The sequence below is a fragment of the Lissotriton helveticus genome, chromosome 2_1 (assembly GCF_964261635.1).
Source record: "Lissotriton helveticus chromosome 2_1, aLisHel1.1, whole genome shotgun sequence".
NCBI classification, from domain to species: Eukaryota; Metazoa; Chordata; class Amphibia; order Caudata; family Salamandridae; genus Lissotriton; species Lissotriton helveticus.
Window position 1 is genome coordinate 1237552796 of NC_136059.1, and position 288358 is coordinate 1237841153.

A 288358-nucleotide genomic window follows, 5' to 3' on the forward strand; every position below is an offset into this window, starting at 1 on the left:
AAGGGGAGGCCTAAAAAAGACCACCATCACACTAGGGAGAACATGGGAGATGGCGAATGAGGGACCCGCACCAGGAGGAAAATTAATTGATATCACTAGCCCCAAAATATCTTAAGCTGATAGCAGTAACATAGGACTTGGGAACAGACAAAAGTAGCAACGCAAAACAGCTAGATAATGTAAATAAGCTTAATGTAACTAAGAAAATTGTATAATCACAGATAGTAAGCAATCTAAAATCAAGAGACATATCAATAGTAATGGATACTGTCAGAAAAACTAATTAGAAACAACAAAAGGATAGGGTAACTCATGAACAGTAGATAAATGGATGACGATCAATATGCATATCCGAAAAATAGAAATATAATTAATGAACAAACTATAACTGTATATAAAACAATATATCTCTGAAGAGGAAATAGATAGGTAAGAAAGGAGGAAAGATAGCGAAATAGAAAGATAAAAGAAATAGAGAAAACGACACATATGAGAAGAAACAAAGTAACTATGAAGATATAAGCGTCAAGAAAAGAGAAAAGTGACTTGAAATAAACAGTGACCTAAAGCAAAACATAGCAAGCTGATAGCAGTAAAATAGGGATTGGTAACAGATAAAAGTAGCAACCCAAAGCAACTAAATAATGTAAATAGGCATAACGTAACTAAGAAAACTTGCATAATCACTTATAGTTAGCAGTCTGATATCAAAAGACACAGCTATAGTAATGAATACCATCAGAAAAACTTGATTGGAAACAACCAACGCAAGAGGTAACTCATGAACAGTAGAGAAATTCATGAAGATCAAAATGCATATTCGAAAAATAGAGACATAGTCATTGAACAAACTCGAACTGTAGATAATAACAATAGATATCTGAAGTGGAAGTAGATAGGAAAGAAAGGAAGAAAGAGAGCACAAAGAGTACTTGAGATAAACAATGACCGAAGGTAAAGGTAAGAAGAGCTGCAGACAAGGGAAAGACCATAACTTTGAAAAAAAAGAAATAGATAGAAGCGGAGAAAAAACAAAAGAAACAAAGAAGGAGAGAACAGAAACCCTTATGGACACCAGAAGAACAGAAAAAGTCTATCAACAGCCTTGGAAGTTAAAACCGACATATAAGCTCAACATGAGAGAGAAGAGATCCAGGCAGACAAGAAAATACATCCAGAAAAAATAAGAAGACAGATCAAGTGCCCGAGGCACCAGAAGACTGCGAAGTCGCTTTCTGAATCTCCATCTCGATCTCCAACTGGTTGTCCAGGAATGTAGATAAGTCAGCCGGCTCATCGAAAATTCTAGAACGTCCTTTATAAGTAATGCGGAACTTCGATGGACCAGAAAAAGAAAAGGGAATGCCCATTTCAGAGAGACGTTTTCGAAGATTGAGGAAGCCCTTTCTTCTTATGACCGTATCTCTGGCAAAGTCTTGAGAAATTGAGATACGATGGCATCCCAAATAACTTGTTTAGCTTTGCGCATATGAGAGAGAATCTGTTCAGTATGCTGATGCCGCAATGGCTTAAAGATGATTGCTCTTGGCTGGGTTGCCGACTTAGACCGAAACGTTGGAACACGATGTGCTCTTTCTATCTCAAACTCTCTGTGGAATGAGATTTGTAAGGTGTCCGGAATCCAATGAGACAAGAACTCTATCATAGATGAAGATGATTTCTCTGAATCTTCCGGCATGCCAAAAATGCATAGATTAGATCTACGATTACGATCCTCCTGCTCAGTAAGATCTCTGCGCAATGCCGCCATTGAGCGCTCCAAGTGGTTGAGGGATCTGGAGTGTTTGTGCATACCATCCTCTGCAGAACTGATCCGTGATTCCGTAGTCGAAACACGAAGAGAGAGGGCTTTAAAGTCATTCCTGATAGCAGACACCTCCACTTGCAGTAAATCTGTATTAGTTTTTGTTGACTGCGCAATATCATGCACTTCATTAAGGCGTGCCAGTATGGTGTCCAGCGTGGAAGTAGTATCTGACTGAGCAGACTCAGGCGTAGGAGACACCGACTTAAGTCTTTTCAGCGACGTGCCAACATCCTTAGGGTCTTTGTTATTCGAGGAACGACCCATATTGGCTGCCATGAAGGAGTAACCGCTGAGAAAAAATAAATAACCACTTGAATGCAAGAGGAGAACAAAAAGTGCGCAGACTGATGTCCAAAAACTAGAGATATATCACACTGAGCTCAATAGGCGCAAATGAGAGAATAGCGGCGGACTTATATGCAGGGCAGACAGGTAGCTAATGAGGTATATAACTACAAGTAGAGCAGGAGGGCACAGCAAAGAGTTCTTGCGAAAAAGATCCACACTTGTATAATATAACTGCACTGAGAGAAAACAGCGCGAGGCCAATTGAAGTGCCAGCCAAGTAGCAAGAAAAGAACAGAAAAAAGGAAAAAATGTTACCAAATGCAGGCATCAGAGCAGAAACTTCCAGGACAGCCCCCACGAGCTGCAAGAATGTATCCAAAACGGCATTCCTGAGGAGAAATGCCAAGTGCGTCAGGAGCTGGAAAATGGCGGCCGTCCGTGAGGAGAATGAGCGTCTCTGGAGCGTGAGACAGAAATCATGCAGCCGGTGACAAAAACATCAGGAAAACCTCATTATCCCGCTCCCTGCATGTTCCGCTGCTGAAGGCTGCCGTTTCCGCTCACAGGGGCAGCTGGGGAACGGAGAAATAGCCAGACGGGAGCCTCTCGCCACGGAGCTCAAGCGCAAACCGCCATGCTGAAGCGGCGCGCAAGCCACGCCCCCTTTGTGGATGATGTTTTAAGTTTGTAGGTTAGTGATTGCCACATTTGGTAGTTCCAACTCTCTTTTTAAAAAAAAAAAAAAATTGTTTAGCCGGATGTATGACGTTATAACGCATACTTTTACTCCGCAGACCATTACAACGCGACTTTTACTCCGCATACCGTTACAACGCATAGCGCCTTGGGGCGCTGGATAGTGGTAAGTATAATTTACTATTCTAACTCCAGTCCCCGTGGACCCTAGGGAAGGTGTTGGATAGTAAATTATACTTATTACCTATCCTAGAGCACCCCCCAGCGCAATGCGTTGTAATGGTATGCGGAGTAATGGTCGCGTTGTAATGGTAGTGCGGAGTAAAAGATCCGTTGTAACGGGTGTATACCTGTTTAGCCAGAAGGATACAAAAGGGATATACAGTTACAAAAAAGTAATTTCATCACAAGATAGGTTACATAATTCATCATACATATATGATTCCTGTAAGTACTCAACTATCTGCCTATCTCATCGTGTGGTTTCCTTAGTTCATCTATAGGATGGATTGCGCTTCATTTCAGGATGCAACGATGGAGGAGCTGCTTTAGCATGTTCTATCTACTTGCAGTCTCCCTAATCTAAGGCCTACATCTCTAAAATCACGGCTGATGCCTGAAGCAAATCGAATGGTTCTTCTTCCATTCTGCAGTGAGCTAGGTTTAAAACCAGCCTCATTATCCTGCCTTGCTACTAAGGCACATCCTCATAGGTGCCCACATCTTTTGACCCTTCTTCCTGGCTCAAAGGCCTTTGCTCTTATATAAAGTGGTTTCTGAGTCTGCCATGTACCTGGGGGTCAAGAGATATGGCCCATTAATTTAGATCCGGTGCTTGATGGTATAGGTACGGAATTGAGTATTAAAAATTAAAATCTTCGCTAAAGTGCTGTATCTGTTTCTATCCATCCCCCTTGAACTAGTAGACACTACTATGCAAAAAATGAATGGAATTTTATATGGCACAACCCAAAAAACAGACGGGCACAGAAAACACTGACGCTCCCTCGAGACAGGGGGAGGTGGGCTGTCCCGAATCTGTTGTTTTACTATTGGCCAGCTGCACTACAACAGATGGGCACTCTGCTCCTATCAGATAGTTTGAGAATTGGCCACGCACATCGGCCCTCTTTCTATCATTTAGCTATCGGAAAAGAGGCGGGGAGGGGCTTTGCCTTAGACAGCTAGACCTAGTTATTATCAAAAGACACGGTTTAGGTGCATAAAGGCAGGCTGGCAGATCAGGGTACACACCCGTATGGCACTCCTCCCTCCTCCCGTCTGCGATGTACGATGCACGATGCAATGGTCAGAAGCTGGGAGCAGGCCGGAATAGATAGGATAGCTAATTAATATAATAATTCAGAAATTATCCTATTTGTAGATTTAGTCAAAAACCTAGAGATAGACAGCAGAACGTTATTTAAATATATACAGATTAGGGAATGTCTTAAAAGTCTGCCACTGGGTCCCTTATGCTAGCTAAAATCCCAATATTGCAAACAATAAGTCGTAGGGATGGCAGGAATAGGGATTATTATACAATCTTAATAGAAACCCTCCCTGTTGTTCTGGAGGAAACTGAGGTAAAGTTGGCAGCCAAGCTGGGGGATAGGGAAATAGACTTGGATATGTCGATTGAAATGAGGATGAAGATCTTTTTATTGGCAAATCTGAAGGCCCAGCTACAAGACCATTTTTAATCTGTACTACACACCTGTGAAGCTGTACGGCTGGGGGAAGAGGGAGAATGACATTTGTCCTTAATGCCAAACCGGTCCGGCTGACTGCATACATATGCTCTAGGCATGTAGCAAACTGATGCCCTTAAAAACTGGCATAGAGAACATTTGGCAGCCCAGCTCTGATGCTATTAATGTATGACGGTCTGGTTAAATCAGTGGCAGCACAACAGGATTTTGTATTTATTACAGTGGCTGTGGCTCGGCTACTGATTGCTACGGCATAGACAGATACTGAACCCCCCACCTTTCAGGCCTGGCTCCATCATCTGTTATACATACATGTGCCTGTGCCAACTCTCCTGTATGTCTAAATAGACCAAATTGAGATCCTGTAGCTGCCCAGACTAGCCGCATACTCTGCGATGCCTGACATGACAGGTCCCTCCACCCTGAGAACCCCTTTAGGAAGTCAGTGGCCTAGCAAACAGAATTAAGAGGGAGGTGGTGGCAGCACCTGATCAGGTCCTCCTGCAAGAAACCCACTTGCTGGGTTTGCACTGCAGATGCCGCCAGCAAGATCCCTATATCTCCCTGGCTCATACAGGATTTACTACCTGCTCCAGGGGTCTGGCGTATAACCAAGAAATAGGAAGCCTCACTGGGTTGGTATATGGATCTCCAGCGAACATTTATGCCCCCTTCCCCTCAAGGCTACAAGAAAGAGTCCTTGAGGAATTAGCCACATACTCCTGGAATCAACTGCCTAGAGACACATAAAAGGGGGCGATGCAATGATGTTATGGACATAAGGAGTGATGGATCCACTCCTCCAGCTGACATGCCACCTTCTCGTGGCTGGACTATGACCCCACTGACGAGGCCCTGGCTATAAGCATGGCAGAATATTTGGACCAGGGTATCTCTGACGATTCCATCCTCAAAATTGTTCTGGGTTGCTGGGAGGGAGGGATTCAGGATGCCACCTATTGGTGACCGCGCCTAGGAACTGCAAAATCGGGAGTTTGTAAAGGGCCTAAGATAGACATCCAAATCTTATTTTACTGACAATTTTGGTACAGTGGACTCAGCAGTCACCCTCTGGGAGACCTACAAGGCAGGCCTCAGAAACAGTGCACATAACTTTGTGGTCCAAGGTAAAAAGAGAGGGAAATAAAAAGATGAATAGAACGTGAAATACTGGAAAGGGAAGCCCGCTTCTTGGGCCCTGGAAATCTTGATGAATTGAGAACCTTTTGGGTACAAAGAGACGAATATAAGCAATAACAAACAGGGTACCAAGGATCACTACCTGGCACAACAGAGCAGATTATACGTAATTCGGGATAAATCAGGCCGCTTGATGGCCTGGCTGAGTAGGAGAGAGGAGGCTACAAGATGAGTGGGAAACATTCAGCGAGAGGGTGGACAGCTGATTGATATGGACCATGGGTTTGCAGAAGAATTTGCAAGATACTACCGGGAATTGTACCGTGATAGACGTGCAACAACTGCACAAGGCATAACTGAATTTCTTAATGAGACACCCTTAACGGTCCTACCTGTTAAGGGCAGGAAAGCCCAAGAAGAGGAATTCACCCTAGCGGAGCTTACTGAAGCCCTGGTGGGCATGCCCAGAAGAAAAGCCCCAGGTCCCAACTGCTGCCCACTTGAAGTATACAAGCAGCTCTCCCTGATTGTTTGCCATGACTTACTTAGTAAGTTTAAAGGGGCTTATGGGAAAGTGTACGACTTGGCCTTTTTGGCTAAAGTTCCCTAAACTTTTTGCTTTCCCCCTAGACTGTTTTCCTAACATAGAGTGCTGTGCTGTGCGGCTCCCCACGCCGCACAGCACCGCCTGTGTGTCCTGCCCTTAGCCCCAGCTGCCGCTGCTGAGGAGAGTTCGAGGCCCTCCTCCACCCTCAGGCTGCCACCTGCGCCTCATCCCTGGTGGCCAGTGGTAGGCCATAGGTAAGGTTTGTCTTGCTGTATTTGTATTGCTTCCTATTTGTTTTTTGTAACTGTAATTGCCTTATTTGTTTAGTGTTTCTTCCTCCTTGTTCCCTGTTTTTAATTCTGTGCCTCATGCCCCTTTGCCTCACTTTTCTCGTATTTGTAATTGTATTGCCTTATTTGTTTAGCGTTTCTTCCTCCTTGTTCCCTGTTTTTTATTCTGTGCCCCTTTGCCTTCTGTTTCCTCCGCCGTTCCTACACCCATTTTCCCGCCGCTGCACCTCTGCGTCCCGCCCCCCGGTCGCCCATTCGTCCGCTCCCTCCTCCCAGCTGCCTCTTCCCTCCCACCTCCCCTTCTTATGGCGGCCGCTGTGCGGTGAGGAGAGCGACCCTTGACCCTTCTTAGGCAGGTCGCTCCCCATGCTGCACAGCACCGCCTGTGTGTCCTTCCCTTAGCCCCAGCTACCGCTGCTGAGGAGAGTTTGAGGCCCTCCTCCAACCGCAGGCAACCACATGCGCCTCATTCCTGGTGGCCAGTGGTAGGCCATAGGTAGGTTTTGTCTTGCTGTATTTGTATTTCTTCCTATTTGTTTTTTGTAACTGTAATTTCCTTATTTGTTTAGTGTTTCTTCCTCCTTGTTCCCTGTTTTTTACTCTGTGCCCCATGCCCTTTTTCCTCTGTTTCCCCATATTTGTAATTGTATTGCCTTATTTGTTTAGCGCGTCTTCCTCCTTGTTCCCCGTTTTTTTATTCTGTGCCCCGTGCCCTTTTGCCTGTTTTCTCGTATTTGTAATTGTATTGCCTTATTTGTTTAGCGTTTCTTCCACCTTGTTCGCCGTTTTTTTATTCTGTGCCCGTGCCCTTTTGCCTCTGTTTTCTCGTATTTGTAATTTTATTGCCTTATTTGCTTAGCATTTCTTCCTCCTTGTTAGCCGTTTTTTATTCTGTGCCCTGTGCCCCTTTGCCTTCTGTTTCCTCTGCCGTTCCTGCCCCTGTTATCCCGCCGCTGCACCCCCTGCGGCCCCACCCCCAACTTGCCCATTCGTCCGCTCCCTCCTCCCAGCTACCTCCTCCCAGCTACCTCCTCCCTCCCACCTCCCCTTCTTATGGCGGCCGCTGCACGGCAGCACACATGCCTAAGGCAGGCCCATCTGCGCCTGGACCTTGCCCAGCGCCAGAACCCCTGGCCCCCGCAAACGCCACAACACCCGTCTCGGCTACGATGCCAGCACCCTCCACGCACTCAACGCCGGATGATCACACACCTGCTTCCTGGCCCCCCTGAAGCGCACCCAAGGACCCTTCTCCTGCCAGAACTGCAGCTTCACCAGCATCCGACACCGCTAAACCCACCTACCAGGAAGGAACACAACTACCTCAGATGCATTCTTCTCAACACCCATTCCGCCTGTAAGCACACCGTTGAACTCTGGGACCTACTCGACTCAACCTCCCCAGACGTTGCCTTCCTGACGGAGACCTGGCTGAACGCCTCCTCGGCACCCGACATCGCCATAGCCATCCAGGACAGCTACAAGATCTCCCACAGGGACCGCACCAACGGAGTAGGAGGAGGAATCGCCATCGTCTACAGGAACACTCTCAGAGTCTCGACCAACACCGACGACACCCTCAGCTCCGCCGAACACCTGCACTTCCAGATCCACACCGATCCCAACACCACCCTCAGAGGAACCCTCGTCTACAGACCCCTGGACCCTGACCACAGTTCAGCGACTCCATCACGGACTTCGTCAGCTCACACGCCCTCGCCTCCATTAACTATATCCTCCTCGGGGACCTGAACTTCCACCTCGAGAACAACAACAACACCAACTCCACCACCCTGATCGGCAACCTCGCCAACCTTGGACTCAGACAACTCTTCACAACACCCCCCACTCTGCCGGCCACACGCTTGACCCCATCTTCTCTGCAAGCTCCCACGTCACCTTCAACCACACCACCAAACTCCACTGGACCAACCATCGCTGCATCCACTTCACCTTCCGGAAACCCACTACGCACCACTGCACCCAACAGATTCCCCCACCGCTGCTGGAGCAAAGTCACCGAAGACCAGCTAACCACCACCCTCACCCGGAGCCCACCCGTCAACCCCACCAACACCACTGCCCGCAACCTCAAACAGTGGATCGACGACTGCGCCAACACCGTCGCCCCGATCAAGAAACCCTCCAACAGTCATACCAGCAAAAAAGCCAGCTGGTTCACTGAAGACCTCCAGGCCTCCAAGCAAATCTTCCGGAAGCTAGAAAAGAAATGGCACCGCGAACGAACACCGGACAGCTACGCAGCCACAAGAACGCCACCCGCAGACACCATCACCTCATCAGATCTGCCAAAAGGGCCTCCTTCAAAGACCGCCTAGACAACAATGCACACAACAGCAAAGAGCTCTTCAACATCGTCCAACGACATCCCACCTTCGCAAGACCTGTGCAACTCCCTTGCCACCTTCTTCCATAGCAAGATCGCAGACATCCACGACAACTTCAATGCCACGACCACCCCGACAACCACTGAGACATCCGCCCCCACGACCACCATCTGCACCAACCGCCTGCTCGCCTGGACCAACATAACCGACGACAACACCTTCAAAATCATGAACACCATCCACTCCGGATCAATATCAGATCCATGCCCACGCCACATCTTCAACAAAGCCAGCACCACCATCGCACCCCATCTCCGGAAAGCCATCAACATCTCCTTAAAGACAGCAACCTTCCCGGAGAGCTGGAAGCCCGCCGAGATCAACGCCTTGCTCAAAAAACCCAAAGCTGACCCCAAGGACCTCAAGAACTTCCGGCCCAACTCCCTGCTCCCATTCCCAGCGAATGTCATCAAGAAGACCGTCAACAGACAACTGACCCACTACCTCGAGGAGAACAGCATCCTGGACCCGTCCCAGTCCGGGTTCCACAGCACCGAAACTGCCCTCATCGCCATCACCAATGACATCTGGCCCTGCTAGACAACGGAGAAACCGCGGCCTTCATCCTGGACCTGTCAGACGCCTTCGACACGGTCTGCCACAGCACCCTACGCACACGCCTCCACGACGCTGGGATCCAAGAGAAGGCTCTTGACTGGACCACCTCTTTCCTCTCCAGGAGAACCCAGAGTGTCAAACCTCCCCCTTTCTGCTCCTAAGCCACCGAGATCATCTGCGGCATACCCCAGGGCTCATCCCTCAGCCCAACACTGTTTAACATCTACATGGCACCGCTCGCCCATGTCGCCCGATTGCATGACCTCAACATCATCTGCTATGCCGACGACACCCAGCTGATCCTCTCCCTCACCAAGGACCGCCAAAACCAACCTCCATGAAGAAATGAAAGTCGTCCCCAAGTGGATAAAGAACAGCCGACTGAAGCTAAACTCGGACAAGACGGAAATCCTCATCCTCGGATCCACCCCCTCGACCTGGGACAACTCCTGGTGGCCGACCACACTGGGTACAGCTCCAAAACCCACCGCTCCAAAACCCACCGACCACGCACGCAACCTAGGGTTCATCCTCAACTCCACACTCTCCATGACAAAGCAGGTCAAAGCTGTCTCATCCTCCTGCTTCAACACCCTCCGCATGCTCCACAAGATCTACAGGTGAATCGCCACAGAAACTCGAAGAATGGTCACCCAGGCCCTAGTCAGCAGCAGGTTGAACTACGGAAACGCCCTCTATGCAGGAGCCTCGGCCAAACTCCTGAAACGACTTCATCGCATTTAGAATGCCTCTGCACGCCTGATCTTCGACATCCCTTGCCGCAGCCATATCACACCCCACCTGATAGACCTGCACTGGCTCCCTGTCATCAAGAGGATCACCTTCAAGCTCCTCACCCACGCACACAAGGCACTCCACAACACCGGACCAGCATACCTCGACCTCGCCACAGTCCCCCGCATCCGAAGAGCGACCTCGGCGGCAGATCGTTCTCCCACCTCGATGCCAAGACCTGGAACACCCTCCCCATCCCCATACGGCAGACCCAAGACCTGCTTAACTTCATGACCTTCAGAAGACTCCTCAAGACCTGGCTTTTCAAGCAGAAGCAGCATTCCCCCCCCCAGCACCTTGAGACCCTCACGGGTAAGTAGTGCACCTTACAAATGTTCAGATTGCTTCAATTGAGGTGCTTTGGGTACTTTGCCACTGCTGATCAGTGTCAAAGTACAAGTGTTCCCTGTGTAAAGTGTAATGGTAATTGGCTGGCCATGATTGGTATGTTTGCCTTACTAGTAAAGTCCCTAGTGATGTGCACTGTGTGTGCCAGGGCTAATAACGCAAAGGTGGGCAGAGAAGAGAACTTAGGCCTGCAATGTAGGCCTGCACACAGTTTGCTAAGTTAGCATGTTGTCCTGAAAATTGCAACCACTTGTCAAAGCTTACTTTCCCTTTTGCGTACACAGTGGGCACCCCTGTGGTAGGTCCCGGGTAACCCCTGGGCAGGGTGCAGTGTAAGTAAAAGGCAGGACATATACTGAGGTGTGTCATATGTCCTGACAGTGAGAAACACTCCATTTCATTTTTCACTGGTGAAAGGCCATCCTGCCCATAGGACGGAATGGGGCAGGCTGGGTATTGTGTTTTGGTAGCCTAGTTTCCTATAAGTTTAAAATGGAAAGGGGACGTTTAGTATGTATGAACTCACAGTGTCATACCACATCTTTCTATGAAAGTGGTTTTGTCACTGTGTTCCGAAACCACTGTTTTAGAAAGTGGCTGAGTTTTGTGGTTTAAGCATTTATGTGTGTCTCTGCTGAATGTGGATTGACTGTCTGGATCGGAGATGTGAGAGGAGCTGGGGGAGGTCTTGACCCAGGGAGGGGTTGACAATGGGAGGGAGACACCCGGAACTGATTTAGGCAGGGGTCAGGTTCCCCTGAGCACAACGAACTTCAAAGACATTTAGGGGTATAACTATGAGAGATGATACCGCTGAACGTTGAAATAGAAATGGATTGAGACTGAAAAGGCTTAGACCCATTTCGTGGTCAAGAGGAACCTCTGCTAAGGAAGTAACAACTGAAGAGACTGCTGGGAAGGACCAACCCTTGCTTTGTGAACTGGGGCTGGTCTGCAGTTTGCTGTTTTAACCAAGGAAGAGGCTGTTGGGACTGTGCTTTGTGCGCTGGGTCCCCCTGCTGGAAGAAGACTGTGCTTTGTGCTGTGTCTTGTTACCCCAAGGGACCAAGGTGAGCTGGCTCCCCGTTTGGAAACACATGAACATAAAGTTTCCGGAGAAGTTTCAAGCGACGAGGTGGGCGCGTGTTGTGGCAACTTGAGACCCTCAGAAGGTGTGCCCTGTGATCTTGGACACACAAAGAAGTAAGACTCGGACGCGCTGGGTGCGTGGCATGGTGCACAGGAGGCGTTGGTGAAGAGCGCCATGTCAATGTGTGCACTGAAGGTGAAGTGAATTTCAGACGAACTGGGTGCGTGTCGTGGTGCACCGCAGGCTTTGGTGAAGAGCTCCTGGTCAGCGTGTGCATCGGAGGTGAAGGGAGTCTCGGACGTGCAGTGTGCATGTCATGGTGCACAGGAGGCGTTGGTGAGGAGCTCTTGGTCAATGTGTGCATCAGAAGTAGACTGAGTCTCGGACGCGCAGGGTGCGTGTCGGGGTGCACCGGAGGCACTGGTGAAGAGTGCCTGGTCAAGGAGTGCACCGGAGGAGAAGTGAGGCTCGGACACGGTCAGCATGTCGTGGTGCGGCCAAAGGCAATTGTGAAGAGCTCCTGGATATCGGGGCACCAGAGTTGGAGTAAGTCTCAGTGAAGCAGTGTGCATACTTTGGTGCAATCTGGGACTGTGAAGGAGATAGGCTGATCATCATGTGCACTGGAAGAAAGTGAGTCTCTGCAGCGCAGTGTGCATGTCTTTGTGCCAACTGAGACCACAGGATGGAGTGCCTGGTGAACATGCACTCGGAGTCGACCTGAAGTCTCATCAGCGTTGTGTGTGTGGCTTCGTGCCAGAGGAGACCCGGAGGTTGCTGAGGTGAACGTGCACCCGGAGTAACGTAATCTCAGAGGTGCGGGGTATGTGTTTCCTGTGGCCGCCTGAGACCGTCTGTTAGATCTGGGGGTCCCCAGTTGGCAGAGGTAGGTACCAATGTCCAAATAGGGACCCTCGCTTCTAGTCAGGGTAAGGGGGATACACTCTTTGTAGCTTGGCACGATCAGACAGGCTTCTCAAAGGCAATGCGTAAAGTATTTGTACCAACACTAACAGTAACACAGTGAAAACACCACAAATGGACTCTAAACCAGTTTAGAAAAATAACGTATCTTTATCTAAATTACACAAGACCAAAATGACAAAAATCCAACATACACAATTCAAGAATATGATTTTCAAAGATTTCTAGGGTTTGCGGTAAAATAATCCACAGTTGCGTCACGTTTAGCCCAAAGTCCCTGTAGATGGAACAAAGTTCCAAATGGAAGCTGCAGCGTTGAAAAATAAGCGATGTGTCCCTCCTGAGACCCTGAGGCGATGCGACAGCCCCTCTGGACGCAGCGGGCGTGTTGCGATGAATCCGGTTTGTATGGGGAGGGATGTGATACCTTGTATGGATTCCGGTGCACAGGTTTGGTAGGAAGCGTCTCGCACAGGCACGATGCGACGATCTTCGGGACAGTGACAATCTCAAGTGTGGTGCGATGCGTAGCGACGATCTTCTCCTTTCGCGGCCCCTCGATGCGTTGGCTCTGCGACAATGTTCGCAGCGAAGTGATGCGGTCCGCAAGCAAGCAGTGCGGCGATCTCACCCAGTGATGACAGGCTCTGCGACGATACTCGCAGCGACAGGAATACTCCCGCACGGGGGTGATGCGTTCCGCAATCGAACGATGCATCGGTTCTTGCAACGGCAACAGGCGCTGCGACGATCTCGATCTTCACGGCGGAGGGAATTTCCTTGCACTGTCGGGGATGCGCACCGTATGCGAGCGATGCATGGCAATTGATGATTGTCTTCTTTTCTCCTTGTCCCGAATTCCCAAACAGCAGGCACAACTTCCAGAGGCCCCACAATTGGATCAAGCACTCTAGAAAGGGCAGAACTCCTACAGCAGAGTTCTGGGGGAAACTGGAGTGAAGTCCTTTTGCTCCTGGGACTTCTTAACAGGAGGCCATCTCTCCTCAGGCCCTTGGAGAACTCTTCAAGCAAGAGGACACATCACACAGCAAAGTCCTCCCCCTCTCCTTGGCAGCAAAGCAGCTGCAGGTCAGTCCACAAGCACACAGCAGGACAGTCCTTTCCTCTTCAGTCTTCTAGCTTTCTCCTTGGCAGAGGTTCCTTCTTGATTCCAGTATGACCTCATTTTCTTTAGTCTGGGTAGCCCTTTTTATACCAGTCTTTCCTTTGTTCTCTGGAGGCAGAGAGGCCTTGGCTCAGACAGAACCAGTTCTGGTCAGTCCTAGAGCGCTTTGTTTTCCTGACTTCTTCTTTCCTTTCAGAGAGAGGGGCAGGGTCATCAACGGCCCATTAGGAAGTGGAGCTCGCATTGTGGAAGGCAGGCACAGCCCTATTCAGACCCAGGTGCTATCCCCCCCACCACTCAAGGTGCAGATGCAGCTATTCAGCCTAGGGCTGACTCATCCAGCCTCCTGGGGGCTCCCGAGCCCCTGTCACTCACACACCAGACAGTCAATTCCCAAACAGGCCAAGGCACACAGAAAGGTCAGATGAGAGAATAGCCACTTTCTAAAACTGCTGTTCTCAAACACAGGATTTAAAAAACATCCTTCCTAAAAGATAGGTTATTAAATTCTGAGTGCAGGGTTACCAGACTTTAATTTTCTATCTTGCTCCTATTGGAAGATATGCAGGTAAACATTATACACAGCATTCCCCATTATAGCCTACGGGCAAGATAGCCTTACAATAGTGAAAAACGAAATTGGCTGTAATTCACTGCCAGAGCATGTCTCACACACTAGTAAAAGCTCTACCTTTCACATACACTGCACCCTGCTCAGGGGGTACCTAGGGCCTTCCATAGGGGTGTCCAATGTGTAAAGAAAGGGAAGGGTTAGGCCTGGCCAGTGTGGACACTGGCCAGGTCAGCATGGCAGTTAGCAACTGCCCACAGGCACTGCGGTGGCAGGCCTGAGACACCATTTTAGGGCTACTCCTGTGGGTGGCCCAACCAATGCTACAGGCCCACTAGTAGCATTTGAATCACCAGCCCTGGCACACTCAGTGCACTTTACTAGGGACTTCCTGGTAACACAAATATGCCAATCATGGATAACCAATCACAATTCCAATTTACCTAGGGAGCACTTGCACTTTGACACTGATCAGCAGTGGCAAAGTGCCCAAAGCATCTAAACCAGCAAAAACTAAATCCAGCACAGCGTCAAAAATACAGGAGGTAGAGGCAAAAAGTCAGGGGAAACCACGCCAAAGATGCCAGTTCTAACACCGTCCTAACAGTCGCAGCCTGGACTGGCTGCCCCAGAAGAGCTGAGTTTCCAGGCCGAGCCGCTGAGGCCCATTGAGAAAGATCTGGATGGATGGCCCAGTTCGCCAAAGAAGGAGAGGAGAGTAGGGTCGCGCCCCAGGTAACGTAGATCACTACCTGGGCAGGGTACGGGCTCGGAGGGACACTCTCTCCACCTCTCAGTCCTTCTGGTGACATGGGCCTTTGCTTTGGCTCAGATTGGGGCCGTACTGACCGACGGACTGGCAGTACTGGGGCCAGAGTAAGAACCTACACTTTGTGTCATCTTGGATATGTGTAGGGGGCAACTGTTATCAAAGAGGCTGATTGTCGTAATACACATTGCCAATATTGCTGTTAACGAACTGCCGGACTGTCTTATGACGCCTGACATTATTTATGCATAACGATGTACACGATTGTAGCGCTACGCATTGCATTATTTCTCCATTGCAAAGTACAGTATTGCAGCGACCCGTGTTGCCTTATTTCTTCATTGCAAAGTACATGATTGTAGCTACGCATTGCATTATACCTTAATTGCAAAGTACATGATTGTAGGGGTGCCCATTGCATTATTTCTTCCTTGCAAAGTACATGATTGGGGTGTGACGCATTGCAGTATTCCTTCATTGCGCAGTACATGATTGTAGCGGTACGCATTGCATTATTTGTCTCATTGCAAGGTACCGGGGTGTATCGTTATGCATTGTATTATTTCTCCTTTGCCTAGCACAGAATTGTATCATTAAACAGTACATTATTGTTTGTCCATTGTAACGTGTGTGATTCTAGCATTGCGACCAGCATAGCATTTTGAAAGCGGTGGTTGGGATTGGACCAACCAGCCAGCCGGAACGAGTATTAGCCTTTATTATATGTTGACTTTTGTATTGTGTGGTCTGATTGTATATCTTTTTATATAATGTTTATACTCCTTTTATCAAACTCGTGTGGAGTCCATTTGTGGTGTCACCAGTGGGTTGCTGTGGGTGTGGTAGCACATACTGTACACTCGTGCCTTGGGAGATAGGCCTGGCTGCTCCTGCCAAGCTACTAAGGGGTTGAGCAGGGCTATCTCAAATGGTGTCCTTACTCGGTCTAACATTGAGTGAGGAGTCCCGGGTCTCGCATTTGGTGACCGTGGTGCAGGACGGGGACTACGGCTTCAAACAGAAAGGGACACTGCTCCCGACCTGCAGCACACCATTATATTAGTATTACCTCCTTTGCATATAGGTTAAGCTGCTAGCAAAAATGATGGTTAATCACCTAGTTAGGGTAATTGACACCTTAATTCACAAAGACCAAACAGGCTTCATGCCTCCATGCCTCTTAGGGCGACTAGACAAAATGTAAGGAGTCTTCACAACTGGGTCAACATGGTGGGCCTTACCCATCCATCATTGAGTGATAATATCCTTAGATGTTGAAAAAGCATTTGATTCCATAATCTGGACATACCTACATCAGATGTTGCATTTGGATTTTGCTCATATTTTTGGGGATGGCTGGCAGGCTGTATGAGACACCCACTGCTGTGATTAGGGTAAATGGAGTGTTGTCATAAACGTTCCCTTGGAAAAGGTTCTTGTAAATATGTACACCTCTGATACAGCAAGAAGAGTAGGTGACACCTGCTACACATCACACAGTCAGCATTGGATGCATGAGAAAAGGCTAAGAGGCACCTACACTGACTGCATAGATTGACCAAAGTGACACACCTATGGAAAGGGAACATGTTGAAAGAAGTAGTCCCGGATTTCACCGCTGGGATGACATTGGCATCTGCATGGTAGGAGACGTTGCAAATGCAGGAGGGGTTAAGTTGTTCTAAATGCTCCAGTCATAATTTGACCTATGGCCCAAGCAGGAATTCAGGTTCCTACAATTACACCTTACAAGCAGAAAACATGGAGTTGAAAATAGTCCACTACTGTAGCCTGCTAGAAAGTAGGCTACTGAGTGAGATGGTCGATAAAGTAGTTTCACACACATACCGCAAAATAATTAACAACAAGCCTAATACACTCATGAAAGTCATAGAAGCCTGGTAGAGAGACTTGGACCCCATTGAGGATGTTGACTGGGTGGCAAACTTGATTCACCCTAGGGATGTATCTATGAAATCAAGAGTGACACAATTAAAAACCGCTCATAAAGTCTAATACCACAGAAGCAGACTGTGTTGTATGGGCAGGGCTCAGGATCCTCTGTGTCTGAAATGTAGGGTGAGCAAGGGTACTTTCCTTCATACATTCAGTATCGTTGGGTACTGGGAGGAAATCATGGAGGAACTTGAGCAGGTATAGATGTCAACTTCCCAGCAACTCCTCAATTTATCTTGATAGGAATCCCATGCGATTTCAATATTCCACAAGCTCAATTTCCATTCTGTCATCTGGGCTTCATGTTGGCAAAGAGAGACATTGCAATTTATTGGGGTAGAACTTAATTACCAACCAAGCTTTAATGGCTCTTGGGCATAGATACATGCATGGCGGTGAAGAGAATTGCTTATGTTAGTGGAAGATGCCCAAAGAAATGTAATGAAGTGTGGGGCAAATGGAGAGAACATCATAGCTTGGTATAAAGGAGATGAGGTGTGCCTCCCTTGAGTATACGGGAGGGTGATGCTGGAAGTGGCCTAGGTTTTGCATGATGCATTAGCCTGTGAACCGAGGCGGTTTGATCCGGATAATCTATTTCCTGGTGATTGACAGGTATTGACCAGTCTCTGTACTTTAACTGAGAAGACAATGAGCTGTATATAATCAGTATAATCGGATTGTGGAAATGGTTTCTTTTGTTTTTTGCAAAAACTAACATAAAAACAAACAAAAAGAGTCCTATTTAGTTGGTATTTTTTCTAGGTGGTAAGCACTCTCCTTTCAAGGAAACCATTTTCCTGTGCTCCTAGATAGTTCGTTCAAATTATTCCCAGAAATTGGCGATTACTTTGAAAAGGTTACAGTAGCCACAGAAATTACAGCAGAGGGGGTATTGACCACCCTTCTAGGAAGGGTTTCCGCTAATCAGCCAAAGGACAGTTAGATAAAAACCTCTACTTGAGAATGTGTGTTGATCTGATTTGAAGCTGAACTGAAGTGCTTTGAACAGATAGTGACATTTTCTACTATAAACCTCAAGAGTGTTTTGCGCTTTTTCTCTTTGCTATGTATCAATAAAAACGCATATGAGCGATTGCACATACCCAGTTTCTCAGTCGAAATCGAGGATGTTTTTTGGGGTAAAGCAAATATTTTTTAATTTCTCTTTTCTCACACGTTTGTCAGAAAGGATCTGAATGCTTCTATTGGGCATTTCTCTCGAACTGGAAAGTACTTTAAGTAGAGTAGATTTCCTTGCCCCTTTGGGTGGAAGATAATGGTGTTGTCTCTGCACAAAGAGAATCCAGATGCAGTTTGAACATTTTCTTTGGTGGACTCACTAGTTTATTGACAAGTAAGGTCTAAGTATTTTGCATAATATTCAGCACTGATCTGACTCTAGTGACTTGTTACCATTCTTTGAGGGAATGCGTGATGCTTCTCTCCACTGGAATGGCATACAGTGACAAAGTATTGCCTTCTTGTAGCATAGGGCCATTCGATGGTCGTCTTTGCCATTAATCTGGCATAACATTGGTTAGATACAATCAAGAAGATGGAGGTTGAAACATTTTGTCAATCCCACTCCAGTCTAAAAGACATTTAATAAATTATTCTTAGCAAAGTTGTGTTATGTATGTGGCCCAATACAGAAAGTACCTACCCAGATCTACATATTTCTATATTTGTTATGAGAGGAAATGAAATACTGTGGGGGGTTTTGAGATCACGGATTGGAAGGGATATACATTTAATCTCTCAAAGTCTACTTTATCCAATTGAGATAAACATAAATGACAATTGATAGTTAATACCAGAAGTGCATTGGATCACAAATCTAATTCTGCTAAAGTAACTTTTCTGACATTCCATTTTAACCTGAGGTTTAATATAAAAATGTATTTTGTTTATGCCATTAAAATTCAATATTGAGCATTGGGCCTAAAATTAAACATCCTGTAATATCATCGGTTAGTATCATCCAAATCTGTTTTACACTTTTAATCAGACTCCTGTGAATCCATTAGCAAATTAGTTCAGTAAGCCATTTTATCAGCTTAAGTAGAGCAGTCTTTGAGAGTGTGTACTCTCTTTGACATGATCCACAAACCTGGTGCTTGTAAAACAGGAGTGAATAATGTAGACCCACATCCATGCTTGGTTTTCAATCTTTTCACATAAAATACATTTATAATTGTGACTAATTGGGAAATCTTGACCTGTATAGAGCAGTATATAGACCATAGGGTCAAATGTCGAAACAGATAAGCAACATGTAGATCCTGCAAAGATTTGTATGTAGTTGTGTTTATTGAAATGCAACTAAAGAAATAAAAAATAAAAAACACATTTACACACAATGGAGCCTCATCGCAAACTTCATTTTGTAGTATTTTATTAGTACTACCAAAGTACAATAAAATGCTATTCATGAAACTGCAAGAGTAAATCTCTACCTCCAACTCTCCTATGCTTTCTATGGGAAGATCGTCACACATGAACATTGACTATTTAGAGGCAAATGTGTGAGGGGCCGGGGAGTTGTTGAAAAATGGTGCATACCAAATACAAAAAAGATAGGGTTTAAGGGGTGGTAAAGGAGGGTTGAGGGTTAGGGAGGGGTTATGGGAAATACATGCACCTACCCACAAAAAAGTAAGTCCATTCATATTTACAAACTGATCTTCTCAAGTTACGAAAGCCAAAAAGGCCCCAAACAGTAGAAAACATACTCTAGCTCAGAGCAGCAGTAGTCCAGCACCACATGCGGCTACCTGCTTTAACTGCAATACCTTCTCATAGAAATAAATGCAGGGAGGGAATTAAAATAAAACCAAATTGAAAATAATATTACATTTCATATTTAATGTAGTAAAAAATGTTTTTTAAATATGGTTTACAGTTAGAAAAAAAAGTGTTATTTTAACTCATTTTAATCATTTAAAAAAAGTTTTAATTCAATAATAATTACTTTTAATTAATTTGATCCTGCTAATTAAAGATACATAATAAAGTCTAATATAGAATTCTATGTCAGAACTGAAAGCGAGGATTATGCATACGCTCTTTGCTTTGAACAAACAGCAGCCATTTTGCAAGATAAAGAAAAAACTACTATTCCCTTGAGGCCTTGAAAATACCACAACAGTTAGTTCAGCAACCAATGGGAGATAATCCAAATAACAGCCAATCAGGAATCTCCATGCTCAAACATAGTCCTTCACTTATGTCCCCACTTTTTTAAATTTCTTTATTAATATTTTCACAGTTATATCCAGATCAATTACACAGAAAAAAGAAATCCATATTAACTCCACGTACCCCCCACCTCCCTCCAGACCCACACACGTGAGACCTCAAATGGTACAGCATTCAGAAATGTACATCCATTTATGCAATAAAAAGACAAAAAACAAAAAAAGGAGGAAAAAACCAGAAGAAAGAGCAAATAAATTAAGACTGATAGAAATTTGCATAGCAGAATAATAAGCAAACTAATCTTTCCACATTATTCATTCAAAGAAGACCAACTCATCAAAGGGGCCCAGATAGCTAATCCCTTCATTCTCACTTTACTACCTGCTCTGGCATATATAGCTTTTTCAAATCTGAAAATTGACAAGAGTCTTCCCAACCATTGTTGTCCCGTCGGAGGGATAGGGTCAAACCAATGAGTGGCTATACACAACCTAAAACTGTGCAGGCAACAAATAAAAAGGTACACTTTGAGTTCCAAGGGTGAGCATCACCTATCCCCAATACAATCAATTTAGGGCTAAGATCAATTTCTGCACCAAGAAAACTTGTTAGAAACCCTTTAACACTGCTTTTCAAGGTGTCAAGTATTGGACATGTCGCAAACATGTGAACGAGATCAGCTGCTGGATGTTGGCAGCGAGGGCAAGTAGACCTGTCTACTCTGCCCCATTTGGCAATCTTAGAAGGAGTTATATACAGATTAAACCACGTTTTGTAATATTGGAGTTGTAAGTTTGTTGCCATAAATGATGTCTGCGACATAAGAAGTGACTCCTCAGCATCTCCAGTATTGATCTCGAATGCATTTTGCCACCGGTCAGCATGCTTAGTCAGATCATCAGGTAATAAATCACCCAATAATGTGTAAAGCCCACCCAACGTACTCGAATCTTTGATTACTAACTCCATTACCGGTACTTTGAGAAAAACAGAGGTTCCTCCGAGTGTATTAGCTAAAAAATCTCTTAGTTGGAGATACTTAAAAAATTTTCAGTTGTTCAGCCCATACCTATCCCTTATAGAATCAAACAGAAGCATATCAGACCCACTTACAATATCTCCAATTGCTCATATTCCTTTATCGTACCATTGCGTCATATATCCATCATTAAAGACATTGGGCAAAAGATTATTCCTATATATAGGGGTGTATGCATTAAATCGTCCAAGTCCTAGCTTTCTCCGGCCGAGGTCCAAACCTTCAATGCATAAATTCGTGTCTTAAACCTGACCCGTTTGTAATAGTTGTAGTCAATGTGCCGTAGAAAACACCCCTTAGCTTCAGTTCCCAAAATCATTTCCAAAATAGGGACAGTAGAACTATCTCTTATTGAATCACTCTTTTCATTAAGCAGTATCTCCATATTTTGCAACATCGCAGCCCAATGATATAATTGGAGATTAGGTACTGCCCACCCACCCCTGTCCCTGGGTAGAGTCAATAGTCTTAAGGCCCTGCGGGGATAACAGTTGGCCCAGATGAATCTAGAGAAAAGTTGGTTCATCGATTTGAGCCAGGTGCTACTAATTGACAAAGTAATGGCCCTTAATATTATATCTTTTGAAAAAAAATCATTTTAATAATATTACATCTACCCACTAGTGTGAGTTTCAAATTCTCTAGGCGAGCAAATTCTGTTTTAAATTGACCAATTAAAGGGTTGTTATTATCCATAACTTTAGATACATCTGCCCCAATTTCTATCCCCAAATACACCACCTTTAGAACAACATGTGTGTCGTAAATTGAACAGCATTCCCGCTCAAAATCTGTGTCTTATTTTGATTTAATCGGTAGCCAGACAGTTTCCCAAAGGCCTCAACTACTTTTTTGATTTCTTTGATAGCTATCTCGGGATTCGAAGTAATTATGGCTAGGTCGTCGCGTAGGCTAGTATTTTCATATAACCCCCAATGCTCTGCACTCCATCAATCAAATGGTTGGCTTCTATCTTCCTAATCAATGGGTCTATATAGACCTCAAACAGTAAGGGTGAGCAGGGGCAACCCTGGCGAGTCCCTCTACTAATAACAATTGGTTCCGTCATCTCCCCCATGTTAGATATACAAGCTGTGGGGCTGCGATACATTGATTTTAGTGCTGAAATATATTTCTCCCCTATTCCTCTATCTTTTAGCGTTGCCCATAAAAACGGCCAGGAGACCCTATCGAACGCCTTCTCTGCATCTAGCATAATAACTCCGATAGGGTCTCCTGTGATGCCGGCTGGATCTAGATAGGTGATAACCCGCTGGATATCTTCTATGGTACTTCGACCTGGCACAAACCCATGTTATGTTATGTTATGTTAAAAAGTCTCTTCTATAGTGCACGGCTGCCCCGAGGGGCGTCCCGGCGCTTTGGCAAAGAGACATACAGCTAAGAAACACAACGCAACACCCCGGAGGTCCCGACAAAGATATTATACCGAAAAGAGCCAGGTCTTCAGCTCCTTTCTGAAAGCAAGAAGATTGTTAGACTTTCTTAAGGAGACAGGAAGCTCGTTCCAGCAACGCGGGACCAGGTATCGAAAGGCACGCCCTCCAATCCGGGCCAATTTAATCGGAGGGACGACAGCTTTGGCCAACAAAGCCGACCGAAGTGACCTCCTAGGGACATAAAAGGCCAGGCGCTTCTCCATATACTTAGGGCCAATAGAATGGAGAGCCTTAAATGCCAAGGTCAGTACCTTAAAGGTAATTCTTTTGGCAATGGGCAGCCAATGCAATCTCATGAGGAGTTCAGAGGCTTTCGCCCTGCGTGGGAGACCAAAAATGGCTCTTGCAGCCGAATTCTGCACAATCTGCAGTCGGGCCAGCAGATATTTAGGCAGCCCGATATACAGGGCGTTCGCATAATCTAATCGCGAGCCAATCAAAGACTGCACAATGATTTTTTTATGCTGCAAAGACAGCAAGGGGAGAAACTTCCGAAGCATTTCCCCGATAGACCGATGATTTGAGGTCAGAAAGAGAGGCTGTCATCACATTGCACCCCAAGGTTTTTAACTTTCACAGAGGCCTCAGCAGGTGGAGACATGTCCTGGGGCCATCAGGTCTTCCAGTTAGGGTCCGGCGGGCAGCCATAGAAAAGCAACTCCGACTTGTCGGAGTTGCATTTCAGTCCGTGCCGCCGAAACCAGTCGAAGACCGCACTCAGGCACTCCCCGATCATACCACCATCAAAAGCCTCTCCCTTTTTAGATGTAAAAAGGAGCTGGGTGTCATCAGCATAGGATATGATCCGGGCACCGAAGGACTCCGCTACCACCGCCAGAGGGGCCATACAGATATTGAAAAGGGTGGGGCTCAGGACAGACCCCTGAGAAACCCCTACCTCGAGCGGCGGCATTTCCGCGGAGAACGGAGGTGCCCAGACCACTTGTCGACGGCCGGCCAGGAAGGACTTAAGCCAGTTCCACACCGTCCCACGAAAGCCGGACTCCCAGAGTCTGGAAAGGAGAGCGGCTTGGGGGACGGTGTCAAACGCCGCCGACAAGTCCAGCATAACCAGAATTGCCTTCCCCCCCAGATCAAGCGTCTCCCTGATGGCATCGGTGATATCGAGCAAAGCTGTCTCCGTGCTATAATTAGCACAGAAGCCCGATTGGGAATCATGTAGAATGTTATTGCTCTCTATATAGTTGGAAATAGAGAGCTGGACATGTTTCTCGATCACCTTTGGTGGACCATGCAGTACTACTGAGCCGTCTTCAGAGTACAGGAGTAACTGGCCTGGCTTTGAGATGGTTAACATCTTATCTTAGCAACAGACAGCAGGCAGTGGCACTACCACCTTTTCGATCTGCCATACAACAAGTGGATCAGGGCGTCCCCCAGGGGTCGGCGATCAGCCCGATCTTGTTCAATCTGTATCTTCGACCTCTGGTTGACCTGATAATGTCATTCGGCATATCTGTCATCAATTACGCCGATGACACTCAATTGATTTTTTCATTTGAGGGTACTAAGGCAGTATCGAGAGACACTTTCCACTGCTGTATGTCGGCTACAGCTGAGTGGCTGCGAGCTAACTCGCTTCAATTCAATGGATCTAAAACGGAGGTTCTTCATTGCTCCCTAGACCGCACCCCTCGTCCGCTTCCGGACGATTTTTGGCCTACATCCATCCTAGGTACGGTAGAGGCTGCTGAGTCGGCCCGTAATCTGGGAGTTCTGTTTGAACCCAACCTGCAGCTTGATGCCTCTGTGAACAGGACTATAGCGGCTTGTACGGGCTTACTCCGCGCCCTACGTAAGATCTTACCGCTCCTCCCCAAAGAGGCAAGGGCAGAGGTAGTGCGCAGTTCTATTCTTAGTCGATTAGATTACTGCAATGCACTACTTCTGGGAGCCCCCAAAACTTTGATTCTAAAGCTGCAGAGGATCCAAAATATGGCGGCTAAACGGGCTCTATCCCGCCCTCGCTCTGCCTCTTCTTACGGCGCATTGGCTGATCTTCATTGGCTACCCGTTCAACAGAGAATTTCCTTCAAGGCGTTATGCCTTGTCTTTAAGGCTCTGCATGGACAGGGGCCAATTCCGCTCCAAAATCTTTTCTCCTGGTACTACGCTGCCAGACTTCTAAGATCCTCCTCCGCGTTCCTAGTGACGGTCCCTAGGATCAATAGAGTGAGGATGGGTGGCCGTGCTTTTAGTTTCACGGCCGCTACTCTTTGGAACACCCTCCCGCTGACGCTGAGGTGTAGACAAGATCTCACTTCCTTTAAAAAGGACCTCAAGACCTTTCTGTTCCCCAGAGTACTGTAATTGTAGTTTGCCTGTAGGAAAGACGCAGTCTCAGCGCCAGGATACCCTTTGGGTGGCAGCCGCGCTTAATAAGTAAATAAATACATACATACATACCTTTGCCAGAGCAGGGAGAAGGGAGATAGGCCTGTAGTTAGCATGGACTAATGGATCCAGAGTCGGCTTTTTGAGTAGTGGCAAGATCAGGGCATGCTTCCAGGCCGACGAAACTTCGCCCGTAGTCAAGGACAGATTCAACAGCGGATTAAGCATGCTGTTGATTGCAGGTGCTAATTTTCCTAGACATTTCGCTGGGCAAGGATCAAGTGGCGAGCCAGACTGGAGCCGAGAAAGAAGGTCGAGGGAAGAAGCCACAGATAAGGAAGGGAAGTTCGCAAAAACTGTACTTCTATCCGCAATGGACGAGCAAACGGTGGCCCGATGACTGGAAGATGGACCGGGGCCGGCGTCAGAGAGAGAGTCCTGAATGGACTTAATTTTGTTAATAAAAAAGTCCCCCAACTGACTGATCCAGACCTCAGAATGAGAATGCGATGGGGAGTTCGAAGAAGGAGAAGTGAACTCCTTTACAATCCTAAAGAGCTCTTTGCTCCTATTGTCCGCCTCGTCAATTCTGCGCTCCAAGAAAACCTTTTTTCCTTCGAGAATGTGCTTCCAATAGCTCCTAAGTACCTCCCGGTATTTAGATTTATCATCCGGGGCGTAATTACGCCGCCACATTCTCTCTGCTTTCTTGCATTCCTGGCGCATTTTTCCCATAGAGGGAGTAAACCATGGGGCCGAGGAAAGTCTGGCCCCAGATTTAGCTGGTCTCCTCGGGGCCAGCTCCTCAAATCTAGCAGCCAGCCATTTTTGGACGGAATCTAAGTCTTCCTCCAAACTGCCCGAAAGCCGACATGGATGACAACGCAAAGCATCGGCCAGCATTTCCTCCGAGACCTGATGGAAAGGTCGTCCCGACCATTTGACCTCTTTCTGAACTCTGGAACCACTCAGGGTGGAAGACAGAATGCAAAAGTCGATCAAAAAATGATCAGTCCAGAGCACAGGACGCGGCATAGAAACATCTAACATCCTCGTCGAGAAAATCTGGTCAATGGTATGACCCTTGATATGCGTGGGGCTAGTGATGTAAGAAATCAGCCCCAAAGGAGCCACAATCTCCTGTAATTTAATGGAGTCAGGATCCGCAACAATATCCATGTGGACATTCAGATCCCCCAGCAGGATACAGTGCTCTGATCTAAGGCAAGGCACCAATAATGCCGCCTGTAGATCGTCCAAAAAAGAGCCGAAAGGCCCAGGAGCTCTATAGACAAGAATCCCCGTGCACGTTTGACTGGGAGAAAGCCTAAGGGTAAAACCTAAGGCTTCACAGCCTGTGATATTCTCAACGGCAAAGATGGAGCAGGGGACATTCTTGTCCACAATCAGGGCCACACCCCGCCTCTACCTCCCACTCTGTCCTTCCTGAAGATGTTATAGTTAGGAGGGATGGCAGTTGCCAGGTCAGGACCTGAGCAATCCCCTAGCCAAGTTTCCGTAAAGAACAGGCAAGTTGTTCCAGAGCCATACAGCAGATTCCAGATGTCAACAGCATGTCTGCCTAAGGATCTGGTGTTAAGGAGAGAGCATTGATGGCGCGTGGGAGGGGGCATCGTGGCAGAGACCTTCGGAATAGAGGCCCGCCAGCCACAAGAAGCACAGCCCTTCCTAAGAGAGCGGCCACAAGGCAAAACATAGTGGCAATGGGAGAACTGTCTGCGCAACGCAAACAGCTCCGAAGATGAATAAAAAATCATGATAATGAACTACGAGCCCCTCAGTAAAACGAGCCAGGAGACGAGCTTTAAATAGCCAGCTCTCAGCGTGGCTGGAGGCAGGGACGCTCCAAGATGGCGTCCGCTACTCCCTGCCCTGCCCCACTCAAGATGTCGCTCCCCACCACAAACCTCCCCGGAACCGGACCCGCAAAAACTGAGGTGATCTTGCAACAATTTTAAAGTGCAGGTAAGGGACCGGAGCGCATTATTAAAAACAGGGAAAACACTAAAATAAATTAAATCAGATAGGAGAAAAACGGACTGTTTTAAAAATGTTCCAGAGCAGCGCTCTAGGCGCACGAGACAACCAGCGAGGCGCCGCTGCGTCTCTCACCCGCAGGACTCCTTAGCCAGACTGCCCCGTCAGCAAGCTCGCCCTAAATAGTCAGCTCTCAGCGTGGCTGGAGGCAGGGACGCTCCAAGATGGCGTCCGCTACTCCCTGCCCTGCCCAATCCAAGATGTCGCTCCCCACCACAAACCTCCCCGGAACCGGACCCGCAAAAACTGAGGTGATCTTGCAACAATTTTAAAGTGCAGGTAAGGGACCGGAGCGCATTATTAAAAACAGGGAAAACACTAAAATAAATTAAATCAGATAGGAGAAAAACGGACTGTTTTAAAAATGTTCCAGAGCAGCGCTCTAGGCGCACGAGACAACCAGCGAGGCGCCGCTGCGACTCTCACCCGCAGGACTCCTTAGCCAGACTGCCCCCTCAGCAAGCTCGCCCTAAATAGCCAGCTCTCAGCGTGGCTGGAGGCAGGGACGCTCCAAGATGGCGTCCGCTACTCCCTGCCCTGCCCAACCCAAGATGTCGCTCCCCACCACAAACCTCCCCAGAACCGGACCCGCAAAAACTGCGGTGATCTTGCAACCATTTTAAAGTGCAGGTAAGGGACCGGAGCGCGTTATTAAAAACTGGGAAAACGCTAAAATAAATTAAATCAGATAGGAGAAAAACGGACTGTTTTGAAAATGTTTCAGAGCAGCGCTCTAGGCGCACGAGACAACCAGCGAGGGGCCGCTGTGACACTCACCCGCAGGACTCCTTAGCCAGACTGCCCCCTCAGCAAGCTCGCCCTAAATAGCCAGCTCTCAGCGTGGCTGGAGGCAGGGACGCTCCAAGATGGCGTCCGGCACTCCCTGCCCTGCCCAACCCAAGATGTCGCTCCCCACCACAAACCTCCCCGGAACCGGACCCGTAAAAACTGCGGTGATCTTGCAACAATTTTAAAGTGCAGGTAAGGGACCGGAGCGCGTTATTAAAAACAGGGAAAACGCTAAAATAAATTAAATCAGATAGGAGAAAAACTGACTGTTTTAAAAATGTTCCAGAGCAGCGCTCTAGGCGCACAAGACAATCATCGAGGCGCCGCTGCGACTCTCACCCGCAGGACTCCTTAGCAAATAGGGTGGGAACTCTTGTAATAGGACGTTTTTTTGTTGTGGGTTGGGACGTCAGGTTTGTGCAACTTGTTCCAGGGACGCAGGAACCTGCGTCTGGAAAACCGCGTCTCCTGGCGACTCCTGGCTCCTCGCTCACTCGCTCGCTCGCTCGTCTGGTTCGACTGGCTCGCTTCGCTCAGCTCTCCGCTGCTCTCTGCCGGACTAACTGCACTCAAAAACGCCCCTTGATGTCACCATCACTCCCGGCAGCCTCCACACACAGTCACAGAGCCACACGCAGAATGCTCAGAACTACTCCCGCCTTGCCGAAACCAGCTCCAAAAAATGGGCTCTGCATCCACCACAACAGACTGGACCCCCTCAGTAATACAGGGCAGTATAGAAGAGAGTTCAGGGCAGTCATGGGTGACAAATCCTCACCCCACCAGCTGCTGTTGTTGCCTTACTCCCTTTGCCCCTATCGGAGGACGCAGTCCCTCTTCACCTCACCTCCTCCTTAGCCTCCGCCTTAGCTGCGCTGTCTCCGCAATGACGTCTTGCCTCCCAGCCTGTCTGCTCAGCTCCCAAGTACACCATAAGAGCCGTGGAACCATAGAACCCGCCAAACCTGCCGCCAACCTCAGCACAGGTGATGCTGCAGCGCTACGGCGCTACGGTGATGCGGCGGGGGCGGTCAGCCGAACAGCAGCCGTCCCCGCAACAAGTTGTGACAAGGCAGCAGCACCGACACTGGCAGCGGGAGGTCCGGGTGGTCAGAAAGGGTCGGGAGGTCCGGGGAGTCCGTAAGCCGATGGCGGCACAGACTTGGCTTCCAGAGCGGCTCACAGCGTTTCGCCTCACAGCTCGCAGGTACGTGGCTCCTCCCACTCTGGGTATACAACAAGGCTTCAATTATGCTGCTTACTTTTGCAACATTCTCTGGTCATGTGTAATCATTGGTTTGCAACATCATCCATATGCAGGCTTTTTCAATCCCCTGAGGCACCGCTTAGATCCAACATCATAATTTACATCTCCATCTTATTTCGTTCTGCTGAAACTCCAGAAACAGAACATCTGAATCCTCTTCTTCATAGTTTTTCCATGTCGTGTACTGCTAAATAAATCCTTTAATATACCAATATCGCCTGTTGCTGTTGTCTGACGAAGCACCAGGCCTGGCGATCGGATATATAAATGATAGGCTGAGGCTTTCCAGCGCAAAGGAGGTGACTGACTCTTCCCCAGCTCTACCAGGCGGACATGGCTAGCTGCCACAGCCCCACTATGTTGAGTAGGTGATACTAATTACTTAATTATAGCTGCCAAGCGCGCTACCAATATCTTGGCATATATTTTGATGTCACTGTTTATCAAAGTGATAGGCCGATATGATCCCATTTCTTCCGGAGGTTTTCCCTTTTTAGGGAATATAACTATGTTTTGCGGCCTCCCAGGATTTCGGAACTCCCAAACCATTCTGGACATTCGTAAATACTTGCTTCATTATTTCTGACAGTGATGGTGCAAATGTTTTGTAGAACTCTCCCGGTATTGTGTCTCGCCCAGCTGCCTTACCCCCTAGACAGTGAGCTAATAGCATCCTGAATTTCTTCCGTTGTTATAGGAGAATCTAGAGCTAATTGCTCCTCTTGAATAAGTTTCTCCCTCGAAAAACCATCCAAATATGTATCAATTGCTTCCTCACAATTATTATTATCTTCATGATAGAGTTTCTGATAATACCCATGAAAGGCAGCCCGAATCTCACTGGGTCCGACCTCTAACCCTTTCCCAGGGCTTTCTATTGCTGCGCATTGCCAGTACATGACCCACTTTTTCACCGCATTCATATAGCCTTGAGCGCCAAGCAGTATACTTCCTGGGCGCTTTAATTGCTGATGCTTCTGTGATAGCAGATTTAGAGATAGCTACTCTGCTTTGAGCCTGTTCAATGCCTTGATTGCTAGATTTTGCTTGAATCAGTTGGGTTTCAGCTATGTTTAATTTCTGATATTGATCTCGTAGAAGTTGTTTCTCTTTTGATTGTGCGGCCCACCCAAACCTAGTTGTTTCCCCTCTGATCCCGGCTTTCAGTGTATCCCATATGACCTCAACCAACGCACTTCCTCTATTTTCTTCTAAGAACTGTGGAACCCACTTATTCATATGTTGCCGGTATTCATCTTCATATACCAATGCTCTATTAAATGTCCAACGGGGGATAGGAAATCTTCTAGTCTGTACTGGGCTCTCGAGAACTAGTGGGTATTGGATAGACATTACCCGCGGGTATTTCTGAATGCTTGCATTTAGTAATCGTTCTTGGGATATGAAACAATAATCAAGTCGAGCATGAGTCTGATGTAGGGCAGAGAAGAAAGTATATCCCACATCCTGAATATTCAGTTTAGACCATGCATCTAAAAGGCTGTGGGTTTTACACAGGTTTGAGACTGTCTTAAATACCTTAGGTTTGCGTCCTGTATAAGAACTACCACCTATTGCACCAGTGCGACCACTTAGATTTATGTTAACATCCCCACAGATAATGATGGGAAGGGGCCAACTTACTAATTCTATATTCAGCCATTCAAATAAAGTTGGATCATCTAACACTGGTCCATATATAGAACATAAATTCACATCCTGACCCATCAAACTACATCGAGTAATAATCCATCTGCCATATGGGTCAGATTTGGAGCGTAAAAACCATAAACCCAAATTCTTTTTAGCCATAATTGCCACCGCTTTAGTGCGAGACCATTGAGTAGTAGCTGAGACTAAATGATATCCTTCAAGCTCGCTAATCTTGGCCCTGCTGGCCTTAATGTGGGTCTCTTGGAGACAAATTATATCAGCTTTCAGATACTGCATTTCTATATTGATCCTGCGTTTCTTCGCGGGGTTATTCAGACCACAAATATCGATTGAAGCAATCCTTAGTTTATTCAACATCGTTTTTTTAAAAAGAAGAGAAAAAAAAGACCCAAGAGGACAAATATATAGCTTATCCGTTCTGCCTTCCTTTCCATCTTTTCATCATCATCGGTACAGAAACTGCCATTTCTGGCATCTTACATACCACCCCAAAAATTAAGACACCTCCCACCTCGTGTGTCCAAACCCGATTACCCCAAGGCAAAAAAGTTCTGGTGACCCTTGTGATGCCTCCTGCATAAGGTGCATGCCCTCGCCGCCCGTCCAGTTAATCCTATCTAGAAAGGAACAAAAGAAAAAAAAACATATACAAAAGCACCCCCCATTTCCTCCATAAATCCCCTCCCCTGTGCTGGATCTATAGACCCTATTATTGGATCCTGTTCAATCACAGAAATAAATAAACCCATTTCAAAAGACACAGAGAAGCAAGAGAAGCCAGAGGAGATTATTATCTACTTGAAAGATCAACCGTAAACATCCCTTACTCCCCTACCCCTCAGGTCCCAATGTGGCTTTAGTCCCGGAGATATCATTCAAGTAATCTTGGGCTTGAATTTCTGACATGAATACTCTCGTGGTGCCTTTGTAAATGATTTTAAGCCATGCAGGACTGAGAAGGAACGCCTCTGCTCCTATTTTCTGAAAGGGAGAGATTAGCTGGCGAAGTTTCCACCTTCTCTCTACGGTACTGTGACAAATGTCAGGTCTAACAAAAAAGGAAAATCCTTCTGCTGAGCGTCGAGAGTCAGGCCTAGCTTTGTCAAATACTGCCTGATGCAGTAAATAATTGCCAAAGAAGATTAAAATGGCTCTGGGTTTATCATATGTGTTGGAGTCATATTTCTTTTTAAGCATAAGAGGGAAGGAATGTACCTGCTGTATTTCCTTTTCCCAGTCCCAATGCGCAAGTTCTGGGAAGCCCTCTCTCATCAAGCGCAAGACAAAGCCTCTGATATCATTCCGCTCAGCAAATTCAGGGATACCAAGAAGTCTTAAGTTATTACGGCGCTGCAGATTCTCGAAATCCTCGAGTTTACACATGACGTCGGTCATTCGTGATACATTTGAGAGGGTTTGGCTAGTTGACTTCTCCGCACTTGTTTCTAAAGCCACCACACGTTCCTCAAGAGCAGTTGTTCTCTCCGTGATCTCAACACAGGATTTATTCACTTTACGGATTGCGCCCTGTAGTTTATTTGTTGCTAGGTGAGCGCGTTTATGTTCTACTCTTGGCTCCCCTTGTATTTGTTTAAGGGTAGCGTAGATCAAAGCCATTGAAGGGGGGGTCTCACTAGGATAATCAGGCTTTTCGATTATTTTAATAATCCCAGTCTCATAGTCAAGCTTGTTCAGACAGCCTTTTTCACCCATTAGCTCCGTAGTTGAATAGTCCCACCTGAGCTGGCTATGATCGGATCCCGATTGCCCAGACCCCTCAATAGTACCACTAGTTTTGGACTTTTTCCTTCGTTCAGTTAGACAGGGGAGTCGTTTTTGAGTGCTGGGATTAGAGAGAGGACTATCCGAATCAGTTACGGAATCCTCCAGCTCAGAAATATCACTCATATTTGATAATTCTGAGTCCTCGTTAAGGGAAAATAATATTTCACCATATTTTCCATATTCTGGTGTCTGTAGACCTTCTTCAGTTGCAACAGCTGTAGCTGTAGGGGGTAACTGGGAGGGTATCGCTGTATTATCTGCTATAAGCACTGCCCCTGCCAAAGTTTCAGGTTTTATGACATTCACATCTTTATCAATGACCAGGGCAGCATCATTCCCACCTATATTAGCTGGAATTTCAGAGTTTCCCCACTCCAGAGCGGGACCAGGCAATTAAACCCCCTTAGTGGGACTAAACTTGTCAGCTTCCTCAGTATTCACAATGTCCACTCCCTCCATGTTCGTATTCACACCAGGTGTCAGAGCAGTTCCAGATTGGTGTCCCCCCCCCCCCGATACCTGGGGTGTCACCTTTCCAGCATTCTTCAGCTTGATCTCCAGCTTCCCCAGCCCTGCAAACATCCCGGGAACAGTCCGTGACTTGGTGACCCCATCATTTGCGCCGGGTTGTGCCTGTGTCTTGCTTTTGGTATTTTCCCCTACGTGAAGACCAACCGCTGGAGTGGCGTCCACATGTTTCACTCCATTCAGGGTTTTCCTTAGCGCAACCCGCTCCGCTGCCGTCTCTACTCCAACGCCGACAGCTGCGGGTTTCTCAGACTTGTCCCACCTAGGCTGCCTGGGCGGCATGGTGCTCCCCTCACAGGCCAATCCTGCCTGGACCAGCGCCATCACTGCCGTAAGCACACCAGGAGCAGTTCTCTGCAGCTTGCCGGTAAGTGATACGGTGAGCCGTGAGATGTTTCTTCTTTTCCCCACTGTCCTCAGCAGGAAGAGTCTCTGCACCGCTACCGTAAGAATCCAAAAGCAGCTATCCATCCAGAAAGGGAGTTTATCCAGTGGAGGGTTCGGTGGAGGGCCTTATGCCATACTAGGAACACTGGACAAGCGGCACCCGCAGCCTTCACACAGCCGTCATCTTCCACTTCCTCTTTCTTTGCTGCTCACAGCCAAGTTATGTGGTTTCTTCTTACCTCAGTGCTTACTTGCCATTTTGCTTTAAAGTTGTATTTTATTTTAATATAGCTTATTTTGTCCTTTTCCCCCTTCCTGCCTTGTATATTTTGTGTATTGCTGCTGTAAATGTATTCGTTTATTTTTCTTAATAGCGCAATGCATCATCGAGCCGCTCTGTGCTCCCTTTGTAACTGCTCTGTGGTGCAGCTCTATGGTGCTTCCTCCGCCTGCCTTGTGGTGCCCGCTTCGGCACGCCCTGTGATGAGCGACACTGAACCCTCTTATTGGGAACACTTGTCACAGTCTGGAGCCATTCAAGCCTGGAGAGTGACACCTCTAAGGTTTGGGGTCTGTAGCCCACTGCAGGCCTTTGTTATCACGCACTTCATGCCCTGTCTGTCTGTATCCATTGCGCTTCAGAAACTGATGCCTTCCTGTGAGGTCTGATTTCTGCATTAGCATCTGCCTGCTCGGCCGCCTCAGCGTGCTTTCAGTCTGTGTGGGCCTTAAGCCTGATAACAGGCATAGCGCAATTTACTGTGTGGAACTCCTCCTCCTAGGCTCTTTCTTCCCCATCCTTAATATTTCTACAAAAACCAGAGAAGTGGTGTCCCAGGGCTCAGACCAAGTGAAGTGAGGCTACACCCATCCAAAATGTGTTGGCTGCCCCCAGCCAGGCCATCGCAGAGCTTGCCTGCATAGCCCTTGGTTTTACCACATAAGGGTTCTAATAATGGAGATCTTTGAAAATACCCAGGGGGATGAGGACCTCCTTGACTACCTTCCCTTTGATAATGATCCTATGATGAGGTAGACGCGTCAATCTACAGGGCAGTGGCTGAGGAGATGGATCTCAAGGAGCAACACCTTGCTCAGCAGATTGCACTTTCATGCGCAAAGTTGGTGAATTCAACCACTCAGTCCATGGAACCCCCAGGCTCTGCCCAGACTTCTGCCCCTGATGAGACCCAGGGTAAGCGTCCCGCCAAGAGGGGGTGGATCACCACGCTTTTGAGCACCTCAAACATACCTTCCTGAATAAGGACCCTGCTGCTTCGGCCTCAGACGACCCTCCTGGTCCCAGTTTCGTGCCCACTCTCCCCATGGCCATGGATCCAGGCAATCCTCACAAGGATAATGATGACAACCAAGGCCCATCAAGTCCATGGCTTCCTTCTTCCACCCCCTCCCGATAAGCCTACCCCTGCCCTCGGTCCATACCTATTAGACCCTGACTACATAATTCATCCTAGGTCGGCGTAATGGACCCCCACCGATAAGGTGCTGCCCAAGTGGTAGCGAGATTTCGCAAGCCTCTTGAGAAGGATGCTCGCAAGTGCCCCCGCCCTTCATTGGAAGGTAAGGTGTCCTTAACCTCAGAGCTTGATCCCACCATGGCTACCTTTTTGGCCAAGTTCATGAAAACCCCAAAAAGTGGATCAACAGGTCCTGGTGGGCATGCCAAGACAAAGTCCTTGACACCCTTGGCCCAATGACAAAGATATTTGACATGGCCCAGGACGCAGCGTCCTCAGGCTCCATCATTTTCCCTGATATCCTGTCCGGCTGGGCTCAATGAGCCATTATTTTTGTTGGAAATGCCAATTGCGCTTTGTCGGCAGAACAACAGCGCTTATTCTTCATCAAAGTAGAACGTAAGTTGAGAGACTTGGCCGTCTCGGAGCAGTTGCCCAAGGTGGGCTCTTTGATGAGCCCTTCATAAAGGGCCTGGGAAACCTTTTGAATACTTTCACATCTTTAGATAAGGTCAAGTCCTCCATCAAGTGGGTTTCTTTTCCCTCGTATTCTTCATGGACTCTGTGAGGTAGGCGGACTCTGTGAGGCAGGGGACGCTTGTCTGGCCGCGCAATTTCACAATACCCTCAAGGTCAATGCTCCAGGTGCAACACCTATCAAGACAACTTCAGATATGCCACATTCTACCAAAACCAGAGGTCCATGCTTCAGGGGCAGAGGTAGAGGATTCAATGCTGCTGCCAATTCCGATGAATTATTCCCTCTTCTTCCCTGACAGTAGGGGGTCAATTGGCGAAATTAATACACATATGGCGCTTGACGCATGGGTCCTGCAGACCATTCAAGGGTTTCACATAGTGATCGACGGTTCCCCCTATCAGAAAGTACCCCCATGACCTATCCAGTTCTCCAAGTTCCCTCCTGCAGAAAGGTGCGATCTGTCCTTCGGGGTCTCATCCACAAGAGTTCATCCGCAGTATCTTTTTGGTTGACAAAGTGGATGGCAGTCAAAGACCGGTTATCAACCTCCGTGAGTTCAAGGAATGGCTCATATATCAGAATTTCAATATGGAGGGCATCCACCTCCTTCGTGACCTTCTGAGGCCATTTGATTGGATGGTAAGGCTGCACTAAAAAGACACCTACCTGGCAATCATGATTTTCCCTCAACATCGGAAATGTCTCCAGTTCTTCTGGCACCACCAGGCGTATGAGTTTTTTACTCTGCCCTCAGCCCCTTGGTGCTTCATGAAGATTCTCAAGCTGGTAGTAGAATATCTTGGGTCCCAAGAAGTAAGGCTCATAGTCTACCTAGGTGATATACTCCTATTGACAGATGTTAATCATCCAGCTAGCTGTTACCTTGCTGCAGGTTATTGGCTTTGTCATCAACAACAAAAGGTTCCTGCTCATTCCCTCTCAAACAATCATGTTCCTGGATTTGGTAAAAGACTCAACCAAGACTTCTCTAAGTCTCCCAGCTTGCAAAGTCACAAAGATCCAACACGAGCTATGGAAAACCTTGGAGAGAACCCTGAGAGTATCCCTGAGACATGTATCCCATCTGGTAAGCCTGTTGTCATCTTCAATCCAAGTATTCTTCCCGGGTCCATTGCATTACCAGGCGCTCCAGGGGATGAAGGCTGCCCATCTGAGGAAGGGCCTTACGTATTCGCATCAAGTTGTCCTCTCACAGGACGGGAAGGGTGAAATTGGTTGGTGGCTTGCCCACATAGATGCCTGGAACCGGAGGATCATTTTTGGCTCTGCCCCAGACTTGATCCTAGAGTCTGATGGCAGCATATCAGGATGGGCCGCTCGGTGTGGGGAATTCTCCACAGGAGGCCTGTGGTCCACTCAGGAGCAATCCTTATGCATCATCTGTTTGGAACTTATGGCAGGTTCCTTCGCGGCCCGGATCCAGGACCTGATTCAGTCTTGTGTTCCCCTCAAAATGAACAATATCTCTGCGGTCGATAGATCAACCACCTGGTGGGTACTCGCTCGAAGACACTATCGGACTAGGGACCAGTTTTTGGCAATATTGCCTAGATCACCAAATTTGGGTCATGGCCCGAAGACAAGACAACAAGGTGGCAGACTAGCATTCCCACAATTTTTAGGATTCCAGCGTTTGGAAACTTCACACGGAGGTCTTTGACTTAATCCACCGAACCTTGGGTCCCTTTTCAATTCATCTATTCACCAACAGATTGGATCATCAACTAACCAGATTTGTCAGTTGGAGACCGGACCCTCTGGAGATTGCCACCGATGCGTCACTCTAAGATTGGAGTCAGGAGAGGGTTTTGCCTTTCCACCGTTCGCGATGATCACTTGGGCTTCGGCCCAGGTCAGTTGCCATGAAACCGACTTGGTGATGGTTTCCCTGATTCAGAAATCTCAAGTGTAGTTCTGGTTCTTCTGGAACTGTCTTGGGATTTTCCAATCCATCTCCGCTTGTTTCCATACCTGCTCTTCAATCCGGATCAGATGTTGCATCAAATTGAGCCTGGGCAGAGGGCACGGTCAAGCACTACAAGTCAGCCTGGATGAGATGGTCCTGTTGGCGTGTGCGATGGTGTTTAGATCCCATGGTCGCCAACATAATTCAAGTGCTCAATTTTCTGGCTTCAGAAGGATTACCATATAATTTCATCAACAGCTTCAGGTGGGCCATTTCCACAAGTGATGAACCAGTATATGGCTACCCTATTGGTGAATACCCATTTGTTTGTCACCTGCTGCGGGTGGGTCAGGTTATCCCTTCCTCCAGAACCAAGGTACTTCACTCTCTGGGATGTTAATATGGTGCTCAACATATTTCTGTCCTGGCAACGTAACAGTTTTTTGTCAAGGAAGGAGCTTTTCACAAACCTAGCAATGCTTTTATGTCTGATTTCTTGTAGATGGGTGTCTGATGTTCGTGTCCTGGATATTACAAGCAGAACTTTCTCTCCTTCAGGAGTACCCTTTGTGGTCAGCAGCCAAATGAAATGTCATACCAGGCTGATTTCTCACCCGGCCTTCCAGGATGCATAAGGCAGTCTCTTCCCCTACAATAGCTCACTGGATAAGATGGGTAGTGCAGGAAACAGGCATTGATCTAAAAAAAATTAGGGTGCACTCGGCCTGTGCATTAATGGCTTCCAAGGCCTTATTATGACTGCGGCTGACTGGTCATTGGATTCTACCTTTAAGAGGTTCTATTTTAAGGCAGTGCTTGCTACCACCCACTTGGTGGTGGGAACGCTTTAAACATGCATAATCCTCACCTCCGGTCCCAACATAGAATGTAACATTTCCTGCCTATTGTAACAGAAAGTTTCAATTCTATTAAGGACTCGGAGACGAGGATTATCCCTCCCTGGATGACGATCCAAATTCCCTCCCCATGGCTAGTAAGTAATCTTACTTCATTTATTTCTCAAAAATGTGTAGCTTTGGTTCCTTATATCTGCATTCTTCTTACTGGGTGTGACTGTGGAACATAATTGCTTTCTCTCTTGTTGCTTGTTGAGATATGCTCCAAATTTGGAAAGTTTGGTGTGACTGCTCCTTGTTTTCATTTCCAGTACAGAGGCCAATAAATAGGAAGCTTGACTCCAGGACATTGGCTAGGCTCATGCGACGAAAGAGGAAGTGGGACATAAGTGAAGGGCTATGTTTGAGCATGGAGACTCCTGATTGGCTGTTGCTTGGATTATCTCCCAACTGCTGAACTGTTTGAACTGTTATGCCATTTCCAAGATTCCCAAGGCCTCATGGGAATAGTCGTTTTCCTTTATCTTGTAAAATAGTTGCTGTTTGATTATAACGAAGAGAATATGCACAATCCTCACCTCTGAGTCCTTAATAGAATTGAAACTTTCTGTTACGATAGCTAGGAATTTATACAATCATGATACTAATTTAATTATATTAATTAAATAATTGTAACATTAATTTTAAAATGTTTAAAAGTTTATTAAAATATGTTAAACATGTTTTATTTTTAGATAATTTTTAAACATTAAATACATGTATATTTTAAGCTATTTTAAATAATGTAATTTACCATTATTTCCTATGGGTATTTAGCTTTGCACCCTAATTCCATTATTTTCCATGGGAGGATGTTTCAGTGTCAGTGGATAGCCATGTGTCGTGCTGGACTTACTGCTTCTCCCTTTTGACAGAAGTAACCTTACACTTGTAAGTCTGACTCATTCATGTTTCAGGTGTGGAGACGTAAGTCTAAACTTATGAGCAATTTTACACTCCAATTCTGTAAATAGCCCAAAGTAGTAGTGACTCAAAATCTACTACTAGTAAATCTACACATTTAACCTTTTGGAAAGCCCGCAATGACTGTATAAGAAAATAATTTATACTGTCATTTGCTAGCTTTAAAATCTGATATTAATCTGGCTCTTCTGGACCCACATTCTAATGAAAAACGTCATAAAAGTGCAGCATTTTTTAAAAAAAATCTTGTTTTCCAATAATGTCCTATACAAATAGTCAAAGCGAAACCTATAGGAAGTTGCAGAAGGAAGGGGACTGGTGCTTGAAAATAAGGCGACACTAGTTGAGGGCGAAGTAAGGAACTCTAAAACATGGCTTCAGGCCTACTAGTGGTAGCCTGACTGCAGCAACCCAAAAACCTGCTATCAAACCTGTCAAAATAACCCTTTCTAACAGGCGGGAAAGCATGCTGATAAATCTTAATGTGTTACCTGTAAGTACAGATTGTTGCCCACAAGATAGGGTGGCTGATATTTATAAGTGGACAATGGAAAAAAGTTAAGTTGGCATGACCCTCAGGGATGAGCACCCAAAATCTTTTTTCACTGGCAGGGTTTTAGCTGTATTCTGGTAACTGTCAAATACAGCTAATAAAATGTAATCTGTAATTTTGCCAGGAACCAACTGACATGGTCATTGAAAGTTCATTTTTCACATCTATTAAAATGCAATCCATTGGTGAAGTCATATTTCCTGCCTGAGTTTCAATTGGGCAAATTAGCATTAGACTGGGACAGATAGCCTATCAGTGCTTCCCTGGTAAGGAAGTGTGAAACCTGCGGCCAAAGCAGAGACAAAAGCCTGGGTGTGGAGTGGCGTTTTTCTTCTCGTTACAGCAAGGGCAGTTAGGTCTCGGTTCAGAATATTCATTAACTTGTCAAGGACCAGGCAAATTACAGCCTTGAAAAAGCCCGCGGAGGGCGAAACGCGCGTCGGCTGTGACGGTGTGGCAAGAAAGGAATCAATAATAAAGAATATTGAATACGAATGAACACTGTGCATGTATATTTGTGGACAGCAAGGAGATTGGAAATATTGGATTGTCGTGGCTGGATGCCTATTGGATAAAAGTAACTAGAAGGGATGTGCACTGGTATTTCTTCATAAATTGCATATGGTACTCTGCCTCACCGTGAGTGGGTAGGATATCGTGGATTGGTGCTATAAGGTGGATAAGCACGATACCGGACAAGCACTCCTATAAAGTGTATCAAACCTACATTGTACAAACTTTTAACAAGGGAAATACCTCTCTATGATGTGCTGATCGTATAAAGCAAATCCACCATTTGTTCTTTGTTGCCATTGTTAAGGACCAATGCCTGCCCTTTCACAGCCAGATGTAAAGTGAGACCTGGGGGAAGGCTAATCTTTAGTCCCTAGGCTTACAGTAGCCAGGCTGGCACCAAAATCGCTACTTTGGAATGGACGCAGGAAAGGACAGCTCATTTCTCTGGTCACTCCTTTGGGTGTGCAAAAGGGAGGAAGGGTTCTCTCATATTGAACACTTTAGGAGTGAGTGCACTGTGGGATTGTTAGCAGCTTGGCAACCAATTTGCTGAGAAAATGGCTATTCCATTGGTTAGGGGAGCCAGGAAGCAACCCATCTACTGGCTAGTGCCAACCATAAATGAAGGAACTATTCCTGGGACACTTTTTGGACCTGCGAAGGTTTGTATAGGACTGGACACTGCTTGCTTTTTCCTTAGGGGAGCTGTGAAGGTCTGGATCTGTCCCCTCTTATACCCAGGACAAGGCAGTCGACTACACGGGTCGGTGTTCTGAGCACAGGTGTTACTATAAAGACACAACAAGCTGAAAAAATATGTTTTCCTGTATTCACATTTGACCAGTCACAAGTGAACCAGCACTGGACCCTGCTCAAAGCCTTTGCAGGTTAAAGTCCTAAAAGCCTCCCCTGAAGTCTGGGAGCCTTGGGTGAAGAGCATTTTCTAATTTGGTTTGTGACTTTTTTTGTTTGGTGTTTTTACTTTATTATGGTTTTGTACTGCATAATTATTTTTAACATTGCCCTAAGTTAAATTTGTCTGCGCTGTGTCATTTTTAGCCAGGGGTTGCACATGGGTTAATTTAGTGACTTTTGGGGTTCACACAGACAAGCTAATTTTAATATTTCTTGAGACGGGCAACTGCCCACCCCAAATATTTATCCTCTTTCTTAAACTTATAAAATATTTAAACAGATGTCATTTCTTGGTAGTCATTGCACTGTGACAAATTACCTTTATATGCACTGGTATTAAACCCAACCAGAAAATCCTCAATCTTAATCCTTTAAAGGGCATGGAATCTTCCACTTAACATTTATATTTTGCTTCACTTCCCAAGCTTTTAGAACCATGACCACATTTTTAGAAAGACCAACTTTCGCGACTCACCTAGATCTAACGGACATCCGGAAGGGGACGATTATTATGTAATAATAGGCAAGACTTCGAAATGCTGCAAATTACATAAATAACTACGGGGCCGATTCACAAAACTAACATGACAAAATCGTTAACTTACTACTTTTGGTTCTCAAAGACGGAATTTAGTAGTCTTAAGTTAGGATTTTGTCTTAAAGTAGAATTTTGTTCTAAATTAGGATTTTGTCTTAAATTAGGATTTTGTCCTAAATTAGGATTTTGTCCTAAATTAGGATTTAGTCTTAAATTAGGATTTTGTGTTAATATAGGATTTTGTCTTAAACCAGGATATTTTCATAAATTAGGATTTTGTTCTAAATTAGGATTTTGTCTTTTGTTAGGATTTTGTGCTAAATTAGGATTTTGACTTAAGTTAGGATTTAGTCTTAAATTAAACTTAAGCTTAATTTAAGACAAAATCCTAATTTAAGACAAAATCCTAATTTAGGACAAAATCCTAATTTAGGACAAAATCCTAACTTAATACTACTAAATGACTTCTGTGAATACCAAAAGTAGTAAATTTAGGATTTTGTCGTAAGTTAGTTATGTGAATCGGGCACTACCTCATTAAAAAAAATAGTTTTCCTCTTTAAAAGAAACCTTGACCACGCCCTTCGATATTTCTTTAATGGGCAGATCATTCTTGACCACACTTAGATAAAATGGCAGATGGTGACCTGAACTGGAGCTGAAACACTTTTCAGCGTGGGGTTCTGGCCTGTGGCATCTGTTCCCTAAAATCACATGGCTACTCAAAAACGTTGGTTTTGATGCCAGCGGGTTTAGAAAATTTTCTGCAGAAGAGTGTTGGATAGGGCCTCATGTCCATCTGTGTGTTACCACGAGGCCCAGTCATGCATTTTGGGCTCCAGATCACTGTCCAAGACATTGGAGCAATTTACATGAGCACATGGTTACATTACGTAAGGACATATTGATTTTATTTTGGCTACGGGAGAATAAATGATTCACCCAGAGCCAACACAGGTCTCGATCCTGGTTTCCCAGGTCCAAAGTCAGCAGCTCTGGTCATTACACCACATCCATGTTTATCAATTAATATGTGAAAGTTGTACACAATTTGGATGATTGTATATGATCAAGTGTTGAAATGGCATTGCGAAGTAAAAACAAAACAGCAAAGAATACTGGACGTTTCACCTTGTTTTGATTGGGAATACTCACAAGGGTTGGTTTTAAAACTGGATGTAAGATGATTGAAGTCATAGAGCTGGTGAAAAGTCGTATCTTCACACACAGTGTAACATGGACTGCACGGCACAAGGAAGAGGATTCACTGAAGGTTGTGCAGCGCATGTTCTTCAGCAAGCCTCGCCTAGTCAGTCGCGATGCAGGAGATCGGAGTGGAGTTGGCGGCTGGCGATGTGCTTCTTGAGGGGTGAGCGCAGCGCTGGATGCATGGGGTCTCCACTGTATGCTGTCTTGCACCGCGGGATGGTAGACGGTGAGTGGGGGCACTGCCAATCACCCTGGTGTTCCCCCAGACGTTCTGGTATTGACGGTGGGGCGCTCCGATGACCTGTCCCCCCTACCGGCTTTAAACTCTCTGGGTCAGATGCGCGCTTGCTGAGCACAAGATGGCGGAGTGCTCCTTGGTGCTGTGACTGCGTCCCCCCTCCGACCCCACTTAATGGAACTCTGCTCTCATGAGCACAAGATGGCAGAGTGCTCCTCGGTGCTGTGAATGTGTCCCCCCTCCGACCCCACTTAATGAAACTCTGCTCTCATGGTTTTTGGGTCCTGATCTGGGTGCATCTTGCCATTTTGAAATGGTTTCCATCGATGCCCATAACCCGGGTCCGCCATTTAGTAGATTCTTGTCCTTTCCTTTGGTCAATTGGATTCCATCCTGCCGACCTTCAGACATTTCTCTTTTGCTGGACTGCCTTATCTCTTTCTCCCCCTCAGGTCACCCTCTCTCCAATCTCAACCTCCGACTTTTCTCCCCCACCTGCCGCTCTCTACCCCTTTTTATTTATTATTATTATTTTTTATTTCCCCGTTAATTCTGTAAATATGTGATATATACTTGTCCAAGCCTAATCGCTGGTAAAATGTAATCCTGAACAAATGTACTATTTGTATATATATATGTATGTAGAGATAACTGCATTAAATAAATAAATGAATTCAGCAGGAGAGCGGTAAGGGTGTAGTGTGCATCTGATGGTGCACTTTGGAGCACACTTTTGCAATTGTATTACTAAAGCATCATGCGGTAGAGCACTGTCATTTACAGACTCCACATTTTCCATTGAAATGGCCACTAAATTTGCACAGATATACAGTTTTACTGATAACACAATATAGCACACAAATGATAAGTGGAAATCGGGTTTCAGTAAATATTTATCAATTGCGCATCACCAAGTAAAAGTGTCTTGATTTGAGTTTGATCCTATTAAAATCTTTGTTTCCCACTTCATCACCCTTCAGAGTTATACAAAAAGTGCTTACATTGTCTTTCCTAACTGCTGATTTATTCTGAAATTTGTACAGTTCATTTACAGGTATAATTTTGTTTTGTTACAAAAAAATTACATCCTACAATCCTTCCTTGCAGACTCCCTGCACCCCAGCAAGATTGGCACAAAGTTCACTTTAAAAGGTCCTCTTACTTTTCAGTGCGAGAAAGAAAAGTAAATACCAGTCCCCATGATAAAAGATTAAGCAGCAATTAGTCAAAAGACATAGCCTGACATTTGACCTCTGTCTTTGGAGCACAGCACACATGACAAGATAAACAAAATGTAAAGGCACTTTTACTGATTGCACTTTTATTACCCAATAGAAATTTGCTGGCAACTCACAGTTTGGAAAACGCTGTGTAAGGAATTATGTAATTATGGATATCAGACATGACTTACAAAGTACGCTACATTATCAAGATTTTAAAGCTGTTCCGTCAAATCAAAAAGCCATTTTCAATTGAAAATACAGCCCCAAAGGAGGGTTATACGGTTAGCAATTTATTAAATCAATAAATCATCATTCACAGAAAATTTCAAAACTTCTCACATCCTACATTAAAAGCTTTTAGGAAGAAATATAAGTAGAAGCACATCATATAAACATCATAATTGTAGACTAACTTACAAAATAAAACATAATATTTATCATAGCTAAAATCTCTGTAAGAATGACCTTAAGCAGAGTCAGCAAAAGTCAATATATAATCCATCAAGAGGAATCACCAGTTACGTTGCAGACAATTAAAAAATGATTACAAATTTTGGGAGAGGGTTATATATATATATATATATATATATTTCTTAAATATATATATATAACAACACTGTGGAGTCAGAACACCGTCACCCCATATCTGACTAAAAATCTTCTTGAGGTGGTAAATGGGGTTACACTAAGGCACTTTGTGAATAATGCTGTGTAAAAATAAATTACAAGTAGTTACAAAATGTAGTGAATTGTAGTTCCTACCAGGCATATCATTAGATAATCATTAGACAAATCAAGATAAACTCGCAGTCTTTGCAACATTATTGACAAAAAAAATTTGAAGTTTCGACATTTTTAAAAAACACTGATTCTTTTGAAAAAGCAGACAAATGTAATTGTCATGAAAAGGAATGCAAACAGCCATAAGGGCCCTCCTAGTTGCTACGTTACTTCACAGCATAACCAATAACATGGGATCGAATAACGCTATATTTAAAAGGGCCTTGTATGTGACGTAGCTTCAGTTCTGAAAATTGCGCATTCTCTAGATCCTTCCAGGTTTCTCTGGTTAACTGGCAGCCATCTCCTATATGTATCCATGTAGGTTGTAAGATCTGCTGAATAAAGTGAAGCCAGCTATGTTGTATATCGGCAACGTGTTCCAAGAAAAAGTAAGCTCCTCCCTAAAAAAACAATTCACAGAATGTAAATTTGCAAGTAAAAATAAAAAATGCATGTTAGATGGCAATAATGTGACCTGCATTTATTTACTCAAATGATTAATGCTCCGATACCTACTTTTATTTACTTTTTTTTTTTATTTATTTCAATTTACAAGCACCTATGACATTATAGCCTTCAGCAGAGCTTGCTGTTGTAAATAGAAGACTGACAATCAGAATGTTGAGCGCAAAGTTTATTTCAGTCAGGTAACAACTAGATCGGCACCGCACGGTAACGGGTATACACACACTTCCATAACCGACATTCTAAAGCACATACCATTGTTCATATAAATTAGTTCTCTCTGAGAGATCACGCTTCCGGGTGAAGAAGATGTACCAACTGATGGTAAGTATGAAGGTGTAGCTTCTGAAGGAGTCTCTCCTTCAATTGTAAGCTGTAGGGTGCTTTCAACACTGAGTGAATATAAACTATAGTGCTTGTCAGAATGTTCGTCGCCCACATCCTATAGGGAGGACAACATTGGAACATTTAGCCAACATCCTAAAACTCCAACATTTCCCATCCTGAGGGATTACCTGTCCCTTATTGACTTTGACAATTCTGATGGGTCTATAAAACTTGTTGCATCCTTTTCTAACTCTCCTGGGAATACAGATTCTAGGCAAATCTCTCATGTTGAATTTAGAATGTATAACCTTGTGGCACGTGTCATGATAAATCTTCTACCTTTCTGGCTAATGCTGCACTTTTTTTTTAGAGACCTCACCAATGTCGCACAGAGAATCTCTCATACTTGTGGCGGATACTGGTAAATGCCATCAGGGGCAAATGGAGGCAGTGGGTTCCCTTCAAAAGGAAAACTTTAGATTTTCCATTGACAACATTGGGAGATATCCTATAAACCCATCGACTTTTCTTTATGGCTCCTAGAAAGCAGACTCTCTCAATACTTGCTAGATGTTGAAGAACCTTATGAACTGCTCAACCAGACCATTGTTTTGAGGGTCATATAGAGCTGAGCAGGTATGTTTAATTCTAGGGTACTTATAATATGTCATACCACTGATGTGCTTCACCCCATTGTCAGTAGCAATATGTTCTGGGTAACCCTGATGGCTAAAAACATTCCTGAGAAACTCTAACGCAAATTCAGTGGAAGGTTTCTCAGTGAACATGACCTCAGGCCATTTGCTGTAGTCATCTATCAGGACTATGGCATATTGCATATTTTGTGACATACATTTAAAAAGCCAGAGATGTGAAGACCAACTTTCTTAATGGCTTAATGGGCCATGAAACACTGCTCATGGGGAAGTCTTGGTTTGGCACATTTAGTCTCTTGTGCAACATTCCCTTACCCATCTCTACACTTCAATATCTATCACTGGCCACGAAAAATGGCCTCTCAGCAGATGTTTCAAATGTGACATTACAAAGTGCCTTTGTTGGCCCTCTTTGATGAGAATCTCTTATAACTTCTGGAGGAACACACGTCAGACCGAAATACAAATTCACCCATAACACTGAGTTCATGTGCAACTTGTTCAAAAGAATGATGAGGACCTTTCAAATCTGTAAGAAGTTGCCAACCATCACAAGCATATTTCTTGACTTGAGATAATATCTTCTCCTTCTCACTTTTCTTCACCCAGATCCACATCAAATATAGTACAAATATATTTGACACTCACAACTTCAATACACACTGGATGATGAGGAGTTTGAACAGCCCTGGCACATGTTAACCTAGACAGGCAGTCTGCAGGTTGATTTACAGAACCAGGAATATGTGACACATCAAAGCTATATTCTTGTCACTTGGAACACAATCTGGCCACATGTACAGTAGTATTCGGTCCTCTACCTGGTGACAGAATATGAGACAAATTTTGCAGTCGATATGCAGGAAAAATCCACTTCCTCAAATCAAGTGTCTGAATGGTTATCAGCCTATGCACATGCAAGTTAGTTTCGTTCAATGACAGAATACAGTCTCTCAGTTTCATTTAATGTTCTAAAAGCATAGGGGCAGATTTATGAAGGCCTTGCCCCGCCGGTGCGTCACTTTTTCCCATGTTAAAAATGACGCACCGGCGGCGCAAGGCCTTCATAAATCTGCCCCATAGGATATAGTCTACTCGTTTTCCAACTTGTTGGGACAGCACTGCACCAAGACACTAGGCAGTGGCTTCCACAGAAAACATGCATTGTTTGCTAGGTGCAAAGGGTCAAAGAGTGGATGTATTTATTATCTGCTTTTTTATATTCTTGAACCAGGGGCTCCTCTGTCATGCTGAGAGGCAGCAGAGGCAAACGGGAAAAATAAAATGATAATAAAAACAATTTATTATAATTTTATTTTTCGTAGGGAGCCAGAACCAGCTGAGTCTTAGGGCAGGGACGGCGCCATCCTGGGAGCGTCACTGCATCAGCAGGAGAGAGGAGGAGAGGTGGGGGCATTGTAAGTGCACATGCCGGTTTGTCCGGTCATCTTAGGATGGCAAAACTGACATTTGCACATATATTTCTCCATCCTAGCTGTGTTGCACAGCTGAAGGGAGAAATGGCACACGTTCCCGGTGTCTGAGCAAGCGTAAAATCAGCCCATTCAGGTCACTCAGGCCAGTCTCAGCACTGCTCTCATGCTGGTAAATAGTATTACCAGTATGAGAGCAACATCTGAATAGGAGTTTGGGAGCCTGTGCAGGGAATCGATAAATTGGGACGGGAGCACAGAGGAAGTAGCTGCAGGTAAGTGCTCCTTTATTTTATTTTTTCACCACTTCTAATTACTACCAACCGCCACTGCCTTGAACGCTTCTTCTTGCTCAGTGTTCCATATGAAGTCAGTGTTTTTCATAAGAGGATTCCTTAAGGGTTTCATCAACTTAGCAACTTAGCATTTCTTAACACATTTCCCATAGTACTCACATAATCCATTGAAGGATCTCAACTTGTTCTTCATATCAGTTGCAGGTGTTTCTTTTATAGCATCAATTACTAATTCTTTTGGATTCCCATCTTTCACTAATACTGTATGATCTAGATAGTCCACTTGTTTTCTGAAAAAAATGTATTTGTCAGCATCAAGCACAAGTCCTTTATCAGAAAGTCTCTTGCATACCTCTTGTAATGTGGGGAAATGGCCTCCTGTGTTACTGGTGAAAACTACAACATCGTCCTGGAAACATCTGACATTTGATTACATGCCTTTGAAAATGAGATACTTCATCAGTGTAAAAAATGATGCCACCGATGCCAGGCCAAATGATATTCTTTTACATTGAAACTCTTAAAAAGGTGTCACAAACAGTATGAGTGGGCATAAATATTTAGGTAATTCCACCTGGTGGTACACCCAAAGTAGATGCTCATTCAAGCATTACTGTGAGACCTGGCATCTTTGGTGTGGTTTCCCCTGTCTTTTTGCCTCTACCTCCTGTATTTGTAATGCTGTGCTGGATTTCGTTTTTGCTGGTTTAGATGCTTTGGGCACTTTACCACTGCTGATCAGTGTCAAAGTGCAAGTGCTCCCTGTGTAAATTGTCATTGTAATTGGTTATCCATGATTGGCATATTTGTATCACCAAGAAGTCCCTAGTAAAGTGCACTGTGTGCCAGGGCTGGTGATTCAAATAAAACTAGTGGGCCTGCAGCACTGATTGTGCCACCCACATGAGTATCCCTAAAATGGTGTCTCAGGCCTGACACCGCAGTGCCTGTGTGCAGTCTGTGAACTGCCATGTCCTCCTGGTCAGTGTCCTCACTGACCAGGCCTAACCATTCCCTTTCTGCACACATTGGTCACCCCTATGGAAGGCCCAAGGTACCCCCTTGGGCAGGGTGCAGTGTATGTGAAAGGTAGAGCATGTACTAGTGCAGGTGACATGCTCTGGTAGTGAATGACAGCCATTTTTGTTTTTCACTATTGTAAGGCTACCTTGCCCATAGGCTATCATGGGGAATGCTGGCTACAGTGGCTACCAGAATATCTTCCCATAGGAGCAAAGTAGGACATAAAAGTCTGGTATCCCTGAACTCAGAATTTAATAACACCTCTTTTAGGAAAGGTTGTTTTTAAATCCTGTGTTTGAGAACAGCACTTTTAGAAAGTTGCTGTTCTCTTTTCTGACCTTTCTGTGTGCTTTGGCCTGTTTGTGAATTGACTGTCTGCTTTGTGAGTGACAGGGGCTGGGTGGCTCCCAGAGGCTGAGTGGGCCATCCCTGGGCTGAATAGCTCCATCTGCATCTAGAGTGGTGGGAGAGGGTAGCACCTGGGCCTGAATAAGGCTGTGCCTGCCTTCCACAATGCTGGCTCCACCTCCTGCTGGGCGGCGGACGACCCTGCCCCTCTCTCTGAAAGGAAAAGAGAGGCCAGGAAAACAAAGTGCTCAAGGAACACCCAGAACTGGTTCAGACCAGGCTCAGAGCCCTCCTGCACAAAGGGAACAAAGACTTTTAGGGGTACAAGTACAGGACCCCTGACTACAGAAAATTAGATCATCATGGAATCTGGAAGACTGTCCTGCTGTTGCTCTGCTGGACTGACCTGCTGTTGCTTTGCTGCCAAGGAGAGGGGAAGGATTTTGCTTTGTGATGTGTCTCCTGCTTGAAGGAATCTCTAAGGGCCTGAGAAGAGCTGGCTGACTGTTAAGGAGTCCCAGGAACAAAAGGACTTCATCCCCAGCTTCCCTGAACTCTGCTGAGAGAGTTCTGTCCTTCCTAGAGTGCTTGGTCAGTTGTGGGGCCTATGGAAGTTGTACCTGTGTTGGGAAGCTGAAAACGAAGATTTTAAACACTTTCTGCAAGTTTTAACGCATCGCGCGCTTGAAATTCACGCCGCCGCGAAGGCCGAGATCGTCGCAGCCCCTGTTGCCGCTGCCAGAGTCGCATCCTTCGCTTGCGAGACGCACCAGTCCGGGAAGATTACCATCGCTGTGAGTATCGTCGCAGAGCCTGTTGTCACTGGGTGAGATTGTCCCACCGCTTGCTTGCGGACCTCATCATGTCGCTGCAAGAGTCGTCGCAGAGCCATCGCATTGAGGGGCCGCGGGAGGAGAAGATAGACGCTGAGCCACGCACCGTCGCCGCACCGGAGATCGTCGCCGCCCCGAAAATCGTCGCATCGTACCTTTTGCGAGCAGCTTCCACTGAAACCTGTGCAACACGCCCGCTACATCCAGCGGGGTTGTCGCATCGCCTCCCCAGGGTCTCAGGAGTGTCGCATCTAAAGGTTCTGTTGGCTAAAACGTGACGCAACTGTGGATTATTTTAACGCAACCTTAAGAACTCTTTTGAAACCCTATTCTTGAACTGTGTATGTTGTATTTTTGCTGTTTTGGTCTTGTGTAGTTTAGATTAAAAATACCTTTATTTTTCTAAACTGTTGTTGAGTAAGTTTGTGGTGTTTTCACTGTGTTACTGTGAGTGTTGGTACAAATACTTTACACATTGCCTTTGATAAGCCTGACTGCTCGTGCCAAGCTACCTAGGGGGTGAGCAGGGGCTATCTAAAGAGTGTATCCTCCTTACCCCAACTAGAAGTGTCCCTTTTTGGGCAGTGGTACCTACCTCTGCCAACTAGAGACCCCCAGTTCTAACAATGTTGGTCAGCGGTGGGATTTGAACTTGTATTTGTACTAGACCCACAGTGATTGATGTACATCACTAGTGAGTGCAGACCACTACGCCACCGCATACTACGTTTTTTTTTGTTGGTTGGTTCTATTTTTGAGTAACCATTCAAAGCATCATGTCTGTGAGTGGAAATGCACCCAGTGTGGAGGCAGAATTAGAGTTTGTCATTGAAGATTTGTATTCCTACAAAGTACACAGCTTAGACAAATCTGCAACATGTTTGAGTGCCCCATAAAGAAGGAAGAGCTGCAGAGCGTCTTGAAGGCCTGGTGGGAGGCCCAAAAGGGAAATGATGCAAGTGGAATGGGGGGATTTCAACCCCAGGATTTGCCAGTGGGCAGACCAAACTCAAGGGCTGGCAGTCACCACTCCAGCCGGGGTCTCACCCCAGGAGAGTTAGAAGAGAATCAGAGAGTAAGAGACTATGACTTGGAAGTCATGAGGTTCAAGATAAAGCAATTGGAAATGGAGAAAGAGAGAGAAAAGTCGGCGGAGGAGAGCAAAAATGCCGTGCCTTGGAGGAGAAGAAATTGCTTTTGGCTCATGAGTTGAGCATGAGGGAACTGGATATCAAAGCCAAGCAGGTGGATTCCAGTTCAAATGGTGGCAGCACACAGCCAGTGCAGGGGGTAAAGTTTATATTCCCAAGGATCTGGTACAGAATTACAATAGGAGTGAGGACATCTATGCCTGGTTTACTTCTTATGAAATTGCATTGAGAATGAATGGTGTGCCTGAACAGCATTGGGGGCGGGCCTGTGGAAACATTTTGAGGCTTCTGGGAGGAGTGCTCTAGAGCCCTTAAGAGTTAGCAGGTACAATGACCAACCCCAATAGGAAGAAGGCCTTATGTCTCAGGTATAGACTTACTCCCGAGCAGTGTAGGCTGCAGTTTAGCACCTTGGGTGCTCATGACGAGGTCAGCTTGTCATGAGCTACGGCGCTCCAGTGCTCATGATGAGCTGAGCTCGTCATGACCGCGCCCGTTCCATGGAATGCTCGCACGCTGGGCTGATTCCCCTGCTGTGCTGAACGTTCCATGGGAACGGGTGTAGCCATGACGAGCTCAGCTCGTCATGAGCACCGGAGCGCCTTAGCTCATGATGAGCTGATGTCGTCATGAGCACCGGGGCAGCCCCGCGCGGAAGGGGTTAGGAACTCTAAGAAGAAAGAGTCTGAGACTTGGATGGCGTGTGTTAATTTGTACCTGTCGTGCACTGGAAAGTTGGATGAAGGGCAGCAAGGTAACGGATTATAAGGAGTTGTTGCATTTAATTAGTTGGGAGGACTGAGTAGTCTTTGTGTTCCAGAGCTGCGCCAGCATCTTTTAGACAGCAAGCTGATGGACCCCATTGAGCTTGCTAAGGAGGCGGACCGCTGGACCAGTACAAGGGTCCATAGAGGAATTGTGGGTACCACAGCCAAAGGTGGGCAGGGTCCCCAACAGAGGAGTGGGGGGACAAGGGTAACCAAAAGGAGTTCTCTCAAGGGCCCCAAAATAATTCCCAGGGAAAGGAATCCCAACCCCCCAGACCTAGGCACCCATGGCCCTCTAGGGGCAGGCAGGACAACAGGGTCCCCCCACCTGCTATCACTGCAATGAGGTGGGCCACTTTGCTCCTAAATGCCCCAAGAAACCTCCAGCACCCATTGGTGCTCCAGCCCCAGGGTTAGCTAGTTTAGCTTTGGGAGTGGAGTTAATTTCCAGTGGAGAGGAGGGGCTAGCAGTCTTGACCCTTGTCTCCCTAGGAGACCAAGAGATGGACCAGGATACCTGTCTGCCCGCTACCACTACAAAATATGGGCAGAAGGTGACCATCAATGGGAGGGAGATAGAGGCTCTGAGAGACACAGGAGCCAGCGTGACATCCGTGAGGTGTCAGTGGGTGTCTGAAGAGCAGGTCATTCCCAATGTACTCCATCCCATTATTGCAGCTGACAACTCAGTGCGCCTCTGCAAAGTAGCGCAGGTCCCTTTTGGGTGGGGGGGTCTCGGGTCTCTTGAAGGTTGTTGTACGACCATCCATGCCTGTAGACTGTCAGCTAGGTAATGAACTGGAGAGTTCCCTGTGGAAGGAAGTGGAACACCAGGCTCATTTGGATATGTTGGGTCTGCCTGAGTAGGTCTGTGTGACCACTTGGTCTATGGCAGCCAGTAGGGGTGATTCAGTAGACCTGGAGCCTGAAACAGTGGCCCAGGAACCTGCCAGGAGAGGAGGCCGGGGGCGTGGGAAACCAGCCCCGCAGTTACCACGGTCCAGGAAGGAGCAGAACCTGAGGGGGATGACCTGGAACCTACAGGGGAACAGGTGGCCGAACTGGGAGACCTACCTGAGCTGACCCATTGGCAGCAAGAATAGGTCCCTCCAGGGAGGAGTTCTGCAAGGCGCAGAAGGAATGCCCTTCTCTCATTGGTGTGCAGCAACAGGCTGCAGGCCAGGCAGCAGGTGGAGCGTCCAAGGATCTTCTCCTTTACCGGGAAAATGAATTGCTTTATAGTGAGCCTAAGTTCGCTGAGCCCGGTGCAGCCCATGTGCTGGTGGTACCCGAGCGCTTCAGGACCTTCCTAATGGGTCTAGGTAATGACATGCCTTTTGCACGACATCTGGGGCAAGACAAGACCTTCCAAAGGCTTGTCACCCACTTCTACTTGCCCCAGATGAAGCAGCACGTCGGTACCTTTTGTAGATCTTGCCAGACATGTCAGGTCAGTGTCAAGAGCGGGGGGAAGTGCAAGGCACCCCTCCAACCCTTTCCTGTGGTGAGCACCACTTTCGAGCGGGTGGGCATCGACATTGTGGAGCCACTGGACCCCAAGACAGCCTTAGGCAACAGGTTCATCCTGGTCTTGGTAGACCATGCAACCCGGTACCCGGAAGCAGTCCCTCTCAGGACAATCACAGCACCCGTGGTGGGCCGTGCATTTATGGGGATCTTTTCCCGTGTGGGGTTCCCCAGAGAGGTGTTCTCCAACCGGGGTACCAACTTCATCTCTAGGTACATGAAGTCTCTGTGGGAGGTGTGTGGGGTAACTTATAAGTTCACCACTCCTTACCACCCTCAAGGAAATGGGTTGGTTGAAAGGTTCAACCGCACCCTGAAAGGTATGATTATGGGCCTTGCGGAGCCCATGAGACGGAAGTTGGGCATCTTTCTACCGTGCCTGTTATTTGCTTACAGGGAGGTGCCTCAGAAGTCCTTAGGGTTCAGTCCCTTTGAACTACTGTATGGCCACCTTGTTAGAGGACCTCTCACACTGGTGAAGGAGGGATGGGAGAAATCCAGTGGGAAAACCCCCCTGGATGTGTTCAGCTATGTGCTGGCCTTCCTCAACCAGACACAACGCTTCAGGAAGCTCACTCAGGAGAACCTAGAAGCTAGCCAGAAAGAAATGAAAAGATGGTACGACTAGAATACCACTCTGGTCGAATTTCAACCTGGGCAGAAAGTGTGGGTGATGGCACCAGTGGAGCCTTGCACGCTCCAAGACAAGTGGACTGGGCCCTACGAGGTGGTGGAGCGCAAGAGCAAAGTAACCTACCTGGTTAACTTGAAGACTCCCACGCAGCCCCTGAGAGTCTTGCATGTGAACCGCCTCAAACCCCACTTTGAGAGGTCTGAAGTGACAATGCTCATGGCTATAGATGCTGGAAGGAAAGAGGATAGTGATCTTCTCCCTGACCTCCTGGCAGCCAAAGAGCAAGATGGGTCAGAGGGTGGTGTGGTCCTCTCGCCCACCCTGACCCAAGAACAGCAGAGGGACTGTCGCCAGGTATTGGGTCAATTTGCCTCCTTGTTCTCCCTGACCCCAGGTGTCACCAATTGGTACGTCCATGATGTGGACACTGGAGATAGTCTGCCTGTGAAACAGAAATTTTACAGGGTAGCTGACAAGGTCAGGGCCAGCTTCAAGGAAGAGGTTTCCAAGATGTTGGCGCTAGGGGTAATTGAGCACTCCAGCAGCCCCTGGGCTAGCCCAGTGGTCCTAGTGCCAAAAGCTGCTGCGCCCGGTGTCACTACAGAACTCCGATTTTGTGTGGACTACCGTGGGCTCAATGCGGTCACCAAGACTGACGCACGCCCCATCCCCAGAGCTGATGAGCTCGTGGATCGGTTGGGAGCTGCCCAGTACCTCAGTACGTTTGATTTAACTTCTGGGTACTGGCAGATTGCCTTAACTGAGGGGGCCAAAGAGAGGTCTGCATTCTCAACACCAGAGGGGCACTTCCAGTTCCGAGTCATGCCCTTTGGGTTGAAAATGCCCCTGCCACATTCCAGAAACTGGTTAACCAGGTACTGACCGGGCTGGAGGAATTCAGCGCCGCATGACATTGCTGTGCTCAGCTCCACTTGGGAAAAACACTTGCAACACCTCTGTGAAGTGTTGAAGGCTCTGCAAAGAGCAGGCCTCACTATCAAGGCCAGCAAGCGATAGGGCAGGGATCTGTGGTGTATTTGGTACACCAGGTGGGTGGCGTCCCTACAGGCGAAGATTGCAGGTCAAGGTCGCGCTTAAACACTTGTGTGGTCTGCCTATCGAAAAAGGCCCGGAATAAGGAGAAGGGACAAACAATTTGTCCCCGTTCCTGAAACCACGTGAGATCGGAGGGCAAGAGCTGCGCATCTAACTTTATTTACAACAAACTGTGGGAATATGTGGCCGGACTGCTTGGGGGATTAAGGGGGCACGGGGCAGCAGGCTGCAAACCAACACCCTGCACTATTACCCTTCCCATACCGCTGTAAGGGGTCGGACGGCACAGAAAGAAATACTTACTTATTTTGCCGACGGCAGGCGCCGCAAAGACTAGCAAAGCTGCCGCCCGTCATTGTGTCGAACTGAGGCCAATCTGCAATGTGCGTGGTGCTGTTGGCCATCAAAGGGGTGGTGCCTTTGCAGGAAATTTGCAGACAACGGGATCACCCACACCCAGAGTAGACTCTGAGGCAGGTCAGGCAGGGCACTGCTGATTGATTTGTAAAGGTCTGGCCTCCCTGTGTTTCAATTCTGCTAAACGCTCAATACAGTTAATGATTATTTCAGGTCCGACTGTCATTGTCGAGTTATTATCTGGAAAATAAAATCCTTTTACTTAGCTCAGTCACTCAGCATCGAGTGAGTCATACGCCCTTTAACACTTGGTTAGCACAGTCTAATATGTGACACTTACTTAGTTGCGAGGCAAGCCATTCTGTCTACGGGGCCGTAGACTCCTTGCCTCTCCAAAGTCTCACTGCATTCCCTCGGCAAACATGCACGGAGCGCTGCCCCCGCCCAGGCATGATCTGACGGCCATATGCTCAGTAGGCGCAGCAGCAGCTGCTCTACAGTAGGCTCCAGAGGCTGCCTCGGTCCCGTGGGGTTGGGTCCGGCGGTCGCTGGGTGTCATCATTGCTTTGAATTTCCGCGCACCAGCACTGCCATGTTTTGCCACAGCCTTAGACTCACTGAGAGAGGGCAGGGACCCACGCCGCGTGGGTCCGATGAAACAGCACAAGAACTCCTCGAGTCCCCGGCCCCGCTGCTTCTGACCGGGACATCACTCCACTTACTTTCTGTTAGGGCGTGAGGTCACATCACCCCACGGCGCCAGACCAAGTCAGCCTGTAAGATTATAACATTGTAGCAGAGCACAATGATTTTTAACCGTTTCTGAGCCTGCTGGCAGCCGAAAGTGAATTCTGCTGCGGGGGCGCAAGGCACAGAGTCAGAGGTGCCAGCTCGCGCGCTAGCACCAAGCTGGCATAGCCAGCCAGTTTCAGCGCTGTCTGGCAAGTGCAAGTTAGTGCCGAAATGCGCGACAATGCATTTCAGTGCGGTGTTGCGGGAACGTCACGCCTGATGTGTGACACTTGGCAGGCCTGGTGGTTTCCCGGAAAAGCTTTTTGTAATTCGGTTTGGCACAGACAGGCACGCTTTATTCTGTTTACATGTCGAGGAAGTGCAATTAAGGCCTGCCTCAGTTTTTTTACTTGTTTTCCATGGAGTGGAGGAATCCAGCTTAAGCATGGCAAAGAAGTAAATTGCTTTTGCTGAAAGAGGAAATTTGGCAGCTGACTTAGTTTTCAGGGATTTGAGAGGGAAGAGCAACAAGATGGATATGAAGAAGTTAAGATGTTTAGGGGCCACTGAATGTTTTTCAACAGAGGACATACTTTTTGAAATTCTGTAGTAAGTGATGTTGGCTGATGCAAGGAAGGTCGAGCAGGAGCTATGATGTCTAGACGTCTCGTCAGGGCACAAGCAGGATGTGCATATGAGGGGAGAGAAATTAAATTTTATGGTCAAGAAAAGTAAAAAACAAGTTACTTACCTGTACACTGTGTTTCTCCAGTATTGATATCTTTTATAGATTCACATGCTTGAATCTTCCCCGTCGTTATGGTGAGAGTCCCATGGTAACAGTAAAATAGAAGTACAAAGCTAAAAAGGACAATCTCCCTTGAGAATTAACTGTATTTAGTAACCAGTTAACCTCATTAAAGAACATCCAAACTCCAGCCAATCACATCGCAGACCAGAGTATCCCTCGCCTGCACAGATTTCGAGCACAAGTGTAGCTAGTCAAATAAAACAGGTATGGAAGGGTGCACTTGTAAGGGGAGGATGGAGGGCCACATGTGAATCTATAAAAGATATCAATACTGGAGAACCGCAGTGTACAGGTAAGTAACTTGTTTTTTCTCCAGTATTGTATCTTTTATAGAGTCACATGCTCGAATCAGACTAGTAAGCAGTACATAATAACAATCGGAGGTGGAAAAGACAGGTGATCCCTCCCACCATGTGACATAATGCCATTACCTGAAGTAAACTAAGCAACTTAACTTCCACAGTTATAAAATAAACATATATCTATATACAGGAGATCGTTATGGAATAACGTCCCACGGAGTCAGCACCTGCTTTGCATGTTTGAAAACAGGACTGGTACAATATCTATCTATCTATATATCTATATATATATCTATATATCCATATATCCATATATCCATATATATATATATATATATATATATATATATATATATATATATATATATATATATATATATATATATATATACTACGAGGCTCACCTTCAACGAAACGAAAAAGATGAGGAAGACCCTGGTTTAGTGCAAGTTTTTTAAATATTTATTTTCGTGCTTGCCATATCGTCACAACGCGTTTCGGCAGATCCCTGCCTTGATCACATGACAACAGTGTTGTGAGATACACCTCAATTTAAAGTGGTAGTGCATTAATAGGCATAAAAGAAATACTATCTACATATTTCTGTGTTTCATTTCTGTAAAATACACAATTTATAAATATTAGCATTTCTTTTTTTTTTTTTGAAAACCTTTATTCGAAAAAAACAAGAAGATACAGGCGCAGGCCCACAACCAACATGGCCGGCCGCAAAACAGTAAGCCAAAAAATCAGGAGAGATGCATATCAATCGGTAAACAGGATATGTGAGAGTACACCCAACAAGGGCGCGGGCATCGTAACAAAGGATAAGAGGTTTTCATTTTTAAATGTTCAAAGGAGAGTAGGGGCTGTCACAACAAGGAAATAGCACCACACACAAAATTCCAAAAGACACGGGGGACATACCCCAATGGCGAACTGAGGCGGGCAAAGACTATAGCGACTTAATAGGCAAGACAACCGAATCAATAATATCGAGGAACAGGTCATGACAGACTCAACAACTCGTCCAGGTACCATCCCAAAAGTCCCACCCCAGAAAAGAAAAAGACAGGGGCATAAGAAGACGCCCGAGAAAAAGAAGGTGCAAAGCCAAGGGACAGCCAACCCTACAAAGAGGAAAGAACCCTCCCAAAGTTAGAAAAGAGCGAAAGAGACCATAGAACAAAATAAACTAAAATAACAAACCCCCCCCACACCCGCCACCCTGCACCCCTGCAATGGCTACGGCCTAACCCATAAACAGCGTGCCTGTCGCCCCGGAACTGCCCCAAAGAAGGGAAAGATATAACAAGTACAAGAAGTGGAGGAGGAGAGGATGAAACAAGAAGGAGATAAGGATCAACGGAAAAAGAAGACAACAACAAATATGTACCCGGCCGCCCGCTCCCGGCCCCACCACAACAGGATAACAACGGTCGATGCAATCAATGTCCCGCTCACTTAGCACAATCCCAGCAGTGGAAGGAATAGCGTCCCAAAAAAAGTTGTTTCAACCTTGCCCCCTGCGATCATATAAGTCGACGGAGTCCAACCGTCCGGCCAGTGCCGCGGATGAAAGGGGCACATGAAACGGCCAACACAGGATAGGAGGTCGCCCACGAAAGTCCACGCAAAGCACAGTCACAGTTCCAGGAGTGATACAAACATAGACAGGGCAGTGCGGTTGCATGTCGGAAGCAGCAGGCAGGAGCGACAACAGCAGTCTCCGGAAAGGATGAAAAGTCACACCACCAGCACATAAAGGAGATGACGAACATGGCGCCCCGAGATGATACATCAGCCAGTTTATGAAACCACGAACTCCAGCGAACTCCCCGACCGTCGTGGTCGACATTTCAGCCAAATCAGAACCATCCGCCAACCGCACTATAGGCACCTCGGCATGGAAGGCAACAGGAGCAGGCTCAGGGTGTGGCGCAGTGTACAGCACTGGGGAACAAGCACCGCCCGTAGTAGAAATAGCATCGAGCTGGCGCCCCAGATCTCGGGCATGAACACAAAGAGCAATTCTCACAGCCTCCAAAGCACACAGGACAGCACGGGTCCCAAGCGGCATCCCAGAAAGGGAGGGCAGCGCAATGTCTTCCACACCAGGCTCACAGAATAACAGCCGCCCGGGGAGCCAATCGCCATCATCACTCACAGCACACAGACCCCTATGCCGACCCTCCACTTGTGACCCTCGGGTCAGAGACGGGGGGGAGACTGTGGACATCGCAGTGCAGGCTTCCACGTTATCAGCCAACATCCGGATCCCAATCGAGTGCCAAGGATTCACCGTCGGTCGCCGAGGCGCAGTGTAAAAATGGCGTCCGTCACCGGCCGGGAGAACAAAGAAACCGCGCCGACCACTTCCAAGCCGGGCGATAGTGCAGGGTGGTTACAGCAGATACAATGTATCCGGGCGCTCACAATGTCAGAGCGGGATGCGGTGCTGCATCGACCAACACAACTCAGGCAGCCTCTCACCAATTGAGCGGCTCCTCCTCCTCCGTGATGACCGCCGCTGCCGTGGTCGCATCCAGCCAGCTCCGCAAACAAAGCCCCGGTCTCACTGCCATGTAGGGCCGGGAGAGGAGCAGAGGTGCTTCACCGCCAATACAGCACAGAAATCGCCGGGAGACACACCGGCGGAATCAGGATAGGTTCCGCATGTCAGTCGCTGGGTAAAGGAGCAGGATCAGGGACAGGATGATAGTGAAGAGCGCTGGGATCGGCGGAGCCGAGAAACTAGGCGGCCATCTCGATCCCAGGCTAGGCTCCTCCTCCCCAATATTAGCATTTCTTAATTAGAAAATAGAATTTAAAATGCAGAATGCAAAATTGTATCCTAAGGTTAGGTGGTTTTAAAGTGACATTTGTGCTTAAATGCAATGGCTTTTGGCTTTTATAAATCGTACAGCCAAGTTTCTTATAATACATCACTATAATCCAATTTTTCAAATTCATCAAATTGCCGCTGTCAGTATCAAACATATAATTTTAAATCCAATTTGATATCTAAACCATCCTAATATATCCTTAATCTAAACGCCTAAACAATATACACTGTGCATCCCTAGAACCGATATTCTGACTGAAAATTCTTCATGTTATCTATATATATATATATATCTATATATATATACGATTTGGCAAAGATATGGCAAATAATAATAACCATAATAGTAAGTAATAAACATAATAATGATAATAAGCATTCTTAACAAACCTCAGTAACTGAGGCCTGCCTTAACCGAACAGACGATGAAGAGCCGCTTGGCCAACCGCAGCATCATCTTTTGTAAAGTATCCAGGCACTAGAGCCTTGTAAAAGTATCGCCTCTTGTCTATGTCGCTGCCCTGCAAATGTCTGGCAGGGACACAACGGCAAAAAGGGCCGAGGACGTTGCCATCTTCCTCGTGGAAGGCGCAGTCACTTTGGAAGCAAGAGGGCGACCCGCCCTTTCGTGGCAGAAGGTTATAGTAGAAGAAACCCATCGAGCAATCGAAGCTCTAGTCAAAGCATAACCCTTCCTGGAGGCAGAGAGGGCGATGAGCATTTGCGTAGATTTGCAGAAAGATTTAGTCCTTCGAAGGTAAAACTTTAAATATCGTTTGATGTCCAAAGAATTCAGAGCTCTCTCTGCTGGTGTAGACGGAGCAGGAAAGAATGAAGGCTGGATCACATGTTCATTCAGATGGAAAGTGGTAGGTACTTTGGGTATGAACGAGGGATTAGTGCATAGCACCACTCTATCCTGCTGGAATTGAATGATAAGAGTAACACCAAACAAAAGGTTCAGGTACACAATTTCAAAAACAAACTACAAATTAAAACTACAAAATTTTCATTCAAATAAACAAAGAGGAGAAGAAAACAGAAAGAAAGGAAGAAGCCTATATTTCAAACCCAATTTAGAAAAGTATTAGTAATTTATTAAACATATCATTTTCAAATAAAAACACATTACAAATCCAATAAACCGCTCATTAACAAGTGTGTTGGCAAAACTAAGGCAACAAATTCATATCGCCAAACACGTGGCTAATATACCGACATTGCATCTATAGAAAGAACAACAAAAACAAATATAGTGTGTCTTTCACAGTGTGTGGCCACAGAATGCGTCGACGGCGTTTCGACCGCTGGATGACTATGCGGTCATCATCAGGACAGACAATGGTTTGAGCGTTTTCAGTAGCAGTATTAAAAGCAGGCCATTCAAATTTTGAACGGTAGATGCAGTGAGTTAAAATTTCTCATAGGTCCTCATAACAAAAATTAAGGAAAGATAAATCAACTCGTGTGGGACTATATCTTCATTATGGCAGGAAATCCAAATAGAGCCTTAAGTTGTAGCCCAGCGTTAAGTTGTAGCCCAGCGTTTGCCCAATCAATCGGCAGAAGTTCGCAGGTCAGACAGGATACTTTCCAGTGCTGTTACACACAGCAAGCTTGCTATGAGAACCTATGAGAAATTTTTACTTACTGCATCTACCGTTCAACATTTGAATGGTCTGCTTTTAATACTGCTACTGAAAACGCTCAAACCATTGTCCGCCGTCGACGCATTCTGTGGCCACACACTGTGAAAGACACACTATTTGTTTTTGTTGTTCTTTCTATAGATGCAATGTCTGTATATTAGCCACGTGTTTGGCGATATGAATTTGTTGCCTTAGTTTTGCCAACACACTTGTTAATGAGCGGTTTATTGGATTTGTAATGTGTTTTTATTTGAAAATTATATGTTTAATACATTTCTAATACTTTTCTAAATTGGGTTTGAAATATAGGCTTCTTCCTTTCTTTCTGTTTTCTTCTCCTCTTTGTTTATTTGAATGAAAATTTTGTAGTTTTAATTTGTAGTTTGTTTTTGAAATTGTGTACCTGAACCTTTTGTTTGGTGTTACTATAATTTGTCCCTGGTTCAGGGGTATTGGACAGCCTCTGTCGTTGTTAAGGAATTGAAGATAAGGTTCTGTTGCTGTGAAGGCTTGAATTTCACGAATGCGTCTAGCCGACGTGATGGCTGAGATAAAATCCACCTTCGAAGATAGACATTTTATGTCACACTTGTGAATCGGCTCGAATGACGGTTTCATGAGATGAGACAGCACAATGTTCAATTTCCAGAGCACCGGAGCAAGCCGAACCGGTGGGTAGGCTCGGAAAAGGCCTTTCATGAATTCCTTCACCGCCCTGAAGGACCATAGGGACGACTGGTTTGAACGTCTCCTGTACCTTGAAATTGCGGCCAAAAGGACTTTTACTGAGAGATATGGCTAAACCTCCTCTGGAGATGAAGAGAGTGGATGGCATGAGAGATTTGTACACCAGGAGCAGAATCTTTTCTATTTGGCTGAGTAACACTTGACTGTGGAAGAGGAACAGGCCTTGTTAAGAATGGAACGGCACTCCTCAGAAATATCTATGTCCTCAAACTCAGTGTAGTGAGGAGCCAGGCCGACAAGTGAAGAGATTGAATTTGCGGAAGGATCACCTGGCCTTGGTCCATAGAAAGTAGACGTTCTGAAGGATGAAGACGAACTGGAGAGACTTCTGATAGGTGAAACAGCTCTGTGAACCAGGATTGCCTTGCCCACACAGGGGCAATGAGAACGATGGGGCAAGGTTCTCGTTTCATTTTTTGCAGGTCCTTGGGTATCAGTTGGAACGCATTTTTTGTTGAGTAATGAAGCGAACAGATCCAGGGTAGGCGATCCCCAACACTGAAAAATTATTTTGTGTTGAACGGCGTCCAATTCCCATTCGTGACACTGCTTGGAATCTCTGCTGAGCAAATCGGCCCATACGTTGAGCACCCCTGGAACGGGTTGGACCTGTATTGAGATATTCTGGTGAATCAACCAATTCCAAATTTGTTGCGCCAGACTTAAGAGCCGGCAATCTCGTCCCTCCTTGTTTCTGTAGGTAAAACATTGTGGTTGTGTATTCCGTGCGGACAAGGATTGAATAACCTTTTATCTTTGGAAGGAAGGAACGTAACCCTAGAAATACTGCCTTCAGCTCCAACAGGTTGATGTGGGAAAGACATTCCTGATCCAACCACTTCCCCTGAACCTCCTTGAGGTGAGCACCCCATCCCTCCATGGAGGCATCAGTTGTCATGACCACCAGAGGCTCTGGTGGAAGGACGGAAAAGCCTTGTGAACGATTGCTTTTGACTTTCCATCAGGACATCACCCTGATCATCTGAGGTGTAACTGAAATAATGTCCTTGAAGGAGCCTCAGGCTTGAACCCATTGGATGTTGACCTGCTCCTGGAGAGGCCTCATCCGCAACAGACAGTGAGGAATCAGAAAAATGCAAGACAACATCATCCCCAACATCAATTTGTAAATCCTCACACACACACAAACGTTTTTGAAGAAAGGACTGAGCAATCTTTTGAAGATGAGAAATTATTTTTTCTGTGTCTAATCTTGCTCCCAGAAACACCAGAGACCTGGAAGGAAGAAGTGAAGACTTCTTTTCATTGAGTTTGAGACCCAGAGAGTAAAAAAGGCGAAGGCAGGCATTCGTGGACCTTTTTGCACCCTGAAATGTCGGAGCCTTGATTAACCAATCGTCCAGGTAGGGACCTGGTGACCGAAATGCCGGAGAAAGGCTGCTACTGGCGCTAAGAATTTGGTGAATACCCTGGAAGCAGACTTTAGCCCAAAGGGCAGCATCTTGAACTGGTAGTGGCACCCTGCCACTTGGAACCTGAGATAAAGATGGTGCTTTGGATGAATAGGAATGTGAAAGTATGCATCCAGAAGATCCAGAGAGATCATGTAATCCACTGAATCGAAGAGAAGGAGAACCTCCTGGAGCAACAGCATCCAAAACGGTTGGCTTTTGATGAAATTGTTTAACAACCTGAGATCCATGATCTGCCTCCATTTTCCAGTTCTTTTCTTTATGAGAAAAAAGTTGGAGTAGAATCCCAAGTTGCGCTGACTGCGCAGCACTATCTTGATTGCCTGCTTGATGAGAAGTAGTTTTATTTCCCTTTTGAGAAGCGCCCTTTGGCGGTGAGCAGTCTTTCTTGGGGGGTAATCTGGAGGTTGTTGAAGAAATTCTAGGGTGTGACCCTGATTGAAAACGTCTAACACCCATCTGTCAGATGAAAAGGAGTTCCATTGCAGAAAGAATTTGGAGCAGTCTTGAACCGAATGAAGTGGGACTGGGGTGGCAGTTGCCTGATGAGTCTCATTGTCTCCTGCTTGTGTCATTGGATTTACCTCCCGAAGCGAACTTGTTGAAATTGGAGCTCTGTAGTATGTTGATGCAGGCGTCTGCCCAAAGGACTTAGCGGAGTACTGAGTACGGAAACCCTGTTGGTAATAAGGTTGAAAAGGCTGTTGAGACCAGGTCTAAGCTGTAAACTACTGGCCTCTTCCTCTTCCTCTTCCCTGAAAGGAAGAGAACCTTCTCTGTTGTAAATTGGCTAAGGATTTCTCCATATCCTTGTCGGATTTGATAGCCTGGAGTGCCTCATCAACATCCTTACCAAACAGATACTCTCCATCAGATGGCATGTCCAGCACCTTTGCCTGGATTTCTGTGTGAAAAGTTGTAGCTTTCAGCCAACCCTGCCTGCGCAACACTGCAGCAACCGCCATTTGCCTACAGGCTGTGGAGGCAATGTCCATAGCCACATCAATGGCTTCCGATGAAGCTCTCTCACCCTCAGAAAGAATTTCCTTTGCCTCATTTTTCTTATCTTCCAGCAGGAATTCCAAAAAAGGCGTGATGTCTGACCACATCTGCCTATCGTACCGTCCAAGAATAGCCATTACATTGGAGGCTCTGATAGCTGTAGCAGCCAGTACAGAGAATCTCTTCCCAATATTGTCCAACCTACGCCCCTCTTTGTCTGGCGAGGTGGTACATGGAGAAGCAGGGTTTTTTATCTTCTCTGAGCAGCCTGCATTATTACAGAATCAGGCTTCGGATTGACTATGAGACATGTCGGAGAGGCTTTTGGCGCCCGGTACTTCTTATCCAGCTTTGGAATGACTGCTGGCACAGACGCTGGATTTTTCCTGAAACCTTCCTGGCACAAGAAGTCGATAGTAGGGTTTGCCCTAACTGAATGTTGAGTGGAAGCCTTAAAATCGTATAAGAAGAATTCCGTTTGCTTGATGGGCATAGGAAGGTCGAAGCGTTTTGAAGCTCTCTCAAGCAGATTGTGGAAGCCGCTGATGTCTGCAGGTGTAGAGTCAGCCACTGGCAGCGTGGGAGAAGGCGGCATATGAGTTACGTAATCCATTCACTTGTCTGGGACATCAGAGTCCACATGTATCTCCCTCTTCCAGTTGATGGTCTCCACTGTGTGATGCTCTAGTTGAGATCTGCAGAGGAGGTAGGGTCTTCTGTTTTGGTGGAGCCAGTGGGGTTTCCTGAACTGGAGTCATGGGAGGCTCTTCCTGGCGAGAAACTGGTTTTTGGGCCACATTGGCTTCAGGGAATCGCTTGTAGTAGTTATCTAGCATGAAACGTAAGTCTGTGACAAGTGACATTGGCACATTAATGGAGGGTTCTTGATGATCTTCCTCCTCCTGTTCTTAATATGGGTAGTGCTCCTGGAAGGTATCCAGGCGTTGCGCAACCGAGCGTCTCTATGAAAAGGAATAGTCACCCTCAAAGTAAGTCAAAGGATTATCTGTCTGATCCTCTTCCTCAGATTCCTGGCACTTCACTCTTAGTTGAGAGGGGGTGTAGGCAGTGCCAAACGGACCTTCATCCTCCAATTCCTGAAAATCCAGGAGGCGAGAAGGAGGCAGAGGAGATATTTTTGAAAAATCTTGGAATAGAGATTTTGAGCCTAGTATGTCCATTTTCCTCGTTGATTGGATCATTGCCGGAATTGTCGCCAGGGACTGTGACGACGGCGTGGAAGTATCTGTTGACGGGGTGGAGAAGCTCAGCGACGGCGTAGCACACAATTGGACCGTCAACGGTGAAGCTCTCGTCGATGACGAACACCTCACCGAAGCCGCCGACATCACTACTCCCGTCTTCGTCGACGAGACAGCTGTCGTCGTCTTCACCATTGATGTCCTCAATGTTGCTGACGAAACCGCCGACGGAGTCTTCCTTTCAACAGTCATAGGCAGAAAATGCCTCGTTGACGGGTCCGACGATGGGAAGATTTTTTGTGAGGGAGTAGGTGGTGGGGAAGGAGGAGCAGAGCCAGATCTTTTTTAGGTCAGAGAAGAGCCAGGTTGCTCTTTTTAACCTCTCTTTTCCACTGAAGACTCCTTCCTCAGAGATCTTTGTTTTTTCGGAACTCTGACCAGAAGAATGATCTTCTTTCCTTTTCACTGAGGAGAAATTAGGTCTCCCCTCACTCTCGGAGTCAGAATCCTACATATATCTTTTCTTCTGAAGCCAAATAAGAAGCCTTCCCTCACGGTCTTTGAGAGTTTTTTAAGAAAAAGTCCGGCAGTGCTTACAGTCTTTAGGCTTGGGCTCTGGATAAAGGCAATATAAGCACTCCTTATGCAGATCCTCTGGGAAATGCCTGGACTTTCCACAAGTCTTGCAGGGCCTGAACAGCCCTTTTTTTAGACTCTGGCATTCAGTAGAAAATACAGAAAATAAGCAGTATACTCACTTTCTAGCAGCACCTCAGTTGAAGACAAGGTTGAGGAAAGAGAACTGCCAGTTGAAAGATGAAGAGTTCAAAGTAGAAACACTGTGACTAAGCAGAGCTCAGGAAGACTCCCTAACACACGACGTGCAGTAAGAAATCAGAGGTATGGTGGCTCTGCAGGGGATGGATACTCAGGGGTCTGCAATGTGATTGGCGGGAGTTTGGATGTTCTTTAACGAGGTTAACTGGTTACTAAATACTGTTGATTCTCAAGGGAGATTGTCCTTTTAGCTTTATACTGCTGTTTTACTGTTACAGTGGGACTCCCACCATGAAGACGGGGAAGATTCAAGAATGTGAATCTATAAAAGACACATTACTGGAGAATAAAGACCATTGAGCATAGGCTGAAGTTTGTCCAAAATCCATGGAGTGAGTGGGTCCGATTCAAAATCTTTCATGAAAGGTATTATACTAATGTCAAAGGGAAGCCAGGTGTTTTACATTTTTTTATGGAACAAATCAAACAGGGAATTGCACAACTCAGCAAAAGACTCAATTAACTTTGTAGTAAATGCTGTTTAGTGAGATTATTTTCTCTCAAAAAATGATTACGCGCCGATTAAATTTGAGGAGCAAGGTAGTATGTACCCGCAGTTTTTGTTAAGTTTTTTTAAGTCCCTTATGGCCAGGTGATTGGTGGCTTTAGCAGAGAGGCTGTCGTCTTGGCACCATATTTTTGAAGACATTTTTCTGATGTTTTGCCAAATCTTCAGAAACCTATAAGAAGGACGTTGTGATCCTTGAAGGACAGGCACATTTCAGAAATAGTAGGAGCTGATTCCATACACATGTTAATTACATACTTATGCACTTATATCATCGACAAAAATGGCTTGGACTGTGATGTTGTAAAGGCACTACAGAATGCAGAAGTAACTTTATTTCAGTTTCCGAAGCAGTCAGAACTGTGATGAGTGATAGCTACCCAGGTTCATCGGACTAGGCAATGTGAGAATCAATGGGAGACCAGGGTGGTCAGTCCATGCTTAAGACAAGCACAGCACATGAAAGAGTGTTATATGAACTGAAAATAGCTTGATAAGTGGGGTATAAACTTCCACATCTTACTCAAAGTTTTGTGCACAAAGGCGACGGGCCACAGGTGAACACAGCACATTTGCTGGAGATTCTTTTTTTCAGTTTTTAGGTCGAGCCTGGGCAGCGAGACATGCTGTTTTTGAGTATGGACTTGAAGCCCTGCCCACTCTTCGCCCATATTTGTCATTGGCTTGTGTCATTGTCCTTCATAAAAGCTGGCTTCTAATGCGTTAATAGGCTTGTTAGTCCCTCCTTAGTACTGCGTTGTCTTAATTTGTAACCTCCTATGAGGACTGGCTCTTTTACTTCTGGTGTTACAAGGTATGTCTTATTTAGTCTGTAAGCACTATTTTCTTAAACGAGTTTCTCCTACTGCATGCACATGCTTTCCTGCAACATTCAGCACACCTTGCGCGCTTTCACTTTCCAAGCAGCCAGGACAATGGGGGCTGCTACTTGAGATGATATAGGTCTTGTTTGAGCTATTGAAAATGACAATGCCTTTTATGTATGTGTTAATTCTCAATACAGATAAATAAAAGGTATTGTCATTTACAATGCCAACTGCTTAAACTCATGCAAATGCGAGACCTATTGCATTGCAGATGCTTGTTTGTTCCCCCCCCCCCCTCCCCACCATGATGCTGAAAAGCATCCTCAATTTTGCTTTATGTACCTCCTCCCAGGTGGAGATTATTCAATGTGATGATGATAATCGATCTAAGTAGCATGTAAACTTATCTACATACTAGAAGAGAGCTCAAACGTTCACTGCAAAGCCAGCATTTCACCTTTATGAAGTTGATGGAATGTTCATAGTTGAATTAGAAAATAATTAATATCCATAATTAACCCCAAGAGACAATTTAGTTTGAGGTGCGTATGCTGTATACATGGCCAATATTCAGGACACAAATCCTAAAAAAAGAAGTGGGGGGACTAACCTAGTTAGGCAGTATGCAAGTGACATCACAGCATGTGACATCACGGCAAGTGACATTACGGCACATTACATCACACATGACATCACAAGAATTGACATCAGAGAAAGTGGCATCACAAGCCACGACTTTACAGGAAGTGGCATCACAAGAAGTGACATCATATATGATTAGCAGGTCTATCATATGTATGTTTGAGTGCATTGCGAGGCTAATAGCACTTTGAGCTACGTTAGATATGTGACTTCGACACCTTGCAGTTTCCCAGTTTTATGTACAAATCCTGTACATTCATTTACAAACTTATATCATTTATTGTACATGTAATATGCACATGTTGATGTAAAGTGCTCTGACACCCTGCATTGGGATGAGGAGGGCTATACAAGAAAAAATAGTGGTACTTAAATTATTTCGACGCCTCCTCAGGTGCAGTAAGCTCTATATAAATGCAATTTGCTTTGTGTAAATACTGGGAAAGACGAACACATCTGACATTCTTACAGTGCAAGCATATCTCCTAAAAAGGGACTGAACAAAGTGAAAAGATGCCTATCTTAAGTATCAGTGAAGTGCTAACAAGGTGTTAGCCTTTATTTCCCCTCTGCTTCATTTGCATCAGGTGTGAGGCTCCTGACTGCTCCCAGCCAAGAGACTCGAACAAAAGGAGGCCTGATGACCGCTCAAATTCGGCCTTTGCAATGGGCCTAGCAGGAGTCTTAAATAAGAAAGCCCATTCCCTGCCTGCATGTTGTTGCTTGTTGAAGATGGAAAGCTGACAACCTGCAGACACTGCTAAAAGTGTCCCAGTGTTTGGAAATTACACCGGGGCGAGTTCAGCACATTATTCAGTGGGGCCCAAAATCGTGGCAGGGTGGACGACGTTCACCCTGTGAAAATAGTGGGTGGACGCCGTCGGCGTCCACCCACGTGTACCCCCGACTCGTGCCCTGCCAATTTTATTACCAGAGGTCAGGGCTATAATGGTAATTGTACGTCGTTTTCCCACGTTATTGAATAGGGCTGAAATTCCTTAAAACTGGCCATCTATTTTACCACTTCGTAGTGCCCATGTTAAATGTAACCATTCACTACTCCCAGCTGCACCGCCCTGCAGTGTAAAAGTGCATTGCATTGCCGTGTACTCACAGGCCTGAGGACGCGGATGACTTCTTTTAGGAACGCCTCCACACTCGTCACCGAGCACAGCACCAGGGTACACACCACCACGTCAACAGAGCCACTCGCCACTTGGGTCATATGCTCCCCAGAAGCTACCAGGAAGCGCTCAAAACGCACATGCTCATTTTCTGCAACGCTTTTGCTTAGATACTTCTGAAAATGAGGGTTTGGGTCGACACAGACGACTTTGCAGCCTCGCGGGTAAAACTGGAAGTTTGCACCACTGCCACAGCCAACCTCAAGGACCGTTAGCTCTCCGGAGCTGCCAGCAAACTCCGACAGGTTGCTGAAAAGGTCTTTTTTGTGTTCCCCCATCTTTCGGTTGAAAGTCACGGTTATCTTTTGCATTATGTAAGGGAAAATCTTCTGAAACAGCGGCTTCCACAGTCCCAGGAATGCCAGCACATGAATCGGAAGTACAAGCATCGCCACACAGACTTGCAAAATGCTTACGAGTATCGCCATCGTCACAGATGCAATTATATTTGATATACAGAGGTTTGTCCTTTGATGGTACGTGTAAGACCAGGATCAGCCAACCAGGTCACGTTCTTGACAATACACAAACCCTTGTTTGGTGTAACGGTATCGAGTTAAATAACGACACGTGGCTTCTAAGAGTGTGTGGCAGGCAGGCACTGTAAAGGAAAACAACAGCAATATTATTTATGGAATATGACAAGATGTTCAAAAGACCAATACATTCAGTTAATGAAACCTTTACAATAAGGTCTGGTGTCCTTCGGATGAAGGCAAAGAAGAAACCAACAAAATACTCATGCTGGCCCCGCAGATCTGGCCAACTTTTGACACTGTAGGCATATTGAAGAATGGCTAAGGCTATTCATATCATTACCCACCCAAAGCGTTCTCAGTTTGCATAGGACACAAAATACTCCCCACCCCCAAGCTTTCCAAATCTACGCCAGATCATTCCCAGCTTTTCACAGCCACAACTTTTTATTTTTCATACAACACAAAAATAAACCTAAAACCTACAAGCACGAGTACAGTTTGTCCAAGACATTACGGAACAGCTAGAGAAGGTCAGTGAAAGACAGTGGGCGAGAAAGACAGGAACGGTCATAGACAAAAAGGGCGAGAGGGACAGAAAAACAGGGAGTGACAAACAAATTCAGCAAGATACAGAGAGACGGACATGGGGAGAAAGACATGGAAAGAGAGCAAAAGCCAGGGACAGACATTGAGAGAAAAGAGAAGGGCAAGAGATAGACCGGGATATGGAACAAGAGAAAAACAGGAATCAAAGACAATGAAATACAAAGAGCGAAAGGCAAGTATAGGCATAAGAGGTAAAGAATGATACAGAAAGTAAAGAACAGACAAAAAGGCAATGAGAGACAATGAGACAGAGGTAAGGAGAGAGAGAGAGCAAGACAAAAGGATGAGTATAGACAGATACAGATGGAGACAGGTGGAGAGAGAAATGGTGAGACATTACAAGAGAGAAACAGGAAAAGATTAACTGCAAGAGAAAGAGCGAAACCTAGAAAGAAGGGGAGGAATGATAAAGTAGCGAGAGAGCCAAAGACAGAGAGAGAAAAAAAGACAGAGAAAGAGAGAGAAATGGTCAATGAGACACATTTAGTTAAAAACTTTTTTTTCAAAAATGTCCCAGTTAAAGTGGCTAACTTTCTATTATCACTTCGTTGGACATTTTGCAAGTGTGTTGATGCACTGAGTGCCCGAAAACATCAGAAGACATTCTTTGGGAAAGCCACTGGCATTTTTGGGGTTTAATTCCATACCTTTAAGCCTTTTTAAAAGGTATACTTCTAACAGATATCGATTAGTGAGTCTGATTACTGAGTCTTACTGTATTTATGTTCAATCTCTTAACCGCCTCCTAGAGAAAGGCTTATTTGCTCGCGATTGGCACCTTTGGAGATGCAAATTTACAAAAATGGATAACTCTATCATAGACATGGAATGGCACCAAAAACACCCATGGTAAAACAACATTGTCCACCATAGATACTACCCAGTAACTACCTACAGGCTCAGGACCCAAAGAAAAGATGCATATTCTGCTTCTGTCTTTTTCCTATGATATAAATATACTAGATGGACTTTCAAACGACCCTACAAGAAGTCATAAGAGCTATTAAAACAATTGAAAAGACCCCTCACTAGGTGGTCAATTTACTGTGGTGGGCAGACTCTAGCACTAGACTTCGCATTTAATCCCAGCTCTACCTAAATATGCAAGAATTACCCATGTAGAATAAACACTGGGCACACAGTACAGTGACCTTTCCTTGGGAAGGAAAGTCCCTTGGCCTTTTCATCAGAATGAGCACCACCCTCGTAGGTGTAGAGCGCTTTAATCCTGGCCCCCTCATTTGGCGAAACTGTGTGCTCTGATGCAATCAACTTTTGAACGTGTCCCTTGTTAAAAAAGTCAACATTTTATCATGATTTGGAACTCAAAGAAGTCCACATAAAAATGCACAAAAGATCTACAAAGCGATCTACAAAAACAATTCTCACAATTGATAGTTTGCAGAATAAAATACAAGACAGAATCAGTCAATGTACCGACACAGTCCACTTATGTAAAAAGTCCTTGGACTAATAAAGTGCAAATGCACAACTGTATTAGTGAGAAATACAAAACCTATCCAATCATAAGGAATATAGCAGGAACAATAGTGCAACTCTAGTACAGAACTTCAATATAATTCAGTGCAATCAACTTTGCAAAGTAAGGTAATCACTGTAAATCTACTTAGACTGTGCACATCATAATATACTAAAAGACCATATTCATGAAATACGAGGGCAAATCAGGATCGGCTTGTGCAGGTAAGAGTGGTGAGGCGGTGGTATGGGGTCTCGACAGATGATGATGAGGGAAAATTTCATAAATAATTACTTTTCCCTCGCCGTAGTCTGTCGAGCTTACACCCCCGACATTTACTGCACGGGCTGCCCCTGGGGCAAATTCAATTAATATAGCCATGTCTACAAATATTTAAGAATTGTTAAAAATAGATACATTAATTTGAACAAACTCTTTCCGAGGATGGTTCCAGAAGACATTTCCGGACCTCCAGTCCTGAGGAAATATTATACTTTAGGAACAATGGTCTTAACAGACGTCATCATAGTGAATGCAGGAAAGGACAAACAAATAGCACATGATTTAAATCTTGAACATGGTTCCTGCAGAGGTCACGGAGCCTCTCTTTCCCAGGTTATCCCTTCCATGCTCCCGTAAGCATTCGTAGGGGAAGCAAGTTTAGCTTTAATAGTAAAATGGTTCCAAGCACACCATGGGGTAGGCTTATTAGGACATACTGTTGAGGTTTTTTACATATGCTACTCTCCAGTTATATAATTCCTAATGTGCCAAGAACACAATATTTTCGACTAACTTTGTAGATTGATTTTTAATCATATTTTTTAAAACACGCTATGGGAGGGACTCGCTTCACTTTGACCAGTTCCAAACATATCCAGTGCTTTCACATAATTTTAGAAAACAGTTCTTCCCTCCTTCATTCAGAAAATAAATTCATGTTTTAACGCATGCCCCATGGGAGCCCTGATCACAATTCAACATGCTATTCTCTCACCTTAAGCTTGCTGCCATAACAAACACATTTGTGGAAAGAAACCCGAAGGCAAGCCGGAGTGCTGATGGAGCAACCGCACAATTCAAGTTACATATTTGGCGCCAAATGCACTCTTCCAGCTTCTCAAAGAAGGCCCAGTCCCGCTCATCCATTGAGTCACAGCCATAGCTCAATGAAGGCGGAATTTTGTTCTTATATGCCGCCAGGACATGGGCAGAGTGTTGTTGCCTGCAACATTTATATAACCTGCCAATTGCAGAAGCCTGGGATATTGTCTTACTACGGCACTGACTAAAATGATCGCTATTAGAGTAATTACTAGAAAACTCACTGCCTACATATGGGTACAACTTCACCACCTCTAGCTTGTCTTTGTCTAAAAACCAATGCAAATCTTTCCTAACCCTTCACCCTGGGACCTAAAGACCATGACTTATGCTCTTTTATTTATTTTCAAGAAATGTTCATCAGCGTAGTTGCCCAACTCAAGTAGACACCTCTGTAAACCAATCAGGGTCAAAGCTAGAAAAATGGCATCATCCAGGTAGAGAACACAACCAAGACTCATTGTTCCTAGGTTTTGTGGGTCCCCCTTACACTGTCCCACTCTGCTAGGCCAGCCATAAGTAGGTAAGTAAGATTTTCATTGTTTCAAGCTATTTAAAAAACATCACAATATAAAAACCACAGTCGAAATAAAACACAGTGTGAATATTCAATAAATAAAACACAACGCTGTAGGGGACAGAGTAACCTAAAGTCCGAGACACAGTAGTAATCATATAAAAAGAAATAGTCAAAAATGTAAAACCAAGTCTAAGATTATAAAAGATATGGACTGCCCTAAGAATCACTGTCATCTCTACTAAGCCAATTAATCTTACCATGTTGCGACAAACAAGTCAAACAAACAATCTTTATGCAAATTTATCAAATTACAATAGCGTGTCTCCTGCAAGTCCCCCTCCCTCCGCCCCCCCCCCAAAAAAAAACTGGAAACAACTCCTTACGAGGAGTATGATTTTTGGCTAAGCTTCACTAAGCAAACAGCGCCTGAAGCAACACATACACTCTGGTCCTTTAACCCCAATCCTATGGTCTTGACGATAATACATTGTTCCTTATCACAGATCCATTGCCACTAAATATGTGAATGTGCTACCTGCATGTGTCAGTCTTTCTCCCAAAATGGAACCAAAGGTCCAAACCAGTATAAATAAATATGGAAGATGTGATACAATTCGGAGAGGCCAGTTTAAAATTTCAAGCTGGAGTCAATATTCTTAGAAGTGCTAATGGTTAAAAGCTTACTGGTGCTAGACACAGTAATTCTTGCGCTTCTTTAAGACGTTTCACACATCAGGCCGATAACTGCGGACTCTGACGACTCAGACATGCGAAGATAGCCTTGTTACATTGCCTTATTCCAAGTTTGCAAAACAGGGGTGTCAGCCAAAAGCATCGTACATTTTCAACATTGGGCAGATACATATTATGTGGGCAAAACTCTCCTTCTTAAAAGTACATAGACAGCACTGCCGTTCTGTAGGTCTTGATAGGCTTCCGAGTTTGTAAGCTTTTAAAGGAATTAAGCCACATCTCAGTTTCAACAGCTCTTTCTTGACATTCAGTTTCATTTGAGAAGCTAAATACACGTCTCTCCCCGTCTCTTGATACAATGGGTTACATAAACTGGCATGAGCTTTGCTAGAGAGCTCTAGAATGTCCATGGCTTTCAATTGTATACTCAAAGATTTTAACAGCAATTTTTCAGAGATCTTCGGGGTTAAGTTAAGGGGTGTGATGTTAGACGTCTCCAGGGCTTCCACTGCATCCCTTTAGTAAGGTTCCCATGTTAATGGTTTGTTGTGGATACCTCAATATATCATTTCCTTCAATGACCCTGGAGCCGCCGTGTTACGTTTCCCATAATATCCCTAAAATCGAGCCTTTAATATTAACCCCTTCGCTGCGGGGGTTATTCCCCCGCTGTGCTGGGGGGGAGGGGAGCGCGCACAGCGCCCGCATGCTCATGACGAGCTGAGCTAGTCATGAGCTACGGCGCTCCTGTGCTCATGACGAGTCAGCTCGTCACAGGTGTATTGCCTCCTGTGGAACGCTCAGCACAGCAGGGGAATTCTCCCCGCATCTGAGCGTTCCACGGGCCATGACGAGCTGAGCTCGTCATAAGCACCGGAGCGCCGTGGCTCATGACGAGCTCAGCTCGTCATGAGCGTCCAAGGGGTTAATGTAAAAGTCCGAATTCCAGCCGTAGCTCTGAGGATGGAGCAGCATCAGAAAGGTTAAAAAGCCATCTGTAACACTTCAGTTGCACTTTATCCAGCCATCCCGAGATACGGTCCCTAAAAATCAATGTGCCATACGTAAATGTGGTAAAAAGAACAGTGGAAAACCCAATAGACCCTTTGAGCATGTAGCAATTAATAAGGAAGAGTGCTAACAAGGGATTTATTTCAAAAGGACTAAATAAACACCAATAACATGAGTAAATCAATTGTCAAGCCCTCTAATGGTGACTGACTAATGAACAATCAAAATTCAAACTAACTGATATGTATCATGATGAATCTTCAAATGAACAATTTAAACACGGGTGTGCATATTTGAACAAATCAGGTTATTTAATGTAAGCAAATAGAAAGGGTACAAAACAATATAACTATATACAAGAACCTAGGTAAATCAGTGTTATACAAAAGTTGTAACCTCAGGGTCAAGTATGTGAACATCTATTTCAAAATATTGTTATATAAGAAAACGAATCTGAAACAGCAGAAAACTATTTCCAAGAAAACCAAATAACTGCAGAAATAGATGAGCTGGTCGACGTTTCGGTCTCTGTGGCATAAAAGTCCATTAGACCATATTCAGGACGATGTATACAAAGTAAATAATTGACCATGGAGTCTGGTCAAGCAAAAGGTTTGTTGAGCCAGCCGAATTCCAAGTTGTTTAGACTTCCAGTTAGCTAACGCAGGAATAGTAATTAATATTCCAGGCCTGATGGTGTGACTGTATCATAGCAATCCAAAGGATTTGCTGCCGATATCGCTCACAGTTCGTCAAGCAATATCAGACGGCATTGCTCCTCTCACTAACCGCTACGGACACTATAATACAATCAGGCCTGGAGTATTAATTACTAATCCAGATTATTACCAAAAGCCCAGTCATGAAGGTAAAGAAGAATACTGCTGGCGAATAATTTCCCAATCACATCCAATAATGGAATCTGCCTGAAGCTGGCAGGAAAGGTTTAAGGATCCGTTTTATATAAAGCCAACACTATACTTCCTTTCCAAGAAGACGGTATGGTCCCATACGAATAACAATATTGAAATCCCGAATATAGAAAAAGGGCCCATGAGTAAACATCTTATTTAATGAGAGGTATTGAGAGATCGTCGGGCCCATCGCCTCAGAGTACCTAGCCCCCCTAAAAATCTCTATCTGCTCACAGGAAGGAGGGTCATATACATTCAATGAGAAAGACTCACTAATCGACTCCAACAGAAACCCGTCACTAGAATTAGAAGCGTACAGCCACAAGATATATTGGATCCACTCTGCATCGGATATTAACATGGCTTCTGCCTTAACTCTACAATCACAATATTCAGCTATTAGGGGCCAATATTTACGCGAATCACCAGAAAATGCACCTTCTCTCTGCTTAATAAATTTCTGATCCTCCTCCCTTCTGCATTCGGCCAACTTCAGTCTTCTTCTCACCCACTTCAACCAATTAATTTCCCTTGGCCTCAGTCATGATGACTGCTCAATTTGGTCCCTTACTTGGAAGTTTAGCTCCTGATTTAACGTTTTTACCTCCCCGGAAGTAGCCACCAAGGATTTAGCACAAGTAGCTTGTTTCTTACTCCCACATGATCGAAATAAGACAACTGCTTCTCAAACCAGGCAATAAGGTTCTCTGGTATATGACTATATGACCAGAACCCACTGTTTTAACATATCCTGCCAAGTTTATCATATTTTGTTGGACCAAAAGGTACGCCCATTTATTTTGTTACAGACAATCATATAATTTCTGGGATTCTTGAGTTCTAAATTGATAACCACCGAAAAAATACTATGGTAGCTCAGATCGATCCTCCATACCTTAAACTGTGTGCAGGCACCAAATATTTGGTAGGAAATAGTGATTGTTATCGAGAGGAATGGAAAATAAAAGAGGCTGGGGAATCCTCTGCAAATCTCAAATTTAGAGCAACCAAGTCATTGATTTGTCAAAAATCCAAAAAGCTTAAACCCTGCCTGCCTGATCTCATATTACCTGGCAAAATTGCCTCTGGTATACTCCATACCTCGTCCTACTCCAGGTCGCCAAAGGGCACAGAAGAACAAGTCGAGATTTTAGCATTAAAATCTCCCACCATAATTATCAGTCTGCATTCTTCCAAGATGCTAATATTTTGCACAAACATGAACATAGACTCAACTAGAGAGTCGTGCGACCTCCCAGGTGGATATAAACATTTACCAGAAGATAAGATTATTATGATCCTCCTATTACATTGCCCAGAGCCAATTTTAAACACATACAAAGATTTGAGTCATGGACAAAAAACGTGGGATTCCTGTTCATAAAGCCACTAAGTAAAATGAGTAAACTTCCACTGGCATGACCTTTTACTATAGGTTTTGCTGCACAAGAAAAAACAAAATAATTCTCATATTTAAAATCAGAACAAATCCAAGTTTTCTGTAGGCAAATTATCATTGGATAAATTTAAAAAGTTTAACTTGGAATTAGACTGTCCATAGCCCGCCATATTTCAGGAGCGAATTCTACCCAAGCGGCTACCTCTGCAACAGTGGAAGTTTTATATTTTTTCTGCAGTCATGTAGTATACCTGCTGCCCAACTCCAGGGAACCAACTCATTTCCCTTACTAGATTCCCTGAACATCAGGTCCTCATGTCCCTCAATATTTATTACTCTTCTCCCTGAGATTCTACCAATAAAAATGATGATATCCTTCGGATTATGGGGCCCTGAGTGCTCACCCTATGTTTATCTAACTGAGCATCAACAGTCTCATCAAACGGAAAGACATCAATGCCTTTTTTCCAAAAGTGGTCAACATTAGCCAGGATTATAATTACAACGATCCTAGAGCTAAATGTTAGTCTGGAACTCGGAACTACAGGAAGCCTCGATCAATATCTTTTCTTGATACCAGGCACAAATCCTTGATATCTGATAAAAGCTATCTGATAATCCGGTCCTTAGACTTGATTATTATTCTGCCTTGGCCCAGTCCCAGATTTAGGGATTTGAGTTGGGGGGAAAGAAGGGGGAGCCTCCCCATTAAGAGTCCTCCCATATTTAAAATCAGTCCGTACAGGAAAATAATGCACACAAGAGAGGACTAGGGGAAATCTATCAGGAATCCGCTCTACTTCTTGGGGAGCTCCATTAGCCTCAACATCTGTGCTCACCGATTCTATGATCCTATTCCCAGGGTCATCCTTCAGATTTCCCATGCTCGAACCACCACAGTTATTATGGATAGTATCCGTGAGCACCTTCTCCTGCCCATGGCAACCTGGAATTGGTACTTCTGATATAATAGAAGGGAGCAGATTATTTATTTCTGGGCACTCAAACTCCTGACCTGTAAGAGGCCTGGCCTTCATCAACTCTTTAATTTTTGAGGCTGGATAAAAGGGTCAGACTCTTCAAGGGCGTTGGAAAACGTCAGTTTTTTAAGCTTATGCTTTATAATGTGCTGGATCCTTTTCTTTTTCTCCTTCTGGGATTTTTCCCCATTACAACCTGAGGGAGAGAATGGACTCATAGGAGAGACACCACCTTGTTTAGCCCTTGATGGTTTAACACTAGGTGGGTCATTTTTTGAAACTATGGCCCCATGAGTAAGTGGAACCTCTATAATAAATATTGGGAAGACGGGAGGAGGATTCTCAAGTATGGATGCATTTACATTTGCCCCTTGGGAAGCCTGTCATTGTTCCCAGATACATGGTTTGGGAAGGAAGAACAGGCCATATTGACACTCTCCCTAGTGGTCTGGAAGTTATCAGTGGATTGCTCAAAAGGAGTGGCCCCATGACCATCATAATTTCCCACCTGAAGTCCCATTTCCACCACACCATTTTATTGCCACTATATTAGTCTGGTAGCCTAAGATCTAATTTCAGTGCCCCTTTCTTCCTTCCCTGAATGTAAACCAAAAGAGGTGAGGTGCTGCACCCCCCTTAAAATAGGTGACAACACATCCGGCATATGATCAGAATTAGCAATTGATTCATCCAACAAGGCTAATATTGAGCTAAGTATCCTCTCTACAGAGAATAAGATATCAAAGTGGGCCCTCCAACAAATGTCCCATCGATTTTCACATTTGATTACTGCACGAGGGCTGGAGCCCCTGTGCATAAAGAGATATCATCTTTTAGGGACTCCATTGACCCTGAAAGAGACACCCTCGAAGAATGTGTACTGCTACCGAAAGCAGGAAATGGAGGACAACTAAGAGGACAGTCAAAAGGCGGACTCAAGACCATGTCTGAGGCAACTGGTGACTTTAAATAAGCCTCCCTAACTGGGTTTATCTCCACGAGAATGGCAATGTCCGGCAAAGAATAGTCCTGCAATACATCGGGATCACTGCTACACGCATCTCCACAAAGTTCACCATCAATCACTGGAGAGGTCTCTTTAGATGAAGACATTCCTAACACAGGCGCAACATTTTGGTCCAATTTGATACAGATGATATTGGTATCAGAAACAGTCTTTGTGTCATTCCTGACCATTTCTTCCACTGCTTCCCCTGCGTGACATAGTTTTCTAAGTTGACTTTGGGGAATGGGCTGTGCTGGGTTATGCATAACATGGTTAATCAGACACGGTACTGTGCCCTGGGAAAGGACCGTAACTAAACTCAACTGGTCTTCTTTGTTTACACCTGTAGACATCACCAATTCCTTCTTTCCGACCCCGCACCCCCTCTTTGAGAACAGAGACAACACAGGAGAGACAAATGGGCTTGAGACTTCTTTCGCTGAATAGTTTTTAAAAGTTTAGGGGAGGTGATGTATTAGCAATAGGACCAGTTGAGCCTGAGGGGGCGATTAAACGATCAGAGCGTAGACACCTAGAAGGTATCATCAAAACTCCTTATAAGACCGTATAAAATCTTGTCCACAGATGCCACAAACGCCTGATGCCTACTTTCCCTCTTTCCTTCTCTTTATGACACTTCTCTGCGACTCCACAAGATGTTAACACACTTCCTAAAGGGTGGAGCAAGGGTACACGAGGGGGCACAGGAGAGTACAAGAGAGCTAATGAATGAGGAATAAGTGTACGTGAAGGGAGCAGACCTCCCCTCCCCGAGGCACAAGCTGCACCAGCATAATACTGGCCGCCTCTGCACCATTGGGTGGGCGGGGTGGGGCAGCCTACACACAACACACGAAGACTGTTAGAAGGTCTTGTGGGTTCCCGGATTGTAGGCCTTAATTCTCCAGCATATGGTCCCCCTCTTTAGCTTTTTCTTGCACCAAAGCAAACTCCCCCAGTGCTACAACAACCCCCCTTGTGCAGACAAACTAAGGAGAGGAAGGGGTACAAGGACACCTCTCCTAAGGATGCTAGAGCAGTCTGAAGCAGCACAGGAGTCCAACTTTAAATAAAGTGTGTTTTCTATGCGCTTTGATACCTTTGGCAGAACCGGCTGTGGCGTCCTTGGAGCCGCACAGAAGTGAAGTATAGTTTGATTTTGGCCAGTGGTATCCTGCAGCACAAACCTGGACCATAGAACCCCAAAACTACATGAGTTGTTATGGCAAAGATCGAAGGCTTAAAACATGGCTTTAAAAAGCTTAAAAAGAAACAAAGAGTCTGCAAGCTGCCAGGTATAATAACTTTTGAGGCTGTGAGACTTCCGAGCGGGAGCACACCAGCTGCACCCGGACCTGGCTGGGCCGCTTCCGTGGGGGCTGGGCCGCTTCCGTGGGGGCTCGGGCTCACGCTCTACGAGCGGTATCTACTACCGCTGCTCTCGGGCTCCTTTCCTAGCCTCCCACTCAAGTCGCTTGGTTCCCTCATTCTGTGGCTGATTTGCAGGGCCCAGGGTCTTCACTTTCTCCATCCGGCCCGAAACGTTACCATGCCACTGCTGCTGCTGCCGGTCCATCTCCTTATGATGCGGTTCTGCGGCTTGGCGGATTCAGGCATCAGATGTCGCTTCCACTTCCTCCAAACACATTCCTTGTTAAGAAGAAGATGGTTTCACTAGAACTTATGCCTTATTCCTCTGTCGCCATTCCTTGTCCAGGATTTGCAGTATTTAGAAAAATTCTCAAGGCTATTAATATGCTTGTAGTTTGAAATAAAATGGATAGATAGGACTATGGAGAGGGAATGTAGACAGGGCTCTCTCTAAATGTCTTTTCAGAAAAAATGTAATATGATGTTAAAATAATAGTCTTTGTAACAGGCAGTACTTCATTAAAGTACCTGGTTTCCAAATTTAACAAACTGTTTGATCTTGTGCAAATTATGTTCTCTGATATGACAATGTATGTAGTTATGCTGCATCAGTTTAAAGTGCGCCTTACTGTACACTGTCTGCACTTCTTCACATTCGGGTGGGGGAGGGTGGGAGAAATGGAGTGGCCGTGCGGAAGGGTTAATAATCAAAATTTTAAAAGTACCTTCCTGGGTCCCACGCAGTCTCAGCTCCTGGCCGGGTCCCGCGTTTTTCTGCTCTCTTGCTGTCCTGCCTCTGACAGGAACAAAAAGCGGGCAGCCTCCCTCCCCGCCCCCAAGCCAATCACAACGCTGCAATGGCAGCGTTGTTATTGGTGGGTACACAACCAGCCAGGTGTCAATGGGGAGGTCATTTTCTCCATGTAGGCTATATGCAGCCTACATGGAGAAAAGGGAGAGTGTCCATGACTACAGTCAGGGCCCACAGCACTGTGTAAACTACTCCTCCGCTTTCCTTGAGCTGGCATGCTGACCCGCCCGCCCCCAACCAAACACTTCTGCTTTCTCGCAGTGGGAGAAGCAGACACATAAAATGGTAGTTTAACAATTTTATGTTTCTGCTTCTTGCACTGCGAGAAAGCAGTGAGGCGACGCTCCTCCGCCCTAATGGAGGAGCAACCCCTGTTCCAACACAAGCTCTCACCGACTCACTGTCCGTGAACTTGCCATTCAAGCAGGCTTGCCATTTATCCTGTAACTTCAGTGTCTGTGCTGTGCATTGAGCACAAATGTGAGAAACAAATTGTCTACAGTGGGGCAAGCCAACAGCATTGTCAGAGCCTGAGACTGATGTGGAGCATCCGGGAAGGAGAGCCACACTCCCCTGGCTGTGTGGGCTAGTTTTCCATATTGTGGGCTAGTTTTCCATATTGTAGGAACTGAATTGAGTTAATTCCAAAGTTTGCATGCGCTTCCTCCAAAGATATAAATCGATTCTTGGGATACAAATACACCAAGATTAGGCAGCCCACACCTTTTCCACCTTTCTTTCCATAGAAATGGTCAATGCTATCTGTGCGAATGGGGCAATATGCCATAGTGGCATGTCTGATGTAAAAGGCAGTTTTCAGACATTATGGTCACCACCCTGGGCCCCCATTTGTAACGCGGGAGTAGCTCATTATTGTGCGAGCCTCTGAGGAGTTTCTCCCAGTTGTTTACGTCATCCAAGCGGTGGACCGCATGCTGCAAGAGAGACGCCAAATAGTAGAGTCGATATCTGGAACTTCCAGCCCTCCCTGCTCACACCCGCTTTAGAGTGTCGGGTTTAACTCTGCTCCTTTTGCCTGCTCAGATCATCCATCAGTTTGCTAGAGGCCAAGGGCTACATACTTCTGGCAATGTGCAAATAGGTGGCCCCCTGCAGCACATAAAGAAATCTGAGTGGGAAAAAAAAAATTCCACCGCACCTCTGTCCATGACCGATAATGGGAATATTGTACAAAACATAATGGACGACTGCAGGCCAGCACAAAGGCCCTCATATTCAACCTATCTCTGTTGCCCTCATCCACTGTTAATCTCAAGCCTGGATACCAAAAATCTGATGTTTCCCAGGGTATCGCCAACCGAGAAAGAAGTCCTCACTGTTCAGGCCTCTCAGCCGAACACCGCCCCCCTCAAACACCCCCACCCCCAATCGGGAATGATTTAGAATATTGATGGTTAATGTGGAGACCTGAAATCTTCCAAAATTCTGTAAGGGCCTGTAACAGGATCGGGAACGAGTACATTGGAAGCTGCAGGTACACCAGATTGTCATTGGCATTCATGGACACTACATGGGTGGTATCCACCACCTGTATTTCCAACAGGTTAAGCCCACTTAGTACCCTGCAGGCCAGCGTTTCCATTGTAAGTGCAAAGAGCAAGGGGGACAGAGGACAGCCCTGTTGTGTCCCTTGCTCCATGCCAAATTACTCTGCGACCATGGTGTTTTCTAGTCCCAGGCCAGCGGCTGGGTGTACACAGCTTAATCCATTTAATATAGGTCAGTCCTATAGCCTGTAGCACTTCTCATGGAGAGGTCCAACAGACTGAGTCGAAGGCCTGTTCAGTATTAAGTTGGGTAGGATGCAACCCTAATCTGAGCAGCCTACACAAACGTCAGCTGGTGTATATTGTGACGAGTGCCTATGTCTGGTATAAAACCACATATGTCCTTGTACACGAACCTCGGAAGGGCTTCTAAGAGGTGATTAGCAAGGATTTTATTTAGTATTTTAATGTCTACATTTAACATGAAGAGTAGGCAATAAGACAAGACGTTGGTCAAGTCCCCATCAGGCTTGGAAATAAGAACTATATGAGTTTCTCTTATTGAAGCTGGTAGCACCGCTACCTCATATGCCTCCTTATACGAATAGCCTACAATGTTATTGAATATTTAATTGACCCTACACCAGTCAGAGAATTGCCAGCAAGCATTACCAAGCAAGCTGACATAAACCTGCACACTCCATGGCACATCTATGACATCTGTTACTAATTGACTGATCACATTATGGACCCGAGCAGGGGTGTAATTAATTCTATGTAAAAATGTAAATTGGATATGTTTGTAACAGTGGTTCATGGGAACCAGCTTCACTTGAAACCAGCGGTATATCCAAGCCTTATCAACGGTGGTATCACCATGATCCTCCTCCCACAATCTCGACAGGCATAACCTAATTTATCAACGTTTTATTTTTTATTAACAGTTGGCAAAACCAAATCAGTTAACAATGACACATATCCCCAGTGAATGGCAACTCTGCGCTTTGCAAGGAGGAGTGTCAAGACCACCAGCTTACGAAACTCACTAGGCACTTCCTTCACATAGCCCTACAGGCCAGTGAGTGGAGAGAGGGGAATAGCCACACCCACGATTGCAGCTATTGTGCGGAAGACCTCAGTCCAAAACACTACGACTGTCGGGCAAAGCCATGCCAAATTCATCAAATCTGATAAGGCGCGTGGGCACACAAAACATACAGTTGCAGATCCGGGGCTCCCAGCCCAGCATGCGATTGTGGTAGAGTGAGCAGTTTATAGGAGGCGCGGGGATTTTCGACCCACCCATTCCAGTGATGACAGCTTTGACCACAAGCGTTTGAAAAAACTGAAAGTAAGAGGAATTGGGACACTGACGAATAAAGGGAGAAATTTTGACAATACAATCATTTTCCCAATGGCAATTCGGCCAGCTATAGATAAAGGTAGTCTAGACCATATCGGTATGCGACACTCTAGCCAGTCTATGGTCCGGCTGTAGTTTGACTGCCAGAGTTTGTCCAGGTCTCTGCTGATATTGAGAAGGAAGTGGTTATATTGGTTAAAGGAAAAAGTGCAGATTTATACCAGTTCACTTGTAGATCTGAGTGGCTGCCAAATCTTATGACCTCAAGGACTAGTGGCGCTAATTTGGTTTGGGGGTCCTTCATATAAAGGGTGACGTTGTCTGCTTATAAAGACAACGAGGCCCGAGACGTGAAGCCCAGGACTAAAATCCACATGCTGTTAGCAAATGCGTGCCACCAGAGGTTCCATCGCAATGGCGAATAACAAAGGGGATAACGGGCATCCCTGTCTGGTGCCTCTCGTGACTAGAAATTGGTCTGAAATTAGCCCATCAAGGTGAACACGTGCAGTGGGTAGGGTGTAGAGGAGCTGAATATGTTACGAATTGGGTGCCGAGTCCCAGCCTCCGTAGCAATGGAAAGAGATATGCCCACTCCAGTGTGTCGAACACTTTTGCAGCATCTAATAGGGTAGCAGCTGCAGGAAACTATGCGTGCAGGTAATGTAGCACGGCAAATAGGGTGAGCAAGTTGTGAGGTGTAGATCTGCCGGGAAAAAGACGGATAGGTCTGGGTGCACCATAACGGGCAGCAGCAGTTGCAGGCGGTTTGCTAATACGTTAGCTTACATTTTACTGTCTGTGTTTATTAAGGACAAGGGTCAGTACGAGTGGCATTGGTTTGCTGGTTTGTCAGGTTTAAGGAGAGTGATTATCGCGGCCTCACGGAGGGATGGTGGGGGAATGGGGGAGGGGGGGAGATGGCCAGATGACAGGGCATCTTGATACATGTCCAGTAGTTCAGGGGCTGAAATCTACGAATATTCCCTGTAGAAGGCTGCGGGCTGTCCATCAATGCCAGGGGCCTTGTCGGGAGGAAGGTTCGATATTGCCTGAGAAATTTCCTTGATAGTAATGGGGGAATCTAGAAATTACCGCTGGGCGTCAAATAACCAGACCAGTTGCATCGAATCGAGATATGCCTAGAGACAGCTGGCGTCCACTATCGGAAATGCAGAATATAGACCGGCAAAAAAAGTAGCCATTGTGTTGAGTATGTCGGTGGGAGAGGAGCTTGTGCTGCCATCGAAGTTTAGATGGTTGTGGTTTACATAGAATACGACACATAGTTCTACCCGGGTGGTCACCTTTGCCAAAAGTGCGAGCAAGGGACTCCTGACCCAGATAACGAGTCTCGCGCAAAACTTCATCCTGGTACCCAGACAGTTTGTGCCAGATACCAGCCATCGTAACTGGATTAGTGGACTGATAGAAGTCTAATTCCAATGCTGAGATTTCAGCCTCTATTCTAGTGAGCGAGCCACGAATTTCCCTGAGGATGCCATTCTGTTTCAAAAGATATACGCCCCGAATGAACACCTTAAGCGTGTCCCATAGAACTGAAGGCGAGTTGAAGGAGTTAGTGTTCAACTTGAAATACTCCACTGTGCTTGGGGGTAGATGCCAGGAGAAAGCACGAGGAAGAGAAAAGGGCAATTAAATAGTTAACTGCACTAGAGCGTGATCGGAAAGAGTGATGGACGGTGCCCTTAGTAGAACGTCTCTGGTTGTTAACCAATAGTCAATTCTGGACCATGCCCTGTGATATGTTGAAAGGCAAGTGCCGTCTCGATCCTCCTGATGTGTAAGTCGCCAGATGTCAGAGAGGTGGCTATCAGATTTCAGTGTGTGGAGGGTTTGGGCTGCATGGGGGTGGGTGTGCCGGGAACTGCCAGCTCTGTCGAGTAAGTCATTTAGTTGGACATTAAAGTCGCCACCCCAAAGCACTGCCTGGGAGCCGTGTCTGCAATCAGATGCCAGATCTTGGTAAATAAGTCAGGGTCGTCAGAATTAGGAGCATATATTGCAGCCAGCGTAATGGGATGATTCTGTAGTGTAACTGCCAGAATGCTGCAATGACCTTCCTTGTCATAGACGCAGCAGGATGTCACCCAAGAGAGATCCTTCCGCATAAGAATATTGACCCCCCCCCCCCACCGGCGTAATTAGAGTATGCCAAGGAGTACATCGCCCCGGACCGGGAGATCGCACGGTCAGGTCCAGGTCAGGCAGCAGTGCTCCACCTCCCATTTCACAGCTCAAGGGAGTGGTGTTCAGCCCAGCCACAAGGATCACCACCACAGCGCGGGCCTCACCTGCAACTCAGAAAGACTGCAGCACCTCCACTCCGCCGGATCCCAATCGCCACGCAGTCCCACAACCCAGAGGTACTGGGAGGGCAGCAGCAGGGCACAGTCTGCCCAGTATTGCGCCTATGAGAGGCTCCAGGGTGCACATACGAGTATGGATTCCTGGCTCAATGTAGTGAATCAGCCACTTTAGTGGTCTGATGCTCTGTGATGACCCTCGATCACCACCATTGTGTACTGACTTTAGTGTGCTATGTTACCTTAGCCTTAATGTAGGATGGTCTTGCATATGCCTATTTCTCTTCTGTTCTATACTCTTGCTGTTTTTCAGTAGAATAATCTTGCCAAAGAATAGAAGGTATGGAATGTCGAGGTGCAGTGTTGTTGGTGATGGTGCACACATGTGCTCCATAGTGGATACTGAGGGATTAAGTGCATAGTGTTATTTGAGTTAGGCGAATTATGACTTTAGCCTATTGGCTTTGACGTGGTCTAATATCATTCTGTTTTCCAAGTAGTAGAGGCCTATGCTTGAGCAACTCCATATTCTAAACTGCAGCCATCTTCTGAGCCTCTTTAGATGAGAGGTTATATTTTAGATTCCATGTGTTGTCCACCAGTAGTGAACCAGAGAGGACCGGTTCTTATGAGAAGAATGTGCTCTCTCGATCCCGGGGTCAGAGCAAAACGCTTGGCCAGCTGCTTGTTGCTCTCTCTTAGTACGAGGTGGTACAGGAATCCAGTGAGAACTGTAGGTGGAGTTTGCTAGAAACTTCGATAGAGAGCTGCATTCTATATTAGAGAAAGGGGGTCCGAGAGAGGGGGAGATGCTGGTCTGGTGGTTTTGGCGGTCTGATGATACATCACGGTGCAGACGTGCAGTCGTGTTTGTGGAACAGAGAGTCCTGACCCAACCAGAGAAGGAAAGAGAGACGGACCCTTCTTCAGATGACAAGATGGTGAGGTGTTCCATGTATACTTATTGTATCTAACTATGTCTTTTATTTTCAGGCTCTATGTATATGTATGTGTTGATGATTGCTACTAAGGTTTACTGTGATGTTTAGGTATTTCTTTCTTTTACCATCATATTATCATGTAATAAAGAACCCTTGAAGCATATAAGTTGTCTTTATTCCTTGTGAAGGAAGGTCAGGCCCCTCTTTTACCAAGTACTTTGAGAGGGATGGGTGATTCCCCTCTAATGGGTAATTGTTGATACTGAAGGGAAATTGGCTCCTAGCAGGGATGTCTAAATTCGAATTATTCTATCCAATACATTGCTAGGAGGAGCATGCGCTGTGTACCCTCTCAGATGGGGAGGTGTTGTGATTTGGTGCGTACCCTCTCGGATGGGGAGGTGTTGTGACTTGTTGTTATTTGCGAGCTCCTCAGCAATAGTCTTATATGTGGTCAGTGTTTATTCCTTTCTTGGGTAAGTATTGTGAAATGTGGTGTCTTTCTGGATCCTGAGAAAGGAGGTGGTAAGTAATGGCCTGATGACTGAGAGAAGCACCAAAACATACGGAAAAGTAGGTCATTACACTCAGCCGGCAGAGCTTGCCTACAGAGCGGGCCATCTTGCTGCTTGGCGAGACCACACGCCCCCTAATTAATAAACTTTAAAAACCTATCTGTTAATATTATTTGAGTCAGAGGAATTAATTCAGGCCGTGCTAGAGGGAAAGCGGGAAACAATACCCTGGCTGCCTATCTCATTTGAAAGTAAATATAAATATTTAATGCATAAGGGTCAGCTCTCAATTTATAGTCTTCTAACAACGGAACTGGCCTATAGGAAAAGCTGCCTAAGCTGAGTGATCTCTTCTTGCAAATGAAGCCATCACCTAGGGCTTGACTGCTGGCAGTCACAAGTTACTTCTGGCTATGGTCATGGCATGGGAGTACATCTCATGTTCAGACCTTCTAGCAAGCTCCCACCATACCCAAATGCATGCATCGCAGCACATGCATTTCAGAGGAGCATCTAGGTTGTTTGATGGTTAATACGTTTTGTAAAGAGCCAGAGGTCACCTAATCACCCTCAAGTATAATTTGTAGGGGGATAAGACAGGGACCCTCCACTATATAGCATTTGTTGGTTTTGGCCACCCAGAGGTATCTTTGAAAGTCTGGAATGTCTAAGCCTCATGAGGGCCTACCTTCATATCCTCAGCTGCTGCCCCACCCATATCATTTTAGATAGAAGGGAATGGGAGTAGAGGAGAACGAGTTCAACAATACGGCTATATTTAAAAAGAGGAACAGAACTTTGGGGAGACTCACTCATTTTTGGTAGAGTTTATGCAGCGCGCATGCACTGTATTAAAGACCTGAAGTAAACACTACACAGAGTGTAATCCCGCTTGATACTTACCACTGAATCAATCCTACGTCGCTCTTCTTTGATGCTTCCTAAGTTGTTCAGGCAGCTGATACCTCACTTCCAGTTAAAGCTAAGGAGCACAGGCCAAGCATAGTCTCCTTCCGCTTACTTTCTTCATCTGTTCTTTAACCAAACTTTTTTAAAGGTTACAGGAGTCGCTTCTCTTTCCCTCCCACTACTTTCTGGCCCAAACGCAGCGATCCAACAGCTCATTTAATTTTAACCTAATTTGTATGAAATCTGTTTAAAAAAAGGCCACTGAATTTATAGTGATACCCATTTTCTGCATAGCTTATGAGCTCCATCATTTCAACAATAATATGCAAGTTTGCACCCAAAAACATTGGTTTGTGGGCTGCTTTTGTTTTTACGTTAATTCGTGCTTGCGGAGCCCCGGGCACACGCACAAAAACTAGCCGCATGGACTGCTGGCACAGGGTAGGAGTATTTCCTTGTACTTTTACAGTAAATGCATTTAAATAAAAAATAGACTCATAAGTTTTGCACCCTTATTAGAAAAAAACTGAATGCTGTTAGAACCGGTACAGTCCAGTAAACATTTGATTTTGAACTGTATTTGGTTATTTTACAGACTACTGACCGCTTCTATCTGGGGCACGAGTTTGCGTCCCTGCGAGGCCTTCTCTATTAATGTTTAACAAAAAAACCTGCTTTTTGAGCCTTCGAAATTGTGATACAAATAACTTTTAAAAACATGTCATTGGGGAGGAGCCAAGATGGCGATGAGAACGGACGTGTAGTCTCTCGGCTCCTCGATCCTTTGTTCCTCGCGACGATATCCTGATCTTTCTCCTGCCAAGGCGTGATAGCGGGAGGACGGCGAAAGAGCGCTGCATTGACTGGTGCTCCCCCAATGTCCCTGCCTGCCTCAGAACCCGATGTATTTTCGAGCGATTTGCGGAGTTCGTTTCTGCCCCCGTTACCGAGGCCCAGGCTGGGATACAGACATGGCGACTGCCGGAGCTACGAGGGGTTATGGATGCAGAGCGAACCTGGCGCCCTGATTGACGCTGCTGTCTGCTAGGGGTCTGTGCCTGCTCTGAACTGTGTGCCTGCCGACCGGGGGTTCTCGCTGGTGCCTCTGCTGCTGGGATCTACAGGTGAGGGGCGCTGGGCCTCCCCCATGGTGGCGGACGTCCGTATACCGTAGCTCCCCCACAAGCCTGCTCCTGCTCCGTCTTGATCTGCGTGCGGCTTCTATTACGACCTGAGTCCCTGTTGTTTCGAGGTATTTGCGCCCACGCGCCCCTGTGATTCCCCCGGTGGGGCGGCTAAGATGGCTGGTCCGGCTGCACTGATTACCAACGTTGCCCCGGATAACAACTGGACTGTGCTGCGGGACCCTGGGCACTCTACTGTCTTGTGCGCCGCGCCTGTGATTGTGGAAAAGATGAAACCCCGGCCGCTCTAACTTGTGGCTCTATTCTCGACGCCATCGACGACTTGCGGGCAGAAATGCGTGAAGGCTTTCTGTCGCTGTGCGAGAGACTTGAGGCTGTTGCGCCCGGGGTGGATCGTACACCACTGGCTTGCTTTTTTCACTGTGACGCTTCGCCTATCCTGACTCTTGACCGGGCTACATTGTTGCCGCATGAGTGCTCTACGCTTCAGCCCTCCGGCAGTGTTGGCGAACGCGGTTTGATGCCCGCTTTCTTCACCAGCGCTACACTATTTCCACCTCTATCAGAGCTCGTGATCTCTGCCGTGGCTATGCTGCCTTTGGGAATGGCGCCGCAGGCGCAGCATCTACTTCGCCTGACTGCCCGCGCTCAGTTGGCCCCGCTTCTGACTCTTATTGTTTTGCAGCATTGGGGGCACCTGTTGGCACTATTCAGTGGGGTTCATGGATTTGGTCGGGAATGGACCCGTCCATTTTGTCTCGGAACGACAATTCCCTGCAGAGAGCGGCCATCTTGTTCCTTTGTTCTGCTGGTGGGGGTTGCCCCACGAGGGTTCTGGCCGGGGAGACGTGTGCGGACGGGCCAGGGTTAGCGGATTCTCTTGGTGGATGGTACATTCCTGGCTGGCGAGGTCTCGGACTGAAGCGCTTCTTTAAAAGTGTGTTAATGTGACTCCCCTTGCTTTGTATGATGCTCGTAGCTCACTGTTTTGCTGGTACACATGAGGGGATATGACTACTTGGGTTTGATTGACGGGTGGGGATTCGGGAGGGGACGCCTCTTAAGTTCGTACTGATATGACACGTTTGCTCTCCCTACTTTACTTTGTGCTGTATATTCTCTATTCTTGTTACGGTGTATAGGGTAGGAGAGGTTGTATGGTTGGGGTGTCCGAAAGACTTAGTATCCGGTGGGCTCCTCCCCTCTTTTCTTCTTTACTGGGAGTTATAGATTGGATTGTTCCTTTCTTACTCCCTATATCTTAGAAGTCATCTATATTCTTTCCTTTTCTTCTCTCTTCTTATTCTATATTTCGGGTTTATTGGGCGACAGACACACTGCTGGGGGGGGGGGGGGGGTAGGCCGTAGCCTCTGCATGCGTGTATGGTGGGGGTTGGGGGATGGGTTTTGAGTTTGGTTTCGGTTTCTATGGTGCCTTGTTTTTGCTTTCTTTCTTTTTGCCTTCGTTTCCCTTTCTTTCCTTTTATCTTGGGTCCGTGTTTGGGATAGTTGATGGGTGGGTGGTGATGGGCAATGTTTATGACGTTGACTGTTATAATCCTGCTGTACAATTTCAGAGCCGCTCTTCCGCCTGTGTAGATTTACTTCTGGGTTTCATGATTGCATGATGATATTGTGGTTACTATTACGTCATGCCTGCACGGACTCTGCTCTTTTGATTTCTTTGTTTACGCTAAAATGGCGAATGACGACCTTCCTAGCTGCTAGAAAATATAAAACAAACCTTTATTAATCCTGAGACGCAGTAACACCATGATCTACAGTGTAACTTTCGAATATTTGCCTTTCGTGACAAGATGTTACTGTGTCGCCGTGTTGCATGTGTTCGTGCCTCGAATGTATCCGTGGCTGGCCGGTTGGTTGTGGGCCCGTATTTGTTCTTTTCTTGATGCACAATAAAGGTTTTTTAAAAAAAAACTAAAAAAATAAAAAAATAAAAAAACATGTCATTAGACAAATTAGACGAACAGCGTGACTAATATCCATACAAATATTTTATGTGGCGCGATATGTAAATTCAACATATAATTATAAACAAAAACAGTGGGCAATTTTCACAATTCTCCTATAAAAGCATGTGTGCGGGTAGAAAATAAATTTCTTTACGTCTAAAAATATCTTGATTTAGAAGCACCTCCCCATACTTGAGATATACTTCATTCTAATCGGTTGCAGCCGCCCCTGAGAGACATGGTTTGGATCACTACCTTATGTCCAGCTCCTGCTAATGTTTCGTGATATATCGACGACATAATTCTGTCACTCAGCAGCCAAGCTGCAATTCTAAAGCCAGACACTAACATGTGCCACACAGAAATATGAATCCATTGCTTTTGATTTATTAATAATTCGTATTTGAGTTAAATTTGCAAACGCACGCAATGCCCGTGAAGTCTAATATGAGACTCTTACATTGGAACAACTAGCATTCTACAGTAGGAAATGCTACAGGAGGACTGTTTGCACTTTGTGCTTTTTGCTGGTGTTATTGCTCTGGGTTTACAACTGGGAGAAAGGTTGCTGTAACACTCCTTTTCTACTGTTACGCACCATGCACACTCCCACTCTGATTATGGTTGGAGATTACTTCTGTCAAGGGCAGTAGTACATCTATTAAAAGGATAGAAATGGGCTGCAACCCTTGTACAGACAGCACAAATCAATGGCCTTTACCCAAGTGGGCAGAACACATTTGCTTTATCATCTGCACAACTTAAGGTCTTTAAACCTCTATAACATAGCATGACAAAAACGCAACATAACGCAATATAACATAAAAAGATGACAAACTAGCTGGATGTACAGCTGTAGGAAAATAAAAAGCTGCAAGAGAATTGCTTCCCCTTTTCTCTTTTTGCTGATGTTTACATTACGTGATTTCACCAAGGGGAGCAAGGTTGTATTGCATTTTTGTTTGGGCTATATTCATGTACTGTGTAACTGAGCTCCACCAGCAGCAATGATTGAGCTGAGTTGAACTCAACAGGATTCATTGACAGTTCACCTGTGCCTTATATTCAGTGACATCCGCCAAACACCAATAAGGCAGGGGTCAGCCAACTGGGTGAAAAGGCTCAATAAGGCTTTATTGGTACCTGCAAAACAAAGGGTTATGCATGTAATAATGTTCCTTTTACGAAATAACTATCACGCGCAGAATTACAGACACAAATGCTCCACCTTACCTCCCCTTTGTAATTCGCTGCAACCTTCATTTTTACATCCACTACATGTACGTGTAACCGTCCATTGCGGACCGTTTTAGTTTCACACATTTCCAAACCACGTCGCATAATTCAACATCAAACTACATAATTCAACTCAGCAACACAATTACACAACACACCACATACATTCAATCCAACACAATTACACAGCACATCACATACATCCAATCCATTTTTTTTTTTTTAAAAAGACCTTTATTGTTGGAAATATACAGTACACAGCGTTCTGCTGACAACCCATCCGGGCCAGCCGCACATCCATAAATTCGCAGCACTTGCATGGAAAGAAAAGAAATAACACAGCCACATGGCCGACAACCCGGAGGTCCGGCGGCGTTGAAGTGATCAATTCTGTAATTCATATTCATGCGTGCATTCAGCAATAAAAGGATACAACGTGAAAAATAACAACTGTAAGTCTGCAGGTCTTCATTTTCTCTTTTATGCTCATAATCAAACTTAAAGAAGAACTCAGTGCTTTGGGAGTACTCATCAGTGACCGTCTGCTAGCCATGGCTCGCCTGAACACTTGTGAGGCACATAAAGGATAATAAGATATCTCGTTCCCTAGAAGGGCGCGGGATTGCATGAAGGAGAGATATAATTGCACAGTGCCGTAAGCGTGGCAGTCATTGGGGAGTAGATAACATGGTCAGCTCGTTAGGGATGCCAGGCATCCATTGCCGAAGCTGGGTAGTCTAACTTCAGCCCTGACAGGTGACCTCTAAGACCTCAAGGCGCGGTGCGTATGATAAGCAACAAGGAAGAATGTGGTCTAGGGGTTTGGGGGACCAAGAGGTCGAAAAACAGTTGTAACAGCAACTAGGGAAGCATGTATGGAAGGAAGAGGGGGAGTAGGATTGAGGTAGCCATGTGGTGGGGGGGGAGGTATCATCTATATGCAAGTAGCAATTCAGTGGGGTGAGCGGGAGGGGGTTCGCTTGCGCGTCAGATCCGTGAGGGCAGTTATATTCGGAAAGTATTGTTCCGCCCGTAGGCAGCAGGAAGACCCTTATCTATGGCAGCGTGCGTGGGGGCACTGGTGTGGGAAAGACTGCAGAACCGTCAATACTAGACAGTCTTGTGCGTAGCGTGCAGTGACAGTGACCCAGGGGCCCTAGGGGAGTTGTAAGTAGTGTAGTAGCAGTCATGCCTCAGTATCACAGCAGGGCCTGGGAGGGGGGGGGGGGGGGGAAGGTACATGGAAGAGGCTCACTAGAAGCGAGCACAGCGCGTGGGGGTGTAGGGATGGTCTACATTCCGTCATGTGATCCCTTGTTCTATACATTTCTGTTGAAAGGACTGGAGGATAGTGTCCCAGTGTTGTGCAATTGGGAATTTTCTTAGGCCAGCTGTTTCCTCACGCCGCAAAGCTGCGCTCTCCGCCCGGGCCCAGTTTGCCAGCGAAAGGCTCCAGTGCCGGATGTGTGGAGGCGCGTCAGCTTTCCACCGTTTGGTGAGTAGCCGCTTTGCCGTGATGAGTCCAAGATCCCAGTACCGGGCCTGAACATTATTACGTTTGTACAACCCCAGTAAGCAGGCCTCCCACGTTTTCAGCACTCGTTCGTCTGTACAATGCGTCAGTATCATGGTCACCCCATCCCAATACTGTTGAAGGGTAGGACAGTGCCAGAGCATGTGTAAAAGGTCTGCTCCGGTCTGGGAACAGCGATTGCAGGCCGTATCCCCGACTGAGAAGTACCTGTTAATCTTGTCCAGAGTGAGGTAGGCGCGGTGTAGTATGCATAGTTGTATAATTTTAAAGCGGGGGTTACGGGGGACATTAACCGGACCAGCCAAAATCATTGCCCATTCCTTATCTGTCCAGTCTCGTCCTCTGTCTGTTGCCCATTTCTCCCTCAATTGCGCTGTGGCGGGATGCGTATGGAGAAGGAGAGCTTGCGCTAGCCAGTGAATTATGTGTGTGCCATTACTCATGACGTGTAGGTATTGTAGGAAGTTATGGGTGGGCAATTCATCAGTAATGTCTCCCCAGGCCGTAGTCAGCGTATGTGTGAGGGTCGCGTGTAACAGGAATTGCCCAGCCGGTAAAGATGTGCCATCGGCGAGGGTGGCGAAGGGGAGGAGAGCGCCGTCGGAGTAAAGGTCCCCCAACGTTTCCACTCCTGCCGTGGTCCAGCTATCAAGCTGTGCGGTTGTTAGTGTCCCTGTCGCAGTCGGGGTGCCCAGTAAGGGGAGTATCGGGGCATATGGTGTTGTCGCCCGCGTTAGGCGCACACAGCGAAGGAAGCATCTGCGCACTACCGCGAGATGTAGCTGCGACGGGCGCGGAACCTTGGTCAGAGCGTGAAATAGTACCTGGACCTGTAACTGAGTCCAGACCGCAATATCCGTGGCCGTGTCTCCAAAGTCTCTCCCGCCCAGCCATCCCGTCACCCACTGCTTTTGCGCTGCCAGATAGTACAGCTCCAGATTGGGGACAGCTAGGCCTCCCGCTGCGGTTGGCATGTATAGTTTCGCCAGAGCGACGCGTGAGCGGCCTTTGTTCCAGAGGAGGTCCCGTAATAATGCCTCGAGGTCCCGAAACGTTGGAATATTGGCAAAGTAGTATAGGAGGCGCGGCAGGACGATCATTTTCATCAGGGCTACACGACTGGGAACGTTCAGCGGTAGTGTTTTCCAGAATCCAATCTGCGAGCGGATGGATGCAATTGCCCGCAGCAGATTCCCGTCTAGGATATCCGCAGGGTCCCGGTAGATATGTATCCCCAGAGACCGGAACGTCGTGGGATACCACTGCAGGGTCACACCACTGATGGTTATCTCACTTTCTGGTGTATTTGGGTCAAAGGAGTAAGCTCCTGATTTAGCCCAGTTGACTCTCAAGCCCGACATCGCCTCAAAAGCGCCAAAAATGTTAGTGAGGGACTCTGGGACATCACTAAGGTCTTTCACATAAAGGAGAAGATCGTCGGCATACAGCGATACCACATGTCACATGTAGGCCGTCTGCCATCGGTATACCCCATCCCTCCCCATGGGATCGAAGAATTTCGGCCAGGGGTTCCACAGCTAATGAGAACAACAGGGGCGAGAGGGGGCAGCCCTGTCTGGTGCCTCTCCGCACTGGGATTGGGTCAGAAAGGAGAGCACCAGAGCGGACCCGAACAGTGGGTCCGCGGTACAAGAGGCCTACCGTGGTCAAGAAGTCGTCGCCTAGTTCGAATTTATCCATGACCGCTCAGAGGTAGGGCCATTCCACGGAATCAAACGCCTTCTCCAGATCTAGCACCAGAAATCCAGCGCGCGGCCATTGTCGTGGAGCATATTCCTGAAGTCGGAAAAGTCGGCGGATATTGTGGGAGGTGTGGCGCGTCGGTACAAACCCGTTCTGGTCCCGATGTACCAGCGTGGGCACTAAAGGGGCCAGTCTACAAGCGAGCGATGAGGCGAGTATTTTATAGTCCATGTTTAGGAGAGCAAGAGGGTGGTAGGATCCCATCAGCTCACCATCCTTGTCGGGTTTGAGCAGCGACACAAGGGTGGCCTCATTAAGTGTCGGGGGCAGGTAAAAATCGTCCGTCGCTGCCGCGTACATCTTCACCAGTTGGGGAATAAGGACGTCCGAAGCAGCCTTGTAAAACTCGGCCGGCAAGCCATCTGGCCCCGGAGACTTGCCATTCGAAAGGTTGAATATGGCATCACGGAGCTCCTCGGGGTCTAAGGATGTCCCCAGGTCATCCTGCTGCGCAGCTGTTAACTGAATATCTCCAGCCGATACCTCTGCCCGTGTTATGTCAGACAACGAGGCGCGTAGACGGGAACGATATAGTCCCGAGTAATGACTGGTGAACGCCTCATGTATGTGACGTTGGGTGTAGAGTAAGCCACCTCCCTCCGCCTGTATTGCCGAGATGGGAGAGGAGCGGGTCTCCTGTGCGATCAGCCAGGTTAACAGTTTACCAGGTCTGTCACCCTGACGATGCATGCGGGCAGAATGTGCCGTAAAGTTAATGGTGCGTAAACGTTCTAGGAGGCGACCATGGTCCGTCCTGGCCTCTGCTAGTCTAGCGTCTGCATCCCCCCCGCTGCACTCTCGAGGGCCAGCAACTCCGTCTCAATACGTGTCAGTTCGGTTTCCAGTTGTCTCTTAATGTGTCCCTGTGTACCCAAACAGAGTCCCCGGGTCACTACCTTGAAGGCGTCCCACTCGATCTGGGGGGAGGACGCAGTGTTAGCATTAAGTTCAAAGTATTGGGCTGTCTGTGTGAGTAGGGATTCACGAAAGGTCGAATCTAGCAAGAGGTCTGGTTGCAGGCGCCATGTGGGGACAGGCGGGTGCGGGTTCTCCCAAGCTATCGCTAGCGTATGTGGGTTATGGTCCGAGTGCGTTCGGCCCATATACTGGGTATCCTTGACTAGTGGGAGAAGTTCAGTAGAGATCATGTACCTGTCTAACCTGACATGTAGCGCGTGGGCCCCAGACCAGTAGGAGTACGTCCGTGTAGTGGGGTTGCGAGCTCTCCATGCGTCACGGAGGTCCCATCGCATGGCCCAGGTTAGGAGTGCTTTCGTGGTGGTGTGTGTCAGAGCTGTGGCTGTGGGTGCGGTGGATCTGTCCAGATCAACATCTAGGACTCTGTTGTAGTCACCCCCAAGTATCCACGGGATCCCATGCCAAGGCGTCAGTTTCAAGGAGAGGCTGCCAAAGAATTTACCCTGGTCAATGTTGGGGGAGTATATAGAGGCGAGTACGACTGGGCGTCCGTCTAGTCTGCCCCTGGCAATCACATATCTGCCCTCTGTGTCAACCTGCGTGTCCATAACCGCCCATGGGGTGCCTGGCCGAACCCATATGAGTGTCCCTCTAGCAAAGGAGTACGCAGTAGCGTAAAGTTGCCCACGCCATCTGCGGCGCAGCGCAAGTATTTCTGGTGCGTTTAAATGTGTTTCCTGTAATAACGCTACGTGAAACTTGTGACGTCTCAAGTAGGAATAGATTTGGTAGCGCCTTGACGGTGTGTGCATACCCCTGACGTTCCAGGTGCAAATCTTGATTTCAGCCATAATCACAGTGTTGACATGGAGCGTCCGCCCCATCCGCCCTCCACCCCTCTGGTGCGCAACTCCCTAGGCCCCCCAGCCCTCCCCCTTCTCTCAGTCCAAACTTAGGCACCTGTTCATAAAGGAATAGGGTGGGTAAGCTTCCAAGGGCAAGGGTAGGGGAAAATACAGAATGTTCAAACAATGTAAAACCATAACAAATACCATAAGGTCGGCCACGGAACATGTCGCCGTCCAAACACTCCAAAGAGGTAAAAGTTCAATAATCAAGTCTAGGGGGTGTCATGCGCTAATCACAGTAGCTGCAGTGTGAATTGATAAAAGTAGAGAAAGAGGGTTAGTGGCCCACATACATCCAATCCATACCACAGAATTCCACATTGTACAACAAAATTCCACAACTAACAATTTCAATCCAACCCACATAATTCCAGTACACACCACATACATACACTCCATAGCACAAAGGTAGAAGACATTGTTATTTACAACGCCAATAGTTCTAACATAATCATATGTGAAACCTATTGCATTTCCAATGCTTGTTTTATTAGCTATCCATCAGGCCATGGATAGTACCAGCCAAATCCAAGTCCTGCTTGAGATATCAGCCTGTCAATCACCGGGGCCATAGATTTCTCTGACCAAACTTTCTACATAATGTAGGAGTCTAATCCTCAAATAGAAGAGAAACTATCACACTGGCTACTCTTTATCAGGACGAACCATGCTGGAAGTAAGAAGGAATATTTCAACCTTTTCCCAGTAATAGAGACTCCGGAAAATCAACCAAACATTTATTTATTTGTTGGTTTGTAACGCGCTGGAATCAACTCCCGAAGGAGTATCTCTGCGCCTGTGACCTAGAGAGCACTGTCAGAAAGTCCAGAGGAAATGATTTAGGATTGAAACAAAACGGTCTTAAGCTGTTTCCTGAAACTCAAATGTTCTGTACATTTCCTGAGTTGCAGGGGTAATCCATTCCACAGAGTGGGACCGACTACAGACAAAGCCCTGCCACCTTGTCTTACTTTCTTGCAACTGGCACGGTTAAGAGCAGCTGGTTGCTAGATCTTAGAGATCGAAGCGGAATGTAAGGGACAAATTTGTCCGTCCAGTGTGTTGGCCCTAATCCATTCAGATTCTTATGAATAAGGGAACAGGTCTTAAATATCACACTCTTCCGTACAGGAAGCCAATGTAACTTATCCAGAAGTGGTTTGGATGGCGTTCTTGGAGTGGCATTTAAAACCAGCCTTGCTGCTATGTTCTGCACTACTTGGAGTTTGACTTGAACCCTGTCGTTGGCTGAGAACAAGAGCCCATTGCAATAGTCTAAGCGACTAAGAATCGGGGCCTGTACCAAGGTTTTCCCAATATAATGAGCTCTCTAATTAGCGGGGACAATCCTGTGGGATTTTTCACAAAAAGTTAAATGTCATCTGCATAAAGTGAAAGTCACATCATCCCGGCTGGAAATGAAATACTCCAACTGGAGTGTGTCCCTGTTTTAGCAAGCACGCCAGTGGCATCAGACACAGTGCAAAGAGGAATGGGAATCGGGGACACGCCTGCTTCATGCCTCTGCTGATGAGGAAGTACTGCAAAAGAGTATTATTCACCCATACTCTGACCCGTACAGTAGTCGTCCCAGACACCCAAAAAGTTGTATATTGGGTCTGAGAAATTGGTTTTAGAAGTTGAGCATGCAAGCACACTGGTGGATAATAGTGTGTGCAGTATTCACATGATTTTTAATGGGCGACTACATTCGGAAAAGAAAGCAGTTTTGTACATTAGCTGGATTTACAAACATGCCTTGGTCACTCTAAAAAGACACTCTAGTGTTAATGTGTAAATGTTTGTATTTGTTATGTGTCTTGTCATTCATTTTACTGAGTTGTACATATGTTTTTGTTTTCTAGAGAGTTTCCTCCTAGCATAGCAGGACCCGCATTGGACCAAGTGGCAATCTGGTATTGTATGCGTGTATTCACAACGCATGTGATGTATAGAGATAGGGAAGCACTGTAGGGTCAAAGCGGGTTCAACTTGGTCCAGAAGAAAGCCCAGGACCCCGTGAGGACAGCTGTGGGGCTGAAACATGTCAACCTGATTAATACTGGATAATCAGCAGCATAACAGGACTGGCACTGTCCTAGTTTTTTTGTTCTTAACCATCCCTCCTCCACCAAGGAATGAATGAATGAATGAATGAATGAATATTTGATTTGTAATGTGCAAACTTAGTCCAGGGGCGTCAAGGCGCTATAGGAAGGTCTGTCAATCAGATAACATGCACAAACTGATGTATCTGTAAAGAGCCAGCTCTTCAAAGCCTTGCGGAAGAGGGAGTGTTACACTAGTCCAGAGAGATCGTCAGGGAGAGAATTCCATAGCCTGGCAGCGTCAATGGAAAAAGCCCTGCCTCCCCATCTAGCCCTCTTAAACCTCTGAACTGTCAGCAGATTTTTACTAGCCGATCTAAGATGCTTAGTAGGAATATAGCGGTGGAACAGGCCTTTAATGGAGTCAGGACCTAGGCCATAGAATGCATTGTGGGTCAGGCATAGGGCCTTAAACAGAATTCTTCAATCAAGAGGAAGCCAGTGCAGCTTGATGAGAGAAGCAGAGTCTGAGTGGTATTTCGGGAGATCAATCACCAGCCTGGCTGCTGCATTCTGCACCAGCTGCAAACGACGAACCAGGCCCTAGTTAATGCCCAAAGAGAGGGCATTTCAATAGTCCATCCTGGATATCACTAAGGCAATGACTGCCTGCTTTTGTGAGGCAAGCAAAAGGAACAGGGACATTTTCCTGAGAATCTTGATGATTCCAAGCAGGTGGACCCTGCTCTGCAATCTGCAGGCTCAGCGAAAGAGAGTAGTCCACTTTAACCCCTCAATTTTTACCAATGAGATACAGGGCAAGGACAGCAACCAAACGTATCTGGCCACCAGTCATTAGACCAGATGTTCTGTTGGTTTCCAAAGATCAGGACCTCTGTTTTTTCCCGTTAAGTTTGAGATAGTTCTCAACCATCCACGAAGAGACAGCCTGCATACAGTTTTTTAAATTTGTGGTGGATTCCCTAATGCTGCGGGTTATAGACACCATAATTTGTGTGTCGTCAGCATAGGACAGCACTTCCAATGTAAAGGATCTTACAACCTTAGCGAGCGGGGTAACATAAATATTAAAAAGGGTCAGGCTTAAAGAGGAGCCTTGCGGAACTCCACATAACAGAGGATTAGGAGCCAAGTGGAATTGACAAATTTTCACTATCTGTGCCCGATCACTGAGGAAGGAGGTAAGTAGCTTGAGGGCCGTGCCCCCGATCCCTATCTCCTTGAGCTGTTCCACCAGTCTCAAAGGAGACAAGGTATCAAAAGCTGCGGAGAGGTCAAGAAGAACCAGCAACATTGTGTGCCCGGCGTCAACCTGAGAAAGGATGTTATTAAGTACCGCAGTTAGCGCTGTCTCTGTGCTGAGCTAACTTCTAAAACCATGCTGCAAGCCATCAAGCAGCTGGTAATCCTTTAGATAGGGGGTAGCTTGGAACTGGCAGGCGGTAGGGATTTTTTTTGGGACTCTTTTCCCTTTTTTCTTTTTCCCTTAATTTCCTGCTAATGCTTGAACTACAGCGCTAATATGGGCTTGTTTGCCATTAGAGGTTTCTTTGGTGAATGTGGGATGGCCAATGATGAAGCTTGACACCAGGGGGGGGGGTCAATTGTGTTAGTCCCTAGTACTGGATAAACAAAGTGGCCAGAGGTATTACATATTCCTTGTTGAAGAAACACCTACTTTTTTTGTGATGGTTACCTTTTAACACCTTAATCGCGGCGGTTTTTCTGCCGTGGTGCGGGCGTTGTAAAGGGTGGGCGGGCTGCGTCGGCCGTTGGCTGACGGCAGCACTGGGGAGGAAGTGCTTTGGCCGACGGGAGCACAGAAGGGGTTAAGGGAGAGTGCAAGCGATGGTCCCTCGCCTTTAAGGCAAACCCTCATCCACTCCCTTGGACATGACATTAGTGGAGTCCTATGTGATTAAAATATGTTTTTAAGCGTGCATGCACCATGTGCCAGGCCACACAGTGCATGGATGTTTGGGTGGCACCACATGTGCCCCCTAAGCACATATTGGAGGCCCACAGGTGACGGAGACCCTGCTCTGGGCCCTCAAAGTCACTTTCTGACAGCCCTTTCATTGCAGTGGAAACGTCATGAAAAGGATGTTGGAAACTAACATTCTAATCCCTACGGCAATGCCTCTGCGGGCACCGCCTTCATTGCAGGGCTTAGGCTATTACTGCCTCCCCAATGGGCTCCTTGAGCCTGTTGCAGGCGGCGGTCTCTCCCTCTGCCTGATGCACTTTGACTGCCAGCATCATAATCTGGAAGTCGGAGCTCTGCCCTAGATGTCAGACGGACCTCCACCAGTGGCCTGTCAGTGGAGGCATGCCTGACACCGTAATCGGACCCATAGTGTGCTAGGACCCTTGTGATTACGGGCTGAATTAATAGAGCGAGTACATAACTGGCTGGGAGGTGTCATGGTGTGGTTATCAACGGCTATGATGTAGTCAGAGAGCAGAGTGTCTGTATGGGATAAGAATATATAGTCCAGAGTTCCATATGTGGCATATTCATTTGCATGCACCTGAGCTGGGAAGAATGCTACAACTGGTGAGGAGTGCGGGATTTGTGCCCTAAAGAAATGAGAATGCTCTCAAAACTACTCATGTCTGTCATGTAATCCAATTTCAATGAGGAGGAGTTTGAAGTTGGCATGTGTAGAATCAAATCCCCACTCTGGCCCTCGTGTAAGTTGAAGGCCCTGAAGAGCAGTACACTCTGAAAGCCTGCCAGAAACCCACTGGTAAGGTAAAAAGAAGAGACACTGTGCCACAGTTTAACATTGAGCGATCACCATAAAGTGAAGAACTAAAGGCAGTGACAACGAGCTACAATGCAGAAAACTGAAAGCAGTGACCAACAAGTATGAGTGACGAAACCATCACTTACTGTCAAAAAAGAAGATGTTGCCTCACGACCTCGGATTGTGCGGGACACCCAAGTACAAGCACACGGCCAGTTCTTGCAGAAGGTACTGCCCGAGAAGGACAGCTGCTGTCACCAGAATAGTATACACTCTCAACGGCAATAGAAAAGAGTGCGGCAAATGATGCCGCTGTGTGTCTGAAACCACCTTCATTCGACACGGGCGTTACTCATGCCCACCTGGCCAAACATATCAGGGCGTGAAAAATCTAATCGCCTACTCGCATTGTCCAGCAAGATTTATTCAGGCGAGTTAAAAATCATCTAACTTCAGTCACAGAACAAAAAGTAAATTTTAGGAAGATACACTGACTTTTGACCTCTGTCTGAAAGCAGAGCAAATGTGACAAGATACAAATAAATTAAAGGCATCTTTATTGCTCACAAAGTGAAAGAGCAATAAAAATGCCTTTAAATCTTGTTATCTTATCACATTTGCTCCCTTTCAGAGACAGAGGCCAAAAGTCAGTTTGTCTTCCTACATGTATTTCTCTTTTGTGAGTCGTTAGAGGATTGTGTGAAATTGAACTGTGTGACAATTGAACTGTGCAAAGCATGTTAAAGGAAAGGCTGTAAGATGTCAGGCCTTTTTCTAACACAACGAAATAGCTAAGTGTACTGTTCAAACATTTGAAATATATTTCACTAGTTATGAAGACCCATTTTTGTAACTCTCTGGTGAACAAAATATTTTTATAGGATCAAAACAAATTATTACACTTTACTGGGTAATGTGCACATTTTAAATATTTTTTCTGAAACACAATTTCCAAGCATTGTTTATGTGCTATTATCAGTAAAACTGCATTTTAGTGGGAAAGATGTGTGGCCAGATCAATAGAAAATATGCTATTTGTAAATGACAGTGCACTACCACATGACGCTTTGGTGAAATATTTATAAAAAGCGAGTTTATAAACATGAACTGGGAATTATTACTGCTCCGGCCCTGATGACAATGCTATTAGTCAACGAAGAGGCAAGACCAGGATTTGAGGCAGCTTCATAAGACAAAATATTTGCCAAGGATTACACAATTGGAAGCCAGTCATGGGTAAAAGACATTACAGTAAGTCCTTTTGGGTGCCCCCCAATAGGGCCTAGGAGAGCAGGGCATCCCTACCCTGTCCTTTTGAATCATTTGTTTATTTTTACTTCAGAGTAGGCGACTAAGTCCCTGAGTCCTGTAATGGCTGCCAGCAACCATTGTTTCATGTTGCTGGCAGTCAGGAGTGTGAGTCCTTCAGGATGGCCCAAGGGAACAAAAGCTCACCAGTCCATGAAAAATAATGGAGAGTTTGTGCTTTGGGACTCCATTTTTCTCGGCCCCTGCTTGACGGATCCCCCGAAACCTTCTGTGCACAAACTAGACAAAATAGAGCACTGTTTTGAAAAGTTTTGTTAAGATTTATTAAGTTATTAGCAACACAAAAACTCATTTCCGATTGGTATACGACCACAATAATTTTGATACAATGCTTTTGCATTCAGAAATCTTTGCAAACAGTATTCCATCAGTGATCTAGCTGGCTGATGTCCTGTGTGTAATACAGGGACACAGCAAGCTTCAGAGGCCCCTGTGCCACTTATTATCAGACCTGCTGTAACTGGGCCTGCGACTGGACCTGCCTGAGCCCTGGTGGCTTCTGCTGGAATTAGTCCCTGATCCACAAGAGGTGCTTGGGCCATTGGCAGGCATCAGAGTGTACCTGAATAAAAGGTGAAAATACTGACATTTGGCCTCCTTGTGACCGCAAACAGGCCCATTCATGCCCAGACTATGCCGCCTATGACGGCGGGAAACGTGAGGCTCCAGTGGCCCCTGCTCTTTATGTTGATAGCAACCACCAGCTATGACAGGCAACATGAGATTTCATTGACAGTAACTATGACACCAAGATTATAAAGCATTTTAAGTGTTTATTTTTGGGAATCTGGGTTTCTTTTACAGTTCTGAAACTCCCATTGACTGGATTCAAAATGGCCTTCTGGTGTGTGTTTCTGTTTATTGTTGTTTAGAGGCATCATACAATATATTGGCTAAATGAATGTTTTTTTAATGATTATATTAAAGTGGCTAGCTAGATCATATCAAGGATCTGAGTGGAGCATCATGTGTATGGGGATCTGTAGGCTGAATTACTTTCCTACCGGTTTCATTTTGCTGAGGTGCACAGTTATCTATTGATCTGCTTGGGATGGCTGTTCAGACAGAAGACATGTTTGCTAATGTTGCTGCACTGAGCCAATGCTATCTTTAGGTGTGAGAGTTTCAATTTTATATTAAAGCTTCTTCTGGTTTATTGGGAATAAAATTGTGAAAGGATATAGATGTGTGGTTGAGCAGGTATTCCTTTACCTAACTACACGGCGTGTTGTGAGCATGAAGTTGATGGATGTTGTTAATATTATTGACTATTGATGTATTATGGAGGTCCCCATGGCCAGAAAGGGAAGTTGCGGAGGAAGAAGACCAGACACATTGGGCAGGTACAGCACAGGAATCTAAAGAGATCATAAAGGTCATAAAAAGAATAAAAAGTGAAGGAGCCCCAGGCCTCAATGGCCTACTGGGATGCCTGTCTAAAAAGTATTCCAAAGGGGTGCAGGGGGGCGGAGATACTATCACCTTTGTATAAAGAATGAGGATCTTCAGCAGACATCCTGGATTCCTCGCGTGGCTCGTTACTGCAGCCAATTTACAAGAAGGGAGTAAACATAGACCCACAAAACCACAGGCTTTTTGCCTTGTTAGATATCGAAGGCAAAGCGCAGGCCAGTGCCTTATTACAAGAGTTAACCGCCTGGATGGGGAACAATGGAAGATTAACTTTTTATCAAACTGGATTCCGAAAAGGCTGTTCCACCATAGACAACATAACGGCACTCTCGTTCCTGGCACAACAGGCAAATTCCAGAAACAACCTGCTGGTATTTGCATGTTTCATTGACTATTCAGCAGCCTTCGATGGGGTAAACCAAAGCCAGCTATGGCATACACTGTCCAGCTGGAAGATCCCAGGTAAATTATTGAAGTCAGTTATGTCATTGTACACCTACACTAGGGTGAGAATCAAACTTGCAGGGGACACGGTCACACACAAACTGCCCACAGACCAAGGTCTAAAGCAGGGTTGGGTCTAAGCACCAACACTCTTCATTCTGTACACGGCAGACTGGAGAAAGCCCTACAAGGCTCAACCTTGTTAACCCCAAAAATCGGACAGCATCGTTTTATATGTGCTCCAGTTTGCTGACGATCTGGTGATTCTTGACCACACCAGAGTAGTCTTGCAAAGAGGTTTGAATGCACTAAACATCTATAACGAGGCAAACAAACTTGTGGCTAACCCCTTCAAAACTAAAGTCGTGGTCTTTGGACAATTACTAAAAAAGTATGTTTAAAGTGGAGGCTGGGGGGGCGTGGCCAAGATGGCAGATGACTGAGTCGCACTTTCGGCGCTCCCTACTCCCCGCCACTTGCCCCCACTGCCAAACGCACTGCTGGGTATTGAATTGTCTCCCCGGCTGTGACGAGATACCCCCGGAGGCTGTTGGATGAGCCCGGTGGCCCTTAGCGCCTCGCCCGATTCTGGAGGAGGAGCTGCAGAGACTAGAGGCCTGGACAGCTTGGGGCTAGGCTGCCTGTGCTGCCGGGACCGACTAGGCTGCCTGGGACCCCGCTCAGAGGGTCCTGCACCGGAGGAGAGGGATCACCCACCTGCACTGCTCTGGCAGCTGGACTGTATAGTGGAGTGGCGGCTTGTGACCAAGGGCCTCCCGGAGCAAGCTGACAGGTGGAGCTGTGGATGCCTCATGAGGGCCACCCTTGGGCTTTGGCCTCCCGGGGGCAGATCGACCTTGGATAGCCCCGCCTGGACTGGATTTGCACTCCTGGCCTTCTTGCCGCGTTGCAGCGGAGTGGTGGCGCTCCCGCTGGGCCTCGGCGGGGTACGAGGAGGGAGTCCTACTCGAGGATGGAGTCGGACTCTTTGCCCCAGGCAACTGGGGCCCCGGTGGGCATGCCTAAGGAACTGAGACGTGCTACGGTGCTGCCCCGGCAATACTGCAGGGCAGTACGGATTCCCACCAGGGCGGTGGGACTGCAGCTGCTCATGAATGTGCCCTGAGTGACGCTATTCCTCACTCCTGATGGACCCCCCTCTACAGCACCTGACAATGGCTGCACTGAAGGTGAGGGGGTGGGACTCTTGGCTGGCCACACCAATGTGCAGGCCCCCAACCTCTTGCAACACTCTGCCCGCACCTAGAACAGTAACGGAGCCCCTCCCCCACAATAAGCCAAAATCGAACTGCAGATTGGGGGGTTCCAGCCCTCACACCGCTACAAGGTCTCAGTCGGCGCCTGGCTTGCCTGGGAGGAGAGAGTGGGTTGTGGTCCTGGGGCTCAGCCAACACCACAAGAATACGCGCTCCTGTAAACCTCCTCACCTGACGGCTGCCACGGTGCCTGTCATCTGGTATTGCTTTACAGCTAGATGGGCTGCCCCTCCTGCCGGACTGCCCTCTAGACTGCTAAAAGGAGTCTTATTGGTGCTGGGTCCTAATTTTGAAATGACACCTCACTGCTGCTCCCCTGACTTGCAACTGCAAGGAGAGACATTCTGCATCTATCACCATGGCCTCTGGTAAAGACAAGCGGAACAGGAACGTCAAAGACATGCTCCTCAGGCAATCAGGTACCCTGGTGGGCAATGCAGGGGTATCGGGCCCGCTGAGGTACCCACAGACTACACATGCGGAGGGGCCCGTCACCCGCCCCTACCTAGAGGCGTGAGGACCTTCTGTCCATTAAAACCGAACTGGCAGGAGAACTTAGAGAGGGTTGCCGAGAAGTTGACGAGCTAGGTGAACACTTTTCCACACTAGAAAACCACGAACAACGGGTGATGAAGAAGTTGAACAGTTTCAAGAGGAGATCTTCTGCCTCAGGGACCAACACCTGGATCTTCAAGCCCACACTGAGGATTTACAGAACAGGTCCAGGAGCAACAACATTCTTATCCGGGGGTTGCGACTGGAGCAGAGGGAAAGGACATCACTGCATTTGTGACAGATTTGTTCAGATCAATCCTAGAGGCTCATCCAAATACAGAGATCAAGATTTATCCCGCCCACAGAGTGGGTACCAGGAGATCCCAGGCGGGTCCACCACAGGATATCCTGACCTGAATCCACAATTTCACCCTAAAGGAGCAAATTCTGCAGCGTGCCAGAGAGAGGTACGCCATCCAGTTTCAAGGACACTCTCCGGTCCTGTACCCGGACCTGGCGGTGTCCACTCTGCAAAAACTCAGGGCCTTCCGACCTGTCACATTGTGCCTCCAGGAGAAGGGTGTGCCATGCTCATGGTAGCATCCCTTTAGAATTGTTTTTCACTTGGAAGGGAAACTGCACCAGCTCCATTCCATGGAAGAGGCAAGCCACATCCTTGAACTGAAGGACCCCCCTGCCCTGGAGGGGGGGGATCCGGCCGTGAGAGTTAGCGGTCCTCCAACCAAGGCGGCGGTTGGTCCTCCCTGACTGGATGTCACCCGCACATAGAGACCATTGCTAGAGAGTGACAGGCGGTCCTTGTTTCCCTTGCAGGTGATCCAATGGGCCAACGACAACATGAGGCAAATACCTACACGCCACCTAGTCCTTACGGCATTTTCCCTATATTGCACCTGCTGGGGGCAAGGCAGGGAGCATGGCCACCAATACCTCCCTCTTTGATTAATATCCTATGGAGTTCTACATCCTAGACAATGTTTCCTTCTCTATGGACATATTGTTAATGTTTTATGGCGCCATTTGACTTAGTTGTTTGAGGTTTAAGTTTGACCTGGTGACCGATCATGCACAATCTCCCAATCCCTGCGCTTTTGTGTCTGACCAACTCACTCTTACATACGAATGCGGCAGAGGCTGGGTGAGCCATCTTTGGGCCATACCAAGCGCATTGCCACTTCATACACCACCATGACAGACACATCACGGATTGTCTCCCTCAATGTTAAAGGCCTTAACCAGTCGCTGAAACAGAGCTCAATCCTCTCCTATCTAGAACATTAGGTAGCACACATATGCTTGATGCAGGAGACATATCTCCTCCCTAAAGATCAACACAGACACCGTTCCAAGGCCTTTCCGCAACCATGTTTCTCATCCCTCCCATCCAAGACGGCTGGAGTAATGAAACTGATCTCCCGGACATTCAAGGGGAAAGTGAGTCCTAAGCAGGCAGAGATCAAGTTTAGACTCTTAGCAACTTCTTAACCCTGGGGCCCTGCAGCATCACAGTCAGTACCATATACTCCCTAAATGAAGGGCAGGAATCCATTCGCCACAAAGCGGTAGCAGAAAGTATGGGCACACAAGATAGAGGGTTACTGCTGGGGGGAGATCTTAACCTCATGTTCAATAATGAACTAGACAGATCAACACAGCGCCAAAGGCAGACCGGAGCTATTTCCCTAGCGGGCCTGAATTGGTTGAACAACAGGTGCTTGACGGACCTATGGAGACTCTCCCATCCGCAATCCCAAGACTTTACCTTCTACTCATACACCCACAAGACCTATGCCAGACTAGACTTCTTTTTAGGCAATTGGGAAGTCACTGCTTTGGTCCAATCTACGGAAATTGAGCCCCACTCCTTATCCGACCACTCCACAGTGATGGTGACTCTCACAATCCTGACAAGCAGCTCACACTCCAAAACCTGGCGCCTCTGAGATGCCTTGCTTCAGCAACCAGAAGTGGTGCACAAATCACTAAGACAATTGAGGACTACCTTAGGCTTAGCGAACATCCAGAGATCTCAGTCTCTACCCTGTGGGATGCCTTGAAAACGGTAGTTAGAGGGGAGTTTATAGCAATAGCAGCCGCCGATAAGCCCCGCCGGGATAAGAGGGAGACAACATCTCCTCCCTGACACCTGACCAGGCCTCTGAACTGGACTGACCTGTTCACATTGAGGAAGTTATTTCCATTATCTCTCGTCAAAAGCTATCTAAGTCACCGGCCCGGACAGGTTTGCGGCCTCTTTCTAGGAGGTTTATTGTCAAATCATAGCACCACTCCTCACCAGACTTTTTTATTGCAATTGGCGACACAGTCTCTCTACCCCCCTCTATGCTTCAGGCAGCAATAGTGGTAATTCCTAAACAGGGAAAGGATAAAACTCAGTGCTCTTCCTACCGCCGCATTGCCCTCTTAACCACAGACCTAAAACTTTTTACCGGCATCCTTGCTGCCAGGCTGAATCCAGTACTTCCGGGACTTGTGGACCCGTATCAGGGGGTTTTGTGTCACATGGGAGATCGTTTCCAAAAATGGATCTTTAGCAGTTATACCCAGCCCCAATCAATGGATGCTCTTCCAGCCCATTTGGCATTGGTAGGGGAACGAGGCAGGGGTACCCACTGTCGCTCCTGCTGTTTCCCCTCTACATGGAACCTATGGCCCACAAAGCCCGCACCAATCCACAGATAAAGGGTATCCAATTCGGAGGGGAAAGGCATCTTATAAGCTTGCACGCGGACAATGCCATAGTATCCTTGGAAGAGCCTCTGGTCTCTTTACCCACGATGATTGCCGAATTAGAAGCATTCAGCTTAGCGTCAGGATTTAAGATAAACTTCCAACAATCGCAGGCCCTTGACCTTACCCTGCTCTCACGCAATCTTGAGGCTCTACGCTGTATACTCCCTCTGCAATGGGCCCCAAAGTCTATCCCATACTTAGGTATCCTCCTCTCCCCTACCATAGCTGAAACTGTAACCCTTAATAAACAGACCCTGACCCAACAAATCAAGTTGGATCTTCACTGCTGGCGCTCCTACTCTTTATCCTGGTTAGGGCGCATTTCAGCAAATAAAATGATGACCCTCCTCAAGATTTTGTCCTCTTTCAGGCACTCCGAGTCCCTCCCCCTCCCAGCACTCTATGCCTCCTCCAGCATGAGATTAACATATTTGTGTGGGCGGACAAATGCCCTGCCTCCATCGAGACCTTCGCTACAAACCCCCATGGAAGGGGGTTTAGGCATCCCGGATCTTCAGGGCTATTAACAAGCCACTCAGCTCAGGGTTTTTGTTGAATGGTCCCGAACAGAATCCAAAAAGGGCTGGTTATATGTGGACAGAGCACTAGCTGGACAGGCTCTGTGGGGTATCCCTTTTCTTCTTAAACAGGCTCGATCCCTTCACCTCTCCCCTATAATCAGGGCATCGCTGACGGTGTGCGACGGCCTATGACACAGAGGGACCCGACGTCTTTCCCCTCAGCTCTCACGCCCATAGTGAGGAAGCCGGACCTCAGCCCGGGTTACCGGGACCTGGCAATCCTGATATGGAACCAAACAGACTGCAGATCGGGGGCCACCTATTTGACGCACAGGGCCCCATCTCCTTTGAGAACTTATGCATGGACTTTGCGCTGCCAGAATCAGAGAGATAGCACTACATGCAGATCCATCACTGGGTAATGCACCTCACTTACTTTGAGCAGTGGCTGCTAGTCAAGACGTCGGACAAGGTCATGATCTCAGAACTGTATAGACTAACAGGTTTCTCTACAGAGACTGCTAAGCCTAAGAGTCAGCTCCAATGGGAGACCGAGATAGGCAGGGAACTAACGGTAAAAGAGTGGGGCGACATTTACTACTGTGCGCGCCACATGGGCCATCACATGGCCAGCATCAAAACCGCCACCAAAATCATTACCTATTGGTATTCTACACCCCATAGATTACACAGCTATAACTCATCCAAATCACCATAGTGCTGGCGCCATTGCGGGCACACTGCTATGTTGTTGCACATCCTATGGGACTGCCCAAAATGACAGCAATACTGGGAGCAGGTACTTGCAAATATAGATATGCACTTTGACACGGAACTCCCCATATTCCCAGCATATATTATACTTGGACTTCCTAACCCTTTCACTTTCCCCCTCAGGTCGAAGTGAGGCTGACAGATCGGCCTGGCCATAGGGGCGGTTTTACAGAACATCCTATGCCACTGGGGCTCAGAGTTACTACCCACACACTTAGAATGGCTATACCGTTTATAGCATATACAACGAATGGAACGAATCACTCTTTCGTAGTCTAATCAGAGCGCTTCCTTCGCTGAAATATCGGGGAAAATCAGGACTCTGCTGACATCGGAATTCAGGGAGCTTACCTCTTCTAAATACCTGCAGCTCTTGAGACTGACTGAGTCCCAGGGCCCCTTGTAGCCTCTTCATAGCAATCACAAAGTGGGACACTCAGGACATAAGTTGAGTTTGGATCTCCCCCTTCCCTCTTCCTTTCTTTCATTTCTCCTTTTTCTTTATTTTTTCATTTATAAATATATACAGCAGTCAACAGGTCCGGGGATAGGGGTGGGAGTTGAGTGGGGCGTTTTGTTGACAGCCTAAAAGTACACGGCCCTGACAGCAGGGTTTTACTTGTCGAAGTATCATTGCTTGTTGTCTTCTCCGTTATTTTTCCTGTTGATGATAAATCAATAAAGAGATATAATCTGGATGCTGGGCATTAACAACATAGCAACAGAAAGAGTATACCACTATCTAGCAGCGTGGCTAAACGACAAAGGAATGGCAATCACTCACCTGTCTAAGATACAAGCCAAAATACAAGCCACCATCCACGCCCTTTGCAAGCTACAGGGCAAATTACACAGCCCAACCATGGAACCTTTAAGGAGAGTGACAAAATCGAAATTGCTCGTAGTTGCTGGGTATTGATCACATGCATCCCCAGGGATGATGGAAAAGATCATTTAAAAAGCCCAGTGCCAGTGCTATAAAAGGCTGTTTGGGCTTCCCTGACACACACAAAAAACCTTGATCCGTTTAGAGTTTGGCCTGGTGCAACAAAAATATGAATGTAGGAGCCCCTGGTAAAATTCTGGTTTAACACATTAAATGCCCAGGAAGGATCCTTTAAGGAGGTATTGAAAACTAAATTCGATGCGGTACTGAACCCATGGCAGAGGTACTGCCTGGAGACAGTGGCAGAGTTGGGTCTATCCACAGTGTGCTGGTCCCGAGAGGAAGTAAACTACTCAGTAATAAAGGAGGCGCTAAACAACAAAATCATCCAATTATCAAGGAAGAACAAAACAGCCAAATTGAAGGACATTGGAGTGTTGGCAGGCCTAATTAAGGCACAGGATCTGACAACGCATTGCTGTAGTTGCCTTGCTCTTGTCCAGCACAGTTCCGTTGGATCAGGCCATGTTCGGCAAATATATGAACATGGCTTGAGGGGTCTTAATTGAAAATGATATAGACGCAAACTGTGCATTTGAAACTGCAGGGAGTCCTGTCGGTATAGAAGGGTACGTACAGTGAGGCCTTCTCCCCAGAAGTTGGAGTACAAGCCTCTTTGCATAGAATCAATGATTATATAAGGACCCAGACAATTTTTTAAGCAAAACGTTCAACAGTAATTTTAACACGCGTATTTTAGGGCAAAACTAGTATTACTAATTTGTAAAGATTTAAGTGGAAAAGCGCCAATAAAATATGGAGCGCCGGATATAGTCAATGGTAGCGGTCGACTGGGACTGAGGTACAATTTCAAGCTGACCATGATGGAGCACTGGTGAAATTCACCAAGTGAATTGGTCCTGGTGAAAGTTTGGTAGTCAAAAATCACTGAATAGGGGAATACGCAGTGCATCTGAGGCAAGATGGAGTCCGCTTGTAAGACGTTCAACTAACGCTCCCAGATCTCCCCTGCACGTTGACAATCAGTCCTCCGTGCAACCCCTCACAGTCTGCATACCCTGGGAAAGACAGGATTTACCTGGGGCCCAAGAAGGCATGTTGTGGTATCTCTCGGCAACCCTCAGACTTGCGGCACGACGACTCCTTGGCTCTGGCTAGCATCTCCCCCAACTTCCATGTTCCCGGCTCACAGCGTGGAGCTGCCTTAGTGCTGGGGCAGAGCCAATCGGTTTGGATCCCCAACCATGATTCCTCCAAAGTCTGTGCAAGGGAAGTTACGCATTCTGATGGACTTGACAGGCACTATGAAAACCGGTCAGGTAAAGCAACCAAGTGGGAAATGTGGCACCGCTAAAAATACAGGAGAAGCGGAGAGAAAAAAACGTGGAGAACTGAGTAATGAAGATTGCGGTAAGCGTAATATACCCTCTTTGTTTTTAGCTAGGAGGGAGAAAAAACAACATAACCCATTGAAAAATGTTGGGGGTCAGTAGGAGGCATGTATAAAATAGTAAGTTCTACCCCAAGTCTTGGACAGGATTAGAACAATATGGATCACTCTGACGGAATACAATCTAATGGCCAGACAAGCAAAGCGGGAGATGCTCCTTTAAGTGCTATGGCCACGGCCATGGCAGGTGAAAATCTTGGCTCTGTGACCCCCACAACGGTGCAAAAAGAGAAATATATAGGGCCCAACACTGCTCGGAGTGGCATCTAGAGTTAAAAGGTGCAGAAAGATATAATCTTCAACACTGATGAACTGGGCGATGATGTGAGGGGGAATGATGATATTATTACACAAAGCATGACCAAGGAGATTGATTCTTTCTCAGACCCCTTGGATTCATCAGGAGATAAAATTGAGTTAAGCCTCAGGTCCGGATCCAGGGGGGGTGTCCCCGAGTAGCGAGCATAGCAAATCAATTAGCTTGCACCCTGAAGATCAAGACCAAGGGACAGATACTTCGGAAACTGACCCTCCGACAGTGTGCAAGAAGTTTGAACACGGTGAAGATGGTATTCATGATGGGGGAGTAATGCTCTGACATGGGAGTATTCATTCTCGGCCGAAATAAGGGCAGACGAGAGGGGTTTAGTTAAACAATCGATGGAAAGTACAGGGGGAAAACCCGAAGATATTTCGCTGACTGGGATCTATGAAAAGAAACTTGATATTTCCCGTAAGTCCCTCCCTGAAAGAGCATTTAAAAAGGGGAATGGCCGAAAGCATAGTGTTTGCTCAGACAGTTACTATTCACCCTTCCCGCATCATTTTATAGACTACATATGATAAGATCGATTTGTCAGATAGCGCCTTCTAGAGTGCAGAAAAAAACTAAGAGCCAATGCTATAGGCCCTAGTTATAGCGCCGTAGGTGTCATATACGCACTATATATACACAATAACCAACCCGAAAGGCATCTCAGGATGGGTTAAATTAATTACCCATGATAACACCTATGCTCGGGGAAGTGGTATGTTTACTGGTGTGTCTCCACATACAGTGAGACTCCTAATGGATGATATCATAGATAGGTTCTTCAAATAGTGATGAACCTACAAAGGGTCTGAATATACCAGAGTAATTGTACCCAACTCACAATGAGACCCACGGAATGCTGTCATTGAGACCGTGTGTGTCGCATTTTAATTTGAAGATCCACTTTTGTTCTTTGATGAAAAGAAACCTGGAGATGTCACTGACATGTGGTGGAATGAAAGGACGTTCCCGCACAAGCCACCACATATCATCCGCTTTGTGTTTAAGCGCAAGGAAATGGTTGGTGACTACCCGAAACGTCTTGTTCGCCAGGCATGGAAAAGGGCCTCCAATAACAAACGTGAGGCCCTGCTTGATCACAATCCTGATAAACCACCGATGGAGAGACTTACTTTTATCAATACCTTTAGTACACTCTCTAATAAAGTGCAAAAGACTGTACGCAAATATTGGAGAATTTTGAACGTGGCTACTGAGAATATTCCTTTGCCATTGTTCTCTTTCAGAAAGGGCCCTAGTCTACGAGACAGCCTGGTACACACAAGGCCTAAGCTACAGCTCCATGATAACATCAACACACTATGGAACCTTCCCCCTGTTCGAGGCCACCATCCATGTGGCTCGTGTAGTGTGTGCCCCCAAACATGTAAGACAGAATCTGTAGATATTGGCTCAGGGAAGCCATGGATCTTGAAGACTCATACCAACTGTAACTCGGATCGAGTTATTTACATGATTACATGCCCTTGTTCGTTGAGCTATATTGGCCAGAACACACGTAAAATCAAACTCAGAATCAACGAACATAAAAGCACGGTACGCTGCAATAAGCAATCCAATTGAGAGTTGGGTACAGTTATTCTGGTATATTCAGACCCTTTGTAGGTTCATCAGTATTTGAAGAACCTATCTATGATATCATCCATTAGGAGTCTCACTGTATGTGGAGACACACCAGTAAACATACCACTTTCTCAAGCATAGGTGTTATCATGGGTAATTCATTTAACCCATCCTGAGACGCCTTTCGGGGTGGTTATTGTGTACATATAGTGCGTATATGACACCTACGGCGCTATTACTAGGGCCTATAGCATTGGCTCTTAGTTTTTTTCTGCACTCTAGAAGGTGCTATCTGACAAATCGATCTTATCATATGTAGTCTATAAAATGATGCGGGAAGGGTGAATAGTAACTGTCTGAGGAAACACTATGCTTTCGGCCATTCCCCTTTTTAAATGTAGCGCATTTGTGGAAATACATTTGATAACGATAGATATTATACATGATCGACGTGTCTAGTTGCATGCTATCAGGAACTACACCACACTAGATGATACTGTAGAGAGACGGGCATTTTGTTAAAGCGTTTTCGTGAATAATCACAAGTATTTGTTGAGGAAAATTGAATGGTCTGCACAATATGGGGACAATATTACAATTCAAACCATGACCATTTTATTATCTCTAGATGAGGAGTTTTTTCATCTACACCGTGTTCTGAAAAGAAACTTGATATTTCCCGTAAGTCGGCTGACTAATTTGGTAACGTTTGCTGCCTTGATCGGGCGACTTGTGCTGACTCTGTTTGTTAAACCTGCAAACACAACAATGATGGACAGAATGTGGATCAATGTCACACATTCACCCCAGTCCAAAGATCTGGGCCCAAATCCATCGTTTTTCCACTCCACACCACCCTGGGTTAGACAATGGCGATATGCAAATCAGCGCTGACCCTGTGCCCCATGGGATGCTCAGACGTGAGTCCCAGGCACTCCACACCACTGGAGTCAAGCTAGCCGGGCTGATGAGAGGTGTTGCCTCGAAACCGGGCCGGTCCTCGGATGCTTGTTTCCGTTCTGGGAAGGACATGGCTTTTGTAGTTCGGACTGGACTGTTCCCATGGGGCACAGGGTCAGCGCTGATTTGCATATCGCCATTGTCTAACCCAGGGTGGTGTGGAGTGGAAAAACGATGGATTTGGGCCCAGATCTTTGGACTGGGGTGAATGTGTGACATTGATCCACATTCTGTCCATCATTGTTGTGTTTGCAATTACCGCTCTAAGTGTACTGGGGATGCTCAGACGTGAGTCCCAGGCACTCCACACCACTGGAGTCAAGCTAGCCGGGCTGATGAGAGGTGTTGCCTCGAAACCGGGCCGGTCCTCGGATGCTTGTTTCCGTTCTGGGAAGGACATGGCTTTTGTAGTTCGGACTGGACTGTTCCCATGGGGCACAGGGTCAGCGCTGATTTGCATATCGCCATTGTCTAACCCAGGGTGGTGTGGAGTGGAAAAACGATGGATTTGGGCCCAGATCTTTGGACTGGCTTACTACAGCCAGTGACATCTTTGCTCCCCTCACTAAGTTTCCCCAATCCCGGCACAGTAACTCCCACAAATGGTTTACCCCCCACCTAAAAGCCCTCCATCTGGAACTCCGCCAGCTCGAGCGCAAGTGGAGGAGAGACTACAGCTCTGTGAGCAGAGATGCCTACGTGGTCGCCCGCAATGGGTATAAACTTGCCATTTTGGCTGCCAAAAAAACCTATGCCTCCGGTAAAATTTTATCTGCCCCTGGCCAGTCTACGGAAATCTTTAAAATTTTTAATGAATTCACTTCTGACCCCAGGACGCGTCCTACTCAGGCCCCTACACAGGAAGCATGTAATGCCCTCAGCACTTTTTTTGTTGAAAAAATCGTATCGATTAAGGACACCATCCCTGTTATGGTTCCTGGCGCTGGATCTGCTCCCCCCCCCTCACAACCTTTCTTTTTTCACACAATTCCCTCTTCTAGACCTCTCTTCCTTGGCCTCCCTTGCCACCCGAATCAAGTCGGGATCTCCGGATGACTGCTGCCCCCCCTCCATTCTTAGGGACATCTGTCATACCCTACCTGACTGTATCCTCCCTTTGCTAAATTCTTCTCTTTCTTCTGGGACGGTGCCGGGCTCCTTCAAGGAGGCCGTGTTGGTGCCTCTTCTGAAGAAGCCGGGGGCTGACCCCGCTGTTCCGGCAAACTACCGCCCCATCTCTCTTTTACCTTTTTTCTCAAAAATCCTGGAAGCCCATGTCACCACCTGTCTCTCGCAGTTTATCGAGAGTTCCAACTTCCTCGAGGGCAACCAAGCTGGCTTCAGACCCGGCCACTCTACGGAGACCGTGATCTTGGCCGTGCTGGATGCCCTGAGAGACGGTGTTGACAAGGGTACCCCCCAGGCCCTGGTACTGTTAGATCTGTCAGCCGCCTTCGACACGGTGGATCATAACATCCTCCTCCACCGTGTCGAGGAGGCTGGTATCCAGGGCCTGGCTCTGGCCTGGGTCAGATCCTTCCTGACGGGTAGGTCTCAGACCCTAAGCCTGGGTGCTTTTAGGGCTCCTAGAGAGCATTCGCTCTGTGGGGTCCCCCAGGGTTCTTCTTTGTCCCCTCTTCTTTTCAATCTTTATCTTCGTCCCCTTCTTTTTTCTCTGAGGCTGTGGGACGTCACCGTGTTTAATTACGCGGACGACCTGCAGCTCATCTTTTCTCTTAATTTCCCCTCTGCTATTTCTAACTTTCAGTCAGCTATGTCCCATATTCTCCAGTGGATGGGCCATAACCAGTTAAAATTGAACCCCGGTAAGACGGAGCTCCTCCTCCCTGGCAGGAGCTCCACTTTCTGGGGGCCTCAATTCTGGCCGGTGGAATTGGGCCCTTCTCCCACCCCTGTGGCGTCGGTGAAGAACTTAGGGGTCACTATTGACTCCGCTCTATCCCTAGGGCCGCAGGTGGGGACCGTGGTCTCGTCCTGCATCTACCAACTGCGCAGGATCAGGAAAGTGGCATATCTTCTGACACCTGATGCCCTCCTGCAGGTTATCATGGCCCTCGTCCTCTCCCGCCTAGATTTTTCCAACTCGATCTACCATGGTCTGCCTAAAACATCGATGGGCAGACTACAGGTGGTCCAAAATCAGGCGGCGAGATTGGCCTTAGGGATTCCGAAGTGGCAATCTGCCAGGCCCCTTCTCGTTAAACTCCACTGGCTCCCTGTTGCTTCTAGGGCAGCCTTTAAGATCGGCTGCCTCATTTTCAAATCTTTGGCTGGCTCCTGCCCCATCTTTGTAAAATCGCTCATCCGACCCTACTGCCCGTCCCGCAATCTGAGATCTTCCTATCTCCATTTCTTGACTGTTCCCTCTTATAAGCTCTGCAGATCTGGAGGCCGGAGATTTGCATACCTGGCCCCCAAGCTCTGGAACTCTTTCCCTCTCTCTCTTAAAATCTCCAACTCTTTGACCCTTTTTCGTAAATCTCTAAAAACTTGGCTTTTCCCTCAATCTGGTTAGTCTCTCTGTCCCCTCTATTTCCAACCAGCGCCAGGAAACCCATGGTGTCAGTGCGCTTTATAAGCACCCCTTACGATACGATACGATGTGTGACATTGATCCACATTCTGTCCATCATTGTTGTGTTTGCAATTACCGCTCTGTTTGTTAAACAGCACGTATTTCGCCGTCCGCGCATGCGCGCTCGGTGGTGTGCTGATTCTGAAGCATGCGCGTATGGTATAGACGATCTGTTTGGGAAACGCGCATGCGCAGTACCCATTTAGCGTGCGGGCAGGCGCGGAATGTTCGTGGCGGCGGCTGTTTCTTCTGCAAAGCCCATAGGCTTGGTTATTAAGAGCCTCCAATCAAAATAGCTCTTCAAATCACCTCCAATTGGAGATGGTATATAAGGCAAGTTGATCTGCCGTCTGGTACCTCTCCTTCGGCTTGGATTACATCCGGAGGTACCGACGGACAGGTAAACAGCTTGCTAGTGCTCCTGACATTCTTTTTATATTCTCTTGACTAAGACTTTTATTTTTAGCATTTGCTATGCCTAAAATATGCTGTATTGTATTTATTTTCCTATTGGATTATGGGAAGCAAGAGACTAACTGGTTACTCTAAATCTCCCTATAGGTATATGTTGATCAAATGAAATAGGTGTAGATGAGCATGATACTAACACTTCTTTTGTATCTAATCAACCAACATTACTTTAAATTCATAGCGGTCCTGTCGGTCTTAAAGCCCCTTAGTAGATTGTTAGAAACTCAATAAACAATCAAGGTTTTATATTTGATTTAGCTTGTGTGATAAGGAACACACCTTGGGTCTCTGATCTGTGTTTCCTTCTTTTACCCACAAATAGAGCGGGGCCTCATCTACCGAGCAGTTGCCGGGTGAGATTAGGTTTAATCCCACATAAAGCTGGGTGAGTACCATTACTTTAAATTTATTCCGCCACTTTTTGGGCCTGGTTGTATATCTTTTTAGATAAGCACCTAATTGCTCATTTTTGCTCAGGAAGAAGCATGTTCATTTATTTTTGTCATGAATCAAAATTCCTTTGTATTTTCACAGGAAGGAAGACTACATACGTACCTACCGGTCACCACGGTTCACACCAGGTCCTGGTAGGGTGGCTTACAACCACTGATGTATTAAATTCTTTGAAAAATATTCTCTTAAGAAACATTCTTAATTTTGTAATATATCATTGCAGTAGTATATCATTCTTTTCTAGGTCCTGACGAAAGCCGGTCACTGTTACCTTTACGGCTGAAACATGTTGACCTTTCATTCATTGCTGAAAGATAGTCATTTTTTCACACTATCAGGTTGTTTTTAATCTTGGCAACTGGACGATTTTGAATAAACATATTTTTCGTCCTTATACTCATTTTTAGTTACCACTTTCACTTTACACTGCACACCATCAGCACTACTGTCTTGAGAGCATTTTGGCTAAGCTAACTACTGGATAGAAGTCTAGTGTTGTACAGCCATTCTACTGGCAGGATGGCAACACAGATCTCATTCCATCATCTCCCAGATGACGAAGCTCCGCCAGAGTGGTGGGCTGATGGAACTTGTTCCATAGCCTGGTGCTACTCAAATCATCTGTGATTGATGTCCTCATCCTCCTGAGCATTTGCATTAGGTTTGACCAATTGACCAGTAATCTCCTGTGCTGTTTTTTATGTATTCGATTGGGGGTGTGGAGATTATTTGGTCGGTAAACATTATCCCCTAGACCCTCCTTTATAAATTTGTTTTCACGTAAGCAGACGATCCTACATGAGATAGGTTATACGCTATTGGCCTGTACACAACAGTCTACCACAAATCGGATGGTAGCCATTCTGGCTAAAAATGGGATCCAGGGCACAGGTAAAACATTGGTAGACAAACAGGGTCACTGTATGGTTACTGAATGTTTAAGGGGACTTTTATTTTTACCCTGTGTTCAGTCTATGGGTCCAATTTGGATGAGGCAGCAGTAATGGAGGGTCTGAATTTAGAACTAGCATCATGGCCTACCCCAATCAATCAATCAGGCAAATTTGTAAAGCGCGCTACTCACCCGCTAGGGTCTCAAGGCGCTGGGAGGGGAGGGATCCGCTACTGCTCGAATAGCCAGGTCTAGAGTTGTTTCCTGATGGAGAGATGGTCCTGGGTCAGTCATAGGTGGTTGGGTAGGGAGTTCCATGTCTTGGCCGCCAGGTAGAAGGATCTTCCTCCGGCGGTGGCTCTGCGCATGCGTGGGACGGTGGCGAGGTCGAGGCTGGTCGAGCGGAGCTGGCAGGTGGGTGTGTAGAATGTGAGGCGGTTGTTGAGGTACTTGGGGCCCAAGTCGTGGAGAGCCTTGTGTGCGTGGGTGAGGAGTCTGAAAGTGATTCTCTTGCTGACGGGGAACCAGGTGCAGGTCTCTCAGGTGGGCAGAGATGTGGCAGTGGCGGGGGATGTCCAGGATGAATCGTGCGGAGGCGTTCTGTATGCGCTGGAGTCTTCTCTGGAGTTTGGCTGTGGTTCCCGCGTAGAGGGTGTTCCCGTAGTCCAGTCGGCTGGTGACGAGGGCCTGGGTGACCGTCTTCCTGTTTTCGGTGGGGATCCATCGGAAGATCTTTCCGAGCATGCGCAGGGTGTTGAAGCAGGATGACGAGACGGCGTTGACTTGTTTGGTCATCGTGAGGGAGGAGTCCAGGATGAAGCCCAGGTTGCGTGCGTGGTCCGTTGGCTTGGGGGCGGTGCCCAGGGCAGGGGGCCACCAGGAGTCGTCCCAGGCGGAGGGGGATGATCCCAGGATGAGGACTTCCGTCTTGCCGGAGTTCAGTTTCAGGCGGCTGGTCTTCATCCACTCTGCGACGTCTTTCATTCCTTCCAGGAGGCTGGCTCTGGCGGTGGCGGGGTCGTTGGTGAGGGAGAGAATCAGCTGGGTGTCGTCAGCATACGAAATGATGTTAAGGTTGTGTTGGCGTGCGATGGCTGTGAGGGGGCTCATGTAGACGTTGAAGAGGGTGGGGTTGAGCGAGGATCCTTGGGGTACGCCGCAGATGACTTCGGTGGCCGCGGATCGGAATGGGGGGAGGTGGACTCTCTGGGTTCTTCCGGCGAGGAACGAGATGATCCACTCCAGGGCCTTCCCTTGGATTCCGGTGTTGTTGAGGCGCTGTATTAGTGTGCGGTGGCATACTATGTCGAACGCTGCTGAGAGATCCAGAAGGATGAGGGCAGCTGTTTCCCTGTAGTCAAGCAGGGATCTGATGTCGACGGTAGCTGCGATGAGGGCGGTCTCGGTGCTGTGGTTAGCTCGGAAACCGGACTGTTAGGGGTCGAGGGATCCGTTTGTTTCGAGGAAGGCGGCGAGTTGCTTGTTATCGGTCTTCTCGATGACTTTGGCAGGAAAAGGGAGGAGCGAGATGGGGCGGACGTTCTTGAGGTCCGTGGGGTCTGCGGTGGGTTTCTTCAGGAGGGCGCTGAGTTCGGCATGTTTCCAGCTCTCCGAGAAGGTGGCGGTGGCGAAGGAGATGTTGATGATGTCCCGGAGTTGGGGTGCGATGATGGAGTCGGCCTTGTTGAAGACGTAGTGAGGGCAGGGGTCGGTTGGTGATCCGGAGTGGATGGTGTGCTGGTTCGGTGGTTGGGCACGTGGTCTGTGCGCCGAAGCTGTTGTGTATGTCGGCGATCTTGCGGTGGAAGAACGAGTCGAGTGAGTCGCAGAGGTCTTGCGAGGGTGTGATGTCGTTGTTGCAGACGCTGGGGTTGGAGAGCTCTTTGACGATGCTGAAGAGTTCCTTGAAGTTGTGGGCGTTGTTGTCCAGTCGTTCTTTGAATGTTGCCCTTTTGGTGGTGCGGATCAGCTGGTGGTGTATGCGGGTGGCATTCTTGAGGGCTGTCATGTTTTCTGTAGTCTGGTCTTGGCGCCAGGCTTTCTCGAGGGTGCAGCAGTTTTTCTTGGAGGTTTTGAGTTGGTTGGTGAACCACGAGGTTTTCTTGCTGCCGGGTCTGCTGGGAGGGTTCTTCAGTGGTGCGAGGTCATCGGCGCAGTTGGTGAGCCACTGTGTGAAGTTGCGGGCTGCTTCGCAGGGGTCCGTTGAGTTGGCAGGAGGGTTCTGGCTGACGGAGGTGGTCAGCTGGTCGGCGGTGATCTTGCTCCAGCTAGTGCGGGGAATCTGTTGCGGGTGGTGGTGGGTCGTGGTTCTCCTGAAGTGGAAGTGGACGTAGCTGTGATCAGTCCAGTGTAGTCCGGTGGAGTGGCTGAAGGAGATGTGCTTGCTGGAGAAGAAGATGGGGTCTAGCGTGTGGCCGGCGTAGTGGGTGGGGGTGTCCACCAGTTGCTTGAGTCCGAGGTTGGCGAGGTTGTCCAGCAGGACAGCGGTGTTGCTGTCATTGTTGTTCTCCAGGTGGAAGTTGAGGTCCCCTAGGAGGATGTAGTCCGAGGAGGTGAGGGCGTGCAGGCTGATGAAGTCTGCGATGGCTTCGCTGAATTGTGTGCGTGGTCCCGGGGGTCTGTAGATGAGAGTGCCTCTGAGGGTGGTCTTGGGGTCGGTGTGTATCTGGAAGTGAAGGTGCTCGGCGGCGGTGAGGGTGTCGTCGGAGTTGGTCGTGATTCGGATGGTGTTTCTGTGGACGATGGCGATGCCTCCGGTTTGGATTGATGCCATCCCTCCGGGTGATCTTGTAGCCTTCCGGGATGGCTATGGCGATGTCGGGGGCTGAGGAGGCGTTCATCCAGGTTTCCGTGAGGAAGGCAACGTCTGGTGATGTTGTGTCGAGGAGGTTCCAGAGCTCGACGGCGTGTCTGTGGACGGAGCGGTTGTTGAGCAAGATGCACTTGAGGTGATTGTTGCTGGTGGCTGGCCTTGCGGGTGCGGTGCAGGTCCGGAGGCAGGTGAACTTGCAGGCTTGGCAGATGAAGGGTCCATGGGTGCGTTTCGGGGTTGCTCGGTAGCAGGCAGGGTTCCGGCCGGCGTTGAGGGCGTGGAGGGTGGGGGCTTCATAAGTCCGTCGTGTGGGCTGGCATCGTCAGGGGCCAGGGGTCCTGGCGCTGGCGCGGTCCAGGCGCGGACGGGCGCAGATGGGCTAGCCTTTGGCGCGCCTTTGGCGCGCGGTCGCTTTGTGGTCTGCATAAGAGCGTTGACGGGAGGGAGGAGCAGCTGGGTGGCGGGAGCGGGGCGGCGAATCGGGAGACGGTGTGCTGGGGGGGGGGGCAGGGCCGCAGGGCGGCAGCGGCGGGAAAAAGTACGGCAGGAGACCGGGCTAGGCGGGTAGCAGGAGACAGGGCAAGTCAGGCGGCAGCAGCGTGGGGGCGACCTCACCTGAAGGCAGGGTCAAAGGTCTCTCCCTGTGCTGCTGCATGCTCTCCTTAAGAGCGCTGGCGGGAGGGAGGAGCAGCTGGGTGGCGGGAGCGGGGCGGCGAATCAGGAGACGGTATGCCAGGGGAGGCCGGGCCGCAGAGTGGTAGCGGCCCCGCTGGTCCAGTTGGATTATTTCTTCATTCCATCAGCATTGCTTTCGGGGGCCAAAATACAGATCTATCCAAGAATTACAGCAAACTAGGGTCCACTAGTGATAGACAACCAGATTAGCAGCAGTAATAATCTTCCCACTCAGAGGTCTTTCTAGTTTGATCGAAAACTTCTAAAAGACAATGTTTATAAACCATATGAATAATTGGATCTGGAAATTTTTTGAAGTCAATCATAATTCGACCTCACATGCCTATGTCTAGGATGCCCTGAAAGCGGGGTTCAGGGCAGAGGTCCTGAGTTATGGGCTTCACAGACAGAGGCAGTTGAGAGTGGAGATTCAAGATCTATATGGGAAACTTAGGACACCGGAAGAACAGCTTATGCGAGGAATACAGACCGGATCAGATGTCATCCCTTTACAAACTGAGGTCGCCCGTAGCAAAGCTAAAATTAATCTACATTGGCGCAAGGAGACAGCTATTAAATATAAGCTGTTCAAAGAGGAAAATTATGAGTTTGGGGAAGCCACTGGGCGATGTCTTGCACAAAGACTCCGCTCCAAAGAGGCTGCACAGAGAATTAAGAGCATAAAGGACACACAGGGTAAAATAGTGGATACGCCTTGTGAGATATTGAAAGTGTTTCATACATTTTTTGAGACACTGTATACAGACGACAGCTAAAACGGGCAGGTAGTGGAGTTGTTTTTAAGGAGTATGAAATGTGAAATATTTAGCTGCGAAGAAGAACTTACCCTAGACACCCCTATTACCATGGAGGAGGCAATAAATAACTTGAGTAGTGGTAAGGCTGCGGTTCCAGATAAATTGTACTTGGAGGTTTATAGAACCCTCTTTCAGGAACTAAAAACAAATGTGTTGGCCACCCTGCAACAGGTGCAACAAGGGGTAGTGCCACCATCATGGGAAGAAGCAAATATTATTGTGTTTAAGAAAAAGGATAAAATAGTAGAGCTTCTGGAGTCTTATCAACCTATTTCTTTGTTGAATTGTGACAGGAAGATTTATACTAAAATCTTAGCTTCCCGGTTGGCTAATGTTATTTCCCCACTGGTATCACTGCGACAGCATGGGTTTATACCCACGAGCGGCAAGGTCAACCACATTAACATGGTGGTGGCCCTGCTGGATACAGCCAATGTGCAGGGTACCACTCTAGACCTGTTGTTGTTAGATGCCGAGAAAGCATCTGACCTTGTCTCATGGAATTTTTTATGTGGGGTTCTATGCCGCTTGGGGTTCGGCCCTGATTTTATTAAATCGATTTAAGCTATGTATAGGACCCCCAAGGCCGAATTTGCCTTAATGGCCTAGAGTCGGAACCAGTGCACATATCAAGAGGTAGGAGACAAGGCTGCCTTTGCTCCCCATTGTTATTCGGCCTGTATATGAATCTGTTTTAACTATGTTAGAAGGGAGCCTGAGAATCAAACCTGTAGACTGTGGAGTGTTGGCTTACGCAGACGACAGAGCGGTTGTACCATCTGATCCTGTGGTAGCTATAGCTATACTCGAGATAGAACAACTGGCACACAGGTTTGGATCTGTGTCTGGTTATAAACACATCGAAGACACAGATCCTTTGCACTAATCAAACCTGTATTGGAGACCCCAGAGCGACCAATGAAGTGACATATTTGGTTGTTAAGATTAGGACATGTTTAAAGGAATTAGTAGAGGTTAACAGGAATGCTATTCTCACGAGCGCTAAACAACAACTAGACAAAGTGGAATGCCTCCACCTCTCACTGGTGGGGATGTGTAATATTTTAGAAATTATGATTTTACCCAAGGTCCTTTATTATTTTACATCTGTACCACTAGAGCTCATTCAGGGACAGCTGCAGCAGCTACAATTATATTGTACTAGGTTTTTATGGCCATATGGGAAGCCGCGTAGAGCTCCGGGTTTCATTTCATTACCCCGGCTGTACCGGATTTTTCATTTTATTATTACATGTGTACCCTACAAAACATGCGGAAAATGCTGAAGTGGAGGAGGTATGGAACCACACAGAGTCTTCATCTATATATCATATGTTATTGGGTACGGAGATCAAGAACTGTTTATTAAAGATGTTGGAATTCAACTACTACAAAAAGACCCGCTTCAAGGTGATAATAGCTTCTTATAAGGTGTGGAAAGTGCTACGGAGAAAGCTGCAGATTGAGGGGGACTGTCATTATACACCTATAGCTATACCGACCTTACTACCTGCTGTCCTTGCGGATAGGATAGTAGACAAAGTGAAAAAATAAAGGGATTTTATATATAGGAAATGTATATATTCCTTTTTCAATATTAGCTGATAAATACAAACTCCCTAAAACAGAATTTTTTTATTTCTGAAGATGCAGGACTATTTTTTAGGAAAAAAACTGAGGATTATAGAGCTAAACTCAATAGTCGAGGTCATTAGACGTAAACAGCGGATTGGGGGGATATACAACTGTTTGTAGGATACACAGAAAAATGATTTAGAGGCTCAAAATATGAAATTGGGAAATCGACTGGGGTGTCACGGTGTATATATAGAACAATCGATTGATATGGCAGGGAGGATCTTAATCTCCACCAATTTAATAGCACAGCATTTTAAAACCATATTTAATCTATACCACACCCCTGCAAAAAAGTTAAAGTGTGGAGGGGCTAATGATGGGAAATGCTTTCGGAGTGGTGCAGATTCAGCCGATATTGTACATATCTTTTTTATGTGTGAGCAATTAACTCAGCTTTTGGGTCATATGGAGAAGTTATTCTCTGAAATTACCCGGTTGGAATAAGAATTATACCATCCGTTATGCTGTTGGGTATAGGGGACGATATGACAGAAAGGCACCCAGCCTTTAAATTTCGCTATCTTGCAGTTGCTGTAGTTCGCATCTAGATGTAATGTTATTTTTAACCTGAAACATAGTCTTTATGCTCTTAAGGGGGTTCAAAAATGGAAATTAGGTTTTCAGATATGGGGGCCCATGATTGAACATATGAAGGATTAGTATGAATGTATCTGTGTATCATTGTTGACTGCGTATGTGCGGTTTTACCCTGGTTTTGCTTTCATATTAAATGTGTCTAATCCTTTTTTAAGAAACAGGTATGAATCTCGATGTATATCTTATTTATGAAATGACTCTGTATTTACCCACATTATGGATTGCAAATAAAAACAAATTGAAAACATTTAAAAATCTTGAATAGTCAACAGGAAAAGTTTCCAAAAGATTCCATATGTTCTTCCTGTGTCAAAAACACACAGGAATACACTTCTAAGGCCCCCCAAGTCCTCGCTGGGCACGCTCCATAACCAATGTGGTTAAATGTTCCCTAATCACCTTTTCAGTAGTTACTTTTTGCCTCACTGTGAACTAGCCTAAAATGTCATGTGCCAAGGCATTTAGAAGATGGTGAAAGCCTTTCAACATACTAAACTTAGTGTCTAAGGATTGGGGCTATACATGAGTGTCAAATGGAAACCCCAAGTGTCCTTCACATCTAATACTAAAATCCAGTTTGAAGCAGACCCTCTACGCACATCAAACCAGGAGATAGAAGCAGCCAGGTTGTACAAACGCAGCATCCCTCAAAAACTACACAGAGAATACACAAGAATTGTCCTGGCATCCTATATGCTCCCTTTCAAGTGCGTTAAAGTTCTACATTTGGCTCAAAGATACCTGTCAGGCAGGTTTTGAATTATGGTACCAACATGATGGCAGGCCCCTACCCTTTTGCCGAGATTCAAGAAGCCATCCCTGTCCATTCAGGTTGACCTGTCAATTACAGGTGACATGATAAAAGCACCTTTTTGGTCACTCTTGTACACCGGCAAAAACTTTTCATATAGGCCCACAGCAAGTACAACGCCCTTCCAACCCAGGGGTAGCATACTACCCAATTGATAATACATTTCAGGGCCTTGCAATTGGGCGCAACATGCTGTACAACACAATATAATGCAAGGGCCAGCTAATGAAAAAAACAAGTTGTTCGATTGTAACATTGCGCACCCTAAGCAAACAAGCTTAAGTAATCCATTTTGCTCCAGCCATAGTACAGAAGATACCACTCAATATGCATTAAATAAAGCACAGCCTAATCAGAGCTTAATATGTGATGTTATATTCCAGATAGGTACCCTATATAGGTGCAGTTAGCATTGCAAGCCGTCAGCTAGAATCTTCCCTACATTACATACACAACTGTTCTTAGGGATTGTCCTTTTACCTAGATACAAAACTGCATTCAGATTGCGAGTTTTTCCCTAGTTCGAATCTCATATATTATGCATGAGGTTTTTTGGAAGCACAGCAGGACTACCATCTACTGTATAATATCTCTGTATAGAGTTCAGGCCCAACTTCATCCTTCAGGCCAACACAGTAACACAGCAAGGTAGCCCCCCTGAGGAGACCTATGGGTATATATACAGCACATCTTGCTTAGAATGACAGAGGAGATCGAGACTTCCCGGCTGACACACTGACCAGAGTCGCTGAGGTTCCTGCATGCAGACACTCCAGCTCGCAGTGGTCTAACATCCCTCACGGGGTGTCCACCTCGAGACCAGGACGGGGTCCCATATTCACTCATTTCTCAGGTAATGGGGTTGACTAGATCCTAGAGGGATTCTTGGCATAACACCTATACAGATGCTGGGTACATTTAGGTACATCTGGTTAGAGAGACATCATAGGAGTACACACATTTTATCATGTATTTCATGTGCTTTTATATAATCATGATTACAGCAAAATGGTAGAACTGTTCCATCCCTTTACTTTCATAGTACTTCTAATCACACATCTCTGCTACTGCCTAATGGTTGTTACAGCTCATCTATTCTACACTAGAATAACAACTGTTCAATAAATTCTTATTGGCAAACGCCCAGTATGTTTATTCTGTGCATCTCTGAGACAAACTAAGTGAGCACGAGTGACTGATTGAAAGGAATAAGGGTTGTCATGGTCTGAGGTTGCCAGAATCTTTTCTCTCATTGGTAAGAGTCGATTATAGTGGCACTGTGAGCTAGCTGATACAGACAGGCTAACATACCTGGTGGGGGTGCACGGAATCAGTCTGCCACCAACAGTTTATATTATCCAAACGCGCAGATCCTGTATAGCAGTGGTTCCCAATCTGTACCCCAGTGCACCATCAAAACTAGCCAGGGGCGCAGCAAACAGATGTGCGCCAAGCTCACAGTTTGGAAACCACTGACTGATACACAATAAGAGTAATACCTGCGGTGAAGGGCAGGATGCTTCAGACACTGATTTATAATCGGTGGCAGTTTTGTTCATTCTTAATGCCATTATAAAGGAGCGGGAAAACTGGAGTTCAGGAGAAAGTTAAGGAATCCCATACGCCTAGCGAGTGCACAATTCCCATGCTCCCAGGGACCACTCAGCAAGGAGGGACGAAGCCTTGCACAACACTCCTACAAGCGGATGGAAACATGCAAGCACTGCAGCACCGTGATTAAGAGTTCAGGCAGAACCTTTCTGGGGAAGAGGATGGGGCCTACGTGGGACACACAAGGTCAGCAAGTTGGTAGACAGGGCTGCCAGGATTTAGGTCGGAGATGTTACTTAAGAAGGAAATAAAACATACTGCAGCGCTCAAAGCGAAACTAAACATTTGCAGACAACCTGCTTTTACACACATCGCCCCCTTGAAAAATATTGATTCACAGCGCCGGGAAGCCCACTCTGGTGCAGCAGTGCAGGCACAAGGGGGCAGGTGAAAACTCATGGCCACTAGCCGCGTTCTCAGATTTACACATATAATGGAAAAGATCTCAGTTGGTAAATTTGCCAACTGCTAAGAGCTGTGCAAAACCTGTGGGTCATAGAGAGTTTGCAAAGACTAATCTTTGATTAGAATGCAAATGATGTGCATTTGCTTCCCTAATTTATGGCTTAAGAACAATACTTGTCTATGTCTGCTGCTATTCGTCATTAACATGACATTTCCTATTTGCTTTATCCATGTCCTCAATGAAAGGATCAAGTAGTATGTGCTGCCCTCTGGGTGTAGGCCACACCACCCACTCACTGATCTCCACTTCTTGACATGCTACTGACTATTGTACTTTGTCTTTGCTTGCACAATTTTCTATTTTGCAAAGTTTAAACACAATGGGGTTGTGCAAGGACAGTGATTGCCTTTCAATATCCAAATGAATCCTGTGCACTCAGACACAGCTAGCATTTCGCCCCTGATGTGTGCCACTGATTGTTTTAAAACAACCCTCTAGTTAGATTTTGCACAATGTCACCGTAATAGTCTAAAGACATTTTTGTCTTATATATGTCACTGCTTTGAAAGTCCTGTTCGAACAAGCCATGCTTTTTATTCCTCCTGGACTAGACTGATGCAAAACAAATGGGCTGCAAAATCACCGTAAACTGAAAAGGACATTAATACTGTGTAGTTCACTTACTGTATCATAATATAGTTTCCTGCATTACAATCAACCTCTCCAATCATGCATCTGTTGGTCTTGAGTTGGCCTTGAAGCAGGCATCACTGTGCTCACATGAATATAGAAGTCTATCGTTGACTGTCTCCAACTGCTTGCTCTGTAGACTCAGTGGAAATGATTTAGCAACGCTTATTGTGCAGTGTAGTAAACAAGGCATGGTGGGACACTGATAGCATGACAGGAGTACAACAATAATCAGAACAGCAAAACTTTAAGTACTAAGGCAGCAGGGGGAAGCTTGCTTTAGATTCCATGGCTGGCCATGCACACCATAATACGGACAATTCGCATTCCAGATCTGTGAGCACATATGAGAGGCCTTCCAAAGCAAATTTCTGGGTTGCACTGTCAATCACAGGGCTATCCAGTGCATGCCAATGAGCCTCCAGTGCACACTCCGGGTCTTCCAGTGCATCCAAGGAATATAAGGGCTGCTTTGCCCTCTGCATCATCTGAGTGCCCCTGGTTTGTTAAAGTGCAGCCATGCACCACTCTATTCTACACATATCCAATGTGCTTTGACGCCAACAATTATGAAACACACAATAGCTGCACTGTTACACCTAGCGATCATGCAAAAGGTGCCAATGAGAATACGTTTTTTCATCCCTCGCTCATCTCCCCCCATTTGGTTCCCAAGATTGAGCCCCACATTCTAATACCTTTGTCGGCTTCATCCCAATTATTTTCAGGGAGAAAAATGGAAGTACTCCTAAGGCTAAGTTTACATCCCACCACCGCCAAAAGGAAGCAACATATTGGGGAGCCACAGCCAACGGCCAATAGGGCAAGGGAGCCGTGGGTTTATTTTATTTTATTTATTTATTTATTTCCATTTATATGGCGCATTATCACCCCGAGGTCTCTAAGCGCTTGTACATAAAAGGAAATCAGTGCAACCGAAACCAGATGTCTAATTTATAGCACTCCCCATGCTTCCCGAAAAAGTATTGTTTTTAATGTTCGGCGAAAGAGCAATAGGTTTGACTCCTTGCGGAGACTGATTGGCAGTTTATTCCACGCTGCCGGAAGCAGAGTGGAAAAAGCACGCCCGCCCATAGTGGACAGGCGAAAACGTGGATTAGCCAAAAGAGTAGCTTCAGAGGACCGAAGCGCCCTACCAGGGGTGTAGCCAGTAAGTCTGGTCTTGATGTAACTGGGCGCATTACCATAGAGTGCTTTGTGTGAAATACACAATCCTTTGAACGGCGCCCTCTGTCTCACTGGGAGCCAATGCAACTGATGCAGGAGAGGGGTAGCACGCGTTTTCCTTGGCATCTTAAAAATTAATCTCGCGGCATCATTCATTACGATCTGCAACCTCGCAAGTTGCCGCTGGGGAAGCCCTAAGTATAACACATTGCCGTAGTCCAGACGCCCCAAAATCATAGCTGACACAACACTTCTTAAGGTGGAAAAAGACAGCAGTGCAGAAATCTTACGAAGCGGTCTCAGAAGACCTACACAAGTGCCAACCACTACGGACACCTGTTTGTTCATGGACAGGTTACTGTCAATGTGAATACCCAAGCTTTTCACCACGGTTGCTGGTTCTGGTGCCCTGCCCAACTCCTTGGGCCAAAAACCGTCATTCCAGGGGCTGCCCGAGGTGACTATGGGCAGCACCTCAGTTTTATCCGGGTTGATCTTCAAGGAGTTGGCGGACATCCAATTTACTGTGTACCTTAAGATGTTATGCAACCTGGTTTGTGCCCCTGGAGAATCCCCTAGTTGGATAATAATCTGCGTGTCATCAGCGTAGTTAAAGATCTGACACTCCATCTGATTCAGAGCAGATATCAGTGGCTGCAAATAGATGTTGAAGAGGAGTGGTGAGAGGGCCGAGCCTTGAGGTACTCCACAGGTGATAGCAGAAGATGTTGAAACTAGGTCAGACAGCTGCACCTTCTGCGATCTATCTTGCAGGAAAGATGCAAGCCAGCCTAGTACGGGGCCCCCTATGCCCAAGTCTCTCACGCGTGCCAGCAATTGACTATGACAAACAGTGTCAAAAGCCGCGGAGAGGTCGAGTAGCACCAGGGCCCCCGGGAGCCTCTTATCAGCTCTGCACCTCAATTCGTCTAGAATAGACGCCATAACCAACTCCGTGCTATGATATGGCCGGAAGCCAGCCTGATTTTGCTCTAGCAGATCATTAACCTCCAGATGCTTAGAGAGATGGGATAGCACGTGTTGTTCCAAGACCTTTGCTAAAAAAGTTAACTGGGAGATAGGCCTAAAATTTTTTTTGTTTTTCATATCCGCCCCTGGCTTCTTTAGCAGCAGAATTAGCCGAGCCTCCTTAAACATAGCCGGGACTTGTCCAGTTTCCAGAGATTTGTTGAGGAGGTTGATGACATCCTCCTCCAGCCCTGGCATGGCTAGCTTGAAGACTTTCGGGGGGCAGGGATCTCCTTGGGAACCTGACTTTAACCTCCCTACCAAGCTTACTAGCGACTCTTTTGTAATCAAGGAGAAGCTATTCAGGGGAATATCCACTTTAGGGGTAAGGGGCTTCACTTGAAGCGAGCATTCCAGCACAGGAGTGCAAGAAATTTCTGACAGGAGATCCTCAATTTTCTTAACAAAGAAGTCCTGGAAGCTTTGACAGTCCTTCTGTGAAAAGTCAGGCCTCTGCTCCTTAGTTTTTCTCAGCTCCGAAAGCACCTTAAAGATTTCTTTCTGGGGATTTTGGGCAGTTGCAATCCTTGTCTCAAAAAACTCGGATTTGCGGGCTACAATAGCCTTTTTATACGAGGCCAGCTCCTGCTGATATAGATTCCGTGCCTTCGTATTATAATCCTGCCTCCAGGCTCTCTCAGCCTTCCGCAGGGCCTGTTTCTTTGACCTCAAGAGATCATTGTACCAGGGTGCTCCTGCGCCTTTATCCACTATTTTCATCCTTTTGGCCGGTGCCACTAAGTCAATGGACAATTTTAATTTGTCCACTACCCTCTGACATGTGACCTCTATGTTATCGTCACATGTAGTAGGTGCGGCGGAATTCAGTAGATTTCCCACCAGATCTTTTTCGTTGATGGAATTCCATCGCCTCACTGTTCTCCATGATGGCCTAGCTTTCCCTCCATGTTTTGGTACTGCCTTCTGTCCCCTAATCAGGTAATGGTCTGACCATGCACATGGACTGCCAGCCATCGGCCCAGCTCCGGGGTCGGTCGACCACACCAGGTCTAACGTGTGGCCCTTATCATGCGTAGGACCGACTACATGTTGAGTTAGTCCAAGCGTTGTTAAGGCTTCTTCTATATGACTAGCATGCCCTTCTTTGGGGAATAGCTCCCAATGGAAGTTGAAATCTCCCATGACCACTAGATCCTTATAACGAGAACTTAAATCATGGACCAACTCTATAAAGCCTTCTACAAAATCGTGGGTAGCCCTAGGGGGGCGGCACACCAGTAGAATGACAAAACAGGCCTTATCCGCCCCAAATTTGACCCCCAAAATGTCTGCTCCTCCCAAGCATTCAACACATACTGTTTCCACCTTCCAGCAGCTTTTATATAAGAGAGCAACTCCCCCTCCTCTCTTGTCACTAGCTCGATTCAGACAGATGGACAAATAGTTAGGAGGTAGGGCGGCCACTACATCTGGTATGGAAGAATCTTCCAACCATGTCTCTGTAACCCCTAAGTTGAAAAAGTTTGGGAACCACTGCTGTATAGGTTATGTAGGAACTTCACGACATGGCGCTGCCAACGTTGGTTGGGTATTTATTTTACAGTAGAATCTGAGTCGTTCAGTTGTGCTATTCTCAGAGACTCCTACTCACCAAACCAGAGACGTCTGGAGTAGGTGGGCACAAACTCCGCCACAGCTGAGTAGGCGAAAAAATCCTATTTATTGGCTGTTGGGTAATCAAGATTGAAAGACACATTGTTCCTAAATTGTGCTAAACACCTTATCTTAGTTTCCTTGAAAAGTTATTTTGTATTCTGGAAACATAATGACTAACACAAACTTAAACCCACTATAGCAAGCCCTGCCCCTCTCAGAAGACGATGAGAACGCAGACGCAACACTGATTGCGCCAAATTTTAGACATACAGTCACCCTGAAATTGCTTGCGCATGGATTAACAGCTAGGGGTGGCATAGTAGCTTTCGTGATTGAGGCACATGAATCATCCAGAACAGAAGTATTTTAATTGTGGGTTACATTCCCAGCAGCAAATGCAAGAACAAAAACATTTAACTGCTACACAGAAGTAGATGCACCAGCGGAATATTGTCCGTTTGAAGACATTGAGGATCCGCTCACATACCTGGAACTCTTATACTGGTTTAAAGGCGCCTTACCCCACTTAAGAAGAAGAGTGAGACTCGGCCCACTCGGAAGAGAGGGGGCAACATGGCCAATATTAGCGGCATACGCACCACATCCTGACATTGAAACAATGCCACCAGGTGACATACTCACACAACACAAAGAATTGATAAAAATCTACAGAACCTTGACACAATTCGTCATGAGGACTTTTAGGGGCCCATTAGGATGTCTGGCGGATCGCCACCGCCATGCGGGTGGTGGCGATCCGCCAGACATCCTTACATCCTTACCCGCCCGCCACCTATATTCCCCCGCCATATTACTATGGCGGGGTGGACCGCGGCGCCGGGAAAGGTTTAATATGGTGGCGGTGTCTATCAGACACCGCCAGCCATATTACCATGGGCCAAAACAGATGCCAAAGGCAGGCGGTCTTCACCTCGGGGGCCCCCTGCGGCCCCCCCAAGTGAAGGCGAGGTGGGGGTTACCACAACCCCCCTGCATTTGCATACGCAATGCGGCAGGCACCGCGCGGTGCCTGCCGCTTTGTGTATGCAAATTCTTACATGCATTTTTAGCATTGTGGCGGTCGGTGCTAAGAGCACCGCCCGTCACAATGTAAAAAATGCAGGATGCGCCCGCCATTGTGGCGGGCGCATCCTACCCCCTACTGGACCCCCGCCCTTATAGCGGGCGGACAAAGTCCGCCCGTCATCCTTATGACCCCCTTAAAGTCTAACCAGAATTAGTTGCAACAAATGGAAGTCAAGCTCAGGGTACAGCAACTAAAATCACACCACAAACATTATACGTAGTTATGGGCAAAATGCCCACAGAACGTGTACAATTCCCATTCTGGGTAGCTCAGAAAATAACACAACTAGAGGCAGTATTCCGGAATAAGACCCCGTATGAAAAACACAGAATGCTAACAATCTGCTTGCCCATGGGGATAACACAACAAATAGAAGATTGTACCACTTGGGGTCTTACAGTCTTTGCTGCCATTTATACTAGAACGCATGGTATTCCATCATTAGCAGTGATACCAGATGTATTGAGACAAATACAGAACGAGTATGGAGCAGAGCCTGCTCTGAAATTAGGGATGAAGTTACTAGGTAACTATGCCCAGGTATCAGCCATAATATTAGCTATTATTAAAGGAGAAGCAGCTTCAGTGGCTATCCCCCAACGCCTAAGGGAGTTCAGTCCTTTAGAATAGGAACACGAACTACCAAAAATAATTGAAACTGTTTGAGTGGGAAAGTTTTAAAACCACAACTGATGGGCAGTCCTGAAAAGGACACTTCCAAGCAGACACCTGCTTCAACAATAAAGAAGTGGGACAATAATTTTTTTTTGTTTTAAAGAGAATAGATCTCAATCCAGAGGTAGATCTCCACCACAGGAGCCCTCTGAGAAGAGGTATAATCTTAGGAATAGGGATAATATTAGGAAACCTGATAGGTATAAGGATACTGATAAACGTTCCTCTCGTTCCTTTCAGGGTTCATCGAAAAACTCAGAGGAAAGGACGGTCATACAAACAAGAAGAGCGTACAAAGTCAAGAGACGAGCAGCACGCTCAAGATTACACTTCTAAAAAAGAAGAGCAACCAAAGCAAAAGCCACAGTTCAAAAAGAAGAAGGTTGCAGGTCTAAAGATCAGACATGTCCAGAATTCTGAGGACTCGACTACTGAACGAGGAATGGGCTCCGACGATGCTAGGCAGAGCGGCAGAGGTAACAATAGCTCCCCAGAACATGATGGAATTTATGGTGATAGTGGACTTGAATGATTATATCATGGTAGATACACCCGATACCAGGGTAAGTGTCCCACATAAAGTATATGAAATAACGCTCCAGATGGAGGGGGATAGATGTAGAACAGTGAGAGGTCTCTTTTGGGAGAACCTCACGTTTGGCTATGACATTTTGTTAGCTGAAAAAGATTTGCTGCCAGCATTCGTCATGGATTTCCCTAAAGGGGAAACAGTTCTTCTACTGGCATTCTCAGACCATATTCCCAGACACTTAAAACACACATATGCGCAGGAGTGGGCAGTAGCCCAAGTGCCAGCATTATACAAAAACCATGTTGGATGGGATGAGGATTCAACCCACCACATAATTCCTTTAAAAAATACTCAAACTGCACAGAGGCAGCATACAATAAAGCAAGAAGCTAAAAAACAGGTCAGGGAGATCTTAGATCAACTTGAATACCAAGGGGTGATTGAAAAATGCACCTCACCAATGAATACTCATTTGTTTCCAGTTATGAAACCTGACAATTCATATAGTTTAGTTTTAGATCATAGACATCTAAACACTTGCACTAAGACATTTGCAGTCCAAAATGCACACAGTGCCGCATTAATGAATAACATTGTGCGGAAAAAATACAAAACACTTGATATCTCAAATGGATTTTTCTGCCAACATATAGCATCTGAAAGCAGGTATTTTACAGCAATCACAGCTCTAGGGTCAAATCAGAAATTTTGTAGACTCCCCCAAGGGTATAAGAACAGCCCGGGTTTGTTTTCGGCTAGAGTAACTGAGCTACTTCAAAATTTAGATGAAGAGGTATTGTCCTACGTGGATGATATTTATCTGACAGACGATGATCTAGAGGAACACTTGAACAGAGTGAATACCATAATTTTGGGATTTGCATCAGAGGGCTACAAATTCAACGTTAAAAAAATCAAAAATTGCCCACCTCAGTGTCCTGGTTTTAGGCTATGACCTTTCAAGTGAAGGGAAAAGCCTGGCAGCACATTTTTGGGAAAAATGTGCGCTGCTCCAACCTCCAAAATCATTAAAAAATCTACAATCAAACCTGGGATTCTTACATTTTGGTAGAACATACATTTTGGATTTTGCTGAAACAGTAAAACCTTTCTATGACTTAATAAAACCAGATTTTTTAGTAAGACAATGGACACAGGAACACACAGATATACTTCGTTCCTTACAAGCTGACATGATAGCTTCCAAACACAGACATGCGTAAACGTACGCAACTTAGTGATCCGTATGATTGTGGGTCAATCTGGGTACACCTATCTGACATATAATGAAGGTGAAACAGTACCAATTGCATACAAATCACATTTGTACACAAATGCCGAGATGCACTTCGCATCTACAGAAAAGATTCTGACAGCAGTACAGACTGCTTTAGTGAGAGAAAGAGCACTGGCACATGGGGAAGCGAATAATAGTAGTGACTCCAGGTCCAGCCTTAGAGGCTGCAACAAAGGCAAGCGTTCCTAACGCTAAATCCTTACATCCTTATATCCATCCTTACATGGATACAGTGGGCTAATTCACTCACTGCAACAGATGTGGAATACAGGTACGGCCCAAATCTAAAGACACAAGCATTTCTGCAATACGAACAAGAATATCCTCTACCAAACTAAATAATGCCTCTAGATCAGTATGAATTCTAATTTACACTGACGGATCTGCTCAGCTGGCCATAGGAAGTAAGCAACAATATAGCACGGCATGTGCAATCATTAAAGGTCGCATGTGGGATAGAAAGTTCCATCCAAGTTGCACAAAAACACAATCTCTAGGATACTGCACGGCACAGCTGGCAGAGTTAAAAGCCTTGATACTTGCCCTGGTAAATACAGATCGAGAATTCCCCACACCAATTGTGCGCAATTCGTTTTACTGTGTACAGTCATATAATGACTGATTGCAGCACTGGGTTCAAAATGGGTTCAAGGGTGCAAAAGGTGTCACAATAAAGCATAAAATGCTATGGGAACTGGTAGCGGAGTTGCAATCCGAACTACCGAGGGCTCACGTGATACATACACTGAGCCACAGCGTGATGGCGTTCACGTTGAAGGGAATTCATTGGCTGATGAAGCCACAAAGGGGGCTGTACGTACAGATTCCATAGTTACAATCACTCATTCTAAAACGAGAATAGAAGGTGAGATTATAGTGGCTGTCATTGCTTCATGCAAAAACAGCAAAGTAGTACCAAAAAGGTTTCCACTCAAGTACTCCTACAAGTTAGATGCCAATAACATTCCATTGGCTCAGATTCCTGGACTGGGGGATAGAGTAATTCCAAACATGGATCGTAGGTTAGGTTTAATACTAGCAGCACGCAAAGGGATAGGTTCTGCACATGACGAGTTACGGCAATAGTTAAGGCGAAGTCACGGATACCATTAGGACGTCGCTTGACGGGCACTCTCCAGCTATGTTGGTGCTGCTGGACCTGTTGGCAGCTTTCGACACCATCTCACACTGAATTCTGCTAAACAGGCTGCAAGAGATTGGTGTCGGAGGTTTAGCCCTGAAATGGTTTCAGAGCTATCTCTCCAATAGAACTCAATCCGTCCAATTAGGGTGCCATGTGTCATCTCCAGCTGCAGTGGACAAGGGGGTACCGCAGGGCTCTATATTGAGTCCCACATTATTTAATCTATATGTTGCCCCACTGGCCTCAATCATCAGGAACTGTGGGTTTGAAACTATATCTTACGCTGATGACACGCAGCTGATTGTAAACATAGAGAGAGATCCAGCCGAAACTAAAGCAAAGTTTTTGAGGTGTATGATTAACATAGCAGATTGGATGAAGAGAAACTTTCTACAACTAAATTCCGCTAAAACCGAGATACTCTTGTTTGGCAAGGCTGTGGACCTGTGGTCCCCAGCTTGGTGGCCATCAGAACTAGGAGAGGCCCCCTCCCTGAGAAGCTGGGCGAAGAACCTGGGGATAAAGATTGATAATCAGCTCTCAATGGAGGAACAGGTAAAGACCCTTGCAGCCTCCTGCTTTGGGACAATGCGGATGTTGAGAAAGATTTTCCCATGGATCCCGCTTAGCGCTAAAAAGACTATTATCCAGGCGCTGTTAACCAGCCGCCTTGATTATGGAAATTCTTTATTGGTAGGAATCAGGGAGGACCTTTTATCCAAATTACAGGTCATGCAAAATACAGCTGCCCGCCTCGCCCTCGATAAGCCAGCCCAAACCCCCTCTTTGCCTCTTTTACGCCAATTACATTGGCTTCCAGTCAAGAAACGGGCCATCTTTAGATGTTGTGTTTGGTCTTAAGGTCCCTGCATGGTCTGGGTCCGGCTTATCTGACCAACAAACTAAAATGGTATCAACCTACACGGCAGCTCAGATCTAGTAATCGGAAGCTGCTGTGCCTCAGATTAAGGAAGACAAAAATGGGGGGTCGTTCCTTTTCCCATCTGGCCCCCAAACTTTGAAATGGCCTCCCTGAACACATCCGGGAATGTCCAAACCTGTCCCAATTTAAAAAACTGCTCAAAACATGGCTCTTTTAAGCCGCTTCTCACAGACCGCCTGTCGTTTTCTTGAGCGCAGAGAGATCCCCTTGGGGATGATTTGTGCGCGATAAAAAAAAATGACCTAGTTTCTTTATTGAAACAACGTTATTGGTGGACTGGATTAACAAAGCAGACTAAAGACTATGTCTTGAAATGCGACATCTACCAGCAGATGAAAGGTTCCACTGTAACATGTCAAGTGCAGGCTCCATTATTAATATCTGACAAACCACTAGTGTGTGTTTACTTGGACCAGTGCGGCCCCTTACAAAGAGATGGGGCTTACAGGTTTTGCGAGTCTTCATAGGGACATACACAATTGGCACATTGCATTCTGGCCAGGGCCCTGCATTTAGCTCTAGGGCTTACAAGGAGTCCATGCGAGGATTAGGTGTAGCATTGTGGTACTCCTCTCCATATCATCCAGAGGGAAATTTGGTCGTGGAGAAGAAAAACCGAGAATTAAAGCAGTCTTTAACAGCTAGAGTATTAGGCACGGGTGAGAGCTAGGTAAAACATCTGTCTGGAGTCCAGCGAGCATTGAATAACATCCCAAGAAGTTCTCTAGGGGGGGTCACTCCATATGAGGTCCTATTTGGGACAAGAATGCGGGTACCTGATCTTGATTGTGAAGGTGCAGTGGCGGATAAAAAACCATTTGACATCCATGATCGTTTGGCTGTTTTACTGGATCTAAATGAGTCCCGAAGACAACAAATTAATGTCCACCTGAAGCAGACCGCCACTGGGGAAGTCAAATCAGTCACGGCAAGACCTGTCTGGATCCTAAAAGACAGGGATCTGGTCAGAGAGTAAATAGCGGACAAGAAAGAATTTGGTCCTTCCTACAGAAAGCCTGTACAGGTCCTATCAGTTGAAGGAGCAAGAACTGTACTTCTACCCTCTCTTGCCAGAAAAAAATAGAAAAGATTTGTCTCAATAGACCTAATCAAAGCACACTATGTGGCCGATATGGAGTAGTAGGTCACGTGGACTCCAAAGTAGCAGATGCCCTCCTATCGCTACAATTCAAGAAGTTCAAACGGAAAGACTCATCACATTCGAAGAGTTCACAGTACGGAATGAAGGACTATGCAATATTGCTATGGAACTCGTTCCTCTTGAACCTGAAGTTCAAATTCAGAATCAAAGTGAAAGACAAATTTCAATTCGACCAAATACAGAAGTCTACATCAACATGCCTCAACAAGAGCAAACTGCGATTTCCACAAATCCTGATGCAATATCAACAATGGATCGAACTGTTCTGGCTACTTCATAAACTTTGATACGTTTTCTTTGGATCCAAGTGAACCTGAAACGATGCCAGCCCAAAAAGTTAAAGACGTTCTGAACTTTCCTAAAATGGCTTAGCTGGCATCACCTTGGGTAGAACTATGGGTAATTACCGGGATACTTTTCTTTCTTTTCTGGGAAGGCTTAGTAATAGTTTTTAGCATGATTGTTAACGGAAAATACCTTCGACAAAACTCTGCAGCCCAAAAGGTGAATTTAATTTTAAAACCACACCCATCATCTCATTGAGAACAAAGAGACTTGTCATCATTACAGCAGTTCCCATACCAGATGGTATAGTGTGGGACAAGGTTGATTTCAATACATTTGGTCCGACCGAACTTTTAAGAATTCCTCATTTATTTAATTATCATTGAGTGATATCATAACCTGAAGTACATTTTCCGTTGATTGTGCTTTTGAAACTGTAAATAATATGCCGTCTGATTTGGAAAAATCTCCTGCATTTTCTAATAGTGAAACACTTGAAGGCACACCAGATTTTGAAACAATGTAGTTATCAACATTTTGGTCATCACTTTCTGCATAAACCTGCTAATCCTAAAAATGTGTTCACATACCACCAGTGGGAACATTGTCCAACACCTCCGACAGGTAGTTCAAAAACATTTTCACAAAAGTTTCCATAGTATTCAGGGTTTATTATGTCTGACCGAGCCTCATATTATTATAAGGTTGCACCAACATCAGCACAGAAAAATATGTTAACAAACACCAAACAGATTTATTCTGCTTCCTTTATTGCCCAGTTGTCTGAACAAGGTTTCAACTTATGGACGGACACCATAGACTTAAAATCCGTCTGGGGTACTAGAGAATGACAAGTTCAGGGAGCTGAAGATGTACTTACAGCATTACTCATTCCTGAGCAGATCATGTTTTTGAAAGAGACAGTGCAACAGACGACTTTCCTTGGACTAGCCAAAAAGAAAGACTTGAACACACCTCGGATGCCCCCTCCATCACACACTGAGGGTAACATAACGTCACAGAAACAGATTACAGTAGATGACATTATATAATACAACAGATCAGACACCGATTGGAAGAAATGGTTGCTTGGCCCACAGACACCAATAGTTGTCAGGCAAGATTCATAGGTAAAACCGAAGGGTTTCGTATCCATAGGCCAGATCCACGTTATGTACAGAGCGAACATCCAGGGGTAGTGACATCCTACAGTGTTGGGAAGATGTGCCTTGATTGGCTAAAAACCTCAACACTCACACAGGAGAAACAACACGTATCCTTACTGTCACAGGATGTGGATCTCAGGGATTTTTTACTTGGTCCCAGGAAGCCACGTCAGAAACGTTTAATTTATGATGCCATTTATGCTGTCTAAAATGAAATATGGGAAATATCTCAACAAGAGGCTGTAGAGAGATTACGCGAAATAGACCGTATAAATACCAATGGGTTAATTACATTGACTGCCAGGATATATTCCTTAGGCAACATTGTATCTTCTGCAATAGACATATTAGAAAAAGATTTGGCCATATTACAACTTAGGCAATCAGTTTCAGTATTGCCTTGAACAAAAGCAGGCAGGCAGATATGAAAAAAGGTTAAGGAATACATCAAAGAATCATGGGAATTACCACACAGATTTCGATGCTGGAGTGGGGATCGAGAAGTGTTTCTTAGTGGTACAAACTGCGAGAACGCTTTAAGTGGATCACTCATATGCCAGGATATATTGCTGAACGGGGCTTGTAATGGTTCTGTAGCAGAGTTGTCCTCTCATTTAAGGGGTGACCCAGCTGCAGTGATTACTACTGCATTCGGGCTACTTTCAAATGGGAGTTCCTTGATGCTGATCAGTCAAGGCTGATGTGGAATGCTCTTGGGGCATTGAATATCAGATTACAGCGAGCTCCAGGGTTACTTGTTGTACGCAAGTATTGCTTCCGCTGACACATACAGTCAGGGAGGCGCGGTTATGGCCTTCACTGAATGCTTCTTTAATACGGTTTGATACTCAAAGTAGAATGAAAGCCATGCTTTTACAGAAGTCTGTGCTCTTAACCTCCGCTCGAGAGACTTTTTATCTGCAGATCGCAATGTCTTCGTCAGAGATACAGGCGCTTATCCATATAAACTGCCCTTTCCATTTCATAGAAATGGTAAATCGTATCTTTAACATGTCTGATAGGACAGGCATAGTCCACCTATTTAAGACCATAGGTTCTGGATTCCCAGGCACCTTTCAGACGGTACTTGGAGTTATACCAAACTTCATACACTCCGTATTCTGAAGCATCTTTGGAGGACTTCCGCTAATCCTTTTTCGAATAGCGGGAATCTTGATTATTTTCCGCCTGCTAAGCAATGGACGTCATAGTCACCAAGGAGATGGAAAAGTACTCCTGGAGCGTAAATACCGGGACACGCCTCTTCTAAGAGAACTAGTGCATCTTGGTTCTTGTCATTTCGACCAGTCTGGATGGATTGAATCTTACCTGTCCTCTGATACCTGATTTGTGGAGAAGAATGCGTGTTAGACCTTTGTTTGACACTCCCACACTCCCATCATGTGTGCAACCGGACAGGAATGCTCTACTGGACCCGATAACGGTCCATGTTCTGCAGTGTCCTCAGCGTATTTCGATGTTGAGGGCTGCATTCCTTGAGCCACCACAGGTAGTAACTGCACCTGTTGGTCTGAACACCGGCTCCTCCACTGACACCCAGGCATTGGACGGCGCACAGGCTGCCCCAGCACTGGCTGCGGACAGCGTGGTACGTCATCTGTGCTCAATTGATGTACTCTGCGAGGTGTTACAGGGGCCGTCTACTACGGAAACAAGCAACGAAAATGTTGCATCTACCAGCCAGGACACATAAACAATTGACTCATTTGGCTCGTCATGTCCTGGAAGAAATCCACCCCTTTTTAAAACAAGCTCAAATTGGGAACTCAAAAACAAAACGGACATTCCTTCCTTTTTTTGGGCATACATGGCTTTATAATGCTTATAGTGGTTCGCACTATAACTACGGACACTTTTGAGCTATGGCTTGCAAACATTTTCTTTTAACCTTTTTAAGTTTTTTAGAAATCTTTTAGAAGTTTTAAACATTTTAGCAAAAATAAATGTTTTATGAACTTTGAGCATATCTTTTTCTGGTTAGGCTAGTAGTACGGTCAAAAGTTACATATGTCATCCAGTGGGAAGAGGAGTGGGTGTTATATTCCAGATAGGTATCCTATATAGGCGCGAGTGAGAAAGTTGTATCTACAGTGGCCCAAAAATTTCGGTGCCACCAGATAAATGGGACCGACGGAGACAGCACGAGGCACACAGGTGACACAGCCCAGATGCACCGAGAGAACCCTCTCAAGTGACCCTCACTGATCTCATGGAATCTTCCACTACCTACTAAGGGAAGTTCTACTCCCTTCATTTATCCGGGGGCACCAACATTTTTGGGCCACTGTGGATACAACTTTCTCACTCTGTCCCGACAAAGCGCCGTGGATCTCCCCCTGAGACCATTAAAGCGCGAAACACGTTGACCAGAACATATGCCCACTAGGGACATACAGTTACACAGCTACCAAGGGATCATCTTAATGAGCATAAATCACTCTTCCTCAAGCCATTTTTTAATACACCTTATAGGACTTTACTGCCACTTACACCTACACACCCATACGGCTTCATCAAAAGATCCCTGTAAAAGAGACCCTTCGGGGGACCCGTAGGGCACTGTAGCGCTGGCCCAACGAGGAGCAAAAGCCCAAGGATGAAGCATGACATCCTTCGGGGTGCGTGAGGGCATCAAGATGAGGACACAATGTCCCCCACAATTAGAGTAGCACACGACGAGACTACCTCTTACTTCTCTTCTTTTTCTCTCTCTACTTAGGAACGGTGACTCCCCTTTGGTGTCTGCAATAAATGCTTAGCACTACCCTGTGATAAAGCCTTACTGCTCGCCCACACTATCACAAACAGAGAGTAAGGTGTTATCTACTTTCGCCTCTGCCTACCTATGGGGATCCACTGGTCTCTGTGCAGACTATACCTTACTTTGGTATGGTATATACAGCTCCAGCTTCTTACACCCCCTTTCAAATAGCGTTTCTAAACCCACTTTGCCATTCTGGAACGTATTACAGAATCACAAAATGGATTCAGTACCTAGCATAAAACAATATTGTGGTCGCAAACCCTGGTATTTTGCAGATCCCAGGCACTGGGACTGCAAAATGGCTTTGTACATCAGGCCCATGGTTCTTCATTTCCAGTAATAATTCCATAATTTCTCTAGATGGTGATGTTTCTCAGACAGCTCTAAAGCATTCATGTACATTGCATTCTGTATATTGGTTTTAGAGTTGGAAGTGCATGATTTTGATCATGTTAGTCGAAATACCTGTCAAACTATAAGAGCCACAGACTTTGTGTATCGTGTTTGCATGGATGCATGGTGTCCATTCTGTGCTCTGCTATAAATACATTTTACACAGAGTAGCTCCCCTAAAGTATTTTAGTGTTTTGATTATTTTTAATTTGTAAATGTAGACAACGTTTTGCAGGAAGACATCTGAAAATTATACGATTTCTCTTATCCGAAGGCTGAAATCAGAGGTCACTCTTTTCTGGATGCCATAGTTAGGGGAAAGCGTTTTGCAGGTCTTCAGTGACATCCTGGCTGCTGACAGGGTCTACAGTCATGACGTTTAAATACGACTGCTCTGAAAGCCAGTGTTCAAATGTGTATCCTGCTAAGAAGGTTTCCAGTCCCCAAGCCTCTTGACATGCTAATGCAGCCGTTGTCATGCATGAATCTGCCTTTGCACTTCTCTGGACGGTTATGCTGTAGCCATTTTCATTCTTTTAAGAGGAACAGCAGGAGGGAGCGGAGTTTCGAATTTCTTGCAGCAAAATTTTTTTCTTATAACTTGCATTTGCAGTGGCTCAGTCTTTTGAACGTTGAGAACTGAATTATTTAGTATACCGTACCAAGAATTGTGTATGAGTAAATAAGTTGACCACTGTTCATGGCAACACGTGTCAGTAAGGACTCGTGTAGATTGTTCTTTTACCGTTCACATCCTTTTAATACACCTAATACAGCTACTCTATACACCCAATGTATAATGTTGCTTTTCATATAATCCTAATGCAAAATAAGTATATAATAAAGCTCATGAGGGTAGGTGCTTGTATGCTCCACTAACGTTTTAGCGTCATTTTTACACCCATACTATAACGTGTATATTGGCTACCTATTCCAATGCTAAAGTAAACACGCATTTAAAAAGTCAATAGTTTTGACTTTGCTACAATGAAAAATCGTTTTTCTTTATCCACACAATAAAAGAGGCACAAAGGTTGAGAAGGAAACAAGAGCAGAAGCAGTAAAGGTCTATGAGAGGTGGGATAATGGTACTGCAGCAAATACAATATTTACAAGGACTCATGTTCCTTCTAAGCCCAACTTTGGCCCTCTGCTGCTCTCCACAGACTTTGTGCAGGCTCACATTATTTAAAATACCACATACATTCATTCAACCTGACGCATAGAAATACTGCGAAACATGAAGACAAGATAATTTTGCATAAATGTCTGTGACTAAGGGGAAGATGCATCAAGCCTTTTGCGATTCGCAAAGGCCGAAATTCGCAGAATTTCGGCCTTTGCGAATCGCAAAAGGCCTTTTTGCATGTTTTGGCATGCATCAAGAATTCGCAAAATAGGTAATAGCAAAAATTTGCGATTCCTTATTTTGCCATAGCATTTAAGGAATCGCATGTTTGCGATTCCTTAAATGCTATGTATGTAGCATTTTTGAAATGCGATTTTTGTTTAAGAATTCGCAAATTACCACCAACTTGTAGTTGATGGTAATTTGCGAAATCTTTCAAAAATGCATAATTTGGCATTTTTGATGGTGGCATGTGATGCACACTGCGCCATATGTACACACATGTACATTTCAGGGGTGCAGCAGGGTGTCTTTCAGACACCCCTGCACCCTTGAAATAATTCTCAAATCGCGATTAGCAAATTGCGAATTCGCTATTTGAGAATTACTTCACAATCATTCCAATGAGCCTCCTGGCCCATAGGGATGCATGGGAAATTATTCCTTATTTGCGAATTCGCAAAATGCGAATTCGCAAATAAGGAAGATTAAGGAATCGCAAAAAAATAGCGATTTTTTTCATACATTCCATTTTGCTATTCTAAATAGTGATTCCTTAAAAATCGCTATTTAGGAATCGCAAAATGGAATCTTGATACATCTAACCCTAAGACCTTCGCAGATTGAACATGACAATAAGAAGTACAAGCTTGATGAATAAAAACAGAGGTTTTTTTTGATAACGAGCTAGCAATGTATTATTGTTTTGATATGCAGCTCATAAAATGTTATGTGCTTGTCTGCATGTGCACCTGTAATGGCCAGTTTGTGAGGGAATGTTACCTTTATGATTCAATAGTAATTAGAATGGGTTAAACTCAGGGGCATATTTACAAGGATCTTGCACTGCCGCTGCCTATATTTTATTGACCCAGCAGCAGTGCTTCCTTTGCTCCATATTTACAAGGTGACTGGCGCAGGAACACAAATGTTCAATTTTTCCGTTAGCCTGCATCGGTTTTTACATTTGTTGGAATCAGCTGCATTGCTTTAGTTTTATTATTAGCAAGGTAGACGTTCCCACCTAAAAACCCTCATAAAACTGGAGTAGTGGTATTCATGATATTTTGCAAAAGTGCTGCATCTTCGAGAAGTGGGCCACTGAGCTTGTGATGCGTCAAAATTCCTATGCCTTTAAGGTGTATTTACAAGGAGCTTGTGCTGTATCTTTTTGTATGCTGCGGCTTCACTTTCTTTGCTTCATATTTACATGGTGACTAATCTAGACAGATGTATCACTTTTTGTCGACCTGCGTCTGTTTTGACCTCCATCGGAATCTGCTGAGTCCTGTTAGTTTTAATATATGCAAGGTAAGCGTCCCTATCTAAAATCCCCCGTAAATCTGACAGTGATATTTATAAAGGTTTGCAAAAGTGACATCTTCAGGAAGTGGACCGCTGAGCTCGAGATGCGTCAAAATTCCTACGCCTCTAAAACCCAAGTGTAGGAATGACGTGTTGGGTGTGGAATAGGTATCTGACCAGCTGAAGTGACTTAAAACAGTGAAATCTGCAATCAAGTCAATTCCCTTCAACAGGTAAGTGCACACATAAGGTAAGTAACACAGTAATATCACATCACATGCCATCACATATTTGTATGCACTCACATTGTACTTTCACATATGTCACACAGACGTAGGCCTAGTGGTACGCCTAAGTGCACTAGGCCCACTTGTATGCGTGTCATCCAGTACCAATGTAATGGAGTGTAAAGTGAGTTTTTCACCTTTTCACACTCTATTACATTGGTCCCCACACATGAGGATACATGTGTCAGTCAAAATTAATGGATCCCCTCTGATTTCTGATTCATTGCTTTAGTTGTGTCGGTCTTATGACCAACTACACCAATGCACCACTTTTGGGCCTGATGCTTGTGGCATCTTACACACAGAATTTCTGACGCATCCTTGAAAGCTTGTGCCATGGAGCCCCATATTGTAAATATGGTTTATCCATGGTGTCATAAGGTTTTTTGACGCAGTCAAAAGAAATGTTAACGCATTGCTGCCTTGGCGTAGCAGTGCTTCATTTCTAGTAAATAAGGCCCCTGAACCCAGGGATGGAATGACACATTGGCTGTGGCATAGGAATCTGACCAGCTAAAGTCACTTCCAACAATGAAATCAGCAAGTAAATCCTGTCCCCTGAACAGGTAAGTGCTCATATAAGGTAGGTAAAACAGTAAATGTCACATTACACAACATTAATGACTTGTGGCCACACACATAGGGCCTCATTATGTCAGTTGGGGTCCAACCGACATCTAGTTATGAAGTCCGACCACCGCGCGACTGCTGCTTTTCCGATGGGCTCAGGGCAGCGGTCGGAGCGTAATCCCTACAATGAGGGCCTTGTCTGTTCAAGCACCGTCATAGGCATTATGATGTCCCTTTCCAACAGCCTGTCTATGGCATAAAGGATGTCAGAAAGGGACTTTGGGGGCCACTAGCAGCAGATAAGTGAAAAAAGAAAATGAATGCTGATGACGGGTTGACTCAAATTCATTGGTAGAGCTCTTTGTGAGACTCAGTAATGAAATATCAGTGTCAGTGCATATCTAATCAAGACTGAACTGGAAAATATGTTATGTGGTCTTATTACTATGATAGTAGGATGAAATGAAAGGTTTAACTTAACTTTACTGGCCGCCCAGCTTGTGTTTCTCGACGATAAAATAGAATGTGTAGGTCAGTTTTGCAAAGCAGTAGTAAAGTTGAGGGTGGATCCCAGTCATGGAGCAGCTTTTACTTGCACTGTAAGTTAGGAGGTATACATGTGTATCTCAATAATGAACAAAATGGAATGGGATCCCATTGTTATTATGATTTTTTTTGTCGTGTTCTGATCTTAATACTGGAATATCTTGGGAAAGGCAGCCCCCTATGAAATTCAGTTAACTAAAATAGTGTGTGGGGGTGTGCTTTGGAGCTGGATTGCACTTCTCTTACAGTGCTATGCATGTATTATAATCTGCATATACATATATAGCTATATTGAACTGTAATATTGATATAGCACGCCATGCTGTGTCAAGGTATCAAATAGTTTTCTTTTAAATATGCTCCTGTTTACTTTGTATGGTTTCTGGAGTTGTTAAAATAAGAAATTCAAATGATGTCAGTGTAATTACATATTGTGTCCGTATTTGAATATATCTTTGTAGAAGTTCATCAATTTTATAGGACGTAACTTTTTAGTTAAAGATAAACTTTTCCATCTTAATCACTCACTCTCGTGGTGAGTGCATCAGTGGGGACACCTGGGGCCAAGTTCACGGCCCCCCACCTGAAGCCAGTGCAGTAGCGCGTGGGGGAGCACCGTGAGCAGAGACGCGCTGCCGGCGGATCCCGGACAGGGCCCAGAAGAGCAGAAGTAGTGGAGGTCTGAAAGACCCGCGAGTCAAGCATGGTGCAACGCGAAGGGGCCTGGAGGTGCTGGTGGATGCGAGTGGCTGCCCCGAGGAGACCCAGACACAGGTGCAAAGTGAGTGCTAAGATCGGCCCCCCAGATTGGAACTGTGTGATATACATTGCGGACACAATCGACCTTGGAGTGTGATACAGTGCCACGGTGCCATAGGAGAAGCGCGGGGTGCGGACACGACTCGTAACGCAGGCCTACGAATTTTTGTGAGGATCTGGAGCCTGCTGCGTGTGCCTCTCCCCCCCTGGCGGTGGACCGACAACGGATTTAATGACTGCCGAGGGTGTGGCGGAAACGGCCTAGGGTGCCCTGGGGCCACGGAGTGAGGAGAGCCGCGAGGTGGGAGTAGACACGGCGACATAGAGCCCCGGGCGAGGGGGGCCTGCATACGAGCTGCGCCTGTGGTTGCGGGTAGCGACGCCCCGCTCTTGAAAGCTCTGGGGTCTTGAGTAGTAACTTGGACACTGATCCCGCAACACCAAGCGTCGGAGGCCTACAGGGGAGCAACGACCAAGAGCAGCACATGCTGTGGAGGCCGAGGGATTGGCCAGGTCGAGCCCGGAACACGGCACCAAGGAGCGACAGGCAAGATGGGAAAGGGCGACAAAACACAGAGTAAGCTACCCTTTTCACAGAGACGCTTGCAACAACAAGAGTCGCCAGTGGCGGATAATGCGACAGCACGACTGAAGAGGAGCAGGTAGTGGGATCAGACATAAAAACTCTCCTGTTATCGATGGAGAAAGGGTTGCAAACAAGTATATCATTGCTGGGCACCAAGATAGACGCACTGACATATAGAATGGAACGCATGGCAGAGCGCTGAATAAGCATGCGGAAAGGGTCGACATGGCGGAGCGTAGAGTGACCGAGGTCGAGGAGGCCCAGACTGAACTGGACGTGGGACATAAAAAGCTTGAAAAAGTCATGCAAACCCTACAAGACAAAACGGAGGACTTAGAAGCCCGTTCACGACGCTGTAACCTCCGCATTACAGGACTGCCGGAGACTACCTCAACACGACCTATGGAATTATTCGTGGAGCGACTGCTTACCACCTTACTGGGGGAGGGGGTATTTTCCACAATGTTTGTGGTGGAGAGGGCGCATCGCACGCTGGGCCCTTGCCCGCGACCGGGCGCTCCCCCACGTCCTATAATAGCGAAACTCCTTAATTATCGAGATAGAGATACGGCCCTACGACTAGCAAGGACCCACGCATCTCTGCAGTTTGAGGGTTCACCCATTTCATTGTATCCAGACTGCACCGCCAGGGTACAGGAGGCACGCAAGCACTTCATACCATACAAGAAGAGGCTCAGGGATTTGGGCCTAGACTATGCAATGCTGTACCGGGCGAAGCTCAGGGTCAATCGACAAGGACATTCGCACATCTTCACAGACACAAATGCATTACAGAAAGCACTGAAGAACTGGGCCAAAGATCAGCCTCACAGACCCGACAAATCCAATGCCGAGGATGGAAGCTGCAGTCCACTAGACAAACAGGAATGGCGGGGATGGACAAAGAGGCGGTAGGGCTCGCAAGTGGCCGGGGTTATCCCACGATGTTGACTTTTCCCCTCTTCCCCCCCTGCTCATTGATACACGGGAGGTGTGGGGGGGGGGGGCTGCGGGTCCCTGAGCCTAAATTGGAAATCAGCTGATAATATGATGTGTGTCTACAGAGGGCCTGAACGCGTTGCTGAGATGGGAGGGAGGAGGGTGGGCGCGCACCAAAACTTGACTGTCACATATTTCGTACCAACGCTCATTGGGTGCATTATATGGCGTGGCGGGGCGGGGGGGGTGTGCCCTGAGAGATAGAATGTGCACTATCGAATTATTGAAGCAGACAGGCGACCTCGGCCCCAGCGCGCAACGCACTTTGAGGTTTTTCATGTTTCAATTGGGGGTTCAAGAGCACGAGAGGGGGGGTGGGATGGGGTTCGGCCAGGCCAGGTTGGGGGAGGTCGGTTGTGGGAGGGGGGAGGAGAGGGGCGCTGGTTTCATGACACGCATGGTTGGAAAGCGGAAGAATTTGGGATTCATGTTGCGTGCTTTGCCTGATCATACTGCATACACTAGAACTAGACTAACTGATTGCGCTGGCCAGACTAGGTTCTTACGTGAATGGCTAACACACACCTAGAGACCATTAACGGAGAGGCAGAGGAGTTCAGGGCCCTTACATTGAATGTGAGGGGTTTGAATGACCACCGTAAGCTCAGAAAGGTTTTACATTACCTGCAGCGTCAGAGGGTGGACTTAGCACTCCTACAGGAAACTCACCTTCCGAATACTAGTAGAATGCTCCTTGGCAGGGGCCTGGCAGGCAACACTACGGTAGCTGGGTTTACAACACACTCCAGGGGAGTACTGACCTGGATCAATCCCAAATCAAAATTAGTTTTATCCATAGTGCGGGCCGACCCAGAAGGCCGATTTGTGATATCACGATGTACTTGGAAGGGGTGTGATTTTATAGTAGTTAATGTCTACGGCCCCAACTACGACTCGCTGGATTTTACATCTCCCTACAGCTCGCATGCTCTAGGGGGGGACCTAAACTTGGTATTAGACCCAGCATTGGACAGGTCTGCAGGCCCACCACGCCGGCCGGCCGCGGCCGCGCTAGCGGTTCAGACGGAGCTCATAACACTAGACTTAGTTGATGTGTGGAGAAGCAGGCACACAGCACAGGGGGGTTACACGCACTATTCAGCCTACCATGAGATCCATACTAGGATCGACTACTGGCTCGTATCATCCTCCATCACGAGACACATCAAAGCCTGCGCGGTGCTCACCCGTACCCTCTCTGATCATTCACCGGTGCTATTGGTGCTGGAGACTCAGGCGAAAAGGATACCGCCATTTACATGGCGCTTTCCTCCATACTCATTGCTCGATGAGCAATTTCGGGGGGAGCTCACAGAGGAGATCGATACTTTCTTCGAAACCAATATAGGGTCGGTAGAAAGTTTTCAAACAGTTTGGGAGGTATTCAAAGTCTACATACGGGGCATAGCCATGTCCAAGCACTCCAGTGTCCTTAAATCTATCCGCCAAAGGTTGGGGTACCTAGAAAAACAATTATGAGAGCTAGAAAGACGACAACAGAGCGGCCCGGACACAACCGTAGCAGACGACATAAAGAGGCTCATACCGGAATATAATGAAGAAGCAGACAGGGAAGTCCAGCACATGGGAAAATATGCGACGGCCCAGACGTACGGAGAGGGGGAACGGCCTAGCTCTCTTTTAGCCAGGGTACTGAAAGGCGCGAGAGGCAGACAGACTATCTCCGAGCTGAAAACGGCTTCCGGTGACATTGTCACGGACGAAGCTGAGATAGCAGACGAGTTCAGGAGTTACTACTCGGAACTTTACTCCACCAGATCCGGAAATGTCGAAGATGACATGGAGAACTATCTGAGCCATATACAGCTGCCTATGCTTACGAACACACATGGGAGTTTTTAATGCTGCCCATAACTAAAGACGAAATAACTGAGGCTCTGGGAAATATGCGTTCCGGTAGCGCCCCGGGAGCGGACGGGCTCACAGTGGGCTTCTACAAAGCGTTTCAGGACAAATTAATCCCACACTTGTCCACACTCTTTGATGATGTCTGTGTCGAGGGTAGCATGCCGCGATCTATGAGGGAAGCATTGGTAGTACCCATACTCAAACTGGGCAAGCCCCACAACGAGTGTGGCTCGTATAGGCCGATTTTGTTGCTAAATGTAGATGTCAAGCTGTACGCCAAAGTCCTGGTGACACGTCTAGCGCTATTAGCCCCCGAGTTGGTGGCTCCAGAACAAGCGGGGTTTATTCCGAACAGAAATCTCACCTATAACATCCGCTCAGTGCTAGGCACTATACAGCATGTACGACAGGACACAAGGGCCTTGGCCGTCTTTCTCGACATGGAGAAGGCCTTGACTCTGTGGAATGGCCATTCATGGTTTGTGTATTGCGGAGACTGGGACTAGGCGAGCCATTTCTGCAAATGATTGGAGCATTATATCACCATCCAACGGCTAGACTTCGCATAGGAGACCGGGTCACTGATGCTTTTAGGATTAGCAGAGGCACCTGGCAAGGCTGTCCGCTTTCGCCGTTGCTTTATGCGCTAGTTGCTGAACCGCTGGCATGTGCTCTTAGGGAGTATCATAGCAACGAAGGTATAAGCTTCCCAACATATAAAAAATTAATATCAACATACGCAGACGATACATTGCTGTATGTCCGCGATCCGGAAAATAACTTCACATCGGTATTACGGGAGGTAGTGCGCTTTGGTGCGCTCTCTGGCCTTAAGATTAATTGGACGAAATCGGTGGCTTTCCCCTTGACCCCAGCGACGGGTCGCTTCGACATGGAATACCCGCTACAATGGTCGGAGGAACCGGTTCGGTACCTAGGAGTTATGCTCCACACTGACCCGGAACTCCTACTGCGAGAGAACTATGGCATGGCATGCAGCAACCTGGAGGATGATGTGGAGGTGTGGTGCAGGCTGCCTCTGTCCTTGATGGGGCGCATAGCCATCATGAAGATGGTAGTATTGCCCAGATTCTTTTTTCTGTTTCACGCCATACCTATGGTACTGTCTAAGATCTTTTTCAAAACCCTGACGCAGCTCCTGATCAAGCTGGCGTGGGGAGGCAAACAGCCCAGGGCAAGATGGACTCTTCTCACGCTCCCGTACGAGATGGGCGGTTTGAGCGCCCCGGACATGGAGCTATACTACCGAGTGGCACAAGCAGCCCACTTGCACACGTGGCTTCACGGGAGTGTACAAATCCCCCACGTGCGCATGGAACGACTATTTGCAGATCCTACTCCGCTCCCAGCCACGATATTCACACCGGTGACCCGCAGAACGGGAATACTAGACTCTATTACGGCCACAAATCATGCATGACACTCGCTCCTGCGGGCACAGAACTGCGTCTTACTGTACTCCCCTATTATGCATATTGAATAGATGCTATGGCTGCCAACCATAGCAGAGAAGGGGGTTGTCCAAGCACTACGCAAGGTGGCATCAAGAGTACAGGAGATTTATTTATGAATGGGACAGTGAAAACGTGGGAACAGGCGGCCCTGGGGGTCGGCGAGGCTCCTCTGCTACTCCGATTTCAGTATCATAGAATTAGTAGCGCATTGCTGGAGCTAATTGGCCCAGATCTGGCGGAACCGCCGGAGATACCGGGACTTACTTATGTCATTAAAACAGTCTCCCCCCGTAAACTAATCACAAATCTGTACAAACTGGCCATAGCACACAGAGATAAACAAGATATGAAAGCCAGGGTGGCCTGGCAAAGGGATCTACAGATTACGATAGATGAGGGCATGTGGCGATACTGCTGTGCAAGTACTAGAAAATTGTCCCTGAATGGTAGGCACAGGCTGATTCATTTTAAATACCTTCGAAGAGTGTATTATACCCCAGAGAGGCTTCATCGGTATGGCCTTCGGCAGTCGGCCGAATGCGTACGGTGCCACGAGCCGGTTGCCGACTTTATACATCTGGCCTGGGGGTGCCCGGGAATTCACAGATTCTGGGAAAGCATATTCGCCGAGATGAGCAAGATTCTAGAGCTGGAACTGACTATTGATCCGGCACTGGCACTACTAGGCCACTCCAGAGGACTTCCGGTAGCGGTAAGACGCTTGGCTGATATGGGCATGCTTATGGCCAAACGGGCAGTAGCTTTGTGCTGGATGAGAGGGCCACTCCCGACGGTAAAGAGATGGGCGCATGACATGTTGTACTGCTGCAAGCAGTCAGAATGCAACAGTGAGCTACTGCCCCCCCACAAGTCGCCCAAAGAGTTTCTGGGGACTGTATCAGGCACATCTGAGAGCAAGGGGTATGGAGGATACCAACGAGGAGGGGGTGGAGGGTGACGCACTGCCAGGCGCGAATGACACAGCGAAAGGCATCTAAGTTTCTCATTACACAGGCATTACTGATGGCCACAGAAGAAGACCCAGGCACGCGGCGAAAAGGTGGAGTTGAGTGGACAGCAGGGGAATCACATAACAGTTTATGGGGGGCCTTCTGGAGTCCTCATCTTGTGGGCAAGCTGCGTAGTAGGGGGCTAAGCACTCATGCAATAGGACGGGCCATTCACAAAGTGACAGTGCAACACATCGTAGGCAGGGTTTAGTGGCAATGTATCTATACGACTAGGCAGGATTGGGGGGGAGGGGTGGGGTGGCAAAATCGGAAGGAGGGTGGGGGGAGTTCAGGGTTTGTTTAGTTGGGAGTATTCTTAGACTCAAGGGGTCGATTGTACATCTGGATCACAGTAGGAGCTTACGTAATTAGGGGAGTGGTAGGATCTCACCGCTCGAAGGAATGGACAGGCAGGGAACACCAGGGACATCCAACCTTGCTGATCGCGAATGCCCACTCTGAGTGTGACACGCCGCCAGACCCCCGGGATGTCGGCTACTTGGCTGTGTACCCGAAGGCTGAAAGTATAGTACTATGCTGCCGGCCTCCGGGTTGTAGGCTACGAGCTGTGTCTGGCACTATTGTGACTAATAAAGGTTTTTTGAAAAGAAAAAAAAAAGAATAGATGGCCTTTAGGTTATTTGCAAAAATCCATCAAATCAGCATATATTATATTATATTATATTTCCGCAATATATATATATATATATATATATATATATATATATTTTTTTTTTTTTCATTCAGGGCGTGATAACAGAGTATAGGAAGACTGATTGTCTATATATTATTTAAACTGTGAGCAAGGGCGTCCGCGCCCGAAACGCGTCTGTTTGATGTTTTCTGCACCCTGCACTTTGATGGCAAAATAAATTAAGCTATTCTACAAGCCTGACTCGGGACGATTATTGTTGTTTGCGCGCTGGGGAAACGGGCAGAGGCGCTGCCGTTTTTCAAGTTGGAGAACAATATTATTTAAACTGTGAACTTTTCTTGAGGACTCATGAATGGAGTGTAATGAGTCGCAAGTTTTGAAGGCACCATAGGCGCCAATATACGAGAATGTACATTATAAAGTACTGGGTAATCTCAATGATTAAATTTGTAAATAACAGGAGTATAATTCTCAACTGAACCCAAGCATCTGTACTATATTCTTGTATTTAATGCAGCGTGAATATTGATTTACATTTTGTTTGGATCATTATAAGATGGCTGCCGTGTAAGCACATTTAAAATGTTAGTGCCTTCCTTTATGTTGTTGATTGGGAACACGTGACAGATGGTCACCATGTTTGTGTTTAAATAATGTTGAAAACAAACGCCAGCTTACACTGACGAAGGCGACAACGCCGAAACGCGTTTGTAAGCTGACCTTATCTGCAGAGAAATATCTATAATAAAATACTTGGCGAACCCACGATGTACTGGCTTTGAGTGCTCTCAATTGTGGAAAACCCCGAGGACTGGGAGATTCCGGTGTTCGAAATATATATATATATATATATATATATATATATATATATATATATATATATCTCGAAGAAATCGCCACACTGCAAGCTGCCGCTGCTAGTTGATAAGAAATGACGAGGAGTAGACCCTTTAAATTGCTAGTGTAGAAGTGTTATTTATTTAATTCATGCCAGCGCGTCCGCCATGACGCTTTTCACCTCAGGTAGAGGCTTGATCACATGACGTACTGCAAGCCAATAGGCAGACTTTTAAAGTGGCAGTGCATGATAACAAAGTGCAAACATGGAAGAAATACTGTGCAAATTGCTTGATTGGAACAATAAATAAATAAATAAATATTGTACCCATTTGTTAAAAACAGCCTGTATATATATATATATATATATATATATATATATATATATATATATATATATATATATAAATATATATAATAAACCTAAAAAATAATGACAATGTAATAGGTCATGTTAAAAAGTAAGGAAACTATTATTTGTGCTGTGTTGATTTCCACTACATTCAATTCAAGAAGACAGCGTGTATAAGCAATGCATTAAAGCCATAGTGGCTACCATTAAAAATGAAAACTTTCAAGTTTGCCCTTGCGTTATTTTATGTAGGGTTAAACCCACACGCCATGGGTCCTCTATCTCTTAAAGAGAAATGGCTGCTTGCACAGTGTAAAAATGTTATATCCATCTCATCGTTATCAAAAGCATTTTTCACTTGATTTGTCTTCCAAAAGAATAAAGCCCATGTGGGCCCTCCACTAGGTATATGTCTGTCCCATTGGTTAAAGTGCTAGTAGTGATGTGCAAAGTGCAAAAAACGTGCAAAAGTGCAAGACAAACAGATCTTATAAAATCGAAATACCAGTATTGCTTAATATCTTTCAGCCACATATCTATTATTAAAAACAATCAGTATATATCATCATTCTTTTATTGCAGATAAGAATCAAACGGCAATAGTAAAGAATTCTGGGTTTCTAAACAGATCCAAATTACTTTTAGCAATGTTTATAAAATGACAAACTATTTTCAGACACAAATTATCCTAATTCAATAGCTTCATGTTGAGGGTGTTTTAATACATTGTGAAGGTCTCAGGTGGTCATGCCAGAGGCAATCTAGGATGTACAGAATACCTTACATAGGTATTTTGTTATCCAATGTGTCGTGTCTGTTAGTCCGAAGGCATTTATAGCAGTTATTAGTATGCCTGAAGAGATGTAAAGTTGGTAATTTGACAGTGGATTGCCTCACTTTGAACATACCTACTTGGCATTGTGAGAGTGTTGATTGGTACTGTTATTAGGGGAGCATGGGGGCACTTTACAAGGTATAGGTGCATTGGAGAGTGCCTCAGTTGCATTGTGACAGTGCTCGTGTGTTATTTAAGGGCGCATCTGGAGGTGTTGCGTAGGCATCTGCGAGAGTTAAGAGAGTGTCTGGGAATGTTGTGAGGATGGATAGACTCTGTAAATTACAGGATGCCTGTACAAAACATTTATCTTGGAACTATCAAGCACCACACTTTCACTGCTTTAGCCCCCTGGCCTAGTAATGTGTGAAGTTTCACCTAGCCCTTTCCTGCTCCTTTCCTCAACTCTTATCTTACTATAATGACCAACAGTGCTTCAAAACATCTTTCCACTGAGTACAGCATGCAAAAGTGCACCTTAGGGTCCTGTTCATGTCTGGGTGGAGAGTGAGAAGAATATAGGGCGTTGGGAGAGTATATTGTGTGTGTTGTGATGGTGCATGCATGTGTGTTTCAGATTTGTTTTGATCATTTGGTGTCAAACAGTGATTATATACCTTAGGATTGTGAGTGGGGATGATGGAGTGGGTTTGATGGTGTAAGGGTCTATAAGCAGTAGATTTATAGGGCAGCCTCTGTCCAGTGCGTGGTAAATACTTATCAATAACAGGTGTGTCTGAGGGAGTGCGTCTTGCTGTTCGAAGGTTGTGTGTATATTCTCTAAGAGATGTGCTGGAGGGGTGAAATACAAAAATGTTTAAAGTTAAAGTAGATGTTTGAGGTGTGTAATAGTAGGAGGTTGCATATGAGAGTGTGAATATGGAGTCCTGATGGTGTTTAAGTGATTGGATTTGTTATATATGTATACATTTCGGATAATGTTCAAGTGGTCAGATTAAATTATTTGTTATCATTAAGTTGCAATTCCTAATAAATTGAATGCTGACAACTATTGCCCACTTTTCAAGTTTTTGTGTATGAAAGTGTTCCAAAGAATGGGCAGACTGCATTCCCATATTTTCAAACCTGTGGGGGTTTCTGTGGCTTTCAAAAGAGACTGAATGCTGCAAATTATAGGTACATTTGTGTTTGCCTAATGCCCGCTGTAATTGGTGCCCCTCCAGTATGCAGAGCAGCCCTAAACTCAGTATGTCCCTCAGACAGAGCTGCTCAATGTGTGTGAAATGCTAACAGACTGTTGTAGTAGAGTTCAGAAGGTGTAGATAGATGCAAGAGAGTCGAGGAGATGCAGGAGACTGTATAAATAACTGCATAAGAGGTGAAAGTGTAGAGTGTGGACTAAAAAACAAAGTTGAGGTGCAGGGGAGGTGAACTGGAGGTGAAAGCGAATATGGTGCGTGCTAGAAGAGAATTATTTGAAAGTGGATTTACAAGTGGAGAGTAGGTCAGGCAAGGTAACTTTGTTTGAACAAGATCATATGGCAGAGCGAGCTCTGGTGGAGTAGAGTCAATCGCTGTGCTGTTCCGTGCTTGGAGTTAGTGCACTCAGCTTGACCTGACTTAAATAAACATGACACAGGCGAAAGTAATTTTTGAGCTCTGTTCTTCAGCGCTCAGAAGATGTGGAAAACCTGAAGCAATTATTAAAAGATGTTTTGTGAAATGTGGTGTTAGAAATCCTTGAAAGGTATTTTGGGGGATACTATATCTACCTTTGCCTAATTCCTATCTGAACATGGCTGAAAATGTTTGCAACTCAGCTTTGCATGCCATGGGGAAGGGTGGCACTAAAGCGACATAGGGGTTGTGTTGTACATACTGTAACGCCCTTACTTCACAGAGAAAAACTTTTCCTGTCTAAGCCTCAGAAGGCTGCCTCTGCCAATAAGGCAATCTGTGAACTCTTTTTAAAAAAAAAAATTTAGAACTCTTTTTATTAAACAGTTGCAGGAGACATCAATACAATTTGACACAGATACAGAGATGTAGCGATCCATGGTACATATTACAAAGTGAGGGGATTTCCCTTGCAGTCCTCCCGTATGCCGTACCCCCAGCTCTACAGAGCAGTTCCAACGGACACCCATCCCTGGCTATCATTTAGCCCTCCCTATACACCCCTCTTCCCCCAGTGGTCCTAAATCTTTTCCTATTTTTGGGGGAGCCTCTACTATCATAAACAGCCTTCTACGCCAGCTAGCACCAGTCAGTATTACTCTCCTAGCCACCCACTCGCTGCTTTCATGCCCGAGTAATATTCCTCTTTGCGATTGCCGAGGATAGCATGAACCAAATGCAGGGATATTTAAGCCCCGCTCCTCCCCCGCTATACCAAGGATATGTCACTGTGCCTCCAGTGGGAAATGGAGACCCATGGTCGCAGCCATGACCCCAGTCACACCCTCGGAACACCGGGGCAAGTCCATATGATATGAAAGCAGGATCTCTGAGTCACAATGGCCAAATACGTGTAGAAGTATCTTGGAGGCATATAACCTGTGCAAAATGCAGATCTGTACAAAGCATAAGTGCTCCCAAATGGCTATCGCTTTAGGGCAGTGCAGTGCCTCCGCCCAGTCTTCGTCCTCTAAAAACCCCAGGTCCGTCTCCCTTGCTTCCTTCAGTGGCCCTGAAGATCTTGCAAGTTATTAAAAAGTTTACGGTAGGTGAAGGAGATAGCTTTCCCTCACATCAGGTCAAGGAGGAGCCGGTTCTCCAGTGGAGAGCTCTCGGGAATCAGTTTGCCAGCAGATAGACAGTAACTTGTGGCGTGTCACAGTTACAGGTACAGAAAGTGCTTGGTGTCAGCCATTTGCTATTCGGACTGCAAATCTTCAAAGGCAATCATTGTCTCCTACCGCCAGATATCTCCCAGGTGATCAATCCCAATGAGACTCCATCGGGCAAAGCTCTGTATGCGTTCCACTTCTCTCAATCCATCACTGGAGCACTGGGGGGGTTCGAGTCGTCAGTTTGCCCTCCCAGCCCAGAAGTGTTTTCGCTTCCCGCCAGGCTCGCACTACCACTTGAATATGTGCCGGGTGTTCCCTCTCTTGACTCTTTCAATAAAGTGCTCCCTGGTAGCCCGTTGTTCCTATGGCATGCCGATTCAGCCAGTATGCTGTTTCTGAAGACTGAAAGAACACCCATCTGTTTATATTTATAAGTTGGGATGCCAGGTAGTAGCACCTGATATCTGGAACCGCCAGTCCTCCATCGTACAGTCCTCACTGGAGCTTCCGCAATGCTATTCCAGGGTTTTCTATTTGTGTACTTTTTCAGCCCTAACGAAGTTCCATTCGGTACGAAACACGTTGGCTGATGTCCAAATTTTAAACTGAAAATACAATAAAGTATATATTTTGGAATACATTTGAAGCTCACCGACTTCATTCTGGTGCTCCTTCCTTCTCTTTATAAAAAAAAAGATGCCTTTAAGTTCTGTGTTTAACTTGTTAAATTTGCAGGTGTAACGCTTCTAGTATCCCAGGATCGAGTAAAGTCAGGGTGTAACAAGACAAGCAGACGGCAAGTGGCTATTAAAGTATTTAATGGGGTCTGAAAACAACAGGCTGGATTAGCCGTAGAAGAAATAATACAGGACAATGTACATAAAGGAAAGTGTACGATACCCTTTGCAGCACCAGGGGTTCTTTACCGTCCTCTGCATGTACACCGGTTCTGGTGTATCCAACGGAGGGCACAGTGCTAAATAACGGCCGACAATGCCGTTCGACTGCTGCACAAGGGAAGTATGTCACAGGTAAGTGTTCTTTGGTATGCCACGGACTTGGGAATGCCCAGCCGGGCACTCTACCATGCAGTCCACGACTGGAGCCAGGGAACAGCCGCTCGACCTGCTCTCCCAAAAGAACACGATGTAAAGAACGGAGAGGGGCAGAGAGCAGCCGCTCGATCTCGCCTCCTATCCTCTCTCAGGTTGGTTATGGCACAAACTTTCCCGCAGGCAAGGCTGAGACGCGGAAAACCACCTCCGCGGTGTGCGTCTCAGCTGGATGTCAAAGGTTAACCAGGCAGGGGCGGAGAGCAGCCGCTCGATCTCGCCTCTGTAACTCAAGCACTGAGTAATGTGTCTAAGGGTCTTCTCAGCTGAGACGCGGCAAACACCTCCGTGGTGTGCGTCTCAGCTCAACACCAAGGATCGTAAAACAGGGGCAGGGAGTCTCCGCTCCCTCTTACCTCTACAGAGTTCAGGTTCTCCACTCGGAACGGAACTCCGTGAAGGCTGGGCTCTGTGGTGGAACACGACGACTGCAAGGACCAGAATATCCGACGCTGCGTCCTCGCGGTGAAACGCTTTTGAAGGCGTTTCCGGCCTGCGAGCCGCGCGCTAGGCATGCTGGTAGATGTAGTCCTATGTCCGTGAGAGCGCCGTACAGCCCGTGTCTAGTGCCGCTGGAACGGCAGGGGCGAGGGGATTGTGACAGTACATCCTCCCTCCCTCAGCTCCTTCCCACCGAACCCGCACCAGCCGGATTCCTCCTGTGATACGCGGACACCAAACGGGGCACGTGCACCCCGAACGCAGGTTCCCATGACTGTTCCTCGGGCCGTAGCCTTTCCAGGCCACCAAGTACCACAACTTGCCCCTTCGCCACTTTGAGTCCATGATGCCCGCCACCTCGTATTCCAACTCAGAGTCCACCGACACCGGCGCCGGGGCAGTCCGTGCCCTCGCCAACGAGGGCTTCAGCAAGGAGACATGGAAAACAGGGTGGATCCGTAGCCGCCCCAGCAAACACAGTCTCACTTTCACAGGGCTAACGCACTTGGTGATGCGATAGGGGCCAATGTATTTGGGATGGAACATGCTGCGTTTGCGAAACCGCATGTTTGTGGTAGAGACCCAGACTTGATCACCCACCCTGTACAACGGCCCAGGCCGTCTCCTCCTGTCAGCCACAGTTTTGTACGCTGCCTTGGCGGCCTCCAACTGTTTCTGCGAACTCAGTAGGGCTTCCTTGATGCGAGCGACCCTCCTGGACGTTTCGGGTATCCTTCCGTCTCTGATGGGGTGAACAAAAGGCAGAAAACGGGGGTGATGTCCGTAGTTGCTGTAGAAGGGGGATGCTTTGGTAGAGCCATGTGTGGCGTCGTTATAGGCGATTTCTGCTATCCACAGGAGGTCAACCCATTCGTCCCTCCCTGCTCTACAAAACAGCGCAGGTACTGCTTAAGAGTTTGGTTCAGGCGCTCCGTCTGGCCGTCCGTCTGCGGGTGGTAGGCTGTAGACAGAGACGATGTGACGTGTAACGCCGAACACCACGTCTTCCAGAATTGGGCGGTGAACTGTGACCCTCTGTCCGACACTATCACGTTGGGCAACCCATGTAGCCTCACCACATTTCTGAGTAGTAGTGTCGTCAACTGGCCCGCAGTCGGTACCTGCTTGCAGGCGACGAAATGCCCCATCTTGGTGAGGTAGTCCACCACCACCATGATGGTTGTGTTGCCTTGATCCACGGGCAGACCCACGACAAAGTCCAACGATATGCGCTCCCATGGCCGGCTAGGTGTAGGTAGGGGTTGAAGGAGCCCCTGCGGTCGTCGGTGATCTGTTTTCATGGAGGCACATATCGAACAGGCTGCACCCCACCTGCGGACATCCGCTCTTATAGCCGGCCACCAAAAGTGTCTCTCCAGAGCGGCCTTGGTCTTCGCGAATCCAAGATGACCCGCACAGGGCGACTCATGGCACCAAGTGAAGGACTGTTTCTGAAGATGGTGAGTCGGTATCAGCAATCGACGTCCGCACACCGGTATCCCGTCCTTGACTTGCCATTCTCTGTGACAGAGGAGCCACCTCTTCCAGGTGAAAGAACAGATGCCATCCTGGATGCCCTTGAGGAACGCATCCGGCTGTATCGCCCCCACTACCACCTTGGGGTGGACAATGGAATGTTCCGTGTATGGCCGTGGTTCATCGACAGCGGATTGACGGGACAGCGCATCCGCCTTTCTGTTCTCAGTCCCGGGCCGATACGTGATGTGGAAGTTGAAACCCGCAAAAAAGAGCATCCACCGCAGCTGCCTGGGAGAGAGATGTCTTGCCGCTGTCATGAATTGCAGATTCCGGTGGGCTGTGAAGACAGTGACCACATGTCTAGCCCCCATCAAGAGGTGTCGCCATTCGGCGAAGGCATCCTTAATCGCTAGCAGTTCCTTTTCTGCAATGTGGTAATTACGTTCGGCGTCGTTCAGCTTTCTGGACATGAAAGCCACAGGATGTAGTAGGCCCGTATCACGATGCCGCTGGGACAAGATGGCCCCCAGAGCCACCTCAGAGGCGTCCGCCTCTACCACATATGGTTGGTCCGAATCTGGGTGGGCTAGTACCGGGGCTGTGCTGAATGCCTTTTTCACCTGTTCTAACAAGACCCTTATGAGGGGCAAGGGATATCTGTTCTTGACGGTGATGGAATTCAATGCCCGAAAGTCTACACACGCCCTCAATTCCCCATTAGCCTTCAGAATGAAGAAGAGGGGCGATGCTGCCGGGGATTTGGAAGGCCGGATGAAACCCAACTCCAGGAGTTTATCAAGGTATGAACGCAGATGGAGGTTTTCCGGCTCTGTTAAGGCGTACAGCCGTCCGCTGGGTACACACACCCCTGGGACCAGGTCTATTTGGCAATCATAGACCCGGTGCGGAGGGAGTACTTCCGCACGTACTTCATCGAAGACGTCCCCATAGTCGTGGTATGCACGGGGAAGAACAACCACTTTCTCAGCCGCCGTGGCGACCGTGTGAACAGCGTCCCGGTTGATGGATCGGGATCCTTGTCCCAGACCACACCACTGTGAACAATACTCTGAAGACATCTTTAGTTCATGGGTCTTCCAATTGACCGACGGGTTGTGTTTTTGGAGCCAAGGCAAATTCAATATCACCCCGTACTGTGGTGCGCGGATGACGTTGAAGTCGATCGCTTCCTCGTGCCGTTTCCCATACTTAACCGGGAGGTTCCCCGTGTGATGTCCTATGGGTCCAGTAACCAATCGCCTCCCATCCACAGCATACACGTCTTCAGGGACATCCTTGGGAATAAGAGTGATGCCCAACCTCTGCGCTTCATTCAGGTCCATGAAGAGGCCTGTGGCCCCTGAATCAACCATGGCCACCACAGGAAGCCATTGGTCTCGGAGGCCGATGTACACCGTGATGAACAAGTGGTGGTGGCCCCCATGCTCTAAGCGCGACAAAGAAGGGATGCAGACATGACTCTCGGAGGCCCCTTCACCATTCCGAGAGTCCTTTAGTTTTCCGCCGGCGTGTCCACCACCGCCGTCACAGTCCTGTTGGCCCGGTATCGACTGGTCTTCGGCTTAGCAGGGCACTCTCGGACGTAATGCCCCTTCTTGCCGCAGTAGAGGCATAGCCCTTGTTTGCGACGAGATTCCTTTTCTGTGGCGGTCAGTCTGGCTCGTATGGCTCCGATGTCCATGGGCTCGGCTTTCGTGGCTGCGCTGGATCCGGGGCTTCCCATAGAAACATAAGTGGGCAGGGCTTTCCCTTTTCTTTTGTGGTCGCCCTTTCTCTCACCCAACCTGTGATCCAAACGTAACACCAGATTTATCAAGCCTTCACAAGTCTTGGGTTGGGGATCGATCTGTGCTACCACGTCCTTGAGTTCCTCACTCAGCCCTTGGTGAAAAAGCGCTGTTTGTTTGGAAACTGGCCACTTGGTTTCGGCCACAAGACGTCGGAAGGCGTTCAAATACTGCAACAAATCATTGTCGCCTTGTCGTAGCTCCAACATCTCCCGGTCCGCAGTATACGAGTCCGCCCGTCTGTCAAACACTTTTAGGAACTCTTCACGAAAGGCTCCCCAGTCACACAGAAGGGGATCATCCCTGCTCACCAGTGGCACTGCCCACTGAGCTGCATTCCCGGCGAGGTAGGAAATGAGAAACGCCACCCTTGCCTGGCTGGTGGGGAACGCCTTGGGTTTGCAGGATAGATGCAATGCCACCTGCGTGAGAAAGACCTGCACGGTTTTAGGGTCTCCGCTATACCTCTCTGGTGTGGCCAATGGGATAGCGACTGGTAGCTCCACCACCACGGCAGGGGATGGATTCATGGCCGTACGTCCGGCCTGAAGGGGGTCGCCCTGTAGGGCATCAAGCCTGGCCCTTACATCCGCTGTTTCTTGCCTGGAAGCTGCGAGCTCTATTTGCACCGCGGACAAAGCTGCCAACACATCGTCCAATGTGGCCATAGCTATTCACCCGACCAGGGGAAGGTTATGTTGTTAGCGGTCGGATATTATGTAACGCTTCTAGTATCCCGGGATCGAGTAAAGTCAGGGTATAACAAGAGAAGCAGACGGCAAGTGGCTATTAAAGTATTTAATGGGGTCTGAAAACAACAGGCTGGATTAGCCGTAGAAGAAATAATACAGGACAATGTACATAAAGGAAACGGTACGATACCCTTTGCAGCACCAGGGGTTCTTTACCGTCCTCCGCATGTACACCGGTCCTGGTGTACTCCAACGGAGGGCACAGTGCTAAATAACGGCCGACAATGCCGTTCGACTCCTGCACAAGGGAAGTATGTCACAGGTAAGTGTTCTTTTGTATGCCACGGACGTGGGAATGCCCAGCCGGGCCCTCTACCATGCAGTCCGCGACTGGAGCCAGGGAACAGCCGCTCGACCTGCTCTCCCAAAAGAACACGATGTAAAGAACGGAGAGGGGCAGAGAGCAGCCGCTCGATCTCGCCTCCTATCCTCTCTCAGGTTGGTTATGGCACAAACTTTCCCGCAGGCAAGGCTGAGACGCGGCAAACCACCTCCGCGGTGTGCGTCTCAGCTGGATGTCAAAGGTTAACCAGGCAGGGGCGGAGAGCAGCCGCTCGATCTCGCCTCTGTAACTCAAGCACTGAGTAATGTACCTAAGGGTCTTTTCAGCTGAGACGCGGCAAACACCTCCGTGGCGTGCGTCTCAGCTCAACACCAAGGATCGTAAAACAGGGGCAGGGAGTCTCCGCTCCCTCTTACCTCTGCAGAGTTCTGGTTCTCCACTCGGAACGGAACTTCGTGAAGGCTGGGCTCTGTGGTGGAACACGACGTCAGCAAGGATCAGAATATCCGACGCTGCGTCCACGCGGTGAAACGCTTTTGAAGGCGTTTCCGGCCTGCGAGCCGCTCGCTAGGCATGCTGGTAGATATAGTCCTATGTCCGTGAGAGCGCCGTACAGCCCGTATCTAGTCGCGCGGAAGGCCGCAGGAACGGCAGGGGCGAGGGGATTGTGACAGCAGGTGCTTCAAAGACGGAGGTCCAATGCACAGTTATGTCTTCTGACAAATTGCTGCAGGATTGGTGTTTCCTTTCCTTTCTCTGACTGCAAAGTAAGAGGAGTTTTTAAAGCTAATTATGTGAAAAAGCATAAATGAAGCACACTTTTTTTCTATTTCTGAAGTGTACTGGAAACAGGTTTAATATGATCAAAACAAATAAAGGCACAATCTAAAAAGCCAGGAGCAGGGTTCAAACAGTATAGGCCCCTTTCCATGCTCAACATGGATTTTAAGATTCTAAGTAAAGTGCTGCCCGGTAGGTTGATACCACACATGAAGACGTTAATACACTCTGATCAGAATGGGGTTATCCCATCTCGTAACACCTCTTATAATCTGCGCAGGCTCTACTCGGTTCTCTATCACGCCAAGACCCTGTCCAAACTCCAGGCCGCAGTGCTCTCTGTTGACCAGAAAAAAGCTTTTGACACAGTGGGGTGGACTACCTGGTCGAAGTTATGAAGCGCATGGGTCTGGGAGAGGCTTGGGGGCAGTGGGCGCGGCTCCTGTACACGGCACCTACTGCAAGGGTCAGAATGGGAAGAGCAATTTCCAGAGATTAGAAGTACTCCCTGGGAACTAGACAGGTGTGCCCCCTTTCTCCCCTCCTATTACCCTTGGCAATTGAACCTCTCGTTGAGACTTCGCCAGGGAGACGACAGGGTCGGACTGGATATCGGAGGGCGGACACACCAGGTTTCCCTTTATGCAGACGACCTTTTGCTATATCTGTCAGACATAGTTGAGGGCACCTCCAAAGCTCTACGTATTTTAGATGATTTCACAGGCCTCTCTGGACTACGGGTCAACAAAGCAAAAACCTATCTGTTCCCAGTTGTGGGCCATATCTCCAGGTCGGACACATTGAGAGTCGACATACTGTGGGCTCAGAATACGTTTAATTACCTGAGCATACATGTATTCCATTCACTTGATGACTTAAAGGAGGAGGACCTAGGTAGAGCTTTGCACTCGTTACATGCATGTGTCCACATTAGGCATACGTTGCAATTGCCTGCGATGTCCCGGGTCTCCCCGTCTAAAATGGTCACGCTCCAGCGCTTATTGTACTTCTTTGTCAACCTGCTGGTTCTCATCCCCAGCAGTTATTTTCGCACCCTGAATACATTGCTACAAGAGGCGACGGGAGCCCTAGAGTGTCTCTTACAACGTTGCAATGCCCCCCTTCTGAGGGTGGCCTGGGAGTGCCGAGCTTTGGATATTATATGTTGGCTGGTCAATTGCAATGGCTGGCACAATGGATAGAGGGTGTGAACGAGGATGGAACGTTCCCGTCTTACCCAGCTTCTCTCTCTAGCTTAATAGTGGCAAAATTGCTGATACCAATCACGCCCACTTTGTACTGCTCCTTGCTTTAGAGCACTGCCTTTCAGGCCTGGAGGCGATGCCAGGGCTGAGATCGGCATTTTAATAAGTACACCCCTATGTTGCCGCTCGTGGGCTTGCCACATGGCGATCTGCAGTCTGTCTTTATGACCGAACAACTGGCCCTCTGGACAGAGGCTGGGCTTGATAACATTGGGGATTGCTTCCTGGATAAATCCCTGCTCCCAATTGAAGGGCGTAGGAAAGACTGTGGTTTACACCCGGGTCAGTTCCTGTGTTACGAGGCCTTGGCAATTACGTTTGCCCAGCTGTGGAATAAGGGGAGAGAAGAGCCGGAGACACACTTACTGCTGTATGCTCTCTTCACGCTGGGGACGGCGGGGCATCTAGTGATATGGTTTTATGTGGCCCAGCAATCAACGCCAATACGTCCCTTAGACAGGCTCTGGGCAATGTGGGATAGGATTGGAGACAGAGCTCTCATGGATTCAGAATGGCGGAGGGTTTTGCACTACCCCAAGAATATCTCTCGCAAAACACGCCTCAAATATATATAGTTAAATTACACGCACATGGCTTACATGACACCCCACTGCCTTAATGTGACCTATGGGGAGGGGGGGGGGGACCATGGCTGCCCCCGGTGCTTATACCCTGATGTGGATTTCAGCCACATGACTTAGGATTGTTTGGGCCTGCAACCTTTTTGGGGGTGGTGCCCGGTAAACTTGCTGCAGTGTTAAGCAGAGTGCTGCCCTCTACAGTGCAAACGTGCCTTTTGGGTCTCTTCCCCAGGCCACCAAAGCGTAAAGTTGGGATCAGGCTAGTGGATCTCGTGCTGGGTCTGGCGAAACATTGCAATGCAATGGAACGGAAATCTCAGAGGGGACCAGCGTTTGAGACCTGGAACAGGGACGTCATCATGTGGACTGGAGCAGAAGGTAGAGCACTCAGCTGGAAGGAATCTAAGGGCACGAGAAAGCACCCGATTGCCGGCCAATGGAGGGAGGTGATGGCGACTTGGGAGAGCCCGGAGGGGCCGGCGACTGGTGGGACAGGTTCGGATTCTGGGCAGGGGCCTTGTCCTGAAGAGACAAACTGCAATGCCCACTGCTCCTCTTGGATAGCGCTGGGAGCCAGTACGTATAATATTGAATACTGCATGGGCATTTGTACCCCGAACATTTACTGTCCTGGTGGGGCAGTATCGACTGTAATTGGAGGTTCCATTCCCCCTTCCCCCTGCATTCCTAGCCTTCTCCTGGGAAACTTCACTATGCTATGCCTGCCCTTCACGCAAATTATGTATACTATGGTATGCTTCACCGCTCTGCACAAGACCTCTTTGCTTCGTTATTGTTTATGTTGAGATGATAGTTTTTTTCTCTTTTTCTTTTTACGGTTGCTGTTGCTGTTAATGAAGTGCATTTCGACAATCACGAATCTCATTTGTATACCTCGACCCGTTGGTGAAAACGCTCAAATATCAATTATTGAGAACAAACTCTGGTGAAACATGTATTAGAGAACATGGACAGAACCTGTAGATGGCAGTTACATGTTGGGTATTGGCTGGCATGACGCCTTCTGTTTATGTACTGTAAGATATCAGCTGATATTATTATTGGGTTTGACCTATTGACGCTATGGGGTGTGTCTTAGCCATGCCCTACCATTGCCACTGAGTAACTTGATCGTAATATTGATGTGGGACCATTAATGCTATATATGTAGACCATTTAAAAAAATGGCAATAAAAAAAACTTAGAAAACAAAAAATAAAGACACTTGGTGATGCACAAGTGACAAATATTCACAGAAGCCCTATTTCCACACCGTTAGAAATTGGGGCCTTTACTTGGTAGAGGTATGGAACCCTGACCCAGTAGGGACCGCAATCCGAGACCTGTGCTCACCTTGGTAGCTTGGCAAAGATCAGTGAGGCTTACCTTAGGAGCAATGAGTAAAGTACTGTACAACATTTGATTACAGTAACACAATGAAAGACACCACAAATTGACTCCACACCATTTTCTGAAAATGCAGAATTTTAATCTTAGTTAAATTAGAAAGAAATGACAAAAATGCAACAAATAGATTCAGGGATATGCAGGTTTTAAGCTAGAATATTATATCATTAAGTAGGCAAGATCTTAACAGGAAGATTCACATATATCTGTTTAAAATGATGCAGGTTTGAAATCGTCAAAATATGGGAGCCCTTGTGCTTCTATTCTGAGGTTTATGGCTAGGGTTCCATAGGGATTCAACAATTAAATAATGCTTTCACAGTCCGTTGCGGACAACGTACGTCCGGGCCCTCTAGATTGGTGAGGCCAAGGCTTTGGTAGGTTATGTAGAGCAGCTTGCACAGCCTTGCGGCTGTTAGCGTTGCACAGTACCACACGGGTAGAAGAGCAGAGCACGAGCGGCAGTCTCTCTTCACTGGGAACCATGGAGGGCTGGTTCTTTTCCTGTGAGCGTGGCTGGCAGAGTGGAGTTGCCAGATGTATTGTAGGCGGCACAGCATGCTTTAGCAATGTGCCATGAAAGCAATTGTGCCAGGTGGAAGTGCACTGCCGCAGACAAAGCTCACACGGCAATGGCAGACAACTGCCCGATCGGCACACCACAAAGGTAGATGTGCTTTATAAGCCCTAAGCAGATGTCATGTGCTAATCTCACAGAAAGGGCAGGCGCGATAGCTTGATTTATGCAAGAGTAGTCTCTTATAGGACTGAAACTTTGGGAACAAGGGGCAAGCCAACAAGCCCTTGAAGAACGCGGATTCCAGGATGTAGCGATAGGCTTAGTCCTTTTCACATCCAGGCAAGGATCAGCAGGAAGCCTGCCAACACCACAAAGCTAGTAGCAAAGTGGCTATCCCTTCTGCAGCACATCACACAGCAAGCAGTTGGCCATCACAGCAATGCAGTTGCAGAGTGGCAGTCCCTCTTGGCATCACAGCATTCTTTCTTCCTTGCAGAATGTATTTCGTTCCAGCAGAGTTCTGATTTGGTGGGGTTTAGGGTCCAGTACTTATACCCAGATGTGCATTTGAAGTGGGGGGAACTCCAAAGGAGCCTTTGAAGATCACAATGTCCTTTCCCTGACTCCAAACACTCTCCAGGGGGGTGTGCAGGCCTTTGTGTGAGCAGAGGCCAGCCCTACTCATGTGTGTCAGCTCCTCCTACCCATCTAGCACAGGAAGACACATCAGCCCGGTGATGGGCTATTCAGAAGCAAATATCATACCCTAGCCCCTTCTGTGTGTGACTGTCTAGAGGCAATGCACAAACACAGCTGTTATCTAAGCCAAAAGTGTACTCTTTAAATAACAGTCGCACCAACATCAAAGGTAAGCATGGACACAGCCTTTCCAAACAGTATTAATAAATTGCCTTCATTTCTGTGGCTAGAGTGTGGCCACCCATACATAGTAGTGATGGAGGCTAGCGACAGGGCTATCCTTAGAATTTCAATGAGGGCATTACAACAAATGTCTGCTGATTTGTTCTTCCTGGGCATTTACATTTGGTGAAAGGGAGTGGTGAGGGGAAGTAATGCAGTTTATTGTTGTTTAAGGCGAAGAAGTTCTTGCCAGGGATAACCCTTAGTCTTTCCCTGATTGAGAAGTCAAAAAGGTGCAAGAGTTTGCCACCTCAACAGCACATTTAGATATAGCTTTATTTACACGGCTATTTCATGTGAAGAACTGTTGTATAGCTGTTGATTATCTGTGTTTAATATTGAAATATGTTTTTATCTTTCCATGGTGGAAGCCGAACATGTGAGAACACGGAGATAAGGGGGGCGAACCGAATAAGAACATTAACAAACATCTGCCCCTGCAAGCAAGACTGTTAACCATTATCAAAGAGGTGTCAGTAAGGTAAGATAGTGACTAGAAGGTATGCCAAATCCATGTACCTCCTAGGAAGCCCACAGAAAGCAACTTGGTATACTTTGTGGGAATCTAAATCTATTCCCTACTCTTTCAACTTGAGTAGCATTGGGTCAGGTTATAGGCATACTTGTTTTGCAGGCGAACCCCTAAACTTGGCATCATAAACATATAGTTAGTTTAGAGTCCATTTGTAGGTTCGTGGTTTGCAGTTTGCCTTCCTCCAATGCCCTCACTGAGGTGCTTTAGCTGGAATACGACCTACAGCACCACACTTGGTTCAAGGCAAAGTCACTCTCATTTTGTTTCTGTGGTCTGTAAGAAGAAGGTTTAGTTCACGTCATGGTTTGCCTTCCTTCAATGCCCTCCCTGATGTACATTTGCTGGCATGAGAGCCACAGCACCACATTGTACAGTTGGTTCAAGGCAACCTCGCTCTCATTTTGTTTCTGATGTATGCATCAAGAATGGTTAGTTCAGGGACAGGTTGTAGGCAAACTCTCTCTCTGATTTTCCCAGTCTAGGTGGACCAGGAACTTCGACAACCATCAACTACACATGTTTAGACTAGGAACAGTTTGTACAGTCATGGTTAGCGGTTTGCCTTCCTCTAATGCCCTCACCAGGGATGTGGAATTCCTATAGCCCGACGCCCAGGACATATTGTTTGGGGTCAAGGGCAACAAGTTTTAATGTGCATTTTGTCCTTGGGACAAGTAGGCCAAACCCCCTGCAGCACAAACCCTTTGGCTGCCAGTTTGCAGTAGCACATTAAGGGCCAGGGAAGGGCACTGCCTTTAGTTATTATTTGTGTGCCTATGTTAATGCTGTTCAAACTTGTATTTATGGTTCATTAATTGCAAGCCTTTATTATTAGGGTGCGCGCTCTAAGTAAATGTAAGATCTGACTGCACTACTGACAGTGGTTACAGTATATAAATGTGTACTCACGGTTTCAAAGTTTAGAAATATGAGGCTATGTATAATGCTCCCAGAATGCTCTCCGATTAGATGCAAATATTTGTAGACGCTTGAGAGCAAGATTAATTACTCTTTGCTTTTAGTATAAAATGTTGCTAAAAAAATGAAAGTAGGAAAAAAACATTTGCTACACTACTATGAAATTTCAGGTACCGTTTCTTTGCAGCATCATTTAGTAAGATGTGTTGATGCATGCTAGTATTTCACAAAAATATTCATATTGGAAAATCAGTGTAACCAGTTTCAATAAGATTATGAGTAATATAAAAATAAACAAGCATTGGCAAAGCCAGTAGGTCTGAAATTAGTTGTCCGTTTTTTAGTTTTGCCACTATGTGACTTGTTTTGGCATGGTTTTTGTAAAGCCTTCTTGATGTGAGAGCTTCCAGGCCCTCACCATTATAACAAACATTGGCAAAAGCAACAAAAAAAAATTGTTCTAAAAAAAGCACACTGCCAAATTAGTTACTGCCACTGAACAAAACTACTTTGTGTGCCAATATACTCCTTGTGAAAGAGCTTAATGCCGTCACTCACAGTGAAGCCAGCCGATACAGAGAGAGGGAGAGAGAATTTTAATAAACACAAAAGGTTGTGGTAAACGCCAGACCAAATTAAGGGCCCCATTATTGAAGAAAGTCTCAAAAGTGCACCCTTGGTATATGTCCTTGCATTAAGTGCAGCTATATGGCTTTCGTGAATTTACAAGAATTTATAGAAGTAGGGCAAAAAATGTACTCTTGGAAAATATTTGTGAACTGGAGTTTATCATGAGCAAATATGCATGTGTAGATTTGCTCATGCGAAAACCCGAGTGTTTGCAAGGTCATTTTCCCATCAACCACTTTTTTCCCAACTCTGGAAGAAGGTTTACGTCTGCCATTGTCAGGAGTACATTTCCAACATTTCTCAGTATGGAAAAAGACTAGAGAAGAGTTGTTGAAAACCCTTACAACATGCAAGTTAGTAGATTTGCACAGACTTAAAGGGCATTCCAACCCTGGAACTATTGCTTACCACTACCTTCAGTCCCAGTATGTAGATCTGCAGAAACGTGGCAACATAAAGGGATTGCTAGTATTCAAAAACTATTATGGTATGAGTCCTGGCATAATCAGAGAGGCTATACAAGAGCTCTTATATAATGAGATTGCTGCCAAAATTTGTCGCCGAACCACATGGCACCAAAGGGACAAGTGGATTTTGTTACAGGACTAGTAGATTTATGAAGCAACTTGCCCCATGGACAAGCAGATATTTCAATAAATTCCACACCCCTGCCTCACTAAGGTGCATTTGCTGGCATGATATTGTGCAGTTGGTTCAAGGCAACCTTGCTCTCATTTTGTTTCTGATGTATGCACCAAGAATGTTTAGTTCAGGGGCAAGTTGTAGGCATACTCTCGCTCTTTTTCCCCTAGGTGTTCCAGGAGCCATCAACTACACATGTTTAGCCTGGGGACAGTTTCTAGGTTCATGATTTCCAGCTTGCCTCAAGCTAATGCCCTTACTGAGGTGCTCTAGCTGGCATGAGACCCACAGCACCACTTTATTTAATTGGTTGAAGGCAATCTTACTTTTGTTTAGTTTCTCCTGGTTGAACCAAGAATGTTTAGTACAGGGACAGGTTGTAGGCACACTCATTCTCGTTTTCCCCTTCTAGGTGTACCAGGAACTTCAACAGCCATCAACTACATGTGTTTAGCACAGTGACAATTTGTAGGTTCATTATTTTCATCTTCCTTCGAGCCAAGAGTAACTTACACCATATTCACAGTACAACTAGAAAAAGTGGGGCCTCAATTATACCCCACAAATAGAACCTATGTAGCCCTGACACAGTGGCGAGTATTATGCCCACCCAAGTTTCCTGATACCCTGTGTTTCCCAACCCAGAAGAATGTACAGGATTTGAGCTTTGTTTGGCAGCACAATTCTTTTACTTTTGTAAGGCATAAGTATCTTTGGTTGTTTCTTCTTATCAATTGCTGTCATTTGTTCTACTATGAGCTTATCCACTCTAGAGGTTTATAAGTATATTCCCGCTGTGGAAGGCCTTTCTGGCCTGGGGGAGTTGTGAAGCACCTCTGCCTAGAGCAGGCTTTGTCTCGGGCCTTTGAGAGCCCAGGCTCTAACCTCATGAAACCAAAAACATCTGGTGGTGGCAAACACACCAGTGCTTGGTCAGTTTTAAGGGCATCAGTGAGGATTTCTTAAGACAAGATGTATGATACCAAACATCTTGGGGTACAGTGAAGCCATCATAGAGCTAGGAAACTCGTATTGAAAAGTTTCCAGCCCATAAAATCCTTATGGCTTTCCTGTGCACTCACAATATCCAAGAATGGCGGCGATATTGCAGGGTCATATCTGCTCATAAAGATATGTCCATACAAGGGATATAGTGTACCCTTTCATAGGGATGTAAGGCCTGTGTGCCATGTTGACTCTTCAGATTTCTTTGCACCAAGACACGCAGCCTACAATGGCAGTGTGCATGCTCTTAGTGAGGGATCCCTGGGGTGGCACAATTTGTGGTGGAGCCCCAGTGGACCCTCTTCTGTACCAGTGTCCTAGGATAGGGGCAGGCTCCCAGTAGCTCACTGCCCAGCTGAGCCCTGGCATCCTGGTCCAGCTAAACCTGCCCTGGCAGGTAATTTCTTTCCCTTTTCTCTCTCTGCCTGCCTGTCCTGAATGCAGGAGCCCCCCTGACCTGTCCTTTGTCCTGCTCCACTGCTGGGGCCCCCTTCTGCTACCTGCAGGGCTGCTGCTTCCTCGTACCTCACCTTCCATGTCCCTCCCTGTCGCACCTGGTGCCTTCCCCCATGGAGACTACCACCACACTCCTCGACCTTGCCTGCCCTCCAGCATGAAGACCACAGTGCACCCATGCAGCGGACACACACTGAGGGCACACCATGCTTGCGGAACTCGCTCTGTGCCAGGGCTCCAACCACCACGGACCACATTCACTTCACTTCGAGACCTGAACGCCAGAACAACAGCTATGTCCAAGCCTCCCCCAGGACCACCAAAGGCCCAGACTCCTGCCGGAACTGCTACGCTACCTACATCACGAGGGAAACAACTGATGCTATGTCCATCTGCCACAAAATTTCAAGACATGGATGTTCAACCGATAGTAGAACAGGCAATTTATATTAGACAGTGCCTTGAGAAACTCACAGATGAAGCAGCTTCGCTCTACAAATCCTGATTGATTGATGGATGGATGGATGGATAGTGCCAACGCAGGCGCTCTTGCCTGCATTGTAGGCGGGATTGTTTTTGTGCAGGGAGGATCCAACCACATTTAATTAATGACCTTGAAAGACTTAGAAACGTGTAATTAGAGGTTGAAGGTCAACAGACATGATCCCCCCTCTGACATCAATTAAACCAATTAAAATCTAAGTACTTAGCAAGACAATTACAATAATGCAACACTTGTAACAAATGATCCAAGTGTAGTGCAATAACACCCTTAAAACACCTAAACATGTATAATCAGAAGTCAAAGGCCAAAAAGCATAACCTTCGCAAACACACAAACTAAACAGGATGTAAGAACTCATCATGACAATTCCAATAAATCCTCACTTGTAACAAATTATCCAACAGTAATGGATTTAATGACCATGAAACACTTAGAACAGTACGTTTTGAGGCCAAAGCGCAAACCCCGCTCCAATTGGACCAAGAAAAATGTAAGTTCTTATCATGAAGAGTCAAACGCTGCAACACTTGTAAAACATCATCCAACCATAATGGAATAATATCAATGAAACACTTACAATAAGTGTAGTTAGAGGTCAATGGTCAAATATCATTACCTCTTGAACAATATGCACAAGGAAAATTATAGTACTTTTCGTGTCATGTCCAATAATACCATACTTGCTGAAATTGATCAAAGGGTAACAGAATAAAAATAAAACAGGTTTAAAAATGTGTATTTAGGGGTGAAAGGTCACTTTTTTTACCTCTATACAATTTCACTACTTGACTTTGAGATCAGACAATGACATTTCCAATGATACCTCACTTTGCAAAAACAATTTCACTGTTACAAAAATACAACCTATGCACACTTCCAGGAGCTACAATTTAGGGCCAAAGGTCAAGGACTTTGTCCTTGAACAGACTATGCATGAAATCATATGCTGCCTATTCACAAAATAAGGTGGCTGGACAGGATTATTCACAAAACCATTCCCCAATCACACAGTCAATATGTACCATGTGACCACTGGATGTATATTCCAAATGAATTTATTTTCTTTTTCATATAATTACCACACAATATTTTAGAAAAACAGGCACAAACAGAACCACTGTCAGATCAAAAGGTTCATATATACAGTATCTACAAACGTACACATTTACAAATGTGCAACAATGAATCAAGCAAAAATGGTTTAACACACCAAAAAAAAATAACCTATATGATAGTCCAATTAAATTGCAATTATATACAGTGCAAAAATTAGTACATAAGCAAAAAACGGGCACCAGTCCTAGGAACTAAAAAACCAAACGACAGGCGGGATTGAGATCGAAAAACCAAGCCTGCCTGTCTACAAGAGCCTGTGGTATAGTGTTTTTATAGGGTTGCAAGGCTAGGATACAGAGTGGTAATATAATTTACATCCTAGCGGCACCCTTTATTGTAGCCAAAGGGTGGTAGTGTCGACGCGTTTCGAACCTCAATGTTCTAGGTTCTCTTCAGGACGGGGACTGGGGGAAAAATTCTGCACGGGGGCACAAAGATTGCCGTAGTGTAGGTATAGCGTGATTCGCAGTCACACCTGCAGTTTACGCAGAGCAGGACTTTGGGCGTGGTGTCTGGCTTCGAGAGCGTTCAAGGATGGAAATAAGCTCACATTTTTTAGCGTGTTGGTATCGGACTGAGTCTGAAACACGCAGAGCAGAGAGCGACCGGACACTGAACCCAATTCAGGCCGGCAGGCGAAGTTGGCCCGTTGTGTGAAGGAATTAATCCAGCCTCAAATCAATCGGTGTTGCTCACTCTCTCCAAATGACAAGTAGTCTGTAGGACTACAGACTACAGACTACTTGTCATTTGGAGAGAGTGAGCAACACCGATTGATTTGAGGCTGGATTAATTCCTTCACACAACGGACCAACTTCGCCTGCCGGCCTGAATTGGGTTCAGTGTCCGGTCGCTCTCTGCTCTGCGTGTTTCAGACTCAGTCCGATACCAACGCGCTAAAAAATGTGAGCTGTTTCCATCCTTGAACGCTCTCGAAGCCAGACACCACGCCCAAAGTCCTGCTCTGCGTAAACTGCAGGTGTGACTGCGAATCACGCTATACCTACACTACGGCAATCTTTGTGCCCCCGTGCAGAATTTTTCCCCCAGTCCCCGTCCTGAAGAGAACCTAGAACATTGAGGTTCGAAACGCGTCGACACTACCACCCTGTGGCTACAATAAAGGGTGCCGCTAGGATGTAAATTATATTACCACTCTGTATCCTAGCCTTGCAACCCTATAAAAACACTATACCACAGGCTCTTGTAGACAGGCAGGCTTGGTTTTTCGATCTCAATCCCGCCTGTCGTTTGGTTTTTTAGTTCCTAGGACTGGTGCCCGTTTTTTGCTTATGTACTAATTTTTGCACTGTATATAATTGCAATTTCATTGGACTATCATATAGGTTATTGTTTTTTTGGTGTGTTAAACCATTTTTGCTTGATTCATTGTTGCAAATTTGTAAATGTGTACGTTTGTAGATACTGTATATATGAACCTTTTGATCTGACAGTGGTTCTGTTTGTGCCTGTTTTTCTAAAATATTGTGTGGTAATTATATGAAAAAGAAAATAAATTCGTTTGGAATATAAATCCAGTGGTCACATGGTACATATTGACTGTGTGATTGGGGAATGGTTTTGTGAATAATCCTGTCCAGCCACCTTGTTCTGTTTTTTCCTATTGTTGAGATCCGGGTTGGTCAGATGTAGGATCCGATACCTTCACTGTTTCACAGTATTCACAAAAATAAGCATCACAGTGCCTAAAAGTCAGAAAATACATTGGAGATGTTGAACATATCTCAAATAACAAGATTGAGATAATTATACGAAAAACATCAACAGACGAAACAGCAGGTCAGCCTTTTGTAGTACGTTAAGTGCTGTCAAAAGAACCAACAATATGTATTTTTATTTATTTGCTAACAGTACTCTCTGAAACATAAATTGTACTACTATGAACCAATTCTGCATGGCTTATAACTTTAGATTCTGCACAACAATAGAAACCCACGACACATGTATGTGCCTTATATCTATGTCATAGTATGACAAATAGCCATGAAAAAGCACAAAGAAAAGCAAATCAAAATCTTCCTTTTTACCTGGTGAGCAAGCAGAATAATAACTATTTCTGCATATCTGCTTTTGGAAAACACAATTTGTTTATTACCCTACCAATGCGCTCATTTATACTTATTTTCACAGTCACCTGTAGACCATTTTGAATTGTCATGTGACTTCAGGACATTTTTATAAATGTATGTTTTGTATATAAATTGATAATACAAGAAAAACTGAAACCAAAAATATATAGTTTCCCAACATTATAATCATAAATACACAAACTACAGCATGTTAAAGCAAAGCATTCCAAAAAGTCCTTGAATGGCTTGGCACAGAAGGATTTTCAATGGGCACTAAAGGGTTAAATGCAAAGAGTGTTTAAGACTGCAATACCGCCTCCTGTCTACAGGGACAGAGCTGAGCAGAAATATAAACACACTTGATGAAACACAGGTCCCCGTAGGGCAATTTTAAAAACAAATTGTAAAAGTTGACACAGATGCTCCTTTAATCATTTGTTATCATTTAGAAAACAGTGCCTTGAGGGGACCCGAGTTCAGTTCCCCACAGTGAAATCATGTCCCCAGAGCAGGACTGTGTTTTATTTTTTTATATATCTTTATTGACTTTTTTACCCAAACAGACATCACAAATATCGGCATGTACCTTATCGTGTGCACACATTACTGATTGTCCAAACAACATATACAACAGGCTTTAGCCTAAGTACAACAAAAGAAAGTTCAGTTTTTTAAACTAACTTCTCCCCAAAACATATCTTATACATGGTGCCTCATGCATGACAATCCCACGGAGTCCTGCTATTGGCCATGCCCCAAACTTCTGCGCAACAGAACTGCCAGCCCTCCCCCTCCCATCCCCCTTCCCCAACAAAACTCCCCCCGCCCCAGTCATGTCTGGTGTACGATCCCATATGATGTATCATGTTGCACCAAACTCCTCTGCCCATTCTGCTCCCTGCCCAGTAGAGCCATGTTACCCAGCCTCCCTCACCTCCAAGTTATTGTCTGGGCCCCTTCCTGAGTACATATATTCCCTCCATCTACCTTGCCGTCAGCTCCGTCCGCACCCCCGTTTACCAGTCCTGCCACCATCGCCCTCCAGGCCTGTACGTCATCTTTCAGCTTCTCAGCATGTCCAGTCTGCCTCATCCGAATCACCTCAGCAGTCGCCCATTTCTGCATATCTCGCACCCACTGGGCGAGCGGCGACCAGTCCACGAGATGGCCATCTGCCGCTTCACCAGCACCAGCCCCAAGAGGACAAGCTTCCTGCTGAGGTTCTTATTCTTAGGTCAGAGCAGAAGTCCCAGCAGCACCACCCAGATCTCTCCCGCTATCTCCCACCCTGTTGCCCCCTCAACGCCACCAGAACTTCATTCCAGATAACCGCGGAGTGCCGGGCATGTCCAAGACATGTGTACGAACGTAGCTTCCATCTCTCCGCGGACATTGCCCTGATCAGTCTGGGTAGATCTTATGGAGCATTTTCGGGGTCAGATACGTCTGATGGACATAATTAAATTGAATTAATTTAAACCTTGTGTTTGCACTCACTTGCTTAACCCCTCATGGATCTTGGCCCAGTCCTTGTCAGTGATACGGTCACCAGTCCGTGCCTCCCACTTTGCTTGGATTGGTAGCACCACTGTCACTCCATCATCCCGGATCGCCAAACATGAATGTGAAATCAGCCTTCGGCCTTTTCCCATTATTATCAAAGTCTGCAATACCCGGGAGACCGGAGGTTCTTCTGGGAACGTGGGCCATATGCCCTTCACCACCTGCGCAATCTTTTCACACTGTAAGAATTGCCCGAGACCCAGCCCGAACATCTCCCATGCCTGCGCGCATGTGATGTACTGCGCATTATCATATAGGTTGCCCATGCTCCTGCCACCTTCACAATGACATGGATGCGGCAATCTGACGGAACAGCTGGACAACCAACAGGGGCATGTCCGGAGCATATGGGGCCCTCATCAAAGCTTTCCGGACCACCACTTCCCGCATCTCCGCAACATGGCGCACAATGTATGGGCCTGTCTGGGTCACCCTCCCCCCCATCATGAGCAACTCAGGCAGCTCTGCCCCTCCGAAGGTCCTCGCGAGCACGGTCTTTTCCCAATTTTTGTCCCCATCAAGCCAATGCACTGCGTGTTGAAGCTGTGAGGCTATGTAGTAATATTCCAGGCATGGGACCTCCAACCCCCCAGCCAGCCATGTCCGTCGCAGAGTGACCAGACTAACCCGTTTGCGTTTGGGTCCCCATACATATTGATGATAAGCCTATCCAGTTCAATAAACAAGCATTTGCAATGCAATAGGCCTCGCATTTACGCGAGTTTAAGCTAGTGGCATTGTAGAAGACAATGCCTTTTATTTATGTTTTAAAAACGAAAACAAAAATCAAAGGCATTGTTATTTCCAATGTCAATAGCTTAAACTTACATAAATGCGAGACCTATTGCATTGCAAATGATTGTTAGGACAGGGGCTGTTCCTAGCTCCCCTGCCCCTTACTTCAGCTTCCCATGATAATCACAGTAAAGGCACACTGGGGGCGTCAGGGGAGAGTGTAAGGCAGAAGAAAGCAGGGCTACTTTTGGTTCCTAGACCGGCCTTCCTCGAGCTGAGCCAGAGCCAGAGCCACGCGTGAGATCCACCCACCTTTAGATAGCACGTATAATTTACTCCTCATATAGAAGCAGGCACAACTACCCCAATCTGTGTGACTCCAGCCTCACGGTATATTTACAGCCCCAAACTTTTCTTTTTCAAGTAATTATCAGGTGTGTCATTCCTAATCGTTTAACGAAAGCAACTATTGACTACAGCTCCCAGAATACACTTTATTACCAAATTAAAGCCCAAGACTCAATACACAGTGTATTAATGATATGAAGACATACGGCAAACCCTAATGTAACATCAAAGCCAGAATCCCTGCAGATCAACTATATTTGTGTTCCTTCCGAAGTTGATAAGAAGTGCCAAGTGAATTACGTGACAAAGTTGGTAAGTGATTGACAAGCACAATAAACGCGGCTTGAGTCTGAGCGGAGGACTTGCTTCCTGCAGGAAGAGTCGAGGTCCTCGTGGCTCTCAGCCACTCACGAGAGAGGCGCTGCTTCTCTGATTGGTCCTTCGCTAGCCAAGCAGACCCAGAAACCTCTCATTGGTCAAGAATCTCGCGCCATCTGCGTCCTTGTGGGAAAACAAGGGACTTTACACCACCTAATAACCAGTGATTGAGTGAAGTATCTGATAACTGGTGCAATGTTGGGGTCAGGTGTCACGGGGCGTGATGCGAAGCGAGGGGGTACAGCACAGTGTGCTCAGCCCTCCACAGTGGGTACATGCTCTGTGCCAAGCGCATGCGCCAAGCCAAAGGATCAAACCGCGGTACAACACTCTCATGATAACAGTGCCCGGGCAGCATGCACTTTGCACTAGATAAGAAGCTAACACGTATCAATACATTAAAAGCTTCTTGGAGGAGGAGCTTAGCGGGCATCCGAGATGGCCGCGTGAGCACAGCGCTCCCCGGACCCCTGCCGCTCCCGACATAATATCCTGCATGAATCCTGATTTTTCGCGAGGATTTGTATAGAGGACGTTGGGCTGATCTACCTGGACCTTTCAGGAATTTATTTTGACACCGGGTGCCTGAGTTATGGTGTGTTGAACTTTTGGGCTCCGCCCTTGAGGTGCGCCCGGGACTGGGTGAGGTTCGGTGGCCGTCTTGGAGTTGAACAACAACGGCAGGGGGATTGGGCTTGTGGGTCCCCTTCTTAAGTTTCGGTTTCGATTCTGCCCCTGACTGGGACATTGGCGAGAGGGTCGGGCCAGAGCTGGCTCCAGGACACGCATCGGCTGTCGGGTCTTTGGCTGGACTGTTCTCCTATTTGGCTGGCCCTATCCTGGTGATACCCTCGTTACGGTCCTTTGGTCCCGAGGCCTCCATTTCTGGTGCCCGGTCCGTTGACCCTGGTGAATCTCCTTGTGACGCATCTCCGAAATGGCGGGCAGAGGGGACCGGGAGACGCGCAAGACGAAGACACCTCTGCGCGGGGGTCCGTTCCAATCCAACGTTATGGACCGTTATACCCATTCTAAGGGGTCCCCCGGAGCTGTCCTGCCTGGTCCCAGTGCATCTGACCACGTCGTGGATGCGTCGACGGAGCCTTCCTTGCAGGACATCATGGGCGCCATTTCTAGCATGAGGGAGTCAATAGGCCAACAATACGAAACCTTGACCCACAAAATTGACACCGTGGCGATCGATGTGACTCTAATTCGAGCCGATCTCTCCAAAACGAACGAAAAGGTGAAATCGTTGGATATCAAATCATCCAGCCTCACGGCGGACGTCTCTGAGATACAGACGGAGATTGGCAATCTCCGTAGGGTGAACGATTTCATGACCCGGCGCTTGGAAGATTTTGAGAACAGGGCACGTCGCTGTAATGTTCGCGTGGTTGGTGTACCGGAGAACCCAGAACCCCACTCGGTTGATCTCCTGGTTGAAGATCTGATCCAGAACCACCTTTCTCCGTCTGGCCTTAGTAAATTCTTCACAGTGGAGCGTGCACATCGTGTTCCGGGGGGCCAGGGTAAGCCAGGCGCCCCGCCGAGACCTATTGTTGCCAAGCTTTTCCACTATAGAGATCGGGACGCTATCCTGCAGGCATCGCGGGTGAAGGGCCCGGTGGCCTTTGAGAATGCCACGGTGAACTTTTATCCGGACTTTTCCCAACAGGTCCAGAAGCAGCGGATGGGATTTCGTGGTGCCAAGAAGCGTCTTAGGGACATGGGTATGCACTACGCTATGCTCTTTCCGACCAGGCTGCGGGTTGAGTATAATGACCGAACTTTCTTCTTCGATCGGCCGGATGCTGTGAATGACTGGCTGGACTCCTTGCCTAGCCGACCTCCTGAGACTGAGTCCGATGCCCACCCGGGCGGTGCTGAAGGTGGTGTAGAGAGCTGAACATTTCGTCTATGCCTGGTGCCTTGTTTTGTATAACTCTTCCAGGAGTATGTGCCTTTGTTCCTCTACCGCTTATGTGATTTGATGTATGTTCTTTTTCTCGTCACTGGTTTTGATCGGGGTGGCGGGTGGGACGGGGCCTTTCCTCCTCCGGGGTCTTTGTGTAGAATAGGGGTTCTTGGGCGACAGGCACACTGCAGGTTGGGGTGGCTTTTTAGCTTTTTGCAGGGGTGCAGGGTGGGGGGTGTTTTCTTGTTATTTGGGGGGTGGGTGGTTGGGAAGTCCGTTGTTTGTGTGTTCTGTTTTCAAGGCGACTTTATCCTGTATTTGAAGATGTTTCTGGTGTCATGCTCATTGGTGGGGGGTTTTGGCTTTGTGGGGTGGGATGGGGGGTAGCGGGTTGAGATTTGTTTCGTGGAACGTTAACGGTCTGGGAGATCGTATCAAACGAAGTGTGGTGTTGAAATGTATACGACGTTTATCTCCTGATATTGTTTTCCTGCAGGAGACTCATTTGGTAGGCAATGTTTGTCATGCAATGAATAGGTGGGGCTATCGCCTCGTAGCACATTCGGGGTTTACCTCTGGTTCTCGGGGTGTGGGTATCCTTGTTCGGGCTTCCCTCCCCCTAGCTATTGATGATGTGATTCAGGATGATCGGGGGCGATATGCTGTCCTTGTGGGTCGCTACGAGGGTCGTTCCCTCTCCTTATTTACTGTTTATGAGCCCCCCGGCTTGCAGACTTCTACCTTTTCAGATTTGGGCCGTGTCTTGTTGGACCTCCCTGATAGTACTCTCTTTTTGGCTGGTGATTTTAATTCGGTGTTCTCCGGTCTCAGCGATCGCCACCCCCCTAGAGACACTCCTGCGGCCCAACGGTGGTTGGGTGGATTTTTGGATACCTTTGGCTTGGTGGATTGCTGGAGGCTTTTGCATCCTACTCAGCTTCAATACACCTTTCATTCTGGGGCCCATGGGAGTCTGTCCAGGCTGGATTATTTCCTGATGCCTGCGGCTCAGTCACCAGCGGTGCGTGAGATTGTGCACCTGCCCAGGGGTATTTCAGACCACTCTCCGCTCTGGCTTCGTTTTGAGGTTGGAGTGGAGGCAGTGGGCCGGGTAGCTCCCATCAATCCGTGGTACCTTACCTCCCCCGAGACCCGCAGCCGTTTGCTTAAGTCTTTGGACGCATATTTTCTGGATAATGAGGGGTCGGTATCCTCAGCTGTGTCCCTATGGGAGGCCTTTAAAACGGTGATTCGTGGGCAGGCCCTCTCCCTTATTGTTGAAGCTAAGAGGGCGAGGAATAGGGAGGTGGTGGACCTTGAGGGACAGATTTCTGCATTGGAGGGTGCTTTGGAATCTGGTGTCACGTCTGCGAAACTCCACGCCCTGGGTCTGAAACAATATGCCTATAAATCCATGGTCACGGATGCTGCTAAAGTGATGTTTCGGGAGCAACAGGGTCGTTTGTATGATGTGGGTGACAAAGCGGGTAAATTGCTGGCATGGCTGGATAAGAAGGAGAGGGCCAATCGTGTGGTACCCGTGATTCAGTCTTCGAGTGGTGAGAGTGTGACTGACCCGATTGGCATAGTTGACCGTTTTGCTGAGTACTTCCGTGTGGTGTATACCCCTGTGTCTGTGAGAGATGTGGCTGACTCTCGCCTTCTATTGCGTGATATTGCTCTGCCCAGTGTCTCCGATTTGGATCGTGTAGCGTTGGATTCCCCCATTACTGTTGATGAGATAGCTACTGCCATCCGTTCACTCCGTTCGGGCAAAGCATTGGGCCCGAACGGGTTGCCGATTGAACTGTACAAGTTGCGTCCCGACAGAGTGGCGCCATATCTTCGCGCCATGTTTCTGGAGTCCCGGGAACGGGGTATTCTCCCTTATGATCAGCGACTGGCCACGATAGTTGTCATCCCCAAGGATGGTAAACCGCGGGACCTTTGTTCATCCTATAGGCCCATATCCCTCCTAAATGTTGAACCCAAGGTATTGGCGAAACTCCTGGCGTCCCGCCTCCTGACGGTCATTGGTGGCTTGGTCCATCCAGATCAATCCGGATTTATCCCGCATCGCAACACGGCTCTGAACCTACGTCGTCTCCACGGCGCGATTGCGAGGGCGGGGCTTCTGACGGAGCCGGCCATTTTGGCATCGTTGGATGCCTCAATGGCTTTTGATACGGTGGAATGGCCTTATCTTTGGGCGACTCTTGAGAAATTTGGTTTCGGGCCCGAGTTTATTGGGTGGATCAAGTTATTATATGCGGAACCTCTGGCACAAGTAGTGGTAAATGGTAGAGTTTCGGCCCCTTTCACCCTTGGTAGGGGTACCCGTCAGGGATGCCCCTTGTCTCCATTGCTTTTTGCACTCGCCTTGGAACCTTTGGCTGCTTGGCTTCGGTGGGAGCCTTCGCTCAAGGGGATTCGCTGGTCTCCGGAATTTGAGGACCGCGTTTCGCTTTACGCGGACGACATTCTTTTATATCTCACCTCCCCGCGTAAATCCCTGACAGTTTTGTTCGATGTTCTCACTTCGTTTGGTGCCAACTCGGGCCTCGTTATTAACTGGGCCAAGTCCTGCGTCTATGTTCTTTCGGGTGTTTTACCCCCGTTGCCGAGCAGACTTCCTATCCAGGTGGTCCAGTCTGGCTTTAAATATTTGGGGATTTTTATTACGTTGGACTCCTCGCTCCGATTTGAGCGTAATCTCCTCCCCCCGTTGCTTCGATTGCGACTGGACGTGGCCCGTTGGCGTAAGCTTCCTTTGTCTCCTCTGGGCAGGGCGGCCTTGTTTAAAATGATGTCCTTGCCGCGGTTCCTCTACGCGCTCCAGAACTCCTATGACGCTATCCCCAAGACCTATTTCCGAGAGATCGAGAGTCTTCAAAGGCAATTGATTTGGGACGGGCGTCCACGTATTGCCCTAGCTAAACTCACCATCCCTTGGTATGACGGGGGCATGGCGCTCCCCGATATCAAGCGATATTATTGGGCTTCCCAGCTGTCTGCTATTAATCACGTGATGTTTTCACCGGGTCGAAATCCTGCATTCGAGATGGATAGACTTCAGCTGCCGGGTGGGGACTTTAATAGAGTGCTTTATTCTCGAACAGCTGGGCGCCATCTTGTGGGCCCGTCCAGGATTGCAGTCACTGTGTGGCGAGCCGCGAACGTGAGTTTGGGATGGGAGGATCGAATGACGCTGGCGACGCCGCTTTATGCCTCGGAGCGTTTGGGGTGTCTCTGGTCCACTAAGGGCTTCGACCGCTGGGATATGATTGGTATATGTAAGGTGGGTGATGTATGTTCGAACGGTAGTGTGAAGTCGTTCCAGGCCCTTCAGGAGGAATATGGTTTGAATGGTAGGGAATTTTTTCGCTATCTGCAGGTCCGGCACGCCCTCGCCTCAGTCTTGACTCCTGATGAGGCCCTGCCCGAGTCTTCCCCCCTCGAAGATCGTGTCCTTGATGGGCACCTGCCTGATAGCACTATTTCCCTGATCTATAAGAAGCTGATCAATAATCGGGCGGACCTATTGGTCCGACTTCGGGAGGCTTGGGTCGGCGATGGGTTGGAGCTGGACGACGAGATTTGGCAATCGGCGCTCTCTTCTCCCAAGGAGGTAGCCATTCCTGCCCGTCTCCGTTTAGTTCAACTCAAAATTCTTCATCGAGTGTATGTCACTGGTCCGCGTCTGGTAACGATGGGCTTTTCCTTGGATGGGTTATGTAAGCGTGGTTGTGGGTCGAGTGCTACTTTTTTACACATTCTTTGGGAGTGCCCGGTTGTGGTGGCTTACTGGACTGCGGTGCTTGAGGTGATGACTGCAGTGACTGGTGTTGTCCTGCGGCCAGAGCCTCGACGATGTCTGTTGAATGTGTGGGAGCCCACTGACTATTCTGTGGCCCAGACCAGATGGGCTACCTTGGGTTACATGATTGCGAAACGGGATATTGCGCAACTCTGGGGCGCGTCCAGGCCCCCTGAGGTCTCGAAATGGGAGGACAACATAAAAAAAAAAAGCTTCTTGCATGGCATGGGTGTCTTTGGCAATCCTCGGCGCCTCTCGTGTGTAAACAAAGTGCGCCTTCCTTCCCTCCTCAGTTCCCACAAAGTAATTAAAAGTAAACTATTAACACGCGTGTTTTTGCGCTACCCCCAAGAAGCCACAGGTACCTGCCAAGCGGAGCCCTGGTTAGCCCAGCCGCAAGAAAGGACAGCTGGAGGGGTCCTGGGGGCATGAATGTGCACATCAGAAGTCGGCACCCCAGACGATCCCTCCGGGGCGTCCTGGAGCGCTGCAACAGCAAGTGCCTCACCTTGGAGAATGAGCCCTGCCCCCCCCTCGCCCTGTGCTGCGACCGGATGCGTGCTCCAAAGACAGCGGGCAGGGAAAACACCAGTCTGTGCACTGACTGACAGCCACTTACACAGCAGAACAAGCGCAGGGACTGACTGACAGCCAAGCACCTAAACAGAGAAGTGCATGAACAGCCACACCACCCAGCAATGAAGTGCAGGAACTGACTGACAGCCAAACAGAGAAGCGCATGAAGCGACTGGCGGCATGCAGCCAAACAAAGGAGTGCAGGAAGTGACTTGCAGCCATACAGCCGAACAGAGAAGTGCAGGGACTGACTCACGGACACGCCACCAAATAGAGTAGTGCGGAGAATGACTGAAAGCCATACCGCCAGACAGAGAAGCTACTGACTGACATCCATGCAGCCGAACACAGAAGTGAGGGAACTGATAGCCACATAACCCAGTATAACAAGATGGTCTTGTAGCGGAAGGAACGAAACCGAAAACTAGGAGCTGCGCGACGTGAGCCGTCTACGATAGAAGCTCACGCGCGCGACCCAATTCCAAGGCGCATGGCAGAGTAGGATTCCGACGCACGCGACCCAATCCCAAGGCGTGCGCCGGAATCCGACTCTGCCATGCGTCTCAATGTGCGCGTGGCCAGCTCCTGTCGCCCCTTGTTTGTCGGCTGAGCCAAACAGTTAACTTCTTTCAAGGGTGGAGCACCACAGGCAGGCCCCTGCTAAAATCCATCTTTAATGAGCCTCGACAAAGGATTTGTGAAGTTTTCCACAACTTGTGATGTCTCGGACGCAGGAAGGGCTGGAGGGCGCCACTCCTCTTAGACGAGATCGGCGAGGGTGAGAGTAAGGAGACGCCGTCCTCACGTGAGCTCCACCCGCTCCCGCTCGGCCGCCTACCATGACTCTCCCCAAGGAAACCCTGCAGCCGGCCCTGGCCTACGAGGTTTGCGGCATGTCAGGCCTGCCCAAGAAGCTCAGCGACCCAGACCTTAAGCGCGCCCCGGGGGAGCTGGAGCCGGCCCGCAGGCCCACGGGCCAGCTGGTCATGCACAGCATGGTCATGTTCGGCCGGGAGTTCTGCTACGTGGTGGAGGCCTCATACGTCATGCCGGTGCTGCTGAGCGTGGGCCTGCCGCGCAGCGTCTACAACCTGGTCTGGTTCATCAGCCCTGTGCTGGGCTTCGTGCTGCAGCCCGTGGCGGGCTCCGCCAGCGACCACTGCTGCTCCCTGTGGGGCCGCCGGCGGCCCTACATTCTCGCCCTGGGGATCATGATGGTGCTCGGAACGGCCCTGTACCTCAACGGCGACACCGTGGTGTCAGGTGAGCAGACTCTTCTGGCGCAGGCCACACCGGAAAGCATAGCCTCGTTTCCATGAGTCTTAGTCCAAATTAAGTGATATGGGTGGCATTACTGCCCAATGTGGATTAAAGGGAGGCAAGGTTAACTCGCGGTTATTGTGCGCGTGACACCTGCAGACCCTCTGCCACAGTTTCCTTCCGAGCGCATTCTCCATGCTGTTACTGGTATGACGCACCGTTACCCAGTCCGGGAGTAGCTCCTTTCAAGTTTAGCCCGCGCAATTACATGCAATAAGAACAAGCACGGAATAGAAACCTGTGGTGCACAGAGGAGCCGACACGGGAATCGAAACCAGTGGTGTGCGCGCACCAGAGGAGCGGGGGCAAGGGAGCGCGAAGACACGCCGAGACGAGGTAGGGGATGTGTGTGTGTAAGCGCCGGGGGTTCTGTGTGTATGTGTGCGCACGGGGGGGGGTTCTGTGAGTGTGTGTATGCGCGGCGCGGGGGGGGGGGTCTGTATGTGTGTTGTGAACAGCCTGCCAGAATCGGAGCCCGTGTTCACACGCGCGACCTGATCCCGGCAGGCTGCGTGCCAGTCTCTTGTCCAAGTCCTTTTACTCCTTGAAAGCTGACACGATAGCAATAGGCTCGCTTTGCGACCAGGGGTTTCGCCCCTGCAATAGCAGCAAGACCTAAAAAAGGATTGAGGGAGCCGATAGAAAGAATGCTGCATCACATAGAGACACCGAGGCAGGACCACCATTTTTATCAGCGATATCCTCCCAATGAGTGACAATGGCAGCTCCCACCAGAAACGCACCGACCTCGCAGACCTTCCACTACCCTGCAGATGTTATGCACCAGGTATTGATCAGCAGTGTCCGCTAGTCTCACCCCAAATATCAGGGTGCAGTCCTTATCCATGGAAGTGCCATCTCTGGTAGTTCCTCGTCTGGGCGTAGGGCCAGATAGCCCAGTTTAGATTTCTCCAGATTAATTTGCAGGCCTGACTCATGCCCAAACCCCTCCAGGATGTCCAGCAACACCAGTATCGCTACATTTGGGTTCCTGATGTACACCAAGGTGTTGTCCGCATACATGGACACCACATGGTTAGTCGCACCAAGCGTGATCCCGTATGGCGCCATCCTTGTTGGGACACCTTCCACTAATGGCTCCATTGCCACAGCAAAATGTAGCGGCAATAGCGGGCACCCCTGCCTCGTGCCCCTTTGCAGTCAGTAGGCCCGGGACACCAGCCACCCCACTCTGATCCTGGCACACAGTGCCGAATACGGCAGCTGCACCCATTGCAAAAACTGGTCTCCCACTCCCATTGCCCGCAAGACCTTCCAGAGATACGCCCACCGTACTGAGTCAAACGTTTGTTCGATGTCTAAATGTGCTAGTGCGCAATCCTCCTGATGGAGCATGGTGAGTGTCAGATGTGGGAAAAACATCGTAGATTCAGGGCCATGCTATGTCTGGGGATGAAGCCTGCCTAATCCGAGTGTACGAGGCGCTGCATGTACGGTTGCAGGCGCACTGCATGATCCCGCTGAGGACCTTCATGTCGATATTCAGCAGGGATATGGGCCTATATGACCCCGGGAGTTGATCGTCCCGGTCCGCCTTAGGGAGCATTACCACTAGTGCTTCATTCATGGAGGGCGGGAGTGCCTGGGCCTGGAAGGCTACATTATACACCCCAAGAAGGTGATCAACCAGAATATGCACACATTTCTTATAAAATTCAGCCGGAAAGCCATCATTACCCGGACTCTTGGCAGACTTCAGGGATTTAATCCCTTCCAGTATTTCCTCCTTCGAGATTGGGTCGTGCAGTATTTGGCTGGACTCAACCTCAAGACTAGGGAGCTCTGGAGTAGTGAGGAATTCCCCAACTCCTCCCATGCTGGGGAGTGGCGCCCCACGTATACTCAGGCCAAATGGTCAGCCAAAGTATCCAGAATACCGCGCTGGCTATATACCGTGCGCCCATCCGCAGTCCTCATTTGCACTATAGGCGAGGCCTGCATCTCATTCCGTATCAGTCATGCTAGTAATGCCCTGGAGTGGTCTCGTTCCGCATGCAGGAACTGCCGGTAGGCGGTGTAATGAAACTTCTCATGGCGGCACAGCTCCGCTAGTAGTTCCTCCTGTGCCTCCCGACACTCATTCCAGCGGCCCGGCACTGTCGGTAGCACATCTTCCAGTTTGTCCAGCTGCCTCTCAGAGACCTGAATATCGCGTTCGAGTTGTTTCCAAACCCCCATAGGTCGTGCTGAGGCAAAACCCCCGGACAACCACCTTCATCGCTTCCCACTCCACACCCATCGACGCCGCCGAGCCCCAGTTAGTCCTAAAATAAGACGTGAGTTCCTCCTCTAGCTTCCCGACAAAGGGCGGATCCGTGAGTGTCTACGAATGGATTTGCCATGTAAGGATTGCCACTCTAGGTCTCGCCATACTACGCGTTGCAAGTAATCTGGTATGGTCATGGACCTCTTTGCCCTAAATTGTATGCTTCAGGTTTCTATCTGCATAGAGCAAGTGGCCCAGCTACACACTGGAAATGGAGAGGGGGCATTGCAGAATAGTTTACATTTGCTTGGTACGATTTTAGAATATACTGCGACATTAGGTAAGTTAGGTGACCAACTTTAAGAAACAAGAGATATGGTAGATCATGCCAGTGGTTGAAGTAGGGAAGAAAAGTAGAGGAACTGTGGGTGGAGAATCAGCGGGTGGGAATAAGTAAGCTCAGTGCTGCTGTTCACCAGGGGGCCCCAATTAAAGATCAGAAGGGCAGCATGTGGCCCCCGGGACGTACTTTAGAGTATCCCTGCACTAGGGTGTGCAGCTTCATAGGCCTGCCCGCAAGACTGGAGGTGAACTTCAGTATGTATTGTGGTGGACAGGCCTTCAAGGTGAAACTACACTTGCCACCGCTACGGTCCATCGGTTGGTGCTAAGACACCAAGGTTTCTAAGGTCTAGCGAGGCCTTCTAAGGTCCAGCATGGGAATGTGCTCCCTCAGGAGAGTGGTCTGGCACACGGGTCATGAAGGCTGAACCTGGTTCCCCAGTTCCAAATTCGGCAGCTCTGGCCAAGCTACATCATCTGCTCCACTAAATACCATGCTGCCCTACTGAGAAAAACTTGCACTGCCTTCATCTACAACCCAATTGTGCCCCGCTATAAACACCTAGATGGGACTCAATTCAAATTATTCACTCATAGGGAATGCAAGGTTAAGTAAAGTATGTGAAATGTAAGCAGAACAACATGGTTACCTTAATGATTTTACACTCATTATTCAGAAATCAAGGATTGTTTTTGGATGAAAAGTTAAGGACATGACTACAGGGCCCGGAAGGGACCCGTTTCAATGTCCATTGCTTATATACCTACAACACGTAAGCAGTACGGTTTAAAAGACCATATCCCTGAACACAGAGACGCAGTACACATATTGTAAACTAAAGTAAGGAAAACAGCTGATTAAAAGCTTTCCACTCCACGCATCAACCAGCTATTACAGTACTTTCAGGAATTGTGACGGTGCTCTTCCCCACCCAGAGAAACAACGTCCTTCAAGGAAAGACGAGAACGAAAGGAGTACTGCAAGTCGACTGAACATTTCCAGAGAATTGTGCCATGGTACTTAGGTTGTTCTGCGGTGACACAACTATAATGTTACCTTCTTGGTTAGCAACATTTTTATTCTCAATGTATTTCTTTTTATCTGCAACACCGTAAACCTTGCCGAAACGTTGCAGGTCACATTTCAGTAACATTCTCTACTTTAATTCTGCAGAACATAAAGTGTGTTGTATAGAGTTAAATACTAACAAATCTCCTAAATAAAGAACAAAATGATAAACACTGTGTATCACACATGACGACACATAGCCTTACCATAAGTTAGCTGGAATCGTGGGTAGTGGAAACTTTCAGTAGACCTGAAGGACAGCTGTCTTTAAATTTCGTGATGCACATTCGTCTCTTGCCTGAGAAATGAAACCAGGAAATAACCTTTGGTGTACTATACTGATTCATGTAGGGCGAGAAGAAAACTTTCGATTAGAGGGGAACGAAATTCGAGAGCGCTGAGCGGCAGCGAATATTACAAATAATTAGTGCAATCTATATTTTGCCATTTGTCTCACCGATTGTGATGCTGACCAGGTCAGGTTGGCTACAACGTGGTGAGTGCTGCGTTTTTCTGTATTGTCATATTTTTTTCTAAAGTCCTTTTTAAAAGTACCCCCTCCACGTATGTGATAATGGATTGTTCCAGACGTTTAAAGCTCGTATAGTGAGTAGTCTACAGCCCCCGCCCCGTTACAGAGTTTAGAGATCGGGCTAGCATAGCTGCAAAGGTTCCGGATTGCTATGTGTGCAATTATCAGTTACGTTTCAACGAATATGAGTGACACTTTCTCGGGAGAAAAATGAAGCAATGAAGACGAGGGAAACCTATAAATACCAGAAATGTCATCCATTGGAGCAAGGAGAAACTTCAAGAAGGTCTTAATATGCTGCAAATCACCAGAAATGGAAGCGAAGTAACCGGAGACAAACTGCAGTTTTAAGTAACAGACAGCACACGCTGCAGCTATCATACTGCATTGATCAGTAGCAGAAAGCTGATAATAATGCATAGAGTGCTTAGAAGCGGCAAGCCAGAGGCAGTAAACAATAATTAGGTCTCGCTCTGCGTAGGAGGAGACCTTTAGTACACGATTCCCTTTTTCTGCCAAAAACGTGCACGGTTTTTATTGCTTTCAATGGCAACGCTTACACGTAGGTGGTTTCCCTTGCTGGAGTGAGCTTTGAAACCATCTGTTTGTAATTAACAGATGGTTCCTGATTGCTCCCGCAAGGGAAATGGGTGCAGGCCCCCTCCTCTCCTTGTCAAACTTGTTGTCTTTTTTTACTTTCAGCGCGAGGCGCGTGCGCTTGTTTTTCCTTGCACCTGTCCATGATCTCTGATGTTTGTGTGGTGTTTTTACGTTTCAATCAAGCAGTCTGCCCGGTTTTAAACCGCAATCCACAACATGCCTCGCTCTATTCATTTTGATGGAATATTCTTAAGTGTCACAGTCCATCTAGTGCGTATTTTTGTTTCGCACAGTAAGTCAGAAGGTATGTTCTCTTAGGATGCTGTAATTGTGATGAAATATTTTTTGACCAACCAATTCCCATTGGATGTTAATCACAACAATTGCAAAAGGATACTTTTAGCGGATAGGGCAATTCAGATTTGATATTATTGATTAGAACAGTGATGATTCTGGGCGAGTGATAATTCACAGGAAGTAATTCTGGCGATATATTTGTTAGCTGAAATTCCGCGGTTCATAATAATGCTTGGCACCGTGCACTTGTATGCATTTCTGTTGTCAGTATTTGGATCTGTCTGCCGCCAGCGAACTTTGATCCAAGCATTGCGACTAATAAGTCAAACCTATCTTTATTTTGGACCCAAGTTATACTGAAAAGGGGGGTAAAAGCGATCCTGTGCAATCCTAAGGTAACAGTTGTGTTCGTTTACACCTTTCAGAAGCTGTCGGGCGGCACAGGCAAGAAGCTTTAGGATTGGTCGCAGTGTATGATCAGTGAACCAGCTCCAACGCCTGGCAGTGAGTGACAACCTAACTGTTCTACTAGTTCTAAAATGCAAGAGAGCTCGAAGTGAGTCAGGACTGTTACTGTGTTCTGCTACATGTATACATATCTAATTGTGTTTTCGTGGTTCCCCGTTTTTAGGTCGAGCTATTTATAGCTCTGAACAATTGCAGGGAAAACAACTCTCTTGAACAAGTGGATTGCTCCCAATGCATGTTGTGTACTGAAGCGTGACGCTTCGCCAGGCGCGCGCTTGGCCTCACACCCCATCCCCATATGCTCGTTCCCTCCCACTCGCTCGCTCCCCCACCCCCCCACCAGGCTCTTGAAGCGCGGCGCTCCGCAGGTCATAAACAAGACCATTTAAAAATGTAACCCAGGCGCGCGCTTGGCCTCACACCCCATCCCCATATGCTCGTTCCCTCCCATTCGCTCGCTCCCCGCCCCCCACCCCCATCCGACTTGCAAGTAAGCCTCTATGGCATTCCTCCTGTTCCTTAAGCCTCCTGTACTTCGTGTATTCCCCCCTCCCTTTTAGCCCATCCCTTTGAAGCCTGCTCTCATTTCCCTCCTCCCCCTTCTGGGTCCTTGGCTTCTCGCAATCCCCCCTCCCTTCTCGCCCAGCCCTTTCATGCTCTGCTCCCGTTTTCGTTAGATGCGTTCACACTAGGAAGTCGATTTTAGGTTAAGTCGTCGACAATAAGCTGCACAATGAATAACTTAATCACCATCTTTTAATTGTATTTTAACTAAATTGCCTTCTACTAAGGGACTTCAAAATAGTCATGTACCCTGTACTAGAACACTTGAAAATGTGCCTCCATCTGAGTCCAGTCGGCTCCCGCTCAGTTCCAATTTACTGACATTTGCTGGGATGGTTGGGGTAAACATGGGACTTTCCTGGATACTTAGGTCGAACTATTTATAGCTCTGAACTATTGCAGGGGAAACAACACTCTTGAACCAGCGGATTGCTCCCAATGCATGTTGTGTACTAAAGCGTGATGCTTCGCCAGGCACGCGCTTGGCCTCACACCCCATCCCCATATGCTCGTTCCCTCCCACTCGCTCGCTCCCCCGCCCCCCCACCAGGCTCTCGAAATGCAGAGCTCCGCAGGTCATAAACAGGACCATTTAAAAATTTAACCCAGGTGCGCGCTTGGCCTCACACCCCATCCCCATTTGCTTGTTCCCTCCCACTCGCTCGCTCCCCCGCCCCCCACCCCCATCCGACTTGCAAGTAAGCCTCTATGGCATTCCTCCTGTTCATTAAGCCTCCTGTACTCCGTGTATTCCCCACTCCCTTTTAGCCCATCGCTTTGAAGTCTGCTCGCATTTCCCTCCTCCCCCTTCTGGGTCCTTGGCTCCTCGCAATCCCCCCTCCCTTCTCGCCCAGCCCTTTCATGCTCTGCTGCCTTCTCTCTACTCCCGTTTTCGTTAGTTGCATTCACACTAGGAAGCCGATTTTAGGTGAAGATGTCCCGGGTGCTGCGCTTTATCTTTAAAAACTGCGGCACTTTAATTAACACAAATCCCACTCACCGCCCGGTTAAGTTGAATTAACCTTCTCACTGCTGGAGTGTTAATTAACATTCAAAAGTGATGTCGGTCCCCTGGAGCAGTCTCTCCTATGTGATGCACATGTGTGGTGTTTCCGAGGGTAATGGATTTACTGCCCCCTCCCCTCAGCAGAAGGAAGCGGGCAGGGAGATGAGGGCTTTTACCACCCAGGAAGTCCTGCCAGCAGCCCCGAACATCGGAGCCCAGCTGCCAGCCCGGGCATGTTTTCTCCAATGGCTACAGAGTGCCATGGACTTTACATTATGTCTACTTGGTTTCTTCAAATGTTTAAATCGGACTTTGTATACTTCTTTCCCATATTCCTGTGTATTCTTTTTCTTTACTTCATCCCCCCTCCTTGTGCCTCATTACTGCAGCCTTTCACTGTCCCTTCTCTTCTATTTACCGCACTGTCCTTCACAGTGCTTAATTTGAGCCAGTGGTTTCCGGTGCTCAGCACCGGCACTTAATCATCAACACTGGTGCTTGTAGCTTGAACTCAATCCAATTAGAGCACTTTTCATCAGCACCAGTTAAGGACACACTCATTTTTGTAGGCCCTGGAGATTAAGTGATTTGGCCAGAACCACAGAATGTTGAGCCGAAGTTGGCAGCTCTGGCCATTATGCCACATCCTCTCCCATTCCTGGTTAGTAGTAGGTTCTGCTTTAGGTGGAGCTAACAGGAGAAATGGGCTGGTGCAAGCTGCCTCTTGACGAGAGCACTCAGAGACACCACCACATCACTCAGGGACACCACCACATCACTTGGGGGCACCACCACATCACTCAGGGGCAACACCACAACACTCAGGGACACCACCACATTACTCAGGAACACCACCACATCACTCAGGAACACCACCACATCACCACATCACTCGGGGACACCACCACATCACTCGGGGACACCACCACATAACTTAGGGACACCACCACATCACCCAGGGGCGCCACCACATCACTCAGGGGCACTACCACATCACTTAGGGGCACCACCACATCACTCAGGTACACTACCACATCACTCAGGGACACCACCACATCACTCAGGAACACCACCACATCACTCAGGAACACCACCACATCACTCGGGGACACCACCACATCACTCAGGGACACCACCACATCACTCAGGGACACCACCACATCACTCAGGAGCACCACCACATCACTCAGGGACACCACCACATCACTCAGGAACACCACCACATCACGCGGGAACACCACCACATCACGCGGGAACACCACCACATCACGCGGGAACACCACCACATCACGCGGGAACACCACCACATCACGCGGGAACACCACCACATCACGCGGGAACACCACCACATCACGCGGGAACACCACCACATCACGCGGGAACACCACCACATCACGCGGGAACACCACCACATCACTCGGGGACACCGCCACATCACTCGGGGACACCGCCACATCACTCGGGGACACCGCCACATCACTCGGGGACACCTCCACATCACTCGGGAACACCACCACATCACTCATGGACACCACCACATCACTCAGGGGCACGACCACATCAATCAGGGGCACCACTGAGGGGCACCACCACATCACTCAGGGACACCACCACATCACTCGGGGACACCACCACATCACCCGGGGACACCACCACATCCCTCAGGGACCCCACCACATCACTCAGGGACACCACTACATCACTCGGGGACACCACCACATCACTCGGGGACACCACCACATCACTCGGGGACACCACCACATCACTCGGGAACACCACCACTCACTCGGGAACACCACCACATCACTCGGGGACACCACCACATCACTCGGGGACACCACCACACCACTCGGGGACACCACCACATCACTCTGGGACACCACCACATCACTCAGGAACACCACCACATCACTCGGGGACACCATCACATCACTCGGGGACACCACCACATCACTCAGGGACACCACCACATCACCCAGGGGCACGACCACATCAATCAGGGGCACCACTGAGGGGCACCACCACATCACTCAGGGACACCACCACATCACTCGGGGACACCACCACATCACTCGGGGACACCATCACATCACTCGGGGACACCACCACATCACCCAGGGGCACCACTACATCCCTCAGGGGCACCACCACATCACTCAGGGACACTACCACATCACTCAGGGACACTACCACATCACTCAGGGACACCACCACATCACTCATGAACACCACCACATCACTCAGCAACACCACCACATCACTCAGCAACACCACCACATCACTCAGGAACACCACCACATCACTCGGGGCACCACCACATCACTCAGGGACACCACCACATCACTCAGGAACACCATCACACCACTCGGGAACACCACCACATCACTCGGGAACACCACCACATCACTCGGGGACACCACCACATCACTCGGGGACACCACCACATCACTCTGGGACACCACCACATCACTCAGCCCAACCACATCATCACTCAGCACCACAACAGCCCTGTCCTTGCTTGCTACCAACAAACATTGCTATAGCCAATAGGACTCGCATTAGGAAAGTGTAAGCTATTGACTTTTGAATAACAATGCTATTAATTTAGATATTTTTAAAGCCAACACATTAAAAAAATGTGTCATTTACAATAACAATAGCTCACACTTTCCTAATGCGAGACCTATTGCATTGCAAATGCTTGTTTTATTTGTCAAAGCAGGTGACTGAGCTGGGAGACTTTGAATAAGCCTTTCGAACATGCACGCTCCAGACTTCGTCCCAAAACACAAGTTTTCATAGTTCCATCAGTGGAGAACCCCTGCTATAAATAAAAGTTGTGTAAGAAACCTGAAAATGGGTGATAAATTGTCATTTTATATCTCTAAGGAGTTATCTGCAGTGAACCCCGCAAAGTGTTTGTCGTAGTTCAGGCATTTTTGTTTGGGTTTATTTGCTAATATGCCGCCGACCCGCCAATGTCGTTTTACAATTCTTTCCCGCCCCAGTGTGACATTCTTCTCACATCATGCTTCCCCTGCGTGCATGGTGTTTTGGCGAAAAAACACAGATTTCTATTTGGTTTGTCTGTTGACTGAAGGAGGCTCTAAATTATTCGGTGCAAGCCTGAGAAGGATGTTGAATTGGCTTCCATTTGTCAGCTTGGCAGGAGCCCGTGTTCCTCTCTTCAGCGGCTGCCTGCCCGTAGGGGCCGGGTGGCTCTGTGTGCACATAGCACGCACACTCAGTGGAACACTTCAAGCACCCAGAGGCGGTCCTCCCAGCCCCCTCCCCCTCCCTCCAATAACTTTCACGCGAAGGAAGCCCAGTTAAATTTCGAGTAAAACCAGTGGTAGAAGTGGGCGGGGACGGAAGGGCACGGCGTGCCCCTACTTTGAAAAATTATTACAGTCCGTTCCCCTACTTCTTTATTTTTAAAAAGCGTCCCGGGACGGCAGGAATGTTCCTAATTGAAAATTACAGCTTTAGCATTCAGCCAGCCGTGTCCCCTGTGTGGTGTCTGAGCAAGGCATCTGCAGTGCCCACGTACTCCTCCCGCTTCCCCTCTGAAACTGGGCGCAGGGGCCTCGAAAGCAACACTGAACGGGCCATCAGTCTTGGGTTAGCATGCCTCTGATTGCCCTGCTGTGCAGTGATTTACAACTCATCACTGCCGAGGCTACCTGCCAGCCCCCACTGTGACCGATACAATGGTCACATCAGGATGCTTTGGTGGCCCCCTTGAACTCCTCTGCCCTTTATGAGGCCAAGTGTGAGACACGCCAAATCAATCACTTCTAGAGGTGCCACTGAGTTGGAGTGGGGCGCAATTCAGGGACTGGCTTGAGGGCAAGCTGCAAAACTACATGGGTGAGTGGTAGAGAAGTGACAGATGGAGGGAGCTGAGTGCATGGCAAAGGGAGGGAGGCAGCGGCCAGGCAGCATCTCACTCGTTACCCTGAGCGCCTCCTTGTGGCCATGGGAATGTCTACCATTACCATGTAGAGCCCCTGAAGCCCCCTGCTTCTTTTTAAACTTGGTGAGTTTGTAAGATTTCGCACAGCCTTATAAACGATAGAGCGCATCGTCACCCACATAGATTGAGGGAAAAAGGTAGAATGGCAGCTGTTTAGGCATATCATTTGGTTTAATTTGTCTCAGTTTTGGGATATAATTTAATTTATCTCAACAAAATCTGGCACATACTTCAGCTCTGTCAGGTACATTTTATGCTAACTGTACATTATACAAACATACTGAGTACTATAAACGCTTTTAAGATAGAGCCCGGCTGATCGCAATTGCTGTAGCACCATCTTGTTATTATTGTTATTGTAAAGTTGCATTGACAGAGTTTGCAGTTCATTAATGCACATATAAATACACAGAAGATGTGTTTATATACTGACAACATTTGTTGTTGGACAGACGGTTGTGCAGTCCTTAACTGTGCAAGCTGCAGTAGTGGCCTGCATAATGCCCATCCCCAGTTCCCACGTGTCGGTGAGGGGGGAGTTGTGCATAGTGTTTACAACAATTGAGAGCACACAGATGCCATTGGCTATGACTTTAGGGTGCTGCGCACTCGTCCAGGTACCAAACATCTTACAGATGTGCGCTTTATAAGCAGCAATCTCTTAAGTAACAGATATCCCAACTGATGCTCAGCTTTCATGCAGTAAGGCTAGCCTGCGGGTTATACGCGTTTTACAGAGTCACACAATTATTCTTCAGGTTACAGGCTCAGGCTTCAGAACTGCCAACTGGACAAGAGAAGATATTCAGAGTCAAACCTCAAATGGCAGAGCCAGCCAACATTATAAATATGTCTCAAGCTTTGGGGAACAAACCTATCCATATCACTTAAAGGAGAGATCGTAGAGGCTAAAGTCTCAGACAGCGTTCCAACTAACGGATTAGACAGCTATTACCGTCCCTTTTTGGGACATCAAAGCTACTCCATATGGTATTTTTTTCAGGCTGTGGCTGCTATCCCTAAGGTTACAGGGATGGTTCAGGTTTAGAATTCCTAGCTTTCCATGGTGCTACAGAGATTGTAGAGACTCCTTCTGTAGCGACAAGAGCTATTCCAAGTGGCCTACACATCCCAGACTTTGTATAACAAGTCTATCCTTCATGGTACATACTTCACACAGGCTAAGCTTTCACAGAGATGAATCCTTCAAATGCCACATACCTCAAAGGGTGGCAAAGCTATCCCTCTAGTCACAAATCTCTAATAGACTCAGCAAACAGATCCCCAAACTAGAGATGTTAGATAGGGGTTAGAGTTGCCAGTCAGCGTACAAAGATACACAGGCTCGGGTTTCGCATACCATAGCTGGCCCACGTGCTACACATGTATCCCAGACTCTGGGCAGCAGACCTATTGCTTAGATAGAGGAGGTCTTATAAGCTTAGGTTTCATTCAGAAAAATGATCCTTGAAACACAGATTTCACTGGGGGCACTAGTTCAGATAGTTATCACCTATGTTTTCATTTCTGAGCTGCACCATGGCAGTTTAAGACCCAATGTAAAACTTCACTGATGGATTAAAAAAAAAAAAGAAAAACACTCTTGCGGGAAATGCCCTTTTTCTGACATTTTTCTATTCCAAAGTGCAGCCTCGGGATGGAGAGAAATAAAAGGTTTTATATATGAAAAATAAATACATAACTAAATAAAGCAAAACAGAGTGGTTGCAAAGTGGCCAGAGTGGTTTTATTCACATTCAAACACATCAGCCTCACTTTACAGACTTTACAGCGAAGCGCTACTTTTGTTTTCCCGTCTTTCTTTGAACAGCATTGTTGTCCCCAGGTGGGGAAGTGTACCATTCCTGGAGGTACTGCAATACCTGGTTAATGGGTGGATTGGAAAACAAAATGTGTACCTCTGTGTTTATGGATGTAGTCTTTTTAAACCATACTATTTACGTTTATTAAGGATATAAGCAATGGACATTGAAACGGTACCCTTCAGGGCCCTGTAGTCATGTCCTTAACTTTTTAGGTAAAACCACTCACTGATTTCTGAATAGTGAGTGAGAGATCGTTAAGGTAACTATATTGTTCCTGCTTACATTTCACATGCTTTACTTAATCTTGCACTCCCTATGAGTGTTTGCTTTTACATTTTTTTTTCAGGCAGCATATTAATCTTATCAAATGCATAATTTGAATTAAGCCGCATCCTGGTGTTTATAGCAGGGCACAATTGGGTTGTAGCTGAAGGCAGTGTGAGTTTTTCTCAGTGGAGCAGTATGGTGTTCAGTGGGGGAGAGGATGTGGCACTATGGCCAGAGCTGTCGAATTTGGAACAGGGGAGCCGGGTTCAGCCTTCATGACCAGTCCCCCATACCACTCTCCTGAGGGAGCACATTCCCATGCTAGAACTTAGAAAGCCCCACTAGACCTTAAGAAGCCCAGGTGTCAGCACCAGCAGGTGGACCTTTGCAGTGGCAATTGTGAGTTAACCTTGAAGGCCTGACCACCACAATCCATACTGAAGTTCACCTCTAGCCTTGCGGGCAGGCCTTCGAAGCAGCACACCCGAGAGCAACAGTGATCCAGTCACTGTGACTCTGTCACTGAGATCACGGGTACCTATTTCGGGTGGGTGCGTAGTGTTTGCAAGTATATTATGGTATTTAAACAACTTGCTGCCTCCTTCCTGGCCTCCAGGAACTTTCAGCAACAATAAAGATGTCATGAAAACTTTGTTGATTAATGTTCTTCCTAGATAGAGATCAGAGTTGTGTCTAGTGGAAGGGTTGACTCCTGGAAAGGTGGCACAGAGGGTTAATGTGCCTGCTGCAAAGAACATGTACCATGCAGGTCACAAAGTGCACATAATGTTAACTAGGTTAGTAAGGTTACTGCTTATGTCAGAGAGATCCTTTTGTTACTTGCAGTTTATAAGTGAAAATCCTAACATAGAACAGTGAGCTATTAAACTATACTGCCTACTAGTATGGTTGTCATGTGGCTTCTACACCTTGTAGTCCTTTGTCTTATGTAACATTTACTATACAGTGATTTACACACGTATACATGTTTGTCTCTGTGTAGTGTTCAAGGCGTAGGTGACCTTTGGGGGCACCAACAAACATTGTTGCACAGGGCGCCACCAGCACATCGAGGCCAGTCTGCAACACCCATTGGTACCTCCATTGGCCTTGTTTCAGCAGTAGTAGCTGTAACTCAACAAGGATCGGCAATGCAGGCTTTGCACACACACCAAACTAAGTTTGCAAACTTCACACTCTCTGCTTCATGCACAACCACTTTTAACATGTGCTACCTGCTCTGGAGCCACTGGAATTATTCAGCAATGGGGGACAAAATGATACTGCAGTGTTGACTAAATTATGCAACAGAAAAAAAGGCTGCAGCGTAATGCAATATATTTTCTTATACTTTATTATTCAGACATTTTTACACATGTTAAGTCTCTGCAAAGAATCTGCCCCATTAGTATCAGTATAACATGCAAATGCAGCAGTGAGAAAGGTGATCAGTCAACCTTTGCAAAGGGTCGTCCACTTTGCAGCAACTCAAGTCACGTTTATAGTAGCTTTTTATCCGTTTGAGCTTCAAAAATGATTAGTTAAAACTGCAAGATTATGCAGTGGATGATGTATTATGTGACAAATATGGCAGAGCCATAATTATATAGAAAACATTTGCAAACTAGGATATTTTGCCATTCATGTTTGAACTGCTCTTGTGGAAGAAGGGCGGAGAAGTGATAATGAGAGAAACTGCATGGTTTGGAGACAAATGGCTTGTGCTTCCACATTTAAGCATATTTGGGACATTGTGTGATTGGAAATATATTCCACTTTTTGAATGTATTTAAATGCCAATAACTCCTATTAAACCTTAAATAATCAAGTGTATCCATTGGTTGAATTCAATAACACAATAAGCTGTAACTGGTCGGTGAACTGCCAAACAAATACTAAACATTGGGATGTTTGGCACATTCTGGCCACACCTCTGACTCCACCCACTGATCCAATCCTTGGGTTATCCCTGCCCTCTGAGTCTCCAGCCACAGTTCCCCTACTTTTTTACCCCACTTCGACCACTGAGTAAAACACAAGTTTATAGCAGGATGCCAAGGCTCATTCCTGGCAGCACGTGGGCCGCATCCTCAGCAGTGCAAAGTTGGGTGCAAATAACACCCAAATGAGCCAAAGGATAATGGAAAAAATGTAATTGTAAATTGCATTTATTTAGCGCTAACTAACCCTGATGAGGCGTTGAAGCGCTTTGTGGCAAGTAGCACGCTACACCAGCGCAAGGGTGAGCAGAATTTTAAAGCCAAAACTGGGACATTTCTCAAAAATAGAAGAAGGACTAACATTTTACTTCAACCCAGTGCAGAGAATGACAGCGCTCTTTAGCAGAGAATTACAGAAAAGGCAGTAAGAACATCCATAAAAGGCCATTTTTAAAGCCAGTGCAGGCCTGGTAATTACATTGCTTTCTTATAACAGCTGCTAACTATCCCTGCTTTGCAAACATAAAAAGATACCACCCACCCTTTTCAGCCGACCCTCACAAACAAGCATTGGCATAGCCAATAGGTCTCGCTTTCGAGACCTTATAAGTATTTAATTATGCAGCACAATATCCTTGGTGCAACAACATCAACTGTTGCATGGCTAAATACTTATAAGGTCCCAAAGGCGAGACCTATTGGCTATGCCAATGCTTGTTAAATATGCCATTAGGGATTCTGTTACCCATGTGCTAAAATATTACAAACAAGGACGCTGTTATTTATTGTGTGTCAAAGGTGCCAGCCCTAGATAGTATACTCAATATATCCATTCCATTATGGTTTTACCAGGGCTGACTATGTTTAATCATATATGGCTCCACACTCTACAAGACAAATATACATCTTATAAATGCATATTAGGTTCCATATTCCATCACGCATAAGGAGAAAATCGTATCTCCCAAAGAAAACACGTTGTTAGACTTCTTTGCTGGAAAAAGTTATTTTTATTCTGTATTCTTTTATTTAGTGAAAGTTCTTAAAAACCACAGCACACATTTGATAGGCGAGCCGACGCGTTTTGTCCCTCTAGGAATTTTTCAGGTCTTAACAAGTAGGAAATTGAAATGAGATTTTATTGATTGATATAGACCTCATCTGAGATCCACAATATGTTAAAATAATATATGCAAATTTCCAATCCCATAGTATTCCAATATATCATAAAACTCTTTCTAAGCAAAATCAATTATTTTGTTCTTAGCTTATATATCTCTAAAAAAGCGGGAATAACTTTATAGCATACAAATCTTGAACCGGACACCACGACTAAACTTTTGGGAGATACGTATCCCATTCACTTATCGTACAACTTTTTCCGTTCTTTTAAGGACAAATATCAAGAACTTGTCGAACATTTTTCCTACGTGTTAAGCCCTGAAGAAATCTCAAGAGGGACGAAGTGCGTTGGCTCGGCTATCAAATGTGTGCTGTGATTTCAAAGAACTTTCACTGAACAAAAGAATAAAGAATAAAAAGAACATATTTTTCCAGCGAAGATACCAAACAACGTGTTTTATCTGGGGATACCATTTTATCCTTATGTGTGATGGAATATGGACACTAATATCCATTTATAAGATACATATAGGTCTAATAGAGTGCAGAGCCATTTATGTCCAAGTTGGGTGGGGAAGGCCTTTTTTCCACTTTTCTGGGGACGTATGAGGGTCACATCTCCGGCTCATTGTACCACGCTTAAATTCGTTATCGCAGCCACGATATTGTTAAACAACTGGTGCAGGGTTTTGCTGTCCTGATCCTTTTCTGTCCTTCTGAGGGCTGACTATGTACCCATATTCTCAAGTCACTGTTTTGTTAATGTATAAAATCAAATTAACACCTGCAGTTTTTTTGCAGTACTTTAAAACATTAAACAAGAAGCCGTAAGCACTGCATTATTTGTAAATGTGCAGATGTACGCATCTGGTGTCACCGTCACTTGAAGTTTCCAATAGCAATGCCTCCTGTAGTTGGGTTTTGAATCTACACGCCTGAGACTGTAGGCACAGTATGAATGTTATTAGGGTGGCTTGTGAAAGGATATGTTCACGCAACCCTTCATGGCACATCTCATAGTCCTCATCTTCATCTGTGAGGGCCCTTGCACTGCCAGAAGTCTGGGCATTTGAGTGCAAGTAATGTGTTATAAATAACGAAAACACTGAAAGTTAAGCGAAAACACCTTGTAGTCAAGTGGCTGGGTGCGGTGCGTAGACTACTTACTGTTAAGGTATCCTGATACATTGTTAGCACCAACCACCTGCAGCATCGTGGTCTGGTACATCGGCGACCGGATTCGAGTCAGGCAGCTCTGTGGCTGGTGGCTGCTGCAACAACTCTGTGACGGTGACGAATGACCAGTCACTGGCTGCAGGCCCGGCAGCACTCAATCATCTCTGACTCCGGCACTCGCCCAGGCCCGGGGGGCCTGTAATTTAATTAGCTGGCGGCCATAGAAAATAAGTTAGCCGCAGGACAGCGCGGGCAAGGGCGGCCTTAGGCATGTGCAAGCTGTGCACCTGCACAGGGCCACCAAACCCCAGGGGCCACCACGCCAATATATATCCTTAATATAATAATCCTCTGAGGATGGATACATATTTACGTGGCGGTCCCTGGCAGGGATTTGGTGGCCTCCGGCTCTGTTCCACTTCCAAACACCCTGACCCCCCCCCCCTCCTCCTCTTCACTGGCCTCAGCGCTCCGCCCCGCCCGGACCCCCTCTTCTGGGGCCCCCTACCTACGCTCCCTGCACAGGGCCGCCATGAGCCTAGAGCCGCCACTGGCGCGGGGACCCATTCGGGCTGCAGGTGCAAACTGCAGTCAGTGGTGCTGGGGGAGCAGCCTCAGCCATGCACAGTGCACTATTACTGCGTCCTCGGTGCTAACAGGCAGTCACTGTGAGCAGCCACAGCGCTGCCAACCTGTCCAGACAGGACTTGGTCACCAGCACTTCCTGCGTTTCCTGAAGTGGCGTTACATTCAATCCCTGCGGCACCACAGTAACACACAGTTTACTTGACTGGGGCATACTATCCTCGGGCAGCTGAGATGTTATGTCAGGCAGTGAGATGACACAGCAGGGTGGGAGAATCAATGCATAAGAATACACTGTAGCAGCACAGCCCTCAGCTGCTGCCTGGAGCTACCCAAGCCTGTGGGAGCAGCCAATACAGGCCACAGGTGCTCCCTGGAAGCTGCCCGACTTGCCCACACACAACAGCTGAGACTATGCATTTATATGCATGACAATGCATTTCAGTGCGGTTATGTGGAGTACCACACTGAAATGCAGTAATCTAACACCTGATGTGTGGTACTTAGCACGACTCTGGGAGCGGGGTGGGGCATGGGGGGAGGCTTGTAAAAAGCACTGCTCCTGTTTTTGTTAGAGAGGGACGATACTGCAGCATTGCTGCAAAACTGGCCCCCAGTGACAAAACCAGCCCCTATGGCCAGAAAACTGGCCCCCACCCCTCCAGCCCACCGGGGAAATGCCTAGTGACTGCTACGGCCCTGGTTTGGTGAGTAAGCAAAATTTGGGCTACAAGCCGCCTAGTGTGTGGCGGATTCAAAGAATTGTGCAGCGCAGCCATGCTGTAGCCCACAGTTGCTGTGTCTCCCCCTTCTCCTGATTTTAGGTGTGCCCTGCCCACAGTAACACCTGCAGGGACATAAAACTTTTGATGGGTGGTGTCCTGTTCTAGATTGGTTTCTCTTCACAGTAATGGAAAGCATAACACTCTGCATAAAAGACAGCACCTGGCATAAGGCTATTAACTCATCTTTATTAATTTCTCAGCTTTTACAGCTGGCCTACTAATGTGAAGCTACTCTCCACATGTCTTCTCTCTGCTTCCCTCAATGTAGTGAGAGGGAAAACTAGTACTTCCTGTCTCCACCCAGGAAGTTCCTGGTATCTCACTGCTGTCTGGACCATCTACACTGCTGACCTACTTATATCCTGGAGGACATGACAGGTGGGACGAGACTTTCGATGAAGGTCCTGCAGTAAGCTCTGACCTGCCCCCAGTAACTGCTGACCTTTTAGTTCCTTTGACCCATTCATGGTCAAATCCATTCATCACTAGGGCGTGTCAACTCTTTTTATCGGCCCGCCCTCATACCTTATTGCCCTTTATTTTTTGGGGCTCATCACCTACTTCCTCCTTTTATATCTGCACTACTTCAGATCACCTTGATTGAGGAAGGACGCCTCCTGTCACCACGCGTACTCTTGGCCCCCGGACTTGCCGCATGCCCAGCAGTCAGTGGTTCGACCCTGGCCCTGCCCTTTTCCGTTCAACAGTATTTGCTTGCCTGAGAGCTCCCACTCCCGAGTAAGCTCTTTGCCAGTCCCCAGCCAGTTCAATGGTAAGTGAAAGGATGGATGTATGTACTCTTGTTTCAATTTCTGCACCACTATAGCCTCTTTAAGACGAGCAACATTTGTTTGCCTAAGAGCTCCGGGGGAAGCAGGAGACACAGAAATGCATTTTTACTATGGTATATACCACCTGCAACATTAATTGGTTGTGTTACTAGTTTACTAGATTCATCTGGGACTGGGGTCGCAAGCATGGTGGTAGGGGGAAGCAGGAGGCAAGCCAGGATTAGCCCTTGCGACCTCTAAGTGACATCCATAATGGAGCGTAGGTGTGCACACTAGAACCATTGTTGTCTTACGTGCCTCTGTCAGGTGTTTATAGTATGCAATAAAAAGCGATTACTTACTTGGATGATTGAGCCCAGGAGGGACAAACAAGCGGATATATCTATCTTAAGAACTCACACTCCGGCGCGAACAAAGGATTACCAACAATGAATGGAGAAAGCCAATGCTCACTCTACCGACTCTTAGAACAACATAGAATGGCACACAAAATCAGCGAGAGATCGCGACTCATTCCCAAACTCACTGAAAAACGGACCAAAGCTCACCTGTGCACCTTACAGAGACATTGAAATTGCAACCCCAAATCACTTTTGGAATCTACAAAATGCCCAGAACTACAACTCTGATCCTCAAGACCACAAGACAACTGGGGCTAAAACCACTTCATGCCCTAAAAAGTGATTGCTAACTTGGATGATTGACACCAGTTTCTTTTAGTTCAAGCTGGACCCTGCGTAAGTAGACCCTATGGGTTGGCCTTCATGCAGTGGCTTGTCTGGAGCAAGGCTCGGCTGATTCCCTGCACACCTGTAGCGCCACCAGACAAGCTAATATAGCTACCTAATATAAGCTAATAGATCCACCTCAAGTGACAGCGATAGCAGTGGCAAAGAAGCTAATATATTTATCCTAGGAGCTCACACTCCGGCTCCAAGAAAGGATTACCAATAATGAATTGAGAAGCCAATACTCACTCTAATGAAGCTGAGGGCAACATGGAGTGGCACACAAAACCAAAGAGAGGACACGACTTGTGCCCAAACTAACCAGAAAAAGCAGCAAAGCTTGCCTGTGTACCTCTCAGAAGCATTGAAATTGCAACTGCAAATCTCTTTCAAGTTCTACAAAAAGCCCAGGACTGTGACACTGATACCCAAGACCATGGGTCGACTGGAGGTGAAATCACTTCATTCACTAAAAAGAGATTGCTCGCTTGGATGATTGAGCCTAGTTCCTTTTAGTCCAATCTGGACTCTGTGTAACTGGACCCTATGGCAGGGCCTATGTTCTCTGGCTTGTCCGGAGCAAGGCTGCGCTGAGGGGGAAGGGGACATAAGGGGAAATGTTTTAACAAATGTTACGGGCCCTGCACAACTGCAGGGCCATCAGACATGCAAATATATCTACCTCATATAAACTAATGTATCCACCTCAAGGGACAGCAATAGAAGTGTCAAAAGAGGCAATAGATCTTTGTTATGAGCTAACACTCCAGCTAGAACAAAGGATTACCAACAATGAATGGAGAAGCCAATACTCACCCTACCACCGCTGAGGGCAACATTGAATGGCACACAAAATTAAAAAGAGGATATTGGTTAATTCCCGGAAAAGGCGCCAAAGCTAACCTGTGCACCTTACAGAAGCATTAAAATTGCAGCTTCAAATCGCTTCCAAGTTCTACAAAATTCCCAGGACTGCAACGCTGATCCTCAAGACTGCCCAATATCTGGCTTGTCCGGAGCAAGGCTGTGCTGAGCAGAAAGAGGACATAAGGGGAAGGGTATTACCAGATGTTACAGTGCCTGCACAGTTGTAGGGTCACCAGACAAGCTAATATATCTACCTCATATAAGCTATTATATATACCTCAAGGGACAGCGATAGTAGCGGCTAACGATCTAGTATAGCTATTTTGAGAGCTCACACTCCGGCTCCTACATACGATTAACAACATTGAATTGAGAAGCCAATTCTCACTCTACTGACGCTGAGAACAACATTGAATGCCACACAAAATCAAAGAGAGGACGCACCTCATGCGCAAATTCACCGGAAAAAGGGCAAAAGCTTGCACTTGCACCTTCTAGAAGGATTGAACTTAAAACTGCAAATCTCTTTCAAGTTCTACAAAATGCCCAGTCCTGCTACGCCGATACTCAAGGGCACAAGTCAACTGGAGCTGAAAACGCCTCATGCCCTAAAAGCCAATTGCTCACTTGGATGATTGAGCCCAATTCCTTTTAGTCCAATCTGGACCCTGTGTAAGTGGACCTTATGGCTTGACCTTTGTTATCTGGCTTGTTCAGAGCAAGGCTGTGCTGAGATGAAAGGTGACATAAGGGGAAATTTATCACTGGACGTTAAATTCTCTGCACAGCTGTAGGCCACCAGACAAGCTAAAATATCTGCCTCATATAGGCTAAAATATACACCTCAAGTGATGGCGATAATAGTGGCCAACTAGCTAATATATCTATCTTAAGAGCTCACACTCCGCCTCCAACAAAGGATTACCAACAATGAACAGAGAAGCCAATACTCACTCTACTGACGCTGAGGACAAAATGGAATGGCAAATATAATCAAAGAGAGAACAAGACTTGTCCCAAACTCACCGTAAAAAGCTCCAAAGCTCAGCCATGCACCTTCCAAAAGCATGTCCAGGACTGTGAAGCTCATTCATAAGATTACACAATGATAGGAGTTGAAACCGCTTCTTGCACTAAAAGCCATTGCTCACTTGGATGATTGAACCCCGTTCCTTTTAGTCCAATGTGGACCCTGCGTAACTGGACCCTATGGCTGGGCCTTCATTCTCTGGCTTGCCCGGAGCAAGGCTGCACTGAGGAGAAAGGGGACATAAGGGAAAAGGTATTACGGAATGTTAAAGTGCCTGCACAGCTGTCGGGTCACCAGACAAGCTAATATATCTACCTCATATAAGCTATTATATATACCTCAAGGGACAGCGATAGTAGCGGCTAACGATCTAGTATGGCTATTTTGAGAGCTCACACTCCGGCTCCTACATACGATTAAAAACATTGAATTGAGAAGCCAATTCTCACTCTACTGACGCTGAGAACAACATTGAATGCCACACAAAATCAAAGAGAGGACGCACCTCATGCGCAAATTCACCGGAAAAAGGGCAAAAGCTTGCACTTGCACCTTCTAGAAGGATTGAACTTAAAACTGCAAATCTCTTTCAAGTTCTTCAAAATGCCCAGTCCTGCTACGCCGATACTCAAGGGCACAAGTCAACTGGAGCTGAAAACGCCTCATGCCCTAAAAGCCAATTGCTCACTTGGATGATTGAGCCCAATTCCTTTTAGTCCAATCTGGACCCTGTGTAAGTGGACCTTATGGCTTGGCCTTTGTTATCTGGCTTGTTCAGAGCAAGGCTGCGCTGAGATGAAAGGTGACATAAGGGGAAATTTATCACTGGACGTTAAATTCTCTGCACAGCTGTAGGGCCACCAGACAAGCTAAAATATCTGCCTCATATAGGCTAAAATATACACCTCAAGTGATGGCGATAATAGTGGCAAACTAGCTAATATATCTATCTTAAGAGCTCACACTCCGCCTCCAACAAAGGATTACCAACAATGAACAGAGAAGCCAATACTCACTCTACTGACGCTGAGGACAAAATGGAATGGCAAATATAATCAAAGAGAGAACAAGACTTGTCCCAAACTCACCGTAAAAAGCTCCAAAGCTCAGCCATGCACCTTCCAAAAGCATGTCCAGGACTGTGAAGCTCATTCTTAAGATTACACAATGATAGGAGTTGAAACCGCTTCTTGCACTAAAAGCCATTGCTCACTTGGATGATTGAACCCCGTTCCTTTTAGTCCAATCTGGACCCTGCGTACCTGGACCCTATGGCCGGGCCTTCATTCTCTGGCTTGCCCGGAGCAAGGCTGCACTGAGGAGAAAGGGGACATAAGGGAAAAGGTATTACGGAATGTTAAAGTGCCTGCACAGCTGTCGGGTCACCAGACAAGCTAATATATCTACCTCATATAAGCTATTATATATACCTCAAGGGACAGCGATAGTAGCGGCTAACGATCTAGTATAGCTATTTTGAGAGCTCACACTCCGGCTCCTACATACGATTATCAACATTGAATTGAGAAGCCAATTCTCACTCTACTGACGCTGAGAACAACATTGAATGCCACACAAAATCAAAGAGAGGACGCACCTCATGCGCAAATTCACCGGAAAAAGGGCAAAAGCTTGCACTTGCACCTTCTAGAAGGATTGAACTTAAAACTGCAAATCTCTTTCAAGTTCTACAAAATGTCCAGTCCTGCTACGCCGATACTCAAGGGCACAAGTCAACTGGAGCTGAAAACGCCTCATGCCCTAAAAGCCAATTGCTCACTTGGATGATTGAGCCCAATTCCTTTTAGTCCAATCTGGACCCTGTGTAAGTGGACCTTATGGCTTGGCCTTTGTTATCTGGCTTGTTCAGAGCAAGGCTGCGCTGAGATGAAAGGTGACATAAGGGGAAATTTATCACTGGACGTTAAATTCTCTGCACAGCTGTAGGGCCACCAGACAAGCTAAAATATCTGCCTCATATAGGCTAAAATATACACCTCAAGTGATGGCGATATTAGTGGCAAACTAGCTAATATATCTATCTTAAGAGCTCACACTCCGCCTCCAACAAAGGATTACCAACAATGAACAGAGAAGCCAATACTCACTCTACTGACGCTGAGGACAAAATGGAATGGCAAATATAATCAAAGAGAGAACAAGACTTGTCCCAAACTCACCGTAAAAAGCTCCAAAGCTCAGCCATGCACCTTCCAAAAGCATGTCCAGGACTGTGAAGTTCATTCTTAAGATTACACAATGATAGGAGTTGAAACCGCTTCTTGCACTAAAAGTCATTGCTCACTTGGATGATTGAACCCCGTTCCTTTTAGTCCAATGTGGACCCTGCGTAACTGGACCCTATGGCTGGGCCTTCATTCTCTGGCTTGCCCGGAGCAAGGCTGCACTGAGGAGAAAGGGGACATAAGGCTGTCGGGTCACCAGACAAGCTAATATATCTACCTCATATAAGCTAATATATTTCCCTCAAGGGACAGCAACAGGAGAGAGAAACAATGTAATATATCTATCTTAAGAGCTCAGACTCTGTCTCCAACAAACAAATAACAATGAATAGAGAAGACAACTCCCACTTTAATGACACTGTGGACAACATGTAATGGCACACAAAATCAAAGAGAGGACGCGACTTGTGACCAAACTCACCGGAAAAATCGCAAAGCTCACACTTGCACCTTCAGGAGCATTGAACTTGCAACTGTAAATCTCTTTCAAGCTCTACAAAATGCCCAGGACTGTGACGCTGATCCTCAAGATTACACTATGACAGGAGTTGAAACCACTTCTTGTGCGAAAAAGAGATCGCTCACTTGGATGATTGAGCCCAGTTCCTTTTACTCCTATGTGGACCCGACGTAACTTTATCTTATGGCTGGGCCTTCTTTCTCTGGCTTGTCCTGAGCAAGGCTATGCTGAGGAGAAAGGGGACATAAGGGAAGGGTATTGCTGGATGGGACAGTACCTGCACAGCTGTATGACCATCAGACAAGGTAATATATCTACCTCAAGGGACAGCGGTAAGAGTGCAAACCGAGCTAATATATCAGTCTTAGGACCTCTCAGTCCAGCTCCAACAAAGGATTACCAACAATGAATGGAGAAGCCAATACTGTCTCTACTTATGCTGAGGACACCATGGAATGGCACACAAAATAAAAAAGAGGAGCGACTCATGTTCAAGCTCACCAGAGATAGATACAAGCTCGCCAGTGCACCTTTCTAAAAGTATTGAATTGCAACTGCAAATCATTTTCAAGTTCTACAAAATGCCCAGGACTGAGACGCTGATCCTCCAGACTTTGGGACAACTGGAGCTGAAACCACCTCATTCTCTAAAAACGATTTCTCATTTGGTTTATTGAGCCCAGTTCCTTTTAGTACAATCTGGACCCTTTGGAACAGAACCCTATGGCTGGGCCTTCGTTCAGCTGATTGTACAGAGCAAGGCTGCGCTGAGGGGAAAGGGGACATAAGGTGAAGGGTTTTACCAAACGTTACAATCTGTGCACAGCTAAAGGGCACCATGCAAGCTAATATATCTAACTCATATAAGCTAATATATCCACCTCAAGGGTCACTGATAAGAGTGGCAAACAAGTTAATATATCTAACTTGTGAACTCACACTCTGGTCCTAACAAGCTACTACCAAAAATAAATGGAGAAGCCAATACTCACTCTACCCTCCGATGTGGAGGGTAACATGAAATGGCACAACAAATCAAAGAGATGACGCGACTTGTGCCCAAACTCACTGGAAAAAGCACCAAAGCTTGCCAGTGTACCTCTCAGAATCTTTGAAATTGCAACTGCAAATCTCTTTCAAGTTCTACAAAATACCCAGGTCTGCGACACTGATCCTCAAGACCGCAAGACAACAGGAGCTTAAACAACTTAATGCCCTAAAGAGCGATTGCTCACTTTGATAATTGAGCCCAATTCCTTTTAGCCAAGCTGGACCCTGTGTAACTGGACCCTATGGCCTGGCCTTCGTTCTCTGGCTTGTCCAGAGCAAGGCTGCTCTGAGGGGAAAGGGGACATAAGAGGAAAATGTATCACCGGATGTTACATTTCCTGCACAGCTGTAGGGCCACCAGAAACTTTACTATATCTGCCTCATATACGCTAATATATACACCTCAAGTGATAGTGATAGGAGTTTCAAACTAGCTAATATCTTCTTAAGAGCTCACACTCCGGCTCCAACAAAGGATTACCAACAATGAATGGAGAAGCCAATACTCACTCTACTGACACAGAGGACAAAATAGAATGGCACATAAAATCAAAGAGAGAACGGGACTCATCAATAACCCACCGTAAAAAGGGCAAAAGCTCACCCATGCACCTTCAGAAGCATTGCAATTGCAAATCCCTTCCAAGGTCCACAATGCCTAGGACTGCGAGTCTGAACCTCAAGATCACAAGATTACTGGAGCTGAAACCACTTCATGCTCTAAAAAGTTATTGCTCACTTGAATGATTGAGCCCAGTTCCTTTTGGTCAAATCTGGACCCTGCATAACCGGGCCCTATGGCTCGGCCTTTGTTCTCTGACTTATCAGGAGCAAGGCTGCGTTGAGGAGGAAAGGGACATACTGGAACATGTATTACAGTATGGTACAGTGCCTGCACAGCTGTAGGGCCACCAGACATGCTAATATATCTACCTCAAGGGACAGCGATAGAAGTGGCAACAATAAATAGAGAAGCCAACACTTAGTCTGCTGATGCTAAGGACAACATGGAATGGCACACAAAATAAAAGCGATGGCGCAACTTGTACCTAAACTCACCCTAAAAGCACCAAAGGTCACCCATGCAACCCCCAGAAGCATTGAAATTGGAACTGCAAACCTCTTTCAAATTCTACAAAATGCGACGCTGATCCTCAAGACTGTAAAACTACTGCATCAGAAACCACTTTATGCCCTAAAGAGTGATTGCTGACTTGAATGACTAGGCCAGTACCTTTATGTTCAACTGGGACCCTGCATAACCGGGCCCTATAGCTGGGCCTTTGTTCTCCGGCTTATCAGGAGCAAGGCTGCGTTGAGGAGAAAGGGGACATAAGGGAAAGGGTATTGCGGTATGGTACAGTGCCTGCACATCTGTAGGGACCCCAGACAAGCAAATATATCTCCCTCATATAAGCCAAAATATCTACCTAAATGGACAGCGATAGGAGTGGCAAACAAGCTAATATATCTATCTTTAGAGCTCACACTCCAGCTCCAACAAACGATTACCAACAATGTATGAAGAAGCCAATACTCACTCTACCAATGCTGAGTACAGCAGGGAATGGCACACACAATCAAAGAGAGGATGCAAGTCGTGCCCCAAACTCACCGGAGAATATGCTAAAGCTCACTTGCGCTCCTTCCAGAACCATTGAAATTGCAACTGCAAATCAGCTTCAAGTTCTACAAAATGCCCAGGACTGCGACGCTGATCCGCAAGACCACGGGAAGATTGGAGCTCAAACTACTTCATGTTCTAAAAAGCAATTGCGCACTTGGATGATTGAGCCAAGTTCCTTGTAGTCCAATCTGGACCCTGCGAAACTTGACGTTAAGGCTGGGCCTTCATTCTCTGCCTTTTCCTGAGCACGGCTGCTCTGAGGAGAAAGGGGACATAAGGGAAAGGGTATTCCTGGATGTTACAGTGCCTACACAGCTGTAGGACCACAGACAAGCTAATATATCTACCTCATATAAGCTAATATATCTGTCTCAAGGGACAGCAATAGAAGTGTCTAACTGTTAGAAATGTGTGTCTCTAGTAGGCAATGGTTTGCACCTTTGTCCAAATAGGGACCCTTCCGTCTAGGCAGGATAAGGGGGATTCACTACTGAAATACCTGTGCTCACCCCCTTTCTAGCTTGGCACAAGCAGTCAGGCTTAACTCAGAGACAGTGTGTAAAGCATTTGCACATAGCCAACAGTAATACAGAGAAACTACCAAAGGACCCCACACCAGTTTTAGAAAAATAAAATAACCAATATTTACCTGTGCAAACAAGACCAAAATGATAACAGACCAACATACAGTAATAAAAAATATGCATTTAGCAAGAATGACTGTAAAATGCAATTCCTTAAAGCCTGTAGCTCCATCCGAGGCAACAGCGATGCTGAAATCAACAGAATCCAACAATTCCGGCTGATCGCGTCGGTGTGGACTACTGTCAGCATACTCGAAAACATATCTTTGGTTCCACTGACCACGTAGGTGTGGGCCGGTCGTGGCAACCATTGCGGTTGTGCTGTGAAACATAGCGGTGCGACATGCGATGCCCTCACTTTGCGGTGCAGGCAGCGGCTCGGTGATGGTCGTCCAGCAACATCGGTGGGACCACGGCTGTGGTACAGAGTGAAACAGTGCTCGTTCCAGTGCTGACACGTCACGGTGCAAGAGGCAGTGCTGCTTGATGGGAGCTGGAGTACGTCAGCCCAGACTGCTGTTTGGGATGGGGCAGGGCATTGTGTGACTTGCAAGCGGTGCCCCCAAGCCACAGAGCGGTCACGGGTGTCGAGGTCAGAGTACAACAATGTCATCAGTGAGACCAAGGTGGATGAGTGAAGCAAGGCAGTGCGGAGTGCGGTGCCCACAGGTCGCGGTGCAAGCAGCGGTTGCGGTTGTTGTCATCATTGAGACGACGGGGTTGCGGTGCGAAGTGCGGCGGTGCCTTCAGGACACAGAGCCCGCAGTGGTGTTGGTGACGGTGTCGGCTGCCTTCCCCCTCTGTGGCAACTGAAACACACAGTTCCAAAGGCGGTACACATAGGTAAGTGAAGTCTTTGCTGTCCCTGAGACTTCGTGAACAGCAGGCAAGCTCTATTTCAAACCATTGGAGATTCTCAGCAACAAGTGAGGAAAGATCAGTGCAGTTCATTTACTCCCCAAGGCACACACAGCAGCTGCTATCCAAACCAGCAAAGCAACAACACAGCAAAGGGGCAGCAGTCCTCCTGGCAGTTCTTACATCTCTTCTTCCTGACAGGTTCCTTGATCCAAGCGAGTTCTGAAGTTCAGGTGTCTGGACCACAATATTTATACTCAGTTTATTTTTGTTCTCTTGGGCAGAGAGTGTCTGTGCTCATTCCAAACCAGTTTAGTCCTCTCTGACCCAGTGTCCTGGCTGGAGGTGGAGACAGCATTGTCCAAGGCAGACCAGGCCCATTCAGGTGCAAGAAAACCTCCTCCTGCTACTCTAAATGTAACCCAGCTCCTTTCATCCCATCTCTGACTCATCCAGGAAAGGCAGGACACACCTTGACCCCCATGTGGCTGTCTGAAGAAAATGCACAGCCCCAATCCAAATCCCAGCCGAGGCACACAGGAAGGCTAAGCAAGCAAATACCTACTTTCTAAAAGTGGTATTTTCAAACATAGAACATAAAAATCTTCTTTACTAAAAGATGCATTTCTACATTCTGAATTCAGGCATACTAAACTCTATTCCTCTATTTTGTCCCAATGGGAAGATATACTCGTAAAATGTTACAAAGTAATCCCCATTCTGGGGCGCTAGAGGGCGCACTGCGGAATGGCTGTACCCTAGTGTGGCTCCGCTGGTCGGTGACATACTTTGCCAACAAACTGCTGCATTTGGTGAATCCCGATACGGAACGAACACAGAAATGCGAATCGTGTAGGAGCCTCTCAGGCTCTAGATGCAGAATGCCCCCAGGAGCCTCTCAGGCTCGAAAATAACAATGCCCCTCTAAAAGCTGGAGTCTCTCTCTGGGGACTCGCTAACAAAGGGCCCCAAACGGTAGCAGCACCACTGGGAGGGGGGGGGTGGGGGAGGCACCGGCAATGTGCCCCGACACCCCCCTCTTCTCCAAGTAACACAGGGGCCCCACTCACCGGGTCTGCAGGGCTCCTCTTCGGTACTGCTTCTCGGTGGCGCATCCTCGCTGCCGGGATGGCTTCTCTCCCGTCCCGGTGGCTGCGGGGGGGGCGGAACTTCCTGCTCCCTCTCGCGCTGCACTCTGGGGCTCTCCCTCACTCTGGGGAGCCCCGGGAAAGAGACGCCGGCTTCTTCTGGCGCCATGGCTGCAGGGGCGGGACTTCCAGCCTCTTCCTGTTCCTGTCTAAGGACTTCCGGGTCGTCGCAGGCAGCGCGGCGGCCCGTGGGGGCGGCTCACGGCGGCAATCCGGGGTAGGCTCCCGGTTTCAAATACGAAGTCCCTAGCGGGGTGGGCACCCGCTAAGGACATATAAAACTAAGAAGGCGGCAAAAGGCGCGGGGGTTGGCACCCGCGCAATTCACATATACAAAAATCCGGGCAAAATGCAGGGTGGGCACCTGCCCTTCCTCACGCACAATGCGGGCTGGGCTCCTGTGATAGAGACACAATTGCAGGGGAATCCCTACGCCGAAGGCTGGCAGCTCCGTGCTGCAACTAGAAATAAAAGCGCTCCCCTGGGAGGAAAAACAAAGCACTTTCCAGGAACTTGAAGGCAAAAGTTCTGGAGCAGTGCTTAGGAAGGCAAGGGGGGGGGCAAAGGCTGGGCCCAGGGGCCAGCTCACAGGGCCCCCCAGGCAGGAGGCAGTCCCAGTGGCGGTCCTCCTGCCGCCCAGCAGCTGCAGGCTCCCCTTCAATTAAGATCAGACAAGAGAACATTTTGTATGGGGTCACAGCCCCTTCTTATACCAAGAAATCCTTTGTCTGAGGCTACAGGGTGAAGGGAAAACCAGATGCAACTGGTTTTGGAGCACTTTGTTGTGCTCAGCCACTCTTCCCATTCACTGGTCAGGCTAGGGACATCAGACGCACCATAGGGGGCGGAGCCAGCATTGTGTGGGGAAAGCCCAGCCCTATTCAGGTCCCAGGTGTACTCCTCCCTCACATCAATCATGCAGATCTCTCCACTCACCACCGGGGCAGACCCATCCTGACTCCTGGAGCCAGGCTCACCAGCCAGCTCCAGCCAATCACAAGCCAGACAGCCAATTCACATAAATTACACAGAGATGCCAACTTCCAGAAGTTGCACTTCTACACTAGACACATGAACGCCGCACACATAATCGCGCAGCATTTAATCACACGAGTCAGCACATACCAAACTCGACCCTGCACTCCCCATGCATCAGGAACTACAAGGGACACCTACATTCCCCATGCATTCCTATGGGAGGGCAGGCCAACCTTACTACACGCACGCACTTTACCCTGGGACACAGTGGTAAAGTGCGCAGAAACCAAAAATCACTAACACCAAGTCACAATTAAAAGCAAAAAGTTCAGGGGTGAACCTGCCAGAAGGGCCAAGTCCAACAAATATGCAATGTTATACCCTGCAAGACTACGCATAATACATGATGGACGAGCCAAGATTCTATCAACACCAAAAGCAGCACAGGACTTCATTAAAAAAACTCTTTCGAGACTCAAAACTCAAAGCAATAGGAATTCTGATCTAGATTCAGACTGATAATCCTTAAGCTGGTGGTAACATATATCATGTGACTTATTGCCACGGGTACAAGAAGTGAACGTATATGATTCTGTTTAACTATATAGGGGTTTGTATTTTGCAATATGGTAGATACATAGTTTAAATATGGAATGTCGAATGTAGGAATATGAAGATTCACCATCTTTACAGTTATATTGCCTCATATAGAATGTTATATACTAGATGACTCCCTAAGTGGTCATGCGCAAACATAAATTGGTCATGTACTTATATAGAGGAGCAAGACTTCTAACATGATAAGATTGATGAGTTTCGTACCAAAATGTATATATAGGACTGAGATGCTACAATGTTCTGCTAGTATGTGATAATAAGATATTGTGTAGGTCCTATGTATAAATATTTTTTCCTTCTCTTTCCTATTGCATATATTTCACCAAATTAATCAGGTACTACCCGACCACATCCATATCTTCGGGTGTAGTTGTGAGCACTCAGCGACCCCCCCTTCCCGAGGGTGCTCCCCATAACCTTTAGTACAATGGTACTGTTGTTTAAAGGGATATGTCTTTGGCATGATTGGGATGCTGAAGTGGGTGGGGGGTTTAGGGGTAAGGTTATTGTTTTTTATAGGTTTACTAAAAAAGTGTACAAATTCCTAAATGCGATCATGAACTTGAGATATGTCGTGCATTGTGGTTACATGAGGAATTTTTTTTAAATAATTCTTTAGACATTTAGTGTTAGAGTATCAAGACCAAATTGAAGTCCTCGCAAATACGTCTACTATCCTGGAATATTAGAGGCCTAAATAACCCCAAAAAAATCCAACAAGTATTTACCTATTTGGATAGACACCATATTGATATAGTGATGCTACAGGAATCCCACCTTGAAAAAACTACCAAATGCCCATTGGGCAATAAATGGTCTGAGACAGTAATAATGTCCACATACTATAACGATTCTAGAGGGGTCCTTATACAGGTGAGAAAAGGCGTACAATTTCTTATAGATCAAACCATAATGGAAGATATGGGTCGATATATTATTGTCACAGGACATGATCGAGGGAACCGTATCGGACTGATTAATACATATGGGTCAAACATAGATGATCCTGAGTTTTTTCAAAATATGTGGCGGAGGCTTAGGGAGCTACCAGAAATGGTATTACTGTAGGGCAGCTATCTAAACTTATCCTTGAATGAGGATTTAGATAGATCAGGCATTACTAAAGAACCACATAAGCGAGCAGTTTAAGTTGTTACTGATGGTATGATAGAATTTAACATGTTAGATATCTGGCATCTGCGACATCCACAACAAATGGAAGCAACACATTACTCCACAATACATGATAGTTGGTCATGCATAGATTACTGGCTTGCGACCATAAAGGTTGCCACATGGACGAAAGACATACAACACCTGCCAAAAACCCTATCTGACCACAAACCAGTTCTATTAGTCATTGAACCCCCAAATATGTACCACCACCATATATATGGAGATTCAATGCTAAGGCATTGCTAGATCCTTCATATAATACCTCCATTAGACAGGCTATTGAGGAATATTTTGCACTGAACAAACCCTCAGTAGATGATCCTAGCCTATTATGGGGAGCTTTTAAGGCAATCATACGTTGAGTGTTTTAAGCACAAACGCAGGCATTCTGAAAGATATCCGCCAACAGCTCAACCAGTGCGAGACCAAACTGAGACCCCTAGAAAAGAAGTTTGAATGCACTCAAAGCACAGCTATACTGGGGAACATCAGAAACATAATGCCTGAATATGAACATTTTGCAAATACATTTCAAAACGAGGCATTTCTCGAACATATGGGGAAGGAGGCAGGCTGGGGCGTGTACTGTCACAAAATATTTTGTGATCGCACAACACACGCAGTAATTAAAATCAAAGACTGGCATAACACCTTACATTGTAACACAGAGAGTATATTGAAAGCCTTCATGGACACTTATACACCACACAAAACACTGCAAACTCACAAGACACATGAAAATATCTTGAAGATATTGCAATATCCTTGTTGTCAGATACCCAAAGGGAATATTTGTCACAAGCGGTCACAGTCGAAGAAATTACAGAAGTGATAAAAATACTGCCTAATGGGAAAGCCCCTAGCCCAGATGGCTTTACGGGTGAATTTTATAAGGAAAATGTCAACCTGATAGCCCCTTACCTAGTGGAAATGTAGTGTGACGCACACAACAAACAGATACTACCACCCACCTTAAGAGAAGCTATGATTATAGCCCTTTTGAAACCTGAAAAAGACCCTGCACTTTGTGAATCATACAGGCCTCTATCGTTAATTAATACAGACACAAAAATAATTGCTAAACTAATTGCCAAACGTTTACAACCACTGATGACTAATATTATATTGCTGAACCAATCAGTATTTATACCTCATAGCTCTACAGCCCTTAATATCCGTACCGTAGTTGCACTATCACATCAGTTTAACCCAGTCTTGCAAGCGGCTGCTGTTTTATTAGACGCAGTTTAAGAAAAAGGGGTAACCCTGTGTCCCTCAGAACCTGGGCATTTGTAGTTTAAATAAAAATTGGTTCTGTTGGGTCGGACCAATTACTTTTGTAAACACTCATTAAATAAGAACACAAACTCTCTGATACAAGTCTAACAATTTGAGAAATAAATGCTCAAAAGCTTTAAGTCATGTAATCAATTAATTGTATTAAGAAATTCCAAACATTTGGTATCCGAATTGCAATCATTCTTAGATAACATTCAATGCTTGCGGTGACTGTCAAATATGAGGTGACTTTCAATAAAAAATGCTCAGTGAATGAAGAAATATACAGTGCAGTTTATGTACAGGTATATACAAATATCTTCGCTGGCCAGATAACAATTTTTAAACCAAGGATTCCTAGAGGTCCTATCCGGATCCTGGTGTTTCTGGGCCTAGGATGTTCGTCGACGTTTCGACCCTTGTGCGCCCCAGTTGGTGGTTGCGACGGGTCTTTATCAAGACAGAAGGGGGACAGTCTAGAGAAATTAACAAAGACTGTGTATCAGAGAGAGCTGCTGGCGCTAGGTGGATTGGCAACCAACTGTAGTATTAAATAAGAAGTACTCACTTGGGTCTCAGACCGGGCAATCTCAGCCTGAGCCTGATGGTGGCGTAACTGCCAATCAATTCTGTTGGATAAGAGAACAATATTGAAATTTGTCTCTGTGGAGCAGGGGTGAGGCGAATCGAGGAAATGCTTGGAAACCTTGAGTGGGGAGTGAGATCTGTGCTGTTTGCGCAGAGATCATGGAGGTGTGGACGGGAGTTTTTTTTAAAAACTCGAGTGAGGAGTGAATCGGTTGTGATGCAAGAATAAATGGCATCCCTGGAAGAGAAACATTACATTAAATATAATGTCACGAAAGAGGAGAAAACCGCACTGCACGAACTGAGTGAAAATCAATCTATCATAGTGAAGGCAGCCGAAAAGGGGGGAGCGGTTGTACTACAGAACACTCAGGACTACATCATGGAAATTGAACATCAGCTTGGGGTCAGAGAAAGTTACCAACTGATACCAAGGGACCCAACAGCAAGCATAAAGTCACTCATTGAGAATCTGGCAGAGGAAGGAGTTATTAAAGGATTCTTGAGTATTTCTGAAAAGGATTTCCTAATCAACGGAGAGCCACGCATCCCTACAATATACACATTGCCTAAAGTCCCTAAACGTTTGGAAAACCCACCCAGCAGACCAATCATTTCCGGTTGTGGCTCAGTGCTGGAACCAGTGAATCAGTTTATAGATTACTTTCTGCAACCATGGGTCCCTGAGACCAAATCATATGTTCGTGATTCCATGCACATCATCCAATCACTTGAAAACCAACCATATAACAGCGCTACCCAATTCATGGTAACATTGGATGTTTCATCACTCTATACCTCCATACCCCAGAACAAGGCTATAGAGGTGATCCGCTCCACTCTTAACAAACAGCCAGCACCACACTGGATACCGACAGACTTCCTGATCGGCTTGCTGGAAATTGCCATGAAAATGAATTACTTTATCTTCAAACAGCAATTCTACTTCCAGTGTAAAGGAGTAGCCATGGGCGCCACTTATGCTCCCAGCTTTGCGAATATATATATGGATAACTACGAGGAGGAATTCCTATATACACATGAGAACCCGTACATCGATTCGATTACCATCTGGAAGAGATATATTGACGACGTCATTATGATCTGGACCGGCACTGAAGATGAACTAACTAATTTCTTTGATTGGCTTGATAAAAGAAGCAGGGACATTCAATTCACTACAACCTATGATCGCAATACCATTGCATTTTTGGATCTTTCATTCCAGGTGGAGAATGACATGCTCTACTGTGATCATTACAGAAAGGCAACAGAAAGAAACACCTTACTTAAATATGACTCACACCATAATAATAGATCATTTATAGAGCGCCTGGCTACACATAGAACAGTGTGTCCCCGCGCTAATCACTGATAAATTCTACAGAGGACCGATGTTATCGGGTTTATGAAATGGGGAAAAAGAGTGTTTTTAATTTCCTCCGGAATCCTATTTCCGATGGCTCCATCCTAAGGTTCAGTGGTAGAGCATTCCAGTATTTGGGGGCTAAATGCCTAAATGAGCGTCCGCCCATTCTGGCCCTAAGAATACGAGGTGTTTTAAACAACATCGCGCCAGAAGATCTTAAATTACGAATAGGGCGATGTATGGCCAGGAGGTTCTTAAGGTAATCCGGACCTTTGTCCTGGGCTATGCGATGTGCGTAGCAGAGGGCTTTAAATTTAATACGCTCCCTGACAGGAAGCCAGTGGAGCTTAGCCAGGGCAGACTTCCCTGATGCTCTGCGCGGGAGGCCAAGCACTAGACGTGCGGCAGCATTCTGCACGCACTGCAGTTGGTGAAACGCTTTTTGGCTTAGCCCTAGCAGCATGGCGTTGCCGTAGTCAAGGTGAGGAGTCACTAGGGCGTGGACAATAGTTTTTCTAGCTACTGCAGGTAGAAGGTCTAAGACCTTACGAAGGACCTTAAGTAGGCCAAAGCATCTCCCTGTGACTTTATTAACATGGGTTTTGTACGAGAGGTCGGTGTCCAACATAACGCCAAGGTTACGTACCGACTCCCTCGGAGTGGGGGGGTCCCCAAGTTCACTAGGCCACCATAGCCTTGACCATGTAGATGTTGCTCTCCCGACCACCAGCAGCTCCATCTTTTCGCCATTGAGGCGTAGGCAGTTGTCATTCATCCATACTGCCACTGCTGACATACAGTTCGAGAAGTTGATGGCGTCTTGACTACGGTCGGGTGTGAGCCTAAACACCAACTGGGTGTCGTCAGCGTAGCTAACAATGTCCACCCCAAAAGCCTCCACCACGCGAGCCAGGGGTTCCATATAGATGTTAAACAAAGTGGGGCTCAAACTTGAGCCCTGAGGAACCCCATGGCCCATCCACGAAACCTACGAGACAACCTGCCATATGGACAATACTTGCGGATGAGAAGAAATTGCACTAGAAGATGTGACTTTTTCAAAGAATGTGAAGTGTTAACTGGACGCTTGCGCGAAAGGGGCTATCCCCTAGGACTTCTGAAACGCGCAAAAAAGAGGGCCTGGTATTGCCCAAGAGATCAACTTCTGGATCCTAAAGACAAGAAACCAACAACCAGTAACCTCGTGTGTGTCACCACCTTCCACACAAAAAGTAACATGATCAAAAAAACAGTGATGAAATACTGGAATCTAGTGGCATCAGAATTGAACATGAATGAGGCTCCTTTATTTGCCTTTAAGAGAGGACGCAACGTGAAAGACAATGTTGTCAAGGTTTTCCTGGAACCGCCTAAAGCCCCAGACTTAAGAGATCTACTTGGCCTCCCACCCGTTGTGGGACACTTTAAATGTGGAACATGTAAGGCACGCCCACTGTGCATGGAGGGTTCTGGCTTCACGCATGAAAACAAAACATACAACCTTCCATCCCTGACGAACTGCAACACCTCGAATGTCATTTACTTAATCATATGCCCGTGTGGCATGCCATACGTTGGGCAGACAACACAAAAAGTAAAAATGAGGATACTGCAGCACATGAGTAGAGTCAGATGTAAGACACAAGGTGCACCCCTAGTGGAACACTTTATCAACAAAGGTCACAGTCCAGAGAGTATACGCTGGAGGGTTGTTGAAAAAATAAATGCTAACCCAAGGGGCGGGTCCGTAACATCAGTCCTGAGTAGGAAGAAATGTAAATGGATCCATTGTCTTAACTCTGTAACAACTGGGCTCAATGAACATGAGGAGGTATCCAAACTAATGAGTCTGGTATAATTATCAGTATAAATATTGCTATATCCCACCTGTGTTACCCCATTTGTGTCTATACATCCAATCTTGCCAGACACAAGGACACAGATTTCCTCCCAATAATGTTTCTGCTTGTAACATGTGTCCAGTCCTCATGACTATCACTAACTGTTATGGATCTTGTAATTATGTCTCTCCTGATTTCCAACTTCCATTTTTGATGGGGCGCTTTTAAATAGAGCATTATATAACTCTCATGTTCATTACCAATCCAGTTTTCCGGGCACGCATTATCACGATATTGCTTGACTCTGAACCATGCATCCATTGAATTTGTCATACCTGCTTGTTTTGATGAGTCATTGTTAAACGGTACTTTGTACAGATTTCATGTTCAATACCATGCATCTAATGAATGTAAAATTACTAATTTGTTCAATCCATCTGTAATTATTATGCACATGAAATGTGGAGCTAGTCTGGTTAATATCCGGTATTCGCGTTACCCCTGACTTATGGTACTCACTAAACCCACAACAACGTGGGTCTTCTTTTTTGTTCACGCAGGCCGCGTGATACATTAACTGGTGCCGCGTCGTTGCTAGGCAACGAACGCGTCCAACGTGCACGCCACAGCCGTATCTTCATAACGGCTTGTGGACTACGCGCTGTTACTTTTGCGCCTGCACGAGAGGAACTAAGCACCTCCGTTTGCTTTGAAAAGAAATTGTTCTACGCAAGGTAAGCGCCTGAAATCCCACTGTCCCCTCTGCGATTCCTACCCCTCCGTAATTCACAGCTTAAACATCAGGCTGTCACTCATCGATCTTATTGCCATGCTACCCCTCCGTGATTCTTAGTTTAAACATCACGCTGTCACTCAGTGATTCCTAGTTTAAACATCACGCTGTGACTCACTGGTTTACATCGTTCTTAATGTCACGCCACCACATGAATTAGCGGTCGTGCTCCGAAAGTTATCACCTGCACTTTGGCACTTGGATTAGTCATTACCGCATTTCCGGCGTACTTAATTGCACCAGGTCATGCAACATACCGTCTAATCTCTGCGCACAAAACACATGCGCTTTCACCATCGATTCCCTCCTCACTCGAGTTTTTTTTAAAACTCCCGTCCACACCTCCATGATCTCTGCGCAAACAGCACAGATCTCACTCCCCACTCAAGGTTTCCAAGCATTTCCTCGATTCGCCTCACCCCTGCTCCACAGAGACAAATTTCAATATTGTTCTCTTATCCAACAGAATTGATTGGCAGTTACGCCACCATCAGGTTCAGGCTGAGATTGCCCGGTCTGAGACCCAAGTGAGTACTTCTTATTTAATACTATAGTTGGTTGCCAATCCACCTAGCGCCAGCAGCTCTCTCTGATACACAGTCTTTGTTAATTTCTCTAGACTGTCCCACTTCTGTCTTGATAAAGACCCCTCGCGACCACCAACTGGGGCGCACAAGGGTCGAAACGTCGACGAACATCATAGGCCCAGAAATACCAGGATCCGGATAGGAACTCTTGGAATCCTTGGTTTAAAAATTGTTATCTGGCCAACGAAGATATTTGTATATACCTGTACATAAACTGCACTGTATATTTCTTCATTCACTGAGCATTTTTTATTGAAAGTCACCTCATATTTGACAGTCACCGCAAGCATTGAATGTTATCTAAGAATGATTGCAATTCGGATACCAAATGTTTGGAATTTCTTAATCCGTTTTATTAGACTCAGCCAAAGCGTTCGACTCTGTCGAATGGACAGACATGTTCACAGTGTTACAAAAAATGGGAATTCCCCCAATCCTTCTTAAGTGGATCAAAATATTATATACAGTGCCACTTGTGAGAATAAGGGTGAATCAATAGGTTTCGGATACGATACAGATTACACATGGAACAAGGCAGGGATGCCTTCTGTCGCCACTTCTATTCGCAATCACATTAGAACCATTGGCGTACAAAATAAGGCAATGTCATGAAAACACGGCCTACAACTTCCCCAACGTCCTCTAAATATCTCATTATTTACAGACGACATGGTACTGTACGTCCGAGACCCCAGTACTAATTTATCCCCCTTGCTATGAGAATATATTAAATTTGGAATGCACCCGGGCCTTCAAATAAATTGGGTAAATCGTCAATCATTCCCTTAACTGAAATCACCAAACCATGCTGACAGAGTTTCCATTAGAATGGCAGGATGACCCAATTAAATACCTGGGCATTTGGTATCATCGGGACCCTGAGGTAGTCATACGGACAAACTAAGGTACAGGGATGAGTATGAGAGGTACCCCTTAAACGAAAGTTAAGGGAAATAGGGTTAACCAACCGTAAATAAAGGAGAGATTCCCTGGAACTGGACTAAATAACACTAAAGCTAAAAAGTCAAAAACAATAAGATTCACGTGTATAAAAAGAATTCTTACAGTTTATTGGTAATACAAACATTTAAAATAGTGGACAGTTAAGAGACCACTCAACACTGATTAAAACAAGATAATGACAATAAAAGATACACTTAATATTCAATATTGACCAGCAAAATTGAAACAAAAAGACATTGGATTCGTACAATACTGGGTGTATATTCGTACTCTATTTTTGACACCTAAATTATGTATTCTATAATATAGTATATCAACAAAGATGTCCGAGTTGTGAATTATACTAAATGGTGCGTCGACGCGTTTCGGTGGTTTTTCACAATATTCTCCACCTTTGTCAAGACTACATATAATATCTGTCGTCGTGTAGGGGTCAATAAAATCACCCTAGAAAAATAGATAGAACCAACATAAGTTGCAGTAAGTACATGACAGTTTATGATTGTCACAGGCAATTTCTTTTCTGTCTGGGAGATCTATGATAAGCAGGAAACAATAGTACAAAGAAATTTATAAAGTTCTCCCTGGTACAAGCTCAGAAAAACAAATACTTGTATTTCTTTTCAATAATAGCAGATCGACATGCATTGCTTGGTTGGATGGAAACTAACTATACGTTTCCCCTGCCCTTGGTCTACTACATTCTATAATACATTGTAGCAAAAAATGTATATACATCTGTCTCACTGAATCACTCATTTTCCTACGTTTTGCAGGTTTATCCTTATCACATTCATGAGAGATCCCAACTCTCTTTAAACCCTTCATTTGGGAAGGAGCTTTCGTTTTTTTGTTACTGACGTTCTTTATGCTAAGATTGATAAAAATGTAACTTTAGAAAGACCTATATTTGTAATTGGTGCTACATTGATTCTGTATACCAGATTAGGAACCCAAAGTCTATAAGTTCATACCTATATGTTCCGGTTGGTATCATTTAAAATGAGTAGGAAATTGTATACTTGCTATTTCCTCTTTGATTTTTAAATTGCCTTATATACCTTAGTATTTGTTAATATTAAGTTACCTTAGGGTTTGATTTTTGGAAATTGTTGGGTATCAATTGTTATCCAAATCCGAATGTGGTATATCAGAGAGATTTGCTAGCTTCATGCATCCATTTAAAATCGTAAAGTCTGGCTAAGAGTAAAATCGTCCTTTAGGGCAAAAAATATAATTGTAATTAAGGTGGACAAGAGGTATATATCTTGATCAAAACAGGAGTATTTTTTGTAGTTATCCTGATTCCCACATACCTGGTGCTAGGACATTAGGCGTTGAATATGGGCATTCCGAAATACTTAGGCCCCATAAAGCGTTCAGTCTTCTTTTCTTGATCTATTAAAACACAGAGGCGCCTGTGTCATGTCCTTGCGGTGTGAGCTTATGGATCGCTAAGGTTTGGGACATAAGTAAATGAAGGGCCGTTAGAAGTGGAGCGTAATTTAGAACCAGCTTCCTGTGTTGCCGAAAGTTCTACAAGTGCTTACCAATTCAAGCGCAGAGGACTGCCTACTTCTCTGGTTGTGTAAGGCCTGTTTGGTTAAATTGCCAGGGGTTCTTGCATCATGTTTGTGCGATGAAAAGGGGATATTTCCCTGGAGATCGGGACAAGAAAATAAGGTCAGTTAAAGCGTGGATGTCAAATGGCTCCCGGTTTTTTCTCTGACCTCGCCTAATTCAATCCTAGTGTTCCTATTGCCGCTTACCTGATAAGAAGCGAGATTCTGCCTTCTTCTCTGGTTACCTGAAATGTGCAAGGCGAGATGAAAGGCTGTATTTAAGTACCTAGTCTCCCACCTGATAGGTCAAGTTATGGGCCAATTAGAAAGGTGAGTTTCGAAACGCCGGATTTGCATATTCCCACTTGTAGTTCTACGTTCCGATTGGCCGGTGTGAGCAGCCCGTGTTCTGGCATTTCCTGATACCGGCTCTGGCGCTTGATAGGCCTAATTCGCAACCAATAGAAAAGAGCTAATTCCGGCCAAAAATTTTACATTTACCGGCTTGTACCTCTACCTTACGATTGGTCTAAATAATGGGCCTATGTTCTGAAAGTTGCTGAAACTATTTAGACAGCGAAAATACACTGGCAGTGATCGTGTAGTTTACAGAACAGTGATGTTACAGTTTAAAGTTTATATATTAAACATCATGGGACTCTCAGTGTTCTGGTTATTTACAGCGCAATAAAGGAGTTAGTTGACGCTCTTTTCTGTATTTGGGAAATGATCGCAGGCTTACTGGGACCTATCGAAAGGAAAAGATATTTACAAGGGGACTAAATCGAAAAAAACATTGTTGCAGTGCTAAAATCCTAAAGGGGTAGATTAATCACTCTCGGAAAGGAGACAGAAATTCTTCGTTAAACTTAGCGTGAGCAATTTTGGTAGGGGTTTGTCAAGGGACTAATTTAGGATGCTAGTACTTCTGTGTTGGAACAGAGAACGGAGGGTCTAAATGCATTTGGTCCAATCCTCCCTGGTATTTAAACCTTTGAGGATGGTATTAAGGAAACAGAAATAGAATTGTTCACGAGTTTTTCTTAGTCTGTCAATGTCGCCGCCTCGTCTAGTGGTCCTAATCTTCTCTAAAATATACCAACGCAGATCATCGCAGGTGTGATTGTGCTGGCTGAAGTGCTCTGTTAGGGGTGCATTGCACTTGTTTGTGCGTATACCCGATTTGTGCTCCAAAACTCTGAGTCTGAGTTCTCTGCTGGTCTCCCCCACATATCCCAGGTTGCAGGGGCAGATCAGCAGGTATATTACATTTTGACTCCTGCAATTATTGAATGTCTTGGAGGTCAGAGTTTTTCCATTAAATTCAAGGCTAGTGCCTGTGATACAATGGGAGCACACCGAGCATGTGCCACATTTGTGGTTACCTGTCGCTATTGGGCCGGCAAGAGTTCGTTGGGTTTCCGTGGGTGGTTTATATGTGTGTACCAGGCAGTTACGAAGGGTATTGTTTTTGCGGAATGAGAACAAAGGTTTGTTGAGTTGATTAGCAGTATTAAAATTTTGTACACACCAATTTCTGTTAACTATGTTTTTGATCTGATTACTTACATGTGAAAACTGAGTCACGAATACTACTCTGTCTAAGTCCATTTTGTTACGGACTTTGTCTTGATCAAGGAGACTATCTCGGTTATAGAATCTTGCTCTTTTAAGGGAATGTTTAATCAGTTTGTGGGGGTAGCCCCTCTCCTTAAGTTTTTTTGTCATATTCTCAGAGTGTCGATAGAAATCTTCCAGGTTTGAACAATTTCGCCTTAGTCTTAGAAATTCACCGAATGGCACATTGTCCTTTTGTGCCTTAGGGTGATTACTAGAGTAATGTAACAGAGAGTTTTTGTCCGTTGGTTTGGTGAATAACTCCACCTTCAGGACACCTTCCTCTTCTTTAACCACTATGTCCAGAAATTCTACCTTGGAATTGCTGTGGTGTCCTGTAAACCTTAGGTTTGGATCACCCAGGTTGAGCCATTCCAGGAAGCTGAGTAGGTCCTGGCTGGCACCGCTCCAGATGAAGATGATATCATCAATGTAGCGATGCCAGCAGGAGATGTTCTCAAAAAAGGGGGCAGCCTCATTGAATATGTGTCTGAGTTCAAAATCTCCCACATATAAACAGGCTAGACTGGGGGCACAAGTGGCCCCCATGCTGGTCCCCTAGATCTGGAGGTATAAGTCATTTTTGAAGAGAAAAAAAATTTCTCTTCAAAATAAGGTGGATACATGACATAATAAAGGTATCGTCACCACCATTAAGGTCCTCTGTTTCAAGACTGGAAGCTATCACCTCCAGGGTGTTATTTTGGGGGATATTCGTATAGAGGGCTTCAATATCTAGGGTGACCAGGAACTGGGTCACCCTATTGAACCCTCTACCCTCAAATACAGAGGTCGCGTGGGAGGTGTCTTTGAGGTACGACCTTTGTTTTTTAACAATCGGCTGTAGAAAAAAATCCACATACCTGCTCAGAGGCTCTAGTATTGACCCTATTCCACTGATTATTGGACTCATGGGTGGATCTGTGAGGTTCTTGTGGATCTTCGGGAGTCCATACATTGCCGGGGTGACTGGATGTTGGTTGAAGAGAAACTTATATTCACTTTCACTGATGGCACCCCTGTCTCTCCCTTCACTCAACAGATTGGCTACTTCACTTTTTAATTTACTAAGTTCTTGGAATTTGGATTTCTGATAATGTTCCTTGACACTAAGGAGTTCTTTCATTTTGTTGTCATATTTTTCAGTGTAGAAAACCACTACTCCCCCGCCCTTATCGGCGGGTTTGATTGTAAGTTCCTCGCTGTTTTGCATGTTGGTAAGGGCATCTCTCTGTGCTTTTGAGAAGTTGTTATTATAGATGTTTTTTTAGAGAATAAGTTCTTTACTTCTACCTCCACTATTCTTTCAAACACCTCTACGTTTTTGTCTATTTGATGGATACTGGGAAAGAATGTCGATTTGGGTTTTAGCCCCGTGACACTTGGGGGGGGATTGTAATCGCGATTTTCGAAGAAGCGATTGAGACGAATCTTTCTAAAAAAATGATATCAGATCACTCTCCATGTGGAACAAGGAGGGTGCATTGGTAGGGGCGAAACTAAAGCCTTTTTGTAGTACTGTTTGTTCTGTCCTATTTAGGGTCCTTTTGGAGAGGTTGACTATAGGGAATTCGCCTACCTCCAATATTGGGTGCTCCTGGTGGCCATATATTCCCTGGAACTGTTTTGAGGTTGTTGCTTCCTCGGATAATCCGAGCGGTTGTATCCCCTGGGGTTCCTGTATCCCCGATTTGGGCGCCTGTGTAAAAAAGGCTCCCTTTCATAATTGGAGCTTGCCCTATTCTCCTGTGGTCTGTCTGGTTCATCTTCGCCACTTGACCCTGAGGATTCTGAAAAGGTGATCCTCTTGTTGTTGTTTCTAGAATAGAGTGGTCTTTGTGGATTTGGTCTTTCCCAGCGGGGTTCATTTTTGTTGGAGTAATAGTCCTTATGGGTATAGGGATATACTCCCTCGACGGAGTATTTTTCTACATCTTTTTTAAATTTCCTAAGCTTTTTGTTAAATAGGTAGTCCCTATATCCATCTGCCTCAAAGTTAATTTCCTCCAATTTCTTTTTGGCATCTTCCAATGCCGGGGACTGTTTAAGTGTTGTTTCTATTTTATCTATCTCTTCTTTTTCCAGTTCTATTATCTCCTGGGCTGTTTCTATAATTAAAATCAGCCAATCTCGGCTACACCGGTTGGCGATCAGCGTCCAGGTCTCTATGAATTTGGGATGTTCGACAAACAGTCCAGGCTCGTTCCAGACTTGTAATCCTACGGGGATAACCCCTTCTTTTAAGTATTTGATCAGAAATTCGGCATGGAGCTCTGTTCCGATAAGTTTCTTTTTTAGATTTAAGATTTTAATCAATTGCTCATGGCTTGTATTTTGGAGATTTTTAGAACCCCCAATTTTGGGGTCCAGATTCATTAATCTGGTATACTTCTCTTCTGAGAACCCAAATGTTTTCAGTTTATCCATAATGGGTCTGGTGTGTATTTCAACAAGATATTGGGAGCCCCTGAAAGAGTGTCCCGGGAGAACAAGCTCCTCTCCAACCAAAGGGTTGTACAATTGTAGGGATGAGTATGAGAGGTACCCCTTAAACGGAAGTTAAGGGAAATAGGGTTAACCAACCGTAAATAAAGGAGAGATTCCCTTGAACTGGACTAAATAACACTAAAGCTAAAAAGTCAAAAACAATAACAAGATTCACGTGTATAAAAAGAATTCTTACAGTTTATTGGTAATACAAACATTTAAAATAGTGGACAGTTAAGAGACCACTCAACACTGATTAAAACAAGATAATGACAATAAAAGATACACTTAATATTCAATATTGACCAGCAAAATTGAAACAAAAAGACAGAAAAAAAGTAAGACATTGGATTCGTACAATACTGGGTGTATATTCGTACTCTATTTTTGACACCTAATTATGTATTCTATAATATAGTATATCAACAAAGATGTCCGAGTTGTGAATTATACTAAATGGTGCGTCGACGCGTTTCTGTGGTTTTTCACAATATTCTCCACCTTTGTCAAGACTACATATAATATCTGTCGTCGTGTAGGGGTCAATAAAATCACCCTAGAAAAATAGATAGAACCAACATAAGTTGCAGTAAGTACATGACAGTTTATGATTGTCACAGGCAATTTCTTTTCTGTCTGGGAGATCTATGATAAGCAGGAAACAATAGTACAAAGAAATTTATAAAGTTCTCCCTGGTACAAGCTCAGAAAAACAAATACTTGTATTTCTTTTCAATAATAGCAGATCGACATGCATTGCTTGGTTGGATGGAAACTAACTATACGTTTCCCCTGCCCTTGGTCTACTACATTCTATAATACATTGTAGCAAAAAATGTATATACATCTGTCTCACTGAATCACTCATTTTCTTAAGTTTTGCAGGTTTATCCTTATCACATTCGTGAGATATCCCAACTCTCTTTAAACCCTTCATTTGGGAAGAAGCTTTCGTTTTTTTGTTACTGACGTTCTTTATGCTAAGATTGATAAAAATGTAACTTTAGAAAGACCTATATTTGTAATTGGTGCTACATTGATTCTGTATACCAGATTAAGAAACCAAAGTCTATAAGTTCAGACCTATATGTTCCGGTTGGTATCATTTAAAATGAGTAGGAAATTGTATACTTGCTATTTCCTCTTTGATTTTTAAATTGCCTTATATACCTTAGTATTTGTTAATATTAAGTTACCTTAGGGTTTGCTTTTTGGAAATTGTTGGGTATCAATTGTTATCCAAATCCGAATGTGGTATATCAGAGAGATTTGCTAGCTTCATGCATCCATTTAAAATCGTAAAGTCTGGCTAATAGTTAAATCGTCCTATAGGGCAAAAAATATAATTGTAATTAAGGTGGACAAGAGGTATATATATTGATCAAAACAGGAGTATTTTTTGTAGTTATCCTGATTCTCGCATACCTGGTGCTAGGACATTAGGCGTTGAATATGGGCATTCCGAAATACTTAGGCCCCATAAAGCGTTCAGTCTTCTTTTCTTGATCTATTAAAACCCAGAGGCGCCTGTGTCATGTCCTTGCGGTGTGAGCTTATGGTTCTCTAAGGTTTGGGACATAAGTAAATGAAGGGCCGTTAGAAGTGGAGCGTAATTTAGAACCAGCTTCCTGTGTTGCCGAAAGTTCTACAAGTGCTTACCAATTCAAGCGCAGAGGACTGCCTACTTCTCTGGTTGTGTAAGGCCCGTTTGGTTAAATTGCCAGGGGTGCTTGCATCATGTTTGTGCGATGAAAAGGGGATATTTCCCTGGAGATCAGGACAAGAAAATAAGGTCAGTTAAAGCGCAGTTGTCAAATGGCTCCCGGTTTTTTCTCTGACCTCGCCTAATTCAATCCTAGTATTCCTATTGCCGCTTACCTGATAAGAAGCGAGATACTGCCTTCTTCTCTGGTTACCTGAAATGTGCAAGGCGAGATGAAAGGCTGTATTTAAGTACCTAGTCTCCCACCTGATAGGTCAAGTTATGGGCCAATTAGAAAGGTGAGTTTCGAAACGCCGGATTTGCATATGCCGACTTTTAGTTCTACGTTCCGATTGGCCGGTGTGAGCAGCCCGTGTTCTAGCATTTCCTGATACCGGCTCTGGCGCTTGATAGGCCTAATTCGCAACCAATAGAAAAGAGCTATTTCCGTCCAAAATTTTTACATTTACCGGCTTGTACCTCTACCTTACGATTGGTCTAAATAATGGGCCTATGTTCTGAAAGTTGCTGAAACTATTTAGACCACGAAAATACACTGGCAGTGATCGTGTAGTTTACAGAACAGTGATGTTACAGTTTAAAGTTAATATATTAAACATCATGGGACTCTCAGTGTTCTGGTTATTTACAGCGCAATAAAGGAGTTAGTTGACGCTCTTTTCTGTATTTGGAAAATGATCGCAGGCTTACTGGGACCTATCGAAAGGAAAAGATATTTACAAGGGGACTAAATCGAAAAAAAAAATTTTGCAGTGCTAAAATCCTAAAGGGGTAGATTAATCACTCTCGGAAAGGAGAAAGAAATTCTTCGTTAAACTTAGCGTGAGCAATTTTGGTAGGGGTTTGTCAAGGGACTAATTTAGGATGCTAGTACTTCTGTGTTGGAACAGAGAACGGAGGGTCTAAATGCATTTGGTCCAATCCTCCCTGGTATTTAAACCTTTGAGGATGGTATTAAGGAAACAGAAATAGAATTGTTCACGAGTTTTTCTTAGTCTTTCAATGTCGCCGCCTCGTCTAGTGGTCCTAATCTTCTCTAAAATATACCAACGCAGATCATCACAGGTGTGATTGTGTAATTCACCGCATTTCGCGGGTCCTCGGCCACAGTCTCGTCGGCGGCCATACTTGGTGAGGGGCAGATATTGCGCGTCCCAGTCTGCTTTCTATGTTTGAGGCGAGTACAAAGGCAGGCAAATTGTGTAGCTCGCCCTTAATAGCTCTCGCGCTTTCACTTGCAGCAGCGCCCTCATTTGTAGCGCTTGTATTTTAAAACCCCGGTTTGTCTTTTTTGTTGTAAATTTATTTTGGGCACTTACCCCTGATTTTAAATATTGGCCACGCATACCCCCACTACCGCCATCTTACCTGCATTATAATCTGAAAATTCACCGCATTTCGCGGGTCCTCGGCCACAGTCTCGTCGGCGGCCATACTTGGTGAGGGGCAGATATTGCGCGTCCCAGTCTGCTTTCTATGTTTGAGGCGAGTACAAAGGCAGCCATGCCGGCGCGCAGCGCTAACGCGCAGCGGGGACGCCGAACTGACGCCGGAGTTACGCCAGAGTTCAGCCCGTCTGCGCCCGTCCGCGCTGAGGACGGGCTGCAGGGCGGGCGGGACTCAGCTCATACTCCTTTCCCTCCTGATGAGATAGTCATGCTTTACTCCAGGGCAGATATTCTCGCTCTGAGGCCGTCATCTTTGCCTTGTCTCCACCGCTATTCTCCTGAAGGGATCTTGCATTCTCACAGCTGTTGGGCTTGTATGGCCTCCTTTGAATCCTCCTGTACTGACTCTGTTACATCACACCATTTGCGTAAACAGCCTGATGCGCCCCGGAGATCTGGATTTTTAATTAACGCTCGATCTCTTATTAGGCATAATGTCGCCTTCCACGATTTCGTGGACGACCGACAGCCGGACTGGGTGTTCATTACGGACACCTGGGCCTCAGACACCTCAGGGTATGATCTGATTATGGCCATTCCTGACGGCTACTCTTTTCATAGGCACGACAGATCCTCGCGCAGAGGAGGAGGTATTGCCATTCTTTTTAAATCCTCTTTTTCTTGTCTGATTAAACCACTATCGAAGCCCTCTGATCGCTTTGAATCACTCTATTTTTGTATTACTCTTTCCCCATCGGTTTCCTTTACTGGGATTTTGGTATATAGGCCCCCTGGTCCTAGAGCCAGTTTCTCATCAGAATTATTGACAATCCTGGAGCCTTATTTCGGAAAAGCGGCCTTCACCATTCTGGGTGATTTTAATTTTCACTTTGATGAGGTCAATTCTAAGGACACTATATCATTGGTTGAGTCATTGGGGGCATGTGATTTTGTCCAGCTTGTGAATAGCCCCACACATTCGGCTGGGCATATACTTGACGGGGTATTTTCTTTTCTTTTTTTTTTTAAAATATTTTTATTGTAAAACAGAAGGGTTTTTCTGGCACACACATAACACAGAATACAAATAAAATTAATACATATAATAAATCAAAGTTACTATCAAGAGAAACAATATAGTACTAAACATAATCTTCAACACACAAAGAAGAATAAAGGTGGAAAAAAAAAACATTAATCAAACTAATAATTCATCAGTCTACATTTGCATTTGACCTTTCCTTCCATCGATGTACCGGTTCCCAAATTTTCCTTCCCCATCTTTTTACCCTTTTACCTTTTTTCCCAAATATACCCTTTTCGAGGTTAAATGTCCCTAATAGTAAAGCAATCCACTGCTGTATTCCTGGCGGTAGGGGGTCCAGCCAAACTCTAGCAATCAACAACCTGAGAACCGCCATTGCTACGAATATAAATTCACTATGGTCGCCTTCACAGTCCCTGACGCCTAACATAATTACTGTCGGTGTTAGAGTCACATTTACGGCAAGTGTATGGACCATAAAATCCTCAATGCCTTTTAATAAGGGCCTTAATTTAGGACAGAGCGCAAAAATATGTGTACTATCTGCGGCAGTAACATTACATCGCCAACAATTAATCCCTGTAGTTGCACCCCACTGGGCTATGCGATCTGGAGTATGATAAAGTTGGTACAGCGTTTTAAAGTGTTGCGATTGTAATGGGGCAGAATAAAATGCTGAACAACCTAACTCCAAGGACTTCAGAAAAGACTCACTCAAGGACCCTAATTTACCAGCCCATTTATTACCAAATCTGTCAGTATCGTCCTTCTTCGTCTCAGCCAACTGGGCATAGAAATACCGAATGGAGCACACCCCACTTTGCGCTATTGCTTCCATAATGTTATTTGTATTAAATCCACCTGCCCCTCCTTTTTTCTTAGAGAGAAAACTCCTAGTCTGCAAGTACTTAAAAAAACTATATCTTGCTATATTAAATTTAGCCATCAGGTCTGAAAATTGCAGTATGTTACCACCTAGGTTTAGCATATCTCCTATATTTTTAATACCTTTACTGTTCCAGTCTGCCATAATGGTATCAGAAAAAATTAAAGGGGTTAGGGATTTGTTCCTATACATTCTAGTATACCTGGTAAATCTCCCTAGTCCACAACTTTTTGCAACAGCAGACCATACATTATAAGCTGCGGCAACTGTCTTGAAACGTGTACGTTTGTAGTATGATGAATCTGTACAGTTTAAGAAAGCATTTGCTGAATCTTTGCCCAAAACAATTGAATAAATCCTGGTTGAGATAGCTTTAACTTTCAGATCCCCTTCATTTGCTCCGATTAGACCTTGAATATATTGTAATACCGATGCCCAGTAATAAAACCTAAAATCAGGAACCCCCCAGCCTCCCCTATCCCTTGGCAACGTCATAAACTTGTATGCCCGTCTTGTCTTCCCGTACGACCAAATAAATTTATTAAGAATTGCCTCTAGCTTGTTAAACCAAACAGACTCAAACAAAAGAGGAATAGTACGAAAAAAGTAAAGAAATTTAGGAAGTATAAGCATTTTAATAATATTAGTGCGGCCCACTAAAGTAAGCCTAAGATTATTTATCCTCAGCAAGTCCGAGCTTACTTTCTTTAATAAGGGCGAGATGTTACGCTCAACTACTGTCCCTAAGTTGGAGGAAATTTCAACCCCAAGGTAGACTGCTGCAGGGACCACTCGTGGATCATTACATTGAGCTGCTGTATTTTTAATAATCTGTGTTTTGGCTCTATTAAGCTTATAGCCAGAAATGTTGCCAAAATTTAGGGCTATTTTCTAATGACACCAGGCTTTCTACTGGCCCCCCGTTACCGTTGGTCTGGACAGATCACTATGCTGTGCCACTGGAACTTTCCCTTCCTGTCTCAGGCTCTATCAATTTGGTAGCTCCGCCATTCACCTTAAGGAGAAATTTTAGGAATATCTCGGATGAAGCTCTTGCCCCTCTTGTTTCCACTCCTGTATCTCTATCTTCAAAAGATGCAGCTGATGCAGCTCAAGATCTGATGGACTCTATCTCTAATGCTGTGGAACAACGTGCCCCCTCATCCCTGCGATATGTAGCTCGCCGAAAGCCTACGGCACCTTGGTTTTCTGATCAGTTGAGACTCTTGAGGCAAGGATGTAGGAGCAGTGAGAGAATCTGGAGGAAATCTTGGGACCTTAATGATCGTGAGGCCCACAAGCTTGCACTACGGGAATATAAACGAAGAGTGGTAATAGAGAAGCAGGCGTATTTCTCCAATCTCACCAGCTCTCTCTCCTCTTCCAGGGAGCTCTTTAAAATCGCTGACACCTTATGCTCCCTGCAACTTTCAGATCCCGTAGTCAGCTCACAAGAACTCTGCAATAGTATTTCTGACTTCTTTCATAATAAAATTCTGGACATACATGTCTCTTTGGAAGCCCATTGCCATGCTCTGGATCTAAGTATCCCGCCTGTCATTTCCAGTCTTGATTCATTAGGTAAAGATCCTTCCCATTCATTTATGGAATTTCCATCTCTATCCCTTGAAGGACTGAGCCTGCTACTTGACAGGATTAAATCTGCTTCCCCCCTGGACCCTCTACCTCTGAAAAAATTGAAAGAGTGTAGAAATAGCCTTCTTCCTTCTATGCTTGAGACCATGAATAAGGCTATTTCCCAGGGCTCTTTTCCATCCGTATGGAAGAAGGCGATTGTGAGACCTCTTCTTAAGAAACCTTCCCTCGATCCGGCCCTTCTGAAAAACTTCAGGCTGATCTCCCTTCTCCCTGCTCCTGCCAAGATGCTTGAGGCGCATCTGAATCTTCATTTGTCTTCCTTTCTTGATTCCTCTGAATACCTTGATAACACGCAACATGGTTTCAGAAAACACCCCAGCACTGAGTCCGCCCTCACTTGTGTGGTAGATAACATCCGACGCAAAGTGGACTCTGGCCAAACTACGGTGCTGGTTTTGTTGGACCTCATGGCCGCATTTGACACCCTGTCCCCCGCCATCCTTACATCTCGGCTTAGGGAAGCTGGTGTCATGGGGACGGCCCTGAGTCTCCTCAATTCCTTTCTGTTGGAAAGGGAGCAGAGAGTGATGCTTGGGAACTACCTCTCCCCTGCTAAGTCATTGCAGTGTGGGGTGCCACAAGGGTCGGCCCTAAGTCCGACCCTGTTTAACATCTATGTGGCTCCCCTGGCAAGACTAGTTAGATCTCAGGAGATGGAGGTGGTGTCCTACGCAGATGACACCCAGATTATGGTATCACTGGCTCACTCCTCTGTCAGGTCATCTGCCGCCAGTTTTAGGGTATGCATGCAGTATGTGGCAGACTGGATGACTATAAATTCCCTCAAACTGAACGGCGAAAAGACGGAGGTGCTGATTTTTGGGAAGGACCAAGATGTTTGGTCGAGTGAGTGGTGGCCACCTTCTCTGGGCATCTGCCCCACTCCCTCCCAATCTGCCAGAAACCTTGGTGTAATATTTGACACCTCACTCTCTCTATCCCTTCAAGTCAACAGGACCGTGGCCACCTGCTGGGGTGTGATCAGGATACTGAACAGAATCCGCGGGTATCTCTCCCCCCAGGCGCGCAAACAGGTTTCAGTCGCCCTGGTGGGCTCGAGGTTAGACTATTGCAACTCTCTGTATATGGAAGTCAATAAGAGTATTTTACATCGCCTGCAGATGGTTCAGAATGCTGCAGCGCGTTTTGTTCTGGCTCTTCCGAAAACCTCTTCTGCCATTGCGGCTAGGAAAGAACTTCACTGGCTTCCGGTCCAACACAGAATTTCCTTTAAAATTCTGTGTTTGGCTTACAGAGCGCTGACAGAAGGCTCCTCGAGTGATATTGGCTCTCTGATTACGCGGTATGTTCCCACAAGAGGTCTTCGCTCCGCGGGACTTTGTCAACTTGTTGTGCCCCGGGTCAAGCTTGCTAGATGGGGAGCCAAGGCTTTCTCCGTGGGTGCCCCTCGGCTCTGGAATTCTATTCCTATTGATATAAAAACTCTTCCTTCCTTAGAGTTATTCAAAAAGGCTCTTAAAACTTACTTGTTTAGGAGTGCCTACTAATGAGAGAATGCTGCAGAGAGGAGGTCTGGGCCTGTATATTTGACTTAGGCGCCTTGACGCCCATTGGGCTAAGTCTGCGCGTGACAAGAGCCGTTTCATTCATTCATTCATTCATTGTGCTGGCTGAAGTGCTCTGTTAGGGGTGCATTGCACTTGTTTGTGCGTATAGCCGATTTGTGCTCCAAAACTCTGAGTCTGAGTTCTCTGCTGGTCTCCCCCACATATCCCAGGTTGCAGGGGCAGATCAGCAGGTATATTACATTTTGACTCCTGCAATTATTGAATGTCTTGGAGGTCAGAGTTTTTCCATTAAATTCAAGGCTAGTGCCTGTGATACAATGGGAGCACACCGAGCATGTCCCCCATTTGTGGTTACCTGTCGCTATTGGGCCGGCAAGAGTTCGTTGGGTTTCCATGGGTGGTTTATATGTGTGTACCAGGCAGTTACGAAGGGTTTTGTTTTTGCGGAATGAGAACAAAGGTTTGTTGAGTTGATTAGCAGTATTAAAATTTAGTACACACCAATTTCTGTTAACTATGTTTTTGATCTGATTACTTAGATGTGAAAACTGAGTCACGAATACTACTCTGTCTAAGTCCATTTTGTTACGGACTTTGTCTTGATCAAGGAGACTATCTCGGTTATAGAATCTTGCTCTTTTAAGGGAATGTTTAATAAGTTTGTGGGGGTAGCCCCTCTCCTTAAGTGTTTTTGTCATATTCTCAGAGTGTCAATAGAAATCTTCCAGGTTTGAACAATTTCGCCTTAGTCTTAGAAATTCACCGAATGGCACATTGTCCTTTTGTGCCTTAGGGTGATTACTAGAGTAATGTAACAGAGAGTTTTTGTCCGTTGGTTTGGTGAATAACTCCACCTTCAGGACACCTTCCTCTTCTTTAACCACTATGTCCAGAAATTCTACCTTGGAATTGCTGTGGTGTCCTGTAAACCTTAGGTTTGGATCACCCAGGTTGAGCCATTCCAGGAAGCTGAGTAGGTCCTGGCTGGCACCGCTCCAGATGAAGATGATATCATCAATGTAGCGATGCCAGCAGGAGATGTTCTCAAAAAAAGGGGCAGCCTCTTTCAATATGTGTCTGAGTTCAAAATCTCCCACATATAAACAGGCCAGACTGGGGGCACAAGTGGCCCCCATGCTGGTCCCCTAGATCTGGAGGTATAAGTCATTTTTGAAGAGAAAAAAATTTCTCTTCAAAATAAGGTGGATACATGACATAATAAAGGTATCGTCACCACCATTAAGGTCCTCTGTTTCAAGAATGGAAGCTATCACCTCCAGGGTGTTATTTTGGGGGATATTCGTATAGAGGGCTTCAATATCTAGGGTGACCAGGAACTGGGTCACCCTATTGAACCCTCTACCCTCAAATACAGAGGTCGCGTGGGAGGTGTCTTTGAGGTACGACCTTTGTTTTTTAACAATCGGCTGTAGAAAAAAATCCACATACCTGCTCAGAGGCTCTAGTATTGACCCTATTCCACTGATTATTGGTCTCATGGGTGGATCTGTGAGGTTCTTGTGGATCTTCGGGAGTCCATACATTGCCGAGGTGACTGGATGTTGGTTGAAGAGAAACTCATATTCACTTTCACTGATGGCACCCCTGTCTCTCCCTTCACTCAACAGATTGGCTACTTCACTTTTTAATTTACTAAGTTCTTGGAATTTGGATTTCTGATAATGTTCCTTGACACTAAGGACTTCTTTCATTTTGTTGTCATATTTTTCAGTGTAGAAAACCACTACTCCCCCGCCCTTATCGGCGGGTTTGATTGTAAGTTCCTCGCTGTTTTGCATGTTGGTAAGGGCATCTCTCTGTGCTTTTGAGAAGTTGTTGTTATAGATGTTTTTTTTAGAGAATAAGTTCTTTACTTCTACCTCCACTATTCTTTCAAACACCTCTACGTTTTTGTCTATTTGATGGATACTGGGAAAGAATGTCGATTTGGGTTTTAGCCCCGTGACACTTGGGGGGGGATTGTAATCGCGATTTTCGAAGAAGCGATTGAGACGGATCTTTCTAAAAAAATGATTTCAGATCACTCTCCATGTGGAACAAGGAGGGTGCATTGGTAGGGGCGAAACTAAAGCCTTTTTGTAGTACTGTTTGTTCTATCCTATTTAGGGTCCTTTTGGAGAGGTTGACTATAGGGAATTCGCCTACCTCCAATATTGGGTGCTCCTGGTGGCTATATATTCCCTGGAACTGTTTTGAGGTTGTTGCTTCCTCGGATAATCCGAGCGGTTGTATCCCCTGGGGTTCCTGTATCCCCGATTTGGGCGCCTGTCTAAAAAAGGCTCCCTTTAATAATTGGAGCTTGCCCTATTCTCCTGTGGTCTGTCTGGTTCATCTTCGCCACTTGACCCTGAGGATTCTGAAAAGGTGATCCTCTTGTTGTTGTTTCTAGAATAGAGTGGTCTTTGTGGATTTGGTCTTTCCCAGCGGGGTTCATTTTTGTTGGAGTAATAGTCCTTATGGGTATAGGGATATACTCCCTCGACGGAGTATTTTTCTACATCTTTTTTAAATTTCCTAAGCTTTTTGTTACATAGGTAGTCCCTATATCCATCTGCCTCAAAGTTAATTTCCTCCAATTTCTTTTTGGCATCTTCCAATGCCGGGGACTGTTTAAGTGTTGTTTCTATTTTATCTATCTCTTCTTTTTCCAGTTCTATTATCTCCTGGGCTGTTTCTATAATTAAAATCAGCCAATCCCGGCTACACCGGTTGGCGATCAGCGTCCAGGTCTCTATGAATTTAGGATGTTCGACAAACAGTCCAGGCTCGTTCCAGACTTGTAATCCTACGGGGATAACCCCTTCTTTTAAGTATTTGATCAGAAATTCGGCATGGAGCTCTGTTCTGATAAGTTTCTTTTTCAGATTTAAGATTTTAATCAATTGCTCATGGCTTGTATTTTGGAGATTTTTAGAACCCCCTATTTTGGGGTCCAGATTCATTAATCTGGTATACTTCTCTTCTGAGAACCCAAATGTTTTCAGTTTATCCATAATGGGTCTGGTGTGTATTTCAACAAGATATTGGGAGCCCCTGAAAGAGTGTCCCGGGAGAACAAGCTCCTCTCCAACCAAAGGGTTGTGCAATTGTAGGGATGAGTATGAGAGGTACCCCTTAAACGGAAGTTAAGGGAAATAGGGTTAACCAACCGTAAATAAAGGAGAGATTCCCTTGAACTGGACTAAATAACACTAAAGCTAAAAAGTCAAAAACAATAACAAGATTCACGTGTATAAAAATAATTCTTACAGTTTATTGGTAATACAAACATTTAAAATATTGGACAGTTAAGAGACCACTCAACACTGATTAAAACAAATTAATGACAATAAAAGATACACTTAATATTCAATATTGACCAGCAAAATTGAAACAAAAAGACAGAAAAAAGTAAGACATTGGATTCGTACAATACTGGGTGTATATTCCTACTCTATTTTTGACACCTAATTATGTATTCTATAATATAGTATATCAACAAAGATGTCCGAGTTGTGAATTATACTAAATGGTGCGTCGACGCGTTTCGGTGGTTTTTCACAATATTCTCCACCTTTGTCAAGACTACATATAATATCTGTCGTCGTGTAGGGGTCAATAAAATCACCCTAGAAAAATAGATAGAACCAACATAAGTTGCAGTAAGTACATGACAGTTTATGATTGTCACAGGCAATTTCTTTTCTGTCTGGGAGATCTATGATAAGCAGGAAACAATAGTACAAAGAAATTTATAAAGTTCTCCCTGGTACAAGCTCAGAAAAACAAATACTTGTATTTCTTTTCAATAATAGCAGATCGACATGCATTGCTTGGTTGGATGGAAACTAACTATACGTTTCCCCTGCCCTTGATCTACTACATTCTATAATACATTGTAGCAAAAAATGTATATACATCTGTCTCACTGAATCACTCATTTTCTTAAGTTTTGCAGGTTTATCCTTATCACATTCGTGAGATATCCCAACTCTCTTTAAACCCTTCATTTGGGAAGAAGCTTTCGTTTTTTTGTTACTGACGTTCTTTATGCTAAGATTGATAAAAATGTAACTTTAGAAAGACCTATATTTGTAATTGGTGCTACATTGATTCTGTATACCAGATTAAGAAACCAAAGTCTATAAGTTCATACCTATATGTTCCGGTTGGTATCATTTAAAATGAGTAGGAAATTGTATACTTGCTATTTCCTCTTTGATTTTTAAATTGCCTTATATACCTTAGTATTTGTTATTATTAAGTTACCTTAGGGTTTGCTTTTTGGAAATTGTTGGGTATCAATTGTTATCCAAATCCGAATGGGGTATATCAGAGAGATTTGCTAGCTTCATGCATCCATTTAAAATCGTAAAGTCTGGCTAATAATTAAATCGTCCTATAGTGAAAAAAATATAATTGTAATTAAGGTGGACAAGAGGTATATATCTTGATCAAAACAGGAGTATTTTTTGTAGTTATCCTGATTCTCGCATACCTGGTGCTAGGACATTAGGCGTTGAATATGGGCATTCCGAAATACTTAGGCCCCATAAAGCGTTCAGTCTTCTTTTCTTGATCTATTAAAACCCAGAGGCGCCTGTGTCATGTCCTTGCGGTGTGAGCTAATGGTTCTCTAAGGTTTGGGACATAAGTAAATGAAGGGCCGTTAGAAGTGGAGCGTAATTTAGAACCAGCTTCCTGTGTTGCCGAAAGTTCTACAAGTGCTTACCAATTCAAGCGCAGAGGACTGCCTACTTCTCTGGTTGTGTAAGGCCCGTTTGGTTAAATTGCCAGGGGTGCTTGCATCATGTTTGTGCGATGAAAAGGGGATATTTCCCTGGAGATCAGGACAAGAAAATAAGGTCAGTTAAAGCGCAGTTGTCAAATGGCTCCCGGTTTTTTCTCTGACCTCGCCTAATTCATTCCTAGTATTCCTATTGCCGCTTACCTGATAAGAAGCGAGATACTGCCTTCTTCTCTGGTTACCTGAAATGTGCAAGGCGAGATGAAAGGCTGTATTTAAGTACCTAGTCTCCCACCTGATAGGTCAAGTTATGGGCCAATTAGAAAGGTGAGTTTCGAAACGCCGGATTTGCATATGCCGACTTGTAGTTCTACGTTCCGATTGGCCGGTGTGAGCAGCCCGTGTTCTAGCATTTCCTGATACCGGCTCTGGCGCTTGATAGGCCTAATTCGCAACCAATAGAAAAGAGCTATTTCCGGCCAAAGTTTTTACATTTACCGGCTTGTACCTCTACCTTACGATTGGTCTAAATAATGGGCCTATGTTCTGAAAGTTGCTGAAACTATTTAGACCACGAAAATACACTGGCAGTGATCGTGTAGTTTACAGAACAGTGATGTTACAGTTTAAAGTTAATATATTAAACATCATGGGACTCTCAGTGTTCTGGTTATTTACAGCGCAATAAAGGAGTTAGTTGACGCTCTTTTCTGTATTTGGAAAATGATCGCAGGCTTACTGGGACCTATCGAAAGGAAGAAATATTTACAAGGGGACTAAATCGCAAAAAAATTTTTTGCAGTGCTAAAATCCTAAAGGGGTAGATTAATCACTCTCGGAAAGGAGAAAGAAATTCTTCGTTAAACTTAGCGTGAGCAATTTTGGTAGGGGTTTGTCAAGGGACTAATTTAGGATGCTAGTACTTCTGTGTTGGAACAGAGAACGGAGGGTCTAAATGCATTTGGTCCAATCCTCCCTGGTATTTAAACCTTTGAGGATGGTATTAAGGAAACAGAAATAGAATTGTTCACGAGTTTTTCTTAGTCTGTCAATGTCGCCGCCTCGTCTAGTGGTCCTAATCTTCTCCAAAATATACCAACGCAGATCATCACAGGTGTGATTGTGCTGGCTGAAGTGCTCTGTTAGGGGTGCATTCCACTTGTTTGTGCGTATAGCCGATTTGTGCTCCAAAACTCTGAGTCTGAGTTCTTTGCTGGTCTCCCCCACATATCCCAGGTTGCAGGGGCAGATCAGCAGGTATATTACATTTTGACTCCTGCAATTATTGAATGTCTTGGAGGTCAGAGTTTTTCCATTAAATTCAAGGCTAGTGCCTGTGATACAATGGGAGCACACCGAGCATGTCCCACATTTGTGGTTACCTGTCGCTATTGGGCCGGCAAGAGTTCGTTGGGTTTCCATGGGTGGTTTATATGTGTGTACCAGGCAGTTTCATATTCATGTTCATGTTCATAAGCTTTTATTCGATTTGTAAATACAAATCATACAAGCATAATAAAAATACAAAGATTATGATATTAATACATCATGAAGACACAGATAAAAAAAAAAGAGAGTAGGAAACATATGAAAAGGCTAGTGTGCAACAATTAGAAATTTGGTATTTTTTTAAAAACTACTAACTAATACGTAAATATAAAACCCTCATAAGTGTACAGACAGGAAATCGAAGGAGTTAACTTGATAAGCAGTTTCCTGGCAGCTGTACTTTCCGGTAAAAGTGATACTGAACCTCTTGGACTAACATATAAATAGTTTAAAATAGAAAGGGGACCATACAGTACATACTGTGGACGACAACAGATAAAATTATTCGTTATTTACAAAAACTGTTATGAGGCTTGGAGAGCTTATATATACAGACAGGAATGTGTAAGGTAAAAGCAGACTGATACAGTTCCTGGCAGCTGTATATCTCAGGTACAGACAGGTAGGTATAAAAAGACTTTACATTACAATACTTTTCCTGCCAGCTGTACACTTCAAAATATAAGTAGCCAAAAAGAAACAAATATCCTCATTCTCCAATGAGGCTAATAGTATCAATGCAGTCTTTGTTGTACGGGTATTATACTTTATAAAAATGGGTTTGAGGTATTTTACCCTAAGAAAATGGAAACATTTACAAAAGAGTAAAAAATGGCAACAACTCTGGCGTGAAGTATTGTCACACGGGCAGGGAGTCTCTGATCTAGCTTTCTGGTTCGGGAACGCTACCAGATGGTGAACAATACCCAGTCTGACTCGAGTTAAAACAAATTGATGGGAGGGACGAGTCACGTTCACAAGGTAAGATTGAAGCCCCGGGATTAATTTCAGGTCTTTATAAAATTTTACGGTGGCTAGCTTACCAGTTGTTTTGTCTCGCTCTGCCTTTTTGAAATTTAGGAAAATTGACTTAATTTCTTTTTTGGGAATGGAGACTGCCTCCTCAGGCTCAAGAAGCACATCAATATTAAATAAGAGATGATACCAGAAGTGAATGTATCTCAGCCACTGTATCCGTGAGGAGTGGTCCAGACCTATACAATCAAGAATAATATCTTGAGTGAATCGAGTCTCTGGCTTAGCCCAAATAGAACGCCACAATAAGAGTGGCCGAACTGCTGCTAAGTCAGATATAAACTCGACCCCAACCTCTTCATGAATCAATTGGACAGAGGCAGAAGGAGGGACACATAACAACCTCTTTAAAAACTTGTTTTCATCCTTTTGTAGGGATGGACCTTCAGTATGGCCCCATACCCCTGCCCCATACAGTGCAGAGGAGACACAACAAACGTTATATATATTAATCATGTCTGGGATGCTTCTCGAACCAAGTTTAGAGGCAAAACGAAAAATGCTGCTGGAAGACCGCAGCATTTTTAATCTAATGGAATCAAATTCAGAAATCCAGGTCCCACTATTGTTATATGTAATTCCCAAATAGCAAAAAGTTTTAACGTGTGTCAGTTTATCCTTGTCCAGGAAGAAAGTGTGCTTTGTCTGTTTTGCTGCCTGGCCGCATGACATGACATACGTCTTGGATTTATTCACGCGGAGCTTCCTGTTTTTAATAAACAGCATAAAACTATCAATTAAACGCTGGAGGCCGATCTGTGTGCGGGATAAAAGAACAGCGTCATCCGCATAAAGTAGAAGTGGGACAGGTTTTCCTCCGATCGAAGGGGCGTCTGCTGGGATGTCAACCAAATGATTCAGAAAAGGGGGTGGTGATGAACAGAGTGCCTGAATTAAGCAGACCACTCTTACCCAGTCCAAAGATCAGGGCTTGATCCATCACCGTTTTTTAGCTCACTGCACCATCCCAGCTCAGAACTTGGCTATATGCAAATTAGTCTGTTCCTGTCCCAGTGCATGATGGGAACAGGGCAAACCAAACTACCAAGCCAATTCTTGTACTGGGAAGGAAACAAGCTTCCGGGGACCGGTTTCTGCCATTTCAGGCGTCTTCGGCCCGGCTTGCTTGAATCCTGATGGTGCAATGAGCAAGGGACTCACATCTGAGTATACCCTTCCACGCTTATGGTGGACAAAATGATTCAGAAAAGGGGGTGGTGATGAACAGAGTGCCTGAATTAAGCAGACCACTCTTACCCAGTCCAAAGATCAGGGCTTGATCCATCACCGTTTTTTAGCTCACTGCACCATCCCAGCTCAGAACTTGGCTATATGCAAATTAGTCTGTTCCTGTCCCAGTGCATGATGGGAACAGGGCAAACCAAACTACCAAGCCAATTCTTGTACTGGGAAGGAAACAAGCTTCCGGGGACCGGTTTCTGCCATTTCAGGCGTCTTCGGCCCGGCTTGCTTGAATCCTGATGGTGCAATGAGCAAGGGACTCACATCTGAGTATACCCTTCCACGCTTATGGTGGACAAAATGATTCAGAAAAGGGGGTGGTGATGAACAGAGTGCCTGAATTAAGCAGACCACTCTTACCCAGTCCAAAGATCAGGGCTTGATCCATCACCGTTTTTTAGCTCACTGCACCATCCCAGCTCAGAACTTGGCTATATGCAAATTAGTCTGTTCCTGTCCCAGTGCATGATGGGAACAGGGCAAACCAAACTACCAAGCCAATTCTTGTACTGGGAAGGAAACAAGCTTCCGGGGACCGGTTTCTGCCATTTCAGGCGTCTTCGGCCCGGCTTGCTTGAATCCTGATGGTGCAATGAGCAAGGGACTCACATCTGAGTATACCCTTCCACGCTTATGGTGGACAAAATGATTCAGAAAAGGGGGTGGTGATGAACAGAGTGCCTGAATTAAGCAGACCACTCTTACCCAGTCCAAAGATCAGGGCTTGATCCATCACCGTTTTTTAGCTCACTGCACCATCCCAGCTCAGAACTTGGCTATATGCAAATTAGTCTGTTCCTGTCCCAGTGCATGATGGGAACAGGGCAAACCAAACTACCAAGCCAATTCTTGTACTGGGAAGGAAACAAGCTTCCGGGGACCGGTTTCTGCCATTTCAGGCGTCTTCGGCCCGGCTTGCTTGAATCCTGATGGTGCAATGAGCAAGGGACTCACATCTGAGTATACCCTTCCACGCTTATGGTGGACAAAATGATTCAGAAAAGGGGGTGGTGATGAACAGAGTGCCTGAATTAAGCAGACCACTCTTACCCAGTCCAAAGATCAGGGCTTGATCCATCACCGTTTTTTAGCTCACTGCACCATCCCAGCTCAGAACTTGGCTATATGCAAATTAGTCTGTTCCTGTCCCAGTGCATGATGGGAACAGGGCAAACCAAACTACCAAGCCAATTCTTGTACTGGGAAGGAAACAAGCTTCCGGGGACCGGTTTCTGCCATTTCAGGCGTCTTCGCCTTCCCAGTATATGAATTGGCTTGGTAGTTTGGTTTGCCCTGTTCCCATGATGCACTGGGCCAGGGACAGACTAATTTGCATATAGCCAGGTTCTGAGCTGGGATGGGGCAGTGAGCTAAATAACGGTGATGGATCAAGCCCTGATCTTTGGACTGGGTAAGAGTGGTCTGCTTAATTCAGACACTCTGTTCATCACCACCCCCTTTTCTGAATCGTTTTTGGCCACTATAGGTGTGGCAGGGTATACTCAGACATGAGTCCCTTGCTCACTGCTCCATCAGGATTCAAGCAAGCCGGGCCGACGAGGCTGAAATGCCAGAAACCGGTCCCTGGTAGCTTGTCTCCTTTCTGGTGAAGAATTGGCTTGGTAGTTTGGTCTGCCCTGTTCCCATGATGCACTGGGCCAGGGACAGACTAATTTGCATATAGCCAGGTTCTGAGCTGGGATGGGGCAGTGAGCTAAATAACGGTGATGGATCAAGCCCTGATCTTTGGACTGGGTAAGAGTGGTCTGCTTAATTCAGACACTCTGTTCATCACCACCCCCTTTTCTGAATCGTTTTTGGCCACTATAGGTGTGGCAGGGTATACTCAGACATGAGTCCCTTGCTCACTGCTCCATCAGGATTCAAGCAAGCCGGGCCGACGAGGCTGAAATGCCAGAAACCGGTCCCTGGTAGCTTGTCTCCTTTCTGGTGAAGAATTGGCTTGGTAGTTTGGTCTGCCCTGTTCCCATGATGCACTGGGCCAGGGACAGACTAATTTGCATATAGCCAGGTTCTGAGCTGGGATGGGGCAGTGAGCTAAATAACGGTGATGGATCAAGCCCTGATCTTTGGACTGGGTAAGAGTGGTCTGCTTAATTCAGACACTCTGTTCATCACCACCCCCTTTTCTGAATCGGGATGTCAACCAAGGTACGGTCAACGCCATTAACGAAGAGGGAAAATAAAAGAGGGGCCAAAACACATCCCTGGCGTATGCCCCGTGAAACTTTAAAAAAGGGGGTGCATTCGCCTAGGGTGCCATAGCGGACTTTACAAGAGAGTTTTTCATAAAGTCTAGCTAAGAAATGGACAATTTCCCTCGGTGCCCCAGCTTCTAGCAAAACCTTCCAAAGAATAGCATGATCAACTAAATCAAATGCGCTGCTCAAATCAGCAAAACATAAAAAGAGGTTGCCATTTTTGGCCACAGTGTATTTGTTGATTAAAAGGTCCAGGTTTACGCATTGTTCCAGTGTGCCCATGCCTTTCCGGATGCCGTATTGGACTTAGTTAAAATATTCGATTCGGTTGCCCAGATTTCTAACCTTTTAAGCAGTATCCTACTCATTACCTTTACAGAGGCGTCCAACAAGGAAATTGGCCGATAATTGGAGGCCTCTGATTTATTACCTTTCTTGTGTAGGGGAATAATGACAGATTGGCCCCAGGAGGGAGGAAACTTAATTTCTGCCGCGCAGTTGAATATCCTCACCAGGATGGGGACCCACAAATCTGGTTCGTCTTTATATAGGTCCAGCGGGACCCCATCTGGGCCTGGAGCCTTGCCTCCTTTGCTATTGGAGAGTCCTTCATATCCTTCTTCTAGTGTTATTCCCAAAGGGAGAAATGACCAAGAGGTAGTCTCAGGGGACAGGGACTCAAGGGGTGACCCTTCTGGATTGAAGATATTAGAAAAGTGAGTGACCCAATCGCTACATGCAACATATGATGTTAATTCAGGGACACCATCCTTATTGAGAAAAGGGCTATTAATTGTTTCCCAATATAATTTGCTGTTTTTGGTCTCGGCTGCTTCTTTTAGCTTATCCCACGCCTCAGTCTGTAAAACCTTTTTTCTGTTATTGATTGCTGTTTTATAGCTGGACCTAAGGTGTCTGATTCCCTTGCTATCACGTGGTTTGGTGCCTAAAGCCTTCTTAAGTTCCCGCAGGGCAAGTATACAGGGTTTGTCAAACCACCCCTGCTTCAGACCACTATTGGATGTCAGTACCCTAGTAAAAATACCTTCAATGATATTATTAATGGTAACAAAATATAATAATAGGGAACCATTGTTACTTTCCTCTTCTAGACAAGAACTATTTTGATTTTTACAACTAATTAAAACCTCTTTCTGCTTAGCCTTGGAATTGATTCCAGTCCATCTGATCCTTAGACCATTCGGTCTGATGGGTACCAGGTCGGTAGAGCACTTTTCTCCTGACGTTGATGGGGTACCATGCCCTAGGAGGGTAGCACAAATGCTGTTATGGTCACTGAGACTTTCTTCATTTACATATAAATTAGTAAAGTCTCCACTACTAGACAATAGAATATGATCTATAAAAGACCCCGCATCCCTTCCTGTAAAGGTAGGACATGTAACTGCCTGAATGTTTTTATTACAGTTTAACAGGGTCAGGTCTAGCGTAACTAGCATATTGTTTAATATCGAACCATAATTACAATGTGGGAAGTGGAGGAAATCCTCCCTCTCTCCCCGCCCCCCCCCAATGATTATGCATAGCTGCTCCAATACCACAGGTTTTCCCATTGGACAAATTACAGGGCTGTAAATTAAAATCCCCTACCCAGATAATCTCTGCCTTTCTTTTCGAAATGCCCAGGGCCCTGGCAATTTCCTTTTCGAGAGGTGGTAAGATATCTCCTCTAGTGGTATCTAAGATATTGTTGTAGAAATTTACTACAACCAGGTCAATACCTTTTCTACACTCCACCCTTACTACCTGACTGTGAGTCCCAACTGTCGTACTACTTTTAACTATGCAATTACACAGCTTGTTGGACAGAAGCATCAGGAGGCCCCCCTTGGCCCTACCTGAGCTGGATTTGGTAGCTTTAAGACAGTGGGATATGTACCCTTCGATGTTGATGTGGTCCAGACACCACGTTTCCTGGAGGAGGATTAGATCGAATCCTTCTCCAATGAACCTTGTCCAAAAGGGTGATCCTATTTTACTTGCAATGCCAGCAATATTCCAAGAAATAAGGGAGAGTCCGACAGACTTACTAGTGTCAACGATAGCCGGCTCTGGCTGAGTAACACCGGATAAGGTTGAACTATCTTCCTGGATGCTGGTAGCTGGACCTGGTCTAGGGGCGTGGGTAGATATACAAGCATCAGGACCATTGCTATTGGGTTCTTTACACAAGTTCGAAGTTGAGGTAGTACTAATGAAATTATGAGAAGAGGGGGAATCTGTAGTACATCTCTCTTTATCCATGATTAATTGTCTAGCCGCCAGATCAGCAATAGAAATGCAGACCGGCGTACATGGTAGTAAAGCTCTAACCTTTATGGGTAACTGACAGTCATGGGCTGGACCTGACTGTTCGGTGGCAAACTGACTGGGAGAAAAAGAGGCACTATGTCAGTCAACCATCTCCAGGCAGTCATACCTGTTACTGGTAGGAATGCCTTGCCATCCATTCCCCAAAGGAGGGCCTTTATTGGGGAGCCAGGGGCGCGATGGCCAATCCCTGTTCCTATTCTTATGTGTCAACCAGGGACCTCCATAATTCCACGGTTGTTCATGGGGAATAACCCAATTGGTAGCTGGTGTTGGAGCATAAAAGTTAAATAATGGGGGATAGAAAAACGAAAGCCTCTGGGTGTCAATTCCTCCTTTCTTCTCCAGCTCTGGCCAAGAACAGATGTGGTTCACCGAGGATGCGTCTACACATGTAACGATGACGCAATCCCCCTGAATGCTCTTGGGACTCGACCCTACCCATGAAACCCTACGTACAGAAGAAATCCTACAGGTATTGGCCGGCTGTAATGGCCTATTAATACTAAGCCATTGAAGGATTTTATTCAAAAGGGACCAGGAGGGTTCATCGGTACCCGGTGGGAGTTCCGGGACTCCCGTTAGGATTACCGTGAACGGAGAGACCTCCGGAGGAAGATGTACCGGACGTTTGGGCCTGGACCCCCTCTTGACGTCTGTATGATGTGGTTTTTGTGAGATTATTGATTTGGCTTGGTGCGGTTGCAAAGACCCCTGTGTTGTGGTGGCATTGGCAACTGATGGTATAACTACAGGGGATGGTTGGATATGATTTTGTAAACTAGTTGTGTGGGACTGAGAAGCATTGGCAGCTGGTGTTATAGCTGCAGGGGAGGGTTGGATAGGGTTTTGTAAACTAGTTGTGGGGAGCTGGGATGTAGGTTGTGATATAGGGGTAGAATTGGAAGGTGCACTCTTATTTGGGACAAAGGCTAAGGTGGTGGTTGGAGGCTGATTAATTTTCGCATGTACTTTAGTTGTAGCCAGTGAACTAGATGAATTTGCCGGAGTGGACCCCAGACTATTTGCAGATGGTGCCCCTCCCGCTTTAATAGTACACACCCCGGACTGGTTGGATACTTTAGAAAGGAGAATGGCAAGTTGCTTTTCTATTGCCATGATGCTCTTCTCTAACGGTTGAAGATGATGTTTTAATAAGTCCCTAAAGCTGGCAAGAAGTTGTTGTGATGGATCACTATCTGGCCGGCTAGATTCACCTTCCAAAATATTTACATTAACCAGCTTTGAACCTTGTGGGATAGATGGAACAGTTTTAGAAGGTGGAACGTTAGGCCCATTATTATATGTAATAACATTGGGATTTGATGTAGAACTCCCCTTCATATGATCATCTGGCTGTTTTGGGACAGCACCTTCTCTGGCCCCTCTTAACTTGTTGACCTGGACTAGATCCTGTGACAGATTTTCAGATAGAATATGTTCCAGATCAGGAGTTGTTTCAAGGTTCTCCGTTAGATCCATTTCCGAAGACAAATTGGTAGCTGACAAGTCCACAGCGCTGGGGATGGTGTGTACTTGCGCTGTGGTACCCGATTGTATTAAAATAGGTATCGGAGTAAGTGATGGCAGAGGTGTTAGGGCAGTCGCTATGGGTCCCGGAGAAGATCTCCGGGCAATCGCAAGGTCCTGTGAGACCCGTCTTTCTAAAACAGCGATATTCTGGTTAATGGCCTCAGTGGTTTTTGAAATGAATAGATCAATAGGGCCAGTAAATGAGGCAGCTTTAGAGGCTGTTTTGCTTCTTGAACCCCTTGTCATGATTATTACAATATGAAACTCCCAAATAATCAATCAAATGACCGACGTTGGTAGATGGTAAACAGTACCTTGTAGCGGGGTAACCCCAGGGATGGGATGACAGAGGGGTGGCCCAGCCCAGCCTGGATCTGTCTGGAACGGGCTGAAACGGGCCCGCCCTTGGCCCGGGCTTCGCCCGGCGTCCCGCGAGACGGGGGTGACTCTGTACTTGAGCGCCTCCAGGCGCGCGTTTGACGCGATTAGCGCCGCTAAGGACGCTGGGTTATGTAGTCCTTTCGACCTCCACCGCGCTCCGCTCGGCAGCCAGACCCCGAGGTGGGACAGGGGTCGGCGGCGGGAGGCGGGAGGGCAAAGGCACCAGAACAGCAGCAGCAACTGGCCTCAGAAGCGGCAAAGGGTCCGAATGGCGGCGAGTCTTTTCGGCAATGGTTCCCCCCCTCGACCGGGGTGACTCTGTACTTGAGCGCCTCCAGGCGCGCGTTTGACGCGATTAGCGCCGCTAAGGACGCTGGGTTATGTAGTCCTTTCGACCTCCACCGCGCTCCGCTCGGCAGCCAGACCCCGAGGTGGGACAGGGGTCGGCGGCGGGAGGCGGGAGGGCAAAGGCACCAGAACAGCAGCAGCAAATGGCCTCAGAAGCGGCAAAGGGTCCGAATGGCGGCGAGTCTTTTCGGCAATGGTTCCCCCCCTCGACCGGGGTGACTCTGTACTTGAGCGCCTCCAGGCGCGCGTTTGACGCGATTAGCGCCGCTAAGGACGCTGGGTTATGTAGTCCTTTCGACCTCCACCGCGCTCCGCTCGGCAGCCAGACCCCGAGGTGGGACAGGGGTCGGCGGCGGGAGGCGGGAGGGCAAAGGCACCAGAACAGCAGCAGCAAATGGCCTCAGAAGCGGCAAAGGGTCCGAATGGCGGCGAGTCTTTTCGGCAATGGTTCCCCCCTCGACCGGGGTGACTCTGTACTTGAGCGCCTCCAGGCGCGCGTTTGACGCGATTAGCGCCGCTAAGGACGCTGGGTTATGTAGTCCTTTCGACCTCCACCGCGCTCCGCTCGGCAGCCAGACCCCGAGGTGGGACAGGGGTCGGCGGCGGGAGGCGGGAGGGCAAAGGCACCAGAACAGCAGCAGCAAATGGCCTCAGAAGCGGCAAAGGGTCCGAATGGTGGCGAGTCTTTTCGGCAATGGTTCCAGGCAGTTACTCGTGAACAATTCAATTTTTGTTTCCTTAATACCATCCTCAAAGGTTTAAATACCAGGGAGGATTGGACCAAATGCGTTTAGACCCTCCGTTCTCTGTTCCAACACAGAAGTACTAGCATCCTAAATTAGTCCCTTGACAAACCCCTACCAAAATTGCTCACGCTAAGTTTAACGAAGAATTTCTTTCTCCTTTCCGAGAGTGATTAATCTACCCCTTTAGGATTTTAGCGCTGCAAAAAAAATTTTTGCGATTTAGTCCCCTTGTAAATATCTTTTCCTTTCGATAGGTCCCAGTAAGCCTGCGATCATTTCCCAAATACAGAAAAGAGCGTCAACTAACTCCTTTATTGCGCTGTAAATAACCAGAACACTGAAAGTCCCATGATGTTTAATATATTAACTTTAAACTGTAACATCACTGTTCTGTAAACTACACGATCACTGCCAGTGTATTTTCGTGGTCTAAATAGTTTCAGCAACTTTCAGAACATAGGCCCATTATTTAGACCAATCGTAAGGTAGAGGTACAAGCCGGTAAATGTAAAAACTTTGGCCGGAAATAGCTCTTTTCTATTGGTTGCGAATTAGGCCTATCAAGCGCCAGAGCCGGTATCAGGAAATGCTAGAACACGGGCTGCTCACACCGGCCAATCGGAACGTAGAACTACAAGTCGGCATATGCAAATCCGGCGTTTCGAAACTCACCTTTCTAATTGGCCCATAACTTGACCTATCAGGTGGGAGACTAGGTACTTAAATACAGCCTTTCATCTCGCCTTGCACATTTCAGGTAACCAGAAAAGAAGGCAGTATCTTGCTTCTTATCAGGTAAGCGGCAATAGGAATACTAGGATTGAATTAGGCGAGGTCAGAGAAAAAAACCGGGAGCCATTTGACAACCGCGCTTTAACTGACCTTATTTTCTTGTCCCGATCTCCAGGGAAATATCCCCTTTTCATCGCACAAACATGATGCAAGCACCCCTGGCAATTTAACCAAACGGGCCTTACACAACCAGAGAAGTAGGCAGTCCTCTGCGCTTTAATTGGTAAGCACTTGTAGAACTTTCCGCAACACAGGAAGCTGGTTCTAAATTACGCTCCACTTCTAACGGCCCTTCATTTACTTATGTCCCAAACCTTAGAGAACCATAAGCTCACACCGCAAGGACATGACACAGGCGCCTCTGGGTTTTAATAGATCGAGAAAAGAAGACTGAACGCTTTATGGGGCCTAAGTATTTCGGAATGCCCATATTCAACGCCTAATGTCCTAGCACCAGGTATGCGAGAATCAGGATAACTACAAAAAATACTCCTGTTTTGATCAAGATATATACCTCTTGTCCACCTTTATTACAATTATATTTTTTGCCCTATAGGACGATTTTACTCTTAGCCAGACTTTACGATTTTAAATGGATGCAAGAAGCTAGCAAATCTCTCTGATATACCACATTCGGATTTGGATAACAATTGATACCCAACAATTTCCAAAAAGCAAACCCTAAGGTAACTTAATATTAACAAATACTAAGGTATATAAGGCAATTTAAAAATCAAAGAGGAAATAGCAAGTATACAATTTCCTACTCATTTTAAATGATACCAACCGGAACATATAGGTATGAACTTATAGACTTTGGTTTCTTAATTTGGTATACAGAATCAATGTAGCACCAATTACAAATATAGGTCTTTCTAAAGTTACATTTTTATCAATCTTAGCATAAAGAACGTCAGTAACAAAAAAACGAAAGCTCCTTCCCAAATGAAGGGTTTAAAGAGAGTTGGGATCTCTCACGAATGTGATAAGGATAAACCTGCAAAACTTAGGAAAATGAGTGATTCAGTGAGACAGATGTATATACATTTTTTGCTACAATCTATTATAGAATGTAGTAGACCAAGGGCAGGGGAAACGTATAGTTAGTTTCCATCCAACCAAGCAATGCATGTCGATCTGCTATTATTGAAAAGAAATTCAAGTATTTGTTTTTCTGAGCTTGTACCAGGGAGAACTTTATAAATTCTTTGTACTATTGTTTCCTGCTTAGCATAGATCTCCCAGACAGAAAAGAAATTGCCTGTGACAATCATAAACTGTCATGTACTTACTGCAACTTATGTTGGTTCTATCTATTTTTCTAGGGTGATTTTTTTGACCCCTACACGACGACAGATATTATATGTAGTCTTGACAAAGGTGGGGAATATTGTGAAAAACCACCAAAACGCGTCGACGCACCATTTAGTATAATTCACAACTCGGACATCTTTGTTGATATACTATATTATAGAATACATAATTTAGGTGTCAAAAATAGAGTACGAATATACACCCAGTATTGTAACGAATCCAATGTCTTACTTTTTTCTGTCTTTTTGTTTCAATCAAACTAAGGTACAGCCATGAGTAAATTAGAAAAGAAGGTGGACAGATGGATACAACTACCACTATCATTGGTAGACAGAATGGCCATTGTTAAGATGGTCATATTGCCCAAATTTTTATACCTCCTTAATAATAGTCCCATTGCACCACCAGCGGCAGTATGTCGAAGATTATTAACCACTGTTACCAGACTTATCTAGGCCGGTAAAGAAGCCCAAGTTGAAATGCGAGCTCTAACATTGCCCTACTCAAGAGCCGGCTTTAAAGTATCAGATTTGCTCCTTTATTATTTATGTGCGCAAGAGCAATATGCGCACTACTGGTACCACCTAATTTACTATTTGCCACATATAGCAGTCGAGGACGGAGATGCACATCCAATTCCATTACACAATATACTGCCACACCAACGTGTCCATGTGAACAAACATGAAATTAACACAATTCGCACTACGAACTTGGTGGGGCAGCGAATGGGGAAAATGGCACATAAACTTCCATTATATGCACCAGCGATGCCACTACAACACCATCCAGCTCTATCAGTAACCCAGGAAAAAGTTGGAATGAGGTTACTACAACGGGTGAGAATAGACAAAATGGAAGATCTTTATAAAGATGGCACTTTATAGAAACTGAGGAACTTCACTATATTAGTAACCAAACGTTGCTTTTCAAATTCACATACCAACGACTACGAAGTGCAATAAAAGATCTAATGAAACACCTGTGTTACAAGCGTTGCAAATGATTATTACAAATCCCCATAATATGCATCTTGTAACAAAACTATATACGCTCCTGCAGGAAGACATAAAGGGCAATATGACTAAAGCATTAGATAGGTGGAACAAATTGCTGGAAATACAGCTTACTGATGAGGAATGGAATACTTGTTGCTCCCTAACTGATATGCTCACCCCAAATGGGAGCCTGCGCATTATACACTATAAATATTTGCACCAAAATTATCATACACCACTAAAATTGCATAAATGTGGGCTCCGACCTGACGCACGATCCCAAAGATGTAATACAGATAATGCCGACTTCCTTCACTAAGCGTGGCAATGCCCTCACATTAGGACATACTGGGAAGATATTACTAGAATGGTAAGTGATATGTTGGACACGACAATAGACTGTACACCTCAAACATGTTTATTAGGACTGGTAACAGGTTTACGATCTGCATAATAGCATTGTTATTGGCGAAAAGAAGGGTTTCAATACATTGGTGGGAGGCAAGCAACATCCAAATGGCAAACAATGGCTCCGGGATATGGCATACTGCAGAGACACTCTGAAGACGTAGGAACTCCCCATCTGATCTAAGCCAAGAGATTACTGGATAACTCTAACTGACTATCTTCAAGCACATCAAAATGTAATGACATCATCTAATAAGTGAAATATTATGACACAATTGTGCATATTGTAAAATCGTGAACTGTACTGTGCTGACCATCACTGTCAGTGATATAGCCTGCAGTTCTCCTTCTCTCTTTTGAGGACTATGTTTTTGTAAGCCTGTACTGATTTCGTTAAAAAAATAATTCTATGATTATAATACATTTGAATTTAAAAAAAAAAAAAAAAAAAGTATTCCCCATTCTACCCTTTGGGCAGATAGCTTTTCAACAGTGAAATATGAAATATACAGTGTTTCACTATCAGGACATGTCACACTCATCAGTACATTTCCTAACTTTCAAATACACTGTACCCTGCCCATAGGGGTACATTGTGCCTACCTTAGGGGTGACTCACATGTAGTAAAAGGTTAGGGCTTCACAAGTGGGTGTGCTTGCCAATTCGAGATCGCAGTGAAAACTGCTCACAGACACTGCAGTGGCAGTTCTGAGAACCCTTTGAAATACTGCTTCAGTGGGTGGCACAATCAGTGCTGCAGGCCCAATAGCAGCAGCATTTGAATTACATGCCCTGTCAATCTCAGTGCACTTTACTAGGCACTAACCAGTTAATCAAATATGCCAATCATGTAAACACCAATCCATAGTATAACTTACAATTGGAGCACTTGCACTTCAACACTGAACAGCAGTGGCAAAGTGCGCAGAGACACCAGCAAAAACAGAGTGAAAAACAAGTTGTTTAGATAACAAAAAGACAGGGGAAACATACCAAAAGATGCCAGGTCTAACACATGGCCCCTTCAGCTCAAAGTAGAGATAAGTACCCAACCTCCTTGGAGTTCTCGCCACTAAGGTAGAAGAATCTGGACAAACCATCAGCGTTGGCATGTCCTCTGCCAGGGCGGTGTACACCGTAAAGTCTAATCCATTTAGGGAGATGGACCACCTAAACAGCTTTGGGTTCTCAACCCCTCATCTGCACTAAACAGCTGAGGGGCCTATGGTCTGTCTGAACTTGGAAGTGAGTCTCAAACAGTTCAGAAAGCAAAAAGACAGGGGAAAAATGCCAAAAGATGCCAGGTCTAACACTAACTATCTAGTATATCTATATTAAGAGCTTACACTCGTCTCCTACAAACCATTACCAACATTGAATGGAGAAGCCAATACTCACTCTACTGACGCTGAGCACAACAAGGAATGGCACAAAAAAGCAATTAGAGGCCGCGAATCGTGCCCAAACTCACTGGAAAAAGCACAAAAACTCGCACTTACACTTTCCAGAAGCATTGAACTTGCAACTGCAAATCTCTATCAAGGTCTACATATTGCCTAGTACTGCCACTCTGATCCACAAGACCACAAGACAACTGGAGCTGAAACCACTTCATGTCTTAAAAACCGAATGTTCAGTTGGATTATTAACCCCAGTTCCTTCTACTCTAAGATGGACCCTGCTTAACTGGACCCTGTGGCTTGGCCTTTGTTCACTGGCTTGTCTGGAGCAAGACAGTGCTGAGGGGATAGGGTACATAAGGGGAAATGTTTCACCGGATGTTACATTCCCTGGACAACTGTAGGGCCGCTAGACAAGCTATTATATCTACCTCATACAAGCTAATATATACACCTCAAGTGAAAGTGATAGCTTTGGCAAAGAAGCTAATATATCTATTTTAAGAGCTCACACTCCAACTCCAATAAAGGATTACTAAAATGAATAGAGATGCCAATACTCACTCTACGGATGCTGACAAAAATATGGAATGGCACACAAAATCAAAGAGAGAATGCGATTTGTGCACAAACTCACTGGAAAAAGCACCTACGTTCATCCGGTCACCTTCCAGAAGCATTGCAATTGCAACTGCAAATCGCTTTCAGTTTTACAAAATGTCTAGGACTGGGACTATGATCCTCAAGATCACAAGACGACTGGAGCTGAACCTACGTCATGCCCTAGAAAGCAATTGCTCTCTTGGATGATTGAGCCCAGTTCCCTTTAGTCCAACCTGGACCCTGCATGCTTGGACCCTATTGCTAGGCCTTAATTCTCTTTCTTGTTTTACTGGACATTAGAGTAACTGCACAGCTGTAGCACCACCAGACAAGCTAATATAGCTATCTCATATAATTTAATATATACACCTCAAGAGAAATCGATAGGATTTGCAAACAAGCTAATACATCTAACTTAAGAGCTCACACTCCGACTCCAACAAAGTATTACCAACGATCAATGGAAAATCCAATAGTCACTCTACCGGCACTGAGGGCAATACCGCACAAAATCAAAGAGACGACGTGCCACGTACCCAAACTCAGTGAAAAAAGAGCCAAAGCTCACCCGTGCACATTCCAGAAGCATTACAATTGAAACTGCTAATCGCTTTCAAGTTCTAAAAAATGCCCACCACTGCAACGCTGATCCTCAAAACCATGGGATGACTGGAGCTAAAGGACTTTATGCCCTAAAAAGTGATTGCTCACTTGGCTGATTGAGCCCAGTTCCTTTTAGTCCAGTCTTGACCCTGCGTAATTGGACCCTATGGTTGGGACTTCCTTCTCTGGCTGGTCCACATCAAGGCTGCCCCGAGGGAAAAAGGGACAACAGGGCAAGAATTTTACTGGATGTTACCATCCCTGCACAGCTGAAGGGCCACCAGATAAGCTTATATATCTACCTCATATAAGCTAATACATCTACCTCAAGGGACAGTGATAGGAGTGGCAAACAAGGTAATATATCTTGCTCAAGAACTCACACTCCAGCCCAGCAAATCATTACCAACAGTGAATGGAGACGCCAATACTCACTCTACCAATGCTAAGTGCAACATGGAATGGCACACAAAGTCAAAGAGAGGATGCGATTTGTGCCCAAACTCACAGGAAAAAGCTCAAAGGCCCATACATGTACCTTCCAGAACCCTTGAATTAGCAATGGCAAATTTATTTCAAGTTCTACAAAGTGCCCAGGACTGCAACACTGATCATAAAGACCACAGGACGAGTTGAGCTGAAACCACTTCATGCCCTAAAAAGTGATTACTAAACTTGGATGACTGAGGTGAGTTTCTTTAGTCCACCTGGATCCTGTGTAACTGGATCCTATGGCTAGGCCTTCATTCTCTGGCTTGTTCCGAGAAAGGCTGCACTGAGTGGAAAGTGGACATCAGGGGTAAGGTATTTCCGGATGCTACGTTCCCTGCACAGCTGTAGCACCACCAGACAAGCTAATATATCTACCTCATATAAGCTAATATATCCAGCTCAAGGGACAGCGATAGGAGTGCCAAACAAGCTAAAATATCTATCTTAAGAGCTCATACTCTGACTTCAAGAAAGGATTACCAACAATGAATGGAGAAGCCAATACTCACTCCATCGTCATTGAGGACAAAATGGAATGGCACTCAAAATCAAAAAGAAGATGCCACGAATGCCCAAACTCACCATAGAAAGCTTCAAAGCTCACCCGTACACCTTCCAGAATTTTAAAATTTGCAACTGCACATTGCTTTCAAGCTCTACAAAATGCCCAGGACGTTGAGCTGATCCTCAAGAGCACAGGACGACTGGAGATGAAACCGCTTCATGCCCTAAAATGATTGCTCACTTGGATGATTGAGCCTTGTTCATTTTAGTCCAAACTGGACCCTGCCTAGCTAGACCTTATGGTTGGGCCTTCGTTCTCTGGCTTTTTCCGGAACAAAGCTGCACTGAGGGGAAAGGTGACTTCAGGGGAAAGGATTAACTGGACATTATGTCCTCTGCTCAGTTGTAGAGCTACAAGACATGCTTATTTCTACCTTATATAAGGTAATATATCTACCTCAGGGGACAGCGATAGGAGTGGCAAACAAGCTAATATATCTATCTTAAGAGCTCACACTCCAGCTCCAATTAAGGATTACCAGCAATGAATGAAGAAGCCAATACTCACTGTATTGACGCTGAAGACAACATGGAATAGCATGCAAAATAAAAGAGAGGAGGCAACTTGTGCCCAATGAAAAACCAAAGGAAATGATGGACGAAGCGTTGACAATATAAGCACTCACCCCCAGTCAACTGATCTGGGTTTAATCCATCACCGTTCTTTAGCCCACTCTGCCACCCCAGTTCAGACGTGGCCATATGCAAATCAGTCTGACCCTGTGCCTCATGGGAACAGTCCAGCCCGAACTGCCAAGCCATGCCTTCCCTGGACCGGAAACAAGCTACCAAGGACCGGTTTCTGGCATTTCAGCCTTCTTCAGCCCGGCTTGCTTGAATCCAGTGGCAAAGTGAGCAAGGGACTCCCGTCTGAGCATACCCTGCCAACTTATGGCGAACAAAGAAAAAACAAAGGAAATGATGGACGGAGCATTGACATTACAAGCACTCACCCCCAGTCAACTGATCTGGGTTTAATACATCACCGTTCTTTAGCCCACTCTGCCACCCCAGTTCAGACATGGCCATATGCAAATCAGTCTGACCCTGTGCCTCATCGGAACAGTCCAGCCCAAACTGCCAAGCCATGCCTTCCCGGGACCGTAAACAAGCTACAGAGGACCGGTTTCTGGCATTTCAGCCTTCTTCAGCCCAGCTTGCTTGAATCCAGTGGCAAAGTGAGCAAGGGACTCACGTCTGAGCATACCCTGCCAACTTATGGCGAACAAAGAACAACCAAAGGAAATGATGGACGTAGCATTGACAATACAAGCACTCACCCCCAGTCAACTGATCTGGGTTTAATCCATCATCGTTCTTTAGCCCACTCTGCCACCCCAGTTCAGACATGGCCATATGCAAATCAGTCTGACCCTGTGCTTCATGGGAACAGTCCAGCCCGAACTGCCAAGCCATGCCTTCCCTGGACCAGAAACAAGCTAACGACGACCGGTTTCTGGCAGTTCAGCCTTCTTCCACCCGGCTTGCTTGAATCCAGAGGCAAAGTGAGCAAGGGACTCACGTCTGAGCATACCCTGCCAACTTATGGCGAACAAAGAAAAACCAAAGGAAATGATGGACGTAGCGTTGACAATACAAGCACCCACCCCCAGTCAACTGATCTGGGTTTAATCCATCACCGTTCTTTAGCCCATCCTGCCACCCCAGTTCAGACATAGCCATATGCAAATCAGTCTGACCCTGTGCCTCATGGGAACAGTCCAGCCCGAACTGCCAAGCCGTGCCTTCCCTGGACTGGAAACAAGCTACAGAGGACCGGTTTCTGGCATTTCAGCCTTCTTCAGCCCGGCTTGCTTGAATCCAGTGGCAAAGTGAGCAAGGGACTCACTTGTGCCCAATCTCATCAGAAAAAGCGCCAAAGCTCGCCCCTGCACCTTCCAGAAGCATTGAAATTGCAACAGAAAATTGCTTCCAAGTTCTACAAAATGCCCCCGATTGTGACGCTGATCCTCAAGGCCACAGGACGACGAATATAGCACATTACAATGCGATGTATTGCATCGTGTGCTTTTACAACACAGTTGTTACAACAATCGCGTTGTTAGTGCACGATGCACTTAGATCGGAACTCATTGCAACGACTTAGGAATAGTTGTATTTACTATTCCTACTCCAGTTTGCGCAACAGTAGGGAAGGTGTTGGAATTAATTTTCAATACTTCAACGCCCCCTACAGCAAGTTGTTGTAATGACTTGCGATGTTAATGCAACGCGTACTAACAACGCGGTCGTTGTAATAGTACTGCGGTGTAATAACAGCATTGTAAATGCTTTTTTCCCAGGACGACTGGAGCTGAAACCACTTCATGCCCTAAAAAGTGATTGTTCACTTGGATGGTTGAGCCCAGTTGCTTTGAGTCCAATCTGGACACTGCATAACAGGACCCTATGGCTGAGCCTTTGTTCTCTGGCTTGTCCCTAGCAAGGGTGCTCTGAGGTGAAAAGGTAGATACGGGGAATGGTTTTGCCTGACGTTACGGCCCCTGCACAGCTGTAGAGCCCCCAGACTGATATATCTACCTGAAAGGACTGCGATAAGAGTGGCAAAAGAGATAATATATCTATCATAACATCTCACACTCCAGCTCCAACAATGGATTACCATCAATGAATAGAGAACACAATACTCACTCTGCCGACGCTGAGAACAACATGGAATGTCACACAAAATCAAAGAGAGGATGCAACTAGTGCCCAAACTTACTAGAAAAAGCTTCAAATCTCACCCGTGCACCTTCCAGAAGCATTGAAATTGCAACTGCATATAGCTTTCAAGTTCTACAAAATACCCAGGACTGTAATGCTGATCCTCAAGACCACAAGGCACCTGGAGCTGAAACGACTTCTTGCCCTAAAAACTGATTGCTCACTTGGATGATTGAGCCCAATTCCTTTTAGTCCAATCTGGGCCATGCGCAACTGGACACTATGCTTGGCTTTCGTTCTCTAGCATTTCCGGAGCAAGGCTGCACTGAAGGGAAAGAAAACATAAGTGGAAGGGTTTTACTGATTGTTATGGTCCTTGCACAGTTTTCAGGCCACTAGACACGCTTATATCTACCTTATATAAGCTAATATATCTACCTGAAGCGACAGCGATAGGAGTGGCAAACAAGCGAATATATCTATCTCAAGAACTCATACTCCTGCTCCAATAAAGGATTACCAGCAACTAATGGAGAAGCCAATACTCACTCTATCGACATGAGAACAACATGGAGTGGCAGACAAATTCAAACAGAGGACATGACGTGTGCCCAAACTCACCAGAAAAGCACCAAAGCTCGCCCATGCACCTTCCAGAAACATTGGAATTTCAACTGCAAATCACTTCTAGTTCTACAAAAATGCCAAGGACTTTGACACTGATCCTCAAGACCACGGGACGAGAGGGGCTGAACCCACTTTATGCCCCAAAAAGCTATTGCTCACTTGGATGATTGAGCCCAGTTCTTTTTAGTCCAATCTGGACCCTGCATAACTATGTGTTTAGACAACATTTTGTGTTTCAAATATCGATGTACAAGAATATGGGGTTTAAAATATTGTGACATGAAAATATAAATGTCAAGAATATTGATGTCAAGGATATCGATTTAAAGGTAAGTAATATAGATTTTTAAAATATATAAGTCAATATTGTTTGCAAAAATATAGTTGTTTAAAATTGTGTTTATTAATTAGTGTTATGTATTTCATTATTTATTTTAAATGTATGTAATGTGATTTTTTTGTATGTGTTGTTTATGTTTTTTAATTAATGTTTTAGATTTTTTGTACTTATTAAAATAGTTTAAATACATTGTGTGTTTTTTGTTCCTTAGCGTGTTGTGGGTTTAAAGGGGGAAAGGGTGGGAAGTAATTTAATTATAATAAATGAATGATTATTAAATTCAATAATATTTATTTAATTGATATTTAATTGTATTAATTTTCCTTTAATATTTTTTGGGCACATGTTATGTTTGGGTTGTGGAGTTTATAAGGGTGAGAAGTAATATATTTTTAATTAATTATTAATTAGTTGTTAATTAATATTAATTGATTAATTGATAAGTAATTATGTTAATTGTGTATTTCTTTTAGGTGTGGGTTGTGGGGCTATAGGGGTAATGGGTGGGAAGTAGTTTATTTTTACCAAATTAATATTTAGTTGTTGATTAAAATTAATTAATTGATAATTAATAATATTAATTGTGTCTTTTTTTAGGCGTAGGTTTTGAGTTTACAGGGTGATGGATGGGACGTAATTCATTTTAAGTTAATTAATAATTAGTTGATAATTAAAATTCATTAATTAATTGATAATTATGTTAATTGTTTATTTCCATTTTTAGGTGTGGGTTTGGGTTTTATAGGGGTAAAAGGAGATTGGGAGTCAATTATTTTGAATTACTTTATAAGCTGTTGGTAAATACCACTAGTTATTTATTTGAAAATTAATTTTAATTGTATTATTATTATTTTTTTAATTTAATTTTAGGTTTGGGTTGTTGGGATTATACGGGTAAAGGGTGGACAGTTAATTAAATTTAATGATTATAATTTGGTTTCTAATTAATATTATTTATTAAATTCATTATTAATTAAGTTAATTGTGCAAATAACCTTTATTTAGATTTTAGATGTGAGTTCTGTGTTTTGTACAGGTATGGAGTGGGAAGTAAATTAATTTATAGCAATTAATAATAATTTTTTGTGGGAAGTGTATTAATTATAATGAATAAATAATTGATATTTAATTAATGAAAATTAGGTTACTGATCAATATTTATATTAATAGTATTGGGAGTTTTTTCGGTGCAGGATATGATTTTTGTGGTGTTATAGGGTAGGAAGTAACTAAACTACATGTAGGTAATAATTAATTTGCTTGTTAATAGATTATTCATTAAGTAAAAATATGTATTTCTATGAAATGTATTTTTGCGTTTTATTTACAATAATATTTGTAGGTGTTAGCGATATGTATTTAAAATTGTGGTATTTTTATTTTCTCTGAATTTTTGATATTACCTATATATATATATACATTCATTGAAAAAACCATAGGTTTCACACACATTATAGTTAGGAATTAGCATTTAAAAAACCATGCAAATTCATTGAAAAAACCCTAGTTTTCACACGTTATAGTTAGCAGAACATTTCTCTCATACAAAACCTTTGAAATTCCTCTGTTATAGTTAGCTCAGCTAACTATAACTTGCGCGCCCGGAATGCACTGCTGATGACGTCACATATAACATCACTCATGACATAGTCAGTGACATCACTCATGACATCACTGATGGCGGACAGACAATAGATCCCCCAGCCATCCTAATCTGGCGGGGTGTCTTTTTCCAGTCCGCAGCGGATAATCGCTCTGTCGATAAAGCAGCGATAATGTGCTTGATAATAGGCCCTTGTAACTTCCCATAGAAGCCCAGGTTCTGATCCTAATCTAGGCTGCTATGGTTATTCACAAGTACATATTATCAAGCCCATTATCTCCGCTTTCTCGGCAGTTTCCTGCCAATAAATGCGACGATAATGTATCGCCTTTTGTTCACAATATGGACCATTGCTCTTTTTTTTGACCAGTAAACTTAGATGCATATTATCAAGGACCGGTGTTAAAATTATCGCCGTTTTATTGGCAAGAAACTGCTGATAAAACGGCGATAATGAGCTTCATAATACGGCCTTGTTATTTCCCATAGAACCCCATGTTAGCACCAGAACATAGGCTTCTATGGGAATTAACAAGGACGTATTATCAAGCCCACCCTCCCAACATTAATAAAAAACTCCAGACAATGCAGATACCCGGAGCTGGAAGGTCATTTTACATATCACTGCCCCAGAAAGGTGGGGTTCCCCGCGACGTGTACGGGGACAGAGAGAGAGAGCTCAAAACATTTTTTTCTAAAAAGACCCGAGGGGTGGCGCTTCCCGAGACTGCGGGGAGTAGGACCGTAACCCCCCCGCATACTTCAAAATAAAACCAGAGGAGTGCCGTTCCCCAGTGCTCGGGGTACCTTACAAGCCCCCATTACGCAGAAGATTTGCCCCCGTAATTTACCCCCCGGGACCTAAGGAATAAAACGGACTTCTACTTATTTTTTCACCTTTTCCATCGCATACAAGTACTGCACGAGTACCCCGCTGTTTTTTTTTTTTTTTTTAAATTGAGCACCCCCTGACCCAGACTATAGGCTCAGAATGTTGCTACCCTGCCCCTTTCCTTATTTCTCAACTTTGTTTTACTGTTTTCTTGTGACTCTGCTCTTCCGACTAACAACATGGCTGCCAATACTTCCGGGTTTGGAGTATTGACAGCCAATCAGCATGCAGCTCCTGCTTGTAATTGTAGGTATTTACATATGCGTACACCGTGATTTTTCTTTAAAAAAATAAAATAAAAAATAGAGCCTAAATCATCCATATACGACCCCCTAAGCAAGCCTAGAGGGTCAGAATATCTCTACCCTACCCCCTTCCCTTATTTCTCAATTTTGTTTTACTGTTTTCTTGTGACTTGGTTCTAGCGAGTCACAAGATGGCCACCAACACTTCCTGGTTTCGAGTTTTCGAGTAAAAACCACGCCCTCTGGGGCAGGACTTTACAAACTATTTAGGCGTTGCCATTTCCGTTCCTGATTGCTTCCACAACCTGCCACTGACGAAGGGAATTCACATCCTGAAACGTGTATGGCTAAAGACTGCTGCGAGCGCTTTCAAACTCCTGTTTCCAAGCTGCAATAAAAGAATAAAACAAACGAAAGAAGTGTGGTGGCTTCTCTCAGTGGGGCAACTTTTGGTTTGGATGTTATGGCAGCTGCGCCCAGCTGCTACGAGAGGAGCCCACTGTGTCAAACGGGTCCATGCTAGCGCCAGATGGGTGTTAGCGAAGGAGACTGGATGCTGCCCAGCATGAGGTTCGTGTATTGTTGCTACAAAGCAGAGACAGCCAGTTTTGATCGAATGCCCACAGCTCCACTTGGATTTTATTGGTGTTAAAATTGGGGGCACTGAAAACTGACTCACTTGAGAGAACTACACAGTCCATAATGCCGAGTAAAAACCACGCCCTCTGGGGCAGGACTTTACAAACTATTTAGGTGTTGCCATTTCCGTTCCTGATTGCTTCCACAACCTGCCACTGACGAAGGGAATTCACATCCTGAAACGCGTATGGCTAAAGACTGCTGCGAGCGCTTTCAAAACTCCTGTTTGCAAGGTGCAATAAAAGATTAAAACGAACGAAAGAAGTGTGGTGGCTTCTCTCAGTGGGGCAACTTTTGGTTTGGATATAAATATTTATATATATTCACTGAAAAAAACCATAGGTTTCAAGGACGTTATAGTTAGAAATTAGCCTTTAAAAAACCTTAGAAATTCAGAGAGAAACCATAAGTTTCAGGGATGTTATAGTTAGTTGGACATTTCACTCTTACAAAACCAGAGAAATTTTACTGTTATAGTTAGTTCAGCTAACTATAACTCATGCCCCCGCAATGCACTGCTGATGACATCACATATTACATCATTCATGACATGGTCAGTGACATCACTGATGACATCCCTGATGACATCTCAAATGAAATCACTTATGACATCACTGATGACATCACTGATTACGTCATCCAGTGACTGTGTGTTTGTTTAAAGTTTAAATATGTTTTATATATATGCCAAGGTGTAGAATAAGTGGGTGTATAAGTGTCTGGATGGAGGATTTAGTAGGTGCGTGTATAAGTGGGTGATTAAATGTGTCCTACTGAATGCATGGGTTGGTGACTAAACCGTGTGAATATCTTTATCAGTCTGTCTGTCTGTTGTTGTATAAGCTGCTGCATGGGTTGGTGAGTAGCTACATGAGTGTCTATTTGGGTTATTGATTGGTTGCCTGAGTATGTGTATGGGAGACTGAGTGTGTGTGAGAGGTATGTGACTGTGCATAGATGCGTGAGTGGTTGATTCACTGGGTGTATGGGTTCACAGGTGCATATGGAAACAGCTGTATAGATGGATGAGTGTGTGTATGGGTGTGTTGGTGAGTGAATGGATGTCTCAGTGGTACATGTCCAAGTAACTACATATGTAAAAGGCAGTGTATGTGAGAGTTGGAGTATATAAATGACTATACGTGAGAGTCAGTGATTGTGAGAGTGGCTGCATAGATGAGTGTGTACTTGTATCAGTAATTATATAAGAGAGTAAGTATGTGTTAGTATCTGTATGAATAAGTGAGGTGGTGTGTGTATAACTGTATAGGTGAGTAAATGGGAGTGTGATTGATTCTTTGCATGACTGACTAGGTTTGTGAGTAACTCGATGGATGAGTGGTGGTGTGTGAGTGTCTGTATAGGCGTATGAGTGCATAGATAGTATTGTATTGAAGAGTGACTGCATGTATGAGGGATTGTATGGGTGAATGAGAGGATTTTTGTAGACCTAGGAATCAGTGAGTGCGTATGTAGAAACTGGTATTGGTGTGTCGATGGTTTCAAAAGTGGTAGTCTGTATTTTACAGTGGGTGTATCAAATGTTATATTAGAGTGTGAGAAGGTGCATCAGCTTTTCACATGGATGATGTCGTCAATGATGTCATTTGAAATGTCATCAGTGATGTCACTGACCACATCATGAATGATGTAATATGTGACGTCATCAGCAGTGCATTACGAGGGCACGAGTTATAGTTAGCTGAACTAACTATAACAGCAGAATTTCTCTGGTTTTGTATGAGAGAAATGTCCAACTAACTATAACGTCCCAGAAATGTATGTTTTTTCAGTGAATTTCTAAGGTTTTTTAAATGCTAATTTCTAACTATAACATGCTTGAAACCTATGTTTTTTTCACTGAATTTCAATGTTTTTTAAATGCTAATTTCTAACTATAACGTCCCTGATACCTGTGGTTTTTTCTGTGAATTTCAAAGGTTTTTTAAATGCTAATTTCTAACTATAGCATAGCATTCGCATTTGCAGAGTGGTGGAGAAAGGTGAGTGTGGCATTCCAATACCTCTTAGCAATCCAACTGTGTGTGATTTACTGGCGGTAACAGGAGGAGTAGTTAGCCCCCAAAGTCAACCTTGGGGGTCAACTACCCTTTTTATTACCACCAGTAAGTCCCACACAGCAGGATTGCTAACTTCTTACATCAGGCCCGCCCCCTCCCTGCACCACTGTCCAAACGCGCCCCCTAGCACGTTGTAAGTTGTAGGATTAAGTCCCCTTGAATCCTGAGGGTCCCTGTGGGCCAACTAGCCCACCAGGTGCTTCCAGTAAACGCCACAGAGCTGCTTTGCAGAGAGGTGGTCTGAGTCCACGCCCCTTTTAACACCTCTCTTTGGTGCTTAGTGGAGATTCCTAGTAGGCTAGTTGGACCCCAGGGACCCTCAGTATTCAAGGGCACTTAATCCCCAACTTGAAACACGCCACAGGGTTCGCTGTGGTGAAAGCAGGGGTTGTGGCCTTTTGTGACAAGTGTGCAAACACACCCCATGGCATTTTTAAGGTGGGGGATTAAGTCCCCTTGAATCCTGAGGGTACCTGGGTGCCAACTAGCCCACCAAGTACCTCCAGTAAGCGCCACAGGGCTGTGTTGCAGAGAGGTGGTCCAAAGCCACGCTCCTTTTTACACCTCTCTGCAACGTAACTCTGGGGAAAATGCATTTTGGGACCCCCATTTTTTCTCGGCCCTCGTTTGACAAATCACCCTGAAACTTTCAAGACAGGAGCTGACCAGAGCGGGTCACTAGTATTGGGAAAAGAAAAAATGTTTTTCCTATGGAAACTAGGTCCTAACTATAACTACCTACTGGTGACTGCCAGTAGGTAATTTATTTTTCAACATTTTAAAAATTTTATATTGACTTTGTTTTTAAAATAATGTAATTTTGTTGAAGATATTTTGTTTGTTTTTAATGTTGAACAGATTGGCATGGGAATAGTAAATTTTAGCCTTCCACTATACAATACTTTCCCTACTGTTGCACTAATTGGAGTGGGAATTATGCATTTTATCTCTCAGCAATCCAATACTTTCCTTACTGCTGTACTGACTGAAGTGAGAATAGTACATTTTATCCCTTTGTGTCCCGACACTTATCCTACTGTTGCACTTATTGGAGTAGGAATAGTAAATTTTACCCCTCCGCAATCCAACACTTCCCCTACTGTTGCACTCATTGGGGTGGGAATAGTACATCCCCCACTGCAAAACAACACTTTCCCTACTGTTGTACTGACTGGAGTGGGAATAGTACATTTTACCCCTCCACTGTCCAACACTTTCCTTACTGTTACACTCATTTGGGTGGGAATAGTACATTTTACCCTTCCGTAATCTGACATTTTCCCTACTATTGTAGTGATTGGTGGGGGAATAGTAAAGTTATTCCTTTGCACTCCAACAGTTTTGCTACTGTTGTACTGGCTGGAATGGGTACAGTAAATATTACTTATCCACAATCCAATGCTTTTACTACTGTTGCATTTATTGGAGGGAGATTTGTACATTTTAACCAGTTTTAATATTTTTGCTTTGCATTACATGGCAGTAGTCCATTTTTTATATATTCATTTTAATAGTTTGCGTAGTTTGGTATAAATTGTAGTGTTAATAGTATATGTATTAAGTTTTACATGTTATAATTTATTTTATGGCGTTATTTATATTTTTATGTTTTTGTTTATTTAAAATTATAATATTTTTAATTATTATTTTTAATGTGTAGTATAATTCTGCTACATTTAAAGAATTTTGAGTTGTTTAATTTTGTATTTAATTCTAACGGTTTGTTTTGATAAAAGATGTATGTTCATGGTAAATGTATATATATATAATTTGTTTTCATATTTTTTTAAATCATAATATCAATTAAAATTATTAGTTTAATGAAATTTTTTATAAGTAGATATATGTAAATATTTTGTAATCATTATATATGTGTGTTTTACCTTCTTTAATCAAGTTTACTAGTCGTACTTGTTCAGATATATATTAAATATATTTTTATTTTTTTTAATTAATTTGACTATTTATTATATTTAATATTTATTATTTATATATATTTATAAATTGACATGTTTTTTAAAATGTCTTTTTATTAACACAAAAACAAATAAAATACATAAAATTAATTCTCTGGTGAATGCATTCGGTTCCAACACATGGGTCAATCCAGCACAATACAGAATCAAATACACAACAATCAATACTAGGGTCTAGTGGATTCCTGTGCTTCCAGATCCAAACCCGACGTTGGTGGCTCACAAATTTTCCCACGGTGGCTGTTCCATGCCCCCCATAACTTACTCCACTTCTGCGGGCAACCCCATGCCACATATACTGACCTCTCTCTAATCATGCACCAATCAAGGTCTTATGCCCATTTATTGATTCGGGGCAGCTGGCTGGCTCCCCAAAGTTGAGCGATATTACGTTTGGCCACCATATATGTTAGCGTGACCCACTGCTTCTGGTACACATTTAGATCGGATGGCTCCCATACATTCAACAAACATTTCCGGGCTTCGGGCCGCATCCCCACCCCCATCACTTCCCTCAGCTCATCATGAATATTTGCCCAGTATGCCTGTATCACATCACAATGCCAGAGGGTATGCATCAAAGTGACAACTGCTCCGCACTCTCTCCTACAAACTCCACTCTGGGCACGCCCCATTCGTACCAGACGGGGCCCCTTTATGTAGGATCAATGCAATATCTTTAGCTGCACCAATCGGACCCGCATCTGGATAACGACTATCTTGGGGGAGGACACCGCGTCCGCCCAATCCTCGTCATCAAGTTCTAGCCCATCCGCACTCCACTGAGTTCTAATCCTCACCAATGGGTTCTCGGAGTTGTTGAACAATTTCTGATATATCAATTAAATGGTTTTCTCCGGAACATGCCCATCCAGTACACGGTCCTCGAGAGGAGATGCCTCCGGGAGTTCCGTGCCTTTGGGGACATGAGTGGTGAGAGCATGTCTCACCTGCAAAAATCGGAAGTATTCATTCTGATGTAGACTATACTGCTTTACAAGGGACTCAAACGTATGCACTGAGTCTTTCCCCCACACATCCTTTATCCGGGTAATTCCATTAAGGTCCCATCTATTGAATCCCTTGGTCTTCCACAGACTGCCCAAATTCTCAGAATTCAATAAGGGGGTGGCTAGTGTCAACTTACCCTCCCACCCGAGACTTTTATTGGCCGCGTGCCACACCTGTATCACATGTGCAGTCGGACCAGTCAAAGGAAATCTCCCAGGCCTAGAGTACAGAGCTCAATCAATCATCCCACCGGGGGCTTGACCCCGGTTCATGGCGTAGCCCGGGTCACCTGGAAGTCCATAGACAATGTGATTCACTGTGGCCAATTGCGAGGCCCAATAGAACTTCCGCAAATCTGGAAGTGCGATCCCGCCATCATACCACGGGAGAGTTAATTTATTGAAGGCAATGCGGGCCCCGCCATCCCAGAGGAGCTGCATCTGGAGAGCTTCTATCTCTTTGAAGTATGCAGCCAGCACAGGGTCCATCGAATTCTGTAAAGCATACAGAAACCGGGGCAGCGCCATCATCTTGAAGAGAGCGTCTCTTCCAAGCAAGGAGAGGGGAAGGGTCTTCCAGCGTTTCACCTCTTTCTTACACCTACTTAGCGGAGCAACTAGGTTACTGTCATACCCCAGCTTTGGGTCAAGCGTGATGTATATGCCCAGATACTTAAATCTTGTCGTCTCAACACCAACAGGGCATGACTGCGGGATCGCCGGTGGATCGCCTACCACTAAAAACAGCACTGACTTGGCCCAGTTAATGGCCAATCCTGAGTATCTGCTAAAAATAGCGAGCACATCCAGGAAGTTACGGAAGGACTCCTTGGGGCTAGTGAGATAAAGCAGCACGTAGTCCGCATATAGCGAAATCTTATCTTCCCAGTCAGGAATCCACCGCAAACCCCGGATCGACCTATCCCATCTAACCCATGCTGCCAATGGCTCCATCGCAAGCGCGAAGAGCAGCGGAGGCAGTTGGCATCCCTGTCTGGTGCCTGTCCCCAATGAGAAGTCGCAGGACTTGCAATTGTTGACAACCACTCTAGCAAGGCCATTGTAGCATCTAGGGAGACTAGCACCGTCTGTTCATGGATTTTCGGGGCTCCCCCGAGGACTCCGTGCAGCCTTTGCTAATTTAGCGCCTTATTGCGGCGTGGCATGAACCCGGATTGATCCGGGTGAATCAAAGACGTAATCACCTTGACCAGTCTGGTAGCTAGAAGTTTCGCCAATATTTTGGGCTCTGCTTTGAGTAACGATATGGGACTATAGGAGGAGCATAGTGTCCTAGGCTTGCCCGCTTTTTGAATGACCGCTATGTTCACCACACGCTGATCATAAGGAAGTTCCCCACTTTCCCTACTCTCCATAAACATGGCGCGAATATGAGGGGCTAGTTTATTCGCGTTCAACTTGTATAAATCAATAGGTATCCCATTGGGGCCCGCGCCTTACCCTAGTTTATCTGCCTAATCACTTGGGCAATTTCGTCATCTGTCAGTGCGGAATCAAGATAGCTCTTGTCCTTCTCTGACAGACGAGGCATGACTATATCCCTAATCATCTCGCTATTCTCCACTTCCGTGAAGTCACTGCCGGCCGCATAGACCTTTTGATAATATTCAGAGAACTCGTCTGCCACAGCCTGCGGACCCGTGATCATGCGCGACTCCGGCCCTTCCAATTCCGGTACCACCCTGGACGCTCGCTCCCCATGCTCAAGCCAAGCAATCAATTTGCCGGCTTTATCGCCATGTTCGTATATGCGGCTCTGGACAGCATTGTGGTGGGTCACTGCTCTATTCCTGACTAATGCTCTATATTCCTCTTCTCGAAGACGCAGCAGATGGAGGTCCACCGGCGTATGTGCCTTAGCTATCTTCTCTTCCATATGCATAACTTCCACCTCTTTCTGAGCTACTTCCGCCTGGCCTCTCTTCTTCTTCCCTGACACTAAGGATAACACTTCACCTCTTGCTGCAGTCTTGTATGCTTCCCATAGGGTTTGGGCGGAGTCTACTGACCCCTTATTCTCCATGAAATAACGGTCTGACATCCGGAGGACTTCTCTCTTGGGAGCCACTCTGCCAACTGTTGGCAATTCTAGAGTGAGGTTTAGCCACAGCGGGGAGTGGTCGGAAATGCCCCTTCCGAGATAGCGTACCTCATCGCCGCCGGAAGCATCACATAATCCAGCCTAGACAGACTGCCGTGGGCCGCCGAGACATGGGTGTAGTGTGTAGATGTCGGATTGCGTACTCGCCAACTGTCCACCAACCCCAAAGCGTCCAGAAAATCAGACAGCCATCTCTGTGCCTGCCCAAGCGCACGGGGTGGGCTACGATCCATCTCACCATCCAACACAGAGTTAAAATCACCACCCAAAACTAGGTCCCCAAGAGGTAATGAGAGCAAGACAGAACTCAAATCTTGATAGGTCTCAGTCTGGAGGCCGGGTGGCACATAGATAGACAAAAGAGTGACCGCCCGGTCCCCAACCTGCCCCAAGACACCTGCGTATCTGCCCCTCTGATCAATCCAGGTGGCCCGCACAGACAAAGGGAAGGAATTCTTGACCAGGATCCCGACTCCCCTGGAGCCGGTTGTAAATCCAGCGTGTACCACCAATTTATACCCTCCCTTATGGAGGGCTAAGCATCTGTTGCCGACTAAGTGCGTCTCCTGCAGTAGTATCACGTCTGGGGAATGCCGCCTAATGAGCTGACTAACCATCCCTCTCTTGATCTTGTCACCCAGGCCATTAACGTTCCAACTCAGCACTTTCATCCCTGACCCTCTGCTATTCCGCGTCGCAGTACCCATGCAAAACGCGCATCGCTACATTTTCATCAACCGAGCCTAAAAAAAGATAACAAACAAAATCACCATAACTCAACAACAAACACAACAATGCTCCCCTTTCCCACTCCCCCACCCTGCATCCCTGCTCACGGCATTTGCCAACCCCCAACTCGCAGCATGCCTGTCGCCCCATATACTGACTAACTAACTATCTAAACGTAGATCTGAGGAGGAGTCCGGTACTCCACATCCCCACACCGCCCCCAGGACATTGTCACACCAGTTTTACCTCAAAATATAAAGAAGCATACCCGTGGAAACATCCCGCACCTGACCCCCCACCAAGCAATGTCTCGTTCCACAGTCTATAACATTACTCAGCACTCCTGTTCCTGTGCGCCCACTCTGCCGTCACCGCTCCGTTCCCGAGGCCCCACCCGAGAGGGGAGACTCTCCACCCAGTCAGAGGCTATTTCCGGATTGCAAAGAACCAGGTCTTTCCATCAGCCTCGACCCGCAGCTTAGCTGGGTACATCATGGCGTACTTGAGCCCTTTGTCTCGAAGCCGCTTCTTGACTCCAAGGAAACTTTGCCGCTGTCTCTGGACCGCCTGCGTGAAGTCAGGAAAAAAGTTGAGGGTGGAATTTTCGTACTTCAGAGGGCCCCAGATCTGGAGGCCTGCAGGATTACGTCTCTGTCTTTAAACTTGAGAATTCTCACGATCATCGGCGGGGCCCCCAGTCGCGGAGCTCCACCCGGAATTCTGTGTGCCCGCTCCACAGTGAAAAAGTTACCCAGTCCTTTTGGTTGCAGATGGTTAAGTATGATATCTTCCACAAAAAGGCCAGGGGCCCGACCCTCGGCTGTCTCTGGAACACCAATGATGCGAACGTTGTTTCTTCGGGTCCTTCCTTCGTACTCGT

The 288358-nt window shown here is 46.0% G+C and overlaps 1 protein-coding gene across 2 annotated transcripts; it reads right to left on the reverse strand.

Moving 5' to 3' along the window:
- Positions 1 to 44554: 44554 nt before the first annotated feature.
- LOC144818587 (thiol S-methyltransferase TMT1B-like) lies at positions 44555 to 199134 on the reverse strand. Of its 2 annotated transcripts, none has more exons than XM_078676136.1 (3): positions 199045 to 199134; positions 70795 to 71465; positions 44555 to 45671 (listed from the first exon to the last, which is right to left on the reverse strand). In XM_078676136.1, exons 2-3 carry the CDS (start codon positions 71290 to 71292, stop codon positions 45435 to 45437), a joined length of 735 nt encoding a protein of 244 aa, XP_078532262.1. In that variant the 5' UTR covers positions 71293 to 71465; positions 199045 to 199134; the 3' UTR covers positions 44555 to 45434. The 2 variants fall into 2 exon arrangements, with proteins under 2 accessions (XP_078532262.1, XP_078532264.1); XM_078676138.1 differs by lacking the exon at positions 199045 to 199134 and adding an exon at positions 93691 to 93819.
- Between the last annotated feature and the right edge of the window lie 89224 nt (positions 199135 to 288358).

What these genes read in the sequence shown, in the direction of transcription:
- LOC144818587 (XM_078676136.1), bottom strand. Translation starts at nt 71,292, where the DNA reads ATGGCGATACTCGTAAGCATTTTGCAAGTCTGTGTGGCGATGCTTGTA. An exon ending in TCATCCGCGTCCTCAGGCCT is followed by an intron (nt 45,672 to 70,794) that starts GTGAGTACACGG and finishes TTGTTTTTTTAG; the next exon opens with GGAGGAGCTTACTTTTTCTT.